The 276,838-nt window shown below is 42.7% G+C and overlaps 1 protein-coding gene, 2 long non-coding RNA genes and 2 pseudogenes across 6 annotated transcripts; 2 read left to right on the top strand and 3 right to left on the bottom strand.

Moving 5' to 3' along the window:
- Positions 1-13,696: 13,696 nt before the first annotated feature.
- Positions 13,697-18,313, bottom strand: LOC135361731 (uncharacterized). The gene is made up of 3 exons (XR_010405528.1): positions 18,231-18,313; positions 16,879-17,053; positions 13,697-13,790 (listed from the first exon to the last, which is right to left on the bottom strand). It is a non-coding gene; the product is annotated as an uncharacterized LOC135361731 (long non-coding RNA).
- A 6,141-nt stretch (positions 18,314-24,454) lies between these two features.
- Positions 24,455-24,943, bottom strand: LOC123850996 (large ribosomal subunit protein eL32-like; annotated as a pseudogene).
- Positions 24,944-35,066: 10,123 nt separating this feature from the next.
- On the top strand, positions 35,067-86,478 carry LOC135361730 (uncharacterized). The gene is made up of 5 exons (XR_010405527.1): positions 35,067-35,697; positions 46,333-46,520; positions 48,524-48,647; positions 66,886-66,994; positions 86,380-86,478. It is a non-coding gene; the product is annotated as an uncharacterized LOC135361730 (long non-coding RNA).
- An 11,247-nt stretch (positions 86,479-97,725) lies between these two features.
- ATL2 (atlastin GTPase 2) lies at positions 97,726-159,984 on the top strand. 4 transcript variants are annotated; one of them, XM_045884439.3, is made up of 13 exons: positions 97,726-97,899; positions 123,713-123,957; positions 142,231-142,365; positions 142,645-142,749; positions 146,455-146,505; positions 146,808-146,864; positions 148,323-148,415; positions 150,702-150,840; positions 151,603-151,730; positions 152,850-152,906; positions 154,491-154,562; positions 155,229-155,660; positions 157,771-159,984. In XM_045884439.3, the coding sequence occupies exons 1-13, from the start codon at positions 97,782-97,784 to the stop codon at positions 157,888-157,890; spliced, it is 1,752 nt and encodes a 583-aa protein (XP_045740395.1). In that variant the 5' UTR covers positions 97,726-97,781; the 3' UTR covers positions 157,891-159,984. The 4 variants fall into 4 exon arrangements, with proteins under 4 accessions (XP_045740395.1, XP_064428200.1, XP_064428201.1 ...); XM_064572130.1 differs by having other exon boundaries at positions 157,282-159,984; XM_045884442.3 differs by lacking the exon at positions 97,726-97,899 and adding an exon at positions 98,455-98,954.
- Positions 159,985-221,258: 61,274 nt separating this feature from the next.
- LOC123850733 (NADH dehydrogenase [ubiquinone] iron-sulfur protein 8, mitochondrial-like) lies at positions 221,259-222,092 on the bottom strand (annotated as a pseudogene).
- Positions 222,093-276,838: the final 54,746 nt, after the last annotated feature.

Below are 276,838 nucleotides of genomic sequence, written 5' to 3'. Positions count from 1 at the left end.
TCCTGATTTTCTAGAGCTATGTAAAAACGAGACTCATACAACTTGTGAGAGATGCATCAAGTTTGCTGAATAGAAGGGCACTATACAACAACCATTTTGCATTTTCATGACCAATCACTGTTAGAAAACACAAGCTTTTGGATAAAGAAGATGTGGTGTGTGTATATATGGAATATGACTCAGCCATCAGAAAGAATGAATATTTACCATTTACATCGACGTGGATGGAACTGGAGCATATTATGCTGAGAGAAATAAGTCCATCAGAGAAAGACAATTATAATGTGGTTTCACGCATATGTGGAATATAAGAAACAGTGCAGAAGATCATAGGAGAAGGGAGGGAAAACTGGGAAGAAATCGGAGAGGGAGATAAACCATGAAAGATTCTTTTTTTTTTTTAAGATTTTATTTTATTCATTTGACAGAGAGAGAGAACACGAGAGGGAACACAGCAGGGGGAGTGGGAGAGGGAGAAGCAGACTTCCCGTGGAGCAGGGAGCCCGATGTGGACTCGATCCCAGGACCCTGGGATCATGACCTGAGCCAAAGGCAGATGCTTAACAACTGAGCCACCCAGGCTCCCCAAACCATGAAAGATTCTTAACTATAGGAAACAAACTGAGGGTTGCTGGAGGGAAGGTGGGTGGGGGGATGGGGTAATTGGGTGATGGGCATTAAGGAGGGCACGTGATGTGATGAGCACCAGGTGTTATACACGACTAATGAATTATTGAACTCTACATCTGAAACTAATGATGTACTATACGTTGGCTAATTGAATTTTTAAAAAGTAAAAAAAAAAAAAAAGAAAGAAAAAGAAAACACAAGCTTTTAAAGCTAACATCTAAAAAAGAAACAAAAGCTATAAGGACCAGAAATAAATCTAATAAAATGTATGCATGATCTTTATGAAGAAAATGATAAAGCTTCATTTATTTAGGTATTCTTCAATAGATGAATAAGGTGTTCATGATACAAAGGTTCACAGTCATTTCAATTTTTCCTAAATTAATTTATAAATTCTATGTGACACCAAACCAAATCTAGGCAGGGGATTTTTTTGTGTGTTGTAACTAGACAAGATGATTCTAACCTGGCTGTGAAAAAGCAAAGGGCCAAAAGAGTTATAAAATTTTGAAAAAAACAAGATGAGTGACTTGCCCTATAAGATTCTAAGACTGACTAAATTAAGGCAGTGTGGCAGAAAGAGACAAATAGAACCAATGAGACAGAACAGGTGTTCCCCAGACAGGTCTCTCTACATGGGAAGACTTGATATGTGACAGGAGTGGCATCCGGATCCATGGAGAAAGAATGAATTGTTCAACTAATGGCACTGGGAATTTGGTAATCCATACAGAAACACAAAACCAAAAAGAACCCATTAAATTCTAGGTGAAAAATTTGAAAAGCAGAACTTTTGGACTTCTAGGAGCAAATATAGAAAACTTTCAAGATCACAGTGTAGGCAATACTTATCTGAAAACACAAAAAGAACAAGCCATAAAGAAAAGTAGTGGTAAATTTGACTGCATTAAAAATGTAAAGGCTCTTTTCATCAAAAGATGCCATAAAGGAAAGGTAACAAATCGACAAGCACAAAGTAGGAGAAGATCTTGGCAGTGTGGCAGCCATCGGAGTGTGTTGCTCAGTTTCCCTCCTACAGAGAAGCACCTGCCAGGTGTGTGACTAGAGGACAGCCTGTAGCTGTTGTGCCCTTGAGATCCACCATAGGGTTCAAGTTGAGGCCATGCTCTCCCTGATCTGATCCCCACTAAAGATTGAGCATGGCTGGAGAACCAGAGCTGAGCCATTCCTGCCCAATGTCGAACTCTTTCAAAAGGCAAACTTCTAGGGCTCAGTAGCTGGGCAGAGACTTTCTCCGAGATGCCCAACAGTGGAGGCTCTTCCTACCCAATCCTCCTTTCTTTTCTCTTCCCCTTTCCAGATAGCAAGATCTGCACTGGCATCTGAAGGCTCTCCCCAACCAATCCCACCCCCATCCCATTACCCTTCAGAAGCATTAGCCCCAATAACTGTCTTGCACTTTTTTTAAAAAAGATTTTATTTATTTTTTTGACACAGGGAGAGAGAGACAGCTAGAGAGGGAACACAAGCAGGGGAGCGGGAGAGGGAGAAGCAGGCTCCTGGCTGAGCAGAGAGCCTGATGCGGGGCTCGATCCCAGGACCCTGGGATCATGACCTGAGCCGAAGGCAGACACTCAACAACTGAGCCACCCAGGCACCCCTGTCTTGCACTTCTAATTCCCTCTTGGGGTCTGCTTCTTGGAGGACTTGAACAGACATAGCCTATAAATGACCAAGGACTGGTATCCAGAATGTGTATGAAAACCAACGTATAGATTGCTAAGATAAAAACAACTCAATAGAAAACCAGGCGAAAGGTATGAACAGGCAGTTCACAGAAGAAATCTAAAAGGCCAATAAATACAAGAAAAGATACTCGATCTTACTCGTAGTCAGGGAAATGTAAATTACAGCAAACCAGATACCATTTTTATACCTGTAAGATTGGTGAAACACCAAAACATTTACAAAGCATTCGGGGAGATATGGAGCCACAGGAATACGTACTGTTGGTGGGAGGGCAAATACATGTGTCCATTTTGGATCGTAGCTTAGTAATTACAGTACTCCCTTAGTAAAGATGAGCAAGTACTCATCCATTATTTCCTCATAAGAGACTCTCCTGGGTATGCACAAGGAGACTTGTAGAAGACTATACTGCAGAATTATTTGAAAGAGGAAAAGAATCCAGGACAACCTAAATGTCTACCAAGAGAAAAATGGATGAACACAACGTGGGATAGACATGCTAAGGAATATCATAGAGCTATGAAAATAAGTAAACCAAAGCAAAAACTTCCATATGGAATGAAAGTGAAAAGCTGCATTTGGGCTGTTAAAAGTTCTAATAATATTTATTTTAAGAAAGTTAAAAAAAACAAACAAACAAACAGAGAAAGAGAGAGAAAAAGAGACACTTGTTTATCCTCTAGTCTATAACCAAGTTGGCAAGTACTTTTGACATAATTTGTCTTGGCCACACTAACTCTTGAAGGAGGCTATGATTTTGTAAGTTTTTCATCTATCAAAAGCAAACGGAAAAGGACCATTGTTAATAATTTTTTCTCATCAACCATTGGAGTTGCTAGAGGTTTGGTGGTACTCTCTTAAATGCCTGCCCCCCTTGAGTGGGCCTGGCATTCGGGGAGTATGAATGGGAAAGGAGAGGTGTGGGGAGGGACCTTTGGTGCGGGCAGAGGTGAGGTAGGTGTGGGAGGGCTGTGGGGGCCCCAAGTGTGCACCCCTGCTGGGGAGCTGCCACACCGGCCCTGCCATGGGCTAGCATAAGCTGATAGTCCAGCTGCCGCTCGTGTGTGTTGTGCTGGAATCCTTACTATGTGCGGGAATCCTGCTCTGGCCAGCGATGAAATTACAGACAGCAGGGTCCAGCCTCGCCTAGGTGACCCAAGAGGGGAAACCTCTTTTCTGGATCCTGGCTTTGGAAAACGTCCCAGGCCTCTTTGCCAGGGCCTTGTTCCTAGTTGCATTCCTGATCTGGGACCGACTGTGGAACACTGAACTGTTTATTGGCGCCTCCGGGTCTGTAGGAGAGTGTCCCTCCACTGACTTGGCCACCGCACCTTCCAATCGAGTCAACAGTAGGTAACACAGGGGTCCCTCTTTATCTGCGGGTTCAGTTACCATAGGTCAACCTCAGTCTGAAAGCAGATGATTCTCTTTCTGCCCTATCGATAGAGGATCAATAGTTGCCGAGCACTGTGTCATAACTCCTGCATTATCCGCCTCACTTCGTCTCATCACGTGGGCACCTTATCATCTCCCATCATTACAGGAAGAGAAGAGCGAGTAAGTATAATAAGATATTTTGAGAGAGAGACCACATTTGCATAACTTTTATTCAGTATACTGTTCTGTTTGTTCTATTTTATTGTTAATTATTGTTGTTCCTCTCTTACTGTGCCTAATTTAGAAATTAAACTTTATCATAGGTATGTATGTAGAGGAAAAAGCATAGCATATATAGGTTTCAGTGTTATCCACGGTTTTAGGCATCCCCTGGGGGCCAGGGATCATTTCCCACTAGTCAAGGGAGCTACTGTAAGCACGAAGAAGGAGCAGGATCTGAGCTAGGGCCGTCCATGAGCTGACCAGATTGGGTCTGGTACCCAAAGACTTTTCAATCAAAGGGAGTGTTATCTTATTTTATTTTTTAAAAAAATCTGATTCAGAAATATTTACTTTCTGAGTCTTTCAACGTACTTGGGGGAAAACATGGAACAAGATTCTGACCTTGTCCCCAAGGCATGCAAAGCTCAGAGAAGACAGACGAGGGGCAGGCAGTTACAAGCAGATGAAGTAAGGGCTGGGGCAGATGAGAGCGGGGCTCCACGTGTCCCCCGGGGCCCCATCTAACCTGAACCTGGAAGTCTGAGATGGCTTCTGGGGAGATGACAGAGCCACTGGGGCGGAAGGGCCACCACCTGGCCAGGTGCTCTGTGTGGGGGTTGGGGTGCAGTGAGGGTGACTGTTAGAATAGTACAGAGAGAAGCTTCCAGACAGAGAAGAGAGCCAGGAAAAGCTTGGTGGCAAAAAACAAGGACAAAAGGAAATCGCGTGGCCAAGAATGGTGTAGAGGGGGAAACCCTGGGGTGAGGGAGGGCAGGTGAGAGCCTGGGAATGAAGGAGTCCTTTCCCACAAGGGGGCCATGGCAAGAAGCACCCTTCCCTCCCCTCTGCTTCTCTTTCTTCTCTCCCTCTTCTCTTCTCCCCTCATTAAATACTTCATGATCTGGCCATGCATTGGCAGCAGATGAGAGATGCTGGTGACAGAGGTGTTGGGAAGAGCCGTGTGATGGGCAGAATAATGGCCCAAGTGGCAGAAAAAAAGTTTACTTGCTAATCCTGAAATCGGTGACTGTGTTACCTTAAAAGGCAAAGGGGACTCTGCAGATGTGGTTAGATTAAGGATTTTGAGACGGGGAGATTAATCTGGATGATCTGGGTGGGCCCAAGGTAATTGCAAGAATCCTTAAAAGATGGAAGAAGGTAGAAGGTCAAAGTCAGAGGGAGATTTAGAAGATGCTGCGCTGCTGGCTTTCACGACGGAGGAAGGGGCCAAGAGCCAAGGAACGCAGCGGCGTCTAGAAGCCGGACCACACCAAGGGGATGGATTCCCCCTAAAGCCTCTGGAAGGAACATAACTCTGCCGGCACCTTGATGTCAGCTGGGTGAGACTTAGTTTAGGCTTGTGACCTCCAGGAACTGTAAGATAATAAATTTGTGTTGTTTTAAGCTCCTAAGTTTGTAGGGATTTGTGACAGTAGGAACCGGAAACTAATATGAGGTGAACAGATTCTAGGTAAATAATTTGCTTAGAGAGAGGAGGTGGAGAGAGGCCTCCTGGGGTTTCTGGGTGTGAGTTAGGGAGGAGGGCTGGTGATCACGTATTGGTTTTGGACACGTTAGGTTTGAGCATCCATGGGGGTTCAAAGTAAAGATGTCCAGTAAGCAGCTGTCTTCCTCTTGGGTCAAATGGGCAGATTTCTGTTCGGCACTCCGGGATTCTCCATCTTATCCGTATTCAGGGGATAAACCAGGGGCTTAAAAAATGTTCCTGGGCTCCAACTCCCACTCTTTCTTCAAGCAGGGCAGCCCCCTCCTACCGGTTGGGAGCATTAGGGTCTGCACGCAGCCGTGTCCGCGTCCCAGCAGCGACCCTGCCATCTGGGCTAGGCCGGCTGTCCGAAGCAGTGTCCCCACTGGCCCAGAAGGCCTCAGTGCTAGCCGGTTGTCCGAGCAATCTCCCTAGCCTCCCTTCCCCCAGCCCTTCTTTGTCCTGACTCATTCTTCAGTCCTGACTCGTTCTTACCCTTGCTCTTTCTCTGCTTCTCCCACTCAGATTTTGGCCCTGCAAGGAGGCAGCCAGCCTTCCTGACTCTGCTCTTGGCATTTGAACCTTAGCTTAATGTTGCTGTTTCAGGATTAGAGGACCCCAGCCCAGCTCCCCAGCTCTTGCACATACTGTTCTCTCTGCCTGGAACGCATTTCTGGAAGAAACCACTGGGTCTGCTTGACTCACCTTTCAAAGCACTTCTGCAGGCTTTTTGTATACCGATGATGGTTTCTTTTTATGTAGCACCTGGATCGTAAAGGACTGTTTACCAGCCTGTGTCCCTCTTGACCACGAGCTACTTGTGAAGAGGAACCCCGGTTTATTTATTTCAGGATCCCCTGTACCTAATAGGGTAGGTGGTTCAATCGATGTTTTTGTTGAACCGAACGAAACCCTTCTAGATTGCCTCTTTATGCCTTCACTCTGATAGCTAGGGGAGCTTGCACCAGCAGGCGGGGTCCCCCCCCAACAGCGAGAGCACTAATTAGCAACAGGTGAACAGGAGTGCTCTAATCCGTGTGCGTCACTTACCTAACAGAACCTTCTCCTCCTCAGCCTTCTGTTCCATTCTCATCTCTGCCTGCCAGAGGCTGCGGGGAGCACAGAGATCTTGCCCGGCCCCCGCCAACAGATACCTGTCTTTGGCCTCCCTTCCCTTGGGCTTGACAATGTGAGCCAGGCTGGAAGGCATTGCCTCTGTCTTGGAATGCCCTGGCAGGTCTGAAACCCAGAGGACAGAATCACGTGGAATGTGTGGCTGGGGGGAGGGACAGGATGGGGCCAAAAGGTGACTGACTGTAGCCGAGTGTCCAGGGCTATAAATTCCATTTTCCCTAGGAGTGGGGCAGGGAATCAGTGTTGAGAAATGCTAGAATAGTTGACCTTGAAAATGAAAAGGAAATGGGAAGCATATGAGCAGTCTTAGCGGTTACTCACCTGTCACGTGCGGCCCTCCAAGCTCTTATTTCCAAAGAGAAGGACGAGCTAGCTGGTGCAGGTCTTAAGGACACTTCTCGGTTGCCTTGCCAGTTCAGGGGGCTCTGTTCGGAAGGAGGGAGCCAAATGCAGCTGGAGCCCGGTCCCCCTGCAACTCTCTCTCTTTTTTAATTTTTTTTTATTAAAAAATTTTTTTTATTTAAATTCAATGTAGTTAACTAAATATAGTGTGTTATTAGTTTCAGGGGTAGACTTTAGTGGTTCATCAGTTGCATGTAACAGCCGGTGCTCATTACATCAAGTGCCCTCCTTAATGCCCATCATCCAGTTACCCCATCCCCCCACCCACCTCCCCTCCAGCAAGCCTCCGTTTGTTTCTTGGAGTTAAGAGTCTCTTCTGGTTGGTCCCTGCATCTCTTTGTTCACTTTGCTGCACTTCCCCCAGCCTAGGAAGGAAGGTTGATCAAATTACATTTTGGCCTTGTTGTACCTCCTCCTTACCCCCAAGGTTAAAAGAGTTAATACTGTGCATCATAACGCCGGAAACACTGAGCTCCATGTCATAGAAGCCCTGTACACTTCTGCAAAGAACTTTTAAATACAAAAGCCAAACATTGATTGATAAATAGCAAAGCGTGAAATATTTAATACTTTCGTGGCTCCATGGCTTTGCCATTCTGCTAAAGCGATGGTGCTCAGACAAGCCTGCATGGGCATCACCATCAGCAGAAGGGCTTGTGAAACACAGGTTGCTGGCTCTTGCCCCAGAGTTTCTGCTGCCTTAGGTCTGGGGTCAGGTAGAGCATTTGCATTTCTAACAAGTTCCCAGGTGATGTTGATGTGGCTAGTACAGGGACCCCTGCTTTGAGAACCGCTAATTTTTTTTTTTTAAGAGAGAAATTAACAGCAACAAACAAGGAATAAACAGACACAAAAGATACTATGAAAACTGGTGTCAGGGAGGTCACCAGTGCAAGATCTCTGGACGCTTCATTGCCCCCTCTTCCAGAATCATCTAAGGTCGAGGAGAAATGGCTTTTCCAAAGGGTGCCCTGGGATTCATAGCCTTTCCCCTTTTTGGCTCCTGTGATGCCTCCTGCCCCCAGAACAGCGTCTACACATCCAACCTCTTGGTGCGCAGCTAAGCGAAGGTGAATGTCGGGGTGCAGTACCTCCAAGACTATGGCATCTGGCGGTTAGAAGGCTCCGCTTGTGTTAACCGAAAATACTACTGAGTTATCTCTAAATCTTTCAGGTTTCCTGCTCTTCTCTACTCCCCCAGCCCTGGCTTTGAGTCTAATGTCTTCTAAAGCAGACTTGGAAGGCCAGTGTTTCTCTGTGAATAATCCCCTTTCTCCAAGAACACAGGTAGTTCTCGGCAGAAACTGAGTTACTGCTTTTGTCCTTAGATTCCCAGATGAGTCAAGGTAATTTTCTGCTTGGCTCCATGTCTACCCTGTGATTTCACTCCGATATCATTCTCTCGTGGGCTCCGACAGCCTCCGCTCCCCTCTGTGAGCCTTCTAGAGCTGGACTCTGCCACCCCTCCCTTAGAGATTATAGCTTCTTGCCCTGCTTCCCCAGAGAATTCTCATCCCTCCCCCCAGCGAACTGCCTCCCGACTGCCTCAGCCTGCTTCAGACCACTTTGCAGTGTTTGGAAGTCTCCCTCTCTCCAGTGGGAATGAGCTCTCACTTTCTAGGCAATAACATCCCTCAAATGCACCTCCCCACCCCCACTTCCCTAGGCTGGGTTGCAAATTTGGTGGAGGGAGAAGGAGGCGGGGTGAAGTAGGGGGTGGGAGGATGGGAGAGGTGGAGATCATTTGCTAATGAAATATTTATCATGGGGAAAATCAGATCTGTGTTCTCCTTCCCTTACATTTAAAAAAAAAAAAAGGCAATTTGATGTCATTTTTATTTGGGGTGGGTTCCTTAACTGGTTCTGTATTTGTGGTCTCTAAAAGGTCTTAACTGGGCTCTGACCACCACCTTGGAACCATCATGTCTGTGACCAGATGTGTGTTTTAGTGAGAGAAACTTATGCACTGCTTAGCAGGTTGTTTTAGGTTTACACTGGGTGGAAGGAAAGAGCGAATCACACTCCTGTGATGCCGTGCGCCTTAGCTTGGCAGTACCACCGGATTCAGAGTAATAGCATCATACCTCTTGTAGACTTCATTGCAGAAAATACCTTACATTTTTTTTTAAAGTGTTTTTGAGGTTGAAAAAGGTAAAACCTGCAAAACCGTTTTGGTCTCCACAGAGAAAACCTCACTGCCTGCCCCCCTCACATATAAAGAGAGGAATCCTCTTCTAGAGGAAAAGGACGGGAGACCCATGGCAGGGCCTGCCGAGGCGTAACTCCACACGAGGGCTGTGGGACATACTCTCTCTTAACCCACAGCCTTTCTGGGACTGCGTGCTAGTGTCCTTGGTAAACCTCAAGGATGGCACTAGGCTATCTCCTACCTCTGATCCCATGGAACGATTGTGAGGACTCAGTTATGAAGCAAAGCGGAAGCTGGGGCAGCAGAGTTCAAGGTTTGGCCTGAGGTCTGATGCCAGGACAAGGTCTTTGTGCCATCCGAGCAAATACCGAGCTTGGCTCACTCTTCCATGCCATTCTCGGCTCACGTCGTGGGGGCACGGTTAAGAAATCCAAACCCTGGGGGCTCCTGGGAGGCTCAGCCAGTTAAGCAGCTGCCTTCGACTCAGGTCATGATCCCAGGGCCTGGGATCGAGCCCCACGTCAGGAGCCTGCTTCTCCTACTCCCTCTGCCTGCCTCTCTGCCTACTTGTTCTCTCTCTCTGTCAAATAAATAAAATCTGAAAAAAAAAAAAAAAAAAAGAAGTCCAAACCCAGAACCAAAGCTGTCATTCTGGCTGGACATGAACGTGCTCATGGGTGGGCGCTGCAGAGGGTGGGAACCCAGCCAGAATCTAACCAAACACAAGAGAGTCTCTCAAAATGTGGTGGTCACCCTGTCCCTCCCTGGTCCTCCTGCTCCGGAGGGGACCTTCTAGGGTTCACCTGGATGATCGTCTCTGGTGGTCTGAATTAGGACCACTGCAGAAACAGATCGATGCATAGCAGAGACCCCCCCCGCCATCCCTTTGCCATGTAGAGTGGTCGGCGGGGGCCAGGCCCCCAGGATTTGGGGCTTGCTTCCTCAAGTTGCTTCCTGGGAAATGGCAGCGTGAGGTCATAGCAGGCTGGGTGCCTGCCACCCCCCCCCCCGGGCCCCCCCCGCCCACCCCCAATAAAGAGCTTTGCTGAGAAGAGTACACTACATTCTAGAGTAAGACTCCTCTTGAAACTTCTACCTCATTCTGAACTCAAGGGGTGTGGGGGGGGGGTGTCTATAAAGAGGAAAATTACAGGCAAAGGCAAGGTTGAGGAATCATTTCTTTAAAGGTATTTACAGCAAACATAACTCTCTGTCCCTTTCCAGTGAGCTCGCCAGGCCCTGAGTTGTTCCTCTCCCCGATTCTGTGCCATGGGTGTGCTAAGGCTCCCCTTGCAGTGGGGTATACACCTGGGAAATCCGAGGGAGGGGTTCTTCCCGGAGACCACACATGAAGGCGTCCAAATGATTGTGGGACAGGTCACTATGATTGGCTTCCTCTTCTAGGGGGGAGACTGAGGCTCTTGGGCAGGAGGGAGTTGCATGAGGTCCCACGGTACGAGTGCAGAATACAAGGCCAGGTACCTGCCGCCACGTGTTCCTTCCCAGGGCCCAGGTAGGGCTTCATTGCCAGGTGCACAGGAAGGCTGTGGGGGCCCACCAAATGTGCTTCTGGCCAGGGGAATGTGTTCCTCTTAATACTACAAGACGTTAATTAAGCACTTACTATATGCCATGCACTGGTCTAAGTACTTGACATGCATTAACTTAAGTAGCCCTATGAAGCAGGTGCTATGATAATCACCCCTGTTTTACAGATGAGGAAACTGAGGCACACAGAGGCTAAGCAGGCCTTGTAGGAAGTGCCAGAACCAGCGCTCTTAATTTCCACCTTCTGCTCTCTCATGCCCTTTACTGTCTGGGTATTAAGGACAACTGTTTACCCAGCACATTGTGCACACCTAAGCAGGCTCATGTACATGATCACATTTAATTTCTTTCTACAACAGCCCTTGGAGGCAGGTAGACTGAATGATGCTGTTCTCCCATCCAAGTGCTAACCAGGCCCGACCCTGCTTAGCTTCCGAGATCAGATGAGATCCGGCGCGTTCAGGTGGTATGGCCACAGACTGAATGATACTGTTCTCACCAGAGGCTGAGGAGACTGAGGCAGAGGTCAAGCAGCTTCCTCAAGGTCACTACTAGTTAGTAATAAATGAACCAGTCAGGGCTCCTGATTTTGAAGAAATGTTTGCTGCATTGACCCACTGGGAGTTAACCCTATGTGTTGGATCAGGAAGGAGCAGTCACGCCCAACACAAAATCAGGGTGTCAGGTGGTTTATGACCCAGGACTTCTCCATTGTGAGCTGCTTACAGAATAGAATGGAATAATCGCCTCTAGGTGCTTTCAGGCTACAAGGACAAGACAGGCGTGGCTCTGCTTAGGTGATGAATGTGAACCGTAAGCCCACAGGGGGAAGTGAGGAGTCTTGGAAAGCCATCTCAACAGGGCCAAGCTGTGCTTTGTCCCAGGCCTCCCGGAGCTGGCCCAGCGGGTCACCTTATAGGAGTAGAAACAATGGCCACACCTTGTCTTGAAACACTCTGTCTTCCTGTGGTTATTCTGGCATGTTCTCTGTAAGAACCTCATAGTCATCCTCCTGAGACAAGAAAATCTGAGGATCGGGTCACCATCAATCAGGAGGGCCCCTTTCGGATAGAGTCCTCACCTGCCACCTCCCTGCCCGCTAGCCTCCTTTGGTCTAGGGTGTGGATTGCTTTTGGCATCTTCTCTGTTCTAGGTGGTTCCTGGTGGGCAGGGTTGCAAGACCGATCTCATTCAACATGCAGGACACTATCCAGAGTAATGTCACCAAAAGAGCCTCCTGGGCTCCTTACCTCAGAGGGGTGGCGAAGGGCTGACCAGGCAGTGCCCATGCGTGGCCTGTTAAACACAAGGGTAAGGCAAGAAGAGACCTTAGAGACTGCCTTTTAGTCTTATCGAAAGCCAAGTTTGGAGAGTCGAGACATTTGCTCAGCGCCACTGGAAGGGTTCGCGGCGGAGCTGGAAGGGGGGCCCGGCGGTGACGATTTTAGGTCCAGCACACTTCCCACTGCTCTCTGGAGATGTCAAGGAGGAGTCTGCCATCTGCTCGGCTGGATGCTTGCTAAGTGCTTCACAGCAGTTAAAAAAAAAATCAGGACTTTCTTGGGTACGAACATTTATTTCCCTCTTTTCTCTCCCCCGACAAATCCCTGCTGTCTTAATTTGATGCAGACTCAATATAGAAGGGGTGAGCAGGCATGAGGAAACCCCACAGGCCAGAGCCAGGAATCTGTCTGCAAGAGGGAGAGATGCGGGAAGCATCAAGCAGGTGGGCAGGTCTCAGACACCATGAGTCTTTGAGGTGGCGGCACTGTCACCCAACGCTGCCCAGGTTTCCTGGCACTGGCTGCCCCCCCCCCCCCCCAGGGATGATTCAGCCAGAGGGCACACTAAAACCTGTTAGCCATAGAACACCAAGTAAACAGCCCCTAGGAATTTCTCTGACTTGAATTTCAACTCATTTACTTGGGAGCATCTGTCCTCTCTGCTTGGGGAAAGGGGGTGGGGTGGGGAAGGCTAAGATTACAATGTCCTTCTGCCTAAAGGAGCCCATGTGGTCTAGAGGTGCTGAGGTCCCCAAACACCGTTCCCAGGATGTTTGCTGGGGCTATTGCAAGGACGGCGGGGCGGGGGGGGGTGAAGGGGAGACTGAGGAGGATGCTTATTCCCTGCACCCCCTCACCCCCTGCCACTGATTACTTAGCTTTTATCAGCATTCTCGGTGGATTCTGCCTACATTTTGTTTCAGGTGAAGATTCTGTTGCTGAAGCTTTTTGAGAAGCACTGATCCAGTGGGGAGATGTGGGAGGGGAGACAGCAAGGTTTTCGGCTCACACCTCCACCAGCTTGGGAGTGAGCTTTATCAAGCCTGCTCATCCCAAGAGCCACACCTCGACCATTTCCACTTCGAGGAAGGCTCACCTGGACTCTATCCTCCCTTCCCTCATGAGAATGGTCGTTGGGGGGTGGGCTACCCTTCCTTGGAAATATTCTCAGGCCTCTACCTGTGCTCTCAGGTCGGCCCCACAGCTCACTGCCCACCAGGGTCTCCCACTCACCCACCATCCCATCCCCAGAGTCTTTCTCAGATGAGCCCAAAGGTGTGATGCTAACTGAAAAGGTAAAAAAGGATGATTAAAGATCAAGGTTCTATTATTGCATAAATTGACAGGGAAGAAGAAAGATTGGGGTTGGGGTGGGGAAGAAGGCAGGAAGGGGGATGAAGACTCCTGAGCCTGGAAACCCGGTCGGGGCTACTTTTAGCAAATAATATTTACTTTCTAGTCAAACAAGCTTCGTAGATCCAGGAGGAAGGGATGCAGAGACTTTGAGGCAGCCCCGCTGGCTCTGGTTAGGTAAAGTACACTAATTAGGATGGGGTGGGAAGCCAGAAAAAATGTAATTACTCATCCGATCCCAAATGCAGCTCATTGAATCCATGGGAAACTTGCCTCGGGAACACACCCAGTTGGAAAGGTCAACACCATCAGATGAAAACTGCAGGCGGACCGGGAGTGTACTCTGACATTCAACTGAGGACTGACAGGTCTCCAGAAAAAGGCCCGGCACCTTTGCTGACTGCTGAATTCCCAGCTCAAGCTTGCTCTCCAAATTCCATGAGGAGCGGAATTCTCCACCTCCCCCAAGCGCCTTCTTGCTGTTCTGTGCAGTTACCTACGAAAGGAATGACGACTTTCAAAGCAACGTTCCCTGTGCAGTAGGTGTTTGACAGGGGTGGATCTCAGGGGGCTGGGGGAGTGGTGATGACAGAGCAGATGAAGAGGGAAAAATAATAAGGTTATATACAGGTTAGCAAATCTGGATTTTTAAAAAGTAGGTTTTGGAGAATACCTCTAGTCCAAAAATAGAGGTTATAGAACACAAAAACAGGCCTAAACTTTCCATTGAGATTCTTAGGAACAGAGGGATTTCAGCTTCAGGGGATGATAGCCTAGTAATTCAACTCCCTTATCCTTGTGACTAAAAATAAGGATGATTAAAGAATAGAATCCTAGCTCCCTGTCATCCCAGACAGCCAGGCTTTGGCCCCGGACTTGTAAATCAAGCAAGCAAGCACACTGGAGAGAAATAGTTGCCTTTGTAAATATTTTAACTATTATCTCCCCATTATTAAGGCAGTAAGGTTGAGGACCACAAGGTCACCAATGGATCCCCATTGGGGCCTTCTCTGGCCAGCTGCTTCCTGGGTAGGTCAGAGTACGTGCTTGAAATGACTCCGAAGTCAGCTGGCCTCTCTCAGACCATGTGTCCTTGCATCTTCTGTTGCTGGGAGCGACTTGCATGTCCTCCAGAATTTCTCAGGCTACATCTCCAAATGCCTTCTATAACATTTGGAATGTCATTTTTATCTCACAACCTGCTCTCTCCAACCAGAGATTCCTCCCAGGGCACTGACTGCATTCCCATCAGGCGCCCACATTGCCACAGCTGTGAGAGCAGACAGAGCCAGGGGGACAGGTGAAGCTGTCCCTGCAGCAACTTCTCAGACTGGCAAAATAGTTCCAGCCAACAAGAGAACCCAAAGAATGTCTCTGTTATGGGGGCCAGTCTGTGGGACATATGTTTCCTTAGGGGCAAGGCTCAGAGGTGTCAAGGCCAGGACTCTGGCCAAATGGGACGGTAAAAGAGAAGGAAAGGTGAGGGACACAGATACATCCTGAATGTCCTGAACCGGGCCAACGTAAGACAGATTTCACACAAGACAGATCTAAATTACCTTTGGGATTCCCCTAATTAAATTCTCTGAGACTTTGAAATTACAGTAAGTATAGGGTGTAAATTGCTCTGCGTTCTGTTTGCCGTCTATTAGATTCATACCGTTTATGATCGTCTTTGGCTCATGGTGGTTGGCTATAACCAGACTGCACCGAATCCCATGGAAGGTAAGGACATTTTTATTTAACTCTCCCAGAACCCCATAGGGATCTACACACACAGACACACACACACACACACACACTTTCTCTCTCTACAGGACTTTACTATTATCCAGGTTGAACCAGTATTTTTGTTGTCCTAGGAAAAAGGAGATGAGGCGTTAATGGTATCTGTATTTACCTGAGTTAGTATAGATATTTCTCAGGGTGAGCCTCTGGCACTGGAAACTGGGAAATCAAACTTAGAAGGAAAGAGAAAGACAAGTGACCCTGCCATCTAGAAATCTCAGAGACAGGCAGCACAGAGTGACCTGGTGTTACTGGTGTCTCCAAGGCCTCCCCATGGCTCCAGTCATCCCAGAGAAACTGGGAGAGCAGGATTCCGCCCCATGCCCACCATCAACCTGAGATACCTACAGGTGCGCTGACCCCATGGGCTGGTCCAAGAGAAAACAGTGAGGGCCATGGGTTGGATAACAAGGATGTTCATGGAGATACAGTGTGGTGAGAAAAGCCTGATTTAGAATCTGGGTTCCTGGGGCGCCTGGGTGGCTCAATCATTAAGCGTCTGCCTTCGGCTCAGGTCATGATTCCGGGGTCCTGGGATCAAGCCCCGCATCGGGCTCCCTGCTCAGCAGGGAGTCTGCTTCTCCCTCTCTCTCTGCTGTCCCCCCTGCTTGTGCTCTCTCTCTCTGTCAAAAATAAATAAAATAAAATAAAAATAGATAGAATCTGGGTTCCACCATCCACCAGCTGTGTGATCTTGCCCACAAGTCTTAAACTCTCTGGGCCTCAATTTCCTCATGTGGTGTGATGATCAGAATTGTCTAAAGTGACCGTGGGTTCTCACTCTAGCTGCCTGGACAGTGAGCCCGCGGGGCACCGGGTGGGAGCTTCTCACTGACTCCCCACAGGAGGCAGCGCATCTCAGCTTAGCCCATGGGCCCACTCCTTTTCCTGACAGGAGGGACTCTGCTATCCCACGGACCCCAAGATCTGGGCAGTTGGCATTCTCAGACAGCTCCTATAAACGGTTGGGAAACCCAGCCCACTTGGAACCACTCTCAGCTTTGTTCCTGGGCTTGGACTAGTTGGGAGGATGGACGGATCCAGGGATGGCTGCCTTCGCTCATTTTGTAGATCCTTGCTTGATTCATTCGCCCTTTCCCTGATACAGCACATTCCCTAGCTCATGCCTTGTGACATCATGAAGTCTGTCTTGGACCCTGGTAACAGGGAGCCATCTTGCGTGACCCTTTGTTTGCAGAAATGGGGTTAATAACACTTACCTTAAAGGATTGTGGTAAAAATTCATTTGACGAGTCTGGTCCAGAGGCAACAGCCTGAATAAAGGCATGAAGTTGTGCCTGGGCTTGCATCTTCAGGACATTTAAAAATTGAGACCATTGCCAAAGATGACGTGAATATTAAGAAATATCACTTAAAACACTTCACTGAATGAAGCTTGCTTTGTTCACCTACATTTCCTATGTGCCCTTTATAGGCCCATAGGCTCCTGACTCCTGTATGATGCAAACCGGCTTCCCTAACTAATTTTTATGTTAAATTGAGTTCACTCTCCGAACCCAAGGAGAGAAGTACCCGCCGCAGGATCTGAGGCGGGTCGTTATGTTTGTGGCCTCGTTGGTGGTGGTAAAACGAGAGAAGGGATGTGGGAGCATTAACAGGTGGGTTCTGACATCTCGGTCTCTGCATCCTGCGGGGAGAGAGCACTTGCTAGCCTCTCGAGATCCCTATCCCAACCCCACCCATCCCAGAAGCCAGCCTTTCCATGGATTAGTCCTCTCTGCTGCAAAGGCGGGAGAAACACGACCACCAAGAGCGCCGTGCAAGACCTGTCCTACCTGGGGGTGGCGGTGGGGGGCGCTGCGCGGGTCTTCAGCTGCCGGATGAAATGACCACAATCCTGGGAGAGCACTGTCTGCAACAAAGCTGGGGTTCCCTCAGAAGCTGCTGGGAGTGCGGCCCTGCAGACTGGCCTGGGCCCCAGGGAAAAGAATGTCCAGAGGGAGACCCTCGCTGAAAATGTCACATCTCTTGTTCAGTTATGGATTGAGCTTGGGTTTTTTGTTTGTTTTGTTTTTTGTCTTTGAATTTTATACAGTTCTTTGTGCCCCAGAATGAATAATTATAGTAAACCTCATTTTATTTATTTATTTATTTATTTATTTATTTATTTTTTAAAGATTTTATTTATTTATTTGAGACAGAGAGAATGAGATACAGAGAGCATGAGAGGGAGGAGGGTCAGAGGGAGAAGCAGACTCCCCGCCGAGCAGGGAGCCCGATGCGGGACTCGATCCCGGGACTCCGGGATCATGACCTGAGCCGAAGGCAGTCGCTTAACCAACTGAGCCACCCAGGCACTCTCTCATTCTCTCTGTCTCAAATAAATAAATAAATAAATAAAATAAAATAAAAATAAAAAAAATAAAAAAGTTCTCTTGAGCTACAATTCACATATTGTATAATTCACTCATTTAAAGTACAATTCAATGGGTTTTTTTTGATATATTATCATATCAATTTTAAAAATTGTGGTAAAATATTTGCAACATAAAATGTGTGATTTTTATATAAATTCAGGGGCACTGATGACATTCACAATGTTGAGCAACCATCACTCCTATTTCCAAAAGGTGTCCATCACCCCAAACAGAAACTCTGTAACTCTGTAACTAACTCCCCACTTGCCCCTCTCCCCAGCCCTTGCTAGCCTCTAATGTGCTTTCTGTCTCTATGAATTTGCTTATTCCAGACATCTCATATAAGTGCAATCCTACAATATTTGTCTTTTTTGTGTCTGGCTTATTTCACTTAGCTTCGTGGTTTAAAGGTTCATCCATGGTGAGGCAGGTGTCAGAACTTCATTCCTGTTTAAGGCTGAATAATATTCCATCATTCATATACACCATGGTTTGTTTATCCAGTCGTCTGGTGGTGGACACCTGGGTTGTTTCATTTTTTGGCTATTGGGAATAATCCTGCCGTGAACATTGGCGTGCAAGTATCTGTTGGAGTCCCTGTTTTCAATTCCTTTGGATATATACCTAGCTGTGAAACACCAACCACTTTTAACTTCCTCCCCCAACCTGGGTGCTCACACCAAGCCAGAAAATGAACTCTGATCCTAAAAATAGACAGACATTTAGATGTTCTAGGGCAAGCTGACTGCAATGTGACCACATAGGAGTACCTGTGTCAATCCTTTGTTTCTTCAAAGCCACAAATGATATCGCTCCCTCTGTGTGCAAATAGCCGAGCCTCTGTGGACGGCAGTGGGTGGGGAGGGCAGATACTCTCACGGGAGCTTCTGCTGCTTGCCTCCTCCCTGAAAGAGCAGAGAAAGAGAAGACACTCCATTGTTCCTGAGGAGAGCGGCCCATTTAGAAGGAGGGAGAGAAGAAGTTGGCATATTGAATTTTTTCGGGGGCCAGATGCTGGGGTACGGGCTGTTGGCTCATCTTATCCTCTGAAGTATCGTTGCTCTCATTTAATAGAACAGGAAATTGGCTCAGAGGAGGTACCTCACAGACTCAAAGACTCAGTGGCAGAAACTAACAATGTAAAACTTCAAAAACCCAAGCAGGTGACGCATCCTGAACGAGGCACCCACAAAATGCTGTGGGAGCTCAGGACAGGGAGAGCCCACTGCTGCTGGGGGGTTCTGCGGAGTTTTCGTAGAGAAGATGGGCCATGAAGCTGGACCATGAAGGATAATTTTATTTGCACAAGAAGATGGGGCAGGGATGGGGAGCAGCAGGAATTGAGATGTGGTTGAGAAGTATGGAAATTGGTTTGGAATCTTTTTCTGTTATACCTGGTTGAACCCCTAAGTCCAGCAGCTGCTGTCTGAGATGCGGGTCTGCAGGGGTCTCCTGGGAGGCAGATTCTGAGAAGGGGGGTAGAGAGCAGGGTGTTTACTGGGGAGTGCTGCTGGGGTCCACACCAAGGGGAGGGAGCAAGAGTGGCTGGAGCGGAAGGTGACTGAGACACCTGCCAATGAAGGTGGCCCTTCCCTTGTCCCAGGTGGGTGAGGGAGCGTGGCCTTTCTCTCCTGCATCGGTCATTGGATACGGGCTGCCCTTGGAAGGAGCGTGACCTTGGATGAGGCAGTAATCTTCAACCAAACTAATCCTCAAAGAGGGTGGACAGCTGAGGCCTATCAACTGACAATCTTAGCAGCATCTGGTGGAATCAGGTTTCCATTCCCAAAGGGGGATCTGGTGGCAGGCACAGGGTCCCCGTGCACTGACTCCCTGAGGGTCCCCTGGCCCTGTTGTGTGCTCAAGGCTGAGAACCATCAGATTCTTGGGGCCCCTCGTCTCTCCTCACTTAGGCGATGGTTGAAGAAATAAACCAGCTTGAGTGTGTTGAGCAGTTCATTTGCACAACATCTTTGATGCTAGACAGGAAGACGAATGTATGCATTGTTATTAATTAGTTTATTTGATTGATTAAAAATAATGTTTATTCATTCAAAATGCAAAATTTTTAATATATATTTAATATATATTTGAAAATAGAATAACGCATTCTGATATTATCACTTCTAAATGGGATTCCCAAAGACAATGTTAAGACCCTTGTCATCTTTCAGAGCAAAACAAACACCCCCTCACTGGGGATTCAGAGACAAGAGTGGTTTTTGTATCAATGAAGACAAGCCAAGGCTACAGCTGTCCATGCTGTAACCCTAGCTCCAGCTGCTCCCTTTCCCCATTGTCTCTGGACTTTCTCACTTCAGTGTGAGCGGTTAACTCTTGAGGAGCTGGGTACTAATCTCAATAAACCAGTGGCTGCCTCCTGCACGTTCAGGGCAATGATCAAAATGGGTCTTGGATAACATTCCTGTGTGTCCCCCCCACCCCCGCCAAATGACAATTAAAATGAACTTAAACAAAAAGAAAAGATATTGGCTCATGTACCTGAAAAGCTCAGAAGGCTTCAGGAATGGCTGAATCCAGGGGTTCAAAAATGTCATCAGATCCCAGCTTCTGTCTGTCTCTTGGCTTTGCCTCTCTCAGTTGGCTCCATTCTCAGATGGGCTTTTCTCTTGCAATGAAAGATATATGTAGCAGCTCTAGATTTTTCAGGTTCATGTTCAGCTGGAAAGAGCAAGTCTCTTTTCCAGGAGCTTAGGCAAAAGTCCCGAGTTGATCAGCTTGAACAGTCCTAAGGCATGTGTCTGTATGAGCCAATTACTGTGGCCAGGAGAATGAGGTATACTGATTGTCATGTCCTGTGCCTCTGGAATCAGGCATAGACCCCACCCCTGGCCCCCACCTTAAACATATGGATTGATGCAATTAGAGTTAGAAACTCTAGCCCAAAGAAGAGTGTGGCAGACACAGTTGGTTGCTGTGGCTGATTATGTGGGGTTGGAACTCAGTGTCTTCCTTCCTTCCCCTGGTGTACCTCCCTGTATCACAGGTGATTAAGAGCGAACAAGGACATTTCCCAGACTCTCTTGCAGCTATAATTTCTGCTGTGATTTGGTTCTGCCTGTTGAATGCTCTTCTATGAGAGAATTCTGAATTCTGAATTCAGAATTGAACCACTGAATTGAGGGGGAGCCAAGTTTCTGCTGGCAAATTTGCTTGGGGAGGTGTTTGGTTTTTCTGTAGCTGACAGAGCAGAGATAATGTCCGGTCTCTGGCCTTGTGGGTGTAAGAGGCGGGATGGGCCACCCGTGAACCTGGTGTGGACCACAGCAGACGTGGTGTGACCAAGGGGGTGGCAACAGTGCTGGTGGCTTCCTGGTCATGGCCACGGCAGTGTGGTTCTGGAGCCTGTGGCTTTCTGAGCACAGACCAGGCAGCAGGGTGACTGTAGGACTCTTTTCTGAATACCCAACCCAGAATCTGTTTCTTCAGCCTTCCCAGTTTTGTTGGCCAGTTAATACCCTGGAACAAATTCTTCTGCTTCATTTAGTGAGAATGAACTCCATTCTCCGCACTGAAATTCTCTTGCCAACCCTATAGATGTCTCCTCTGTGCTACCGCCTTGCAACCCCACCCCCTACTTTTCTCTCGCGGGCGGTGCCCACTCCTACTAGAGACGCTGAGAGCCTTTCCCAGGCTCTTTGCTGCACGTTCTGTGTTGGGGGGGTGTGTGTGGGGAGGGGCGCATTCCCAGACAAGTTTTCTGCCCTCATGATAGAAATGCCCTAGAGACATTTAAGCAAAATCTTCCCTCCTGCTTTTGGATGTGGTTGGGAGAGAATGTGCTGGTGGGGTGCTGAAGCAGCCCTTTTGTAACCCTGTGGCAATAAGCCCGAGGATATAAGCCAACTGATGTGCCAGTAAATTAACAAATCTTGGAATTGGAAACTGCATGAGAACTTTCTATTTCAGCTGGATTGTGTGGTTAGCTGCAGCTGGAAATTGAGATCAAGAGTGAGCAAGAGTGAGCGAGTGAGAGAGACAGAGAGAGAGAGAGAGAGGAGACGGGGAGGCAGTGGAGGGGGACAAATTCTAATTCGGCTAATGTCCCTTGTGGAATTAACAGCGACTTTGGTTGTTGGCAGGAAGCCACAGTCTTCATTTACAGGAGATACAGACATTCATCTTTTGGCTTCTTTGGTGCTGAGTCCATCAAGTTTGGCAGAGGGGCGTGGTAGCGACTCCTTTGTCGGTTGGCATTGTCATTTACAGTTTATAAAATAATATAGCTCTTATCCATGCTCCCCCAAGGCTTTGTATGCCTATTTTTATGTGATCTTCACAAAAAATCTTCAAGGCGGTAGGGCAATTATTCGTCCTGCATTTCTGATGACAAAACTGGGACAGGGACTTAAATTGCTCGGTCAACCTCGCAGAGCTGATTAAGGGAGGCACAGATTTCCTGACCCTTGTTCTAGTTTTGTTTCTACTGCACCATATTGTTGCCTCTAAACTTTGGCAAAATGATTTGTGTGAAAAATAAATAAATAAATAACCCCAAGTGCCCAGCAACGAAACAGCCTGCAGTTTCACTCTGTGCTCCCAGAGGGCAAAGGACCTCACTGGTCTCCCTGGGACCCTATCATCCTTTTGGCCTTCTGTTGCTCAGCAGAGGCCAGGGACCTCTTGCGAAACTGTCTTCTGGCTCATTCGTTAGCGAGGGGGAGAAACCTCGAGCTCACCCAAGTCGGGGGTGTTTGGGGTGAGTTTGATATTGCTCCACACAGAGCAATAAGGAACATTGCACAGATATGCAAGACAAGAGCCACCAGGGTCAGAACTCGCAGAGGAGGGGCCGGAGGGCGGTTCTGGATCCCGTCTGGCTTGGGGGACGCTGCCGTGGGACTGGTGACGGGCATTTCAGGCTCCTCCATGGGCCTCAGCTGCCCTCTGTGTCTGCTTTTCTGTCCCGCCATGGGCTTCCTCCTTGCTTCTCTCCTGGGTCACTCCTTGACTCTGGCCTCCCATAACCTCTTTGGCCTCCTCTACATCGCCAGGAGGAAGGGACATTCCACAGAGCAGGGGTGACAAATGAAGCTCTTGTGGCAAAACCCAACTGAGCGAGGCTGCTTCGTCCACTGCTGGTGCTGCTGGGAGAGAGACCCGCCATCGGTTCTCGCAGGGCCTTGGGTCCTGGGTCACTGGCCAGCCAGAGCCACCCTGTGCCAGGCAGCTGTGGTGCCAGAGGGGACAGCAAGGGCTCAGGGTCACATGGTCAAGACACCCAGGATCCTGGGCCCAGCCCTGTGTCAGAGGGCGGTTCCTCTAAGAAGGGGCTGAGGGAGAGTGGGAGGCATGAAACTTGCCCAGCACAATCACCTTCCCAGGTTCTGATTTCAATGATCTCCCCTCAGCAGTGGAATTCCCTGAGCAGCTATGCCTTTGCCAGACTCAAGAATGAGCTCTGCGGATGGATTTGGTTTCTCAGACCACTGCCCTGTGCCTCAGCTGAGTGCGAAACAAGCTTCCCCACGCAGGGCTGGCCTCGCTCTCCTTTACATGCCCTGGGGTTAGCCGTGTGAGGGCCCGGCCCACAGGAGAGGCCAAATGTTTGGGAATTTTATGGACCACCCCACTGTGGTTCTAACCTCATTTGTCTGAGGGGAGGCAAATCAAAAGGAGGGCTTGCTAACTTTCCTTCTAAATCACTTCAAGCCTTTTCTAGCTCCAGACAGCTCCACGTTCCATGTTTGCTTCCTGGTCTCCAAGCCTCTCCATTCTTGGGCTCTGCTTCGGATGATGGGCTAAGCATAGAGATTGAGGGGACACCCTCTTCCCTTCCAGTGTTGGGCCCACAAAGTCAAAGGAGGCTATAGACAAACTGTGAACCCAAATGAACAAGAAACCTAATCAGGTTTGGCCCCTAGATGGAATTAGACTATTTTTAGGTGAACTATTTTAATGGCAACCCCCCACCTGCTTTGCATTCAGAGTTTTCACGATTCCCTTAAACTTTCATTTGTCAATAATCTGTTTCATTTCCTTCCAAACGGCTGCTCAAGGTGTGATGTGAGCACCTGGCCTCTGAGTCCCTGTGGGACCAGCTGCTCACGCACGGGCCGGCTCTCTCACTGCTGAGGTACGGGAGAGAGCAGTTCAGCTTGCTCATCAACTTTGCTCAACTTCCTATTTTATATCGCTATGCTCAGTACTATGTCCAGAGGTAAAACCAAGGTGGGGATGTTGGTACTCAATAAATGCTTTCTGAAAAAATAAATGACTAAAAAATGGGGAATAGCTTTAGTTTAGACCCTCTGTGGTACCTTGTCTCCCCTTTCTGGACCCCCCTTTCTTCCACCCTCCACCCTTGGAGGCCACAGTGTCCTCACAGCACCCTCCGCTAACTCCAGGCTCCCCACTTTGGCCTGCTTCTCAGGACTCTCTTTTCCAATGGGATTATGGGAGAATGGAATTGTTAACCCAAAGGAAAGCATCCTCCTAATGGTAGACTTCCAGACATTGGCAAATGGGTCAGAGGACAATGTGAGGTGGGAGTGAGGTGGGAGCGGGAGACAGTCAGGAAATCTTTCTGGAATCCCGGCTCTGTAAAGCTGGCCCTGGATATCTGAAATGCAAACTTCAGTTAGTGGAAGCAATGATACTTGTTCTTCTTCAACCCTTTCTCTGGATGAGCTAAGTGAAAGGAACACTATATATGCGGAGAGCTGTCCCTCACAACAGTGAGTAGAAGAACCAAAAGATACCAAGTCATTGGATTCCAAATTAGATTACAGGGCATGACTGCAAAGTTTAAAAACATATGTTCTAGGATGTACATACTCCCATGAAGACTGTCTTTTAATAGTAGTAGGTCACTTGTTTCTGTGATTTTTTTTTTTTTTTCACAAAAAACAGTCTGCATTGAGAACTGCCTTCAAGTCAGCCTGGCAGACACACCAGAAGAGTATTCTCTTAGATTCTCATTTAAAAAAAATGAAAAAGGAGCATAATCATGAGCTTTAGTCATTACTCTTTGCAACAAATGACTTTAAAAATAGCTTTTTTTTGGTAGTTTTATGGTTTTATTAACACAAATATGACGTGCACAACAAGCTGTCTATTCACTTTCTTCACTGTGCAGCCTGGTGTTGGGACTGGGGACTCTGATGGCCAGCTGGGCTGCTCTTTCCACAACGGCTTTCCGGTTCCGGAAGGAGACACTGTGAACAATCTCTGCACAATAAGATTTGTTGCACATCAGCAGCACTTCAAGGTCCTTGATGTTGTGGACTAGGAACTTCCAGAAGCCACTGGGCAACATGTGCTTTGTTTTCTTGTTGCCCCTGTGACCAATGTTGGGCATCAAGATCTGGCCGTCGAATCTTCTGTGCACTCTATTGTCAATGCCTCTGGGTTTCCGCCAGTTGTGCTAAATTTTGACATATGGGTCTGACTGGTGCTGGATGAACTTCTTGCTCCTCTTTTTAACGATCTTGGGCTTCACCAGAGGTCTGAGGGCAGCCATGATGCCCAGTAACAGATGGCAGTGCTGAGGAAGAGAGAGGTAAAATTAGCTTTGTTGGGATATAAGTGACATACAATAAACTGCACATATTTAAGTATACATTTTGATGAGTTTTGAGATATATATATATTCATGAAAGCCTTCACCTCAGTTGAGACATGAATGCCTCCATCACCCCCCAAAGTTCCCTTTTGCCCCTTTCTATTCCATCTCTCTTCCTTACGCCCCCACCTGCCCTGTCCTGGGCTCCCACCGGTCTTTGGTGGCAAATAAGCATCTTTTCTAAAAATTAGATTTTCCCTAAAAGGCCAAGAATTTTCTAGCTCTGGGGCTATGGTCATGAAGGGAGGTCCCCAAAAGAAGTCCAAGACAGTTCTCAGCAGGTGCAGACCTTGGGAATAACGTGTAGCCTCCAAGGAAGGTACTATTTGTTTAGATATGTAAATCCTGGGATGGCTTTTGAAGAGTTAACCACATTATTTTACATTTTATCTTGTATCTGATGATATTCGGTAGTTGGAATCTATTCACCCAAATTAACTGGCCAGTTCTACGATCACACGTTCAAGCCGTCATCTGGGAAAGTAACAGTCCTTGCTTCTTATGCCAAATGGTGTCATTTGAGGAATTCCAAACAGCCTTCAGGACATAGTTTTTCTTTTCTGCCTCTGTCTTCTATGAGGGAATCGCTCCCTTTCCCCCTAAACTTGTTTCTTGTGCCCCGGATACTGCATCCAACCCTGTTTCGTGTCCATGTGGTCCTCGAAAGAGCAGCAAGCCCAGCCCACCCTTTCGGTGTCTTCTGTCAGCCTCTTAGGGGACCTCCTGCCTTTCTCACCCACATTACTCTGAACCTGTCGGCCCCTTCAGCCTCTTCACTGATTCTCCAGCTTCTAGTCTCTCCCTCTTTCATCCTCTATGTATCAATGGATCTTTATAAAAGGCAAATCCAATCAAATCATTCTTCTACTTTTAAATATTTAACTTTGTGACTTTATAATGTGGCTCCTCTCTACCTGTCCAGAGCCTCCTCACTCACCTCCCCGAACACAGCCCGCTTTTTTGGGGCTGCAACCAGGAAAGATTTTAATAGTGCTCCAGAGAGCAGAGGGGCATCCACATGTGCTCCCATTTCTACCCCCATTTCCCAAGACTCACTTTCTAATCATACCAACCTGGGAACCCCGGCATGTACTATCTGCTCTCCTACCCAAGCCTGTTATTTCCTCTGCTTGAAATCCCCCTTCCTCCTATTCTGGAAGACTTTTCATGCTTTCTCTCCTCTGCAGCACTCTTACTACCCTGACCATTATGGATAGTGATTTTTTGATTGGTCACTAATTGTGAGGGCAGGGACCATCTGTGTCTTTCATCGCAGAATGCCTGCATTTGGCACTTATGCTTGTGAATGGAACGAACCAACGCAACTTGTCTTACCCTAAATCAACATCTAATAACCTTTAGGACTGTGCCACTGGTGAGGGGGATTTAACAAGTCCGACGTTAGTACCTGATGTAAAGTATGTAGCCTGATACTTAAAATGCTGTTCACTTACTATTTTTTTCTCTGCCAGCAATTCCCTCCTCCCAGAGAGTGACGTGTCTCACTCCCTTTCCTTCCTTTAGGTCTCTGTATTTTGAATAGCAAGATCCTCCCCGAGGATAAAATAGTAATGACCCACCCCCAGCAATCCCTATTTTCCTATGTCTAGCTTCCCCCCTCTTCATACCTATTATCATCTGACATACCATGTACTTACTTGTGTATTCATCTACTGTCTATTTGTTACCATCGGAATACAAGTTTTGTAAGGGTAAGAATTTTTCCATTTTATTCCCTGCTGCATCCCCAGCATCCCACACAGTGCCTGCCCCTGCCACATAGTAGGTGCTTGTATATATGTATTGAAAGAACGAATATACACAGAGAACAGCAAGTGTCTTTGGAGGACGGTGCTATGCATTTCAGTGTCAATGTGCTAGAATGAATGAAATACCAGCTTGTATGCTGGAACAATGGCAAGCTGGGGTCATCGGATGGGTCATCGGTCAAGAATGAAAACAACATCTTTCAGCCTCAAGCAATATAAAAAATATATTTAAAAAAAAAAAGTTCTCGCCCTGTGTCTGGAATACTAATAATGTATGTGAAGAAACGAGATCAGAGCAAACAAAGAAAAGTGAATTCTAATAAATCAGAGAGAGAAAGAGAGAGAGAGAGAGAGAAAGTGAGAGGCTCAGCCACACCAACCTTTAAATGCTACCAGCAGATCTTTGGTCTTTGCTCTAAATTCTGTAAATCAGGGGCGCTGACCTATGGGAAAAGACAATGACAAAGACAAGCTGAGAGCTGGGGTTTTATTTTAAGAAGCAACCCCAAGGGTTATGGGCGACTGCACTGAGATTCAGCTGTATCTCACGGGAGCTCTGAGCTGGCCATTTGTGGGCCTGGGTCTTGGCTTCCCCCCCCTCCCCACCCGCTGGGCCCAGAGCAAGCCATTCCCTCCTCTGGGCCTGGGTCCCCACCAGCGGGGGAATGGGGGAGCTGGAGAAAACCCATCTCCAAGGTCTCGTCCACCTCTAAAGTTCTGCGATCCTGCCTCTTGACAGGGTTTTCAATTTGTCCTCATTAATGCAGAGATTCAATTAACCAGGATAGTAAATTCCCTGAGCACTCTGCTTAATTGGATTTTTACTAAAATAGCTCCAAATTTTGTTTACTGCATTAAAAAAACAAAAAACAAAATATTTTTTGCATTATTTTATATCTGTGGGGAATGTAAAAGCATTTAACTGTAATAGCTATAAGTTTGGCTAGAAGTTATTCTGTAAAGCAGAGTTTCTAAACATTTTTGACAGTGACCCATGGGTAAAAAAAAACAAAAACCAAAACAAAACAAAAAAAACCCTGCTACATTTTACACACACACACAGTAATAAAAACTTTGCAAAACAATGCTTCATCTTCCCATATGATGCAGTGTGATATTCTCTATTCTATTCAGAAATGTTAGTTGAGGGGCGCCTGGGTGGCTCAGTCGTTAAGGGTCTGCCTTCGGCTCAGGTCATGATCCCAGGGTCCTGGGATTGAGCCCCGAATTGGCGGGCTCCCTGCTCAGCAGGAAGCCTGCTTCTCCCTCTCCCTCTCCCACTCCCCCTGCTTGTGTTCCCTCTCTCGCTGTGTCTCTCTCTGTCAAATAAATAAATAAAATCTTAAAAAAAAAAAGAAATGTTAGTTGACACACTAATTGATTTCATGATCCCCATGAAAAGCTCAGACTCAAAGTTCTAGAGGCCTCTACCTGCCTCTCAAAGAGTTGGGTGTCTGGGTAAAAAAATGTCCAAGATGTCCCAGGGTTGTCCTTTGATAGCTGTCCTACACACTAACGCTGAGGAAGCTATACCACTTGACTGGTTTTACATTTTAATTCACACCATTTGAACTGTCTTTGGCATTTCCTGAGAGGCGATCCAAGGCGGGGGTTTGAAAAACCATTCAGATGGCACAACCGTAGGGGGGAATTTGACATCTCCAGTTGCCCCTCTCCCGCAGCTCGGTTGCGATGCAGCAACGTGCTTGCTACTGGAGAGACCTTGAAAAAGTTCTTGGGGGCAGCTTGCTATTCCAGCGTGTGGCGGACACTCGTGGAAGGGGATCTGGCTTGAGTTGAAAGGTCTGGCTCAGGAAGATGGCCTGTAAGGACAAGGTGGCCCTAGCAGAAGGGGACTCTGTCAGCATACCTTTGGAGGAACGAGGAGGAACTGGAGAGTAAATCAAAGGGGAAGGTCTCTGGAGAACCCACACAGCTCTTTGAGAAAGACCCAGTGTTTGGGCCCTGGCCACACAGAGCTCACCAAGGGCAGATTACAACGGCACAGGCTGAATAAAACCTGTTGGCCCACTTATCTGTGCCCCCCTCCACCCTGAACCCCCTCACTTCTACCCTGGACGAGCCTGGGCATCGCTACCCTGGCCATTAAAGTCGGTGGGGAAGTAGAGGAAGAGGCAGGCACAGAAAGAATGCAGAGTGACCACAGAATCACTCCTACTGCTGGTCTGCAATTTGGGGGTCAGGATCGAGCTGGAGATAGGGGGTGCTTTACACTGGACATGATAGAGATGTTTGGGTTTAGATTTGATTGTGCCTTCTCAGTATCTGAAAATGATGCAATTAGTTAATTGTGAAAGTGGCTGGGAAACGCATAGACTGGCTTGAGCTGTCATTTGGGGCTGGGGGGAGGGGCCCCAGGAGAGGGGTTAAAAGGTCATGGTGGGAAAGAATAAAGTTGTTTTCTCCTTGTGCCCTGAGGAGTCTGGCTCACGTAGTAAATCAGTTACCACAGGTGTTTGTTATCTTTCCCTCCTAGTCAAATAGCCTGTAAGGCTCATGAGAGGGCCTCCCCGTCCCCACGGATCCTGAAGTCCCTTAACCTGTATGGCATGCAGGCCGGGGCTGGATGACATAGCGTCCTCTCAGCTACTCTCACCTGCTTCGTATTCGTGAGACCTGCCTGTCGGGCGTGAAGGTAGCCACCATGCTAACTTGCTCACCGTAAGGGGACGTGTGGGAACAGAACGCTGAGAACCTGTTGGTGAAGCCCAGATTCTAGGCCCAGCTCTGCAGCTGGCCAGGTGGCTTTGGAGAAGTCGCTTAGCCCCTCTGGACCCCCATTTTCTCTTCCCAGAGGTGAGAGGTCACATCAGCTCCAGCTCTGAAATTCGATTTTTGATGTTTTCTGAGTTTCTTTCATTTTGTCTAGCTTAAATTTTGAGTTCCTAGGGGATAAAAATCAAGACCAAGTCCCACAATATTTATACCTGATGTGTACCAGGTATTTTCACAGATGTCAATGGATGAATCCTCAAGCAGGTATCAGTACCCCCAATTAAGATGCAATTTAAGAGATGGAAGGCCATGGAGTATTAGATGTTTGCTCACCGCCATTGATTTAACAAGAGACACAACTGTGGTTTGAATCCAGGCCTTCTGATTCCAAGGCTAGTGCTCTTTCTAGTCTCAACTTTTGTTAACTTACAGATTATTTGACTTATTTAATAGTGCTCTCAGTCTGGGCTTGAAGCTGAGAGGAAATGAGTCTTACTCTTTTTCAACTCCTGCAAAACATGTCCTCTCGGATACACACTCGTCTCTACTTTTGATTAAGGGAGGAAGAGAAGGGAGAGAGGAGAAATGAAGATAATGTAGTAGGCTCTCAAGTGGGAGTAGGAGAGGTACAACTTTCTCTTCCAACCTCCGTCTTCCAGCTTCGACATCATTCGTCCCCAGCTGAGAAGACCAGTCCTGAGCCAAAAAATATCATTCAATGAATATCATTCATGCATCAGTGTTAATCGCTAGCACTCCTTGAGCTTGGTACTCTATACCAGGCCCTATAGCCATGGCACTGCTTGGAGGCTGGGACACAGAGAAGCAGAGAGGAAGAAAGAAAAAACAGTAAAGTGGTACATTTTGCTCCTGTCTCTGAGCATGAGGATTCCCTTTTGTGCACCCCCTGGAGCACTCAGTCTGTGCCCCGTTGTCCTCTTTTGGGTTTTAAGCTGTTCCGAGTGCAGGCAGGGAGCTAGCTATTGGAGGAAAAACTAATGGCAAACTCAACACAAGGTTCGTGCTGCCTTGGATCCCCATCTTTCCCCCCAGTTCACCTGCTACAGTTTACCTTTCAGGGTTCTCAAACACCTGCCTCAGAGTCGTCCCAGCCTGAGTCAGGAGAGGGGGCTTTTGTACTCCCCAGCATTTATTGGCTAAGAGCCACAGAGTTGGGGGTTAAATGGCCAGCCACTTTCAGCTCTTCTGGCTGTGAGCAAAGGGGGTTTACACAGCCCAGGAACAGCCCTGGCAAGAGAGAGAAAACACAGAAGGGAGGGCATGGAAGCCTTCAGAAGACACGTGAGAGAACCTTGGAGGAGCACCAAGATTATCCACCGCAGGGGCATGCCCAGGTTGGGCAGATCCCAGAACAGACTGTGACCAGGTGACCCAAGAACATGTGGGGTGCTCATCTATGGGTGAGGTGGGGGGAGGGGGCGTCCTGATCTGTTCTATCCAGACATCACAACTGTGACTTAATTGTGCTCTGTGTCCACCTTCGGGTTGAACTAAGACAGATGAAATGCCCACAAAGGGCTTTCAATTTCTGTGGTAAAACAGTTTTAAAAGCCCCTCTGGCTTTTAAAGCAATTATTTCTGGACCGAATGTTCCTCAGGAGACTCCTGCTATTTCTTAGAGCCCTTTGCGTAGAGCTTCTCCATCTCCTTTTATCCACAGATCCTCGACTGTCCTGGCTGCCATCGCACATTCTTCCTGGACCCGCCACACACATGTGGGTTATATTTGGATGTGGGAAAAGAGCCTTCCTGGTGCGGTCACATGGCAGCCTGAGTGAGGTACCACAGAGGAGGCCCCTGGTAAAGAGGGCCTTGCATGCCCGGTGTGAGATCAGCGTTGACACACATGTGGTCATGAGCCAAGCAAAACCACCGAGCTGATACCTGAGCAGTGGTGGGAAAGATGTGAATGACACTTACGGCAGTATGGTAACCTCAGATCTCCCATTTGCTTGGCATTTTTTGTTTGGTTCGGTTTGGGTTTGGGTTTGGTGTTTGAACCAACACAAATCCAAAGGACTGATAACCATTCTTCAAACATATCCATGAAAAGCAGCGTTGCAGTCCAAAGGTCAATCTCGATTCCAGCTCTCTGCCCCTTATGAGGGCTAAAGTATGGGGCATTTATTTTCTTTCCAGACCTGGAAACACAGTTCCAGCCAGCTTAGGCAAAAAGGGAAAAACCAAGAATGAGGCTGAATAACCGCATGGAAAGGGCAGGATGCAGCCAAGCCCAACATGGTGGAACCAGGGACTGAGTGCTACCGGCTCCTCGCTCCTATTCTTGCTCCTATTCCTTTTCTCTGTACCTTGACTTAGTCCCCAGCCATTGCAGACCTGCTTCCTCCCGAGCTGGTAAAGAGGGTGGCTGACAGCCCGGGGAATGGCGTCGTAGCTTTTGCATTGGAAAGGTAGTGACCTCCTTTATTGGCTCCAGGAGGAAAAATGCTGGAAAGGGCTTTGACTCTCCCAGCCTGCATGTCCATGCTTGCCCCTGCCTCACCCCGACAAATCAACTGGGGAGATGAAGTTCATGGAAGAACACAGAAGCTCCTAAGGTAGATGTGTGGGTGGGGAAGGGCAAACCATTCATTCATTCATTCATTCATCCATTCAACAGATTTTTGTTGAGCAAAACTTCAAGACTGAGTGAGGGGTCAGTCTGCACTGACTGGGGAGAGGTGACCTAGAGGTCAGGAGATGAAGGTGAAGAAAAAAGGCAAAGGGCACCTTGTGCTCAGCAAAGTCCCAGACGTAAGAAGAAAGGAGGTGCTTGTCCCAGAACCGTAGCTCAGCTGCTCCTTCGAAGTCCTGCCCTGGGAAAACCGCTGGTCCCACGACACTATATTTAATAGTGTAGTTGCTTCATGATCTGATGCCAAGTTCCTTCACTCGTCGTAAAGCAGTGCGGGTTTGGGCACCAGCAGGGAGTGGGGCTGCAGACCACACTCCGAGTCGCTGGGCCCTAGAAAATGCTTGCACGTATTCTATAGGAGACATTTACGAGAATGTTCACAATAGCTGTGTTTATAACCAAAAAGGTAACCCATATGTCCGTAAATAAGAGAATCGAGAAGTGATCGTGGTGTAATCAGACCATGGAATCCTATGTAGTACAGACTATGAATAAACTAGCTACATATCGAATTTCAAAAGTACTGACCGGGAAGCATAAAGAGCAAATAGAGATTATAATTAGTATGGATTCATGAGATGAACTTCAAAACCAGGCACCATTAAGTAATATAATGGTTAGGGATCCCTTATAAATGGATTGAAACCGGGAAGAAAAGCAAGGGACAACTCAGGTGTCAGATCAGTGGCTTGCCCCAGGGGTGGAGAACCAATTGGAAAGGGGTGCGGGAACAGAGGGAGCTTCCAGGTATCGGCCATATTTTATTCCTTAAGCTGGGTGGTAATGTGTGGGTGCTTGGCTTTGTTACTATTCTTTAAACTATGTACATATAGGTCATGCACACTCGAAGTATGATCTATTGCACAGTGAAAATATTAAAAAATATATTTTGTCAAAACCCAAACTCCTCCCACCCCCACACCAATAAAAGGTAGAGGTTAGTGTGGGTGAAGGGTATGAGCCTCAAAGGAACGAGAACTTTTCCAAATGTGGTGCCTTGAAGGTCTAGAAGGGCATCAGTGACAGAGGAAGAAGGTAAGCCACTCCCTGTCCACCTGCCGTGGGTACCAGCAGCTGGACTGAGGTGTGTCCCACCGTCCCAGGGACCTCCTGCTCACATGGCCCCGGGGACCTCACCTTACCCACTTTATAACCCTTTCTTCCTGCACCACAATCCTCAGGATTTAGCCTGTTTTGCTTTCCTTTTTAAAGCTACCACGGAGTACTCTGTTTCTTGTCACTTTCCCACAGCCACCGGCTGAGTAGAATGCAACAATCCTAACTTTTCCCCTTTTTTTATTCCCACGCCCTCACCACCCGCCCCCCCCCCCCCCCCCGGCCCAAACAAGTGCACAGGTCCATTTGGAGTTAAAAGGGTGAACGCCTGTTGGATGGTGTAGAAATCTGTTCTAATACCACTTCCAAAGTTTGTTCACTCACCATCTAATTGCCTTTTTAGGGAAGGTTTGTCATTTGCCCGCTGAAGTTTATTTTAAATTGTATCTGGTTTGCAAACACATTCTTTGTTGACAGCTCTAGTTCGAAATGTTTGGACTCACTTTGCTCTGGGTAAAACACGTTGTCAAGTCTTTTTAAAACTGCTTTTGTTAGATGGTTTTTCCGGCCCCGCACTTCAGCATCCAGTAACCTTAGCGACATAAAAGCTTTGAATTAGAAGGGACCCTGGACGTCCCCCATTCGACTTCCCACCCGATGAAAGAATTTTTCCTGAAACATGCCTGACCACCAGCATCTGAGAGCTTGCTTTTTAAGGGCATTGCTGGAGGGACAGAAGAGTCCCATAGATTACAAACTCCCTATAAAACTTTGAATCAGTTTTCACTTTGTCATCAAGAATCAGCCGTCAGGGGCGCCTGGGTGGCTCAGTCGTTAAGTGTCTGCCTTCGGCTCAGGTCATGATCCCAGAGTCCTGGGATCGAGCCCCACATCGGGCTCCCTCCTGGGGCGGAGGGGGGGGGGGCTGCTTCTCCCTCTCCCACTCCCCCTGCTTCTGTTCCCTCTCTCGCTCTGTCTCTCTCTGTCAAATAAACAGATAAATTCTTTAAAAGGAAAAAAAAAGAATCAGCAGTCAGCATGAGCATTTCCCAAGTTTGCTAATTGAATTAAAATGAAGACAGACTCTTGCAAAACCTGTCCCTGAGGTGCAGCAGGCCCTACACTGGTCACAGACACCTTTAATCTACTTCATATAATCATATCCTGGATTAGGAGGGACAGAGGAACAAGCGAGGAATTGGATCTATCCACACGCTTGGAAATAGGGCAGAGAAGCCAGGGGGATTTGGCTAATCGCCTGAGAGTCCTGCAAGTGCACATTTCCCTCTGTCCCTTTGTCTCTCTTTCTTAAAGGTACAGAAACAAATGTAGAAGTTGCCTTTCCTCAAAAAAGAAACTCACCACCAGCCCCCGCTGAGGGAGCAGGTCTGTGCTCTGTCAACCCCCGCCCTCACCCTCTGTCGTCCCCACCACCCGAGTCTTTGCCTTTTCCCAAAGGAAAATGGCTGCGTTTTCCCATTAAGCTGGGCCCGCCCCAGTTTTTGAGCCCACCTCAGAGACAGTGTGACGTGTGTTACTACTAGTTGCCTTTTCCACCTGTCTCCCCACCTTTCGTTCTGCTCTGCTAGAGCTTGAAACCAAGCCCTGACCCCAGCTGCCGTCACTGTTAGGTGGGTTTGGGCCCCCAGCCACGCTGGGACGTCGGTGGCACGGGCCCTTCGGGGTAAGGGAAGGAAGCCAGCCTGGAAAAGGCCAGAATTAGACGGAACCCCAATCTCACGCAAGCCGGTGAGAGTTTCTGGGCCAAAGAGGGGAGCCGAGGATACTCCTTAAAGATGGGGGGTGGGGCAGGAAGCCCAAGCATGGGTGGGGAGGGGAGAGTTAAGGATGCTGACCCAGTCTGAACACCTCGCAGGCGACATGCAGCGGGCACGGCGAGCGCAGGCAAGGTGGAGAAATGCTGTGCGGGCCCTGGCTGGTGGAGCCTTGGTGGCAGGAGGTCCACGGACCTGGGGCACTGGACCCTTCCCGGCAAGGTGTCGCCGGCAGAGCCGGTGCCGATGGGACTTGCTGGGCTGAGGAGTCAGGGACAGGGTTCAGCCCATGGGACAGGGGCAGGCCGGAGTCGGGGAGGATGACAGTTAGGGAGGCCAGCGTGGCCCCCACAGGCAACCAGAGGCGGGAGCCTCCCTTGCAGGCCGTGCTCCTGCCCCGCGGTGCCCCCCCCGCCGGGCGCCCTGGGCCCCCGACTGGCTTGGCGCCGACGACTACCAGAGCTGCCCCGCGCGTCGCACCGCCCACCGGGGAACCCAGGGAGGCTGCGGCCACTTCCGAACTCGCGTGCCACGGACTTGTAGGAGCAAGTGCAGGGGTGGGGCGCTGCCGGGAGCCGGCTTAGGAAACACCATGTGTATACCACAGAGCTCATACAGGTTGTAAAACCGAAGGACACCTGTATTCATGCTTCAATACAGGTCCGGGCGGGGGCGGGGGGGAGAGGGTTGGCGTGGCGGAGGGGGAGGGGGAGGGAGAGGGGGAGGGAGAGGGGGAGGGGAAGGACGAGAGTTCTGGCATCATCTCCCAGGCCAGGGGGACCGGCAGCAGGCAGGGACCGAAGGAGCCTTTTTCACAGGGTCTCAGGGACACAGAGGCCCTAGCTGTGTGCTCTGGGTTGAAAGTCAACTCCCAGGGACACCGAGTGGAGGAGGGGCGTTGTCCTCATGCCCCTGCGCAGCACGGCATCTCTCTCGCGGGTGAGGAGAGCAGAAAGCATAGCCGCATGTTGGTCCCTGCACCTTTGGTGTCACGGAAGCAGCGCCTCTGGCAAGAATACAGGTGTATTCCCAGAGGGCAGCCCGAGAACATACGAGTCTCCCTCGAAGACTCCGGAACACCAGCGCGTCTTGGGTGGGGCTAGAGGGCCTGCCTCCCGTAGGTGGAGGCGGGAGCCACTGACGCTCCGGATGCACCTGTTCCTTCACCCGGTGGGTACCCGCAGCTCAGTGAGACCTAGAAACACTCTGATGCTACAAAATGCTAGATAAAGCCACGGAGCATTTTAATTTTCGCCTTAACAGCTTTGACAAATTCCTTCCCTCTTTTAGTTTCATAGAGCTTTTCGCAGTCTGTAATCATCTTGTTTTTTTTCCCTTTAGTCCAAGGGTCTGCACATTTTTTTTCTTTTTTTTGGTAAAGAGTCAGATAGTAAATATTTGCAGATTTGTGGCTTGTCCCCGTCTCTGTGACAGCTGCTCAGCTCTGCCGTTGGAGCGTGGAGGTAGCCTCTGGACACTATGTCAGCTCATGAATGGGACTGTGTTCCAATGAAATTTTATTTGTGGACACTGAAATTGGAATTTTATATAATTTTTTTACAAGTTACAAAATATCCTCCTTTTAATTATCTCACTAATTCAAAAATGTAAAAAGCATTTTTACCTTGCAGCGTCCAAAGACAGACTGTGGCCATAACACCATTTAATCCCTATGACTGATGGGAGCCGGCTCATGACTGGGTCCCTAGTGCCTAGCACAGGGTCTGACCTATAGTAGGTGCTCAATAAATATTTCTTGGAGGGGTGAACTTCTCTGCTTTACATACAAAGAAATCACGGCTCAGAGAGGTTAACTGACTCGAGTGCGGGGCTAGCACTCAGACTCGTGTGGTGGTTGGCTGGTTGGTTGCAGAGCTGGATGGTTCCTCTACATCCTGTGCTCCTTCTACTAAGTCACAGCTTTAATCCTTGCCATATATATATATATATATATATATATATATAGCCACATGAAAGTTCACAGAGTTTGGAAAACTTTTCTTGAACAGTAAACTAACCAACATGATAGATCCTATAGCGTTGTTTCTCAACATGGTCGAGTTGTGGAAACTTGACTTCAATTCCTCAGCTGTTTTCTCTTTTTTTAAAGTCTGGGGACCATGCTCTGGCTAGTCTACCCTGGAAGATGGCTGTGAAGAATAATGTTAGAGGCTTTGCACATATTAAAAAGTCCCCAGGAGACCTGAGCCATAGGTATATTCTTCAGATTGGGCATTTTCTTAGAATCACCATGAGGTTTTTGGTGGTGGTGTTTTAAACAATGGCTCTGTGTGAGCAGGGAGCTACAAGCCCTAGAAAAGTCCAGTTCCCTGGTGGAAAAACTGGTTCTTCTTCAAAGTCAGCCTAAATCAGTCTTAATCTCTGTTAACTCCTACACTGTTCCAACTTAAGTCTCTGTCTTGATTACTACACTTTCTTTTTTCTCACTCCCATGGCTGGCTCCCACGCTCCAGCCTCGCCTGGCCTCAAGCCAGCCCTCCTTGGGAGGTGTGGTTAACCACAAACCACCCAGCATTCCACGCAGGTCAGGACACATGCTCCTTCCCTTAGGATGTGCACCCATGTTTTGTTCTCAGCCAGTGGTTTGGGTGGATTTGTATACTGCAGGCTTTACTAGGGCTTTGGCCAGGGGCTGGGCACCCGTGGGTGCTGTCCTGATAAGCAGCAGCAGAAATGGAGATCAGAGTGAAAAGCTCTGGCCCCCACGAGTCCCTGGTTGCCAGGAGCTTGCCCAACCCAAGGGAGTGGTGTCTCAGGATGGGCAGTTGACAGCATTCCCTGAGGACTCTCCTTCAGAGGCCTCGTATCTGACCGGTCTTGATTGCCCTCCTATGAGGAAGCATAATTTTTGTCAACACAAGCTCCCCTCCCCCGTTTTTTGTTTTTGTTTTTAATAAAAGCAATATACACTCAGTGTGGAAAGTTGGAAAATACTAATGAGCACAATGAAAATAAAATGAAAAAATCCACCTATGATCACTCCAGCCAGAGATAACCACTATTAAATACTGTAGAACAGATCCTTCAAGTCATCTGATATTCATAATTTTCTAAAGATATTGCATCATATCACAGTGCTGTTTTGTCACCTGATTTACATTCTCTCACCTGATAATACAACATGAGCACATTTCCATGTCATTAAGTACCTTTGTACAATATGATTTTTTATAGTTATATTACGTTCCATGATAAATCTGGCACAGTATATTTAATAAACACTGTTTGACATTGAATTTTTTTCTGGTTTTTCATGCTGAGATGAACATCCTTAATTATAAACGCTTTTATGCATCTCTTGCTGCTTCCTTAGGATTTATTTCTATAAGTAGAATTAATTAGGTCAAAGGCTGTGCACATTTTTAAAGGCCAGATTGCCTTCTAGAGATGATCCAATTTTTGTTTCTACCAGTAGTGCAAAAAAGTCTGTGTTCCCTCGTGCCTGCCAACATATTTTGGATATCTAATAACTTTTAATTTGATTGGCAGAAAACAGTATTTCATGATTGTTTTATTTTCTTAGACAGACAACTGAATTCGTCATTGTGTTTTTTAGCTATTTGAACACAAGTAGGATTCCTCTTGGAAGGTGGGAATGTGCTCTGGTACCCAGCAGCAGGGATTATTTGAATAAAGTAACATTGAGTGGATGTACAGCATAGAAATGAGAAGCAAAGGGAGAAAGAGGGAGAGGGTGGTGACCTTCTAGAAGAGTCTCTAGTTATTTAAAGAAAACTCTCTCTTGTCATGTGGGTGAGGGTAGTGAGTTTAAGGTAGGGATGGTCTCTCTTTTTTTTTTTTTCATTCTCAAGTTTGTTTCTGAGTAGGTAATATACTCACATAGACAGAAATTCAAAAGATACAAAAGGGTGCACAGTGAGAACACCTTCCACTCGCTCCCTTAGCCAACAAGGTTCCCTCTCCCTAGAGGCAATCATTAACAGTTTTTATGTATCTCACAACAGCCTTGGTCCCTGGACAAGCAGCAAAATAATCACCTGGAACTTGTTAGAAATGCAAATTCTCAGACCCCACCCCAAACTTACCGAAGAAGAAGAAAGTTTGTGTGTGGGGAGGGGGGAGGCCCAGAAATCTGTGTTTTAATAAACCCTCTTGGTGATTCTGGTGCATGCTGAAGTCTGTGAACCGCTGCTGAAGATATCCTCTTTCTTTCTCTCTCTAGATGTATATTTGTATACATCAATTTCCTCCTCTTTTTTAACATGTGTTTTACATTAATATTTTTGGAGATCACAGTCCCCTTTAAAATATTTGTAATTTCATGTATAATGTTTAAAGTTTTGCAAATATTTTTAGGGAGTTCACAGCCCTCTTTGGGTGTTCATGGACTTCATATTAAGGATTTCTATTGAGTAGGGAAAGGTGGCAGATGAAATGGGGGATAAGACCTATCAGGAGATATGGTGCGTTCTTTCAAGGGAGGGCCAAATTTGATGAAGGCTAGTAGCAAGAGAATGGAGTGAGGGGGCGCCTGCGTGGCTCAGTCGTTAAGCGTCTGCCTTCGGCTCAGGTCATAGTCCCAGGGTCCTGGGATCAAGCCCCACATCGGGCTCCCCGCTCTACGGGAAGCCTGCTTCTCCCTCTCCCACTCCCTCTGCTTGTGTTCCCTCTCTCGCTGTATCTGTCAAATAAGAAAAAAAAAATCTTAAAAAAAAAATAGAGTGAGCAAAACAGGTTTAGAGTGAAGGGATTTTTTTTTTTTTTGAGCGGAAATTCACGTAAATTCAACGAACTATTTTATTTTATTTTTTTTGAAGATTTTATTTCTTTCTTTCAGAGAGAGAGAATGAGAGAGAGCACATGAGAGGGGGAGGGTCAGAGGGAGAAGCAGACCCCCTGCTGAGCAGGGAGCCCGATGTGGGACTCGATCCCGGGACTCCAGGATCATGACCTGAGCCGAAGGCAGTCGCTTAACCGACTGAGCCACCCAGGCGCCCTCGACGAACTATTTTAAAGCACACAATTCAGTGTGCTTTATTTATTGCGTCTACAATGTTGTGCAACCGCCGCCTCCCTCTAGGTGTGAGGGAAACTTTGCTCACTTTGAAGTCAAGGTTCCTAGAGAAGAGGACTTGGTAGAGCCAAGGGTAGAGTATGAGGCCAGGCACCAGAGAAGTGGAACCCAGCCTGTGAAAGCAGGGCGGGTACCTTGCGGCAGGGGGTGCTAAGGTGGTCCGGGAATCAGAGGTGATGGAGGACCAAAGGAGAAGCACACGGGAGGCTGGTGAGGTGAGGACTGAGAGGAATTGCTGCCGGAACTCGTGGATGGGTGGGGAGAAGGAGCAGGTTAACTGAGAGTCAACCGTACAGGTGGGCACTAGAGCATTAAGGAACGTGCACACACACTGTGCCAAGTTGGAGCGGCTTTACTCCAGCATTCCCAGTGGGGCAGTTAGTGTCACCCTGTCCTTCCAGAATCAGTTACAAGCTGGAAGAAAGGGAGCAGAAAGGCGCTACTCTTCCACGGCTATTATCCGGGAGCCCCGGAAGCTCCTTGACAGGTTACTCCTTACATCTCGTTGGCCAGAGCTGGGTCACATGCTCACCCTTAGACCAATCAGCATCACTCTGGAGGCCCCGCCCAGTGTCTCTTGGACAAAGCCCACCTCTGTCCGCAAGGGAAGGAGGTGAATGGCTGTTGGATGGGGTAAGCACCAGCGTCTGCTGCAGACCTCTGGGGTCCCTCCTAGCTTTAGTCAATGGGTTGAGGGGAGAAGGAAAGAAGACTAGGAATCTATCAAGTAACAGGGGAGATGGGACCAAAAGGAAACATACACGAGGACATAGATAATAAAGAATAGAAAAGCAGGGGCAACCGATGGACGAAGGCAGTGAAGTGCAGCCGAGTCAGTGTGGTGTGGGAGTTTGAATATTTAATCTGAGTTTACTGAACCGTGTGACCTTGGATGAGTCTCTGAACCTAAGTCCATCTTCTCATGTGAAAAGGGGGCTGTAAGATTTCACTCTTAGAAATTAATGTTGCAGTAAGTAACTAGTAACTAGTAAGTGCTAGTGAGAGGGCATTTGGCCAGGAGAACCAAGTATATCAACGAAGTAGACATTTGTCGTACTTTTTTGATCACTTCACAGGAGATCAGACACGTGCTTTCCCAGGCTCCCTTGCTGCCAAGGAGCCAGCATTGGAGCCAGGTTTCGCCAGTAGGACACCCTCCCTGCACGCTCTGAAGTTGATTATGTAAGGAGCAAGTGCTGTGTGAACCCATTTAAGTGAGAGTGGCAGCAGCCACTACCTTTCTCAGGTAGTGTGGATGAGATGCCCAGGGCAGCGTCCGTGCCCCTACTGGGAATGCTGATGGGGGGGAGGGGCAGGGTGAGCTGGAGTGTCTGAACACAGGAGTGGCAAAAAGGGGGGTCTCTCTGGGACCACTTTTATGGTGTGATTTAGGGTGTTGTTCTAGCTGCTTTCAGCTTGTTTCTCTAGCCCTCCCAGAGAGTCTGCAAACTGCCTAACATTCTTTGATAAATATCTTTTCTACTTAAATTAGCCAGTTTGGATTTCTGTTGTTCAGCTAAGAACCATGACTTCTTGAGCCACCTCTCCCAGTGAAAGTAAGAAAGTGGGGTGCCAACCATTTTCCAGGGAGATCAAGCTTCAGGCCAAGACTGACTCCTTCACAGAATCAAGTCTGAGAGAAAGAGGAGGAGAGCAGGGTCTGGCTTTTTTTTTTTTTTTTTACCAATTTGGACTTAAGAAACAGAAGAAAACAGCACTTATTCTGAGACTTTTAATCAGACAGAGTGACTCTTCCCACTAACACAGTGGCTGTTAAAACACCTTCTGGGAGAGACCAACATTCACTGGTAAGGTTGGCTTGGGGGCTGTGATCAATGCAAAGCACTTGGCCATCCGTAGGCCTTGATTCAAACAAATATGTTTATGGGGTGTATGCCCTGTGCCACCCACTGTTCTAGGTACTGGGAATCCAGTGAACAAGGGAGACAAAAATCCTGCCTTCTGGTAGCTTACAACCTAGTGGGAGAGACAGTATACACATAAATAAAAAATAATGTCAAAAGGTAATAAACTCAGTGGAGAAAAATAAAGCAGGACAGGAGCTAGGGGGTGCTGGGCGGAGGGGCTGGGAAAATTGTATATTTAATTAGCATATCCAAGAAGGCTTCACTAAGAGGGGGGCCTGAAGGGAGCGAGAGACTTGGTAAGGGGATCAGTTATTACTATAGGGGTGTTTCCCATGGCTGTACTCTCCCATCCTCCCCTCCTCCCCTCTGAGAACACTTGTCAGAAACAAGCTTAATTGTGAGGACTATGGGCCGAACATCTGAAGGGAAACTCTGGGCCGTGTGGGTGCCTCATGCTCTGGTGCATGGAAGTTAGGAGCTTCCTAGGGTGCCCTGGGCTGCCAAGCTGAATGCGCTCAGCTGGGCAGGGCTCCCTGGAGGAAATGACTTCTGAAAATGGGACCGGCAACCACCCAGTCCTGCTCACTTGGCAGGCAAAACCTTGTTTATAGGCTTTGGGGCTTTACCGAAGGCAGCTCCCCTTCCTGATGAGAGACGAAGTCCCATCTTTGTATCAGAGTCTTTCCTCCCCAAGTAGTAAATCTACACATGGCATAGAGAAACTGTGCCCCGTCTTACTGCTCTATTAGAACAAATATAAACAAACCAAGCCCTACTACTCTGGATTCTCTATCTGGAATTCTGATTCCCTCAGAGTCCTTACAAGACAGGCTGAGCCTTTTGCCTCCTTTCTGACCAGACCAGACTCCTCTTTTTAATACAACCACCCTGGGCTATAATAACCCTCTCGTTTTCATCCACCCTCCATCCACTCCACCCTCCCACCTTCCCCAAGCATTCATTATTCACCGTGATTCCTAAGAGACTGGAAGGAAGAAGCACAGTAGATTTCCCTGGAATGCCGATAAAAGGAGATAAAGAGAACTGTTGGGTTATTGGGTCTTGCAGCTTTTTATTACTAAGGGACTCTGTGCCTTAGAAACTCTATATTGTAGGTTTTTGTTGTTATCAGGAGTGATGCTTTTTACACACCGCCGTGCATGGGAACACGATCTGACCTACAGTATAATAAATCCAAAGTACCAAGCAGCAATTTGTAACAAGATTTTAATGTATTTTCTCTCATTATCCAAGAGGAACCTTCCCCATGAGTGCTTGCTCTGCTCAGAGTCTGTGGCAGGGGCCAGAAAGAAGTCCAGGGAAAGAATACACCCCTGGCTATGTCTTTTACTACATTCCAGAGACTAATTTAATGTCTTCCCAGCCCAAGTTCTTAATTTCTTTGCCTTACACATGATTATTGCTGGGGGACTATGTGGTTTTTAAGAGCCTTTTTGAAAGGACTAGAAATTGAGATGCAAATCGTGTGATGTATCTTTTTTGCTATGCAAAATTCCTATATGCAATCTAATCCAGTTATGCAAAGCAGCAAGATTTTGGATTTAATACCTTTAAAAGCAATTGGCAGCGGGTATGGGAAATCAGTAAATATTAAACCCATGTCTCTCCCATCTTAGACTCTATATTTCCTGGGAACTGATACCCAGCAGAAGTCATATTCAGCTAGTCAGTTGAAAAAGATATCCATGTATCCATGCACAAATGTTTATTAACTATCTAAAAATGTAGACTCTGCTGGGGCATAATCTGTGTCCTCAAAGAGCTTTGACATTTTGGTGGGAGCAGCAGGTAGACAATCAAGAGAGAGTGAAGGGCTAAATTGAGGAGGAAGAGGTGTGAGAATCTTAACAAGCAAAATTGTTCCTTTCTCGATCATCCTGGTCAATAGATAAAGGGATATTGTGCCCCTCCTACGCCAGACCAACAGCGCATTCGTGGGCCGTTTGTCAAGTAATGGTTCTATGCCACCCATGAACGACACTCTTTACATATGCTCTCTCATTCAATTGTCACATCGGTTATATGAGGTAAGTACTATTAACTTCATTCTACAGATGAGAAAACTGAGACTCGGAGAAATTAAGTAACTTGCCCAGGATCACATTGCTCGTAGAAGCAGAATTGATATTTACAACTGGGTCTGAGACCAAGTTCTGAGGATTAGCACTTGCTGGCCTAATTCTTCATTATTGCAGACACAGTCACAGTCAAGAGCAGTGGATAAAGATCTATAGTTCAAACACTACTGATGAATGGCTATTGTTAGTGTCTGGAACTGCCCAGAATAGGTGTCCGAAGCCAGGGCGTTAGGACCCGAGGACTAGAACCAAATTAAGGCACAGGAGTAAAATGCCTGTTTGTTACACTCCCTCCGAATACAATGACCCTTCAGACTTTGATGTTTGCTGCAGTATTTTTGTGTTTCATGGGCGAAAGCGAAGGTGAGACGTTTTGTAGTCATTCCTCTAAGTCTTCAGACTCTGGCAGCACAAGAAAAATAGTAGGAAGAAGAGACCACACCTTCTGCAAGATGAGCTCATAAAAGATGAGCTCAGCTGCCTGCATCCATTCTCTTAAAGGCACAGCTGCAGGATGGCTGGAGCTGCATTGGTTTGGAAACCCTCAACAGTGGGCCCAGCCCTTCAGTCTGGTTTTGGAACAGTTGTTATTCCTAACCCTTTCTGCGGGGAGAGGACAGGTCATGAAGACTGCAGTTGCAGGCTTCGGACGGATGAATGAACCAAGATGGTGGCACTGCTAGTTACACGAAGAATGCACGGAGGCATTCCTCTTACACACCTGCTTTCCCAGGCTCAAAGATGTGTATGGGCTAAGAAGAAATTGCAACACATTTTGGCTTAGTTGTCACTGGGGCCACACCTACAAGGCTGACTGCAGTGGAGGCAGCAAGTGAAGCCTAGAGAAATCTGATGATGTGTATTAATTTGAGAGCTTCCAGTTAATCCTGTCTCATAGGGTCAATGTCAGACTCCTCGGTCAGTCCTCTACTCTCGTCAGGGAAATGGACCTTCTGGCTTGCTATCTCCTCTCTCTAGTCATCTGACTCTTTGTGCATTCCCAGGGCCTGCTAAAGTGCCTGGCACAAAATGGGAGTTTAGTTAATGTCTGCCAGGTCAATCCAGAAGGAAGCACTAGGGGAAGCCTTCAAGGCCATTTGGAAAATGGTCTTTCTGTTGGATGGACCGAGAGAAGGGAAGATCTGCTGGATGGGACCTTAGATCCATCCTCAATCCTCCCGTGGTGGCAGGCTGCAGGCCAGGCTTTATGTAGACTCAGAATGTTTAAGGCTGGAGTCTGCCAGGACTTCATGTGGAGGTTGGGAAATTCTACAGCTAGCTCTGGAGAGACAGGGTAAGAAAGTCCTTCCAAAATCAGAGTGGAAGAAGTACAGTCTGAAGGGATGGCTGATGTTTTTCGCGGGAAATTAAATGGTGTCTATGGAGGCCCCAACCCAGTCATGCTGGAGGGTGAACTTAAGGTCTGGGACAGAAAGAAGCTGGCCTTAAAGAATAGTATCAGGTCGGGCAGCCTGAAGGAAAACAAATTCTGGAGGCTTCCAAGCATTCTCCTCAAGAACACATCTACCCATCCGAGCAACAGGTGCTATAAGAGACACCCCGGATGTGGGCATCGCATTCTGCACTCAGACTAACTTCTTTTTAACCTACCCTCGGGATGATTTCACCGCATGCGTTCTTGGCAGTGGCTTTCAGGGGGTCAAGCCAGGCCTCCACCCCACAATTCCTCTGGGTCATTTAAAGCCCACGGTCTCCCGGGGAGAGAGGCTTCCCTATCAGCGGCTTTCCCCCAGACCTCATTGCCAAGCAGATGGCAATCCTGAAGCCGGGCCCTCCAGTCTGAACCTGCCTGGGAGTGATGAAGGGCTGGGCCAGCCCCACCTGCCTGCCCTTGCCCAGCCTGTCTGTCTTCTCCTGCAGGATCTGCATCTTCTAGAGAACAGAAAGGAGCTTCCTGCAGAGCCAAAGCCTCAAGGGGACTTTTGCCATGGGGTCACGTGCTCCCAGGTTCCCAGGGGGGAATGTGGCTGGTTTGTCCAGGTATCAGCAGATCCCCCCGTAAATCTCCCACTGACACGTGTGTGTCCAGGAGGGGCTCTTCCCTTCCCTCCCCTTTCCCATGATTCTCCTTGCTCCCTCCTCCTTCCCCTGCTGCCCCAGGATACTTCGCCTTAACCTGAGCATCACAGCTGCCACAGGGGAACAAGCATTCAGAGAGAATGCCCCGAGAAAATTATTCCTCTTGGTTTCGGCAATGCTACCCTCAAGCAGAGTTCTGACGGCTGTGCTGATTCAAGCTCTCTTTCTTAAGGTGCCGGCTCAGACTCAAAATCTGGACTTCCTTGCCTGGATGCGTTACTCAAGGGCAGCTGGAACGACTCTCAAATATCCTAGTTCCCTCATGGCGGGGAGCGGGAGGACCGTGCTGAGGTCTACATGTTTTCCCTTCAAGTTGCTACAGCACCTGAAACGCTTATGAATCTTCCAGTACTTTAAAAGGTAACCTGTGGGAGGATTAAGTGAGCAACCACTGGTGCATGAGTGTATCAGTTCGTCAGACGTTCCTTCATTAACACCCAGCTAAGAGAGATTCCTGAAGGGAGAGGTGCTTCTGGAAGATACTAGTTACTTGAGAAGGCCGGGAGCGGGCCTCGCCCTAGGGAGAGTTGCCCAGATGACAAGGATAAGCCTCACTTTTCCTGGGTAGGGCAGTCTTGTCTCTACCTTCCCCTCCCTGCCATGGCTAATTCCCTCAGAGGGAATGCCCTGGAAGCATTTCTCAAAGTGCAGCTTCCAGCCCTTGCAGTGGCCTTAGGAAGTCTTCCAAGTGGTCTGCAGACCAGTTCAAAATGCATGGGTGTACTTCCTCAGTGCAACCCTCCACCCTCGGTGTCCCCTGATGCTGGAGAGTTAAAGTTGAGGTGTCCTATTCTTAGGGGGGATTCCAGCATCCCATCATTATCATCATCATCATCATCATCATCATCATCATCATCATCATAGCACGTTTCCCTAGTTTCATGAGTTCGGCCTTGACACCCATTCTATTCAACAAACTTTTATCAAATACCTTTTTTCTGTGTGCTGGGTTAGGATAGGAGGCAGAATCAGAAGACAAGGCCCCTGTCTTTCAAATGAGCCTATTTACCCTGGGAGGGGAAACAGTAATTACTGACACTGTGAAACAATTCTCTACTTACTGACAGAGGAATACAAAAGTGCCACGGGGCTCAACCCATGTCTGTAAATACCAAAGACATCTTCCCAGAACAGATGACTTGGGCAGAGTTGTGAAGGATGGTAGCCTACCACACAGACGAGAAGGAAGGCCTCTCAGGAGGCACAATGTGAAGACCCGTTTCTGAGAACACATAGAATAAAGTTGGTGAACTTTACTCTTTCCTTCCTTCCTTCATTCAAAACCCAGATTTTTGAAGGAAGCAGCATCAATTTGAGACCTAAAGGATATATCCTCTTTGGATGTGGAGGAGGGATAGTCATCCCAGGCTGAAGGGCCAGCGAGCTCAAAGGCAGGGGGGAGGGGGCCGTTCGGTTCCCAGTATATGAAGAGGAATAGGGAGGGGTTGGGTTGGAATCAGACCTCCTGGCTCCTTGGCCAATCAACCACCTCATCCTATCAATTCCACCTCTAAAAGCAGTGACTCAGGGCAGAGGTCAGCATCTGGGGCTTATCTGTCCTCTGCTCTCAGTGCTTGTTGCCACTCCCTAGACCCTTGTCATCTCTCTGCCTTCCCTGTCCACTGGTCATTCTGCCTCAGGCATCTTTCCCTTCCCATTCACCATCCACAGCACTGTTTGGGTTCCTTTCCTAAAATGCAAGTTGTACTTTATCGTCCTTCTGCATGACCTAGTTCAGTGGTTCACCCTCGTTTCAGGATAATCCCCAACCCTTAGAATGACTTGTATCATAAGGCCCTTTGGGATCCAGCTCTGCCTGCCTCTCTAGCTCTGTATCCGCTGCTCCCACCTTGCACCCTGCTTTGGTTACACCAAGCTATGAATGTGCCATGTCACTTCATGCCTTCAGGACTTTGCACATGCTCTTCCCTCCCCCTGGAAAACCCTTCTGCCTCTTGTCCTCTCAGCAAACTCCTATTCATCCTCTACGGTGGACTCAAACACTGCCTCCCTCGAGCTTCCCAGACAGAGTTAATCACTGCTATCACTTATTTCTATTTCTATTATCACTCTTATCAACTCCGCTGCTGGAAGAGCACCTTACAGTAGGCTCTTCTGCCAGATGCTGAGCAGCTTTAGGGCAGGAACCGAGTCTGCTGCATATTCCCGGCTCAGGCCCCAAGCACAGGGCTGGGCTCAACCTGGAGCAAATCGCAACAGATGGCTGAGTCAAGTTACACCAGCGTGAAGGGGCCCTCTCTCTTGGGCATACTGCCCGTCACCTGGGGAACTACGTCCAGGCCCCACCCCATCCCACAACCAGGATCTCTGGGGGTAAGGTTGGTCATTTTTTTTCTTTAAAGCTCCCTAGGTAATTCTCCTGTGGAGCCAAGCTTGAGATCTCCTGGCGAGGCCAAGAGGAGGAACCTGAGAATCAGGAGCCCTGAAGCCAAAACCACCACTGAGTCATCCTGCGATCTTGGGCAAGTCAGTGATTTCTCTGGCCTCGTTTTCTCATCTGCAAATTGGGAATTCAGAAGTGGAGGGTTTGTTCCTAAGACCCATTCCACAGGACTGACCCTGTTTGAAACATCACGAGGCATTCCCGGGTTCGGGTGGGTAGTGGGCACCTGGCTTGGGTCTGCTCTTTTCCTGACAGGTAGGGGGGAAGAGCCACCCATCGCTCAGGCTTTCCTGTTCTTCCCACCGCCACATGTCCTTCTGCCCTCCCTTTTGCGCTGTCACCAGCCTCAGGAGGCAGCGGGCGGGCTCCCTGCCCATTTCAGGCTGCTGAGCTGGAGAGGGATCTTGGGAGCCATGGGCTGGGGCTGCTTTCATGTCTCTGGAGATGATCTCTTTCAAGAATGAAGGCGCTATGCCCTTTGCATTTTCTTGTCAAAATCTCATGCTGCATTTTTGAGAGTACATGTAGGAATATATAATTAATGGTGAAAAATAAACATAAATGCTGTTTCCCTGGTACTTAGCTGAGTGCTCTGGAGGAGCGGGACTCTGGGTGGGGAAGTTCACTGCTCTGAAATTCGGGCTTCTCTGCTGGGAGATGTGGAGATTCTCCAACAGTTAGTCCCTGAGAACAGGAGCAGCCTCTTGTGGTCCCTGCGTACAGTTTCTACCATCGGCAATCCAGTGTGTCCTGGTCACAGATGAGACTCTGTCTTATGGTAATGAGCAAAGACAGAGCCCACGATGCCTCCATTTTCTTAGAAGTAAATCATGTCAGCCTGTCCCCGCAGTCGATACGAATTTGATGTCTTGCAAATAAAAGCAGCTCTAACTTGAGCAGACACAATCCATTCTCCAGCCATCTGTTGTGTCCCGGTTTCCATATAGGGATAACGGAAAGACAGGGCTTTCTTGAAAGCGTGGCACTTTGGGTGCAGAGGAAAACACACTGCCTTTCAAGGATATTAAACTGGATCTCTTGGGTTACATACCGTGAAATCAGCCTTGGGTCCGTAGCCCCCCAGATCGCTAAGTTTTCCCATTTTGACTATTTTGAATTCTCCATGATGCTTAGGGAGAGGGAATAAAACCACTTTTCCTTTCCCAGTTGTCTGCCACTTTTAAGGATGATCAATTCCTAACCCTGCTTGTGCATTAAAATCCTTTGGGGAGCTTTGGAAATGTACCGATGCCAGGACTGACCCTGTCCTTCCAAGATTTGGATGTGATTGGTCTAGGGGTGAGCTCCAGGTTCCTAGAACTTTGAAGAGTTCCCCAGGTGACTCTAATATGCAGCCAAGATGAGAACCACTGGATTAAGTATCGTGGAGCTTGGTCTGCCTTTATTCTACGAAAATAATTCACAGAGGTTGAGTATGCTCTTATGAAATTTTTTCCCCCAAATGCAATATTTATTTCACCGTGGAGGGTAGCCACTGTGTGTCGTATGGTTCTTCCTTATACTTTGGAGTTGATCTCTCTTCATCCCTTCAGTCTCCAAAACCTGCTTCTGTCCTATTCATTCATTCATCTGTCCCAGACTTACTGTGCACCCCCTTTGTGTGACAGGGTCTTCGCTTGCATGTTTCTTTACTAGTCTCCTTTTTGGTACAGACCCTGTCTTGTCTTGCCCAGGCAACAGCTGTAGACTGTTGTGTGCCCCCCAAAATACCAGGGAAAGATAAAAATGCAGATTCCTAGGTGTTTCCATTGAATTCGAATGTAGCTCTAGAACACAGCTAAAATGATGCTTATTTGGTTTTTGTTTTAATTTGTTTGTTTGTTTGTTTTATTTATTCATGAGAGTCAGAGAGAGAGATAGAGAGAGGCAGCGGCAGAGGGAGAAGCAGGCTTCCCGCCTAGCAAGGAGCCCAATGCGGGACTCGATCCCAGGACCCTGGGATTGTGACCTGAGCCGAAGGCAGACGCTTAACCATCTGAGCCACCCAGGCGTCCCGATGCTTATTTGTTTTAAATAAGTTCTGAGACAGGCAGGGCATTTACTACGCTCCAACAGAGGCTGCTCTGGTTTGTCTTCCGTAGGGCTGCTAGAGTGATCTTTCTAAAATATAATTCTATCTCACTCCCTAGCTTAAGATACCATGTTTTCCCAAGGGCTACAAAATGGAGCCATATTCCTCAGCTAACAGGAAAGGCCTGTCATGATCGGCTCTGCCCCACTTTTTGGGTTGTGCTCCTGCCTCTTCACTTCTCCAGGAACTCATGTTTCTGTTCTGCTGAATACTCACTGTTCCCTAAACACCCACCTCTGTGCCCGGAAACTTGTCTGTTCTAGTCCTTCACTTTTAAACCAGACCAACCCACCAAGTGGCTGCAGGAGCCTGGGTCTCTTCTCCCTCTCTGCTCTCCCTCTGTTCTATCAGCTTCTGACCCTCTGACTCTGTTGTCAGCTGACCTGGGCTTGGTCGGCGATGGCCTCCTGGCTCTCTACAGGTCTTGGCCCGCACTCCTTTCTGCCTCTCCCCTCTCCTTGTTGAGCTTGACTGTGAGGTTTATGGCCAGCTTGTCTGGCCCAGGCCCCAGAGGGGCCCATTTTGGCTCCTGGTGAGCAGGGATTCAACACATCCGCTTTTCTCTTTCACCGGGAATGCCCTCTCCTCACTTCTTGGCCAGAAGAGCTTCTCAAGACTTCCGCTTCAAAGTCACATCCTCATAGATATCCTTTCTAGTGTTCCCAGAAAGAATGAGCTGCTTCTTTCTCTGGGCTCTCCTGGGACTCCATGCACACTTGGAACTACCCTTATCGTGTTGTTGCCAATCTACGACTCCTTAAGGCCAGGAACTTATCTTAACAGACCTGCTGCTGGGCCAGGTGTTCAGTGAGTGTTGCTTCAATGTCTGTGCAACAAACAAAGGCTTTCTGACTTCTCCTCTGCCTCAGGTTCACACCCTGGGTTCCATGTGCTGGTTACCGAGGGGCTGCTGACCACACATTGCACATCAGTAACAGCAAAGGGTAGAAATGTGCACATCCTGGTCAGGCTGCGGGTCCTCCCTTCCTGGGCTGGGTCATTCAGATCTCTTAGGTGAATTTATGGCCTTATTGCTCATGGTTACCTTATTAATTACTTTATATACTGCACACTTTGACATTCTTGCTCCACGTCACCTGACCTAAGAAATCAGTTGCACCTTCTGAGATTTGGACCCTGAGTGGTATTCCCAGATGATAATTACCACGAGTCCCTCTGCAAACTTGTTAATAATTATAAGCAGGGAGAAGTTTAGCAGTGCTTCATATATGTATTGTTAAAACCCAATACATAATCCTTACAGATGAATAATGCAACCCTTATTCCCACAGTTAATTTCAGCTTTTTTTGTTTTATTACTCATCTCACTAGAGGCTGACCTATGAAAGCGGAGAAATCTGTGTTAGGACAGATTATATCTTATCTGAGGGTTGTTTTTTTTGCTGGCTGTGCTGGGAAAAGCTCACTATAGGAGTTTTTCTGTGCCCTGGTCCCACAGCATGGCTTCTAAGGACTGTGCTGCATTGTAGTCAGGCTCCAGTGAATTCTGTACCACCGGACAGTCATGAGGGGTGTAAAATGTATGCCCCAGTCTCTATTTGAGATGCAATACAAACATGAGAAAAACACAGATGATGATTAGCATTTTCTGGTACCAGAAAATGACTTGATATTTAGGGGACAAGGACTAACTGTGGCTTAGAAATTGGGATATTCTCCATTTTCTGAAAGTAACCATAACAATTCCATATAGAAAGAATTTTAATGGTACCTTTTACTTTTATAGGCATTGTCTCATTTATTCTCTACAGCTAGGTTTTATAAACTCTGTTTGTAGGCAAGGAAAACAAATTTGAGCGTTTTGGCCAAAATCACAAGAAACGGGGACTTTGTAAGTAGGTTTCCAACTTTAAAATCTGGTATACACAATGCTGGATTCTCTTTCTGGTGGAGCAGCTGAAGTGACAATGGAATTGTTATGGCCAAGGTCATAGGTTATATGCCCAACTGGTTCACTTAGTTACATGGAGGAAGGGACTGTGTGTTTCATCATCCCTTCCAGTACACATAGTTTCAAAAATAAGTCGACATTTCAGGCAGTCGAACTTTATTGAATGTCTCATTCATGCCAAGCTCTGTGCTTGGTTCCAGAAATGCACTCTTGCCCTCAAGAAACTCAGAATTTAATAGCAAAGACAAATAAGTAAATACAGTGTGATAAGGACTTGAATAGAGCCAGGTGAAGCATATCTAATACAGAATGGGGGTGGGGTTGGCAAGAGTCTCCAGGAATCTCCTGATCATACAAATCTTGGAAACTAGTTAGCTAGGCTAGTTGGAGGTAGCCAGGGGAAAGGTATGGCGGGCAGAGGGGACAGCTTGTGCAGACATGCATTGTAGTGAAAGAGCATGGCATATCCGAGCAATTGCAAATGTTCTAGCATAGTGAGAGCTTGGCATAGACAAGTTGAGGTGGGAGAGGTAGGCGGGATCCAAACAGAGAGTGGGCTTGGGGGCCCATGATAAAGAGTTCAACTTTGTCTTGACTGTTTTAATGATCCGTGAAGGATTTTAAATTCATATGGGGGTGTATATTTCATAAAGTCCCCTTGGGAAATCATATGGAAGAGGAAGAGTTGGGGAGCAAGCCTGGTTACAGAGCCCTGGATGCCCCAGGCTTAGGCAGCAGTGGGGAATGGGAAGACATTACAAAGGGACATCACTGAAGACCAAGTCTATCCAGCACCATGAAAAGCCTTCTGTGTTCCATGCTAGGTGCTCTTCATGCATTATCTCCAAGCATCGTCATACCAACACCAGGAGGTTGTTATCAACTATCTTCATTTATAGATGGTAAAACTGAGGCTGCATGTCACATGGCTATCAGTGTTGGAGCAGGCGTTTGAATTCAGCCCTTAATTAACTCCAGAAACTATGAGCTTAACTTCTCCATCATATTGCCTTTTGTTGAGGATCGGCCTCATTCAGAATACAGAACAAGGTCTTTGTCTAAGACACAGGAACTCTGCGGACTGGGAAGCTCATTTGTTTTTCTCCATTATACAGTGATAGAAAAGGGATCCTCTGTATTACAAGGCAATAATTGGTAAGGATTCCACAAGTGGCTTATCTAAGACAGACTGCAGCCTTTATCTTTTGACATAGCTGGGATGCAACAGGAGAATTCTTGTTTTGTTAAATGGGGTTGGGGTTGGTAGGGCTCAGGAACAAGACAGGGTGATAACCCCTACTTAGTCTGATTAATTATGGGAGTTTCCTTCTTTGGGGGCTGCCATGTCTTGCCATGCCATGCCATGCCCTCACCTGCATCAAAGGGTGGCGGGGGAGGCAGCCACATTACAGAGTGGATCAATGAGCTCCTTCTGAAGATTTAGGATGGCAGACTAGAAGGGAGCAGGTGGAAGGCCTCCTTCCAGTGGATGAAGCTGCAAAATGAAAGTCAGCGTAGGCAGCTACACGTAAGGGCACAAACAGGTGCACGTGGTCTCCCTTAGCAAGAGCACATGTTTATACCATGTCTGCAGCTGCTTTTCAAACAGTGGATCTGCCTTAGTGTGGCTTCTTAGTCTATATAGCCTGACTGGCTACTTCTGGTTCTCTGTGTTATAGTTGGATATCTGAACAAGATGGGATTCTAGGAAAGGTCCAGTAAGTGCTCTTTCTGTAGTCACAGCTGACTCATCTTCCATTGTTGTCCAACCCTCCATGTGGGAAACTAGAACCTGCTCAGTGGAGGGGCTCACCTGTGCTCACCTGCTGGGGTGTGGTCACAGGGGAGCTTCGAGGTTAGTGCATGCCCAGTGCTTATAGTCAAAAGCAAGGAAAAAATTAGATCATGTTCTCCAGGGGCCCAAGAACAAGGCACAAAGCCTGAAGTGTCTTTGGCCTTTGGCTAGATACCAAAATTGAGCAAGGGGTCAGAGCCAGATAGAAAACAAAGGCAGGCAATCTAAGTAGGTGGCTAGGAGTGGGACCAGTGTGTCCGACTCCCTTTTATGGGTCTCTGACTTGTGTGTGTAAGTCTATTTAGATTAAAACACTGGTTATAGACAGACAATTCTAACAACCACTCAAGGATTAGGTGACCTGATATACAGTGAACCATGGTCTTAGGGGAGGACCTGGTGTGTCTGCACGGAGGAGGCAGGTTAAGCAGGATCCTTAGCCCCAGGAAACCCTCTCCTTCCCTTTACTTGGCCTTGGAAGCCACCCAGCCATGAAATGGAGCACAACAGAATAGTGTTCCATTCTGTCAATTTGTGTTAAAGTGACGGGGAATTTCATACAACATCTTTATTTACCCAAACATTTGGCTAGTGTGGGTGAAGATAACAAGATAACAAGCATTATCTGGGCTCTCTGCAAAGGCTCACCATGACATAAATAGACACAGTTGCCTAAAAGCATGATTTTTGTTCTAATAGCTGTCTGGCACTCACTAATCAAGCCAGTTGAATAAAATAATGCCTCTCTGTGACACTCACTTTAACAAGCATGATGTCTGCGTGTCTGTGTCTTCTCGCAGTCAAAGAGTTGTTTGTGTTCTGTGTTTTTTTTTCTTGCTGTGAGCAAATAAAGTACAGAAATGGTTGTTGAACCAACAAACCCAGGGGCTCTGTGCTGCTTTCTTGTGGGGAAGGAGGCAGCAGGTTGACTCAAACAGTGATGGGAATCACCTGGGGGTCTAGAGAAATGGGGTTGACCATCAAGGGAAGGTCAAAGTGAGCTAGTGGGAGGTGGGTGAGGATCTCGCTCAGTGAGTCCTCACTTCCTCTGTGGGAAGCAGACCCCTGAAGTTCAAAGCCCAGCTCCTTTTGTTTTACCCTTGACTATCAAGATAGTTTTTTTTATAACTCAAATCAGAGGGAAGGAAGGCAAGGTTTTTGCAATGCCTGGAAATTGAAAGACACCCTTTGTTTTATGGTTGGGAACAGTGGAGAACACAACAGAGACATGGCCAATTCCTCTGACAGCCATAGAGACACAGTGGCTCTTCAATGCTTCAACAGAAACCCACTCTCTTTCCTCCAAAAGCCAGACGTGGCACAGGTAGCAAGGAACATCACTGGATCTCCTCAAAGTCTTTCCCCTACTTGCAACAGTGCCACCCGACTGACTACTGGGCCCATCTCTCCACCCATCAGATGACACCATGAGCTTGATTAGAATTATTTGGGGATCCTCATCCACTACAAGACAAAGTCCACACTTTTAAGCTGGTGTACGCTTAGCTTACATCCTGATTTAGCCCTACCTGCCTCTTAGCTTCAGGTCTCTGCTCCCAACCCTAGGTGGTACCCAGATCACAGAAGGCTCTTGCCGCATACGCCTATGTGCATGCTGTCCCTTATCTGGATTGCTTCTCAGTCCAATTGGCTGAGGTCCTCTCATCCATTATGACCCAACTCAGAGGGCAGGGCTCTTGGGTGGTGAAGTCAGTTAAGCCTCTTTGTTTTGGCTCAGGTTGTGATCTCAGGGTCGTGGAATCGAGCCCCGCGTCTGGCTCTGCACTCAGCATGGAGTCTGCTTGGGATTCTCTCTCCCTTCTCTCTCTGCCCCTCCCCCCACTCTCTTTCTCTCTCTCTCTCAAATAAATAAATAAATCTTAAAAAAAAAAAAAGACAACTCAGAGGGTGCCACTGAGAGGCTTTCCCTGATTCTCCTGATCCTTTGCCCAGGGAGACCACTCTCCTCTAGGTTTCACCTTGCCCGTACACAGTCCTTTATTATCTCACGTGTCACTTGAGTGTCCCCAACTAATCTTCACACTTCACCCTCGGTTGTGTGTACAAATGAGGTCACCTTAATACTGAAAGTCAAATCCGACTGGCTGTTCATCTCCACCAGGATGGTGGCAGGCCCTCAAGTCCCCTTTCTGGGTCCTCTCCCATCTAGTCTTTTTGTCAGTGGATCTTTGGGTGAGGTCTCAGGCATGGGACTTTGTTGCTCTGGGCCACTGCTCATTGGGCAGTGACTCCCCCTGAGTTCTGGGGGATGCTGCATCTACCCTGGCCCCAGGAGATGCTGGTGTCTGGGTACCATGCCAGCTCAAAGGTTGGTCACAGACCTGTCCTTAATCCTACCCCACTGAAGGCTCTGGGAAAATAGAGAACCCTCTGCCTGGCATCTAGACACCTCTATTTTCCCAGAGCATAGCAGGCAGTGTTTTCATAAAACACAACATGAATGGTGCCTCCCAGACTGTCCAATAAGCTAGCCATGAATGTACCTACTTCCCAGGCTTCTTGGGATACAGGCTCTGAAGGGCAAGGCCAGGAAGGCTACAAAGTTCCTGCCTCTCCCCTGTTCGAGGGCCTCCTTCCAAGATCTCACTGAATATTCTAGCTTTTGCCTCTTCCCTACATGCTTGGCAATGGCATGAGCCTACCCCTTACCCTCAGATTGGGGTGCCCTCCGGGGCCTAGTAATTGAGTACATAGACAGTCCCTGTGCAACTTCTGAGACACAATTTATGTGTCTGTCTCCGCTACTAGACTGTGTGCTGCCTGAGGGTAGCACCTGGGTCTTAGACATCTTGATACCCTTGGCCCCCAGCCACTGTTGGTAATGGGTGAGTGAAAAGCATGAGCTCTAGAAGGCATCAGTGGGTGATATCTGAAAACTTGCCAGCTCTCTATGTCTTGGTCTTCTTCCAGCTCCCCATGACTCCCCTGAGACCCTTGCCATGACCCCCTCCAATCCATCCCACCACCTCCTCACCTGAGCCAAAGCATGACTTAGTCCCGTGCTTCTCACCGTTGGTTACACGTCAGAATCACCTGGGGAGACTGAGAACGATACTGATACCCAGACCCCACTCCAGACCAGTCAAATCCAGCATGCAGCTGGGGTCAAGAACCTCCACTACCAGACTACCAGAAAGTTTCTTGGTGATGTTTTAAGAGCTGGTGGTATGTTCCAAAGCATCACGCCGTGTTCAGGGCACTCAGCATCCACAGTCCACGTGGACAGTCCAGAAGAGAGTTAAAAAAAAAAAAAAAAGGCAGAAAGAGAATAAAAAAACTCTGCTCTGGATAAGAGCCCTGTTGTAATACACTGGGCAGCTGTCCTGGGAAGCTCCTGTGAGGTACCAGAGGGACTTCTGCCCTGGGACTTTGGACCTGAAATCCACGTTTGCCCAGTCTTCGTGGACCTTTCAATCACTGAGCTCTAGCGTGTGACTGGTGAACTCAGTCCCCAGTGGCTACTGCACAGCAGCATCCTTGGGCACTTAGCCCTCAGTGAAGCCCAGGCTGGCCACCATCCTTGTCAGACCCAGGTGACCTCTGCTTTAATTGGCATTGGTGTCCCACCAGGAGGCGGAGCTGAGGTTGCCCGCTGATGACTCGTGGCCTTGCACCCACTTTGGGGGCAGCCGGGTCATTGCATAATCATTAGGGCAACGTGGCCATCCCTGGGGCTGGGCCCACTGGCTTCTGAACACGTGAAGCCACTTAATTGTGACTTTTCAGCTGCCACTGTGGCTGTGAGCCCCCTGGAGCTGTTTCTGCTTGGAAATGTACTCATTCACCCTGTTATCATGGTTGTCTTTCCCTCGACTTCCTTCTCTCAGGAGTCAGAGACTTCATTAGAAAAGCTTAACCTTTTTTTTGGTCAAAACTTGTGGTCATTTTAATGGGAACTGCTGAATTGGTTCTTTCCAATTTCCAAAAAAACAGATACCTCTTATTTCTCAGGATCATAGAATGTCAGAGGTGGAGTTAGAGCTCACCTGTCACAGAGGTTCTCAAGCGGGGCCACACGTTTGAACCGCCTGGAGGTTTTAAAAGGCACTCGGGGCTGAGCCTGACTAGTCAGACAGTACCTCCCAGGGGGGGCTCAGGCACCTGTGTTTTTAAAGCCCCCTTGTGATGCTCATATGCAGTCAGGGTTGAGAACCATTCGCTAATTAAAATTCCTTTATTTTTCATTTGAGAACATTAGGACTGAGGTGTTTGGAGGCAGTTCTGAGCTGTTAGCCCTGTGTGGATGTCCAGTGTGTCCAGTGAGCCAGAGTTATAAACAGCCCTCGGGAAAGTTCTGCTCTTTTCTGCCAAGCAGATCTCTCTGGACCATTCGCCAGCTCTCCCATTTCTTTCTCCTCACCAACTTTATATTTCTAAGTCAGAAGTCTTAGAAGTTCCAGAATCTCTTTTCTTTCTAAACCCCAGACTCCTCAGGTACAGGTTCCATAGGTGAGCTAGAGCAGAGGGTGCCTGGCCCAGGACTGCCCAGCAAGTGGCTGTGTCCCGGGTCCCATTTGCTGTCCCCACGCGGCAGCTGCTGAACGGGAGCCCACACCAGCGGGCTGCCCCAGGTGGACCGTTCCTATTTATTTAGTCCTTTTGCAAAGCTGGAGGTTGGGACATTGAAAACTGTATCAGTTGTAACGAGGAAGGCTCGAATTGTGGGGGGTTTGTCAGCCCCGTTTATTCTGTAGGTGCTAAATCATCTTGGTGACACCACAGGGGGTGGAGTGGTGGATGGGGAGGAGGTAACTAGGCTGTGGCTGGGGTGAGGCAAGCAAAGGGCCCCCAGGGACAACACTGAGGGCAGTGTTCATTCTCAAGTAGTGCAAGGGCCTCCTTCAATTGTGCGCCGTAGGCACCTGTCTTGCCTCACCCTAGACTTGGCTCTGAGGCAGGAACAGTGAGGGCAGGGGAAGAGGAAAATTCTATCCTAGCTGAAGAGCTAAATCTGGAATGTATTGCACGTTAAATATAGTTGGAATGCTAATATGTTGGTCCTAGCCTGCCTTAGGTGCAGAGTCCAGCTCAAAGATCAGTGCCTTCCCAAGTAGAGAAGGCCAGGGGGTATAGCTCAGGGGTAGAGCATTTGACTGCAAGTAGAGAAGGCCAGAGCTGGGAGGGCCCTGAGGCTGCCAGGCGCCGGCTCACCAGCCCCATGCAGCCTCCAGGCCACAGGGGCCCCTGGAGAGGCAAAGAAAAGAGACACCTCAGAAGCAGCAAGTCTGAATATTTGTTACTTTCGTTCCTTTGACTTGAGAAATAACTTTCAGAAATAAGCCCGGATCTGGAGGCTTTGCACTCCTGCCAGAGTGCAGTGCACGCAGTGTAACTTCAGGGCGCGGGGAAGTCTCTCCTCTCAGGCACAGAAACGCTCGACCTCTCGGTCCTCTCTGGTCCCAGAGTCCGTGGTTGGAGCCGTCTACCCTGTGTCCAACGTGAGCTGCAAACTCCTCGGGCAGTTAGCACACGGAGCCCTGTCGGCCATTTCTGAGAGCTGGAATGCCTGTCCTACCCCTGTCCGCTGTGGAACAAAGACACATCCCTCCAGGCACATCGGGGACCCCACCGGTTCTGAGATACATGCCGAGACCTCTCTCAGCTAGAGAGGATGCTCTTTTTACTGTCTGCATTTGATTAACTAATTATCCTGTGACATTTCCTGGGTCTTGTTGAATGTATTAGTGCTCAGCGTGGGATCCTGGAACAGACAAAAGGACATTCGTGGAGAAACTGGTGAAATCTGGGGCGCCTGGGTGGCTCAGTTGGTTAAGCGACTGCCTTCGGTTCAGGTCATGATCCTGGAGTCCCTGGATCGAGTCCCGCATCGGGCTCCCTGCTCAGCGGGGGGTCTGCTTCTCCCTCTGACCCTCCCCCCTCTCATGTACTCTCTCATTCTTGCTCTCTCAAATAAATAAAATCTTTAAAAAAAAAAAAAAAAGAAAGAAATACAGAACCTCGGGGTGCCTGGGTGGCTCAGTCGGTTAAGCGTCTGCCTTCAGCTCAGGTCATGATCCTGGAGTCCTGGGATCGAGTCCCGCATCAGGCTCCCTGCTCGGCAGGGAGTCTGCTTCTCCCTCTGCCCTCTTCCCTCTCGTGCTCTCTCTCTCTCATTCTCTCTCTCAAATAAATAAAATCTTTTTAAAAAAAAGAAAAGAAACTGGTGAAATCTGAATAAAGTCCGTAGTTATCACGATAAGGTAGCAATGTCGATATCTTAGTTTGGGCAGAGGCACCCTGGCTAGGTAAGATGTTAACATTCGGGGAAGCTGGGCAAGGATTGTACAGGAATTCTTTGTGCTAGCTCTGCCAATGTTCTGTAGATCTAAAATTACTCTGAAATCCAAGAATTGTTTTAAAAACTGCGTTCGATGTTTTATGCTGTAGTACAGTGGAAAGGCTGAGGCTTTAGAATGAGAATCTCGACCCAACCACTCAGGAGCTGAGAGCTTTTGGCCAAGTAAATTACTTTGCATCTGTTTGGCCATGAAAGGGAGCTATTACCTATGTGGTCAGGATTGGACCTGTCCACTGAAACTGGTCCTCCTCCTCTTGCACAGTTATAGAATCTGGCTGCCCACCTTCGCAGTTTATTATGGTCGGGTAGCTGTTCTGCCTGCAGCCAAATACCTGATCAGATTCTGGAAGCCAGTGATGGAGCTGGCTAATGCTGGTCATGCAACCTGAACTAGGGGATCACACATCAGTGGGGCTGCAGGGCCGTTTGGGTAAGAGGGGCAGTGACTATGGCATTCCATAGTCAAATCACCCGGGAGCTATAAAGAGGAAACCCAGATGCCTAGGCCACACCCCAGACCAGTAAAATCAGAAGCTCTGAGGGTAGGACCTGGGCATTCATATTTTTTCAAGCTCTCCAGGCGACCCCAACGCACACCAGAATTGAGAACTAGTGAACTAAGATGGTCTCTAAAATTCTTTCCACTCTTGAGCTTCTGGATGGTGCACAAACCATGTTTTTGGACTTTAAAATGTGTTTCCCATGTCGATCAATAATGGGTGTGTTTGGGATGCAGAACACTCTGAATGAAGTCTGGAATCTCACACCGAAGGGCTGACCTAAGAAGATTTGGAAAGTTGTTAAATTTCCTCATTCAGACCCCCTTCTAACCCTGCTCTCCCCTCTTCTCAGTGTCTAGAACCAGTATGACTTTTCCAATGGATAGAATTCTCTGAACGCTTGCTTTTCTGGGTCAGGAAAGTAAGCGGGCTTTGGGGAGGCTATAGAGAGAAAGGAGAATTTGTGGAGTCAAGAAAGAACTTTTGCCGGGACAAATGTTTAGAAAAAGTACTCATATGAGTCGTATGTGTCCATACTAGTTAGAAAATATAGAAAAGTGCAAAGAATAACATTTAAATCATATCAATTTCAGAGATACAGACCATTAACATTTTGGTATATTTAATTCCCCTTTTTTATTTACATAAAAGTGGGGTAATGGTGATTATAAAATTTTGTATCCTACCTTGCCACTTAATGTTTTGTGCTAAATATTATTGAAATCCTGATTTGAGTGGCTACATAATATTTTATCAAGTGGTTGTTTCTTCTTTTATTTAACTGTTTTTTATAAGTGCCATTAAATATTTTTCCTTTTTAAATTTCCTTTTATAAATTTATTTTTTTAAATGGATATCTTTGGCTCAAATGCTTGTAAGATCTCCTGTGGGATGTGTGTGGGGGGGGGGCGGGGGCTGAGATTTCTTCAGAGAACTGAGGGCTGGTTTCCTTGCACAGCAAAAATCTGCTCATGCATATTGTTTGGGAAAGTCTTATTTGTTTTCTTAGAGAGGTCTGGAGGCCCTAACAAATACTTATGGCTTCCTTCTATTCATCTCCTATGTTTTGGTCCGAAGATTTCATAACTCCATCCCCACCCTAGCTGTTCCCTGGGGCATAAGGGAAAAAGAAAAAATATTTTTTAAAGGGCAGGGATTGTAGCCTGTTGGCATGTTCCCCAACAAAGCATTGTGTACACTTAAGGCTCTTTATAAATAAATGACACAAATACAGATCTTGTGGGGGACGGCTCTTGCCTGCTGTTTTTCTGGGGCCCAATGGAACTATTTTATTCAAGTGTTTATGAATCAAGGCTGGTTTGTGCTTGGAGTTAGGACCTCAAGTAGAGATATGGTTGAGTGTTTGAATTAGACCAGGTTGAGACAAGTAGGTATTGATTTTCACACATGACCTGGTTTTGGAATTTGAGGAAGAAGTGATGAAAGATGAAAGGGAGAAGGAGAACAAAGGAAAGGAGGAGTTGAGGTTGCAAGGGCCCTAAAAACAAAAACAAAAACAAAAACAAAAAAACCAGGGCTTGGTTTCCTGTGCATCTCATTCCCCGGGGATCCTGTTAAAGTGCAGGCTCTGACTCAGTCGATCTGGGGTGGGGCCTGGGCCTCTGCATTTCTTCTTTATGAAGGGATGTTCACCACAATATATGGCGTCTAGCAAGTCTGGAGGAAGACGGTTGTTTTCCCTAGAACGCAGTTACTGTGTCACTGTGGTAAATAGGAATAGTCAGACTTGCAGTCAGTGAAGGTCTTCAAAACCCTCTTTGGATGAGACTAATCCCCGAAGGCTGCTTAACCTCCCTATAAATGAGAACTTTACGAGGCTTATTGCCCAAATGTTTGATTATCCTGCCTGAAAACAGTGATTTGGGTGTGAGTCACTGACCACACATCGTAATGCGTGACACCATCCCTCCAAACCCACTCGGGACCAGCAAACCGTGATTAAGCTGACAGAGCTGAAACAGTCCTTTCCAGCCCTAACTATGCATTTAACTCACGAAAACCCAAAGCTGTTTTGGCGGTAACCTCATTAGACTGTTTCATGGTGTGTCCATTAAAAAAACAACACAAACCACAATATTATTCAAAGGTTGGCTTATATACCATTCTATCAAATGGGACTTCCTATTAACTGGTATTTGCACAAAGTTATGGTGTAAGGGTAAATGATGTTTATAATGATGCGCCCAAAGCACTTACTGAAATGCCTTCTAAATCATCAAAGAAAGATGTGAGTTTTGCTTAACACTTTCTGGTGTTAAATACATTTGAAGTTTATTCCTGGGGAATTGGTCAGGTACACCTAATGATCCCTTATATTGGCAGATCAATTCACAGGTTATCCAGTATTTTATTTTTTAAAAAGATTTTATTTATTTGAGAGAGAGAGAGCACAAGCAGGAGGAGCAGCAGAGGGGGTGGGGGAGAATCAGACTCCTTGCTGAGCAGGGAGCCCAACGTGGGGCTCAATACCAGCACCCTGGGATCATGACCTGAGCCGAAGGCAGATGCTTAACCAACTAAGCCACCCAGGTGCCCTTATCCAATACCTTAAACAAGAAAACTTTATAATCCATATTCTGAAGCTGAAGGAATTAAGGTGAAGTGACTTGCCCAGAGTCAATAGAAAGTGGTAAGTGGAAAAGCCAGGACCCAGGATCCAGGTGTCCTGTTTTCTTTTATGATGGTTCTTTATTTGATTAATCAGAACACCCACTTCTCTTACAACCACTAATGAATAAAGTTAACTGAATGTTATCCTGGCTCTAAAGTGTGACTGTAAACTAAGGAGACCTTTACCTTCACGTGCACTTTGACAGAATTTGCAAATCCAAAATTCACATAGAAGTTGTTCTTTAAAGTAATTTATTTGGAGATGATATGCACATATGACTTCATTTTTCTTCTCACACTGTTTGTGAGTTGAATGAGAAAAAGAAAATGGCTTGTTATTTCAGAGTCATACTCAATTTCAATTCAATTTGATTCAACAATCATTGGTGAGGTAACTAGCATGTGTCATGCACCATGCTGGGCACTGGAGGAATAGAGGGTGATAAGACACGGTCACCTCCATCTGCCTGTAGGGATTTACGGACTCACAAAATCAGTGAGTCTAATAAAGCGGTGCAGAGGCTACTGTCATGGCCCAAGAAGGGAATGGTCAGTGGGTGGAGGCAGGTTGCTGGGGGTGGGGGGGCTGATTCTTAAGGATGAAGAGGCAATTCCCAGGCATAGAAAGGGCAGGAATTATTCCAGGGCGAGGAAAGCTGACACATGGTCAAATAGTTGCTAGATCAACCAAGTTGCTAGGAATCTGGATGCCCGAAGTTGAATGTCTGGAGGTCATGTCAAGAGATAGGGCCAAGCCAGGTCCTGTATGTCACCCTAATGGACAATGGTGATTGGAGTTCACCGTTTGACAAGGGGAAGCCAAAGAAGGATTTTAAGTAGAAGAGTAACCATGAGCACAATAGTTGGCAATTCTAGCTTTTGACCCTCATGAGGGTCCTTCCTCTTCTTCTCTCATTTGTTACCTTTGCCCTCTGCTGAAATACACTTTCTGCTGTCCAGGTTAATAACCAGCCAGTTCCAGCAAAGCCCCTGGGAGCCTCCTTAGTCAGAGACCCCATATGCTCACACTGCGATTTTGGGTCCCAAATTGTATTTGCCTGCTTTGTTTACCAGACTTGACCTAAATGACCAACCACATTACCTGATAGTCAAGATCAAAGAAGTAGAGACTTCCCACTAAGCAAAACAAAGTGCGAATTCCTGTTCCACATGCTTAGGTATTCCAAGTTTGAGGCTATGACCATCCTTGGTGCTGCAAGATTGGTGAATTTTAGAGGTGAGTAGATTGAGTAGTGACTTCAGGAGAAAGTCATCTATCTGCTTTCTGACCAGCTGCTAAGCAGCAGGTGAACTAGCATCAAAACCACAAATGTCTCCAGTCTTTCTCTACCCCTGGGGACCTACCATTCTCCCACAGGCTCCTGGAGGAAGAGGAGCGTCCAGACCCACCAGACGCCTAAATGGCTCCCTCCTTGGCCATCCCAAGGCTACAGAGGCTTTATCAAAAGCTGCTCCAGCCCCTCTCCCAAGTAGACAATTTCCTGTCTCTGCTCCAACCTCTGTCTTCCCATTTCGTCTCCCACCAACCCAAGCCCCTAAAGCCACTTCTCACCAACTTGGTTTACAATCAGCCTGGTTTGGCACCAGGGGTCTCAAGATGAAAGCTCTAGGAACACTAGCCTCTGCTCCAGGGACAACACTTTGGGGGACACTCCACCCTCACTCAGCTGCCCGTAGTCCATTCCTGCCTGGCCCAGCAGAAGAACAATCATCTCATGTCATATTTGCAAACTGTTAGATGAGTAACAAAAGCAACCTCATTCTGATTGGCCTGATAGCTTAATGCCTTTTTTCCCCTTGTTTGAGGATTGCCTGGAACATCGGCAAAGTTTATACAATATAAAATCATCAGTGGTGTGTCCAGGACCTACAAGATGTATTTATTTCACAGGCAATCAGGGTTATACAAACTTCATCACTTCAATTACCTAAATTGTTTAAGTAAAAAAAAATTTTTTTTAAAAGAGCAGCACACGAATTTATAATTTAAAGAATATGCAAATATAACTCTTATCTCCCTGTGCTTCCTTCACTAATATTTTAATTATCTTTGATTCTTCCTTTGAAGGATGAAAACTTTAGAAGTACATGCTCCTTATTTCTTTTGAGCCTTTTATCTTGCCAAAATTTTTAGAGAAAGATATTAAAAACTGTCATTATTATGTACTGTGGGCTCCCAGTGGGGAGGAGGGAGACTGTTGCAGCTGATGTTGATCTAGGGGTAAAGGGGGAAATAGCTGGGATGGAGGGAATGACAGAAGACTCCTCCTCCCCCAGGAGTAGAACCCATGGTTCAAACCACTAAGCTTGGGGAGTGGTGCTGAGTGTGATCCAGACTGAGCTGGTCCATGGGGGATTCTATTTGAGTTGAGCAGGTAGAATTGAGGGTAGGATTTCTGAGAATTTGGGTGCTCTATGTATATCCAACATGTTTATCCAACATGTCCATCTGTCCTGGGGAAGAGACTGGAAGGAACAGGGCCCCAGCCAATTGGATCAGAGCTTAGGGATGGGCCCTAGTCCCAAAGGGAGCTGGAGAGGGAATTGGAATCAGAAATCATAGCAGAGAACAGTCTGACAGATGGACCGTATGTGGTTGCCTGTGATAGGAAGACTAGGCTGCAGCTCCCTCTTCTGTGGACACCCAAAGGCAGATTCATTCTTGCCAGGATCACTGGACACTGGGCATGGAGCTCTTTCCGGCTCCCCCTCAATAGCAGGGAAGGCTGTGCATGCATTGCAAGCCCGGTCTTGCATCGGCTCAGAGACCAGGCTGGATGAGCCTACAGATCTTGGAACTCCTTTCTTCCTATTCCAGAAAGCTTTCTTTTCTCTCTGCCTTCTTACCTATCCACAGATATTATTGTCTTAATGTACAGTTGTCACTTTCCAGGTTACAAAGCAATTTCATACATACTGCCTCAAACAGAATCTGATACCAGCCCGAAAGATGAGTAAAGGAGGAATTACTACAGATGAGGAAATGGAAGACGAGTAAGTTGGCCAAGGTCACAGAGTAAATCCTGTTATTTTGCTCCCCACTCAATATAGTACTGCCCACATTCTGAGACAAGTTCCAAGGATGTCTACAGTAAGCTGCTGGACCAGAAAAGCCAGGATTCTGATGAGTTCCACGTTGGGCACTGGGAGCCTTAGCTGGGTGAGTTCCCTGGGCTCTTGCTTCTTGGGTCTATAGTCCCCTAACTGGGCTTTTCCACCCTGTGATATCTGTTTCTGGAATGTACCTGCCTAAGCTCATCAGGCCCACCTGCTCCTTTCTCTGTTGAATGATGCTCCTGGATTTGGACCTAGATCCTCACAATTTGTCTGCAAAGCCTATACCTGTCTCTCTTGTGTAAGGAAGTGGTAGACTAGTTATCTCTAGATCCTTTAGGGCTAAGGGCCTGGAGGAGCAAGCACTTGGGTAATAAATATTTCCTGCTTCACATTTTATTCCCTCTCATGAGGAATTTCTCGTGTATCTGTTTTGGTGATTTAAAGATTATGTCTCTTTTATGGATGGTGGTCTTGCTGTTATGATGATCTCCAAGAGTCTTTGCTGTTTGTGGGGTGTGGAAGTAAATGTCCATGCCACACACACGAGTGCTAACGGGTGACAATTAATTCATTTAAAGTCACAAACAAGTCATAGATGAGACAGAAAGAGGCTCTAAATCTCTTTCCTCCTAAACTCTGTCTTTCTCTAAAATGACAGGTAACACTGGAGAGCCTGGATTCCTCTTCTGTTCAGTGGGGACAAAGGGCTAGTTATAAATCTCCTGCAGTAAAAAAATGCCGAGAAAATGATCAAAAGAGACATGGTGCTACCAATCATTTTTTTCACATCGTTTGGTCTCCTTCCTAACATCTAAAGCAAATGCTCAGAGAAAACACTAAAGGTGGGGCGGTCACAGTTTAGAGTTTTACCAAATGCTCAGCATCACCGCCTTTACCCTCCCACTGCCAAGTTCCAAAGGTACTTAGAACTCTGGCTCTCTGGACTTGGCTAGAGGTCCAGGATGGGCCTCAGACAGGGATGCTAGTCATGAAATAAGTAAACACATCCATGCAGTAGCCTGAGCACTGGCTGCAGTGGGTCTCAAGGGCTTGTGGCTTTTTGGCTGTGTTTGAAAGTGGACCAGACAGGCTTTGACATGGGAAAAGATGATACTGTCCTTATCACTTTATGTCTTAGGTTGGGTACCCTAGAAGCTGGGCCCCAGGTGAGGATTCAGATAGGTATAACTTGGTAGGGCAAGGCTCTAGGAGAAAGGGAATGAGGGAAGCAGAATGAGACGGAGGAAGGAGTTAAGCCAGGATGTCAGCCCCGCTACAGTCTAGCTTCGATCTGATCCCAAAGGAGTATGGATTATATCACAGAGCTGGTCTCACCTTGAGACAGGGCTGTAGCCGTTTGACCACATCAAGCAGACATTGGTCGACTGCCCTGAATAGAGGTGATGGTGTAATCTCCAGGACAAAGGGCTCACAAGCTGTGAGCCCTTCACAGCTATCCAGGAGGGGCACCAACGAAGTCCACCTAGTACATGGGTCTGAATGGTAATCATCACGGGCCATTTGGCAGAGCTGAGGCCAAAGAAATACCGATCATATTTTGGCTTCCTGGTATTAGATTAAGCAGGTTATATTGGGAGACTGATCTAGGTTTGGTGAGTCCTGAAGCTTATTACAATTTAGGGAGTCTTCTTCAAGAAAAAGGACACAAAATGACTTCGAAATTAGATTCACAGCCTGTGCAGGTGGTAGTAATGAAGGATAGTTGGAAGAAAGACAGGCAGGGACAAGGGGTCCCTGCCCTAAGAAGAAACCACCCCTGAAAGGATTTTACACCCACCCGGGAAGGACCCTCCACCCTTTCCCATGTGATAGGTAGATGACAAAAACCTAATTGGATGACAGGCGCATGGAGGGTTAAATCAGATTAAAAGAGCCTGCCAACAAGCTCATAAACATTCCCCCCACCCCCCCAGACTTAGAAACTCTGTGGCAACCCTCTCAGATCCCCTTCCTCTTCAGGAGCTTTGTACTATCATTCAATAAACTTTGCTTTGCTGCGCACCACTATTCATCTGGTCTACCTCTTCATTCTTCAAAGCGGTGTGACCAAGAACCACGGGCACCAAAAGAAAAGAAATCCTGCAACAGTAGGTCCTGAAACTAAAGCTTTGTTAGTCCCATCCATCTCTGGGTGTTTTGGCTCCTTTGTGCAGAAGAGAAGGCGGAGAATCACAGTTGAAGTGAAATTGCCCAAGGACATCAATCAAGGAAGTGGCCGGAGCTGGAGCCCTCTCCTTTGGGTTCATGGTCCAGAGCCTGCTCTGTGATAACACCAGTCAAGCCCACAGCAGAGGGCTGCGGGCAGGGTCAGGAGATAACAAATGAGAACATGCTTTGTAAGCTTTCCCTGAAGGGTCATGTGGCTATAAGGCATTATGATTCAATGGGCAATTGATCTGGGAGATGGGATGTTGTCAACTTGAATAATTTGTTCAAAGGATATATATTCTCTCCTGGGTTTTCCACAGTGGCTTGCTAGGTTTGTACAATAGCAAGTATCTCTGGTTTGATTCAAAGTTGCAAGCTCCCCAAATTGGCATGAGTAATAAATGGATAAATCTCCCAGGCTTGTGGCTACTTGCCTAAGCATGAAAACAGAACACAGAAGCTTTATCGTAAAAAACAAGAGAATTCCTCCTTATCACTGTACCAGGATGAACAGTTGATAAACACTCAACGGTTCTTAAGAGAGCAGGTTGAGGAGATAAGAGAAGTAAGGAGTGGTCTCTGGAATTTATGGTGCAGAGCAATAATAGAGTAGGTTCCTAAAAACGTTTTCTCTGTCCAAAAACTGTTGCCAATGGTCACAGCTAACTCTAGATCCTGGATGTACCAGTTTATGCCCAGTGAGTTTTTCTTCACCCAAGTTTCATCAGCAATGGGTCAGAAGGGCCCACCAATGAAAATAACTGGGGGTCAATAAACTGGGATTATGTTGAGCCCAACGTAGCTCATTTGCATTATAAGGTCTATGGAGAATAAAGGCATGAGAGCTTGAGAGTTGCCCCTCTTCTATTTATATCACTGGCCTGCCCACCTTGCATGAGTAGAAATGACTAGTAGCGTGCTCTTTCTCCATCATTTCCTAGCCTTTCTCGGTTTTCGTACAGCAAGGTCATTTCTTTTAAGTGTGTGTCAACTCCTAGGGCACTGGTGCTAGGGGTGGGCCATGTGGGTATTCCCTCTCACCACTTTGTTTATAGAGCTACTCTCTGCTTGGCCTTGGAGAAGGTTCTTTAGGGCCATGAAGGGTGGGTAGGGGTGGAAGAATGGGTGTGGGTGGGGGCTGATGGGTAGGATGAAGCACAGAAGGTGAGGAAACTGGGTTGTCAAAATCCTGGGATTTTAGGATCTTGTGGCTTTGAGATGCAACTTTCATTGCTTCAGTACACTGAAGATAAACTCCTTGAAATAGAAGTGAGCCATTGGCTGAGGCTGGTATGCGAGCCAGAGAGGGAACCACATCTTTGGAACTTCCCTAACTTTTTTGCATCCCAGAATTCTAGGTCAAGGGCTGCAAACAACAGTTACTTGGGTATTAACATTTAGCGATGTATTTGACGATTTACTTAGAGAAGCAATAACCCAATAAAGCCAATTGTAAGGAACTCCTAAATTAGAATGTGTGTTGTTTAGACCTTTGTCTGTGGCATGTGACACTGCTTGCTACAGCCAAAAAGGAACAAAGAAGAAAACCAAATTGATTTCCACTTTCCCTCAGAACAGAAAATGCACAAACATGGGATACGAGTTAGAAGGTCTGGACTTTCTGTGCTAACTTTCTAACATTGGCCAAGATCAGTAAAATGGAAACCACTCTCATCAGTAAAATGGAAGGGACAATGGGAGTTACCGTATCTGAAAAGAGAGAGGGTATGAGGATTGTGATTAGAAATATTTTGAAGTGTAAGAGAAAAAATAGTTTCTGTTGGAAATAATAGGACTTAAGGTGACACCATGGGCATGACCCTTCCATTGTCCCCACATTTCCATTTCTAACACCAATCCCACTGAAACAGGTCATGTGGCCACAATGCCCATCCCACGAGCCCTTCTCCTCTCAGCACTCTTTGGATAGTAGTGAAAGAAGTTGCAGCCAGTGTTTATTGAGCATGTGCAAGGAGCTTTATCAATATGTGTTAAGTGCTTTATCTCATTTATTTCTCACTATAAGCCTTTGTGGTATCATCATTTTTTAGATGTGGGAACTCAGGGGTTAAGTCACTTGCCCAAGATTACACAGCTGACAGAAATATAGTTCTTTCACCCTCTCTAAGTGTTCTTCTCATTCACTCTAACTCAGATCATCCTTTTGCTGTTGCTGTTAATTTGGTCTTCTGGTCTTTTTCTGAGGTTTCCACCTTAGCTGCCTGTTAATTTCATTGGCATATCTACAAACTCAAATGGATCTAGTGAGGTAAATCCTATTAGGTTGCATACTCTATGAGAAGAAGGAATTGTGCCTGTCGTGTTCATGGCTGTATCCTCTGACACACGGTAGGTACTCTATCCATATTTGTCATATGAATTATTTGTTATTAAAAAAGAATGGTATGTCCATAGAGATTTGCTTTTGGGCTGAGGTCAGGCTTCTTGAAGCTCTGGGTCTGGGATGATGGTTCCTGGAAGGTATTCTCTGGGACTTGAGGGTCTGGGCAGGCAGATCCCCCCAGGGCAGCCCCAATAGAACTACAGATGAAGGATTCATCCAGAATATATGTCTGGGTTCTGAAGACTGTTTGCAAGAATGCACGCAAATATCATGAGGTGGTATAATTGTTCAAGAGATGGATGTATGTCTGGTCTTAAGGCCAGAATGAAATTTCTCCTGAGAATCCTCATAAAGAGAGTCTTGCATGATGGTTATACCATGTTTTCAATGACATCCATGTAAGAGACACCATGGAGATATCCTATGGCTCTTTCCTATGGCTAAGCTCAGTAGAGGCGGATGGTAGTTTCCAGAAGTGCAATGAGAAGTCGTCAGGCCCAACCCTTGGATGCCACAGAAGAGGCAGCCCTCCCCCTGTTTTACTCATCTGGTCTCCCTAGCTGATTCCATGTCGGGGGTTGGCCCTCTGGGAGCAGTTGGACACCCTGGGGAGACTTCACTCTTGGATTTTTCTCAAGGCAGCACTAGAAATTTAAACACACGCTTTCATACACCCTGTGCCTTCTCTTTGACCCATTACTAATCCTGAAATGTGCTGGATCTAAAAGACCATTTCACTTGAAGGGAGCCAAAATAAGGAACAATCATACTTGCTTTCCAAATAAGACAATGGGAAAAATGCAAAACAACCCAGCAACCCAGCCACCCAGTTTGCTGCTGGTGCTCTTTGTTTTGATGCAAATTTAAGACAAACCCTACCCAGTAAAGAAAAAGGGGCAGGACAGGACCTGGTCCCCCAGAAAGGCAAGTTTGCATTCTCTCCCACGTGCTTGGCTAATGCCGAAGGGTTTTGGAAAAGCCACTTACTCAAAATTAACACAAAATTTTCCAGCCCTTGGGGAGTCTTACGATTTCCTTTGGAGCGGCAAAATAAATTTCAGACCTTATCATTTTGTCATTTAAAGTCCCTAAATCTAGAGCCAGTGTGATTAGGGACACTGGCGAGTTGCAGGGAAGAGCTCTCTCCCAAGACCTCGCCAGTGTTCCAGCGAGCTTGCCAGTTCTGCCTGTCTGTCCGGCTAGAGATTGTGTAATGCCAACACTCCTGGGAGACTGGGGAAGCTGAAAGGGACTGCCTGGTACTTTAACCTACCCCCGGCAGGTCCCCCACACAAAGAACTTCTTCATTGTCCCTCCGTAGAACCAGCTTGGACCACATCCTGCTGGATTTAAAGCTATCAACCACCCACGTACTGGCTCAGAGGTAGCTCTTTTCTCCTTTGTGCAAGTCAGGACTTCTGAGCTGACTAGCGTTGTACAACCCAATGACCGTAGCACCCGAAGGTGTGGCCTCCGAGTACACAGCGTGGCAAACGTAGGTTCCACTGAAGGCAGACCGCTGGCTGGGGCAGGTGACGGACACCAGGATGGGATTACTGCTCCCTGAAGGAGGCGGTGGGGGAGTTGTTGGGCAGCTCCGATTCCCCTTGGGGCAGCAGGATTACCGCTAAATTATAATCTCAGGGAGGTCCAGAAGTCCCTGGCTCAAAGAATTTATCTTTTAAATATGTCCACTGATAGGACCCTGTTTCTTGGTGAAAGCTGCTAGGCTTCAAGAGTGCCCTATGAAAATGTAATGACCTTATGGTGGGTTCTGCCTTAAACATGACCAGTTTTCTAGTAGAGACCATCAAGAGCAGGGAGGAAAAGGCTGGGGCAGGGATGGGGGGCGGGGGGAGGGCAGAGCCCCGGGTGGGCAAGGCTTAGACTGGAAGAGAGGTAGAAGAGGTTGAAAGAGAAACATTTTGTTTCCAGACTGCACTGCCTCCCATTGCCACCCGTAAGACAAAACAAGGCGTCGGGGTCCCTCTGTGCCATCAGTGGGTTGAGGACAGAGCCGGGTTGGGAAGGAAAAGGGGAGAAAGAAGAAAGGAGGAGAAGGGGAGAAAGGAAGGGTGCTTGGGTGGCTCAGGTGGTTAAGCATCTGCCTTTGGGTCATGATTCCAGGGTCCTGGGGTCGAGTCCCAAGGCTGGTTCCCCACTCAGTGGGGAGTCTGCTTCTCCCTCTGCCCCTCCCCCTGCTCTTGTGTGTGTATGTGTGTGTGTGTGTAAAAAAAAAAGGAAAGGGAGAAAGGAGACGCCTTGGGCGGGGGCGCGGCTAGCCTCCGCCAGTGTGGGGGGGTCATGCCCAGTTGTCCCCTCCAGCCATCGGCTGCTGACCGAAGGTCCATGGATGTGTCTGAAGGTGCAGGCAGTGGGGGAGAGTGGAAGGGGCACTGGCCTGGATGGCAGGAGTTCTGGTCCCTGTCCTGCAGGACCTGGCTGGGTCACCTCTGGGGTTTCTTAAACACAACAGGAGGGGTTGGTAGAATGGAACAGTTCTTGAGTGGTGAGTTGGTGATGATGGGACAGCCCTGCGATTCCACCACCAGTGGGGAGCAACACCCTGCCCAGAAGACGTCCTGATGAACCCAAGGGAGCAGCTGACTGTAGAGGCCTTGGTCGCCCCAGTTCCCACCCAGGGGCCTCACTGTTGGCAAAAAGTTTATAGGAGGAGTGCTTGGAGATGCTGCTACTCTTAATTCTTTTCTTTAACCTTGAGATAAGAGCGCCTTTGAGTCTCATGCAAGTCTCAAGTTATGTAACTCACTTTTAATAAAACTCTCCCTGACTGCTTTATATTCAGCCTTTTAGCTGCCCTGGTTTGAGGCTTTCATTGAATAGGTGGCCTTGTATTTATGCTAAGTGTTTTGTCTTTGTCTTTCAGATCTTGACAGGATACGAACATTGGTTTGTTTAGTAAACACTGAGGCCACTCTACCACCACCCAGCTACTTGGCGCATGGCCTGGGGAGGCCCTGGGAAAGCTTCCCTCTGAGCACAGGGCTTCAGGGGAACGAGCCCCAACCAAGGCAGATCTGCCTCCTTCCAGAACCCATAGCCCCTCAGAGAACCGGACAGTTTTGTTCTTGTCTGTAGATCCAATCCCAGGGACAAGCTGCGGTCATCGGCTACTCCTTAGAGTGGTAGTCCCAGGTGCTCTGTCCACAGTGTCGGCTGTAGTCCTTTTAATGAGCTATTTGCTAAGTTTTGTTTAGCGTTAAGTGCCGTGCTCCACCTTGCCCTGGAGAGGGCGCTCTCCGCGGGAGCAGGGTGCCCACAGGTGCGCTTTGTATCGGGTAGGTGCGCACCCATGCAACCAGTAACCACATGCTGACCACCCAGTGTTTCCTGGGCCCTGGGCATGCTGGGGTAGATGTGTACATAAATTAAAAAAAAAAAAAAAAAAAGGCTTAGAGCTATGTTGGCAAAACTAGAAGTTTCCTCAAACCCTCATGTTCTCTCCTGCTAAGCATTTGGGAGGTTGCCATCCCCTGATTCACTACTTAATGTGCTAGATCCCTGGGATGGGGCAAGGGAATGCAGGAGATGAATAAGACCTGTTCTCAAGGAATCCACTAGGCCAGTTTGTCGGGGGGCGGGGGGTGAGAACAGATGTGGAAATGAGTAACTGATTACAGTGAGGTTGGGGTCTTCAGAGAGTGATGCATTCAGGGTCATGGAAGCAGTAGTTGGAGGAGGACGAGAGGGCTCCAATTTTATAGAGTATGAGTGCAGCAAGGGTTTGACAGGAGAAGAGGGGGAAAAGCATTCAGGCACGAGGAACAGCATGTGTAAAAATATGGAGCCAAGAGAGGATTTGCTGGTTTCCAGAACAGGAACGAGTTGCTGCAACTTTATTACAGGTGCGGGGAAGGTGGGGGAGGCAGAAGAGGGAGAAGGCTTGGAGAAGCCATGGGGGATGAGGTTGGGAAGGTTAGCTGTGAACAGATTGTAGAAAGCCTGGCCCCAAGGCCTAGTAAGGCAAAGAGAAGTAAGTAGGGCAGCCCATAGAAATGTTGGTCTCAGGCTTCCTGCGCTGGTTGAGAAGGACCCGGAGTAGTCAAAAGGAGGCATATTTACAAACCTCTGGGTCCTGACTTGTTGCTGAAGCTCTGATTCTAGAAATTTGCAATAGCATTTGGACACATTCAGGGGTTGGGGCCTGTCTGGGAGACCTTTTAAAGAAAAAGAATACCAAATTGGATTACAAGAATGCTGGAGTGCCTCCCAGGGTCTTGGAAGAGTCTTGTACGAGTGGGGCACTGTGACATTCACCCTCCACCAGCCTCAAAGCGAATCCATCTCTGGAGCCTGAGTGGTGTTTATCTGAAATACTCCAAGTCAGAAGTAAGGCCCGGTTTTATGATTTCACAGCTAGTTCCCTGGGAGAAAAGTCTTTTGCTGCCAGGTCTTTCTGTACTATACATGAGTCTTGGTCCTGTGCCCTCTTTTCTACCTGCACCCTTTCCCTAAGTGACCAGCTTCTAGCACAATCCATGATGTCTTCTGGGCTCCGGCTCCCACCTGCCTTTCAGGCCACCTCTCCTCTCTTTCCCTGCTCTAGCCACAGGGGCTCTCTGTCTCTTCTCACATATGTGAGGCTCCCTCCCATCTCAGCACCCTTGCCTTGGCCCATCTGGGTCCCCTCTGCCCCCAGAGCCTCCTCTTCACTTTCGGGACACAGCTTCAATGGCCCCCCCTCAGGGAGGCTGTCCCTGGTCGTCCAACCTAATGAAACCTCCTAGTCACTCTCTATCGCACTGCTTTGCTTTCTTTTTAACTAACCAAACTCACTCATTTATTTATTATTAGTTTCAAGTATGCAACGTAGTGATTCCACAATGCATTACTATATGTATACTATACACTACTCAGTGCTCACCAAGGTAAGCGTAGTCGCCATCTGTCACCATACCACATTAGGACAATATTATTGACCATCAAAGTCATCTTATTTTTCATTTGGCCTTTTACTATCTGTAAAAATGTCTCCTCACCACATAAGCTGCTTGAGCGCTGGGACCTCGTTTGTCTTGCTTGCTGTGCTTTATCCTCAGCCCCTGGACATTCGACTTTAAAACAACAGAGTTTACTGACAGCACTCTTACACAATTATCATCCTTTGCATTTGGGTAGCACTTTCTAGTTTCCAAAAAACTTTCACATACGTAGTCTCACTTTTACCTCAAAGCAACCTGATGACGTAAGTAGGAGAGGGATTGTTATCTCATCTTAAACACGAGGTAATTGAAATTTAGAGGGGTGGAATGACTTGTTAGAATTTTCCAGCTAATAAGTGACAGCCCCAGTCCCCTCCCACCCAGACCAACTCTCTTTTCATTTTGGCTCATATTTTGCTAAGACTTGTTTCTTCTCCTGTTCCTCAGAGCAAGGGAATCCACCCACATAAGGATTGAGAAAGCACCTGTCCCCGTCCCTCTGAGAGCTTGGCTTCCACATAAAGATTTATGGCAGACAGTCTAAGCTTCACCTGTGGGCTGAGCAGAGAATGAGAATGATAATGATTTCCTTTGGACAATAACAACCCATCCCCTATGGGCAGCAGAATTTTGTTACCTATCATGAAAATTGAAAGGGACTTGAATTTTCGTTTTGATTTAATGTCGAAAGCATCAACTGCTGGGCAATTATACATATTTTACCCTTAAAGGCAAACCCATTAGCTGGTGATTGAAGAATGAAAGCCAAACTTGCTATTTTTAAAAAGAGAGGTATGACAAGTAATGTTTTTCTAAAATTGTCTAGAGAATCAGTAACAGAACAGGGAGTTCAGAAACTTGAAATTCCTGGTCCCAGTCAAAGACTGCTGGAAGTAAATTTCTAAAACTCTTCTGGGCTTCAATTCTCCATTAGTAGAGATCTTTAGAAAATGTTTATGCATTTAAAATACTCGCTGTGACCCTTGTATGGATTTTTTTATTGACAGATTATATAGAAATGTGTGCAAATCACAAAGAGCTCAGTGAATTTGCACAAAGTGAACACTCATGTGATCACCTCCCAGATCAAGAAATAAATCATGATCAGCCCCCCAGAGTCCTCCTCTTGCCTATCATTCCAATAACTACCCTTCCTGAACAAAGGAAACCACTATCTTGAGTTCTACCACAATAGATTAGTTTTATCTGCTTTTGAACTTTATACAAATAGAATCCTATTGCATGTAGTTGTCCTTTTTTTTTTTTTTTGGTCTGGCTTTTTCTGCTCCACATTGTGTTGGAAAGACTCATCCATATTGTTGGGTATAGTTATGGTTTGTTTATTCCCATGGCTCTTTAGTAGCTTATTGCCTGAATATGCTACATATCTATTCTGCTACTGATGGCCATTCGGGTTGTTTCCAGTTTGGGGAATATTATGAATAGTGCAGCTATGACCATTTTTATATATGTCTTTTGGTGAAAATATATGTGGATTTCAGCTGGGTGTAAATCCAGGAGTAAAATTTCTGGATCATAGGATATACTTATATTTACAGATACTGCCAAAGAATTTTCCAAAGTGGTTTTAGCAATTTCTTCTTCCATCATTGATGTATGACAGGCCCAGTTGCTCTACATTCTTTTCAACACTTGACATTATCTATCTACTCGTTTTAGCTGTGCTGGAATGCGACCAATGATGGATTTTAATTTATTAAATTATACCAAATTAAATTAGTTATAATTTAATAAATGTATTTGTGGAATGGTACCTAAGAAACCCGAGATTGGGTAAAGATTAGATCAATTTTGATGCTCAGTTATATTCTTATGTTGCTCTCTAATTCCTTCGTATATGTAGCTTCAGCCTACCCAACAAGATGGCAGGCTTCTTGAAGTCAAGGGCTTTGTCATAAACTTCTTTCACATTTGTTGTAGCCCTTAGCACAGTGCTGAGTAGTTCTGATTGAATTTGGTTGAACTGAATAATGGAGGCAAACCCACCAAGGTCTATGCAGTATCTCTCTGTTCCCAGTTCCTTGCCTAATCACTGTTTTCAGGCACTTCCTAGGGTGATGAAAGGATCAGAGAGGAGTTCTAGAAAATCTCCAATTCCTTGATTTTCTACCGGAGCCTGCATTCCAGGTGCTTTAAAACTCTTTAGGTAGAATGAGCCCTTCTGTTTTCAACAGGATTTTCCTGAGGCATGTACCTCAGGCCACCAGAAAGTAGAACAGACAGAAGACTGTCTTATCCTGCGTTATCAGGAGGAAGCATTGTTTGTGTCCTTCCGTGCTTGAAGGGGTGCTTTGGACTCAAAATGTCTGGTCTGATTACGCTAGCCTAATTTCCGTGTAGCTGCAACCAGTTTGATAGAAATTTCTCCAAAGGCCACAGTAATCTCTATGATACTTAGTTCCCTGTTTTGCTGATTTTTTTTTTATCTGCCCTGATTTTTAAGAACTATTTCTGTCATCTCATCAGCTAAAGAATCTGTACTCAATTGTCCACTTCAACATGCAGCTGTATCATGCTATGCACATTTTTGTTCATACTGAATGTTGGCTATTTCTGGACTGAGATCCTGAGACGTTAAGTTAGTACATTTTTACTGTTCTGATTTAGTTTGGAATTAGGCACTTACTGAAAATAATTGGTAGAACTTTCCCTCCATTCCCATCCCTGGCCCTCCAGTTTTGGACTCTGACATTTAGCAAGTAAGATAGGTTTTAACAGATGTGGTCATTAAATGGGAATTAAAGAAGGAAGAAAATGGACCTTGAGAAACATGTATAGAATGCTGACAAAACAGAGCCAGTTTTCAGAGTCCATTTGGGCCACCTGCTATCAGACCTATCAAGGTAAGTGCATGTGTGTGTGTGTATGTGTGTGTGCATGAGTACCTGTGTGTCTGTGTGTCTGTGTGTAGGGGGTGGAAGAAATGAGAAATCCCTGAAAAGAATACTGTGGTAAGATCCCAAAAGCATATCAGTTAGTAATTGTATACAGTCACTAATGGGAACAGGCTTGTTCTGCAAGCTGAAATCACGATCAGTAGGTAATCAGATCTAGTGCGCTGGGGCCTCCCCCGACACGGTGATTGTTGTAGACTAGACCAGAACACAATAGTATGTTTGATTCTTTCCTCTTTCTCTCCTATCAGGACTGGCCAGCTTCCCAAGATTTGTGGGGAGAGGGAGGAGGGCTGTGAGTTTCAGAATGTTTCTCCGTGGGGGATGGGCCTCATGGCTCAGCCCTTCTCAGAGATCATATGTCTCCTATCATGTGTGTAACACATGTATGTCTCTTCCTTCATATATGCATTTTCTTTTCTTTTCTTTTTTTTTTTTTTAAAGATTTTATTTATTTATTTGAGACAGAGAGAATGAGAGACAGAGAGCATGAGGGGGGGGAGGGTCAGAGGGAGAAGCAGACTCCCTGCCGAGCAGGGAGCCCGATGCGGGACTCGATCCCGGGACTCCAGGATCATGACCTGAGCCGAAGGCAGTCGCTCAACCGACTGAGCCACCCAGGCGCCCCGCATTTGCTTTTCAATCTCAGATTGAACTGGCTATGACTTATCAAATTCAGGTACATTAGGCAAGTCCATGTGGAGTTTTGATTAGGTAGCCAGGGGCCATAAACTTGGGATGGATCAAACAGGCAGATGAATATGAAATGGAGTCTGTAGCAAGCTGGAGAATCTACTTCCCTTCCAAAGGGGGATCACTAGTCAGCTTCAGACAATAGTCACTATGTGACCCCATGGTCAGATCTGATTTTTTGAAAAAAATCCAGAAATCCAGATTTTTAAAGATGTGATTTCTTGATTTTTAAATGTTTGTAATTAATTTAGAAATTTTAAAAACCACTTTATAGGCTAACTATGTGAGGACAAAATAAAACAAATCTGTAGGTCCTCATTTGGCTCCCAACCCTGGGCCTCCAGGTTAAATTGACTTTCTGCAGAGAAAAATCCAACTTATTAAAGTTACTTTAACTTATGGGAGACTATGTTATAAGGATATGTGTGACAATAAGATAAACAGGATTTTCAACTATGCAGTAAAGCCTCAAAGAAACCCAGGACCTCTATTAAACAATCCAGGTCAAGGGATGAACAGGAACAACATCTAACTGGTACTTACTGAGTATTGGAAGGTCCTTTATCACCATCAGTGGTACAACTTATGCTTCTCAATTGGTTTCAACATAAGCTGCCTATGACTCACATTAATTTTTTTGGTACTTGTAGAATTCTTGACTGGGTCTCAGGGCTTCCAGGCTTGCTCCTAGCCTGTCTGTGAAGGGTCTTCATTACTTCAGTTATGCCCAAATTTAGGGGTAGAGGGTGGAAGAGTCATTATCCTTGTGTCAAGTGGATTGTTGGAACAGGAGCAGCAGCTGGTGGGTCAGGGTATGTTTGGAAATCATGTTCCTCTCTAAGACAAACAATATGGCGGCCTCTCCATCAGCCATTCCTCCCTTCTTCCTTACTAACAATATCTCAATTTGTTCAGATATCAGGCAACTTATGTGCTTCAGGGAAATTTGATTTCAACCCAAAGCAGGGTGGATCTTGATTACATTAAACCAATCACAGCAAGGCCATTTTCCTCGTCAAAGTTTAGGAATTGTCATGAGTAGCAATTTTGAGCAGTGAGATTGCAAGAAATTTTAAAGAAAGCTTAAAATTAAATTAAAATTTAAAAAACTAAATTAAAACGTAAAATTCCCTCTGAATAAAAGAGATTCAAGGCAAGAAATAGACCCTCTTTTGTTCACACTGTGGCATCTCTACGGAGCACTTACAACTTTGGCAGCCAGTTTGCAACTGTAGAGGATAAATGTGAGGACAAGGGTCAAGATTTTGGTTGGAGGAAGGAAGAGGAGAGGAAGGAGAAGTAGAAAATTGGAAAACACATTGCAACCAGATGTCTTAATGATGTCATTGAACAGTAAGCTTATCAACCCTGAAACCATTTTACCTTTGAACTTACTGTTACATGAGATACTACATTCTCCTTTTTGTTGCTGATGTTCCTGGTTGGGTTTTCTGCTATTTTCAGCTTAAAGCATCCTAATGTATTATATTATAATGTTATACTTCCACTTGAAGTAATGAAATAGCCTAGCTTTCCCTTCAAGATTAAATTGTGTCCTCAAAAAAAGTGTTTACTAGAAGCTGCCTATGAGTTTATTGCCCTTTGGGACGTCCGGGTGGCTCAGTCGGTTAAACGTCTGCCTTCGGCTCAGGTCATGATCCCAGGGTCCTGGGATCGAGTCCCACATCGGGCTCTTTGCTCAGCAGGGAGCCTGCTTTTCCCTCTGCCTGCCGTTCCCCCTGCTTGTTCCCTCTCTCTGTCTCTCTGTCTCTGACAAATAAACACATTACTTAAAATCTTTAAAAAAATAAAAAAATAAAAAATAAATGTTGCCCTTTATGCTCCAGTCTATGTTGGAGGAACCTGCTAAAGACTTGCAGATGTGATCAGAGATCTCACTGGCAGGAGAGAAGAGCTATCTTGAAAACCTGTGGTGGATTGGTAGCTTGTGCCCAATACCGTATCCTAATACTATATATACCCCAGGTATGCTACCTGGGGAACCAGGCACAGTCTTAGATTTAAAATACTCATATTCATTGAACTGCAAATGATCTAATTTTCAAAGGATCTATTGAGCCTAGAAAGTTGCCTTTGGGTTGTGATCACTGTCTACAAGCCTAGTGTAGACCCCCTGAGGCACAGTCTACTAGATCCCTGCCTCTCTCACTACGGAGCCCACACTCCTCTCAGGGTGTTTCCCCAGCAGCACTCCCAAGTCTCTCCTCTACTGAAATACTTGATGCTACTGTCTATTTCCCTCCCACCTTTGTTGTCTGTATGCTTCCCACCCAAGAGGGAATAGCTGGCCAGATTGCTTTAGCAGATGCTGGGGAAAATAGAATAGAAACCAAGGTCATCTTATTCTTCATTTTCTTGCTGTGGGATTTGGGAGCACCATCTTTTGGTGAGCAGATGCAGATTCCCCGGAATCATATGTGACACTAATACATTCATTTATTCTCTTTTTTGGGGTTCCTGAATTTTTGTTGCTGAATTTCTCTTTCCTCCTTTCTGACCCACAAAGGGCACTTCTTTGATTGTCAGCCTTTTCTTACCTTCCTAAATTGAACTTCCTCTTAGCTTCTTCTGCCCTTTCTCGACTGCTCACAACTAGCTCCTTTACCCCCAAATATCTCTTTTCCTTTTTTTTTTTTTTTTCCCACCAGAGACCTGTTATTTTCCTTCCAACCTTCCTGGAGCGTCTGTGTGTACACCTGGAATTTCAGCAGTTTCCTAGAGCTCTCCTGTCTTAATTTTGGGAAGTTGCCATGTCTTAATCTGTGCATAATGTTTAGCCTCACCCCCAGAATGACCACTAGCACCTCGGTTCTCACATAAGCATGATGAAAGATGTTAAAATTGCTCTGAAAATAGTTTTCCTTGTTAAGGTATTAGACTGAAAGATTTTGTGTTCTTCTATACAACTACAACATTTATGGTGAGACATAACCTGCTTATCTTGTCAAGAACAAGTCCCCTACCTACTGTCACGACGAACTTCCCTTAGTGTTTCTTCATTGCATTTGACAAATCCTGTCACTCACCGTCATTCAGGATGAACTAAAAGAAAACATGAATGTGGGGCACCTGGGTGGCTCAGTCATTAAGCGTCTGCCTTTGGCTCAGGTCATGATCCCAGAGTCCTGGGATCGAGCCCTGCATTGGGCTCCCTGCTCTGCAGGAAGCCTGTTTCTCCCTCTCCCACTTCCCCTGCTTGTGTTCCCTCTCTCGCTGTGTCTCTCTCTGTCAAATAAATAAATAAAGTCTTTAAAAAAAAAAAAAGAAAACATGAATGTATGTGAGGACAGAGTTCCAATATGGAGTGTAGGGTGTTGCTGGTCTTGACCTTCAGATTTAAATATACCCATGATATAAAAATGCTGTTTTCCAGATAGATATGCACATTTTTGGTTCTACATACTTAAAATAAGAACAGGAGGAAAATATTTAACCCATGCTGAAATTCCTAAGTATTTTTTAACATCTGTTATAGGGCAATTTTATCTTCCTGAGTGAGGGCCAAAATACAGCTAGTGAAGACAATATTTTTCCTTCAAGTCCCTTTCAGCTTTGCACCCATTTTTATCACCAATGTGCATTGTTTTGTGCTGGGTTGGTCAAATATCCAGTGCCCTTGCAGGGAGGACAAGTAAGATTAGTGAGGAGTTGGGCCTGAGAAGTGAGTGGCAGAGCAGAGGCACAACATCTAGAAGGTGCTGCAGACACTGGTTAGAGAGGAGAGACCAGAAATGGAGGAGCTGGCTTCATGAGACTTTAAGCAATTCCCAAAAAGAGGCGAGAGGAAGAAACTGCAACATCTTTGAGAATCTTCAGGTACGAGCAGAATTGCTTGGAACAAAGCATGGCAGGGCTGGTCGGAGGTTGATCTCACTGCCTCTGTATGGGATCTTCTCAGCTGCGGTGCCTACTGGACCAGAGGCTCCAGGAGCATCAGCAGTCTGCATGCTTGGCACGAGTCCTAGCTCTCTCCATGGGCACTGCCAGCACCAGCAAGGAGATGGCTTTGTCCTTAAGAACTCGGAGGAAAGTAGATGCTGTTGGGAGGGGTGCTGGAGGAGATGGCGCAGCTGGGCAGAGAAGTACAATTGAGCATGAATACTTGCTCAAGAGGAAGCCAACCAACCAGCCTAGAAGTGATATGGTATGTTGCACCCCCTTCCGTTTTATGGAAATGAAGGTGCATGATGGATAAATACATTTTCAAGCGATCCTGTCACAGAGTCAGAATTGCAATCTGGACCCTGCAGTGCTCCACTTTCTGGATTATCTGTAGCAAGTGTGATTACTTCTAAGGATGAATTTCCATGGATCAAAATATGTTGTGCTGGAAGTGAGCATACCTTTAAGATGCTCCAGAGGCTTCTGGCATGGAGCAGAGAACATGGGCATGAGCATGGGTATGAGATTAGAGCATACTTGGTCTCTGCCAGGGTGGCCTAGTGTAGTAGCCACAGAATAGTAATGGCTGACGCGCGGCGCTTCTCCAGCAACAGGTGACTCTCCCCTGAAGCAGTGTGAGCTCTGCATTTGAGAAGCGAACCACACTACATAGACTGGAGCAGCAATCCCTTTATCTTCTGAGATCTGCCACTGATGTCACGCAGTGAGAAGGAAGGGACTCATGGTGGGGGATGGTCAGGCCAACCCCAAGGAGGTATTGGTATTATACACTTAGAGTCCTCAAGCTGCTACGGGTAAGCAGAACTCAGCAGTTCCAAGTGTGCACTCCCGAGTTCTACCTGTGAGTTCAAAGCCCAGCTCTACTATCTTATAAACTGGGTAGCTTTGGGCAAATTAAAAATTTAATTTCTCTTGGCTTTAGGCTTCTTAGTGTAAAATGGACATAGTAGTAGTACCTCTGTTTTAGAGATATTGTGAAGCTTAACTGAAAAAAAGTGATATAAATGTATTATTATGGTAACAATTACCGGACATATATAAGAATCTGATGGATATTGTTAATAAGTCTTGGTAGAGGATTGCAGGGATCTTCCCCTGTGATTTGAAAATCTGACTCTGGTATCTTAGGTTCCATTGTTTTCTACTCCCTCCTAGAACAATAGTTAAAGGAACAGGGTTGCAGACAGAGTGGAAAGCTTACTCAGGTGGCCATCTGGCAAGGGCAGGGGGCCTGGCATACGTGCCTGTGTCCCAGTGCTCTTGTGTGGGGTGTTGCTGGGCTCTGCTGTGAGGCCACTTGGCTAGTCTGGTCCCGGGGGCATCTTGCACTTGACTCTGCCATTGGAGTTGACCTGCCTGGACTTTGTTCTTGGTGCGTCCAGGACCCAGTGCTCTTTTTTGCTGATTCAGGTCACCTTGGTGTGGCATACCTGTCTGAGTTGCACCTACAACCTTCATCTGATTCCTGGTTTAAGTTGAACACTGTACTCACAGCATGCCCTCTGGCTCCCAACTCAGCTGCCTTCCCAGTCCTTCATGGGATATATGGTGACAACCAGGTCTCAGCCAAGGGGGAGGCTCAGAGGGATAACCAAGGCCCATTGCCACCTAACCCCCATGCACCACTATTTTTAATCTACAGTGAGCCTTTCTTAAAGGAGCAAGCCCACTCTGTGCAGCTGTTCCCTCCCCAAGTTCCAACAGGGGAGGGGCCAAAACCTCCGCAGCTTCCTGTAATCCCTTCAGTCTCTTAAACTTCAATTTCCTGAATTCAAGCCCTAAAGGAGCAAACCAGAACATAGGTACCCTTTGTCTCTCTGGTCCTTGTTCTTAGACTCAAAGGTGATATGTAAAAAAAAAAAAAAAAAGCTCCAACAGTAGGAGAGTAGAAGGGAAATAATGTTTGGGAAGTGTGGAAAAAATGGTCTAGGGGAAATCCTTCCAATCACTAGATGGGTACAATTGTAAAAAGAAGATTTTGACCCCATCAGTAACGATTAGAAATGGAATTTCTCTTGGGGCACCTGGGTAGCTTAGTCGTTGGGCGTCTGACTCTTGGTTTCCGCTCAGGTCATGACCTCAGGGTTGTGAGCTGGAGCCCCGCATTGGGCTCTGCACTGGGCATGGAGCCTGCTTGAGATTCTTTTTCCCTCTGCCACTCCCCCACCAAAAAGAAAAAAAAGAAAAGAAATGGAATTTCTCTCCTGTCAAGAATCTCCTGCAAAATGCAGCATACGCAATTATAAATGCTGCATGCATTTCAAATCAGAGTATTTGAGATTGGTCACTGAAAAGATAACTTGATATGCCCTGAAATCTGACACTCCTGCACAAAATACCTGACAGGGATCTCCCCAAATTTGACAATAATCCTCAAAATTCACATGAGATCAATAAGAAAATATTAAAAGCTGACGGAGACTTTTAAAAACTCAATAAATAAGAACTTCATTAACTATGCTAGAAGAAAAACTAATTTGTCTTTCCATTTTCTTTTCAGAAAATGATATCCCCAGATTGGTATACTGTGAAGAGCCAATCGAAGACTGAACAGCCACAACTTCAGAAAAATAGTTTTAGAAAGATATGTCATAAAGTGAATTAATAAAAATATTATTTTTCTGTATGTTTGTGGTATGTGTTAGCTTTATAAAATTTGTGATTTCTCTTCTAAATAAGTATTTACTTTTACATCTAATTTTGGTTCAGAATTTTTTTTTCTGAAAGAGGTTCCCCAAATTTGTGGATGGTTTAGGCCCCACAAATCCTGGATCTGCTCCTGATGGGTGCTGCATGACCAACAGTCTAATTTACAATGATCACAATGGATATTTGGGCACGCCTGTGGGAACATGCCCTGCAAGTGCATGCCATTTAACATTCATATCACTGTTAAATAGAACAAAATGGCAACAACAAAAAATTAAGATCCACTGTTCTACAGCAGAGGCAAACAAGTGACTTTACTGGAGTGATTACCACCATCCTGAATTCAGTGTTTATTGTTGCTACGTACTTGTTTGTTGTTTTGGCACATAGATATTTTTATGCGTTGGTATCATACCATGCATAGGCATCCTGGTTATCCATTGCTGTATAACAAATTGCCCCCAAACATAATGCCTTACAACAACAATCATTTCATTATGTATTATGATAGCTCACCTTCTGGGAGGGTGATCAGGGCAAGGTTGAAAGATAAATATTTGCTGGGCCAATCAGGTGGTGGTGGCATTACCTGCTGACGTTTCAGCTCGAGCGAAGAATGGTTATGGGAAATAGAAAGAGGGAGTTCACTTTCTGAGCACTTGTACTTGAAGACAGACCCTGAGAATAGGAGGGAGGGAGAAGTGGCGTGGGGCTTGGGGAGGTGTTTGAGGTGAGGTGCAGATCTGTCAAAATATAACGATGAAACTACTCTAGAAGGATTAAATAGGTTACAACAAAGACAATCAATTCTAAGGGCATTGTCAAGGTGGAATGCTCTGCCTGCCAACTAGCCAGTCAGATTTGGGAGCTTGGAATTAAGCTTGGGTGTGCGATAAGAAAGATTTGGCTGCTTTCCAGTTACAAATAAAATATGTTGATTGTAATAGGTCGCTGTAGATATTGTCCTCATCTTAAAAGAAGCTAAAATATGCAATTCCTTCTGAGACGCCTGGATTTCCCACTGACTTCAAAGGCATTCCTGAAGTCTGGGGAGTGATGGGGAGGATATTAGGTGTACCCAGACAGGCTCCTTAGAGAGGATATCATTGTCTGCCCTGTTCTCAGAGGAATAGAAAGCACACGGCCGTGTTTCCTTCAAGCCACAAGCCCATTTTGTGTATCATGATGGCTACATCGACTTCCTTGTTACTATTTTTGAAAAAATGTGATAGAATATGATAATCATCCCTAAAGAGTTCCTGACAGTGTTCTTTTCTTTTGTACGTTGATCTTCACTTAAAAACTGGGCTCTGTCTACTTTTCCAAGTATTCTCAAGCAAGTCCAGTTCACGGATTTGGATTTTTGTTGCTCCTACTGCTGACCTACTTTAGTGACAGCAAGACACGTATGAATTCTGTAAAAGTCATTCAAGTAGATGCTCTCGTTGCATTTAGGAGAGTGCTTGTCAGAATGCTCATGGGCACCCTCGTCCTGGACTTTGAGGGGTGTCTTATCTCCACTCCAGCTACCTGAAACAGTCTCCTGGACATCCAGAAGCTGCTTCTAGCTACTTAGTGGTCTATAGAAATGGCTTATGATGATAGAGTTTTCAGTGCCTAGCCTTAAGACCAGTGTGTAATCTGGAGATACATGGTTAAGAACACAGGATCTGAAGGCAAACAGAGCTGCATTTAAACCTTCAGCTCTTCAACTTACTCGTCATGTGGCTTTTTTTGTTGTTGTTAAGATTTTATTTATTTATTTGACAGAGAGAGAGACACAGCGGAAGAGGAAACACAAACAGGGGGAGTGGGAGAGGGAGAAACAGGCTTCCCGCAGAGCAGGGAGGGGAGCCGGATGCAGGGCTCGATCCCAGGACGCTGGGATCATGACCTGAGCAGAAGGCAGACGCTTAACGACTGAGTCACCCAGGTGCCCCTCGTCATGTGGCTTTGAACAAATTATGTGACCTTTTAAAACCCGGGTTTCTTCTGTCAAAGGCTGATGATGCCAATAATACTTGTCTCATTGAGGTATTTTGTAGATTAAATGAAATTATGAATAGGTATTATTATTAATTATATTTTTGCTTTTCCAGTCTATTCCTGGACTCAAAAGAGCTGCTTCAGTGGAGCAATAATCATGATGGCTATCACTTATTACCATGTGCCAGCCACTGGGCTAAATACGTGATCTACATTATCTGTAATCATCATGACAAACATGCTAGGAAGAGACCCTTATGTTACAGCAGAGGAAACTGAGGGTCAGAGAGGCGAATTAACTTCCTCAAGGTTACAAGCTGCAGAGCTGGGGTCTGAACTCCAAAGTTGGTGTTCTTTTTCACTAAGCCACACTGATGCTAATGTATCCCAGTTCAAGTCATTCTCTCTCAGGTTCAGTGTGGATTGGAAGGGTTGTTATTTCCCTCTTGCTCTAGAGAAAAATGGACACCTACGATTAAGCAGCAAGCCGAGGGGGAAACTCATCTGTCCACAGTGTTCCATATAGAGCAACCACTTTTCTAGATGCCAACAATTCTCAGTACGAGACAAACATGGTTGTGCTGGAGAAGCATGCACTCATGTCCAGGCCCCTGCAAGTACCAGCCTCAAGGAACCTTGATGTTTTTGGTTTGGTCTCCCTTAGATAATATAACGAAACCACTCTGGCTCATCAGTTTTGGATATAAGTAAAGTCTTCCTGCCACTCAGTAACCCAGAATCCCTATTCTTGTTCACATCTACTCTAGTTTCTCTCTTTTTCTGCAAAAAAAAATCTCCTCTCTGCCCTCCCCCTCAGGATGTTTAATCTCAAAGAAAGCCCCCTGGGTGGCAAAGCAGTTTGCCAGCCACAGTCACCGTGCAACTTCTGGGATTAATCAGTGGCGCTAACTACCACCGAGCCTGCGGAGTCCACCAAGGGATGCCAGCAATTGGGTCAAGCTCACTGGTTCCCAGTGCTCCCGACGCTGCCAGACCCCAAGCCAGTTCTCCAGCCTTGTTCTTCTTTTTGTCAACTGGGCCCTGAAGCACCTCTGCCCGTACGCAGAACTCTACCTGGTCTCAGGGAAATGGCGCATTCATCTTCTGTCAACGACTCTTGCACAAGAAAGCGCACATCTTCGCATGAAGGAGCAGCAGTTTGTAAGCATGGGGTAGCTTAAACTATACTTCTAGAAAACACAACACTGAAAACGCAACAAGCTCTCCAGTTTGCCCTAACACAGACAACTTTCTTATTCTCAGAGAATAAACCATCTCATTTTAGCCTCAGCCATATCCAACACCTTTTCCAGTGTAGTTGCTACTTTATATTTGTTAACCAGGTCCCCTACCCTAACCCTGCCCCATCCATCCGGTGTCCCCCAAACCAAGGGAAGAGTTTCCCATAGTGGATATCCAAATCTCTACTTCTTACTGGAAGGACATTCTTTCTATCTTACACCATTTCCATGAAGGTTAAAAAGATCGTAGGGTCCGTCCTCAGTCAGTTCTCACACTCTTGGTAACTTGTACTTTCCTTCCATGGAAAACTCAGCAAGAATCCCTGAGATAGGAGAGTGGAAGGTTTTCTCTAGGGTTACTGCCTTTTCTCTCCGAGAAGGCTTTTTTCTTTCTTTCTTTCTTTTTTTTTTTTTAAGTAAGGATTTGGCCCATCTTGTTTCAGGTATAGGAATCACAGACTGGAGGGAGTATGGAGGAAGGGGGCAACATACACAGAACACCAAAAAGAGAAATGTCTATTGAAAGAAAGGGAAGGAAAAGACATGGGAGACCAGACTGACAGATAGAATTGGATTCCTTAGAACTGAAGTGAGGGAAAACCATAAGGGCTCTATTACATTATATTTTGAATCTTCTGAAAGAATACCTACACTAACCAGTAGAGAGTGAAGTGACTTCTCACGTAAACTTACAGGTCAGTAAGGACTTCAGTAGCTTTTTGGTTGACTATATCAACTTCAGTTTAGCAAATGGTCTATGCTGTCCTGTGTATAAACTGTTTATTTCCATGTGTCTTGGCAATTTTTTAGTGAGTAAATGACAATGTATAAATCTTTGTGGAATAATCCTTTTAGAGCTTTTTTCTTTTTTCTTTTCTTTTCATCTTCTTTTTTAAATATTACATTCTTCAGGCCAATAATAAAATAGACAATGTCCTGACAAAGCGGATTTTCAAACTGCATGTCACTCAGACATAAGGAGGATTCAACCGACAAGTTGGTAAAGATCCTGCCATTAATATGAAATGGGGGAAAGGTTTATCATTCTTCGGATTGTGGTGGCGGTTTAGGTCCCAGAACTGGAATTAGAACCTTTGGACAACCTCAGTTACTCAAAGAATATCGCCAAGAACAGGGAAATGGTTATTCCCTTAGTTTTGCGTGACAACTGGAACAAACTCTTGATTCAGGTTAAATATTTGGATTGAGTCTGTGGCTTTTCTGTAAATCAGCTTTATTCTTCCTTTCTGACTTTTCAGGGAAGTCAAGCAACTTCTAGAGGTTCTGTGAGAAGAAAGGAAAAGGGAGCAAGTAATTAAGAGGGGTAGAGGAAATGGGGAAGAAAGTTCTTCAATTCCCCTAAAAGGATAGTGATGACATATTCACAACTAAACATCTGAATGCACGATTTCATACAGAATAGGTGATTATGTATGAAAGCAGAATCAGCTGGGAAATCCAGACTGTGTGGTTGGAGAATATGCTGAGAGTTTCCCTTCTGTTCTAGAATAAACTGTGAAGCATATAACAAGGTATTTTAGCAGTATTCTATATAAAAGGAACAAACTCTATATCAGAAATGGACTTTGAGAAACTTCGGGTCATTAGTTATTCTGTTTAAAATTTTTCTTTTATTGCTGACTTGTGCCAATATTTTCTAAAATTTCTTCCAGGAAGGAAGTCCTAGACATTAGAATGTCCAACTTAGATCCTTCCTCCTGAAATTAAGGTCTCTTCTATCCTCCATCACAGAAATTTGTTAGAAGCCCAAAGAGCCACTCGCAAAGTAATTTTTAAAAATATTATGGGCAATTTTGTAAGACTACCAAAAATTTGTAAAATAGAGAATAGATATAATCCCCATATCATTCTACCAGTTTTTAACATACCTCCTTCCAGTTTTTTCTATGTCCACACATATCTTTATATAGTTGTAATCTAATTTTTTTCCGGCTTGACATAAAAATTTCCTCCTACTGCTGAGTTGTCAGTGGTGATTATTTTTAATAATTGCACAGTGATACATGAAGTGTTAAGTTTTTTTAAATTTTTAAAAAAGATTTTATTTATTTATTTGTCAGAAAGAGAGAGAGAGAGCACAAACAGGAAGAGCGGCAGGCAGAGGGAAAAGTAGTCTCCCTGCTGAGCAAGGAGCCCCATGAAGGGCTTGATCCCAGGATCTTGGGATCATGACCTGAGCTGAAGGCAGATGCTTAACCGACTGAGCCACCCAAGCGTCCCATGAAGTATAAGTTCTGATCAATGTTCGATCCAATCAAAGAGAGATGATGTTTTGTCTTTAAAAGAAACAATTTAAATTCTTATTTTACATTTTTAAAAATTATAAAACCCAAACAAATCCATTTTGGCAATAATTTCAAAATTACAGAAAGGTTTCAAGAATAAGAATAAACATTGACCACCTATATGTTCTATATCCAGGCTCACTATTATTAATATTTTGCCCCATCTGCTTTATCATTGCTTTCTTCTTTTCTGCCTTCTTCTTCTCTCTCTAATATTTTCTAAACCATTTGAGGGGAAGTTTTATACACACTGGCCCTTTACTCTAAGATACTCCTGTATGTATTTTGTATAAATACAAATATGCTTTTACAAATTTAATACTGATGTGATACTTCTATCTACCATCCATATTCCAATTTTGCCAATTGACTCAGTAGTGTCCTTTATAGCATTTCCCCCTCCAATACAGGATCCAGTCTAGGATCAGATCAATATCTGATCTAGTTAGTTGTCATGTCTCTTTAGCCTCCTTTAATCTAGAACAGTTTTACAGTCATTCTTTGTCTTTTGTGACACGGATGCTTTTGAAGAATATATCCCCTCTTCTGTTTTTTTCTTTTTTTTTTTATACAATGTTTTTTTGTTTTAGGTTAGTCTTAGGTTCCCTCATGGTTAGGTTCATTCCAGACTGGCATACTGCATAAGTGATACTGTGTTTCTCTCTGGGCATCAGCTCTAAAGGCACATGATGTCCATCTGCTTCCTCATAGGTGATATTAATTTTTTTTTTTTTTAAAGTAAGCTCTATACCCGATATGGGGCTTGAACGACTCCAGGATCAAGAGCCACATGCTCTACCAACTGAGCCAGTCAAGCACCCCTGGAGATGCTAATTTTAATCACCTACTCGAAGTGTTGTCTAATTTTGGTTTCTATTTTTCTCTTGCAATTAATAAGCAAATGTGAAGAGAAACTCTAAGACATGCAAATATTTGACTCGTCATCAAATCTTTGCCCCTAGATTTAGCATTCATTGATGATTCTTGTCTGACCCACTCTCTGCTATCATGGTTGCATTGCAAATTGATGACTCTTCAACTCTAGCACTGTCTCCACATTTACCAGTCGACCCGCAGCATTCTACTGTTAACAAGAGTCCTCCGTTCATCTATCTATCATCATCTACCTATTTACCTATCTAATCTATCATCGGTTATAGACTCATAGATTCTTATTTTCTATAATTCATTGTTGTCCTTAATTGTTTTAGTGCTCAAATTGTTTCAAATTTGGCCAGTGGGAACCCCTTATGTGTCTTTTTGACATGTCCCATTTTTTTTTTTTTTTGAGTACTTCCCTTCTTCTGACACAAAAATGATGCTCATGGCTCATCTTGTACTCTCCCCCTGCTCCAGCTTTGAAACCAGTGGTTTCTCCATGGACTTCTGCTTCCTTTTAGTAGGGAATGGTATTAGAGGCCAAGATTGGGCACTAGGTATGATCGTTGCTACCTGGGTGTCTTTGCTTATAGGCCTTTTTCGTGGATAGGAAAAGGAAACATATGCATGCATATACATGTATATATTGTACATATGTATATGCATGCATATTTACACTTGCAAACACACATATATGTATGCATGTTTTAGAAATCTTCAGTCCATATCAATAACTTCAATTATTGCATCCCATAGGATCCACCTTGTTTTTCCCCTATCATTATTTATATGTCCATTCTTCCCCATTAAGAACCCTACCTCTCAACAATATCAACACATTTACTCATCTATAACTCATCTAAAATATATTTATATATTTGTATATATATAATATCTAATATATGCATATATTATGTAAATATATTTATATAGATTGATCATATATAATATATATCAGTAGTATATATATATCATATAAATATATATACATTTACTGATCTATAATACATCTAAAATAGATTCAAAATTGCTTTGCCCATACCTCTACGAAAACAAGCCTACTGGAAAATGTTCAGGATTTGCTTGCTGTTTTCACCCTATCCCAACCAAGACTGAGAAATATTTATAGTCCAATTCTATGTTTGTAAATTACTTGGATTAGTTGGCTCTTTTTCTCCCTCTTCAGTGGGGCTCTGTTATTCATTTTGATACTGTTATAATCATTTATTTGGTTTGCTTTCAGTTTTAGGAACCCCTTCCTGTCCTTGTTGATTTAATTTTATGTTTTGATCATGTAGACCATGTTTTCAAAAGTCAACATTATGTAAAACAGGATACTCAGAAAAGTGTCACTCCATTCTGTATTCCTTCTTATTCCCTCCACCACCCCCTCTTAGAGGGAACTAACTGTTGTTCTCTGTTTAACCTTTCTGAGTTTCTTTTTGGACAAGTAAGTGGATATACACATGTTTTCTTATTTCTCCCTCTTACACAAAAGGTAGCATACTACATATACTATTCTGCAGTTTGATTTTTCCACTTAAGAATATCTCTTGGGAATTACTCCATACCAGTTCATAGAGATCTTTCTCTTCTCTCTTTACAGATACAAATTGCCCCATCATGAGTATTTATCATAGTTTATTTAACTGATCACCTATGCTTGGATATCTTGTTTCTAATATTTTGCAACCGCAAATAATGCTGCAGTGATTTACCTTGTGCAAATGTATTTTTTTGTATTACTGGAGTTGTACCTTCAGAGTTAATGCCAGAAGTGTGATAGGCAGGTCAAAGTGTAAACGCAGATGAAGTTTGTTGGACGATGCCAAATTCCTTTCCGTAGGGGTTGTACCATTTTGCATTCTCAGTGAGAAAGCAACGTGTGAGTGCCTGTTTTCCCCCATGTCCTTGCCATCATAAGCCAGTGTCATCATAAGCTTTTGAATTTTTGCCAAACTGATGCATGAAAAATGGTGCCTCAATGTTATTTTAATTTGCATTTATTTTATTATGAGTGAAACTGAGTATTTTCTCACATGTTTAAGGTCCATTTTTATAACATATTTTTTTTACGAATTGTCTGTGGACATCTTTTGCCCATTTATTAATAGGATTTAAACATGTTTAAAGTTGTTTATTTGGAAGAAATAGTTTTTAATACAATTTACACTAACTGAAGGCAGAATCCCAAAGTATCTGCTGTAAGGATAAGCTATGGCTTCTGCCCTCCAGGAATTCACAGTGTATAAACTGAACACCGTCACAGTGGATCCAAATATAAACTCTGGAACCAGACTGCCTGCCTTTGAATGCCAGTCCTGCCACTTAGGCACGTTTTAAACCTCTTGGCGCTTTAGTTGTTCTAACTGTAAGATGAGAATATTAACAGCATTTACCTCTTAGGATTGTTTTAAGGATTAAATGACTTAACATATGTAAAGTACATTTCATAAATGTTAGCTATTTAGCAATCAAGAAAAGGCTCTGAAATATACTGATTTGATCCCATAAGAATTTTGTTATATGTAGTTAGTTATTAAAAATGAGACCTGGACGTTTAGAAACATTAGGTGAATCAGCAGTAGAACCAGAATTTTCTCAAAGTAATCTCCACACTCCACATGGGGCTTGAACTCAAGACCCCAAGGTCAAGAGACACATGCTCTACCACTGAGCCAGCCAGTTACCCCCAAGTAAGATAGATCTTTGAGCCTGTGAAGCTCACTTTCTTGTGCTGGAGGGGTCTGTGTGGGCTGTAGAAAGAAAAAACAAACAGCTAAGTAAACCAGTTTTGTCGGTCATGTTCATTATTTGTTGTTCAGCACACAGGACAGTGTCAAAATTCATTTGTTAAATGAAAAAAAAAATGAGGAATGAGTGACAGAGTAGTGAAAAATGAAGCTCAATACATAGGTAGGACCCAAATCATGAAAGGCCTTGTCAACTATTCTGAAGAGTATGGACTTTATCCTGAGCAGAGAAATCACATCAACCGATCTGCATTGAAGAAAACTTAAGCCAGTGGCTGGGTGGAGGACCCACGGGAGAAGGGCCCACAGCAATGTTACCTCAGGGTAGTGGGACATGATGGTGCTGAATCAAGAGGGAGACTGAGGGGATGGAGAGGAGGTGACCTGGACAGAGATTTAGAAGTCAGAACCAACTTCACACAGACTTGTTTGGTGCAGAGGGGAGGAGAGAGGAGAGAGAAGTCTGAAGTGACACTGAGGTTTCACTGGGATTAGAAACTGAAGAGGGGTAGCCGACTGGGGGAAATGAAGAAAGGACTTTCCAACATGCACAGATTTGGGGCGACTGTGGGACAATGCTCAATCTCTTGACTATACTTCCATTTGGCTTCTCTACACTCCTTAAAGTCAGGAGTTGTGTGGACCTGCTCAGGGCACTGTAGCAGCAGCCTAGTGTCTAATAGTGAAAAGGAAAGCAGTTAGGTCAATAGACTAGGAGGGGTGTAGCCTTAGGTCCCTGGGGGTCCGTGATGGGGTGCACTGAGTACTAAGTTAACTGCTAACTCTAAGGTTATTCTTTGACTGCAAAAATACTCATTTTTGCATCTTCTTTCATGCCCAAGATGATACCTTGCATAAAGCAGATTGTGGACAACATTAAATAGATGCCGCATAGGGAGATTATGAAAGAAAATCCATTATCAAGCCAGGCTCATGGCTGGGAGCTTAGAGGCACTGAACCAGGATGCAGGGAGTAGGAAGTCCAGGAGGAGCTCCAAATCCCTTTCCATAAAGACAGAAAACAGATGAATAAATCGACAGCCCAATGAAAACCCAGATAAAATGGCACTGTGCAAATTTCCAGGACACCAGTGCTTTTCTAGAGATTATGCAGGATGAAAAGCCGTGATTTTTAGACTTGTGAGAAGACCTGGACAAGACAGCAATCTGGACACCTGGACACCTATCTCTACCAAGAAAAGGAGTTTTTAATGCTTTGGTGATATGGTAAAAAATCCAAAAGAAAAGAGATCGTGTTTCACAGAAGTTTCCACAGGCTGGTATTTATTTTAAAAAGTGACCTGAACTTTCTACAGGCTATCACTGGATTCTCACAAGAAGGTTCATCATAGTTGGTAAAGGACCTGCTACAATTCATTTTCTGATGACAGTGCTTTCTGGCTTGTCCCTGCAGGTACTAGGAGCAGGAAACGGTATGCACAGACAGGAAGATAGGTGGAGGGTCTCATAAGCAGATGGGAACTATTGCAAATAAACCATAAGATGGTCTCCGGAGGGGAAGCAACATTAGGGACTTGGACGAGGAAAGATCAAAAGGTAAAGCTTGCGAGGGGGGCAGACAGGCAGGAGGAAAATAGCTGTGGGGGAGAAGTGGGGGATAAAAAAGAGAAAGGCGTGTGAAAGCAACCTCAAGTGCAGGGCACGAGTTAACGATTATGAAGAAGAGCAGTAAAAAGAATTGGGTTACTGAACTGGGAAGGAGGGACTTGGTTCTCTGGAGATCCCTTCTGCGTTTACACGGACCGGCTCAGCGCTAAGGGGGTGTGGTACTGAGCTCAGAGCGGTGCGGTGCGAGGCGATCGCGGCGGGGGCGCCGCCCAATCCCTTCTAGAAGTGGAAGGCCAGGAAAACGTAGCGACTGGCGGGCAGGCAGGCAGGGAGGTTGGCAGAGCGGAGGCGGAGCGAGGGCGCCGATGGGCGGGGCGGGGGAGAGAGCGTGGGGAGGACAAGGAGGCGCTGGCTACCGGCGGCGCTAGGACCCACGGGCGCCCCGCCGGCTCCCGGGAGGTTGATAAAGCGGCGGCGGCGTTTGACGTCAGTGGGGAGTTAATTTTAAATCGGTACAAGATGGCGGAGGGGGACGAGGCAGCGCGGAGGCTGCAGCCGCACGAGGGGCTGCGGCGCCGGCGGCGGACTAGCGACCCAAGCACCGGGGTTAACCACGTCTCGTCCACGACCTTCCTAGGTACGCGCCGGGGGAGCGGAGGCCGCAGGGCCCGGGTGCGGAGAGGGCGCGGGCCGCTCGGACCCGCGGACACCGGCCGCAGGCGGCGGGGTCGTCGGCCGCGGCTGGTTCAGCTCTCCTCCTGCCGCCGCGTCTGACGGCCGCCGGGCCTAGCCCCCGCAGCGTGCCGAGCTTCCGCGGCGCGCGGCCTGAAAGGGCGGCCCTGGGGCCGCGGCTCCCGCTGCTGTCGGGTGAACGGGCGGCGAGCGCGTCTGCGCCCGGCCCGGCCCCCTGCCCGCCCGCCGCGTGGCTGCCTCCGTGTGGCTGCCGCCGCGTCCGCCCCGACCTGAGGGGGCGGCCTCGAGCTGGGGTCGCAGACCTGGGGCGCGGGGAGGTCGGTGACGCCGCGGCTAGGTGCAGGAGAGCTCCGGACGCGGCAGGGCGATCTGTCTCTTGGCGGGCACTCTGCGCTCTGTTCCTCTGTCAGAAAGGGAGGTAGGGGTGGCCAGAGCTTTATGGGCCCCCACGGAGGAGGAGGACGCGGAGCGCGCGGGGGGAGCAGACACCTCGCTGCCAGGTCGCAAAGCTCTCCAGACACCCTTCCAGGAGGGAACCGCAGTCCGCAGGCCAGGGCTGTGCCCCGGGGCTCGCGTTCTAGGGCTCCTCGGCCCCCGAGCCCATTGGCGCGGGTTGCGCGTGGCTGGGATGCAAGTCCGGATTTAGTTGTTAAACTAGGGTTGTGAGCAGTTTCCTAGTCACTCAGACGGCATAGTAAGGCCCGGTCAGACTGGAGTGTCTGCGGTGTGAAGTCACCTGATCCTTCGCTCCCCGGTTTTGCTGAATGTGAGCTGCTACTGTACGTGGACAAGGAGCGCCCCTGCTCCCTCCAAGACGCGTTTGCTTTGGCAGCGGAGTGTTGTGTGTCCCTCTCATAACACCCCTATTTTTAGGAGTTCAGCATTTGATCTTTCGCTCTGGCGTGAATTGAACGCATGAAATCCTGATTGAGAATTTTGATAGTACTTAAAGGCATAAAGTTTTTCAAAGGCTTATAAATAGTAAAAGCTTGCGGTTAGGTAAGTACGGCCATGGCATACATTAAGAGTTTATAAACTACACTAAATGTGAACTTGTGTTCTTCAGATTCCTCTCTTTCCACAGTCTGATAAAGGTTTTGTAAGATGAAATGTAAAACATTTTGATAAGGTGTTATCCGTGAAGACTAACTTCAGTAGAAAAGTTTACGTGAAATATATTGCATCATTTATAGTAACCTTTGGATGTGCTGAACATATGTCAGAGGTGATGACAAACTAGAGTTCAGATACGGGAGAAAGAACAGGAAATAAAGCTTATTTTATTATTGCTTGCCAACAAAAGCACTTGACAGAACTGTTTACATAGAAAAATACCCCCCCCTTCCCCCCCCCAGAGGTTTTGCCTTAGATTTCTTCTGGTTGGAATTCTCAAGTAATTAGTTTTGGAATGCTGATGGATTGATTTAGATCTTTTGGACCCTACGGGTGTGTATGTTGTGTGTTCGCTCTTGCATTTATTTATTTATATATATTTTAAGGTAACTGTTTTAGATGTATTTTCAAAGTGATTTATGTACTTGCCTTACTAGAAGCATAACTTTATGACTTAGTCATGGTTATGAACATCGTTTTTATTTTGTGGTACACTGAGATGTGATTCTTAAGAGTTGATACATAGGGCTCGCCATTTATTGAACATTCTGCTACTCACAGGTTTTTGTGTGTTCCCCCCCCCCACTCTTGGAGGTATCTCTTCCCTTGATAACCATACCTATCAAATGACTGCCTGAAACCTTTTCATTTGCTCTGTAGTCACTCAATACGACATTAAAATCCAAATAAAACTTCTTAAGATTTGTGTTTAAAGTCAGAGCCAACAGGCTGTGAGAGAGTAGGGACTCGGCTATTTTTGACAGTGTATAAGGAACTCTCTGTCTCCCTCTGCTTTCTGGATAAGTAAACTTGAATTGAGTTGGGGTGAGTCAGGTGCCACTCTAGTAGTTTAGTCTAAGGAAGGTGCTTTGTGTCTCTTAAGAGAAATCCTTATGCTCTTTAGGAATGTAGGATCTTTGTAAAGCTCTTACCTACTCTTGTATTTTAATGGCTTTGTAGGATGATTAAATCTCTTGGAAATTATTTGGGGAAGAAAGAGCTGTCTTACATACAGCAAAGAGGTATTTATTACAGGGAAAATAAACCGTGAGTTAAAATGAGATTCTGGCTTTAAGTTGGGCGCACCTATTTTGGGATTCGATTTTAGTTTGCCAGTGTGTTTTAACTTTAGGGTAAAGTTTTTAAATATTCACAGATGAAAGTAACTTTCTTGAAATTGTTAGACCTTTTCCAAAATTGTGCTTTTTCCATCTGTCTGATATTAAGCAGTTGTTAAAGAGTACCTGGAAGACTGTCACCTCGTTCCATGCTGTAGTTCAAGGCATATTTTTACAATTTCGAGACTCTTTAGCAAGATGCGTTTTTTTTTTTTTGTGGTTTCCATCACTTCTTTTATTGATACTCATTAGAGAATAAAATTGTATTGGTTTTTTTGATGCATGACAACACACTCTGTTGGTAGTGGTTGCACAAGGTTGATCATGAGCTATACTAAATACTGCAACCTCCGAATTCCTGATTTTTACACTGGTATTTCCTTTGTGGTGATGGGTGGCTCCTCTCTGAATACATAAAGTGGTCCGTTCAGTTCGTGGTTGCATTTTAAAAATCTGTTTATGCTCAATTGGAAGACCTATTTGACGCACAATTGTAAGCAGAGCCTCTTGGCAGGCTCTCAAGGTTAAGAGACAAATGTAAGGAATGGGATTGGAAGTTAAAACTTTTTTGTAATGGTGATTTACTGCTTTACAGAGGGAGGTTTTTTTTCTGGGGTGGCTGCAGGGAAGTAGCCTTTTTTTTTTTTTTTTAAGTGTAATGGTATTCTGATTGACCATTTTAGTGTTTTAAAATCCAGGTGTGTTATTAAGGACGATAGATGTGAATGTTGAGTCACTGAACTTAATCCCCCAATGAATTCATTACTCATGTAAGTTTCTTCCTCTCCTTTACTGTTCCTGACCTGGGAAACAGAGACAGAAGAGAAATTAAATTTCCTTACTACCTACAGCTCGTTGACAAGTCCTTGAAACAGGCGGAGTGACATTCCTCTAGGGACTCAACTGCCTCAATGTTAATACTTTGCTAAGGGCAAAAGGCAGTCTTAGCCTGACCCTCAGGATCCTGTAAGTCTACTTTAACATGTAAAAATTCTTTTAGAAATTTCCTTTATCTCTAAACCCCCAAGATACTTGTTGGCAATCATCCCCCAAGCATATGGACCACCGATATACATCTGAAGGTCTCATGACTCCGGTTATTAGACAGTAATAAATGATCTTTTCCTAACAATAGCTCGCCCCCTCAAGGTCCTGGAAACCTTGCTTCCAAAATTCCTTAGAGACTTATGCTATCTCTAACCCTTCCCAACTTGAAAGTATGTAATGGGCTGCTCCTCGTGACCCCAGTGCAGCTCTTTCTGCCCATGGGTCCTGACCCTGTGCTTTAATAAACCATGGGTCCTGTCCCTGTGATTTAATAAAATCACCTTTTTGCACCAAAGATGTCTCAAGAATTCTTTCTTGGCCATATGGCTTCGAACCCTAACATTCTTTCCTTCACTCACCACCACTCAAGAATGGTTGAGTGCTTTCTCTATAGCTTTAAAAATGAATAGCCAAAAAACCCCCCATTATCCTGAAAATAATGATGGCAATAGCATAATCCTTGATATTTTATAAAGCGCTTTAAACATCTTGCCTTTTTTTTTTTTTTGCCCCCCTTAAAAATCTTCCTTTGAGGGAGTCCCATTGGAGGGAGTGATTTTAACTTGTCTACAGTCAAAGAAACTACTCAGAGGCAGTCTTAGTGCTGTGGACTTGGAGGAGAGTAGGAGCCTTTCTTCATTGAAAATTATCAAATACACAATTAGAAATGTCTCGGTAAAACTGTTGAAGGAATGATGTCTGAAGTCATACTAATGAGAAATTGGTGCGGTTAATAAGTAAAGATAGAGCAAGTCACTAAGTGGAGTGGGAAATTTTCAAGTAAGAAGGGAGAAGGTAGATGTAGAAAGAAGTAGAATTCATGAAGTAGAACAATTTTGCTTGTTAAGGACATTAAGAAGTATGAAATAAGTGTAAAGCCAAGATAACTATTTTACAAATGATTTTTCAAGTTATTGGTAATCATATCTCTGTGTGTTTAGGTGTACACATATTTGCTAAACTTAGGTAGATTTTTATAAAATGTGTACTTAAGTAACCACCCTCTCTATCTACTGTGGGACAGATAGCTGTAGGTAGTTGGTTTTATGGGCAGATGGTAATCTATTAGAAGCAACTGTTAAGTCATGAAAGACTAACATATATGTACTTTGTTTTCCCAAGGAGGTAGTATGCACTTTTGACTGATTTGGGGTTTAGTTTTCCGGCCAGTACAAATAGAATTTAGGGGATTCCTTGGTAATGTACCAGCTTAATGAAAATTATTCATACAAATTATATTTCTATGACTAGAGTCAAAATAACCGGTAACTAATAACTTGTGAGCTATGTAATTTATGAAGGATGCATATCAAGGGTCTATAGTACATTTCCTCCTTTTATTGCGTAATGCTCTGATTGTGGGGGCAATGTTTTTTTAATTATATAGAAGTAAGTTAATGCAGTGGGAAAGAATAAGGAAAGGAATCAAAAGCTGACTTAACTCTCTGAGCCTTGAAACCCTTCACACACAGCAGTGATAGTAATCGCATAATAGGACTGTTGTGGGAAACAACAGTGGCAGTGATAGGTACAAATGTTTTATAAATTGTAAAGCTGCCTGTGTAAGAGACTGTAATGCTTATGTAAGAATGTGCCTATTTGGCTACTTATGCTGTTATATATACATGTGTATATTTGCAATCAGTTTCTTCTAATTTTTTTTTCCTGCAGTGTGGACAAAGGTTTAGTTTGGGCAGAGGTGGTAGGTAAATTTTTAACTTTACCTGTAAAATGCTGATAATGTGTTCATGATTAGGGATATTGCAAGTACTAAATGTGAAAAAAGTGCTTAACCCAGTGGCAGACATTCTGTTGATGGTAGTATTGCTATAATGTGTAGTTATTTTGAACAAAAAGTTTTAAGTTTCAAAATACACGACTTGAAAAACCTTTGTTCAGTTTTTATAAGATAAAAATATACATTCATACTTTTCACCAGCTTCATTTTAATAAACTTGCGCTTTAGAGAATCAATCATAGCAAAATAATCTTCTGAAATTGTTTATTTTCAGTATGAAAATATGAAGTAATTTCTTAAGGTCATGGCAGTTTTCAAGTAGAGTGCATTTACTTTTCAGATAGTAAATGTGCAGAATCTAACTAGGGTCTGTTTTGTGCAAAAATGCCTAAAGAATGATTGACTTGAAAGTACACAAATTGTGTATCCCATTAAAAGCTTTTCCCCCCACAAATTGTGAATCCCATTAAAAGCTTTTTTCCCCCTACATGTAATCATTTAGAGTCATGAATAGTGATTAGGATATATTTTAACTTTTGAATTCTATAAACTTATTATGATCTTCAGAATGGAATTAGAATGGAGGCTTGGATTATAATACTAGCTCTGTAATAACATTTTTTCCTTCCTGGTAGGTAATATCTGCCTTAGCAAACTTAAAGGTTTTTGTTTTTTTCTTTTTTTTGATTATTAAATAGATAATCTTTGAAGGCACTTTAGAAATCTTAAAGCCTTCTATAACGAAACTTTTTTTTTTTTTTTTTTTAAAGATTTTATTTATTTGACAGACAGGGACCCACAGCTAGAGAGGGAACACAAGCAGGGGGAGTGGGAGAGGGAGAAGCAGGCTACCTGCTGAGCAGAGAGCCCGATGCGGGGCTAGATCCCAGGACCCTGGGATCATGACCTGAGCCGAAGGCAGACGCTTAACGACTGAGCCACCCAGGCGCCCCACGAAACTCTTTTAAAAGGGGGATGGAATTGGCATGCTAAATGAGCTCATTTCATATTTGAATGAATGGGTTTATGAGATATTAAAACTTGGATTAAGTTTACTTTTATCAGAAAGGGGGGGTGAGTTGTTTTTGAAGTAAATTGTAGAGAAACTGACACGAATACCCTTGTTAGATTTTTTTGAACGTAAGTTATTAATCACATCTTCAGAAATTGCTCTTTTCATCAGCACTTTAATTTTTTTTTTTAAAGATTTATTTATTTGACACAGAAAGAGAGAGACACAGCAAGAGAGGGAACACAAGCAGGGGGAGCGGGAGAGGGAGAAGCAGGCTCCTGGCTGAGCAGGGAGCCCGATGTGGGGCTCCCAGGACCCTGGGATCATGACCTGAGCCCAAGGCAGATACTTAACGACTGAGCCACCCAGGCGCCCCAGCACTTTAATTTTAAAATAGATACTACAATATGATCTTGTGGAGTTTTTGTTTAGAGTTGAGAGGCTTTTTATTGCAGGAGAATGGCAGTGGCCTTGGGTATTGTTTCGCAAATTCTGAAGTGTAGGGTAGAAGTTCTCGGAAAGGTTGAACAATGTTGTTGATGCCAAAAGTCTTACAATTAGATATTAAGATAGAAATTTACTGCCTTTAAATTACAGCTAAACTTGTGATTGATTAGAGCTTGTGATCATGGCTCTTAATCTAATATAAGTCATGGGTAATTTATACCTTGTAAAAGTTTTAATTTTTCTTTTTTAAATTTCAAAAGCAGTAAATCTTTGTAGATACTTTGGAAAATACAAATAAAAAAGAAGAAAGTAAAAATCATATCAACTAGTGGTAAGCACTGTTAGCATTCTGGTATACGTCTTTTAGTATATACCCTTTTTTAATGCATAATTTAATTTTTTCTAAATTGGGATCTTACTGTAATTTTGTAACTTACTTTTTCTTTTTTTTTTTTTAAAGATTTTTTATTTATTTATCTGAGAGAGAGAATGGGAGACAGAGAGCATGAGAGGGGGAGGATCAGAGGGAGAAGCAGACTCCCTGCCGAGCAGGGAGCCCGATGCAGGACTAGATCCCGGGACTCCAGGATCATGACCTGAGCCGAAGGCAGTTGCTTAACCAACTGAGCCACCCAGGCGCCCCTGTAACTTACTTTTTCATTCATATTGTATTTCCCTGTGTGATTAAATAATGTCTACAACATGATTTTTAAAGTGGCATTGTAGTACTAAACTAATCCTCCTTCTAGATATGGGGTTATTTCTTGTGAATAATGCTGGCTAAACATGTTTGTAGATAAATCTTGACCTTTAGGATAAGGTCTTAAAAGTATATTTCTGGGTTGAACCACCTATACTTTTCAATATTGAAGACACATCAGCAAATCCATTCAGAAAGTTCTGATTTATTCTGTGTTCGTTTGGGTTAGGTTTGTACTTGTTTGCAAATACTTTTGTTCACAAGTGGGTGGTGTTATTTAAAAACGAATGCCAACACATAGGTAAAGGATCTTACTGTTGTATTTCTTTCATTACAGTTGATGTTTAAATTTTAATATGGTAACTGAATGTGAATTCTTTTTATTAATTGCATTTTCATATTCTTGGACCATTTCTCTGTTTTTCTTACTGCTTTGTAAAAGTCCTTTTGTTCATAAGAAATTCTTTTTCATATTTGCTTTTTAATTTTGTGGGATTTTGGGGGGAATATTGTGTTTTCGGGAAAAAAAACCATTTAAAATGGTTGCGTATGAGTGTTTTTCTTAAATTGGTAACTTTTCAACTTATTGGTGCTGGTCTCTTTTGAATTTTTAGGTATGGTGCCATAGGGTTTTGTTTTGTTTTTAACTGTTTTGAATTCTTCCTGAAAAATTTTTTATTCCTCACTCTTTAATGGCAGAGTATGGGTATCTGCTTTGGTGCCCCATAGTGTGGTAGAAGCTTCTAGCTTAGGCGCTTGGTTCGGATTGTCAACACCACCAAGTTTCCGCTTCCTTAACTAAGAAAAAAACTTACTTTGGAAGTTTAAGATTAAAAGATAATATCTTAAAAGCACTTGGCTTGTATTGAGTGTACAAAGTTATCACCCCTTCAGGGTAAAGAAGTTAGTTTTCTTTGGGAGTAAAGAGGTGGAGGAGGGCAGGCTGATACAAGACCATTTTTAGACAAAGAACTAGCTTTTTCCCCTTGATGTTATCAGTTGACATATTGAGCACCTACCTTAGGAAAGGGCTTCTCAGTTGCTTGTAATGAGTACCTGTGTAGAAAAGTGTAGAACAAATCCCTGTTCTAAACTTTCATGTAGTTGGGAGATCAAATAGACCTTATGCATATTTGTCAGTAAAGTGTATCATTTAAGTTTATAATTTCCAAGTAGGAATTACTTGTGTGCTAGTGTTACTGAGGAAGACTTCATGGAGGAGGGTGGGCTTTGTCAGGCCTTGAAGAATGGGTAGGTCTTAGGAGGCAGAGTGTAGGATATACCACTTGTTTCAAGATAAAAAGGCAGTGTTTGGTAAGGTTTTTTCAAAATAGTTTAAGCACTTGTCTCTCCTTTCTAAGAATTTGTTTAAAAAGTATTTAAAAGCAATTAGATAGAGGTAACTGAAGGATCAAATGGTGGTAGAGCATGTGTAATAAAAAGAGAATATGGGCTGTTTTTGTAGCCAAGTCAAGCAAAGAATTGATTTAAATAACTGGATGATTCCTGGAAAAACTTTCTGAATACCTGTAAATGTGACTTCTTAAAAACTATGGAGATGTGTTCCCTCACTCCTGTTTTTGAGCATCTGCATTTATCTACTGCAAGGAATCCTGATGTGTACTCTTAAAAGTTGCCAAACTAGAGAAAGGATAAAAAGAGAGTATAGTGAGAACCTCTGACTTTTTTATCCCTTTTGTTTTTCAAATTAGTCACATATATCTACTTGGAAGGATGTTTGTCTGTTTTGCACTGTTCCCTTCTTCTTCTTCTTTTTTTTTTTTTTTAAAGATTTTTATTTATTTATTCATGAGAGACAGAGAGAGAGAGAGGCAGAGGGAGAAGCAGGCTCCCAAGGAGCAGAGAGCCCGATGCGGGACTCGATCCCAGGACCCCGGGATCATGACCTGAGCCGAAGGCAGACGCTTAACCATCTGAGCCACCCAGGCGCCCCTGTTCCCTTCTTCTTACAGCTATTCTCTTAGTAGGAATTTTGCCTGTATTGAGCCAAGTTTGGGATTTGAGTGTATACCTCTCTTTGTTTTTTTTTTTTTTTTTTAAGTGTTGCTGTAGAGGCATCTGGGTGGCTCAGTTGGTTAGGCATCTGACTTCAGCTCATGTCATGATATCAGGGTCCTGGGATTGAGCCCCGTGTTGTCAGGCTCCATGCTCAGTGGGGAGTCTGCTTGTCCCTCTCTCCCTGCGGGGGGTGGGGGTGTGCACACGCTCTCAAATTAATAATTTTCTTTCTTTTTTTTTTTTTTTAAGAAATAAAGTGCTGCTATAATGAGCCATCTGAGGTAGAGAGTTGTGGCAAAATGGAATGTAGCAACTTATTTCCAGAGTCTTGGCAGATACCTGAGATTTGTCATAAAAACCTTATTCTAAATTTAAGCTTGGGTCTGTGTGTGTATTAATGACTCCTTTGCTCACTGGTTATCCCAAATTTCAGTAGCTTTTTCTATGGATTTAATATCTTTAACTCACTACTGAGTTAATTTTGGGGCCAAAAGGGAATGATTCAGTGGTTTGCCTGATTCAAGGAAACCTACTCTGGTTTTGATGGATTCCTGATCTCTGTGTTAGAAAGTCTTAGAGTAACTGCCAAAGTTACTTTTGGAAATGGAAATTTAGTGCATTGTTGTTTTATAAAGGCTTATAAGAAAAGTATATGTTCCTTATAGAAATATGGAATGATTTAGTGTTTTCTGTTGCCTAGTTCAGAGAAGGATGTTGAAGAATTGGCTAGCTCTCACATGCAGTGCTTCCCATTTTTACTGTCACCTTCTGACTTTGGGCTTCTCACCTTATGCTTAGGCTCTTCTAGTTACTTAATATCTGATTTCCCTGTTTTTAGATTCTCATTATACTTTTTACTCATCACTTTTGGTTTATCTCTGTAGCACAGCTTTGATCCTGTCACTCCTCTGCCTCAAAATTTTCCTTGGCTCTCAGGATAATGCCCAGTATTCTTAGCCTAAACTTTTAAGGTTAGCCTTAATCTGATTTTCAGGGCTCAGAGATGCAGCCTTCTCCAGGATGTCTTCATTGATAACACTAGCTAAATAATCTAACATAGCGCTTTCTTTACTGTTCTCTTATACTTGTTTGTGTTGAAGCCTTGAGAGTAAGAACCATTATCATCAGCAAATTGTATTTCTCTAGTATCTAGTATAATGCCTTGCTCTCTAATTACTACTAGCTTGAAGTAGGTGGGGTGGGGGCCCTTCCTCAGTTATTCATGACACATTGTATAGGTGTACTGTATGAAACAATGAATTACACATTTATTTACATGTAAATTATATATCCATATCTTATCAAAGATGGGCAAATATAATTTTATTGTATCTCATTTTAAATGCCTGCAATTTAAAATTTGCCCTTCTAGAAAGCTTATGAAGAGAAAAAAGATTGTTTCCCACCTGTTGGGGGATGGTATAAACGCTTTGCTGACTGCATAAATAAATTTTGACAAAGAAATTTTTTGAAAGAGGGAAGAATAGCTGTATGCCAAGATTTGTTATAAAGATGAGAAATAAACCCCTCTTTATTTTTTTAAACAAATTGTGGTTTTGGTACTTTTTTCCAGCTTTCTAGAAATCTTGAGCACGTAACAATTCAGCTCTGAGTTTATTCAGCAAACATGCTCATTTGGCATAGTTGGAAGATGATGGATTTGACTAGGACCTGAGTGTGCATACAGATTTGATTACTTAGGAAATATATGTCCTTGCAAATTGCTTAATCTGAACCTCATTGTCCTCCTTTATATATAAACAGGGAAACTCATAGTTTACCCAACAAAATGATTTTGAGGATTAAAGAGATATATTATGTGGTTATTAACCCAGAATAGACCCTGTTTTTCCCTCTTCTATAGTAGAAGGTACACCTAAAATTATTTCATGCATTAAATTATTTCGAAGAGTGAGAAAGTTATGAATAATGTTTTCACCCCTTCTCCCAGATATCCACTTCTTTCAGTTCTCTGCTCAAATGTTTCCTTATTAGGGAAGCTTTGCCTGATCATTCTTTTATGAAATAACAAGCCCCTGTTTTCATTTCCTTTAACCTGCTTTATTTTTCTTCGTAGTACTTAATACTAGCCTATGTCATATATTTGTTTTCTATTTCCTCATCTTTAGGATGTAATAAACTCCTAAGGGTAGGATTTTTTTTTTTTTAATTTGTTCATTAGTGAATCTTGCAATTCTTAGAACCATGTTGTAGGTGTTCAGTGAATGTTTGCTGAAGGAATAAAGACTTATGCACTCCCACTTCTAGTCCTTTAACCTCCTTGCACAGTAATGACCTTGGTGGTTGTCAGTGGGGTGCTTGTTACAAATGTAGATTCCTGGACTCCACTTCTGATCTGCTGAATCAACTCTGGAGTTGAGGTCCAAGAGTCTGTATCCCAAACAAGCCACCCAGCTGGTTCTTAAGCTTTAGTGTACATGGGACTCACTGTTTTATGGTGTGGTTTTGGCTGATTAAATATTGTCAGTATAGGGCGCCTGGGTGGCTCAGTTGTTAAGTGTCTGCCTTCGGCTCAGGTCATGATCCCAGGGTCCTGGGATCGAGTTCCACATTGGGCTCCCTGCTCGGCAGGAAGCCTGCTTCTCCCTCTCCCACTCCCCCTGCTTGTGTTCCTGTTCTCACTATCTCTCTCTCTGTCAAATAAATAAATAAAATCTTTAAAAAAAATTTTTTTTAAAAATATTGTCAGTATAACTCAGATCCATAATTAAATTACATACGGATTGACTGTGCTATAGCAAACATTTTTTTTTCCCCTGGTGATCTGTCAAGGAAGACTTAGGTATCTGTAGTTTTGATTATTTTGGTTACTCTATTTTTTTTTCCAGAACTCCAGTTTAATCCAGGACTTTAAGGATCTAAAAATCTCAAATATTAGATGTTTATCAGTTCACCTCTCCCAACTAAACAAAATTAAATTCGTTAAGCCCATACATAACTGTACGTGTCATTTTTTACTTATAAGAATAGATGAACTGATATCAGGGATTTAAGTGATAAACATCTTTTCAAAATATGAACTGATTTGTGTCTCCTTTCCCATGGCTATACCACTGGGGAACAGTGATTTTTGTAAGAATTACCCTGTAACATTGAAAGTTTGCTATAGAGGAAACAGCATGGACTTAATATAAAAACCCAGATAGAAATCTTGATGCATATATACTCCATTTTCTTTCTTAAAAAATTTTATTTATTTATTTATTTTTAAAAGATTTTATTTATTTATTTAATTGACAGAGAGAGAGAGAGAGAGAGACAGCATGAGAGGGAACACAAGCAGGGGGAGTGGGAGAGGGAGAAGCAGGCTTCCCACTGAGCAGGGAGCCCGATGTGGGGCTCGATCCCAGGACCCCGGGATCACGACCCGAGCCAAAGGCAGTCGCTTAACCAACTGAGCCACCCAGGTGCCCCTCTTTTTTTTAAAAAAATTTTGTCTGTATTTCTTCACTCTGAAATGGGAATAATTGCTAAGTTTCAGGGTCGTTGAGAGGGTTCCTGTCAGAGTGTCTATCCTAAAGTCAGAGTCATTCAATAAATAGAAGTTACTTTTTCTGTGGAAGTAAATTCTGAAGTAATTTAAAAGTCTTCATTAAAAATGATTGTAACATACTTCAAACTTATAAAAATGATAGAAAAATATTATAGATGTCCAAGTGCCCATTGCCTAGATCTAATGCATAGTATTTGCCCTAATTGTTTTGAATCATTTTTAAAGAGAAACAAAATGTCACTGTACAAGTTGAAGGGTTCTCCCAAAATCTTTTTCTTCTTTTCTTCCCTCCCTACACATACCACACACACACACACACACACACTTATCTTGAAGTTGGCATTCATGTTTCCTGGTTTTTTGATAGTCTTATAAAATATGTATCCTTTTTTTTAAGTAGGCTCCACACCCAGTGTAGAGCCACAACGTGGGGCTTGAACTCACAGCCCTGAGATCAAGACCTGAGCTGAGATCAAGAGTTGGATGCTTAACCAACTGAGCCATCCAGGCGCCCCCTTATATGTATTTTTAAAATAAATGACATACAGTATTGTGCTGTATTTAAAATTTTTTTTTTTTTAAGATTTTATTTATTTATTTGAGAGAGAATGAGAGCGAGCACATGAGAGGGGGGAGGGTCAGAGGGAGAAGCAGACTCCCTGCCGAGCAGGGAGCCCGATGCGGGACTCGATCCAGGGACTCCAGGATCATGACCTGAGCCGAAGGCAGTCGCTTAACCAACTGAGCCACCCAGGCGCCCTGTATTTAAAAAATTTTTAGTAAGTTGCCCAGAGCATGTACTTGTGATTTGATTTGTTTTTTTCATTCGACATTGGTTTTGAAGTTTATCCATGTATACACACTTATATCTTACTCCTTAATTTTGGCTTTCTATTTCTTTTTATTTATTTATTTTTTAAGATTTTTTATTTATTTAACAGAGAGAGACACAGCAAGAGAGGGAACACAGACGGGGAGTGGGAGAGGGAGAAGCAGGCTTCCCGTGGAGCAGGGAGCCTGATGAGGGGCTCGATCCCAGGACCCTGGGATCATGACTTGAGCCAAAGGCAGACGTTTAATGACTGAGCCACTCAGGCGCCCCTTGGCTTTCTATTTCATGGTTTATTTATCCATGAATATTTAGATTGTTCCGTGTTTTTTTTTTTTTTTTTGGCAGTTTCAAATAGTACTTCAGTGGACAAGGAACGTTTTTTTTCCCCCTGTGCGTAAGTGTAAGAATTCTTGTGCATATAAATAACTTCCCTAAAAATTTTTTCAGTATTGCGTACTCTGATTCTTCAAAAACTGGGACTGCAGAACAAAAGTATATCTTCCCCACCCCCCCTCAAAAAAAGTACTTAAGAGCAGATGCAAGACCCCTGGGGTAACTTGGGTGAGATTTTCCACAAGACTTAACTTTAGAAGAAAATCGAGAAAAACCTTTGTTGCTGATTCACTCAGTAGAATTTTTCTGAATTTCCGTGTTGTTGCTTAGAGTCCCCTGAGCCATTATTCTAGCATCTCTTAACTAGCTAACAAAATTGACTTCATAAACTGTATCCTCATTTAAGCTAATTTAAATTAACTTTAGTTGAAAATTTTTTCCCTCAGAGTACACTTATATTTAAGTGTATGCTTTAAGAACTGCTTAATATTTGGTGATAAGCTTTGGGAAAAATACCTTGTGTTTATACAGTTGTAATCTATTTTACATTTGTTTAATCTATTAAGTTAAATTCATAACATTTTTATGCCTCAGTGTTCTTTAAATGGGAACAGCAAAAATTCTGTGACATCAGTGCTGGTTACTATGGAAACAGTAGTTTTCAAGTGGAAAATAATATGTGAATGTTCTAAGAAAACAACTTTTGTGTATCTCTTGATTTGACAGTAATGAAGGAAGGAGATGAATTAATTAGATACTCTTTAAAAGCATTTTTTAGCAAAATGATTAGCAAAGGGGGCAAAGCTAATGTACGAAAGTACCTGATATCTGACATTGTTAATAGGTCTTCTGGAATCTTTGAAGTTTTTATTTTTGCAGTTTGCATTGTAGTTTCCGTTTTATGTGAGAGAATTTTAACCTTATGAGTTCTTAATAACACTGTTTTATAGGAGCAAATAGTTAAAAATTTTCTTGAAGTCCCTGATTCTGCTTCTCTTTTTCAAAAAAACCATATTATGGAAGTCCAAGTTTGTGTCTGTCAATATTCTTCTGGGCTGCATCTGTCTGGGGGGAGGGGGGAGGGAAGCCCAGCACTGTTAGAAAGCTCACTCAGGTGGCCGATGATGACTGCAGACCAATAGACCAATGATTTTCAACTCCATCTATATATCATGTTAACATATTAAAACATTTTCTACACTTATATTTTTAAAGTAGGGATGTCTATGTTCACTGCCTTTTTTCACTTTTTCCAGAATCCTCAGTGGCTAGGCTGGAGTGGTTAGTTATATCAGAGTATTAGCAGTCTCTTAGGAAGAATACAGGATTATAGTTTAGCTTGAAAACTTTTTTCCTTCTGTAAAAACTTTACATCAGAAGAAACTACAAAATAAAATTAGTTTACGTACTAAACACCTGTAAAATATGGTGATCCTTGGTTCTCCATTAGGTTCTGAGACTAACAGTGTTGGAATCATTTTGGAGTTAGAAATGTGCAGTTTCAGGCTTCCCTCCAGATTTATTGAATCAGAATATGCATTTTTACAAGATCCCCAGATGATTCATATGTATTTTAAAAGTTTGAGAAGCACTGCTGTAGAGGAAAAACAGGAAATTAATAAGAACACCTAGCCCAGTTCTCCCTGCAAACAGAAGTCTAGTCCTTTGTTTTCCTTTTCTGTACAATTAGTGAATTTATCTGCCTAATCTCTAAAGCCCCAGTGAGTGATATATTAGATATAATTTTAAGTATTGAGACTAATTTTTAAGCGTATATCCTAGAACTTGAATGTCCTCATGTGTCTTGACATATGTATTATAGGAAGCATATGCATAATCTGTTGATGCTTAAACAGATAGGGAATTTATAGGAATAATAATTAAAAAAAGCCCTTGCTTCTCAATATAAAAAGCTATTTTGAGTTGAAAATAAGTATTAGTAACTTCCTAATACTTTTTATTTTCTAAGCAAATATTTTGGCATGATGAGTTAGTGGATTCACAAGAATTCATTCACAAAGGAGTACTTTGTCACCATTGGAGACACTCAAAATTGTATTTTCCAGTTCCTGAATTCAGGTCAAGGGAAAACATTTTAAATTGAATTTGAGCAGTGTCAGAATTGATGGACAGCTCTAGTTTTTCATCACATTGGAGTATAACCTTCATGGGCAGTACTCCTTGAAGTAGACGATACTAATTAGAATAATTTTGTTCTGCAAAATGACTAATAAATTGGTTGTATTGCTTTATTCTCTCATTTATTAAATGGAAGTGCTAAGGGGTGGGGGGGATGGCACCTGGGTGGCTCAGTCAGTTAAGCATCTGCCTTGGGCTCAGGTCATGTTCTCAGGGTTGCCTCTCCCTCTCCCCTGCCCCTCCCCCAACTCGGGCTCTCTCATGAATGAATAAAATCTTTAAAAAAAAAAGTGCTAAGGGGAATAGGTTGTGTTGATTTTTTTCAGAATCTGCCTTACTGAAATAACTTACATAAAATTCACTGATTTTTGAGTACAATTTGATAAGTTTTGATGAATTTGATGAGTTTTATAGCCACCACCACCACCACCACCACCACCACCACCACAACCATAATACAGAATATTTCCATCATCTCAAAAAGCTTCTTATATCCCTTTATAATTGTCTTGGCTTGGACTGCTATAACAAATTACCATAGACTGGATGGCTTAAACAGACGTGTATTTTTCAGTTATGGAGACTGGGAAGGTGACAGCAGATTTGGTTTCAGTCCTCTTTCTAGTTTGCAGATGGCTGTCTTGCTGTGTCCTCACGGGGCGGAGAAAGAGATCATCTCTCTGAAGTCCCTTACTAATTCATGAGGGCTCTATCCCCATGACCTTATATTATCACCCCGCAGGCCCTACCTCCAAATACCATCACATCGGGGATTAGGGCTTCAATATACGAATTTGGGGACACATACACATTTGAGTTTGTAGCAGTAGTCAATTCTCTTCCCCTACCTTCAGCTCCTGGGAGCCAATGATCTGCTTTCTGTTACTGTAGTTTTACTTCTTCTAAAATTTCATATACGTGGACTCGGACACTATAGCATTTTGTGTGTGGCTCCTCTCACTTAGTATATAGCTTTTTAGATTTATCTTTGTTAGTGTGTATTTCAGTAATTCATTTCATGTCCAAGTAATAGTTCATTGTATGGATTTAACACAATTTATGCATTTTCCAGTAAATGGACATTTGGATTTTTTCCAATTTATGTCCATTATGAATAAAACTGCTATGAATATTCATTTTCAAGTCTTTTGTTGTCATATATTTTTTAAGATTTATTTATTTGACAGAGCGCGAGAACAGGAACACAAGCAGGGGGAAGTGGGAGAGGGAGAAGAAGGCTTCACGCTGAGCAGGGAGCCCGATGCGGGACTGGATCCCAGGACCCTGGGATCATGACCTGAACCGAAGGCAGACGCCCAACGACTGAGCCACCCAGGTGCCCTTGTTGTCATATGTTTTAATTTATCTTTTAAGTACCTGGGTGTGTGATTGCAGGTTGTATGGTAAATATATGTTTAAGTGGGGCTCCTGTCAGGCTCAGTCGGTAGATCATGTGACTCTAGATCTTAGGGTAGTTAGTTCAAGCCCCACGTTGGGCGGAGATTATTTAAAATATGTTTAACTTTCTATAAGGTAAATTATAATTTATCTATACCAAAAAGTTTTTCAAAGTGGTTGTATCATTTTGTACTCTTAACAAATATATGTGCAAGCCAGTTGCTCCCCACCACCTATTTTGTCAGTCTTGTAAATTTTAGCTATTAGAGTGTGTAGTGGTATCTGATTGTGGTATTAATTTTTATTTCTCTAACATCTAATGGTGTTGAGTATATTTCCATGTGCTTAATGACCATTCATATATCTTCTTTGAAGTGTTTATTAAAATCTTTTGCCCATTTTAAGATGGAATTGTTCTAGGGGGCACCTGGATGGCTCAGCCCGTTAAGTATCTGACTTTGGCTCAGGTCATGATCCTAGGGTCCTGGGATCCAGGCCCTGTGTCAGGGTGCTTTCTCAGAGTTTGCTTGTCCCTCTCCCCCCCCACCCCCCGCTCTCTCAAACAGTCTTTTAAAAAAATGGAATTGTTCTTACCGAACAGTTGTAAGAATTTTTTATGTATTCCGAATACTGGATTTTGATTAAGGATTTTTATGTCTGTTCGCGAGGGCTGTTGGTAGTTTTTTCTTACAATGTTTTCGTCTAGTTTTGGTATTAGGATAATACTGGCTTCATAAAATGAGTTGGGAAATGTTCCTTTTCTTTTTTTCTGTAAGAGTATTTGTAGAATTGGTATAATTTCTTCTTTAAATGTTTTTTTGTTTGTTTGTTTTTTTGTTTTTTCTTTTTTTCCCTTCCTTAAGTGTTTGGTAGAATTCACCAGTGTAGCCATCTAGTCCTAAAATTGTCTTCTGTTTTAATGGATTTGATTTTAAACCTCATTTTTTTTCAGTTTTGCCTAGTAAAGAGTACCTACTTTTTAGTTAGCCAACGGATAATGAGTTTCTTAGGGTTTTTGCTTTCAGATTTTCGGAGGCAAGGATTGATGTGTTCAGATGAACTGTTTTTATGGGGAGGTAGGTTGAGGGGAATGGTAGGATAGACATAGAATTTTACAATTGCTTGACATTGTGTATTTTGAAAACTTTTTTTTTTTTAATCCTCCATGCCACTCCTTTGTCTCTCCCAATCACTAAAGGACTGTGAAAGTAGAAGGTTGAGAAAGCTGTGTTATAGAATCTTTGAGACTTTTCTTTTACTTCTAATAGCACTAACCAGTATCTCTGTCTTTTGTATTTGGAGCTGTTTCATCTCCTAATAAAACCTTTATTAGCCTCACTACTGTTTTTTTTTTTAAAGATTTTATTTATTTATTTGACAGAGAGAGACACAGCAAGAGAGGGAACACAAGCAGGGGGAGTGGGAGAGGGAGAAGCAGGCTTTCCACTGAGCAGAGAGCCCGACGTGGGGCTCAATCCCAGGACTCTGGGATCATGACCTGAGCTGAAGGCAGATGCTTAATGACTGAGCCACCCAGGTGCCCCACTACTATTTTTTTTTTTTTTAAAGATTTATTTACTTGAGAGAGAAAAGAGTGCTCACAAATGGGGGGAGGGGCAGAGGGAGAGAGGGAGAGAGAGAATCTCAAGCAGACTCCTCGCTGAACTTGGAGCTCTATACAGGCCTCAATCTCATGGCCCTGAGATCATGACCTGAGCCAAAGTCAAGAGTTGGACGCTTAACCAACTGAGCCACCCAGGCACCCCTAGCCTTACTACTTTTTAAAAGAAACTTTCAGGGCGCCTGGGTGGCTCAGTTGGTTAAGCAGTTGCCTTCGGCTCAGGTCATGATCCTGGAATCCCAGGATCTCGGGGATTCATCATCGGGCTCCTTGCTCAGCAGGGAGTCTGCTTCTCCCTCTGACCCTCCCCCCTCTCATGCTCTCTCTCTCTCTCTCTCTCTCATTCTCTCTCAAATAAATAAATAAAATCTTAAAAAAAAAAGAAACTTTCTATTATGGAAATTTTCAAATATGTAGGGAAGTGAAGGACATAACGGAACCTGTGTATATACATCTCCCAGATGCAATGATTATCAACATAATGGCCATTTTATTTTATCTATTCTTCCATAGCCAGCCTCCCCATCAGATTATTATGCCTTTGTGGTGTCTGAGATGTTCATAAGATCTTTCCACTACAGCTGGGCCAGAATGCCAAAGTATCCCGATACTGTTAACATTTCTGGTGTCTGTTCCTCTTTCAATTCTTTAGTAGCAGCTTTCTGGTAAGCTTTGCATAGTGTTGTATTCCTCTGCACCTGTGAAGCTTCTGGGCTGCACCTCTGCACAGCTTCTTTTTCTCTCTGTCCTGTGTAGCAGGTTCCAACTGCTTTAGCAGCCCTAAACTCAGATCTTGTGCTTTGGTTCCCCATGCTGTGTTTAGGAAATTGTTTCTAGGCGGTGGGGAGATTAAGTGAGAGGTGGCGGGTGGTGATCATGGGGCTCGCCTTTTGAGTTTCCTTCTATCAAGGATTATTCTTCTATGACTGTTGTCCATCCTTGGAAAGCGATGCCTCATATATTTTGCCTAGTTTTACAGTTTGTGGCAAAGGGCCAGCAGTTATTCTAATGACTGGAAGAGGAAGTCTCAAGTGTTATTTTGTTTTTGTTTTTTTCTGTAAGTGTACCTATGTTTTTAAAAACAAAGCAAAACAGAATCGGGGATGAGTTGTAATAGTTTGTGATCTGCCTTTTTCCCACTTATTTTATACTGATGTCTTAAATATCCCTAATATCTTAAATGTGTGGATGTGTTTTTAAGCCATGTAATATGTCCATGTGGTTAAAAGAACTATTGAGTCCCTTTCCAGCAGAGTTCCACACTCAATATTAGTTTTCACTACCATAAAAAACACTGCCTAACAAACTTGTTCATCTTTGTTAGCATCTTTATTTTCTTATAAAATTCCTATAAATAGGTTTGCTATGGTATAACCTCTTAAAGGCTTTTAAAAATATGTGCTAGAATAAACTTCTGAATACTTAGATACTGTTTTCATTTGGTTATACAGTATAAATGTTGAGGGCCAAGTACCAGACACAAAAATACTGCTTTTGTCAAACTGCTAATTTTTGTAAATACACTGAGTAGACTGAATCCAGGCTACTTTCCATACAGATTGTTTTACATTTTTAGTTGGAATGTGAATAATAACTTAAAATATACTTTCATTGCTTTTGAAAAGTGAATTACTCTTTACTTGGTTCTCTTCTACAAGTTTGGGGTTGAAATAATCTAACATTAGTAACATTTTATTGTAATGCAGATTTGTAGCATCTTTTTATTGCCTCAGCTTATAATTATGCTGGAAGCTGGCAGACAGATCTAGGTCAGTCCTGAAGTGTAAATTTTGCCATAGGAATATATGCTGAATGTATGAATTTGGCAGATTTAAGATAAAGTATGTTTAAAGAGCAATAAAAAAGACAAGTGTCTTTTTTTGTAGATTTCCTTTTTTAGAGGAATTTTAGGTTCATCACAAAATTGAGTGGAAAATACAGAGTACACATGTACCCCAGTCCCCACACATCAACAGCCTCCCTGCTCCAGACCAAAGTGGTACAGTTGTTACAATCTTCATTGACACCTCATTATTACTCAAAGCCCACGGATTACATTAGGCTTCACTTACGGGGTTGCATATTCTGTGCGTTTTGACAAATGTGTAATACCATATGTCTACCTTAAGAGAGAATAGTTTAACTGCCCTAAAAATCCTCGTGCTCCACCTGGTCATGTGTCCTTCCCCCTCAACCAGTGGCAACTACTGTTCTTTTTTTTACTAAGACAAATGTCTTTTTGTAGGCCTTGTGACAAATAGGTTAAGTATACTTAGCGTTAAGGCATGGGGAAATATTTGAGGAACGGTTGATCTTATCTAGGTAGGTATCTTTCAGCTTTGACCTTGAAAGATCCATTTGGGAGTTGGAGTGGGGGAAGAACTGACTTGGAACAGTGAATCAGGAAAATTTATTGGAGGTCTGAAGTCACCTTCAGTCATTTTTTGACACTGAGAAATGGAAATAGAATTAAAATCACTATTCTCTGCAAGCATTTAACTTCAGTTTAAAATCTCAGAGTAATGCTAAATTTAAAAAGATTTCCAATCTAGGTAATCACTGTATGTTAATGTTTACAAGTAGTCTAATGAAATGTACATTATAATTATTCAGTTGCTTATATCAGTATTTGATGAATGAAGTACTTTATCTGTAGTTACTACAGATTTGGTAGAGCAATCATGATGGGGGAGTAAACTTAGTGAACCATGTCATTGTGCTCCATTATACCTTTGAAACATGTTTGCTGCACTTTAGAAGTCTGTAGACTAGAAATGGTGACTATGTAGACATCTGCTGCCTATATATCTGAGGTACCTATCTTTATCCATGCTAATCAAAGAAAACTGGCTAAGTGATAACTGTAGTCAACTAATCTAGGTGAAATTTCAAGCTAATAAAAATTTCCTGCCGGGGCGCCTGGGTGGCTCAGTCGGTTGAGCGATTGCCTTCGGCTCAGGTCATGATCCCAGGGTCCTGGGATCGAGCCCCGCATCGGGCTCCCTGCTCCGCGGGAAGCCTGCTTCTCCCTCTCCCACTCCCCTGCTTGTGTTCCCTCTCTCGCTGTGTCTCTCTCTGTCAAATAAATAAAATCTTTAAAAAAAAAAAAAATTTCCTGCCAAGTGGTTTGTTTTATTTATTAATTATTATTTTTAAGATTTTATTTATTCATTTGACAGAGACACAGCGAGAGAGGGAACGCAAGCAGGGGGAGAGGGAGAAGCAGGCTTCCCGTGGAGCAGAGAGTCCGATGTGGGCTCGATCCCAGGACTCTGGGATCATGACCTGAGCTGAAGGCAGATGCTTAACGACCAAGCCACCCAAGCGCCCCTATTATTATTATTTTTTTAAAGATTTTATTGATTTGAGAGAGAGAGAGAGGGAGGGAGCACAAGCAGGGGGAGTGGCAGGCAGAGGGAGAAGCAGACTGCCAGCTGAGCAGGAAGCCCGCCTGGGATCATGACCTGAGCCAAAGGCAGACACTTAACCAACTGAACCACCCCGGCGCCCCCTGTCTGTTTTATTTTTCAGAAACTAATGCTTTCTTTACAGTAGGAACAAGACTATTTGTTGATTTTAACAAAATCAGCAATCCAGATTTGGTCATTGTGATATTTTAGCATACTTTATTCATTTTGGATTCTTTTTAATTAGTGTATTACTTGGTAGAACCTCATACTTTAAAAAAAATATATATATATATATATATATACTACTCTTGAGTTGCTGGAAGTATTTTCCCAAACTAATTATGTGATTGTCAGATTTGCTCATAAAATACATAGCGGCAGGTATAAAACTCCTGAGTAAAATGTGTAAATTTTATCCAATCAAGAAATATTTATTAAGCACCTGCTAGGTGCCAAGCACTGTTCTGGGTGCTGGGAGACAAGAGTGGTCAAAAGGGTGATTGGGGTCCTTATTTTATTTTATTTTAAAGATTTTATTTGTCAGAGAGAGACAGGGAGCACACAAGTAGGGGGAGTGGCAGGCAGAGGGAGAAGCAAGGCTCCCTGCAGAGCGGGGAGCCTGATGTGGGACTCAATTCCAGGACCCTGAGATCATGACCTGGGTGGAAGGCAGCGGGATCCTTATTTTTGTGGTACATATATTCTATGGAGGGAGAGATACAAGGTAGACATGTAAACAATAAAGCATTATTTTAGATACTGAAAAGGACTGTGGGGAAAAAAACCTGTTTTGTTCAAGTGATGTGGGGGGTCTGTAATTTAGACTGAGTGGTCAAGGAAGGCCACACTTAAGAGAGAATATTTCAGCTGAGATCTAGATGATGGAGAATTAAGCCACCTGAATTTCTAGGGACAGAGCATTCCAGACAGGGGAAAACAGGACAAAGATTCTAAGGTGGGAAACAGGTTTGGCCTGCTCAAGGAAACCGCTAGAGGACTAGACTGTAGGAGCCAGAACACACAGGACTGTGGAGGTCATGGTAAAGAACTTAGAGTTTGTTTTGTTTTTTCTCTCTGTTTGCTAATTGAGGGTTTTATTTTATTTTATTTTTTTTAAAGATTTTATTTATTTATTTGACAGAGAGAGAGAGAGTGAGAGCAGGAACACAAGCAGGGGGAGTGGGAGAGGGAGAAGCAGGCTTCCTGCCGAGCAGGGAGCCCGATGTGGAACTCGATCCCAGGACCCTGGGATCATGACCTGAGCCGGAGGCAGATGCTTAACGACTGAGCCACCCAGGCGCCCCTAATTGAGGGTTTTAAACAGAGGATTGATAGTCTAGAGGGGGAGACATATAATAAATAAGTACTTACATAAATATTCAAATGATGGGTGGATTCAGATTGGGGGAGTGTAGGAGGACTAAACTTGGTTAGGAGCCTCAGCAAAGATATTCCTGAGGAAATGATGTTTAAACTGAGACCTAAGGAATAAGCATGAATTGATTAGGGCAATGACGTGGAAAAGAATATTCCAGACAAAGGAATATCATGAATGAAATACGAGTCTAGAAAGAGCTTTAATAACATAAGGATCTGAAAAAAGGCTAGCTTGTCTGTTTGTAGTTTACCGAGGCGAGAGTAGTACCAAATGAGGCAGGAGAGATTTGGCAATGAGTACAGGATTTTATAAGACATGTGTAGGATTTTAGTTGTTAATCCTCCATAACAGTGATTTTTAAGGAGAGTATAATTTAATCACACTGATATTTACCTATATTATTTAGTTGCTACTTTGTGGAATTTAGATTGGATTAGAGGAGGGGGCAAAAAGGGAGACCAGTTAGGTACCACTCTATATTTGTGTACCATTGAAACTGGAAGTGGTAATATCCTCTTTAATTAAATATTGATTGCTTTTACTTTCAAAGATTCTCCTTTGAAATTGCTTGCTCTTTATATTTTCATTGTTTGCAGCACATTTTGAAATAGTGTTGCTGTTTTTGCTGTGTACAGTTAAAGGTGCCTTGTGATGTGGAAGTAAAGGCTCCTAGCTTTTGCAAATCAAATAAGCTAGATATTTCTTTATGTAAGGAGAAAAAAAGTCCATTAATGTAGATAGATAATCTTTAAGAATAGTGGTTAGTTGGATAAGGTATTCTTGTAGTGTTGGCTAACAATGGGCCACTCCTCAGTAGACTGTCTCCTGGGAGAGAAGGGACACGATGGATATGGTATGTCTCCATAGATTGGGAAGGGGCATTTAGTAGACAGGTTCAAGGGGAGAGTCTTTTAAAAATGTTGATGTGGGAAAGGATAATAAATAAGGTCCCCAGGAGTAAGTTGTTACTACATGGAATCAGGCAGTTGATAGGGAATAAAGCCAGACAAGGGATATAGACTCTGAAACTAGCTTTTAGGTGTTTTTGTTTGTTTTGTTTTTAAAAGAACAGAAGCCTACACTTTAGAAATTTGTCTCTGCTGTTTCATGTTTTATAGTTATTCATTACTATTGAGTAAAGTTCTTGGGCAAAGGTTACCTTCATTTAGTGTGTTGGGTAAACAAAGGAAGAGTTTATATAGCTGTTTTGGGGGAGTTATGTGATTTTTGAAGTGGTGGCTGTGGTCTTTGAAAAAGAGCCCGGAGGCCAGTGTAACTATAGGATATAACTCTGCACCTTACTGACTCTTCTTGTGTTTTCCACTAAAATATTAATCCTGTTCTTTGCTTTAATAAGGGAAGTGTACTATTAGGTTACTTTTACTAAATTAGGGGCTCGTTAGCTTTACCGTAAGTGCCAGTTTTAGAAACTTCTTAGGACCTTAGCTTAGCCATTTAAGTTTCACAGTGAACAATGTTTACAATTCCTGTTTTAACGTTTGTAACTTAGAGTAATTTCCAGGTGATGCCCACAGGGAAAAATTGGATTCTGAGTTATTGGGCAAAATTGACCCCCCCAACCCCCTTTTGCACAGATCCAGTTTCTGTGTGCATATAGTAGCAGAAGTTGTTTATAGAATAAGGCAGTGCTCAAGAAACAGCTACTGTTCACATGTAGCTGTTAAGACTTAATAGTAGAGGCTGTACTCGTATTGCGGCTTATCTGTATATATAGTGGGAAGTCTTAGCAATATTCTTGGTCCAATTACAGTGGGAGTGAGAAATCCAATATGTGCTTGAACATCACTTTTTGTAACTATTTTCAGATGATCTGGAATAAGGGGGAAGTCACTTGAAGTTTTGTTTTATTTGTGATCCTTTAGGAGAAGTTTGTAATGCAGGAATTCAAGTAACCTCTTTCTCTTGGTTTAATTCTAGGTGAGAATTATGAAGATGATGACCTAGTAAACTCTGATGAGGTTATGAAGAAACCATGTCCAGTACAGATTGTTCTTGCTCATGAAGATGACCATAACTTTGAGCTCGATGAAGAAGCTTTGGAGCAGATATTGCTACAGGAGCACATACGAGATCTTAACATAGTAGTGGTATCCGTGGCAGGAGCTTTTCGTAAAGGGAAATCATTTCTGCTGGACTTCATGCTTAGATATATGTATAACAAGGTGAATAGTGTCTTTTAAATTGAACCCAGTTAAAAACAACCAACCAACCAACCTTGTTTAAAAATAATAGACAAAAAATAGTGAGAGCTGTGTCTTTAATTTTACAAAAATCCAGTTCTTGCTAAGACTTCTCAGTTAAGACATTAATCTAAGTTTGTTTGAGTTCTTGATTCTTCCTCCTCTCCATAATTGCTTTTTGCATAGTACATAATGATGCATATGACTGAGCATCTATGTTTGAGGCATTGTAGCTCTAACTCGCGATGTCTTAAGTATACTCTAAAGTCTCTGATGTACTGTTCATTTCTCCCGTTATTTCTTCACACCTCCCCCTTCTTGATCAAGCCTCTCCAACAATGCATGAAGTAGGCTGATAGAGACTTTTGTAAAAGTGCACCTATGGTCTTCAAATAAGTCAGCTTCAGTCTCTATTGCATTTTGAAATAAAGTCCAGTTCCTTAGAGTGGCTTCCAAGGCCTTCAGTTGATGTCTGAGCTTCATATCTTGCTTCTCTGTGTCAGGTGTACTATAGTTTTTGCAGTTCCTCAAGTGTTTCATGTTATTTCTCATATGTTGCTGTATCCTTGGCTAATCTTTGCATAGCAGGCCTTCCCTGATTTTTTTTTTTTTTTTTTTTAAGTAGGCTCTATGCCCAATATTAGGGCTTGAACTCACAACCCTGAGATCAAGAGTCACATGCTCTATGACTGAGCCAGCCAGGTGCCCTGAGGCCTTCTCTGATTTTTAAGACTATGTTATATCCAACTCTCATGGCACAAATAATTTGTTTCATTGATACTGCTTTAGTTATTGTTCCTGGCCAGTTTAATCTCTGCCAGGAGTGGGTCTTATCTTAATTACCATATCTCTCTCACTGAACACATTAATTGGCCCATAATAAGCACTTACTTTCTGTTTTGACCAATGAATCTCCCTTTCTCCACAGATTTTCACTTTTTAATGGTGCCAAACAATTGTTATTTCCCTCTTCCTCCCTGATTTTGGCTTTCTCCCCTGAAAAAAAGCAAAAAATAATTTCACTTGAATCAGAATGTTTTTCTAACAGTTGAAAGTTGCGTTGAGGGAGTGAGAATTTGATAGGGACGAAGAAGGAGGAATTGGAAATTTGGAGTGGAGCACTTAGGAGGAAGAACTTTCTTTACAGGGGGCGTTTGACATTCAGAAACTACATGAAGATGCTAGAAATAACACTTTGACAGAATTATGTAATTGCCTAACCACATGTCAGGGTGCTCACCTTTACGAGTTCTGTATCAGTCTGTAACTGGGTGTGCATCTGCCTTAAGGTAAGTAACAAGGTAAACATTCCTAGTTGATTTTCCGTGAAGCTTTTCAGTAAATTCTTTTCATAGGGATCTCCTCAGGCATGGTCAGGTATGCCTCAGTATCAAGAATGTAGTTCATATTAAACAACACTATTTTGCATGTTTAGCAAATTGAGAAAGATACAGTATTTCATCCATTTAGACTTGATTATTTGTCACTTTTACATCTGAAATAGAGAAATGAATAAATAGTGACATGTTCTTTTTAAAAAAGAATGTACATTTAAATATGATAATTGAGGTTCTAACCCTAAGGTAAAGTTAGCTTATGTATATTGTATATATGTGTGTCTGAGCTGTTCAGTGCATGTGGGTCACAGACAGAATGTTCAAAGGGAAAGGAAGTGTAGATCACTTGCCTAGCAATAACAGATAAATTTCACCTCAGGTGCCATTTCTGAATCCATCTCTGATCAGTTAGTAGTGGTTGTTCAGAGGGGGAGTAGCAGCCCACGCATGTGTCATGTATTTGCAGTCTCTGAACTAATACAATTTCCTTTTTCCTGGGGGAGACACTGAAGCCACCGGAAGGTTATGAGGGCCTGAGTGAGGTTATATACCTAGTTAATGGCCTCTAAGCTGAAATATCATTACTAATACAGAATTTCTGGTATAAGTAATCTTACTCTGTTAATTAAAAAATGACATTAAACGTCTGATTTTTGGGATAGCATGCCTCTACTTACACTGATTTAGTGGTGGGTCATGCTTTTCCTAGGACAATGAAAGTAAACAAGAAGAAGTCACAATGGGGTAGTTTTGAATTTATTTCATTAACCATATCTGTCTGCAAATGTGGAATGCTAGCTGAAGAAGGTAGGAGATGAGTAGTGGCTTATACTGACTTTGTATGTCCTCTTTATTGACCTGAGTCAATTTATGTAAGGGTGCAGTTCACTAAAGGAGCTAAATATAAATATTTTACTTCATGATTTAGAAATAGATGACTGTTTTCATTTTGAGTAGTTAGTAAAGTAATAATACAAGGTTAAATGTGAGCTTGTTTCTGTTGGACAAAAATGAAAACTTCAGTATTTAAAACTAAGAATATTCTGAGGTATTTACCAAACATTTCCGAATTATAGGGGAAATTCTGATTTTTAGGTCTCATATTCTTGTGAAGTAAATAGCTTCTTACACAGGTGTTGTTTTGTTTTTTTTGAGCGGCCACTTGTATTTTGAAAATAGGTTTTCAAAATATAGGAGGAAAGAAGTTAGTTTTCTTTTGTAAACTTAAGAGGTGAACTAAACATTTTTCTAGAATAAAATTCCCTCGTGTGTTGGAATTGATCATTTACTATAGTTTATATGAGAAGGGTCACTAAAATTGCTAATTCTTGAATTCATTATGTAGGAAACATTTTGAACTTACAAGCATATCACTTATGACATTCACTGAATGCCATATATGAGGAATACCACAGAAATTCAAGTATTGTTGGTGAACTTAATAATTTGTAAGTAGAATATTTATTACTTGTAAAAGTCATTCTCAAAAAGCTATAAATGAAATAATCATAAAAATTTATGTGAGAACTGTTAGGTCTGTTATGTCAGTATTTAAAAAAAAAATCATTATTTCATTTGTAAAAGTAGGGAGTTATACAAGGAGATAAAAATCTGTAATGAGAGACAGAGTAGGTAAAATGGTGGGAGAGAGGATGACTTTTCCCTGCAGAATATATGTGTATACTCTTAAGTATTTTATACTTTTCCCTTTCTAATGCTGATTTGGTTGTTGAGGGTATAGTTCAGATAAATATATTTTTTCTTTTTTTGACTTTTTTTTCCCTGAGGTATAATTTATATACAGGAAAGTACCCAAATCTTAAGTGTATAGCTTGCTGAAATTTTACATGTATACACACACACACACACACACCCATATTACCACTACCCAGATGAAGATATAGAACCTCACCCCCCACCATGTTATATCCCTTCCAGTTAATATATACCCCCCAGTTAATATCCACCCCCAGTTAATATCTACCCCAAAGGTAACTGCTATACTCAACTCTTGTACCACAGACTGGTTTTCCAATTTCTGAACTTTACATGAATGAAAACATGCCATGAGAGTTTGTGTTTGGTTTATTTTTTTAAAGTTATCTATGAAATGTGCCCATGTTTTTGCATGTAGTGATCATTATTTTTGTTACTTTGGTATCTGCTACATGATTATACCATATTTTATTTATTCATTAACTGTCAGGAGATATTTGCTTTGATCTTACAAGTTTTAGTAAGCTGATTTTTGTGAATCCCATGCTTCCAAAGTAGATTACTCCTATGATAATAGGAATTATTACAAAAATGCTGTTCAAAAATTATCATGTAAAAGTAATTTCAGTTTCAGGAATCGGTTTAGGAAGGTCAAAACTTAATTTAGAATTAAATTATGTAAAACTTAATACTTGGGACATATTGAACACTAAGCAATGGTGAGAGCTGTTACTTAACTCTTCTAGATAGAATCTTAATTCTGTATGGAGTTGGTTGCAGTTTTATATCATTCCCTATTTTTTAAAAAACTTCATTATGAAGAATTTTTAACACATGTAAAAGTGGATAACAGTATAATGCATCCTCATGTATTTACAGTTATCAACTCAATCTCATTTCATCTATACCCCAACTTATTCCATACCTTATGTGTTGTTTTGAAGTATATCCAGATACATGATTTCATTTGTCAATATTTCAGTATATATCTCTTTAAAGATAAAGGGTCTTTGGACATTACAGTAATATCATACATAAATAATTCCTTAAGTAATATAAGGGATCAACTTTCCAGTTGACTCAGATATTTACATTTTTAAATTTTTAACTGTTTTTTTTTTTTTTTTTTAAGATTTTTATTTATTTATTTGACAGAGAGAGACACAGCGAGAGAGGGAACACAAGCAGGGGGAGTGGGAGAGGGAGAAGCAGGCTCCCTGCAGAGCAGGGAGCCCGATGCGGGACTCGATCCCAGGACCCTGGGATCATGACCTGAGCTGAAGGCAGTCGCTTAACCAACTGAGCCACCCAGGCGCCCAATTTTTAACTGTTTGAGTCAAGATCGAACCAAATGAGTTCCACATTGTGATTGGTGGCCTTTAAAGTGTTTAAACTCTTTTTAGGCTTCCCTCCATCTCTTTTTCTTGGCCATTTATTTGTTGAAGAAACTGGTTGTTGGTCTTAACAGAGTTTCCTCAGTCCGGATCTGCTGATTTTTATTCCATTTGTATAGTTTTACATGTTCCTTTGTCCTATGAATGTTAGTTAAAGCTAAGGACTTGATCAGACTCACGTTTGACTTTTTGGCAAAAGCATCTCATAGATGATGTATTCTTCCATGAGGAAGTATAGATTATCTTTTAAGATAACAGTTTTTGAATCTTTACTGAATTCTAGGTATGCTGATTACTGAGTACTATCTCACTCAGTATTCACATTAACCCTATGCAGTCTTATTAGTATTTCAGCTTGATAGTTGAGGAAATGAGGCTCAAAGGACATGGCAAGGGTGAGATCCAGACCAGGGAATTTGATTCCAAAGTCTTTATTCTTAAAACCACTATATAAAATGATGTTTGGTCCTTTTCCATACGTACAGTGAACTATTCTTTTGTAAACGGTCTCTTTTCCATGTTTACTTCAGTAGTTGAGGTAGACAGGAGTGCATGCCTGCTAACTTTTTTGCTGCCCACTGGTATCTATGCTTAATGAGTAAAGAGTTTTGACTCCATTTATAACATAATTGCTAAAGGCATTTTAAGGGAAACTATATGTAGTTTTTATTTTTATTTTTATTTTTTTTAAAGATTTTATTTATTTGAGAGAGAGAATGAGAGACAGAGAGCACGAGAGGGAAGAGGGTCAGAGGGAGAAGCAGACCCCCCGCTGAGCAGGGAGCCCGATGCGGGACTCGATCCTGGGACTCCAGGATCATGACCTGAGCCAAAGGTAGTCGCTTAACCAACTGAGCCACCCAGGCGCCCTATTTTTTACTTTTTAAAGAGTTGCTCCCCGAATGGCTTCCAGAGATCAGGAGTAAGAATTATCTCTGAGGATCATCTGTGCCGCTACCTACAATTTGCCAAAAGCATAAATATCTCTGCATTGGCCATGAGGGATGTTGAACTTGATTTCACCTTTTTTTCCTAAGGCTGACAATATCTGAGATGTGAGACTTGGGGGAAATGTGTGAATGCATGAAGAAAAATTTGTTTTTTTCATGTTCTTTTCTAAGAAATGTATTTAGAGGAAGAATGGTATTTTTTTAAAAGTTTCTTCCTAGGGTCATTTTATTACTTCCTTTTTTGTGGTACAACTTACGTACAATGAAGTGCATAAACCTTAGTCTAGCCGGTGAATTTTTATGTGCCTATACTTCTGTAACCATTGCCATTCAGATCAAGAAAGAGAACACCTCCATATTGTAGAAGGCTCTCTCATTTCCCCTGCCAGGTATTACTATCTTTTTTTTTTTTTTTTTGACAGAGAAAGAGAGAGAGAGACCACGAACGGGGGAGGGGCCAAGGGAGAGGGAGAAGCAGGCCTCCCGCCGAGCGGGGAGCCCCATGCGGGCTCGATCCCAGGACCCTGGGATCATGACCTGAGCCGAAGGCAGACGCTCAACCGACTGAGCCACCCAGGTGCCCCTGGGTATTACTGTCTTTAACATTGAGAGTCCATCATCATCTTGACTTAAATCACAGTAGATTAGTTTTGTCTACTCTTGAACTTTACGTAAATGTAATCATAAAGTATGCATTCTTGTGTCTAGTTTCGTTCGCTCAACATTGAGTCTAAGATTTCTTCATGTTATTAATGCATCAGTAATTGTTTGTTATTGCTGAGTGGTATTTCATTGGATGAAGATATCACAATTTTCTTATTCCTTCTTTTGATAGACATGGGTTATTTGTAATTTTTGTCTATTATGAATAAAGCTACCATGAACATTCTTTTACAAGTCTTGGCAACATAAGTACTTATTTCTGTTGGGTATATTCCCAGGAGCAGAATTGCTAGGTCCGTAATGCCCATTCAACTGTAGTAGGGACTGCCAAAATTTTTTCCAAAGTGGCTTTACCAATTTGTACTTCCATGAGCAATGTAAGAGACTTAAATTCTTTACACATCTGATGAACAGTATTGTCAGTCTTTTTAATTTTAGCTGTTCTGATAGGTAGGCATTTTGTAAGTTCTAAGCCATCATCTTACTCTATACAGGTTCGTGCTTATAAAACTGTTGCCACATTTAATGTAGATATTTAGCTTATTCATTTAATTATTACTTTAACTGAATTAGCTTTTGTGTATTTCACTTACTACAAGTGAAGCACTGTGTGTAACTTATGTAATAAGCTGCTGAAATTTTAAATTTTATATTGTTACTATTTTTGCATATGCAAGAAGCCAGCAAAAGTTGATCAGAATTCCAAAAAGGAAAACAAAAATTGGTGGGCTTATTTTTATCCCTGAATATAAGCTAAGGGGTTGGGTATAGAGGTTATGTGAACTCTGAACTACCTTTTTTCCATTAGCACATTGACTTTTTTTCCTCCTAGATTTTGATTGCTGTGTTGAAACTAATCTTCTGTTCTCTGATATGCAGTTTTAAAATTAGTGTGAGTAATTTTAGTTAGAAAAACTTCACCAAATGTTGCCAAAGCTAGAGGAATCAGAAGCAGATGAGATGGAGGAGTCTACAATATATTGTTCCAAGTCCTTACAGCAGTGTTTTGGGAGAGACTTTCTCGGTTGTATTCCTGAATCTATTCCCTGAAAAATGTGCTGTCATTTGTAGTCTTTGAAAACACTTCTCTAGCTTTAAGCCCCGAATGTATGTACTGCCTGTTATGTATTATCATCAAAATTATGGTACCTACATCATCATATATTTGGACTTGAGAGAACATAAATTATTTGTTCCAACAGATCTTTTTCCATTCTGAAGTCTGTGTTCCTTTTACGTTAAAATTTACTATTTCTAAAGTACTTGATTTCATTTAGGTTATTTATTGAAGGATATCTTAAGTAATAGACTGTTAATGTAAATACTGATGACTCAAACACAGCTTTAAGACATTTAGGGGGTTAAACAGTCTTGTATAATTTAAGTTCCTTTTATATTAATAGTAACTGTTTTTGAAGAATACTTTTTAAAAGTAATTAACTCCCTGCCTCTTTCCCTCATACTGCCAGACAATTTTGCTGTTTTAACTTACAAGCTTTAGTTGAGCAATGTTTTGTTCTCACTGTTTGAAACATTTTCTTACACATATTTTTAAATAACTAATAGGTTGCATTTCCTATAGATACTTGGTGATGTTCACCATAATCCTTTCATCAAAAAGCAAGTTGAGGGGCGCCTGGGTGGCTCAGTTGGTCAAACGTCTGACTCTTGATGTCAGCTGGGGTCATTGTCTCAGAGGCCTGGGATTGAGCCCAGTGTTGTGCTCCCTGCTCAGTGGGGCATCTGCTTGAGTCTCTCTTTCTCTGCCCCTCCTTGCTCGTGTACACACACACACTCTCTCTCTCTCAAATAAATCAATCTTTTTTTTTTCTTTTTTAAAGCAAGTTTAGGGGTGCCTGGCTGGCTATTCAGTAGAGCATGAGACTCTTGATCTTGAGGTTGTAAGTTCGAGCCCCGTGTTGGGTGTAGAGATTACTTAAAAATAAAAAAAATCTTGGGGCGCCTGGGTGGCTCAGTTGGTTAAGCGACTGCCTTCGGCTCAGGTCATGATCCTGGAGTCCCGGGATCGAGTCCCGCATCGGGCTCCCTGCTTGGCAGGGGGTCTGCTTCTCCCTCTGCCCTCTGCCCTCTTCCCTCTCGTGCTGTCTCTCATTCTCTCTCTCAAATAAATAAATAAAATCTTAAAAAATAAATAAATAAATAAATAAATAAATAAAATAAAAAAAATCTTAATGTTCAAGCCATAGGATTTATGACATATTGCACTAGTACATGGATATATAGCAGAACCTCCAGTGGACACGCCTTTTCCTCCTAGACTTCTGTAGTATTATGGGATGGATTTTGTATGACTGAGTCTTTGTTAAGCTTGTATACTAAGTGTATTTGATTTTTGGTTTTTCTTTTAACAGCTTTTTTTTTCCCCCCAAAGATTTTATTTATTTATTTGACAGAGAGACAGCGAGAGAGGGAACACAAGCAGGGGGAGTGGGAGAGGGAGAAGCAGGGTTCCCGCCGAGCAGGGAGCCCGATGCAGGGCTCAATCCCAGGACCCTGGGATCACGACCTGAGCCAAAGGCGGACGCTTAACGACTGAACCACCCAGGCGCCCCTCTTTTAACAGCTTTATTGAGATATAATTTACATACCATATAATAAATCCACTTAAACTGCACAGTTTCATGGGTTTTAGTATATTCACAGAGTTGTACAACTGTCACCACAATTTCAGAACATTTTTATCACCTCAAAATGAGAAAAATGAAATCCTGTACCCTTTATCACTCCTCCTTCCCCAGCCCCAAACTTCTGGCCCTAAGGAACTATCCATTTGTTTTCTGTCTCTATACATTTGCCTATTCTGGACATACACATAAATGAAATCATATAATATATGGTCTTTTGGTGACTGGCTTCTTTCACTTAGCATAATTTTTTTTTTTTTTTTTTTTTTTAAGATTTATTTAAGAGAGAGCACGAGTGGGGGTTGAGGGGCAGGAGGAGAGGGAGAAGCAGACTCTCCACTGAGCAGGGAGCCTGACACTGGTCTTGATCCCAGGATCCTGAGATCATGACCTGAGCTGAAGGCAGACGCTTAACCAACTGTGCCACCCAGGTGCCCCAGCATAATATTGAAAGGTTCATTTATGTTGTAGCATTATCAGTGCTTCATTCCTTTTTAAGACTGAATAATATTCGATTGTATAGATATACCACATTTTATTTACCCATTTTACCAGTTAATGGACATTTGGGTTTCCACCTTTTGGCTTATGAATAATGCTATAATTATATGAATATATATTAATACATAATATTTCACTAATTATAATACAAGGGTATATAATAATAATAATAATAATGAAATAGGTAAGGGTCTAGCTTCAGTTCTTTTGTATGTGCCTATCCAGTTGTCCTAGCACTATTTGTTGGAAAGGCTATGCTTTGTCCATTGAATGGTCTTGGCACTTTTTTTGTTGAAAATTAGTTGATCATAGACATGAATTTATTTTTGGACTCTCAATTTTATTTCATTGGTCTATATGTCTATTAATGCCAGGACCAGACTGTCCTGATTACTGTTGCTCTTTGGTAAGTTTTCAAATCAAGAAGTGAGAGTCCTCTTATTTTGTTCTTTTTTAAGATTGTCTGTTCTAAAAAAATAAAAATAATAAAGAAAGATGATTATTCTAGGTCCCATGCAATTCTGTATGAATTTTAGACTTAGCCTGTCAGTTTCTATGGGAGGTTAGCTGGAATTCTGTTGGTAATTGGGTTGACTATGAGAGATCAACTTGAGGAGTATTGCCGTCTTAATATAAAGTGTTCCAATTCATGAACATGGGATGTTTTTCCATTTATTTAGATCTTTAATTTCTTTCAAAAATGTTTTATGGTTTGCAGAGTATGTTTTACTTTTGTTAATTTATTCCTTTTTTAATGCTATTATGGTACGTATTGGAATTGTTTTCTTAATTTCATTTTCAGATTGTTCATTGCAAGCTTACAGAAGTACAGTTGATTTTTGTATATTGATCTTGTATCCTGCAACCTTGCTCAATTCCTTCATTAGTTCCAGTAGTTTTTTAGTATACTCTTTAAAGTTTTCTATATACCAGATCATGTCATCTGTAAGTAGAGATACTTTACTTCCTTTCCAGTCTGAAGTACCTCTTACCTCTCTTTCTTGGTAACTGTCCTGGCTAGAATCTCTAGTACAATGTTGAGTACAAGTGGTAAGAGTGGATATCCTTATTGTTTTCTTAATCTTTAAGGAGGAACCATCGAAGTTCTCACCATTATGTATGATTTTAGCTGTAGGATTTTTTGCACTTTTTTTTTTTAAATCAAGTTCAGGAAGTTCCTTTCTAAGTCTGTTGGGAGGTTTTGTTTTGTTTTTTAATCATGAATGGATGTTGGATTTTGTCAGGTGCATTTTCTGTGTATCTGTTGATATGATCATGTGGTTTTTCTTAGCTTGTTGATATGATTATGTTATTAATATTTTTAAAATATTGAGTCCTTGCATCCCTGGAATAAATCCCATTTAGCTGTGGTGTATAATGTTTTAATATACGTTGTTGGGCTTAATTTGCTAACATTTTGTTGAATGTTTTTGCATCTATGTTCATGAGATATATGGGTCCATAGCTTTCCTTTCTTTTAATGTCTCCAGAACTTTTTCACCTTCCCAAACCAAAACTGTACCCGTAAAACTCCCGTTTGCCCCCTCCCCCTCAGTGCCTGGTAACCACCATTCTCCTCTGTCTCCGTGAGTTTAAGTACTCTAAGTACTTTGTATAAGTAGAATCATAAGGTATTGTTATTTTGTGACTGGCTTATTTCACTTAGCATAATGTCTTCAAAGTCAAGGACATCTTTATAACCAGATTTTTTATTTTAATTCTTGTTGAGTGTGTACCTAAGTTGATAAGAGTTGTCCTTTGTCTCTTTGTCCAGCTTGTGACTTGGGTCAGTCATAATGTTATCTATTTGTCTAGCCCCAAAAGAGAGGAGTTGGACATGGGGTTGGTTAGGTAAGATGTTAGACAATTTTAAACTGTTTTAAGACTCTAATGTTTCTTCATTTGTTCTAGGACTTTCAGGGTATTCTTACATATTCAAATGAAAACACTAAATGATGCTTGGTGGTCAGAATGTGTATATTGTTCTATCTACAATTTGGGTGTTGATTGTTTATAACCTACCTCCTAGTAGATTTGTAAGGTTAAGATTTTTATCCATGGTGCGTTTGTGGGGAATGTCTCTCAACTAAGAAGGATCTCCTCTTTTATTGTGTTACTTAAATCTTTAATTTTATCCCTTTTGTCATTTTTCTTCACAGCTCTGGTAAGTTATTATGGCCTTTATTCTTCCAGCCTGCCCAGTTGGAGTGTGTAGGCCTGCAAACAGGAAGTTGTGTGTATTCTGACACATACAGACCTGGCTGGATCACCAACTCTTTGTTTAAAGTTTACCTGCTGTTGTTTCACTTTGTTGCTAGGGCATGTTATCTTTCCTACGGTGAAATAAGAATTTGTTTCTTACTATTTAGAGTAGGTAGGGTTTCTTTATTGTTGATAATTATATTACATTGGTAAGTCTTTTTGGCAAGGGCTTATGTTTATTCACTATAGTATTTGACTATATTTAAACTTCGGGTGTTTTCAGATTACCTTTTACCATTAAGATTCATTCTAAAAGATCTTCTCTTTTTATTTTACTGGAGGACTAAGATTATTTTTGGAATCTTGAGTTTTAAGGCTTTTTTTTTTGTCTCCACAGTAGTGAATGGTACTAGTTTACTGTTTTTCAAGTTATCTTAAGATTTGTTTTTAGTAACTTATGACAAATAGTACCTATTTTCAGTGAGGCTGCTTCTAGAATTCACTAGAATGCTCCTTGGAGGGCAGGAATATATGTTCTTGTGCACTGCTGTAGCCCTAGGACCTAGAGCAGTAGCTGGCACGTGGTAAGGGTTCAGTGAATACTTGCTGAGTGAATGTGTAAATGTATTTTATGGAACTTACCAGTATTCTTTATGATACAGTGATAGACGTCTTTTTTTTTTTTTTTTAAAGATTTTATTTATTTATTTGACAGAGAGAGAGACAGCTAGAGAGGAAACACAAGCAGGGGGAGTGGGAGAGGGAGAAGCAGGCTTCCCGCCAAGCAGGGAGCCCAATGTGGGGCTCGATCCCAGGACCCTGGGATCATGACCCGAGCCAAAGGCAGACGCTCAACGACTGAGCCACCCAGGCACCCCCAGTGATAGACTTCTTAACTTCAAGTTTTACGTGTCATCCTTTTTTTCTTTAAAAAAGATTTATTTATTTTAGAAAGAGAGAGAATGCACACGAGTGGGGGGAGGGGCAGAGGGAGAGAATCTTATGCAGGGTCCCTGCAGGAGCCTGACTTGGGGCTGGATCTCATGACCCATGAGATCATGACCTGTGCCAAACCAAGAGTCAGACCCCCAACTGACTGAGCTCCTCTTTCATCCTTTTATTGACTAATCAGTTTACTGGTTTTTAAACATTCTGTTAACAGGGTAAACCAAGAAAAGATGATATATAGTCAATAGATTTTTTAAAAAATTATTATTATTTTTTTTGAGGCATCAGTTCTTTTTAAAATTTTTGAGAGGGTAAATTTAACAAACGTGTTAGCCTGTGATTTCGGTCATACATTTTTAAAATTTATTTTTACTGTTTTGTCTGTGTAATTGTTTTTAGGAATAATAAAAGGGACATATTTCTTCCGTATCTCTTAAGCATGCTCAAAAGGAAATGATACATTAAAGCTTAGTAATTAAAAATTTTTTTTTAACTTTTTTTTTTTACTTTTTTTTTTTATTCTTATGTTAATCCCCATACATTGCAACATTAGTTTTAGATGAAGTGTTCCATGATTCATTGTTTGTGCACAACACCCAGTGCTCCATGCAGAATGTGCCCTCCTCAATACCCACCACCAGGCTAACCCATCCTCCCACCCCCCTCCCCTCTAGAACCCTGTTTGTTTTTCAGAGTCCATCGTCTCTCATGGTTCGTCTACCCCTCCGATTTCCCCCGCTTCATTCTTCCCCTCCCGCTACCTTCTTCTTCTTCTTCTTTTTTTTTGTTTCTTAACATATATTGCATTATTTGTTTCAGAGGTACAGATCTGAGATTCAACAGTCTTGCACAATTCACAGCGCTTACCAGAGCACATACCCTCCCCAGTGTCTATCACCCAGTCCCCCCATCCCTCCCACCCCACCCCCCACTCCAACAACACTCAGTTTGTTTCCTGCGATTAAGAATTCCTCATATCAGTGAGATCATATGATACATGTCTTTCTCTGTTTGACTTATTTCACTCAACATAATACCCTCCAGTTCCATCCATGTCGTTGCAAATGGCAAGATCTCATTCCTTTTGATGGCTGCATAATATTCCATTGTATATATATACCACATCTTCTTTATCCATTCATCTGTCGATGGACATCTTGGCTCTTTCCACAGTTTGGCTATTGTGGACATTGCTGCTATAAACATCGGGGTGCACGTACCCCTTCGGATCCCTACTTTTGTATCTTTGGGGTAAATACCCAGTAGTGCAATTGCTGGATCATATGGTAGCTCTATTTTCAACTTTTTGAGGAACCTCCATACAGTTTTCCAGAGTGGCTGCACCAGTTTGCATTCCCACCAACAGTGTAGGAGGGTTCCCCTTTCTCCGCATCCCCGCCAACATCTGTCGTTTCCTGACTTGTTAATTTTAGCCATTCTGACTGGTGTGAGGTGGTATCTCATTGAGGTTTTGATTTGGATTTCCCTGATGCGGAGCGATATTGAGCACTTTTTCATGTGTCTGTTGGCCATTTGGATGTCTTCTTTGGAAAAATGTCTGTTCATGTCTTCTGCCCATTTCTTGATTGGATTCTTTGTTCTTTGGGTGTTGAGTTTGATGAGTTCTTTATAGATTTTGGATACTAGCCCTTTATCTGATATGTCATTTGCAAATATCTTCTCCCATTCTGTCGGTTGTCTTTTGGTTTTGTTAACTGTTTCCTTTGCTTTGCAAAAGCTTTTTATCTTGATGAAGTCCCAATAGTTCATTTTTGCCCTTGCTTCCCTTGCCTTTGGCGATGTTTCTAGGAAGAAGTTGCTGCGGCTGAGGTCAAAGAGGTTGTTGCCTGTGTTCTCCTTTAGGATTTTGATGGACTCCTGTCTCACATTGAGGTCTTTCAACCATTTGGAGTCTATTTTTGTGTGTGGTGTAAGGAAGTGGTCGAGTTTCATTCTTCTGCATGTGTCTATCCAATTTTCCCAACACCATTTGTTGAAGAGACTGTCTTTGTTCCATTGGACATTCTTTCCTGCTTTGTCGAAGATTAGTTGACCATAGAGTTGAGGGTCCATTTCTGGGCTCTCTATTCTGTTCCATTGATCTATGTGTCTGTTTTTGTGCCAGTACCATGCTGTCTTGATGATGACAGCTTTGTAATAGAGCTTGAAGTCCGGAATTGTGATGCCACCGGCTTTGCTTTTCTTTTTCAATATTCCTCTGGCTATGCGGGGTCTTTTCTGGTTCCATACAAATTTTAGGATTATTTGTTCCATTTCTTTGAAAAAAGTGGATGGTATTTTGATGGGGATTGCATTGAATGTGTAGATTGCTCTAGGTAGCATTGACATCTTCACAATATTTGTTCTTCCAATCCATGAGCATGGAACGTTTTTCCATTTCTTTGTGTCTTCCTCAATTTCTTTCATGAGTATTTTATAGTTTTCTGAGTACAGATCCTTTGTCTCTTTGGTTAGATTTATTCCTAGGTATCTTATGGTTTTGGGTGCAATTGTAAATGGGATTGACTCCTTAATTTCTCTTTCTTCTGTCTTGGTGGTGGTGTATAGGAATGCCACTGACTTCTGTGCATTGATTTTATATCCTGCCACTTTACTGAATTCCTGTATGAGTTCTAGCAGTTTTGGGGTGGAGTCTTTTGGGTTTTCCACATAGTAATTAAAATTTTTTATGTGTTCATTTATTGAACAAATATTTTGAGTGCCTACTACAGGCCAGGCATTATTCTATGTCCTGGAATACTGTTCTATGTTTTGAGGAAAAAATAAAAAACAGACAAAACTTCCTTCCTTATGGAACTTATATTTTCTTAGAGGAGATAGAGAAATAAGACAAATAAGTAAAATATAGAAGAAAAATCGATTTCTCTAACAGGGTAGATTCTTTTAAGTTATTTGTATAGGTTGGACCTTTTAAAAGTAATCAATTTATTAAGTACCGCTTTGGCATTGTTAGGGGAATGAGAAGCCACATGTGAGAGCCTAAAATGGGGTAAGACACTTTGGTAGGAGCAGTTTGGTAAACAGGTGGAATTTATAGTGTGTGCTTTCAAGACTTACACAAGAAATGCAGTGCAAATGCAGGTGTAAGGATAACCACCTGTAGTGTCAACAGTATTTTTTAGGAGTTCGGAAAACTTGGAGTTTCTTGAGTGCTGGCCCAGTCCAGGCAGAGAACAGGTGGAAGGAACAAAGGTATAGATATGCTAAACAACATACATACTTGGAATAGTGACCCTTTTGGTATGGTAGAAACAGGAAGAGTGTGTGTGTGTGGTGTGCTGGGGGTACTATACGGTATACCAGGAGCAGAGGTAGGAAAAGTAAATTGAAGGTGGGTTGTATGCAACAGATTCTAGATGGTTCTGTAGGTAAATGGAGAACTGCAGGTGACTTTTTTTTAAGGTTTTATTTATTTATTTGAGAGAGAGAGGGGCAGACGGAGAGAATCTTCAAGAAGACTACCTGCTGAGCGCGGAGCCTGACTCAGGGCTCGATCTCACCACCCATGAGATCATGACCTGGGTTGAAACCAAGAGTCTGGTGCTTAACTGACTGAGCTATCTAGGCGCCCCCACAGATGACTTTTAGGACAGTAGCATGATTCCATTTCTTGTTGAGAAAATTAAGTGACTATGGGAGGATGGGTTGGAGAGTATAGCACAGAGGTGCAGGAAGACCTTTTTGGAGCATCCAAAATATAGTCCGGGGCAAGACCACCATTGTGCTTGTTTAGGGGGTACCATTATTCCTCTAATCACTGTGAAGGGTCCCTCCTGAAGCACAATCCTTAGTATATAGTGTGAATGGAGTCGTGCCATGAGGCAGCTTTGTCACCAGTAGAGAGATGAGGGGGCCTTAAGTTGGAAGGTTCTGAAAGGTGAAGAAGAGTGCAAGAGAATTTTGTAATTGATAAGATTGGTAACCTACGGGGGATGGGAGTTTTGTGGAATAATAATCATTATAGATGGTTTGAAGTTTAAGGCTGATCTTCACATTAGGTATCCACTTTTTTTCCACCTTCAATCTGCTTTTCACAAATTGCTTCATTCCCTCATTGAGCCTACCTTAAACATCTTTACTCATAATGTGAGCTTTGTTATCTGTTTTGGACTATGTGTCTAAGCTTATTAGAAGTATTTCTGAAACAAAGGAATTTTTCCTGTGGGGTACTTTGAGTAAAGGGTATGTAGGCTAAAGTATAGGGGTCTTGATATCTGTCAAACTTACACATTATGTCCTAGAATTAACTTTCCAGATAAATTATCTTATGGTATATTAACTTTTATATTATTTTACAATATTTAATTATAACTATTTGGCCCTGTGGTTTTATTTATTTATTTATTTATTTTATTAACATAATGTATTGTTTCAGGGTACATGTCTGTGATTCGTCAGTCTTACACAATTCACAGCGCTCACCATAGTACTTACCCTCCCCAGTGTCCCATCACCCAGCCACCCCATCCCTCCCACCCCCCTCCACTCCAGCAAACCTCAGTTTGTTTCCTGAGATGAAGAGTCTCTTACGGTTTGTCTCCCCCTCCGGTTTCGTCTTGTTTCATTTTCCCCTCCCTTCCCCTGTGATTTTCTGTCTTGTTTCTCAAATTCCTCATATCAGTGAGATCCAATGATAATTGTCTTTCTCTGATTGACTTATTCGCTTAGCATATAATACCCTCTAGTTCCATCCATGTCATTGCAAATGGCACGGTTTCATTTTTTTGATGGCTGCATAATGTTCTATTATATATATATATACACCACATCTTTATCCATTCATCTGTTGATGGACATCTAGGCTCTTTCCATAGTTTGGCTATTGTGGACATTGCTGCTATAAACATTGGGGTGCACGTGCCCCTTCGGTTCACTATGTTTGTATCTTTGGGGTAAATACCCAGTAGTGTAATTGCTGGGTCGTAGGATAGCTCTGTTTTCAACTTTTTGAGGAACCTCCATACTGTTTTCCAGAGTGGCTGCACCAGCTTACATTCCCACCGGCCCTGTGGTTTTAGTTAGAACATTTTATTATGGAAATTTTAACTTACCCAAAGATGGGATAGTATGATGAACCCCAATATATGTATCAACATTTTGTTGGTCTTGTTTCATCTGTATACCTCCCTGCCCTTTTATTTTTTGCTGGAATATTTTAAAGCATATGCCAGGTTTATTTTTTCACCGTAAATACTTGACTATTTAACAGTTAAGAACTCTGTTATTGTTAGTATTACCCACAATACTGTTATCACACCAAGCAATCATTTTTACTGTGATTTAGTACTGCCTAGTAAAATACCATGTCTGGGTTCAGATTTCCCTTTTGGTTTTGAAAAAAAGCCTTTTTTTTTTTTTTTTTTTAACTAATTGGATTATTTGAATCAGGTTCCAAGCAAGTGTTGTGGTTATTTTTAAACTTGATATTTTTTAAAGAGAAAATTAAGGCAGTGTGAAAACATTTTAGTATAAGCTATTCTAAGAGAGCATTGCTTTTCTGACAGCCATTCTTTCTGGAACTTCGTTTTGCTTATCTGTACGAGGAGATGTCATAATAGCTGGTATCTACTTTTTAGGATTTTTAAACATAGGAAATCTTCAAAATGGGAGTGGGTATGACCTCACCTATCTAGAAGCCTGAAGAGTAAAAAATGTGAGATTTGAGAAGGTTCGGTTTGTAGGAGACTGCAGCTCTAAGGCAAAGCACCTCAGATGGGACTTGGGATTGCTTTTGTAACTATTTGTGTAATGTTACCATGTATTTTATCTTGCTGGACTTACCTGCCTCACCTGTAAAATAAAGAATGGGTGATTTCTTACACTTCTCCTTAGTTCTTAATTTTTTGTTTTATTTTACATTTATGCTTGACTTTGACAGGATTCCCAAAGTTGGATTGGTGGAAACAATGAACCATTGACTGGCTTTACATGGCGAGGTGGTTGTGAAAGAGAAACAACAGGCATACAAGTCTGGAATGAAGTATTTGTAATCGACAGACCTAATGGAACGAAAGTAAAATTCTGTTTATACTTTCTTACTGTTTTTTTTTTCTTCCATATTCTTTTTTGAGCTATTTCCTGGTATTAAAGAGCAAAATAGCACAGAACTATTAATGTCTGATAACTTCAACATAACATATATGGGTTATTATGTCAAAATGTGTGAGATATTTAGCTTAGAGTACTTTTCTTGACTTAGTTACTGATTTTGACATTTATCATTTTAAATTTTGTTTTAATAGTCACTATTGGTGAATATTTTACTTAATATTTTAAACTTTTAAATTCCTAGGTGGCTGTGCTGCTAATGGATACCCAGGGTGCCTTTGATAGTCAGTCAACTATCAAAGACTGTGCAACGGTGTTCGCTCTGAGCACCATGACTAGCTCTGTCCAGGTGAGACATGAAATGCTGTGGTCTGATCAGTTCAGATAATCCTAATACCTTTGCTCTTTCTTAAAATGCTTTTTGAAAACAAAACAGGTCACATAGGGTAAAGGGAGGGGAAGGAAGCAAACAATGGTAAAAGACTCAACTATAGAAAACAAACTGAGGGTTGCTGGAGGGGAGGGGGTGGGGGATGGGCTAAATAGGTGATGGAGATTAAGGAGGGCACTTGTTGAGCACTGGGTGTTACATATAAATGATGAATCACTAAATTCTTTTGAAATCAATATTATACTGTATGTTAACTTACTAGAATTTAAATAAAAATTTGAAAAAGAAAAAGAAGGGGTGCCTGGGTGGCTCAGTCATTAAGCGTCTGCCTTCAGCTCAGGTCATGATCCCAGGGTCCTGGGATCCAGCCCCGCGTCGGGCTCCCTGCTCAGCGGGAAGCCTGGTTCTCCTCCTCCCACTCCCCCTTCTTCTGTTCCCTCTCTCGCTGTGTCTCTCTCTGTCAAATCTTTAAAAAAAAAAAAAGATGCACATTGAAAACAAAAGTCTTTTGATTAAAGAAAAAAGATTAAAATTAGAGTTATTTACATTTCTTATTGGTCATTTATATTTCCATGCTTTTCTGGTTCACAATGTGAAATTTCATACTTCAGTAATAAACCAATAGCCAATCCCTTTGGTTTTTCATTATAGCACCTATACTTTTTTTTTTTTTTTTTTTTAAGATTTGTTCATTTATTTGAAAGCAAGAGAGAAAGCACATGAAAGCGGGGAGGGGCAGGGGGAGAGACAGAATCTCAAGCAGACTGCGCTGAGCACAGAGCCCGACATGGGGCTTGATCTCATAACCCCAGGATCCATGACCCGAGCTGACGTGAAGAGTTGGAGGCTTAACTCACTGAGCACCCCTGTGCTTTTTTTCTTTTTTTTTTAAAGGAAAAGATATTGCATGTCATCTTTAATTGAATTCAGTCATACGGTTCCCAGATATATTAAGGTGTAGAGTAGGTCTTTTATGTTTTGGTTAAACCAATAAAGAAAAATTAAACTTAGTTTTTAAAGTAATTAAACTTAGTTTTCTACTTGATATGTATGACATCTAGTACTTTATTATTTGAACTAATGGTGGTAGAGGTGGAAGAATTAATTCATATTTAACTTAAGAAATGTATGTGCTATTTCTGTAATACACTAAGGACTTAAAGGAACTGTTTAGTAAAATCCCTTCTGTTTTTCACTTAACTTTGTACTCTAATTGTGTTTGGTATTATATCAAGTTCTAATCACTTCAAGCTAGTCCATTTCTTTTCTGTATAATTTAGGCTGATAGACTGAATTAAACCACCACATGTCATTTTGTATCTCTTTACTTTCTTTTTCCTGAGATCATCTGTGGTTGATGCTTCTCTGGCTGAAGAATTTATTGAGTGTGTTGGTTAGTGCTAGCTGGGGATGATGTACCCAGAAGTATATATGTGAATAGTAGAAGTATGTGCTCCTTCTGAGATGATGTTTCTTATTGATAGTAGATCATAGGTGATAACTGTCACAGTGTCTTGGAATTTTTGTATTGCTTTCTGGTAATATCTGGAACATATGTCCAGTCTTGATACAAGGTCCATTTCCTTCCTTCCTCAATTTGAAGTATCTAGCTGTCAGAATGGAAAGGAATTGGGATATTATTATGAGATAAAAAAGGAGTACTTTTCAGCTTGGCTTTTGTTTTTTGTAGGGCTGGGGAGCTCTGGACTACCAGTTGAGTGATGCTTTGGGGACCCTTCCAGTATCTTTTCTCCATTTCATTCTACCTTTTCCCTCTGATCTTGCAAGGTGGCACTGCTGCCGTTCCCTTGAGGCATGAGGCAAGCAGAAGCCAGTCATCGTGTGCTTCGGATAAGCTGCCTTCGTGGCTTGCCGTAAATTATAATGAGCGAATTCTCTGTCCTGAAATTGGTACCTTGCTGTTCTCTTGTTTATTTATTCAACTTTATGATAGTATGGGAGACCTGGTTTTGGACAACCACTTAAAGCCACTGTGCCACTTTCTTAATCTGTAAAATGAGGATTTTACCCATCTTACGTGTGACGGTTGTGTGGAGGCAGAAATAAGATCTAAATGAGATAATGCATAAGAAAATACTTTGTAAACTATCAATAATGAAGGTGAAAATTATTTTCATCATTGCTTTTTTCCTCATCTTTGAGGCTAGATTTCTCTTCCTTACATACATTATCTGGTTGATAGATCAATGACAAGTCCTCTTGTCATTTATTCTTACAACAAATAATTGTTGAACATCTATTAAGTAAAAGGCAGTATGCTAAGTACTAATGATCTAAGATAAACAAATCTTCTCTTGCCATTTGCAACCTGGCCCTGACAGTGAAAGTAGCTCGACCTGTTTTCTAAAAGCTAAGGCTCCTATGGGTAAGAATAGGTTGGTCATGCTTTCAGATTTTAAGTTTAGCTCTAGTATAATCACCTCAGTCATTAATTACTTTTTAAGTACCATGTTTAGAAATAGTCAGCTGAGAATGTCATTTTAGGTTTGCTGTCCTATTTTGGCTGTTTATATTCTTGACCTCCAAGTGATTCAGCTAGATTATCACTTATTTGCCGTTAGAACAAATTGTTCTATCTTTGGAATAACCCTGTTTTCTTAGACATTAGTTATTTCTCAGCAGAGGTGACATCTGCGCACACCCACTTAGCCATGCGGCCGCCTAGGTCACTTTTTAACCTGACTCGGAAGGATTGGGCCTCTTTTGCAATTCCAGTCTTTTCTCCGGTTTCCCTTCCTTGACAACACGTAGACCATCAGCTCTGGGCTCTGTGCCCTGGAAAGCCTCCTAAAACATTCTAGAAAGGGCAAGAGTGCCACCTACTGTTATTTTTTTCAGCTATCATAGGCTGGTAAAATTTTCATTTTAAGTTATTAAGACAGATGGTTTATTTAAAGTAGAAAAAAGCCATGTAGACTTGATGGTACTCGAGGCAGCCACCAAATAACTATAAACTATACCTTTCTATCCATCCACCCAAACACACACACACAGACTACTCAAGGCAACCACCAAATAACTATAAACTGTACCTTTCTATCCATCCAAAACACACACACACACACACACCACACAGACTACTCAAGGCAACCACCAAATAACTATAAACTATACCTTTTTACACACACACACACACACACCCGATTATACCAGGGAGTCAAGGCAGCCACCAAGTAACTAAACTATGCCTATCTGTCCATATACAAACACACACACACTCTATACCAGGGAGGAATATTAATCTTTGCAGAACTATGCCCCTCACGTTCATTGACTTAGAAAAATAATTGTGGAAACAATCTTCACTCTGTTAAAAATAAATGATCATGTCATAACATTAAAAAAACTTTGAAAAGGAGAAAAACATCTTTTTACGTAATATACTTTTTAAAAATGTCTGCTACTTTCTAGACCGCTTATGTATGTATTCATGATTTTTACATAATTTACCACCACTTTTCCCCCCTTAATGTTTTATCCTGTTAGGAAGAAAGAGAAAATCCTTTTCATGTGCCACTTCTTAAGCTAATGACTAAGTGATTCATTTGTGCTGACATATAAAATAATCTTCATTTCTACAAGTAAAGTTACGTACAGGTGGGTATTAAAAAAATGAATAAAAACATAATTTTGTTTTAACAGGTATATAATCTGTCTCAGAATATTCAAGAAGATGATCTTCAACACTTGCAAGTATGTATTTCTCAAAGAATGTGTGTCAAAGAATGGAAAATATAATTCTTACTTAATTGTGGCTTTCCATCTAGAAGCCTATTACAGTGTAAGAAAATTCAGTATTATATGGTTTTAAACTGATACATAACTTCTTAACTAGAAGAAATTTTAGGGTATACCCAGTCTGTTAGAAAATTAAATGCTTGACTTTCAAATGATTTTAAAGGCTCTGATGTCTGTCTCATTTGACATAGAATGGCTTTACAGTGTCTTCTTTGAATCTCTTTGGGGGCGTTAATTTAAATAACTTGCTTTAATAGTTATTTACAGAGTACGGCAGACTTGCAATGGAAGAAATCTACCAGAAACCATTTCAGGTAAATAAGTATTTTATCATTTTTAAAAACTTAACGTATAAAAAGCCATCAAGCCACCTTATCTTTTAAGTCTGAAGATATTACAACAAATTCATTTTTAGCAACAGATTCAGTGGAGTTGAAACTTATGTCATTACCACCTTAATAGTAGGCTAACAGTAGGAAAGAGAACAAATGATATAGTTAGATTGCTAACACTTAGATTGAGAGGTTAATATTTCTCTTAATTAGATGTTATTTCCTCAACTTGAGACAGTCATGTAAATTTCTTTTGTACGTAGGAAACTATTACAAAATATTAGTGGGGTTTTTTTTTGTTTTGTTTCTTGGTGGTATATTACAAGTTGAGGTTAGTCCTGTTATTCTTTCTTGGTTTCATACAGAAAAGTTTCACAATTTATTACATCTCTCCCCTCCTCCCACCCCCTCAATCCCCATATGTTTTTATTCCTTTTAAATGCCAGGTACAGAATATTAAGTCAGAAATAAACCTGGGTGGAGTTGTGTGAGAAGCATATGCTCTGCTTGCTTCTGTGGAGTCCTGTTATGACAGAGATTTAAATTTAAAAGAAAAAAGCAAAGCTAATTTCAGATAGTTTCTTTTTTAAAGTAAGTGTAATTTATAAGTTGGCATTATAAGTTGACTATTTAGTCAGATGTGTTACAGTAGGTGAGAATGACTCCACCCTGTTTGCTCATCAATATGTGAAGTCCTTTCTGTGTGACAGCTTTGCTGGTGATTCTTAGTATGGGTGGGTTTACGTCGATTGTCTCAGTCTTATGTGGTTCAGGTGGTCACTTTTATGAGATATGGGGCAGGTTATGGCTTTATTTTGTATATATGGTTGAAATACACTCTAGTTGGCCTACATCAGTTTTTCTGAACTGGGTTAATTTTGTCACTTGGGACATTTGCCAATGTCTGGAGACATTTTTGGTTGTCACAGTTTTGGAGGGAGGTTAATGCTGCTGGTGTAGTGCATGGAGGCCAGAAATGCTGTTCACCATCCAGCCACGCACAACTAAGAATTGTCTGGTTCAAAATATCAGTAAGGCTGAGATTGAGAAACCTAAGCATATATAAATTAAAAATTGAGTGAAGAGAATCAGTCTAGAATTAGATTAGTTGGTCTTTTAGTTATACAACCTTGACTTAAAATTATGATCTATATGCCCTGATACGCCTTTTGTTCATTTTTTTAAGACCCTGTATTATTGCCTGTGGTGACTCTTTCTTCATATACCATGAAGTTCTCAAACGGAAGCAATTGTTTGGTGTAGGGGCTGGGAGTATTGTAGACTTAAGTAGGACCTTGCTAGAACTATGAGCAGTATTAACCATTTGTTACTATAACTTTTGATAAGGATTGTTTAAGGGAGTGCATGATTGTTAAATAGTGATTTTTTTTTTTTAATAAAACTTTGTAAGAAATGATTTCTACTTTTTTCTGTCTGTAGACATTAATGTTTTTAATTCGGGATTGGAGTTATCCTTATGAACATTCATATGGTTTGGAAGGTGGAAAACAATTCCTTGAAAAGAGATTGCAGGTAAGCCCCCATTTCCTAGTGAGGAGAGCATAAGCACCAAGCCAGATGAAGGAGCGGGCTGTCTGGACTGCTGCTTACATTTCCAGTCTCTTAAGTGTCGCCACCGTAAATTGCACATCCCAAGTTAGCCTAGGTGGCTCCATACAGAATTGATGAAAAGTAAATTGGTTGTATTCTTGCCAAAGAGGCCAGTGCCCTTGAATAGAAATTAAGGAACAAGTATTTCTCTTTAGAACCAACTATAAATCAATATTCAAAGGATAAAAGTTTGAAGGAGACTAACTTTTTTGATTTACTTGCATGTGTATCTCTTTCTGGCCAACTGACCTTTCGAACATTTGGGACAGACTGGATAATATAATGTGCATACATTGAACACATGATGTGAGACCCTCTCTCCAAAGAATACTGTCTCCTAGAGTGACAGCCTATAGAGATAGAAGAGGGATCTTAAACATCATCTAACTCAGCTTTCTTTTTAAAATATATAATGTAACTGAACCCAGAAAAGTGACTTGCCTTTGGTCTCTTAACTGTTGATAGCTGGGACTAGGACCCAAATATCCAGATTCCTGGCCCATGCAACATGCTACACTAAAGCATTCCTAGAAAATAACCTCACAAACATGATCCTTTGTTCCTAAACGTACCCTCCCATGGAAATACTTGGGGAAACCCTCAGGTCAGATACACCCATCTACTCTCATATATAAAAGTTATGTGAAAATCCCTTAATTCATAAGTAGTAGGGTCCTCTCTTTTGATTAATAAAATTTTGCCTATAGGATGATGCATGTAGTTTTTCAACCACATTCAAAAACTTGGGTATAATTTTCTTATCACTAAAAGAAGATTAAAACCAATTCCTCATTCTTGGATATTTGAAAGGCATTTCCAGACCCTATTGTCAGAGATAATTGCAGTCATCTTTCTGGTTTTTTCAGAAAAAACGAACACAAAGCATATCAGGCATACTAACTAAACTCAGAATTATATACTTCAAAGACAAGATTTTTATCTTACTAAAGTGATACAGGAAAGTGCTCAAGTCATTAAGTGTGCAGCTTGATGAATTTATACAAATGAACATAGCCATGTAATAGCACCCAGAAGTACCCAACCTCCATCCGCTACCCCCTAAACCCTCCACTACTCTCCTGACCTCTAACAGGCCTTGTGTGTACTTTTTATGAAAGGGATCACATACAACATGTATCCTTTTTGTGTCTAGCTTCTTGCTCAGTATTTCTGAGATACTGTTGCATGTAGTTTAATTCATTTATTCTCATTGCTATGCAGTATTCCATTGTATGAATAGACAACAGTTTCTTCATTCTATTCTTGATGGAGATTTAGGTAGTTTCCAGGTTTTGTTGATTATAAATGGTGCATGTTTTTTTAAAAATGGTGTTTGAGAAGCGTCCTTGAGAGCGTATGTAAGTTATACTGGGATAAGCGTATGTGAGTTATACTGGGATAAGTAGTTATTAAAAAAATCTGAGTTTAAGATTTTCTTCCAGAAAATAGCAGTCTCTCTCCCCAAAACACTGATAACTAGCATAAATCATAAATAATTATTTGGGGTAAGTACTGAAATTCCAGTAAGTTTCAAAAGTCCTTTGGACTGCACTGGATCTTTTCCAGTTTAGCTGTTATTTTGCTCAGGGGCTGACCTTTTTATTTGTAGGCAAATTAGTACTTTGTTTTTCTCTTTGCCGTTATAAGTACTTGAAAGGCAATTTCTTAATTTATTTACTGGTTTTTAAACCACAACCACTCCTTGTTAGTCTGGTGTGGGATATTACGAGTAATTATTTGTATTTTTCTTTTTTTTCTTTTTTTCTTTTTTTCTTTTTTAAAAGATTTTATTTATTTATTTGACAGAGACATAGCGAGAGAGGGAACACAAGCAGGGGGAGTGGGAGAGGGAGAAGCAGGCTTCCCGCCAAGCAGGGAGCCCGATGCGGGGCTTGATCCCAGGGCCTGGAATCATGACCTGAGCCGAAGGCAGACGCTTAACGACTGAGCCACCCAGGTGCCCCTAATTATTTGTATTTTTCATTCGTTGGCAGCTAACACGGGAAAAAACATCTTTTCTAAGTTTTAAGACAAAGTGGGATCTTACCAAAGTGGTCAGAAATGGGTCTTTAGTAAAATTTTTTGTTGTCAAAAACCCATCTGGAGTAGCATCTGAGTTAAGTGTGCACACTTGTGAGTATGGGTGTATGTTTTCTTTAAAACTTTTTTTTCCTCTTTGCACCTTCACCTGTCTCCTTCTACCCTCAGGTAAAACAAAATCAACATGAAGAGCTACAGAATGTAAGGAAGCACATTCACAATTGTTTCTCAAATCTTGGTTGCTTCCTTTTGCCACATCCTGGTCTTAAAGTTGCAACTAATCCTAGTTTTGATGGGAGATTGAAAGGTGGGAATTCCCATTCTTGCTAAAATCAGAACTTACTTTTTAGAGGCTGAGAGTTTAAAAAAAAAAATACGTGGTTCCTTAAATTTTCTGTCTTATACTGGGACACATTTTGATGCATTGGTTAATGAGGTGATTTTAATGCTCTGTGTGGTCTGTCTAGCTTTCCATTGGTTTGTCCTTGACTGTCTAGTGTATGGATTAGCATATTTTATTATGTGGTCTATTGCTCAGCACCAGTGTCCTATAAATTCCGAAGGCTGAGAACATTTCAGTATTTCATCTGTTTGCAGTCTTTAAAATGTTTTACCAATATATTGTATTCATGTAATCAGATTCAAGTTTCTGTTTTAGGGATGATAAACTTTTTTGAGTATATTTTAGGATTGGATTGGAGCATGATGGCAAAAGGCTGGAGGAATAATGAAAGTTTTAGAGTATAGCTCGAAAAACAAAATCTAGTATTAAAATTTAGTACAATTTCATGAATTGTTTGCCTTTTGAAAAGGATATGGAATTTATTTTGGTAGTCCACAACTTATTATTTGAGCTTAAAGAATTATTGGGGGATGAGGGAAATGGAGTAGCAGAGTAAGGGGAGATATGATGTGTTTGGATGAGTTTTTTTAAATGAATCTACTTAAGTAATAGACACTGTATATTGGTGTTTCATGAAACAGAATTTTATGAACGCGTACCGGTGGGGACTCCCTTAATCTTTCTTTTTTTCACTAAGGTGTTGCCTTTTATCTCATTATCTGTTAGATATTGATGAAGACTTTAAACGAGAACTTCGAAACCTGGTTCCATTGCTGCTTGCACCTGAGAATTTGGTAGAAAAAGAGATAAGTGGATCTAAAGTCACTTGTAGAGATCTTGTAGAATACTTTAAGGTAGGAAAACTCCCACATTAAATGACTTTGTCTCAGAAATATAGCTGACTTAAAACTCATATGTATGTTCATATGTATGTTTATAAAGCAGAAAAATGAAATTTATAATTTTTGTTTTGAATTGGCTAGATCAATTTTTAAGGATATATAAAATAATAGCAGACAACTTGTATCTCTTAGACAGTGATTTTGCTTGTTTATGGAATTACCTACTTTTTCTCCAGCTCTGATACAGAGAGAAGACCATTCAACATATAATTGTCATACCACTCTCACTTGTGAATGATGATAGATATTGGGAGTGCAGTTCTGCATCTTGAGTTCTCATAAAAGCCTTCTCTCTGAGTTCTTGAGGACTTGATAAGAGCAGCTGAAAGTACAAAACTGGTTTCTGAGTTCAAGTAAATTATTCATAGATTTTTTTTTATCCTTTCTGCTCTTTTCTAGTCATCATTGCTTGCTTGCCAGAGCAAGACCATTGTCAGAGTTCTTCTTACTCATAGTAGTTACAGAGAGATGGAAGGGAAATTACAGTTAACTTAAGAGTGTAATTTTGGTTATTTATTGGACAGTTAGTTGATGGTCATTTTCATACTATTTTTGTTTAGTTACGCATTTAGAGGCAGTAAAAAGTTGAGATGAACAGTTCCTATATGAACTAATTAATCCTTCTTACTCTTAAAGCATAAATTAGGTAATTTTTTTCCTTGAACTGAAATATAATTTAACTTGGTCAAAGTGAAATACTGAGTAAAAATGTTTTCTAACATTTAAAACAATGGCAGGAGGGGAGAATTAGGGATTTCTTTTCATTGTATATATAACTTTTAAATATGAGATAATTTGTATGTAAGTTAGAATTATATTTAGAAACATTAAGGTATAATTTAGCAAGGTATTTTTTTTTTTGCAACATGTGTTTTTAATAGAGTTGAGAACAGAGTTAACTTTGGAAATGAGAGTGTATGATTTTTAAGCCTTCATTTTCCTTTTATTTATTTTTTTCCATTTTTTTCGAGACTTTTCCTTTTAAAAGTATGAATTATTTTTATATTTAATGTTTTTCTTCTGTAGAGCCAAGTTGTTTAACCTGCCAGTATAATGTCTTTTTATTTTTAGGCTTACATTAAAATTTACCAAGGAGAGGAACTTCCACATCCAAAGTCCATGCTTCAGGTAGTGTGTGTGTTATACATATATTTATTTATGAAGGAGAAAAGTCTTCGTTTAGAGATAAATGCTGGAAATGGGATCATGCTTCTTTGCATGCAAATAAATTTCAAATATTTAAGGCAATACACGTCTTGGGCCCTGAAGTTTTTATATGATTGCAGACCTTGCACACACATAGGCCATCAGAAATGAGAGTTTTCAGTACCTTCTCTTTAGTTGCTGGAAAAGTGTAGAAAAATTGCTTTTGCAGGAGATGGCTTAAAATGGGCCTGTCTAAACCAAATTTCTTCTGTTCTCTGAGTCTTTGACAGTGAATGTTTGAAATAAGGCATATTTTTCCTCAAGGATTTAGAGCTGCTTCTAGTGCATCTAGGTTTTTTTCCCTTTTTTTTTCAAAAGGTGTCTTTTGGGGGTTCCTGGGTGGCTCAGTCGGTTAAGCATCTGCCTTTGGCTCAGGTCGTGATCCTGGGGTCCTGGGATCGAGCCCCACATGGGCTCCCTGCTTAGTGGGGAGCCTGCTTCTCCCTCTACTGCTCCCCCTGCTTGTTCGCTCTCTTTCTCTCTTTCTCTCTCTCTGCCAAATAAATAAATAAATGAAATCTTGGGGGGGGGGGGAAGTGTTCTTTTGGGACAGTGTTATTTTAACCTAGTTCATTTTTTTTTTTTTAAGATTGTATTTATTGATAGTGGGAGATCATGACCTGAGCCAAAGGCAGACATTTAACTGAGCCACCCAGGTGCCCCAACCTAGTTCATTTTTTTTAAAAAAGATAAAACAGTTTAATTAAGGAATCAAGAATAATTAACGTTACATTCATGTCAATCTGTTCTTAGTAAATTTTATGTTATTGCGTTCATACTGTTAATTTTTCACTCAAATTTATGTTTAATTTTTTTCAGATACATATCTAGTTCATATTTTTAAAGATTTGCTATTTTGGGCAGTTTCTCAGTTTTATAGTAGATTAAACAGTATTTTCTTCTAAAACTCCTGCAATAAGCAGTTTTGTGGATTTAAAGTCTCTTGTGTAATACTGATATGAGAGATCAAGCATATCTCTGATTCTTGGTTCTGTACATCTGGAGGCTTGACAAATTTAGGGTTGTGTCTATTTCTCTGTTATTTACTGAGCATGTGTGGTGTTTTGTACAAACTCTTTTTTTTTAAGATTCTAGAGAGAGAGTGAGAGAGTACAAGCGGGAGGGGCAGGGAGAGGGAGGGAGAATATCAGACACTGCGCTGAGCACAGAGCCCAACACGGGGCTCGATCTCATGACCCTGACTGAGATCATGATCTGAGCTGAAACCAAGAGTCAGACACCTAACCGACTGAGCCACCCAGACACCCCTACATACCCATTTTAATAAACCTAAGCAAAACAAAATTAGACAGGCAGTCCTATTAGAAGCAATTATTTTATCTTTTACACTGGTGTTCCCTTCCATTGGAAAGGAAAACTGGAAGTTGATAATGTTTTCTCTGGTTCATTTTCAGGCTTGTTCATTATATATAATTTATTGTGTTAATTAGAATTTATAGAGCCACTGAGTATCTTTTGCATAAAATTGGCACTTTTTTTTTTTAGGCAACAGCTGAAGCTAATAATCTTGCTGCAGTAGCAGGAGCAAGAGAGATCTATTGCAAAAGTATGGAGCAGGTTTGTAACCAACATTTAAATTTGACGCTAGAGTGAGAGAGAGGATTTTTACATTTAAAATAATTGAACTAATTTGCGCTCCTTATGCATTGTCAGGTTACATCATTCCCTGATTCCCTTTTATCATCTCTGCTGGGAATAAACTAAGAAAATAATTCACATGGTTAGAGTGCAGGGTGCAGGATACAGGTGGCAGGTTATTATACAAATCATACTAAAATAGTTTTGACACGTGATTCAGAGTGCTCTTATTAGTAGCTTCTGATGTAATACTAGTTTAAGGCCAATAGCAGCTTATGTGCTAACCTTGCTAACTTGAACATTAAAGTACCTTTTTTCTGTGTTCTCTTTTACCCACTTTCTGCCAGCAGTCTTTCTGTATTCTCATGGTGTGTTGGTGGGTCAAGTGAAGTCAGGTACAGATTGCAGTGTAATTGTTTTTGTCTTTACTGGTATTAGTCATACTTGGAAGATTTATTTTGCCTGAGTCAGTTAAACATATAAGAAATAAGTTATGATTATGTGTGAGGTATTATGAATAAGTTTAAAACTCAACTATGTAGGTGGCTTGGCTTTTTGAGATTAAAAACTGTGAGCAGGGAGCTTCTTTCAAGTGTGAATTATTTCTAGCCTGTAATGTGTCCTTCTGTAATCCTGTCTGGACAGGTATGTGGTGGGGACAAGCCTTACATTGCACCTTCAGATCTGGAGCGAAAACACCTGGATCTCAAGGAAGTGGCGATTAAACAGTTTCGTTCAGTAAAAAAAATGGGTGGAGATGAATTCTGCCATCGTTATCAGGACCAGCTTGAAGCTGAAATTGAAGAAACCTATGCAAATTTTATAAAGCACAATGATGGCAAAAATATCTTCTATGCTGCTCGTACTCCTGCCACACTGTTTGCAGTCATGTTTGCTATGTATATAATCTCAGGACTGACTGGCTTCATTGGCCTAAACTCTATAGCCGTCTTGTGTAACCTTATCATGGGGTTAGCACTGACATCTCTTTGTACTTGGGCATATGTAAAATACTCTGGGGAGTTCAGAGAAATTGGAACAGTGATTGATCAGATTGCTGAAACTCTATGGGAACAGGTTGGTATCTATCTTTTGGTTTTCAGTGACTAATTTCATCCCCGTGACACTTCCCCACCCTTCTCCTGCAGTATTTGCAAACACCTACTTTTCCTTTATATGAGGAATGTCAAAGGATGTTTTCTGTTTTGTTTGGTTGTATAATCTGAATATCAATTATGAACCGGAGAATTTTTTTCTTAAAGTCATAATTATAGTGTGCTTTGATTGGCTGAAATCTGTAATATCCTTTCGATAGATTCTTAGTCACAGGCCTGATGATGCCAGACCATGGGCAGGGCCAGAGTCTCTAAGGATTTTTTTCTTAGAGGAAAGAAAATACAGTCAGTGTAAGGAAGAGAAATTTGGAAGTGCAGTGCTTTAGGAAAGCAAAAGAAGTTTTGTAGTAATACTGGCAAAAAGCAATGCATGCTTAATATTTGAGGAAAAATATTGGATGGCATTCAGGTCTTTGTTGCCTTCCATGAAGATAGTGGTGATTTACTGATGCACGACAAGGAACAACCCTATAGGGTTTTCTTTCACCAAACAAATTTTGTTCAACTTCTGTGGAAACACTAATGAACAAAGTGCTACAAAGAGAACCAGCTTCACGTAATCATAATCATTTACCTCAACTAGAATTCAAATCATAATCTTTACCTCAAACCAGAATTCAGAGTCGGGCCTGACAAGAATCTACTAAGGAAAACCATGTTGTATATTGGCCAACTGTGCTGGAATTGCCTGTGTTCAGAAAATTCCATTTAAGGATGTTGTCATTAAAATGATCATCGTGAAATACTTGAGCATCATGTCGAGGATCAGAATGAAAGCTGCAGATATTATTATTGATGGACAGTATAATAGGCATTTTCAGATATCTTTTCTGGGCTGATGAAGTATTGGGCTTATTTGAAGATCTAGGATATGCAGGTTCATGTTGGTTTTGGCTTTAAATTTAAAGACTGAAGAAGTAAATCATTTTTTGAGGAAGGTTTATTGGGTATTGACTTTTCTTGTTAATAATGTCATTATTATTTTATAAAGTGACCCACTATATTAATTTGGATTTTGTATTTATTCTCCAGAGAAATGCTCGATTTATTCGGATCTGATTTGGAAGCTTGTGTTTGGATATTTGTTAAATTTAACCCTTTATCTCAAAAAAAATCTCTCTTCATATTCCTTTGATACCTTCTAATAGAGGATGGACAAAAAGCTATCAGCAATCTCACTTTTTTAAAAGAAATTATCTACTTAAAAATTTTGGACCATTACTAATTTTCTGCAGCATGAATTTTAATCATTGTACAGTGTCTTACTTTGAAAACCAGTCATTCTCCTATATAGCATTGATTCTAGGACTTTAGAAGTACCATTATTACAAAACAATTAAATGGAAGAATCTAAAGTGTGTAAAAGTATTTTCATTGTAGTTAAGGTAAGTTGATCACTAGTCAGAGAAGATCTGTGCTGTGTCAACAAACCTTGCCTAAATTTTCTTGCATTTCTCTTTTCTTTTGCTTCAGAGGAGTCCCAGGAAGGTGAGAAACCCACAGTCTCAGATTCTTGTAGTCTTAAACTCTTTAAGTTCAAGGCACTCTGAGTCATTGTCCTAACGAATCACTCCATGTTTTAGGTGTTTTCCAAACTGTTTGAAGTTACTAGACGTCGAATGGTCCATCGTGCTCTTTCATCAGCACAGCGACAGAGACTGTCATCCAACAATAACAAGAAGAAAAATTAGACAGTATTTTTAACTTTTATCTCTATCTGAAGTGTTCCCACTTGTACATGTAGGACAATAAGCAGGACCGTCTGGGCCGGTCTGCATAAATGCTGTATACTTACCAGATTTGATGCTGCATATAGGGTATGGAATTGCACATCCGTCTCCTAGGAATTGTGAATGGTTTGAATAGGACGAAAGTAGTTTATGTTGCATTATCAAGCGTCTAACTGCGTTATTTGTAGCATCATAACTTTCTTTGGGAGAAGCATCTTTTTATTTCCCACATTCCTGGTTATTTTCGTCATTGCTTTGAATTGAATTTTTATATCTATTTTTATATGTAACTCTTTTTTTACCTCATGTTTTTATTTGTTTTGCACATTTCTCATACCACAGGTATTGAAGCCTCTGGGTGATAATTTGATGGAGGAAAACATAAGGCAGTCTGTAACAAACTCTATCAAAGCAGGCCTGACTGACCAGGTGTCTCATCATGCCAGATTAAAGACAGACTGACAGTTCGTCTCCTCATGGACTCCACTCTCCCTTTTTTTCATGCTTGCTGTTCAATGAGAACTCAAATAAAAATAAACCAAAGTTTACAATCAACTGTAGAAGTAGTTTAGTATAACTGGCTTCACAGATGGCTGCCACAGAGTGTGAAAATTGTTTGTTGGTTTTAAACATTCTGTTCTTGGCTCCTAAGACATGGAGATTGGCTGAGGAGCATTAGTTTATCATGCACATTTGTGCCATGTTTCTTTTATTTTTTTTTCCTTTTAATCTAATGTTGGTGAAATTTGTCTTGTGTACAAGGATATTTCAGGGAAATATTTTAAGAAGTCTATTTAGAGTCTCTTTAACACCAGTGTCCCATTGAAATTTTAATTTTTCGTGAAGTTATGAATCACTGTATCAAGAACCAGATCAGAAGACAATGAAGCCTTTATCGAGCCACTACATGAAAAGTACATGTTGCTTTACTGCCTTCAATACCAGTATTACATACGTGCATGTATCAGAAATTTCACGGAAATTACATGACAACTCTCGTAGCTAAGAAAGTGATTCTGAGGTGTACATTTGTCTTGCCTTTTTAAATTTATAAACCTGCCCTAAAAGGAGATGCATATCTGGGAAACTGAACTGTCTTTATGCAGTTTAGCCTTCATGTACATAAAATATGCCATTAATTTTATTGGGGGAGAAATTCCATCCAAAAATGTTGCCTACAGCTATGAGTTAAGAGTGTCTGTACAGTGTGTAGCTTTTATTTTCTAAAATCACAGATAGGGCATGTATATGAATTATAAATATATAAATACGATTTTGTATTAAAAGTTTTGTAGTTTATGGCAAAATCTGGTTCTGTGGTAGGCTAAGTACAGTCCCTGTGAAGGAATGTTTGTGGCTCATGTCAGTGTGTGAATGCATAGACAATTTGAAGTTTTTGATATATTTGTGATATTTATCTTCCTTGAGCACTGCAATCTCACCTCCCCTCCCCCACCAAGGGAAGTCAATGGGAATGTTTATCGTGACTTTGTCCTCTGTTGCATTTTAAAGTTATTTCCTGTAATTTATTTTCAGTACATAATTAAAAATTTGTTGTATATATAAAATGAAACTTGTGATTCTTTTTTAAGGAATCCCTCAAGTATGTATTCCATTACATAAACCATGTTTGTTTATACTGAAAAGAGTATGAGCAGGAAAACACCCACGTGAGAGCTCTAAGGTATTGTACCCAAAGCTAAGCTTGTAAAAATTATTTTTCTTTGTCTGTCTCTGTTAGGGAAAACTTGTGATTAGCCTAGGTGTAGCTGGGGATTTGTTAATTTCTTTTCTCCCTCTTTCTCTCACTTTTTTTTTTTGTGTGTGTGGTATATGTAAGGCTAACATTTTTGCAATATTTTTGTAGCCTTCTTTATAGACACCTATTATTAAAGCACCTAGTTTGGTTTTTAAGTGAAGAAAATTCAGATGTTGAGTTGCATGCCTGAAAGCTCTAAATTTACTTCGGTTGGTATAATCTCCTCCCCTCCTCCTTTCAAATCCTGTTTTTATATGGATTGTATTGTTTCCATCTGTATTAAATTGCTAGCTACCAACTCATCTGTTCTTAAAACATAAAGAATCCACTTGAAAAGTCTTTTTATTTCTTCTACCACCCTGTTTTATGAATGCTGTGGACTGTTTTTATGAATGAAAAAATAAAAAGTTTGTTGTATAATAGCAATTCTTCTGCATTTAAAGACACAGAGCTTACCTTTTAAAACAAAACAAAACAAAAGAGTTGTGAAATCTAGACCATGGATTTGGTAGTATTTCTTGTTGGAGAATGTGTTTTCCACAAAGAAGGTAAGATTCTATGAAGAATTCCAAGAAAAAAACAATTTGGTTTCAGCTGGAAGACTCTGAAAGTAACTGTTAAATAAGAAGCAATATTCAAAACTGTTGACTGATCAAACTTTGGTGTTAGTGCATTTGCTGTGGTACAATTTTATAGTAACCCATATAATATGGAAAGTTTTTAAAAAAGAAGTACTTAGTGATTTATCTTCCTAATTAAGACACAAATAATTTACTTTTGTGGAAGGGACAATCATTCACGACCCTGCTGAGTCTGTCATATATTATATATATATAATTTTTTTTGAGAGAGAGCGAGTGAGTGTAGGGGTGGGGTGGGGGTAGAGGTGGAAGGGGAGAGAGAATCCCAAGCAGGCTTCATGCCCAGTGAGACCAATGTGGAGCTTGATCTCACGACCCCAAGATCATGACCTCAACCGAAATCAAGAGTGGGACCCTTGGGCACGTGGGTGGCTCAGTCAGTCAAGCATCTGCCTTTGGCTCAGGTCATGATCTCGGGGTCCTGGGATTGAGCCCTGCATCGTCCGCTTCTCCCTCTCCTCCCTGCTCGTGCTTGCTCGCTCTCTTGCTAATATTTTTTTAAAGATTTTTTAAATCTTTAAAAAAAAAGGAAAAAAAAGAAGTGCGATGCTTAACTGAGCCATCCAGGCGCCCCTGTTGTAATATATTATTTCTCATGAAGATAGCTAGTCCTCCTCACTTCCTTGAACTTACTCTATTTGTAGTATTGAAGAGCAGTATTTCACTTGCGAGGGTTATATTTTCAGAGAACTCTGACCTGGACTGGGCTTTAGTTATTTTCAGACTTAGACAGACTAGGGGCTTCCTCCTTGCTGAAGGTGTGAGTGCTGTTGGTGTTAGTTACATTGTTTCATTATTTGGGATTAAAAAAGTTTGGTCTTAACTTGGTTAAGAACCTATTAAAAAATACACCACCAAGTTTCGGTCAACAGTGCGGCTAGCCCTGTGCTGCTAGTGGGGCAGTATATAAATCCTCAAGTGGCCTTTTTCACAGAGTCTCGGTAAGCACTTAGCCTTTGAACTAGCTACGGAATTGGCTGTTTGATCAGCTGCTCTGTGCTGGTGGAGGTTGCTTGGGTCTTTTCTCCACACAGCATTTATTCGTGGCTGAATTCCCAAACTTTGATCAGCATCAGCCTGTGCACCTGTTTTCCCTTTGCTGTCCTATTCATGGGATGATGATAAAAAACCAGCCTGGAGAGCAGTGGGCTGTGCTCCTGGCAGCTGTCTTCTCATGGCCAGTGTTTACTAATCTCACAGGGTTTGCTAACCAGAGGACTTTTCTTGGATTCGGTTAGGAGCCTCTGTCATGGAACTTAACTTTAGGGAATCTTCCAGGAGGCCTCCTGGGCAAACAGCTGAATTCGGGCTTTTCCAAGGAGAACAGAATTGTTACTTTCTCTACCCAAGTCGTAGATCCTAGGGATTTCTCCTTCAGATTTGGGGTTTGCTGGAGTTTAGGTTGAGGAATTGATCTACCCTTGACATCCTTCAGTGCAATAAAACTCCTGCATGTTCTTTTAGATTTGTGACTTTCTGGGCTCTTCGGAGCCAAACCTAGCAGTTGACCAGGTCTGAAGTGCCTCAAGTATGTACAAAAAGGTTGAGAAGAGGGGGTCACAGCCTTGTATAGCCCAGGAAGGCACTTCCACCTGTATCGGAACAACAGTCCTGTGAGGTTGGTAGGAAAAGCACGTTATCAAAGAGAGCATCCGGGGTACCTCAGGCTCGCAAACGACGACGCTACTGCACATCTCCGGGGGTTTCGATCAGTATGAAGTTTCAGACACAGACAAGTAATGTTCTACTCACGATGAAAGCTCTGTCTTGGCATTCTGTAAAGCACCAAAAGGCGGAGGAAACACGATTTTATTAATACTAAAACAAGGTGAAAATCACCCATATTACTCATACTAAAACAAGAAGTGAAATTTTCCTGTTCTTTTGATTGTGCACCTCACAGGTAACCATTATTTGGTGTGCTGTTGAAATTGCTCCTGTGCTTATTGACACGTCTGTGTATGCATAAAACACTCCTCATTTTTATTTTACCCCAAAACAATTATCCTGAATGTGATTCCGCCCATCCCCCCCCATGTAACAGACATTTTCCTAGGCCACTAAGTAATTCTTTTTTTTTTAAAGATTTTATTTATTTATTTGAGAGAGAGAGAATGAGAGAGAGAGAGCATGAGGGGGGGAGGGTCAGAGGGAGAAGCAGACTCCTCGCTGAGCAGGGAGCCTGATGCGGGACTCGATCCCAGGCCTCCAGGATCATGACTGAGCCGAAGGCAGTCGCTTAACCAACTGAGCCACCCAGGTGCCCGCACTAAGTAATTCTTTATGCTCATGTGATGGCTTTGATTCTTCTGAGAGTAAATGGGGTTTTGAGGAGAGAACAATTAGACCTTGGATTGCTGCTTAATAGTTTTCTTCTTTTTTGAGTTTTTCCCTACCACAGGATTGGTGAGAGAGTCAGATAATAAAATGTGAAGGGTGTTTCGGAAGCAGGAATAGAAAATTTGCACTCTTTCTTGTTTTAGTGCTCCATGCTCTGCCTTTATTTGGCCAGTACTCTGATAAATGGCTTCCTGAAGCTTGTCCATCACTAACTTGTTTGGGGGATGGGGTGGGGATCATTTGAGCATTAGTTTAGACCCCCCAGTCACAAAATGTAAAGACTACTTAAAAACTTGGAAGCATACTTAAATTTTAATTTCAGGAAAAGGAGATGGACCTTGGAGTTAAAACTGAGCTTTGGTCCCATCGCCACCCCTTCATGCTTTATGGACTTGGGTAAACACTATGTGACAGCTTAGCCTCTGCTGCTTCATCTGTAAAATGGAGAGAATAGCTCTATACCTCTCTCTCAGGGAAAAAAGGCATTATTTTACATGTTTGCAAATAGAACACTTAACTGGCTTAGCAGACAGCTGGATTCTCATTATCAGCTTCCACATTCGTATGTTGCAATATGTTGTTTTGGTTGAAGTATATGAAGAAAATCTGGCCTCACACAGTTATGTAATTGGAAAAGGAGGATCTTCCCAGAATCCCAAAAGTCTACTGGGGACTCCTAGAGGTCCTCGGATTACGTTTTGAGAACCACTGTCCTCGAGTAAGAAATCCCGTTGGCAGGCATGTTACAACAGTGCCCCTGTTGGGATTTGAAAGGACAGGGTGTACGGTCTTCTGTTTCATTTCCAAGTTTGAGATGATTTTTCTTAATACTTCAAAGCCCATGTTATGTTCCTGTCACCAGAAACAGGTTGGGCCAGACCAAATTCTCCTTGGAAATAGTAGGAATTCAGACTGATTGTAAACCCATTTCTTTAAATAATCCACCACCACCACCACCCCCGCCCCAAACAAAAGTCTATTTTCTATCAATGTAAACTGTGTGCAAGAAATTTTCAAAATATAAAAAAAGTCACCCTTAGTACTTGGCACTTGTCAGAGATGAACACTGGTACCTTTCTTAAAGGTCTTCCAGTCTGTTATCTGTGTTGGTGTGTAAAAGTCAGGGTCTCTCGATTTGATACCCTGCTATATACATAATGGTTTTTTTTTTTTTTTTAAAGATTTTTATTTTTATTTATTTGAGACAGAGAATGAGAGACAGAGAGCATGAGAGGGAGGAGGGTCAGAGGGAGAAGCAGACTCCCTGCCGAGCAGGGAGCCCGATGCGGGACTCGATCCCGGGACTCCAGGATCATGACCTGAGCCGAAGGCAGTCGCTTAACCAACTGAGCCACCCAGGCGCCCCCATAATGGTTTTTTTGAAACTGCATTTTCTATTTAATATATCCTGAATCTTTTTTCATGACAGTAAATCATATTCTAAGTTTTGTAAATGGCTGCATTTTATTTTGTTAATCTTTACGTTGACACTTTGACATTTCATAGCATTGCATCTTTGACGTTTTCATTTTTGCTGTGTTAATAATACAGCAGTGGATGACCATGCGCCTCTCTGTTAATAACCAGGAGATTGGAACAAACTCCTGGAGGTAAAATCACTGCCCTCTAGGAGTCTTGTACCAAATTCTGTCTTCTCTAGCAGTACTTGAGAATACCGTCCCGCCACCAGTGCTTCTGGGACCAACCCCATCATGCCTCACCACTCGTCTCCCCCATTCAGCGTCAGAAAATGAAGTCATTTATCTCCACAGTGCTTCACATATCACTTGAGCCAGTGGTTCTCAACTCTATGTGTCAGGATCATAGCACCCCTGGAGATTGTGATCCAGGTGTTCTGGGCCCCCGCCTTAGTATCCTAAACATTCCCCAGATGGTTCTGTTGTGCAGGTAGGACTGAGAACCACTACCTACTCTTGCCCCAACCTTAACCTTTCCCTGCCTCCCCCTCCCTTTCTTTGTACTCTGTAATAATCCACTATATGTTATTAGCAAATTTGCCCAAAAATCTGTGTGTTTTCATTTCTCTCCTGAACTGAAACCTGGTTTCCTTTTCCACTTTTCCACTTTCCCAGCTGAATGTCTCCTGTGCAGCCCACTCAAGGCTGGTTTTCCCCACACCCTATATTCTTCAGGTACTAAAGGAGGGTTAGATGTCCTTGTGCTCCATTGCTGATTTCATTTTTTTTTTTTCTTTTAGCAAACAAAACAGCTTTTTCAGAGTAGTCAGAATTTTCCACTCGTCACCGCAGTGTACTGTGGGCAATCTACTGACTTCCCCACCACTGCCCCCTCCTGCATTTATAACTATAGCACGACGCTTACAGTCTTTTTGCTCCTTTTATGGTCATTCTTGGCAACCTTCCCTCCAGTAAGTGCCCCATCCCACACCATGATTTTTTTCAGCTCTGAAGGTCTCTCCTTCCACTCCATCTCCATCCGTTCATAAGTCAGCCTCCTGCTGTAGAACTCATTGCTCCCAAAGGCTAGATTTTTGACAGCAATCACTCCTCATCCTTTCAGCTCCCTTACTCCCGTATTCCCTTTCAAGACATTCTCTAATCCTTTCAAATCTATCTCCTCCTTTGGCCCCACTGCTTCTTTGTGCATGTCACCCCGTCTCACTTCCCTTCTTACTCTCCTTAGATGCAGCGGTCCAGCACTACACTTATTACTTTATACATACACATCCTTGGCCCCATTGTGGCACTTGTACCTCTTCTCGAGCAGCTGAATGTTACTGCAGAATATGAGGGAAGCCCGCTGGCTAAAGTTCCTTAAATTGCATGACTGCAGATCTGAAATGGGTACTCAGCCCTGCCAAATAACCTGACCACACTTCTCTGGTAAATTGAGGGGCTATTTTTTACCTGCTTGCTCTTCATATTATTAAAATCCTTTCCCTGCTCTAATTCTGCACTGATGACTTCACCTTATATCTCATAGAGAAAAATGCATGCAAGAGGACAGTTATTTTTATCTTGCCACAATTGATCTGTGAGTGTGACTCTAAATTTGCCCACATCATTCTGTGTTTCTGTTACACGATGGCTGGTGTCCCTGTTCCTGTCGAACGTCTACAGTTCAATATGTGCTCTCGAATCCATTTTCACGAGGACTTTGATCCTGCAAATAGCCTTTTTCTTTGCATTTCTCCGCATCATCAAATTCTCTGCTACTGCATCATTTCTTTTGGCTTTCAGACGTTCCTTAATTTTACTCAACTTCAAAAAGCACACACAAAAAACCCCTTCCCTTAGCCTGTCCTGTCCTAGCTACAGTTCTATTTTTTCACTTTTCGCAGCAAATTTTTCTGAAAGATTTATATACATACACTACCTCTGTTTTCTTAACTGACTCCAAGTTGGCTTGCCTCCACCAGTTTAAGGAAACAGTTCGGATTCAGGTTGCAAGACATCTTCAAAGTTAACAATCAGTCTTAAAGCACGGTCTCTCAGCAGCATTTGATATAGTTGACTAGACCTTCATTCAAATGAGTTTGTGATTATTTCTCTCACCTCACTGGTCTCTTCTACTCATTGTCCTTTGTTGGATCCCATAATCACCATCTTTACACTGGTGTAAATCTGTATCTCCCACCCAGACTCTGTATTGAACTACACCTAATCTCCATTTGTATGTCTGTTTCAATTTATGCCCAGACCAGAAATACTGATTCTCTCCCAGCCCCAACCGAGTCTGTTCCAAAGCATTTTGCCTCAGTGAATAGTCTTAAGAGCTCTCTTCTATTCTGTTCTTTCTCTCATATCCACATTCAACCCACCCTGGGTTCCTTGGTTCTGTTTCAGAACATATCCCGAATCTGATTTCTTCTCTCCAGTTCCCCTGCTACAACTCCGGTCATACATGGTCATCTCTCATCAGCCCAAACTGGTCTGCTCACCCTCTTAGATCCTGATCTCCCCAGTGTGGCCAGAACCACTCTTCCTCTAAAGAGCGAATCAGATCATACTTTGCTGTTTCATTCTCCAGTGATTTCCCCTTGCTGCCAAAATAAAACTCTGGCTCCTTAACTTGGCTGAGAAGCTGGCCCTTGCATATCTCTCTGAGCGCATCTTTCCTATCTCTCTGCCCTTAAACACACGAAGACTGTCTGAGGGCTTCGATGCTTGTTTATTCCACTAGGAATATTCTTTCGTCTGATCTCCCTTCTCATCATTCAGATCTCAACTCAAACGTTAGTTAACCTCCTCAGAGATGTCTCCTAACCACTGTTATTCCGGTAGCTCTATTGCTTTACTCTATTTTTGCATTTTCTTCTCAGTACCTGATAATGTATTTGTTTGCCTATTATGTGTCTTCCTATATTAGTATGTTAGCTTCTAAAGGATAGGGGTTCTCTTTGTTCAGCTGTCAACTGTCAACTTTAGAAGTGTGCCTGGTAGAGTCAGAACACAATATTATTAACTAAGGTTGTCAGAACTGGTAAACACTCCTTTTAAATATATAATGAGGCTGTTCAACAGAGCTCTTGGATGAAACAATTGCAGGTCTCTCTGCCACAGCAAATGGTCATGTCAACACCCTCATATCACAAACTTGGAGGGGTCTTGAGAAGTAAATGGATAAACAGTATTGAAAAGAACAGTCTTGGGGCACCTGGGTGGCTCAGTCGTTAAGCATCTGCCTTCGGCTCAGGGTCCTGGGATTGAGCTGTTTAATGGGCTCCCTGCTCAGCGGGAAGCCTGCTTCTCCCTCTCCCACTCCCCCTGCTTGTGTTCCCTCTCTCGCTGTGTCTCTCTCTGTCAAAAAAAGAACAATCTTATATCAACTATACTTAACAAAGTATTTGGCAGACACCTTCGATGCTTAAAAAGATACTATACATACATTAAGCAAAACTCTCCTAAATCTTTCAAGAACAGTGTAGGTAGAATAGTGGAGAAGCAGCTCCAGGGAGGAGACAGAAATTAAGGAGGTAATTCAGGTAAGCTTCACACTGGTTTGCCTTCAGTAATATTTCCCAGAGAAGTTGACTCCTTGGGTGTTGGCAAACAGCTGTTGTTGAGGAAATGGCAGGATGTTATTTCTGGGCTGTTTGTGGTGTCAATGTGTATACCTATGGACTTAACATTTTTCCTGACTGAGGAGGTGTGGTGCCAGGGAGAGGAGATCAAATGAGTTAATGTAAAAGTCCATAAAGAGATGTTTAAAGATATTATTATGAAGATTTTTAAACAAAGGAAGTAGAACAGTATACTGAACTGCCATGTACCCATCACCCAGGTGAGTTACCAGCACATAGCCAGCCATACCATCTGCGCACTCCCACTCCCCCATCCCCAGACTCAGTTATTTTGAGGGACATCTCAGATATTATATTACTTGAATCATAAATACCTCAGTATCTCTAAAACATTAGGACTTTACTTTTTAGCAACCACAGTACTCTTATTTTTTCTAAAAGAATAACACACTACTCAATATCGAATATCCAGTCAGCATTCAAATTTTCCCGGTTATCTTATAACTATCTTTATATAGCCAAAGCCCCCGACCATGCGCTACAGGGTGAACGAACTTTTCATGGGCATTGCCCTTGCTGTGTGTTACAGGCTCTGTATACCTCACGGATTCCTCAAAAATGAAGGATCCATTTACCTTACCTCTTAATCCTTTAAGAATTGTGCATCTCTGCTGAGTCTCTGCATCTCTGCATCATTGATCAAGGTGTTTTTAATATGAACAAGTGAAAGAACCCTCCTTACACCCTCCCTTTCTCCCATTCCCCCCCTCCCCTAACAAAATTACATTGGAGAATTAATAGTTTTGTATTCTTGATAAGGAAACATGCTGTTGGTTTAGTGACTTTCCTGCTCTGAATCTCACTTCTTGCACAGGCAGAATTTTGCAAGGTGAATACAGACAGTGAACTTGGAAGGGCAAGAAAGAGGTAATAGTATTAGTAGAGCAGTTGTAGAAGCAGTATTCATTCACTTGATAACCCATTTACTCATTTTGTAATTCGATTTATTCACTCCACAAATTTTCATTGGGTACCAAATGTCAGGCCCAGGTAAAGGCATGAGGGAACATCAATGAACAAAAGAGACCAACACGTCAGCCTTTGTAGGGAAGTCAGACAATAACAAGTGTGGTAAAGTGAGTTATCAGGTTTGTTAGAATGTGGTAACTGCTGTGGGAAACATGAATCTCCAGTCTACTTCACACGAGGCAACTATCTCTTTTACAGAATATGCTACTCATTCCTCAAAAGGGGAAGCCCTAAACTTTTAATTTATTGCATCCAACTCTAAATTCAGGATTTTGGTTTGATGTTCATTCTTCTAATTTAAACACAATCCCATATACCCCATCACCTGTGGATAAAATGTAAAATGAATCAACAGAGACTATATAGAAGGGTTGGGGAGAGAGAGAAGAAAGAATTAGTATACACGCGTATGCACACAGCTCATCAATTGATATTTGTCCAATCTATGTTTCTTTTGCCCTCAGCCACTATTTAGTCTGGCTTTTCCTCGTAGAGCAGCGCAAACCTTTATTCCTGAGGGATCTGCACCCTTGGTGGCCTTCTACCCCTCTAGAGTTGCTCTAGGCCTCTGTTAACTTTCACCCCTAAACAAGGCAGGACAAGGAGGATTTCCTAGTTTCCAAACATTCATTCCTGTCTCATGTAGCACCAATCCTATTTTCCCTTAGTAGCCAGGATCAATGACCTCAGCTAAAATGGTAAACACTCACCCCACCGTCCACCTAGCCCCTATTTTATTTGCTTGTTTAGTGGTGTGGTATAAGGAACTTGAATTGGTTAAGTGCCTGTCTCAACTGGTAGAAATAATTCCTTGGTGGAAACATTTCTTTCTTGGACATTTTCTATATTACCTCCATTGGCACTTACTTATATTCCCTGTAGAACTGTTCTGCATATACTTACTTGTTGACTTCTCTGTGAAACCTAAGCTTCTCCAGGGTAGGTACATAAGTATATAAAATGTCAAAATCTTTTTTTTTTTTTCAAATGTCAAAATCTTACCCCTAACATGACTTCTTTCATATTCAATAAATCTTCCTCCAACTAAAGATGATGCCTATCTGTCCCATCCTTGCCTTTACTACTCCTGGAGAGATATACGGGTATATCATTGGAGGGCTAGTAGAAACAGGGGTCTCTGGAGAAAAGGATGAAAGATAATATAACTTAATGACCTCTCAACTTGTTCTGCCATCTTGGAGAAAATCACACACACATATATGTTTTAACCTCATGGCTTTTATTTTTTAAAGATTTATTTATTTGACAGAGAGAGACATAGCAAGAGAGGGAACACAGCAGGGGGAGTGGGAGAGGGAGAAGCAGGCTTCCTGTTGAGCAGGGAGCCCGAAGCAGGGCTCGATCCCCAGGACTCTGGGATCATGACCTGAGTTGAAGGCAGATGCTTAACGACTGAACCACCCAGGCGCCCCTAAACCTCATGGCTTTTAGCTCCTAAGCTCTCAAAGATTTATTTCTTGGCAGTAACGCTTAGAAAATCTACCTTTATCCTTAAAGTCTGGATATTCCAATTTTATTATTTTGTTTAGTCCGGTGGAATTTTTAGAGAACACCAAGCATGCCGATTGTTACCAATTTATTTCAAACACTTATGAAGAAAGAATCACAAAACATTTACACTATATTTTTCCTCAGGCCAGTATGCTCTTGGTATGATGCCTATGCAGAGCATGTAAGCCCATCTTCCTCACCTGTATGTTTACTCATTCAGCACATATCTATTGAGTGCTTGCTCTCAACCCTGCTATGTGCTGGGAGCACAGTGGTGAAACCCAGACACAGGCCCTTTTGCCACAGCCTTCATAGTTTACAAGGAGTGCCAGGACCTGCCTAATTGGGCCCCATCTCCTGCAGCTAAATTAGGAAGTCCTGTCATTTACCTAGAGTACAGCAGGGGGCAGAAGAAATCCGTCTTTCAGAATCCTTTGTGGCGGCCTAGCATTTCAGGGGTAGCAGAGTAGAATTGTTACTTAGTTCTGCTTTGGAAACTGGAATCTGGTGTTGCATTTTGCTCATGGCTTATCTGACTTGGGGTACCGCTGGTAACAAACTTGGGAAGAAGCCAAACATTTTACCTTTCAGAGCAAATATTTTTCTGGAAGAGCTGAGAGAGAAGCTTGCTAAGTGAAGGAATTCTACTCTGAATGCTTTAAAAAAATAAAGACTATTCAATGGATTTAATATTAATTTAATTTTTTCTACGAATTTTCATTTAGATGTTTGCTTAAATTGAATCATAGTTGCATTTGTATTGTTACTGAGAGTGGGTAAAGAAACCATGATTCCCATCAGCTAATCTTGTTCTTATTTCAGCAACATTAAGTCTACATCCTCAGATTTTGAGAATGAATAAGAGGAAATTTTAGGAATGTAGAGAAAGCAAATGTGTTGTGTGTGTGTATGAGTGTGTGTGCATGTTTTACATACTGTTATGGCCACACGAATGGTATCAGGGGCAGAAACAAAGAAAGGATTAGGGATGTGGAGTGTTAAATTCTGGGCAAAGACCTCAAGAAAATATTCTAATTTTGGACTTTTTAATGCTATATTTGCTAGGTGCTTTAAAGCAATCAGTATTCATTTGAGGTATGAAGATAGGTATTAGAATTTCCTTTGAAAAGGAAAATCTGAGTCAGAGCAGAATCACCTGAGCAAACAGCTCTTTTTTCAACCAGTACCTTATTGGATCTTTTATTAACCTATGGTTTCCCTGGCCCTCCAGTTACTCTCTATGGGACAAACAGAAGAAAATTGCACCAACTCTCTCTGGGTATGGCTCCCTAGAGAGCTAGTGGTTTATGAGTAGATGTGGAAGGGGAGGGAAATGAATCAATTTCTAGTGAATTTGAGAGCCAGTCACATCTCATATTCTGTGGAATTATTTATCTTCACCACTAGATAGTAAGTTCTGTGGGACAGGGTCATGTTTATCTTGCTCACCATTGACTTTCCTGTGCCCATGACATTTTTCATATGCCAATGCTTTAGGAGCATAAATAACAGTCCTCTCACTGACCTCATTAAAGAAAGACTAAAGAGATTAAGAAACGTGGATAATCCCAGCCACGAGTTCTTCTGAAATTTGTGTGTGTGTGTGTGTGTGAGATTTCCAATCATCTGTCTCTGGCCCACCTATGAATATGATGGGAAATGCAGAGGTAATAAGTAGGAGTACCTAAGTAAACTCTGAAATGCCTTCAGACTTGGCCATCTAATATTCTAGATTCTTTGAATTAGAAGGGCCCTACCCTGCCCTACCCCTCCAATTTAGGATTCCACAGTGTCCCTAAAGGGAAGTCACTCATATTTTTGGAACATTCACCATATTTTGATGTAGCTATTCCATTACTAGACACTTCTTGCTCCTTTTTCTTTTTTTGGAGGGTGGAGCAGGTGTTTATAGAAATATAGAAAAAGGCAAGAAATAATGTAATGATATTCATATGCCCACTGCCTAAGAATTAACAAGCACCAATGTGTTGTCCGTTTTGCCCCAGCTATCCATCATTGGGAAATAACTTTCCATGGGTCTCTCACCTTTTTGAACATCTGTGAATGAACTACTCACTGCTCCTTGTTCTGGACTATCTTCTCAAAGATGTTTGTATTGTAAACAGCTATGAAAGATAGAATGATTCCCCTCAGAGTAAAGGGCAGGTTTCTTATAACCCTGGAAGACAGAGAGTGTGCCTCGCTCTGGAAAAAAGAGCAGGTATGCTTCATGCCCATTATAAAATAATCAGTTTCCCTAAACTCAGGGTTCTGCCTTTGTAATCCAACCACTTCATATGCAGGTATCATCTGGTCCTCTTCACATTGCCCCGTGAGAATCGAGGCTTAAGAGATTGACACAAACACTCTGATCTCTCACTGCTGCTATAAACTGTCTTTAGTCTCTGATCCAGGAGTTTTGTGTGAGCATCTGTGAGACTGTGGTGGGTTATTTTTAAACTATCCTAGGCCATGAAAAAAGGCAGAAAAATTCCCAAGTAATATTAATATTAAAACTTGAAATAGTAAAGCCATTTTAAAATCAGGAACAAACAGCACTGAGAGCTTTTGTCATTACTTAGTATTATTTTGAAACTTTTAACTAATGCAATAGAGCAATAAAATATGTAAAATGTTGGAGAAAAATGATCCCTTTTTTGCAGAAATATAAGTGTATATTCAGAATTTAGTGACGTTAATAACCTACTAGAATGAAGAGGAGAATTTGGTAAGGTGGCTGAATATGATAAACATGTAAAAAGGTCAATAGCTTTTCTCTAAATGAGCATATCCAGTTACAAATAAAAATAAAAATACCATTCTTGATAGAAATAAAAACTACAAAATACTTACGAATGAATCTGATGAGACGGGTGAAAGACATACATTTAAAAAAACCTATAAAATCATGTCAAAGGACATAAGGCAAGATTGAAAAATGGAGATACATACCAATGTACGATTTAATTTGCAATGTCAATCTTTATTAATAATGTATATTAACATACAAGTGTAATTCAAAATTAAAGGAATAAAAATCATTATTTTGAGTAGGTGGAGGGATGTAGACAAAAAGATATTAATGTTCCTATGGAAGAATAAATACCTGAGAGGAATTTAAGAAGGATGGCTTGCTTTACCAGGTAGTACAACTTAAAACAAAGCTATGGAATTGAGACAGCTGGGAAATGGTGCTGGAATGATCACTGTTCCACTGATCAGTGGAACAAAGAGAGTCAGGAGTAGAACCTGTGAATATGGAAACATCATGAATGCTAAAGATGACAGTTTTAATTCAGTGGGAAAAAGAAGCTTAAAAAAAAATCAACTGTACCAGGTATACATGGGTGTCCGTTAAGAGAAAATAAAGCTGTACCTCTAACTCACACCTTACTCAAAAATAAGTTCCAGATGGATTCACAATACAAACCTTAAAATGACATTAGAAAAAGAGAGAATATTAGTAAAAGTTTGGGGTTTCAATACTTTCCTACATTCTTGACCCCAGATGGTCATAAAAACTAGATCAGAAGCGAGGACTCAATAACCAGCCAAAGTATTTCTCTTCACAGTGCTTAGATTATTAAGGCCCTGGGGAGGCCAGTCCCAGAGAGGCAGTCTGTGTGCCATGGAAAGATCAGGAAGCTGAGACAGATAGACGGGTCAGAATCTCAGTTTGGCTCCATATTATAAGTGGAACTTTGGGCAAGCTATTTAGTTTCTTTAAATTTCAGTTTTCTCTTCACTGAAATGGGTATAATAACTTTCGGAGGTCCTGCAGGGAGGATTAAATGTGCCGCCTGACTTGTAAAAGGGCCTAGCTCAGTGCCTGACACATGTTCAGTATTCAGTAAATGCTCATTTCCTTCTCTCATTTTCAACTTCTGAATATTTGAAAAAGCATAATATTTTGGATGTTTATGAAGACTGTCATTATAGTACTCTCTGTGAATAAGAATAAAACCAATATAGAGACCCTTATTTCAATTCTTTTGGTTCTAACTTCGTCTGGAAACCTGAGAATTTTCAATACAGGCAAACCAAATTGATGGTTCTGCCTCTTACAGAAGAAAATCAATAAACATTAGCTCTTCTGAGGGAGACAAATTACAGGAAACAAAAGTTCCACAGTGTTTCATAATCTTATGACAAACACCATCTGAGTTACTTATAGTTCCTGGATGAGGAATCTTTTCTTACCAGGATCCACTGGCCAGGCCCAGAGTTGGCTATTTCTCCTGGTTTTGTCGCTTTGCTCATCTGATGTGTTTACACTTTTGCTTATTGTGAGCTTAGCAATCCCCTGATTTGGTGGATTCCCTGCCCTTCAGAGCCAGCCAGTCTCCACAGAGGGTCCTGGGAGACTTACTGGTCCCGCTGCTAACCGTTGTCTTTTAGCTCCAGCAATAACATGCCAGGCTGACGCTTAATTCTTTGGAATATTTGTTTTTGTCTGGCTTATGGCTCAGGCCTTCTCTGCTCATCAGAGAGAAGTATCTCTGAGGCTTCTCAGGGAGGTATCACTCCCATTATTGACTTTGGGATTCAGGGTCTGTGCTGGGCCACAGGAACTATGTGAGGTAAGTGCCTCGGGTAAGTGCTCGTATCTTAGCTCTCAGGGGTGTCCTTTTCCTTCTCCCTGTAGGTAATTTTGTACCTGTTAATAAGAGACTGTGTCTTGTTTGCTTAGTGTCTAAGTGAAAGATTATTTGGGTATAAGGAACAGATATTCCAACTTTCACCCCCCCGCCCCCCAGCTTAAGCGAAGAGGGACTTATTATACAATGTCAAGGGAAAATCTCTCAGACATCCGAGCACAAGACACAAAGTGCAGCCAGACTGGAAATGCAACTGGAATGTTGGGAACAGAGATCGCCCTCTGTAGTTGCAAGGCTCAGATGATCTCTCTCACTTCTATTTCTCCATCTCCTCTGATGGCTTCTTGGACCAATATGGCTGCCCCAGTCATGGCTCTACACAATTCTGTTCAATCACGTACTTTCATTTCATGATCTTTAAAATCTCTGTGACAGTTCAAAGACTGGAAGAGTCTGATTGGCAGCTTGTCAGCCAGTAGATTGACAGATTGGTCGGCCAATAGATTAGTCCAATCAGCTTTGAACAGAAGGCAGGGTCAGGTAATAACCATTGGCTGTGGGCCAGAAGAGGTTCTCTGAGAAGGGGGTTTGGTAGATCGGGTCAGCTACTCAGGAACTAGCCCCATACCATCCGCTAACCCTTCACATTGAGATAAGGCCCAATAGTTTACAAAGTACTTTTACATACACTATGTTAATTTGCTTGCTTGCTTGCTTAATTTATTCACTCAACATTTATTGAAATGACCTGTACCCAGAACAGGAGTAGGGACCACAGTGCTAGGTCCCATGTTCCAATACGAGTATGTTGTCCTCAAGGCAGTTCTAATAGGAGTGGGGGTGCAGGGTGAACAAACAAACAGGGAAGGTGATGGGAGTGCACTGATAGAGAAAGTGGGCCTGCTGTGAACAGTAGAGAAGGATAAAATTGGCACTTGGGAGTAAAGGGAGCAAGTCAGGAAGCTAATTCTGTGGCTTGATCACCTTTCCACATCACAGAAATCAGGAGGTTGGCAAGGCAGGTAAATGTCATTCGATAGCTGAGATAACTAGGGCTCAGAGGGGTCAGGTGATTTACCTGACACAACACAGCACTGCAATCCAGACCCAATCCAGATCCTCTGACTCCCGGTCCAGTGCTCACTCCTTTCACCTGAGTTCTCCCCCTCCAGGTTTGCTCTGGCCATGCACTGGGTAGAACTCATCACATTAGTGGGGTGTTTGAGACTTGGAGATTGGCTTGGTCACTACCTCAATGCCTGGTGTGGTCACATTCTACAGATCCTACAGCCTTCAAGGCTGGGGTGATGGGGTGAGGATCAGGAGGAGGAGTTGAAGAACCTGCTGTCACTTTGCTTGGGGTGGGGAGGTGGGGACTCAGAATTCTAGCTCTTATGGCAAGGGTTGGGCAATAGAGGAGAAATCAGGCAGATTTTGACTCTGCCTCTAGCAAGTCATATGTTAGCAAGGATACAGAAGACATGGAAGACCCTCTCTCTGCTCACAGGTCCTGGGGTGGGATTGGCAGTACTGGAAACTCCTGTCCAGGATAGGCCTGGATGTGCAGACCCTACTGGATGGCTGTGTCTAGGTAGGTGCTAGGGCCATCCCTGCGTAATGATATGAATTTGGTCTGTGGAAGGGTCTTGGGACTAAGTCAGGGCAGCGGGGAGGTTTCAACAACCTTTCCCCTAACTCATCTACTTTTCTCATAATTGGCTTCCCTCTTGACCCACACCCCTCCTTTCTGCTGCCAAATAAGTGGTGAAGTGTATGTCATGTGGACAATAGTCACCAAAAATCACATGTAGTTTTCAGAGTATGCATCCATGCCCTTTTCCATTATCAGGAAAATGCAGTTTCCTTGAAGATTCCCCTTTCCACATTTCTTGCTTTTGCTTTTTCTTGAAGCATGGAGCCATCTGGGTCCACTTCTGTTGTGACAGAAATATAGAAAGCACCTCTTTATTGTAAGAAGATCAACACTGTGGATATGATAACTAATGGCAGCTGATACTGGGCCTTAGAGCTGAGGAGACCATAGGACTGGTGGGGCCCAAAGAGGACACATGCCATGAGGGGGTCATGGCTTCTCAGTGCCCACTGAGTGCCGTGGGAGCCCGCAGTCATCAGCTCTTTCTAGTTTTTAAGAGAAGCTAGAAATCTGAATTGAAAAAATTCAGCACCAAATTGGCACACAATCTCTTAAAAGTGCAGATAGAACAAACAAACTATGATTTGATTTGACAGCAGGTCAGTTTGTAATTTCAGAGTTACCTGTTTCCTGGATATTTCACGTCTGAGTATTCTTCCTCAAAACCCATAACCTTAGTCTACTCATGAGACAACATCAGACAACCCAAATGGAGGGAATTCTATGAAATACCTGACCAGTATTCCTCAAAATTGTCAAGGTCATGATAAACAAGGAAAAGAAGACTGAAAAACTGTCACAGATCAGGGCAGGCTAGGGACACATGATGACTAAATGCCATGTGAGATCCTGGAATATTAGTGGAAAAATTGGTGAAAATCTGAATAATGTCTGGAGTTTAGTTGATGGTATGTTAATTTCTTAATTTTGACGAATGCAGCATAATGAAAGATGTTAACATTATTGGAAAGTGGGTGAAAGGTATGTGGCAATTCTCTGTACTATATTTGTAACTTTTCTGTAAATCTAAGATTATTCCAAAATCAAAAGTTTATTCAAAAGAAAAAGTCCCTTCCAAGCTCAAGATAACCTTTGGTTGTTATGGTTCTGCAAATGAAGCTGGATTTCCAATGTCAGAACAAATGCTGTCCCATTGGTATTCCTTCTTTCAACCTGTGAAGCATGCTTAGCATAGCGTTGAGCTTTATTGTCATTTTCTTTAGAACACAAGGTACCGAGACTCCTAAAACGGGTCTGCGGGTGAGCCCAGAAGAATACGGGTGGTCATGCAACTTTGTTGCACAAAATGGCATCTCTCTTCCTATTAGTAAGAGAAGGTCTACTTTGTGGCCACACACTGCTGTCCTCCCACTCTAACTGCCCTGCAGCAGCTGGAGTCAGTTTGAAATTCATAGACAGAGGCTTAGGTGCACACTGAGGGCTGACATTTTGCCTAAGGATATGGAGGTTTGACCTGTTAGCCAGGCTGGGCAGCTGGCTCCATTTTCTAAATGGTTTCTGGCTTGGTGTAGTAGGATTCAAGAAGACCCCCTCCTTTCTAAGAAAACATTCCCAGAGTCAGGAAAATTGGAAAGGCAGAGAGGGCTGAAGTGAGCTGTCAGAGTGAGGAAGGAGCCAGCATGGGAGTGAGAAACCTTTACCGATGTTTTCATCTTTCCGGGGGAGTTAAGTTTCTCTAAATTTGTGGTCCCTCTGACTCCACAGGAATTGTATCTTTCTGCAGCGTTCCCAGGCAATTATTCCTCCTCACAGAGCTGAGCCTCTGCTTTCAGGACCCAGTCAAGTGGCCACAAATCAAAGATAGCTTGGACTCATTCCACTAATAGCATGGAAAGCCATTAGCTAAAGTTGTTTGAAAAGGGAAGTGGCTCAGATATCTCTGGTCTCACAAGAAAAGCTTCTGTAATGTCAGATTATGGTTACCAAATGGCTTAGTGGACTGAGGCATCACATTTCTCATAATGAGAGGTTATTTATTGCACTGCTGAACCAACACACTCTCCCCTGCTCACTTGCACAAGATAAGATGAAGAGCCCTTTCAAGTTGAATTAAGTTTAAAAGGAAAGGCAACACACATGCTCTCGGCTAATGCCTGGGTTTAGCTCTGGTTGTGTAGGCACCGAGTGTAGATGGCTCCCTCTGTGGGTGGTCCGAGAGCCTCTGCAAGGCTTTCCTTGCCCCAGTCTCTAATTTTTGGGGCCCACTGCTAATGCTTGAGGTTGAACTCTCGGACCATTTCTTTTGGTTAAGGCACTGTTTCCAAGAAAGCCTTTGTCCAAATGTTAAGAACCAATGCTGTTCACCATCCTTAACCTAACAGGTGCCCCTCTTTCTGGGGTAAGCTTCTCCTCCTGGGTCCCCCTTCCTGTGGTTCCCAGCCGCTGTCAATCCCAGCACTCCCCGCTCTTGACGACGGAGTAAGCATGCGTCCATCCCTCGGGCTACAGTGATTGGTTCAGGGATGGGCGCATGACAGAACTTGGGCCAATCAGAGGCCTTTCTTTGGATCGTTGCGAGAAGAGGTAAAGGTGACAGCCTCGTAACTCAGGAGGTTGGGAGTCTAGGGTTCCAGAGGCTGTGTTTTCAGTCACACTGAGGAAACCCACGTCCACTGGAGAGAATAAAAGCCATGTGGAGGTAAGGAGAGAGGAGAGAGAGGGAGGGGTCCTCACGGCAGTGAGGCCCCGTTCTCGCACTGAGATCCCAGGTACGTGTGCGGATGCCCCAGGAGCCTTCCAGTAAAGGCCCTTTTAACTAAGCTTGTTTGAACTGGGCTTCTACCACTCGCAGGGAGGAATGCTCTGACTAACGCACCCCGTCCATGTGCCTGTGATCTGTGGCTTTCCATAAACCCCATTCCTGCCAGGCTGCCGGCTGGCCTGCTCCCTGACGCTGGGCTCCGAGGTGCCAGGTGCCTCTGCTGGTCAGGAGTGGAAGGGAGCAGAGGGAGGAGATTAAATGCAAACACCTTGGCCTGGTGGAAGGGAAACCCGAGGGCACACGTGTGGGCTGTTCTTGCAGGCTTTCTGGTAAGGGTCTTTGGAAGAAAGGGCTCTGCAGCTCAGGTAGTCGTGGTGGGTGGCGTTACAGGCCTGGGGACTCCGGCCAAGTGCGGAGGACAGGGAAACAGGAACCCCCCCCCCCCCCGCAGGCTCCCCCCCCCTCCGTCAGGGCTCTCCCAGTGGCCTCCAGCCCTGCCCGGACCCTGCAGGCCCTGGCTGAGATAAGCCAGGAGGAAGCCAGTGCAGTTGGCCCTTCTGCTCTGCGATGCGCCCTCCGGATCAGGAGGGTCCGGGCGGTGCAGGGGGGTCTCGGATCCCTGGGCCCCGGTCCCCGCGGCAGGCGGTCGCTGCCCGCACAGGTGCTCCGAGGCCAGCGGGCGGCGGCTGTGAGCACGGCGGGGGGGGGGGGGGGGGGGGGAGGGGGTCGAGGCCCGAGGACCCCCCAGATGCACGCGGGGGCGGAGAATAATAAACTCCTTCGGGGCTCGGCAGGCGCTCGCAGTCCGACTTTGAATGATAAATAATCCCGGGATTTGTTCAAAGCTCCCAACAGCCCCTGGTGCTCTGCAGCTGGGCAGAGCGGCCCACGTGGCTTTTTAGATCTCACACGGCTGTGACAACCTCACTGTGGCCTTTCCAGGGATGGAGGAAGGGCGCTGGGAACACACTGGAAGACAGGCACCGAGCTGAAATCCAAGTTGCCAGCACATGTGTTTCCTGGGCCTTTGTGCAGGTGGGTTGACAGCACCGGGCTGGCGGTGGGGAGCTCTCCCCGACACGGCCAGGCCCCCCCCGCCCCGAGCCCCTCAGGGGCCTACATGCAGGTCGCGCACGAGGCGTTTGGGCGGATGTGGAGGCAGAGACAAATAAGTCATTTTTCCCGAGTTCCAGTCAGTGGGCGAAGCAATCACGAGAGGAAGATGATGTGCTAGAATACAGACCTTGCTCAGATGCTCTAGAGCATTCCTCAGAGCAAAGGGGAAGGTGTGGGAGGCCAGCCATGTGGAACTGGTTCTTGCCGAGCAGTCAGAGAACCGGGGGAGAGGATTGAGTTCCCAGGAGGCTCAGGAAGCAATGGGAATCTGAAGTTCAGCACAGGAGTGGATGGAAAGACGGAGTCTGACCAAAGCAAAGGGTCTGTTGGGAGGGCCAGTATGTGAAGGGGTGCGACCTGCGGTGGGCCAGAGGGTCAGGGAGTGGAGCCCAAATCTGCCCCACAGCCCCGAAGCAGAGGCTGTGGCCTTTCCTTGTAAAACCCGTGGCTGGTGGCCGGGGAAAGAACGTTCCCTGAGAAAGCATGATGGGCCGGAAATCTGGCAGAGGGAATGCTGGGCCTCTGGTAGGAGGCCCTTCTCCCCTGCTATGTAGCCAGGATCCCAGTCTGCTTCCACAGCTAGCCATGGCCTGTGCCGAAGTGTTTTGGTTAGAAAGAAATACTTTTCAGGCAACACGAAGAGGTCCCAGGAAACATAACATTCGAAGAAAATATCCTTCTAGGGTTTTAATGTAGGTGGAGGGAAGGCAGGGTGGAGTTCAGAAATCATGTTTACACCCAAAGCAATGAACTGGTACATGGTGTTCTTTCACACATTGCTCTACTGTGTTTTGGGAATGCCTTGGCTCTAGGGCTGTAAGGGAGGGTAAAATTATCTCAGTGTAATTTGAGAAAAAGTGCCTATTATTCCTTGAAGAAGTGAAAATAAAGTGCGTGTGAGTGTATGTGGTGGGGGTGCTGGCTAGACTATCGGAAGACGGGACATCTGAAAAAAGACTCTTGTTACATGAATTAGTCAGTTGCCTTGGGAAGAAATTGTTGTCTTTCAAAGTCAACATTTCCAAGCCTCACAGTGAGAATGTCACCAGGGCAGTAGGAAAATACATCACATCTTTCCCACTTCGGTTCTCCTAGTGCTCTCTTTTTCTCCCCTCCATGTTGTCTTCACAGGAAGGGAGAAATTGGTCTAAGGCAGGAAGGTTCAGGACACTGTATCAGGACTGCCCATGCTCCCCTAAACTCCACCTCTAATAGTTTATTTCCCAAGCTTTAAAGGTTTTGTGAACTTACTAGAAGGCAGATGTTCCTGAGGATAGTGAACAGGTCCATTGAAAGTGCCCAGGGGCCCCGAGCTGGCGGGATGCAGTCGGCGGCATAAGGTTTTGTCTGGCTGTTGAATGTATGAGAGTGATGCCTGGGGGGGAATCCAGGATGGTGGGAATGCGGCCAGAATATGCAGCAGCCACACAGAATGTGAGAGTTTGGCTCTACGGTCCTCCAACCCTGGAGACAAGGCTGGCTCTGGGAATGCCAGGATCATCATGGGAGGGGTTAGGTGCCAGAGAACCTAGACAGGGACAGAGCAGAGAGGGGTGGGTCCCTGGGGATTTAGCATGTTTCAGCGAAGCCCCAGTTCACTCCTCAAGGTCTGAGGATGGACAAAGTTCCTCTCATTCTACCCTTCCCTTTCAATTTCCAAAGCAAGGAAATTACTTCGGCCTCATCTTCCTTGTCTGATGAGGAGATTGAGCTAGATCATCTCCAAGGCTTTTTTTTAGCACTAATCTCCTGGGTAGGGCTGGCTACATAAGTTTTTGGGCCCATTGCAAAATGAAAATATAAGGCCCTTGTTCAAAAATCAGGGGAGGGCGCCTGGGTGGCTCAGTCATTAAGCGTCTGCCTTCAGCTCAGGTCGTGATCCCAGGGTCCTGGGATCGAGTCCCTCATGGGGCTCTCTGCTGGGCGGGAAGCCTGCTTCTCCCTCTCCCACTCCCCCTACTTGTGTTCCCTCTCTCACTGTGTCTCTCTCTGTCAAATGAATTGAAAAAAAAAAAAAAAATCAGGGGAAAAGTACTCTTCAAGGTCCTAAAATAGAGTGTTTCCTTTTTCCTGTGTTCTTTCGACCAGTCATGATGTTTTTCATTTACTATTTAATGTTATTCTAAGTAGAGAAAAATTAAAATTTAATATTATTAGTGTGAATTTTACCATTCATCTTTATATTGTGCAATGTCCGTTATAAATTATTAACTATGAGAGCATCTAAATTAGAGGCACAATCACTGAAATTACACAATTCACATTTTGTAGCTTGCACGTGCACATATATTATTTTGTTTTAGCCAGAACAGCAGAAGTGCTGCACACAACTAACTCAGCTGTTTGCACTTTACTTCTTGATATGTACACATTCTACCTATGCTCTCTATCTTTGGCTTTCTGATGAGTAAGGAGGGCCTGAGAAGAAGAGGAACACCAGGGGGCTCATTTTTCCCTCTCTCTCTATGTTGTCATTTTCAGCCTAAGTGCTTGACTTAGGCAGGGAGGTAACATGAGTAAGGAAACAGAAAGCTGATACAGGAAAATACCACCTATTTCTATAAAAAGTAATAGAAAAGGATGTAATATACAAAGATGTTACAAGAAAAAAAAGGAAAGGAAAAGTAAAAACAAGTATCAAAGTACACACTCCAGAACAAATGTTGCAGTCTCGCTGATAAAAATGATGACAATAAAACAACACTACACTTACTAGAATGGCCAAAATCCAAAACACTGACAACACCAAATATTGGAGAGGATGTGGAGCAACAAGAACTCTCATTTATTGCTGATGGGAATGCAAAATGGTACAGCCACTTTGGGAGGTAGTTTGGTGGTTTCTTAGAAAGCTAATCATACTCTTACCATATGATCCATCAATCCCACTCCTTGGTATTCACCCAGATGAGTTGAAAACTTATGTCTACACAAACACCTGGACACAGATGTTTATAGCAGCTTTATTCATAATTGCCAGAACTTGGAAGGAACCAAGATGGCCGTCAGTAGGTGAATGGATAGATAAACTGGTGTATCCTGACAGTGGAATAGTACTCAGTGCTAAAAAGAAATGGACTGTAAGCCATGAAAAGGCTTGGAGGAGGCTGAAATGCATATTATTTATATTCATTAATCTGAAAAGGCTACATACTGTATGATTCCAACTATATTACATTCTGGAAAAGGCAAAATGATGGACAGTAAAAAGATCAGTGGTTGCCAGGGGCTAGTGGTGTGGGAAGGATGAATAGGTGGAACACAGAGGATTTTTAGGACAATGAAACTACTCTACATACCATAATGGTGGTTATATGTCGTCATTCCTTTGTCAAAACCTATAGAATGTACACTGCCAAGAGTGAACTCTAAACTATAGAGTTTGGGTGATAATGATGTGTCAGTGTAGGTTCATCAGTTGTAACAAATGTACCACTTCTGGTGTGGGATGTTGATAGTGAGGGAGGCCATGCATGCTGGGGGCAGGAAGTATGTGGGAACTGTCTGTACTCTCCACTTGATTTTGCTATGGACTTAAAAACTTCCTTAAAAAATAAAGTTTGTTTAAAAATTATGACAAAATACTTTGGAATTAACTTCAAAAGTAATCAAATCAAGAGCCCAAAGCAGAACTACAAAAGATCAGGGAGATAGATTGCAATAACAAAAGTTGCTGAAATGTAAATAGGTATAATATAAATTATGAGGTAAGATTTAAGGGAAGATAGAATATCTATATAGACCAATTATATTAAAAGAAATGGAGAAAGCTGCCAAACATCTATCTTCTTCAAGAAGCACAAAGTCCAGAATTTTTTTAAAAAGCAAAAAACAAAAACAAAAAAACCCATAAAACAAAAAACCCTTAAGAATGAAATTAAGCTATACTGGAAGGAACATGAAGGAACACAGACACGGCTGAATATAGAGTAGAGGCTATAAATGAAAAATCTGAGCAAAGTGAAAAGAAAGTAAAGTGCTTTAAAGATTAAGAGGCAGTACCAGCCTGTGTAACCTGGAATAGACTCCTCCTCTTTACCTTCTGTAAAATGAGTTTTATCTTTCTATGACTTGACTGATGGATCTTAAAAAATAGAGCAAGTGGACAATAATCAACAAGGATATGGAAGATCTAAACAACCTAATTAGTAAAGTTGATCTAAATGATATACATAATGAGATCATACTAAAAATATTGTTCTGGGGCGCCTGGGTGGCTCAGTTGGTTAAGCGACTGCCTTCGGCTCAGGTCATGATCCTGGAGTCCTGGGATCGAGTCCCGCATCGGGCTCCCTGCTCAGCAGGGAGTCTGCTTCTCCCTCTGACCTTCCTCTCTCTCATGCTCTCTCTCATTCTCTCTCTCAAATAAATAAATAAAATCTTAAAAAAAAAAATATTGTTCTGCAATCTGTTTTTTTCACTTAATATGCCTTAGAGATCTTTCCATATTATTATAGTTCTATCACAAAAATGAATGGCCTTAAAAAATTACAGTGTAAAGTATTCTTTTGAAAGGTTACAGGTGATACAAGGAGTTTGGGAAACTAAACAATCTAAGGCTTTATATTCCTTTTGATAAGTCACTTCCTACTCGGGGTTTTTGTTGTTTTTAAAGCATGTTGAGTTTCTTTTGGGGGGTTCTATTTCATTCACTAGTTGAGGCAGTTGCTCTCCCCTCAGCCAAGTGTAATGCCTTGTCTGATTCCCAAGGTGAGGTGGGATTGAGTGACGATCAGCACACAGGCAGGAGAGCAGCTCTGACCCCTGGGACTAGCCTGAGCAGGGCAGAATGAATGCCAAGGGTAGCAGTCAAATTGAGAATGTGGCTACAGAGCAAAACGTGGAAGACGAAGAGGTACGTCACAGCTATTCCCTTACTTGAGATTCCGGGCCTGTGTCCCCTCCTTCCTGAGGACATGCAGAGACGTATGCTTAGCTCAGAAGACATTTGAATCTTTGATATACATGGTTTCAGTTAAATGAGACTATTTGTAGAGTTACAGTTTACTGGAGAGTTAATTCTTTTTGGGGGATCTTGGGTTGCAAGATTCTTCTGCTTTCCTTTGACTTCCTGTCTGCAAATACTCCCTGTACATAGGCCACCCATATCTGTCCCTAGAACAGGAGGGCAGAGCAAACAACCCCTGCCCTCACCTTAAAGGATACAAGTTAACTCTTCTAGACTTGGCATCTCATGTCCTCTGCCCTCTGCCCCCTCCTCTCTTACCAGAATTCGACCTCTCACCGTCCAGCCCCCACTGCCTCCACATTCCCTATCGCCTGCCCAGCTCTCCCTTAGGCTGTAAAAAAAGAGCTTTTGGGGCCAGGGCCTGCATTACTTATGCTCACGATCAATGCTGCTAAAATCCACTTGGGTAGTTGCCTCCTCCAGCCAGCGCTGTGGGGCTCTGTGCGGAGGTTTACCCAAAGTGAGAATGCTACACTGTGCAGCCTCTTTCCGTGGCAGTTCAGTGAGGCAGAGAAACCTTTGCCTGGGAGGGTGGGACGCTCAGGCTCAGCGCCTGGTGGATCTGAGCAATTTGTCTAAACACATCCCCTGCGCCAGCTTTCTAATGCCCACGCCCCCACGGAGACCCTGGTGGTGCAGTGGGATCGCCCCAGAAGGGAGGTAAGGAAGCTTGGCGCTCTGACCATGGTTCTCCGTGGGAGTGCTACTGCCCCCTAGGGGAACATTTTGAGAATTTTAGTATTTTTACTTACAAGATGATTGGGGGTGCTATTTGCTTTTAGTGGTTGGGATCAGGGATGCTGGTCACCCTGCCATGCACAGCATGTTCTTGCACATCACAAACCTACTACACCTCCCACACGACTCTCTAATCTCACTGTACATTCGTGTGAAAAACCCACTTGCAATTGCTTGAACCTAGATGTGAACTCCATTTTACATAGAAGTACAAATCCTTTTTTACATGGTAATAAAATACATTGAGTTTTCCAGGAATGCAAGTGCGCTGTAAGTCAGTGGACTGTTTTATCTTCAAGTAATAGTACCCTGACTTTTTTGGTGATTTGATGTAGGTGTAATTTGAGAACTACACATTTTTGCTTTTCATTTAAAGTTTTCCTCCCTCACCACAGATCCATGAGGAATAAGTCTGTGTAGTAGAAATATTTAATATATAACATATGCTGAATAATATCCTGAACATATATTTATAAGGCAAGATTTATGAAAGACCAATGATGGGTTAATAGGCCACATGCCTCAAAATGTTGGCTGCGGATACCTGGATTTCTCAAACATGAGAACTATAGATTGACCCCAGATTCTCCAGACAATGCTTATGTTTTGTGTTTCTGTTATGATGACAATCTAAAAAAGGATAAGTAAGCATATTCTGGATTATTTAGGTACCCACCTTCTGATAATTACTGCCACCAATTTAGTACATGTGCTTTTGGTTTTGTTTATGATCCTCTTGGGAACAATAGCACAAATTTAATTGTTGGCCAATGATAAAACAGTTGAGAACTTAAGCTTCAGCTATCAGAAAAATTTATTTGTCTAAGATACCCATTTCTTTAAAAAACACATAGATGAGATCTTACTCTAGGTCTCAGTCTAATTGCTTACCGTGTTCTGCATGGAAGATGTAAAATGGTGGATGTTAGGTGGGTACCAGTGGTGTAGCTCTTGCCCTCCTTAGAGTAACCCTATTCCAGAATAACTGGGAATAGCACTTCGGTGAAGCCTAAGAGCACATAGTTCCTTGGCGGAATTGTCTCAGACACACACGTTCCTCACTTCTCCATGTATTTCCTTTTCCCTTTCTATAGTCTTGCAAGCAAAACTCTCAATAAAGCCAGTACAGCCCTCTGCTATGTGATCCAGGCAAACATGTTCTGACCTCAAGCTCTAATATAATTTGAAACACAATTGATAGAAAGGCTCACCATGAATACATTAATGCTCTTTAAGGAAGATAAACCATGCCACCAGGTCACTCTGTGGATACAGATATTTGAAATTAAAAAAAAAAAAAAAGGCTTCCTATTGCCTGTGAACTATTTTCCAAATATTTACCTTGGAATCAGGACCCTGCAAAGGTGGGTTCTGTATTAATTAGGGTGTGGACAGTAGAAATTTGTGGTTCTGGAGGTTACGCAAGAAGCCAAAGTACCCTGACATAAATTAGAAGTTTCTTCCTTTGTCATGTGTCTAGAGCTGAGTGTCCAGGTGAGCAGCTGTGCCATCCTTCACTAATGGATTCCATATCTGAGTTCAAGGCTGTACGTGTTGCCATTTGCATCCAGGAGTAAGAGGAACAAGGGAAGTTTCGGGTAGGGGGCTTGGTCTTTAGGATGTTAGCACTGTGCTTTAGTAATAAGTTATGTCAGTTCATGCACCATTGGCTCAGACCTAGTCTCTTGTAGTCTCTAGCTGGGGTAGCCACGTTCCAGGATAAAATTGGGGTTTTCTTAACAAAAGGAAGAAGAGCAAATGGATACTAGGAGACAATTATCAGTCCCACTTTAATTTAATTTTATTTTTTTAAAGATCGTATTTATTTATTTGAGAGAGAGAGAACATGAGTGGGGCTGAGGGGCAGAAGGAGAGGGAGAAGCAGACTTCCCACTGAGCAGGGAGCTCAACACGGGGCTTGATCCCAGGCGCATGAGATCATGACCTGAGCTGAAGGCAGATGCTTAACTGACTGAGCCACCCAGGTGCCCCTCAGTCCCTATTTTTAACTATGTCTTCCTTTACTTTGCCTGCATTCCAGCTGCACAAAATATATTATCCAGATATGTGCTTTGTCTCCTGGCTCTGGGCCTCTTTGCCCATGTCTCCCTCTGTCTAGGACACTTTTTCCTCCTTCACTTATAAACAGAGACAGAGGAAGAAAAAGAGAACTGAGAGTCTGGGAAGACTTCATGGAGAAAATAGCATGTTATCTGTGCCTATAAGTATGAGTATTTTCACAAGTAGAGGAGGAAGAATGTGCCCCAGACAAAGGGAGATGTGAGCACAAAGACCCAGAGCCAGGAAACAAAGCACATATTACACATTACACAAACAAAACACATAATCAATGATATTACCTATGGTATACCTTCTCTTCCTTTATTTGTAAATTTTATTTATTTATTTATTTTTGGTGACTCTGTCTTATTTGGAAATATGTTTCACTTTTCGTGATAGTTTGGAAGCTTCTTGAAACAAGCAAGGCTCAAGACTTGACATTTTGTGTTTGAACCCCAGCTCTGCCACTTAGAAGGCTTGTGACCTTGGCAAAGCTACTAAAACTTGCTACACATGGTTTTTTCCTTCAGTAAAAATGGGTGAATAATATTACCTGCCTGAAGATTAGAGCTATTTTATATGAAGGCTTTAGCAAAGTGCCTGGCAGGTAGTATGTGTTCAGTAAATATGAACCAGTATTATTATTGTTTTTGTTGTTGTCATTTTTCTAGTGTTACCAGAACCTCTTATATTCTGTCTTGCATATAAGCACTAACTAAATAATTGTTGTCTTGAAATAAGATATTTGTGGTACATTTATTATTATTCTTAGGGTAAAAGTATCATACCTAGCATTTATACAACTCTTGGCAAAGTCATCTGTGCCTCACCACAGTCTTATAAGGTGGGTATTACTGTTCCCATTTTCAGATGGGATGAAGCATAGGGAGATCAGATGACTTGCTCAAGGTCATGTAGGGGGTCTTAGTAAGGTCTGACTGGAGCATAGCTCTTTGGAATCCATATGTAATACTCTTTCCACTTTCCACCCTGATGTCTGGTACTTTTGAAAAATAAAATACTGCAAGAACTATTTTATTTTTGTGAATTATAAGGGAATTTTTCTGTGGAATTATGAATGAAACAGATTAAAGCAGTTTAGGGGAGTCAGCTGTTTTGCATTCTTCAGGAGCCAAGCATGGGTAGGGGAGGGCAAGGTGCTGGTGGGCTGCTTGGGGAGCCTCCCCCAGCCTTAGAAACCCTGCCTCTTCCTGCCTGCCACTTGTATTCCTAGATCTACCAAATGGTGACTTCCTCTTGCACATAACAGGTGTTCTGTACACGCCTGGATGGCATTTCCTGTGAAATCAGATCTTAAAGATCTTAAAGGTGGATCATCAGGATCAGTAATATGAAAAAACAGAAGTTTAAGCCCAAATGTGTTGGAATTAAAAACTCAATTTAACAAAAAGCACAAATACATGCATTATCTGTAAATTACGTCTTATAGACCAAAGTAGAACTGGCTTCAAAGCCAGAGAGCCCATGCATCCTGAAGGTCCAGGAGGGGCAATGCAAATTAGAAAGGCTCGCTGGTCTGCAGAGGGAGGGCATTAGCCAACCCAAGAACTGTGGCTGAAGCTCCTGCTCTTTAGAGTAAGAGCCCAGGAAGCTCAGCTGAGAATCAAGCATTTCCTGCCATCTGCCCACAGCCCCTTCTATGCATGGTAACTAAGGCAGCCTGGGTCAAAGATGGTGACCAGCTGAGGTGGTCACATCTGCTCTTGGTATTACTGTAGTATGAAGAACCATGCTCTGGCTTCCATTACAGTGAGCAGTGCCCTCTCTAAGGACCCTTGGGAAAATCTGTACAAACCAGAAATTTACAAGTAAGCACCCGGTCTTAACCCAATCTGCAGGAAGATGGTGCTTCTTCACGAGAGAGAAGTGGTTTGTGTTCAGTAAATGAAGGGTGGCCATCCTGGCTAATGTCATCATTGGAACTCCTAGCAGCCAGCAGGTGTCTTGGTGCAGAAGCAGCCTGTTACCTTTCCTCATTAGATTGTTGCCCTGAGTCACCCCAAACAGAGCATACCTAGGAATATAGTTATTGAGAAATGAATAGAATTTGGTGAAGAAAACAAGAAGCTTTATTGAGGGGGGATTTGAATAAAGGAGGAGATATGTTTCTGGATGGGAAAACTCAAAATTCTAGGTCTGTCAACCCAGTACACTCCAGAAGGTGTTGAGGTGAAGTCAGCTATCCTGGCTACTGTTAACTGCAGCCAGGAAACCCAGGCACCCTGAGACACCTTGGACCCTAACATCACTCAGGGGAGGCCACTCCTACAGCTTTGCTTTAAGAGCATTTGCTGAGCATTCTTCTAGACAGGAGCTGGAGAAGGAGGCTGACTGCAAATTTCCCACACACAAGGACTCTGGCTCAGCCTTCTGGTGATAGGGAAGGTCTAGAAAGAACAAGGGAGGAAAAATAATGATACCTGGAATTTTCACCACACAGAATCAGGGACTAGGGAACGCTGAGGTTCAGAGATGCCATCAGTCAAGTTAACATGGAAACCCCTTGCCTTGCTAGGAACTTAGTAACCTGGCATGGGATCAGCCAGTCTATTATGCAGATATAATGGAAGAAAAAGTGCTTCACTGCTCATTCCACAGCCAAACCACAGATCCTGGCAACTCCTTGTCTCTGAGGCAACAAAGACACATTCATAGGGTTTGGCTCCTTTCTCCTGAATTCTACACCTTAAGCTAAAGAAGTCAGTCACGCGAAGCTGGGCTGCTGAGAAGTGCATCCATGCTACTGCAGAGAACATATCACTGATCATTTCCTCTGTTTCGCATCCGGGAATCTTGGTTTGAAGGCACTGACCTAGGAGAGAAAAGTACTTGGTATCGCTTTTGGAGACACCTTGAGGACAATCCATCAAGAATTCTGTGATATATAGTTAACAAATATATTGAGGGCCCATAAATTGTCAGACCTTGTGCCAGTCTCAGAGAAGCAAAGATAAAGAAGACTTGAGTGGGTGCCTGGGTGGCTCAGTCGTTAAGCGTCTGCCTGTGGCTCAGGTCATGATCCCAGGGTCCTGGGATCGAGTCCCACCTCGGGCTCCCGGCCCAGCGGGAAGCCTGCTTCTCCCTCTCCCCCTGCTTGTGTTTCTGCTCTTGCTATCTCTCTGTCAAATAAATAAATAAAATCTTTAAAAAAAACAAAAAGAAGACTTGAGTTTTCTTTTCTTTTTATTATCCAACAGATGGAAGGGTATGGCCCAGGGGCTTGGTCCAAGGCAGGAAGTGTCAGAAGACCTGGATTTGGCTCCTGCCTTTGTCAGGTGATCATGGAGCAGTGGCTTGTGTTCTCTGAGCCTCAGTTTCCTCATCTGTAAAAGTAGCAACGGGCCTGAATGACCTCGCTGCCCTGTCAACCTCTAACATTGGATCCTGGCGAGTCTGTGAGCACAGGCAGAATCATGAGTTACTGGAAGGATCTTGTTTCTGTGTTCTTAGAAAAGCCTGGCCACCAGATTTTCCTTTTATTATTATTATGTAATAGCTGATATGTGCAAAAGAATGTGAATATCACACAGGTAAGTGATAAACATAATAACAATAGGAGTACCTGTGAGCTTTACTTTGAGGAGAACACGGCTAATACCATTGCTTCCGCTGGAGGGCTCCTTTCTCATATCATGACCTGCATACCTGTAGAAGTAACCAACATTCCGAATTTGATTTCTGTGAATGCTTGGTTAAAAAAAATAAGTTAGCACATATGTATATAGTATCAAATAGTATCTTATTTAATTTTGCTTGGTTAATTAAAATGGTATTATACTATACCCAGTCTTTTTTTTTCACTTGCTTTTTCTGCATTTTATTGTGTATGAATAAATCATTGTTTATTCATTCTTCTTGGCAGAAGTCAACTGGTACAACCACTTGGGAAAAAATAAGTAGAACATTCACATACTTCTGCCAACCATGTATAAAAATTCCAGTTGATTCACACTCTCACCAAGACTTTGACGGTGTTAGACTTCTTAATTTTTGCCCATCCATTGAGTGAAAAGTAATGGTGTCTTAGTGTCTCTTTGATTACTAATGAGGCTGTTCTTTCATGTGTTTGTGGGCTGGTCATGTTTCCTGCTCTGAACCTGTTTCTATCTTCTGCTCATTTTTCTACTGGGCTTTATTCATTTACTTATTGGACTTTGAAGATAAAAATAATAAATCGACTTTATGTACATTTTATTGGTTATACATGTTGCAAATTATCTTCTCCTGGTTTGTGGGGTTTCCAATCACTTTCATCATGGGATCTGTTGTTAAGCAGATGTTCTTAATTTGAATGTAGTAGAATTTATTATTTTTTTTCTTTTGTGGTTTGTACTTTTTTAAAAAAGATTATTTATTTTAGAGAAAGAGAGAGAAAGTGAGCATGAATGGGAGGGGCAGGGGGAGAGGGAGAGAGAATCTCAAGTAGACTCGATCTCATGCCCATGAGATCATGATCTGAGCCAAAACCAAGAGTTGGACACTTAACCAACTGCACCACCCAGTGCCCCTGTAGTTTGTACTTTTTAAAGTGATCTTCACCACTCTCAGATTCTAGAAATGTTCTCCTACATTGTCTTCAAAAATTTTAAGAGTTTTGCCTTTTATATCTTAGTCTTAAATCCACTAGGATTTGACATTTCTGCATGGTGTGAAGCAGGATTTGATTACAGGGTTTCTTTCTTTTTTTTTTTTTTTAAAGATTTTATTTATTTATTCATGAGAGAGAGAGAGAGAGGCAGAGGGAGAAGCAGGCTCCCAAGGAGCAGGGAGCCCAATTCGGTACTCGATCCCAGGACCCTGGGATCATGACCTGAGCTGAAGGCAGACACTTAACCATCTGAGCCACCCAAGGCGCCCTGATTACAGGGTTTCTTTTCCATATAGAAAACCAACTGGCCTTGCACCATTTATTGATGAATTCCTTGTTTCCTTAGTGATTTGCAGTGCCTTCCCCCTTGTATCTCAAGGACTCACCCCTCTCTCCTCTTTCCGTCTGTTTAATCTCTCCTCCTCTCCACTCCTCTCTCCTCTCTCCTCTCTCCTCTCAATGGCCTTGCACCATTTATCAATGAATTCCTTTTTCCTTAGTGACTTGCAGTGTCTTCTCCCTTGTATCTCAAGGACCCACCCCCTCTCTCTTCTCTCTGCTCTTTAATCTATTCCATTGGGCAATTTGTCATTAACTGTACCATTACAACACTGCCTTTATTACTACAGCTTTGTAATGAGTCTTGATCATCCCCTTCAGTAGTGCCTTGTTTATTCTTAGGTCTTTGCTCCTCCATATAAATTTGAGAATTATTGGTCAAATTCTTCAACAATTCTATTTGGCTTTTATTAGAATTGCATCCAATCTTTAGATCAGTTTGGAAAGAAGTGACATATGTATGATATTTCCAAAAGATTTTATTATGGCTCTTGAGTAGCTGGTGGTCTAGTGGGGAAGACAGATGTAGACACATCATTATAATACCATGTGGTAAATATTACATAAACATGAATTACCAGGGAGGAGTTAGGGAAAATGTTACAAGAAGGTAACATGTGTAAAGATTCTCAGTGAACAAAGACTCTGTATTCTGGCCTCAGATGTACAAAGTCTGTCTATTCCATTTTGTCGGACTCCCTCAGGAGATAACCACCAAGGCTACCCTATTGAAATCCAGGGTTTGGGCTAGAATTGCTGGGATGGTTGCACAGCTGGATCAGTTTGCCCTGGGCCTACATCCAAACCAGTGTGCCACATTCATTCTTTCTCTGTATCCAAACGTGGACATCAGTGCATAGAATCCCTTCTTGTATTCTTTACCTCCTACCCTAAGTGTTTTGGTTACTTTAGTAGGTCTGACTTGTCTTTCTCAGACAGACCTGCTTAGGACCTACTCACAGTCTTTAAGAAGCCAATTTGTACCAGCTTTACAAGTTCAACTTGCAATAGCTTTGCCTCCAGGATTTTATTCAATTCTGGACCAAGTTTTCCTGGCGATACTTCAACAATCGGTTAGTACAAATCATGGAGTACCTGTTATGGAGCTAGACGCTTTTAGGAGATACAGAGTCAAGGGATTTGGAATCAGGTAGAGTGAAGTTCAAGTTTCTACTCTACCTTATTAGCTGGGTGACATTGGGCCAACCACTTAACCTTTATGTTTACATGGTTCTTCATGTATAACATGGAATGATAATTCTGGTTAATAGATAATATATATAAAAGGTCTTGCACATTTAATCTTTTAATCAAAGGAGAAACAAAAAAATGTTAGTTTCCAAAAGTTAGAACATCTCAGATAACTAGATACAAGAAAACAATTAGAACAAGAAGATAACTTGCTTCTGAGATAATTTTTTTCCTCAGCAAAGTATATACAGTGGTGGGAGCTCAGCCACTCATGGAGGACATGCTGAGAGAACAACACATGCTAATATAGTCCACAGAGTCACATGATACTCCATTTTGGTCCAGAGAGGATGGAAGATATCATGTAAAAATAGATAAGTTACAACAAGGTAACACATTAGAAAGGATGAAAAGACAAAGGAAAATCAAGGGTGGGGACATATAGCGTTCACTGAAGGCAGGAAGGAGGAAGGGCAGGAAATACACACCAGGGAGCCCATTCCACACACTTGCTTTAAGGGGGTCACAGATGTGATGCTAAGCTTTCCAATGGCCGCCACCAATAGTCAGGATGACAAATACAGAAGACTATAGGGAATGACAAATAACAGGAGAATGATGAGCCTGGAGAAGGGCTGGAGAGGGGAAGCTCCTTGAACATGATGAGGTTTGAGCCAGGTTCTGAAGGATGTTAGAGCCACGGGTTCCAGACAGAGGTAGCCACCTAAGCAAATACATAGGAGGAGAGTAAAGAGTTTGTCCTGGGGCACAGGATTCCCTTTGGATAGCCTCAAGGTAGGGCAGGCCGATGACTGAGGCCTTTTGGCTTAAGATCAAGTTTAGTATCTGTTCTTACCAGTTTAATACCAGTCTTTTAGATTTCACACAAAAGGGAGCCCTGACTGTCCCTGAGGAGAAACTACCCTGATGAGAGTAGTATTTGGAAGAAACGATCCTGGCACCACACAGCTGCAATTTTCCCCTTTGCGAATTATAAATCATCACAAGCATTTAGGAAAACGCTGTCACGCATGTCTCTCCTGATGGGGTTCACATCTGGCTCTGTCACTGGCATTACAGAATATTTAGAAAATCTGTGCAGCATTAGTGTCTAATAACCTTTGCTTTAAACACAGTGAAGCAAACCACAAACTTAGCAATGGTACATACCCCTTTGCAGTAATTTAGTCCAGGTTTCCCGGGTGACTCACGAAATCCCTCAGTGTAGCCGCATCTAGTCGTCTGGACAATGGCAGGAGTGCTGAAAACTAGGGAGGTTGAAATTAATCTTAGAAATAAGAGCAAACTTAGTGACTTTCTCTTTCAGTTTGCTTTCCTTGCGTATGTAAAGTTTTGAGAGTTTAAAATGGCTCTAGACTTAAAAGGCATTCTGCTTAAATACAGAATAATCAGCAGGGTTTTTTAAAGAAAATTATAATTTTGTAGCATGTGGACATCAGTGATAAGTTCAAGTATTTAGATTTCAAATTTAGGCTTGAACTTTTGGCCAGAGTTTTCCTTTGTTGTATTTTGAGGGGCTAACGAGCTCCTTCATTTGGCCTCTAAAAAAAAAAAAAAAAAAAAAAGAGGCTAAAACTCCTTGGTCGTTCAATGACAGAAGCCTGAAGAAGATAGGAACATCAAGTACTACAGGGGCTGTGTTTGGAGGCAGGAAAGTATTTGAGGGAACATGCACTTTGTCAGCCCCAGGGGCACCCCTTTTTATAAGACTGTGGGAGACCTCTTCTTGACTCTAGTTGGTTCTAATCCACATGCAAGCCATCTTCCCACACAGCTGTTACCAGGCTACATGGGGAAAGCATGTCCCCACTAACCTCTTGATGGAGAAGAGGAAAAGAAAAAGGCAAGGCTTTATTGCTTTGACAGTCGTGCAGTCACCTCATATAATCCAAATGGCTGTTTTCTTTGGAGGCTTTTCCCAATTGACTCTTGGGAAGCAATTTGAATTTGTTGAAAGTGGGTGGTAAGATAAACCACAGACCCATCTGCCTTGGTTTGTCCCTAACTCTCAGCTGGGGAGAGAATTTCATTCACAAGTGGCAGAACCCTTGGGGGAGAGAGAGTCCTGGTGAGGAGATCAGATTTTGACTTCTTCCATGCCTACATGGACTGTCCAGATTGGGTGGTTCATTGTGATCCTGGGTGATTTCTCTTCTTTGTAGGGAAGTGAAAGTACAACCCAGAAGAAATACAGGACGTGTAGAACTTTGTGCTAAGTTGGTTTTTCTTTTCCTTTTCCTTTTTTAAATTTTAATCTCTATTTTTTAAAGTAAGTTCTATGCAGCACTTGAAGTAATGACCCTGAGATCAGGAGTCGCATGCTCTGCCAACTGAGCCAGCCAGCACCCCAAGTCAGTTTTTCTTAATGAAATTCATTTATTCATTTATTTAACACATTCTTGCGCAGAGCCTTCTATGTGCTAGCTGCTGGTGACATGAGGGGATACTGACAAGATAAATCATAGCCCATGAACCACTGATGTGACATATGACAGTTCTCAAAATGGGTACCAAATGATGATACCAAGTCCATGAAATGCTCTTGCCTCCACAAAACAAATGAATACAGTGAGGGTGGGTGGGTGGGTGGTGGTGGTGGTGGTGGATTTTTTTCTCAAACAAATTTGGGAAACATTGTATACTTTGTTTTGGAGACACATATTGTACCATAGAATAATAAAGGCTCTGATATGTTCTGCTATAAATAACTGTGCTATTCATTATTCAATCCAGTATTTATCAAAAGCATTTAATCCCAGAAACCCACCTACTAATATCTTGGGGACTAGTTTTCTATAAAGTACCCTTTGGAAAACACTGTGGTGGAGACAACTTAGTGGAAATGAACAAGTGTCAAAAACTATCAGGATCACAAATTTGGCTGTGATTAGTGGTGGTCAAGTGTTGCTGCCACTGAGTGAAATCTACCTTGGAAACCACTGGAATCTGTCCTCTGGGCCACCAAAAACACTTCTGTGCAGGGCACTGTTTCTCTTACTCTGCACTTTTGTGAGAAAGGAGCTTGTCCCAGCCACCCTGCACCATTTCATATGCTTTCACAATCCTGGCTCCAAATTCACCTTCACCTGGGAGCACTCTCTGAGGTGGCATCTTTAGAATAAAAGGAAAATGACTTTTCTTATTTTATTACAACAGCAAAGCATGCTTGTCATGAAATACTGTGAAATAATATAACCAGTAAAAGGGAACAAAAGCCCATCCCTAAATAACTACTGTTTTTTTTTTTTTTTTTTTTAAAGATTTTATTTATTTATTTGAGACAGAGAGAGCACATGAGAGGGGGGAGGGTCAGAGGGAGAAGCAGGCTCCCTGCCGAGCAGGGAGCCCAATGCGGGACTCGATCCAGGGACTCCAGGATCATGACCTGAGCCGAAGGCAGTCGCCTAACCAACTGAGCCACCCAGGCGCCCCCTAAATAACTACTGTTAATAATTTAGTGACCATCCACTCAGAGTTCTCTACCCCCTACCCCATACAGAAGTACTTATAAAAAATGGGATCATTTGGCGTTTTTCACTTAGATTGTACTGTGGCGGGGCTGTCTTGTTTTCATTGTCCTTGTAGTGCCTCACACAGAGAGTGACCCTCTGTAAGTGGTCAATAAATATTGGAAGAACAAATGACCAATTCTGAGGTCTCTTCTGGCTTTAAACCTATTTGATCTTTACCATTCTTTTACTCTGTGGATGTTCCATGTGGCCTCAATTTACCCTGTATTGTTTTTTTTAAAAAATTAATAGCTTTATTTTTTAGAAGAGTTTTAGATTTACAGAAAAATTGAGCAAATAGTACAGAGAGGTCTCATGTATATGATCCCTTCCCACCAACCTAGTTTCCCTATTATTAACATCTTGCATTCGTGTGGAACATTTGGTAGTGTCACGTTTTTTCCCCTATATTTCAATCATTCTAATAGGCATGCAGTGGTATCTCACTGTTGTTTTAATTTGCAATTCCCTAGTGACATATAATGTCGTCTGTTCAGATGCTTATTTAAGGTTTGTGTATCCTAATTAATGAGGTGTCTGTTCAGATCTTTTGCCTATTTTTTTTTAACTGGGTTGTTCTTTTCTTATTTCTGAGTTTTGAGAGTTCTTTGTAGATCCAGTGACAATTTCACTGGGTACAGAATTCTAGGCTGATGGTTTTTCCTTCAACACTAAATATTTCACTCCATTGTCTTCTTGCTCACATGGTTTCTGAAGAGAAGTCCAGTGTAATTCTTATCTTTGTTCCTCTACAGGTCAAGTGTTCTTTCCTTTATTCTTTCAAAATTTTCTTTGATTTACTGTAGTTTGATATGTGTGGGTATAGGCTTTTGTGTATTTATCCTGCTTGGTGTTCTCTGGGCTTTCTAGCTCTGTGGTTTGGTGTCTGTCACTAATTTTGAGAATTTCTCAGTCATTATTACTTCAAATATATCTTCTGTTCCTTTCTTTGTTCTCCTTCTAGTATTCCCGTTTCCTAAGCACTCTGTGAAATGTGGATTAAACAGTGTTCTAGCAAGATACTGATAGTTTTACAAGTGAGGAAACACTCCGAGTGATGAAGGAGTCTTTGTAACATCACAGAGCTGGTGCGCCATGGGAGATGTTTGGATGAAGACTCCTTGGGTACCAGAATGAGCTCTTACTCCTAACTGCTTGTCAGAGCTGCCTTTAGTAACCAGCTGTGACTGAGGAAGAGCTTTCTGTAGATGTTGGGGATGACCATTGCTCTAGGCAAGTCTGTGAAGTCAGCATTTAGATAGAACAGATCCAGATGGCCACTGTCATTCTGTTCTTCACCTGACTTGGCCACCTTGCAGATGCCCTTTAGGTCAGTGCAAATCACTCCGATGATTGGCTAAACAACAACTCTCAAGGACACTTCCTGTTAAACACACTTCCTGTGTGTTTCAGGGTTGGGGGTGGGTGGGGGAAAGGAGAGCTGCCTCACAGGGTGAGTACTGCACGGATCCAGGGGGCCCCAGGCACACAGATGACAACATGAATCACACCCTCCAGGGCTGGGCGGAGTGGCAGCCTGGGGAAATTCAGATGACCTGGTATGCTAGGATTTACTGAAAAACCGAGTTATCAGCTAGATTTTGGAGCTCATCTGTTTTTCAGAGAATTTTGTAGAAAAAGCTTTGTTGCAACAGTTTGGCCCAATTTAAGACATAGTAATGGAGTAAGGGGAATACGGGGTGGGGGGATGCTGGGAGAGATAGATCGTTGTCATAATTTAAGTAAAACTATTTCAAGTCTTCAAATAAGTACACCTGGCAGACACAGAAAACGATGGATGCCTGCAGAGTTCTGTGTGTCTGGACATCTTCCACCATTAGATTGCCTGCCATCATCCTGGGCAGTGTATAGGATAGTATTTTGGACAAAGGAAACATTAAATGTAAAGACCCATTATGAGCACATGAAAAGATACCAACATCCCTAGCCATCAAAGAAATGCAAGTCAAAATCACAATGAGGTACCACTTTATCTCATCTTTCTAGGATGGCTATAGTCAGAAAGACAAATGCTAACAGGGGTCGGCAAGGATGTGGAGAGACTGGACTTGTCACATACTGCTGTGAGAATGGGGAATAGTGCAGCTCTTTTGGAAGACAGTCTGGCAGCTCCTCAGAAGGTTAAACATAGAGTTACCATGGGACACTGTAGGTCTACTCCTAGGTCTATAGCCAAGAGAAATGAAAATACATGTCCACAAAAACAAAAACAAAACCTTGTTTGTGTTTTTAATGTTCATAGCAGCATTATTCATAATAGCTCAAACATGGAAACAATTCCAGTGTCCTTCAGTGAAACAAACTGCGTACATCCACATGATGGATTATTCTGCAATAGAAAGACGTGAAGTAGTGATGAACCTTGAAAACGCGCTAAGTGATAAAAGCTAGTCGCAGTGGATCACATATTGTCTGATTCCATTTATATGAAATGTCTGTAATTGGCAAATCTACATAGACAGAAAGTAGATTGATGGTTGCTTAAGGCAGTGTGTGGGATGGGAAGAAATGGGGATTGACAGTACAGGGTTTCTTTCTGGAGTGAGGAAAACATTCTGATAGTGACTATGGTGATGGTTATAGATTATACTGAAGCCATTGAGTTGTACACTTTCAGTGGGCAAGTTATATGATATGTGAATCATGTCTCAAGGTATTTTATACAACAACCATTATGAGCAGTAACCCCCACACCTCAGGCGTGGGGTGCCATGGGCTTATCAGCACTTTGTCCTTACTATTCACTACTGATTACAGCCCCACTGGGCAGGTGGAATAAGGAAGTCACATTTACTAGATGAGAAAGCCAGCCATAGTGAGACCATGGAGCTTTCCCTAGCTCATGAAGCTTTGAAGATCGGTGAAGCATCCAGGTCTTCTGACAACTATTTCCAGACACAGTTGACAGATGTGTGGTTGTTAAGCTGTGTTCTACAGAGCCTCTTCAGAGGACGCCCATGGGTGGGAGCAGTGGGGTTGGGGTGGGCATGGGAAGTAGGGTTGCGGGTCAGGCGAGCTCTGGTCTCCTACTTGGTTTAAATTAAAGCACTTCTGGGTTTAAATGGACATACTGGGTTCATGCATATGTTTTCTCTGGGAAAAGAAAAGGGTTTCTCTGCCAAAATTTATTGGTTCTCAGATTGCAGAGAGTGAACAGAACACTTCCCTCAACCTCAGCACCCGAAGCCCGGAGGGATTTTTAGAAAAATGTCCACATTTCAAACAAAAAGTGATAACTCAGGCTGCCAAGATCTTGTCACTTTGGTGTTGATTCTTTGCTGAGGAATGCGCCCACAAGGTATCTGTTTACAGCACTAATAGCCAATGAGCAAGTGAGAAATAGTGCCCTTGGCCAAAGTATATTCTGTTGCTAGAAAACAATACAGCTGAAGTGTTTATGAAATTATCAGAACACAGTCACTTATTAATAATATTGTACAAAATGTCCTTGTCCCCAGAAATGCTCCTATCCTCATCCAAGACTGTCTTTAGAAGCAAACGTTGTTTCCCAACAAAATCGAGGTTTGTTCTCAATTTGTCTTAACGAGGAATGACATAAGTTTACCAGACAAAGGAGTTCCATTTTTTGTTCCCTGTGTTTAATCTGTGCAGACAGAAGGCTGTAAATATCGTAAGTGGTTGTTGCTGGCTGGCTTGGAGAGGCCCAGTTCGTTAAAGACCATGGTTCGCTGGTTTCTTGTATGGCCTCCAAGGGCCAGGAGGGTGCTTGCCCGTCATCCCTGTGAGGCCTGGTGAACAAAAGCTCGGGACCAGGAGCCTGTGTTGAAGGATGATGTGACCTTTGACCCCCACTAGCGGGGCCTGGAGGGAAAGAGGCAAAGTCAGGCTCCAGTAACGTTTAATGACAGATCTTGTTAGGGTTAAAAAAACAGCTCTGGCGTCCAGCTGGGACTTCATCAGGGGAGGTGCTCAGAGGGCCTTCAGCCACTGACAGCCCCTGGGCCCCTTGGATTGTTGCAGCAGGTGCCAGCTAAGTGGTCTTTTTGATCCTGCTCTTGCCAAGGACCCCCACCTCGTCTGTCTGACTCCATAGGAAGATTCATTCTTTTTCTTTCCCGATTGCCTCCAGAGTGTCAGCCCTCCGGATGCTACGGTGCCATTCGGACAATGGCGAGGCACTGCTCCTGGTTTTTCTTTTATAAAAATAATCACTGAGCAAGTGACACAGGATGAGGGTCCTTGTAAAAGAGACCCGAGAGAGTGCTGTGCCTTCCACCACTTGAAGTTACAGGGGGAGGGCAGCTGTCTGGATAACCCAGCAAGTGGGCCCTCGCCAGAACCCAAGCACACTGGCACCTCGGTCTCTAGAACTGGGAGAAATACATTTCTGTGGTCTATCAGCCAGCCTGTGTCTGGTGTTTTTGTTTTAGCAGCCTGAGCTAAGATAACACCGTAGGAGCTTTTATTTATTTTTTAAAGATTTTATTTATTTATTTGACAGAGAGAGAGAGATAGCGAGAGCAGGAACACAAGCAGGGGGAGTGGGAGAAGGAGAAGCAGGCTTCCCGCTGAGCAGGGAGCCTGAGGAGGGGCTTGACCCCAGGACCCTGGGATCATGACCTGAGCCGAAGGCAGACGCTTAACGACTGAGCCACCCAGGCACCCCCATAGGAGCTTTTAGAGAGGTATGATGAGTGTTTAACTTCTTTTTTTTTTATGCTTGCACTTTTTAATTTTTTTAATTAACATATAATGTGTTATTTGTTTCAGGGGTACAGGTCTCTGTTTCAACAGTCTTATACAGCACCCAGCGCTCTCCGCAACACATACCCTCCCCAGTGTCCATCACCCAGCCACCCCCTCCCCCCTCCCCTCCAGCAACCCTCAGTTTGTTTCCTAAAATTAAGAGTCTCTTATGGTTTGTCTCCCTCTCTAGTTTCGTCTTGTTTTATTTTTTCCTCTCTTCCCCGATGATCCTCTGCCTTGTTTCTTAAATTCCGTGTATCAGTGAGATCATATGATAATTGTGTTTCTCTGATTGAGTTATTTCACTTAGCATAATACCCTCTAGCCCCATCCACGTCGTTGCAAATGGCAAGATTTCATTTTTGATGGCTGCATAATATTCCATTGTATATATTTGCCACATCTTCTTTATCCATTCATCTGTCAAAGGACATCTGGGTTATTTCTATAGTTTGGCTATTGTGGACATTGCTGCTATAAACATTGGGGTGCAGATGCCCCTTTGGATCCCTCCATTTGTATCTTTGGCATAAATAGTCACTAGTGCAATTGCTGGGTCATAGGGTAGCTCTATTTTCAACTTTTTGAGGAAGCTCCATACTGTTTTCCAGAGTGGCTGCACCAGCTTGCATTTCCAGAGTGTTTAACTTCTAAGTCAGATAGAGTCAGATGAAGATCGTGGCTGTAGCTCTCCACTGAAATATTCAGGCAACCTTCAGACTGAGAGAATCATGTCATAACTGGAAGGCCTTCATTAGCTTTGCTTCTGAATAATTCTACCAGGCATCATATATGTCTTTGGCACATCTGAATAGACACCAATGATCCGTTTTATTCATGCAAAAAAGAGAAAAAAAAAGGACATGGTGTGCCCTTGGCATCTCTACATTTAGCACCACTGTGCTCACTCATCTTTACAGGAGCTGGGCAGCCCAGGACCTGGCATCTGCTGTCCCCTGAGGGAGCACCAGGGCTCCTGATTTGTTCTTGGGCACAGTGACTCGGGACACAAGGTCCCGCTGTGGAAATGAACATCAAGGGAGGGGTAAAACTCCAGCACAAGTTGAAAATGTGGTGGGGAGGACCGAGGATATATCCAGGGGACATGTGACTCTCCAGGAAGGGTGATGTGGGAGAAAGCCTGTACGAGCAGGTCCGTTTTCTGGTATTTGGGGATTCCTGAAGATTTGAACCTACTTTCTCAACTCTCAAGGGTCACCTATAGAAAAGACTGTGACACATGAAAAAGCACATTTTATTTTGAGACAATTAAAGATTCACATGCAGTTGTAAGAAATAATACTGAGAGATCCTGTGCACCCCTTACTTAGTTTCCCCCAAAGGTAACATCTTGAACACTATAAGGTAGTCCTACAACCAGGATATTGACATCAATACAGCCAAGATCCAGAACATTCCATCACCATAAGGATCTCTCCTGTTGCCCTTTTAGGGCCATGCCCTCTTCTCTCTTGTTCTCATCCCCTCTTTAATCCCTGGCAACCACTTATTTGTTCTCCAGTTCTGTAATTCTGTCATTTTGGAATGGCATATAAATGGAATCATACAGTATGTGACCTTTTGGGACTGGCTCTTCCCACTCAACATGGTTCTCTGGACGTTTATCCAGCATATTGTGTGTACCCATAGTTTGTTTCTTTTTATATCTGAGTAATATTCCTAGGTATGGGTTTACCACAGCTTTTTTTTTTTTTTTTTTAAACCAGTTATCCATTGAAGGACATGTGAGTTTTCCCCAGTTTTTGGCTATTATGAGTGTAGCTGCTATAAACATTTATGTACGGGCTTTTGTATAAATGTCCTTCATTTCTCTGGGCTAAATGCCCAAGGGTACAATGGCTAAATTTTGTGATAGTTCAGTTTTAAAAGAAAATGAAGTGTTTACTTTTATGAGAACGAAATGCTTAGTGTCTTCAGAAACTGTCAAATTGTTTCCAGAGTGGCCATGCCATTTCACATTCCCACCAGTAATGGGTGAGTAACTCAGTTTCTCCACATCTTGTCAACATTTGACATCATTGCTATTTTTTTATTTTAGCCATTCCGATAGGTGTTTAGTGACATCTTACATGCAGTTTACTCTCAACTTGCCTCTATAATGTTGGAAGTAAGTTTCTTGTTTATAGAATATAGTTGGGTCATGTTTTAAAATCTACTCTGCTAATCTCTGCCTTTTAATTGGTGTAGTTAGACCATATACATTTCATGAAATTATTGATTTATTAGGGCTTAAGTCTGCCATTTTATTTTTTGCTTTCTGTTTGTTCTGTTTCTCATCTCTCTGTTTTTCATTTTTCTGTCCTCCTATGGGTTACTTGAACATTTTAAATCTGTAGTGATTTAGTTAAAGTGTATCTCTTGTATAACTTTTAGTGGTTGCTCTGGGTATTACATATGGCTGCTTTCAAGTCTTTGTCAGTTAATTTTAGTCGATTTCTCATCCTAGTGGCAACTTTGATTGTCTTTTTTCATTGAGTTAGAGATGTTCCTGGTACTTGGTAGGATGAGTGATTTTTTTTATTAAAACGTGGTCATTTTCTAATTATGAGACCCTGGATTTCCTTTAAATGATTTGTTTCAATTGGCTTTCTTTGGTCATCACTCTGGCAGAGGCAGGTGGGGGAGAGCACTGCCTTGTTACTTCCAGTGGAGGTAAAAGTCCAGAATTCCCACTTAGCCTACACTGACACTTGGCAGGATGGCTCCTCATAGCTGATGGACAGGGGAGGGAGATCCAGCTCTCCGGTCATCTTTAGTGACACTATAGAAAGGGTGGCCTCATTACCCCTAGGTGATTAATTAAAGTCCTGACTGTCCACCTGACTCTGACACCTCCCTGTAGGGAAGAGGGAGGGGTCTTGTTACCACCAGGTGGGAGTGGAAAGCCAGACTCCCCACAAGGGGGAGAGGGAATGTTTGCTATGGGCCAGCAAGAGCGAAAGTACCACTTTCCTAAAGTACTGGTCTTCTCTAACACCCCCTAGCAGGAGTTCTGGGAGCCTGGATACACCTGGCAAGAGTGGAAGACTCGACTCTCACTTAGGTTTTGCATGTGTGGGTGAGGGTGGGCCCACAGTTTTTTCTGTGGTGTTTGGCTGGAGTAGAACAATAATTATCTAAATGGTCTAAAGGTTTTCTATAGGCCACCCTTTTCCTAGTCCTTTAGCTTAAGAGTCTAATGTTGTGTTTGTTTTGTTTGTCTGTTGGTGTTTCTGGGCTGCCAGCTTCTTTGGACCCAAGTCTGGGATATATGAAGAAGCCAAGAAAACCCATGGAACACAACACCATGTTGTTTCATGGATCTTCACATCCCTAGCTGGTTGCCTTCTTCTCCTCACCTTTCAGAGTTTTCTTATGTTTGCTTTAAATATAATGTGTAGGGTTTTTAGTTGTACTTAGTGGGAAGAATGGAAAAGTACATCTATTCTATCTTCCTGGAAGCAGAAGTCTTGACACATTTTTGAGAAAAGAAAAAAAATCCATTCGGAATCTCATCTTAATATAAATTTTCATTTTTACATATTCCTTTCCATTTCTTGCCAACATTCATATAATTTTTTACAGGTTAGTAATCAGTGTATGTACATTTTTATGTCCTTTTTTCAACTTATTATATTTTTAAAATGTGGAAAACATTTTCCTGTGTGTTTGTAGACTTCATAATTACCGTTTGAAAAGTCACTAATACTTATTCTATTAACATCCTATTTTACAAAACTTTGTCCCATTGGTTGTTTGTTACTCTCACTTTTTTTTTCTATTAGAAATAACACTGCAAAATTATCTTATCATAAATAGCTTTTTTTTGGCCTCTCTTGAACTTCTTCCTTAAAATAAATTCTTAGGAAGGAGTTTGTTAGGTCAAAGGATATTTTATTTTATTTTATTTATTTATTTATTTTTTTTTTTGTTAAAGATTTTATTTATTTATTTGACAGAGAGAGAGATAGCAAGAGCAGGAACACAAGCAGGGGGAGTGGGAGAGGGAGAAGCAGGCTTCCTGCCGAGCAGAGAGCCCGATGTGGGACTCGATGCCAGGACCCTGGGATCATGACCTGAGCCGAAGGCAGACGCTTAACGACTGAGCCACCCAGGCGCCCAGGTCAAAGGATATTTTAAAACAAGTTTTATGATTTGTGGCTCTGGTACTCTCTGGAGAAAATATAGGAATTCATGCTCAGTGTTCAGAGTAGCAATTTCTTCATAACATCATCTCTTCTGGTTTCTACTTGAGTTCTCTATGGTCCGGTCTTATTCTTACTTGAAACCCTGAAGAACTTAACCTGTCCCAAATCACAGGGATAACCTACCTACCCTAACTCTTGCAACAGCAAGATTTCTAAAAACACAAATGATACCTTTCAGGAAAGGCAAATATCTATTATCCAGTCTGTGTTTTTTTGCTTCTTTGGATCCATCTGCCAGCATATAGGATGACGATGCTCATTCCAAGTTTCATGTATTTTTTTCTGTTACTATCAGCATTGAAACAAAAGCCTCCTGAATGACGTAGCAATTTCAATGAATCTAAGAAATTTTGAGGAATTCAATGCCATAAAAAAGACTTTAAAAAAAGAAGATTTTATTTATTTATTTGACAAAGAGAGAGAGAGAGAGCGCACAAGGAGGGGGAGTGGCAGGCAGAGGGAGAAGCAGGCTCCCAGCTGAGCAGGGACTCAATCATGGGATCATGACCTGAGCCAAAGGCAGACATTTAACAGCCTGAGCCACCCGGCGCCCAAAAAATACATTTTTGATTGCTCACAGAGAACATAGAAGCACTGGAGAAATTCAGTGAATCTCATTCAAAGATGCATTTTTGAAAGAAGTGATGTAAGTGGCTGAGATGCCCCTTGGAATAACAGGAGCAATACTTAGTTACATCAATACATCAATATGTTAATACTTAGTTATAGCAAAACTTAGTTTCACTGCATGCGCTACCACTAGAAAAGAAACTTCAGAGAGAACAGTTAAGTTGGTTCTTACGTACAATTGTCTAGGACTTCTCCTTCTCCTCTCTCCTTCCTGGGATGGGTTTTTAATGGGGAGGCTTCTTAATCTGAGAAACAGGAACTACATCCCCGCATTATTTCAGAAGATAGGTATGGCTACATTCAAACTTCTCAACCAACTGAGAAAACCATTTTCTTCCTGGGCCACATGCCTAGAGGCCCCTGTCTAATGGGGACCTTGGCCAACCTGTAGCCTCACTCTCATGTCTGGAGTATAAGTGGGTACTTGGGAACTGGAGAGGTTGACCAGAGACTTGGTGTCATGTTAGAAAGCTGGAAGATCCACCTGTAGTCTTAGGGACACTGGGTGTTCATCACTGGTGCACTCTTTGTATTTACTTTCTTACCATACCTCTGCCCCCTTCTCCCATTGCTCTCCGAAAATGGCTCCATTTCAAGTCTTAACTACTAAGACTTGAAACCTTTCCCACACTTCTTGGAACTCTATATAAGTGGACGTTAGCACTGCTCAGATTAACTAACCCGATGTGGTGGTGTCCATTTGTAGCTCTATTTGGAAGATGAGGAAATGGAAGATTTGAACCGAGAAATTCTGGCTCCAAAGCCCATCCTCTTAACTACTGTGCCGTATTTGTTCTTGCTCTGAGCTGCACCTCCCTTCTTTGAAACACTGTTCTGCTTTGGCTTATGTGCATGCATTTCTTGCCCCTTTCCTACCTCTTTGTTTTTCTCTATTTTTCTTCTTCCAACACCTATTGGTAAACGTTCCCCAAAATTCTTTCTTTAGCTTCTTCCCTTTGTCATTATCTATGACTGTTGTAATGAATGACACACATATGTTTATCTCCAGTAACGTCCTGTTGACTACTAACATAGACCCACATCTCCTGTTTGTGGAACATCTGTATTTCTACGGAAATCATCATTTCTGATTCTAACTACATCACCTAACCCTCAAACTTGCTTTTTCAGGGATACATTTTTTATTAATGTATAACAGAAATGCAGAAAAGTGCACCAAATAATAAGCATAGAGTTCAAGGAATTTTACAAAAGGAACACACCCTTCGAACCAGCAGCAAGACCAAGGAACAGAACATTATCAGTGCTCCAGGTACATCCCTCCTGCTTTTTTCTAAGTTCTTGCCCCCTTCACCCTAAGAATAACCACAATCCTGATTTTTAACACAATAGATTAGTTTTTCCTGTTTTTGAACTTCATATAAATGGGATCATATTTATGTGTTTTGTGACTATCTTTTTCCATGCAACATCATATTTATAATATCATTCCAAGATCTTGCAGGTAGAGGTAGTTTATTCATTCTCGTTGCTGTATAATATTCTGTTACATGAATATGCCACAATTCTTAAAATCCATTCTATTGTTGATGGACATTTAGGTGGTTTCCAGTTTCAGGCTGTTATTAATAATGCTACTTTGAACATTCTTTTAAAGTTTTGGGTTTGGTTTTTTTTTTTTTTTTTGGTGTACATATGCATTTCCCTTGTTCATGCCTAGGAGTAGAATTGCTAGCCTCATTATGTGCACATGTTCAGTTTTAGTAGATATTGCCAAACAGTTTCCTAAAGTGTCTATGCCAACTCACATTTCCACCAGCAATGCATGAAAATTCCATTTGGTCTATTTTTTTTTTGCCAATATGTGGTATTTTCTTTTTTTTTTTTTCATTTTACTTATTTTGGTGAGTGTGCAATGTCATCTCATTAGGGTTTTATTATTTATTTATTTATTTTTAAAGATTTTATTTATTTAAAGATTTTATTTATTTCTTTGTCAGAGTGAGAGAGAAAGAGAGAGAGAGCACAAGCAGGGGGGGCGGCAGGGAGAGGGAGAAGCAGGCTTCCTGCTGAGCAAAGGAGCCCCATGCGGGACTTGATCCCAGGACCCTGGGATTATGACCTGAGTGGAAAGCAGATGCTTAATGGACTAAGCCACCCAGGCATCCCAAGATTTTATTTATTTATTTGAGAGAGAGAGAGCTGAGAGAGAGAGAGCATGAGGAAGGTGGGAGGACAGAGGGAGAAGGGGAAGCAGGCTCCCCGCTGAGCAGGGAGCCCGATGCGGGACTCGATTCCAGGAACCTGGGATCATGACCTGAGCAGAAGGCAGACGGTTAACAGACTGAGCCACGCAGGCCCCCCCTCATTAGGATTTTAATTTGCATTTCCTCAATGACTAATGAAGTTGAGCCACTTTTCATTTTTGTCCATTTGCAAATCTCCTGTGAAGTGCTGTTTGAGGCTGTTTGCCCATTTTTCTATTGGGTTGTGTTTTTCTCTTGATGATTTATACTAATTCTTTATATACTCTGCAAATGAATCCTTTGTTACGTGTTTCCGGCCGCTCTGTGGTTTGCTTTTCATTCTCTTAGGGGGTGTTGTGTTTTGTTTTGTGAACAAAAATGTTACTTTGAATGCAATTCAAGATTTATTTATTTTTCACTTCATTGTTAGCACTTCTTGTATCCTGCTCAAATATTCTTTTATTCTGGCCTTCTAATAATGGTCTTCCTATTCCTTTCAGTCAAGCAGGCTTGCCACTTTGGGATCCCCTTGACTTCTTTCTCTCCTCTGGTCCACGCTAATTAGTCACTATATCAATTTACTGTTACCTTAGAATTAATTCTTACATACTTTACATTCTTTCTGCCACCACCTCTGTTCAGGCTTCACTTAGCTCATCACAAAAGCTTTTTAGTAGCTCCTCCCACCTCTCAGCTCTCCTTTGGCCATATCCCTGCCACAGTAATCGTGCCAAAACACCCAAGAGTACCACCCTCCACCCCCGATGTATTCGGACTGCAGCCCAAACGTCTTGCCTACTTTTCACGCCTCCCAAGATCTGACCCTCATTGCTCACATTTATTTCACACGACTTGTGCTCCATTAATACTGTCCTCTTTGCTGTTGTTCCCAGTGCTCCTGCTTTCTCTCTTCATGCTGTCATGTCCAGAGTTTCTTTATCCCGCAGCAGATTTTCCTGGTGAGGTGCCACCATCCTTCCAGGCCCAGCTTGAGCACTAGTTTCTCTATGGGAAGCCATGATCCTCACTCACGGCACTGTATTTGCTTCTTTCTAATGCTACCTTGTGTTACAGTTACCGCTGTGTATGTCTGATTCCAATAATAGATTGTTAGATTGTGGAGGATAGGGCCTCAGTCTTACTATCTTTGTATCTCTCCATAGGGCCTTAGACCTAATTGGATCTTGACATCTATCTATTTATTATTAACAAGAAATTAGTAAGAAAGTAAAATAATTACAATTTGTTGAGTGCTGTGGTCAGTGCTCAACATGCATTATCTCAAATATCATGGAGTTGTGAGGATTCAGTGGGATATTGCAAATAAAGACCTTGAAAGATAGTAAGCACTCAGTAAGCGGGAGCTATTATTATTATTATTAATCATTATCATTATTATTATTCCCATTTAGCAGGTGAGAAAACAAAAGGAGGTAGAGTAAGACACTGCTCAATGTTGCATAGCCAGATGGAGTTGGAACTTGAGCCCAGGCGTCTGCCTTTTTTTTAATTAATTAATTTTTTTTTTGCCTGGCTTCTTTCATTTAGCACAATGATTTTGAGATTCAGTCATGTTGTTGTGTATATCAATAGATCATCCCTTTAATTGATGAATAGTATTCCCTTGTATGATATACTACAATTTATTAATCCATTTACCTATTGATGGACAATTGTATTGTTTCTAATTCTTTGCTGTTACAAATAAAGCTGCTAAGAAAATTCATGTATAGTCTTTGTGTGGGCGTACATTTTTGTTTCATTGGTTAAATACCTAGGAGTGAAATGATTGGGTTGCATGGTAGGTGTATATTTAAAGAAACTGCCAAATTGTTTTGGCAGCGGGTGTGTTATTTTATATACCTATCATCAGTATGTAAGAGTTCCAGTTTCTCCACATAATTGCAAAGACTTAGTGTGCTCACTCTTTTTTTTTTTTTTAAAGATTTTATTTATTTATTTGTGAGAGAGAGAAAGAGAGAGAGCACATGAGAGGGGGGAGGGTCAGAGGGAGAAGCAGACTCCCCGCCGAGCAGGGCGCCCGATGCGGGACTCGATCCAGGGACTCCGGGATCATGACCTGAGCCGAAGGCAGTCGCTCAACCAACTGAGCCACCCAGGCACCCCAACTCTTTTTAATCTTAGCCAATGTATGTGTAGTGGAACCTCATTGTGGTTTTAATTTGCATTGTTATACATTTGCCACGATGAGGACTAATGATGTTAGACATCTCTTGATGTATTTATTGACCATTTATATCTCTTCTTTGGTGAAGAGTCTGTTTATATCATTTTGAATTATAAGAGTTCTCTATATATTTTGAATGGAAGTTCTTTATCAGATAGATGTTTTGTGAATGTTTTCTACCAGTGTTTTATTTATTCTTTGTTTTCTTATTGGTATCTGATCAAAGAGCAAAAGTTTTAGGTTTTGATAAAGTTTAGTTATCTATATTCTTTATTTTGTGGATAATGATTTGGTGTCATATTTAAGAAATCTTTGCCTGTCCTAAGGTCGAAATATTTCCTGTGTTTTCTGGAAGTTTTGTAGTTTTAGGCTTCACATTAAGCTACAGGATATTTTTGAGTTGATTTTTGTGTATTGTAGTCTTAAGAATTGATGTTTATTTTTTAAAATATGGATACTTAGTTCATTGAATATTTATTAGAAAAATTTTCCCCATTAAATTGCCTTGGCATTTTTGTCAAAAATCACTTTGTCTATTTTTTGACTCTATTCTTTTCCATTGATCTCTATATCTATCTCTAGCTAGTACCCAATAGTCTGATTCACTATAGCTTCATTTTAAGTATTAAAATCAAGGAGAATAGGTTCTTCAACTTTGTTCCTTATTAAAATTGCTTTGGCTATTCTAGATTATTTGAAGTTCCATATGAATCTTAGAATTAGCTTGTCAGGGCACCTGGGTGGCTCAGTCGGTTGAGCCTTCGGCTTGGGTCATGATCCCAGGTGTCCTGGGATCGAGTCCCGCATTGGGCTCCCTGCTCAGCGGGGAGTCTGCTTCTCCCTCTGCTGCTCCCCGTGCTTGTGTTTAAAAAAAAAAAAAAAAAAAGAATTAGCTTGTCAGTTTCTACAAAAATGCCTGTAGGAATTTTGATGGGGACTACATTGAATCTTGGGGAGAATTTGGGCAACGTTGCCATTTTAATAATACGGAGTTTTCTAATCTCTGAACATGCTCTATCTCTCCATTTATTTAGGTCAGAAAAGTTGGGGTAGGAGACTAAAAGAAAAGAGGTTTTGGGCGCCTGGGTGGCTCAGTCGTTAAGCATCTGCCTTCAGCTCAGGTCATGATCCCAGGGTCCTGGGATCGAGCCCCGCATCGGGCTCCCTGCTCGGCGGGGGAGTCTGCTTCTCCCTCTCCCACTTCCCCTGCTTGTGTTCCTGCTCTCGCTATCTCTCTCTCTGTCAGATAAATAAATAAAATCTTTAAAAAAAAATAAAAAGAAAAGAAAAGAGGTTTAAGAAAGTTGTGGTTCTTACTCAGAAAATAGAAATTTGATATAAATTAAAGCATGGAGTATCTAATTTTATGATAATACTGAACTAGGTGAACAAGTCTATAATATTCTATAAAGAAACAAGAAAAGCTGATTCATTAAACTGGTTCATCAAGTACTTAAATAAGAATTTCTTTTATGAGATAAAATACTGATATATTTTATAAATCGGTTTAGTCCTAATATCTATAGAACATGTATAAACCTTGATCACATCCATACTCACAGGGACTTCTCAGCAGGTATATCAAATCCATTCCCCTGAAGAGCATGTGTCTCCCTAAAATGGATTAGCCAATTTTTATTTTCTCCACCTTGTTCCTCTTGAATTCTCTGTGCTTGGCACATTGGTGAATGATTGTAAAACACTCCATGGATATGCACTTAAAAAGGGAGACTATGAAATTTTCTAGATGCTTTAGGAAAAATTCTGCTCTTTAGGTCAAAAGAGTTGTTTCAAAAAACCTTTGTTTCTTAAAAATCTACTAAGATTAATTTCTCTTGAATGATCTCTTAATTCGTCTCTTCATTTTGGCCTTATAGGCACAAAATATAGGTATACATTAGTACAAAAGTTTTTTTTTTTAGTTGAATGGAGTATATTTTCTTCATAAATTTTACCATGGACTTTTTGGTTTTGTTTCCTTTGTAGAATTCTGGCTGACTGGATCAACAATCATATTCCTTATATATATATATATTTTTAAAGATTTTATTTATTCATTTGAGACAGAGAGATACAGAGAGAGAGCGAGAGCATGAACAGGGGAGAGGCAGAGGGCGAGGGAGAAGCAGGCTCCCCACCGAGCCAGGAGCCAGATGTGGGGCTCGATCCCAGAACCCTGGGATCATGGCCTGAGCCGAAGGCAGATGCTTAACCATCTGAGCCACCCAGGCACCCCTCCTTATATATTTTTTTAACCAGTTTGATATAATTTTAATATTTTATTTTATTTATTTTTTATTTTTTTAAAAGATTTTATTTATTTATTTGTCAGAAAGAGACACACAGCCAGAGAGGGACACAAGCAGGGGGAGTGGGAGAGGGAGAAATAGGCTCCCCGCTGAGCAGAGGGCCTGGTGTGGGGCTTGATCCCAGGACCCTGGGATCATGACCTCAGCCGAAAGCAGACACCTAACGACTGAGCCACCCAGGCACCCTATTTTTAATATTTTAAAAAATGGTGTAGTATTTAGTCTCTGAAAGACTCTTGCCTCCTGGTATTCATACCCATGGGTAGTCCACTCCCATATCAAATAGGCTGAGCTGTGTAGCCACTAGGATATTGTGGATATGACGGTGCGTGATTTCTGAGGCTAGGTCATTAAAGAAGTTGTGGCTTCTGTCTTTCTCCCTCTTGGATTATCACTCTGGAGGAAGCTAGTGGCCATGTGGTAAGGATGCTCAAGTAGCTCTAGAGAGAGGATGTGGCAGGAACTGAAGGACCTCCTGAATACAACCAACACTAATTTGCCAGACATGTGAGTGATCTACCTTGGAAGCAAATCCTCCAGCCCCAGACAAGCCTTCACATGATATCATAGCTCTGGTTAACATCTTACTGCAACCCTATGAGGTTGCTCATAGAAACTATGTGAGATAATAAAAGTTCGTTGTTGTTTAAGTCACTATATTTTGTGATAATTTATTATAAAGCAATTTGTAACTAGTTAAAAATGCTTGAACAAAATTTTCCTAAATCTCATTATAAAACCCTTGTATAACATTGTATAACCTTATTTAATTCAGCGATAAGCTCTTTTTCTGAGATCTATTTTTGCAAGACCATGAGTGATTCTTGCAATTCTAAGTGAGATGGTAAATGGCCAGGCATTAGTTATGGCTTTTCTAGAGAAGGAGTTCAGACAAACAGTATGAGGTACACCCTCATCCTTATCTGTAGTGTGAGAAAGGGGCAGGGTATCCATAATGGTGATCTCTTTTCAGAGTCTCAGGCTCAAAATATGAGGGTCAAGAGAACTCCAGGGTTTCTTCTTTGAACGTCTCTGTCTCAGAAAACATCCAGCAAAGCAGACAAAAATTCGGTTTCATTTCCCTATTGTTCCATGGATGTATTTTGATGTGGCAAAATCCGTTCTTTGTGCCACATATCAGCATTGAATGACTGAGGTGTAGACTCTTGTGAAACTTTCATTTAATTACACATGAAGCTCCATAGAATTTCACCCACAGAACAGTAGAGTTGTTTTGTCAAGTGTTCAAGACCTAAATTTGCCGTTGGCTCATCCCCAGCGCAGTCATGCGATTAGTCACGCAAGTAGTCACAAACCCCCTTTGCCATAAAAGAATCATAGCTCACAGCCCCACCAGTGCTCTTTTCCCAAAACATGTCTCTGAAAACTAAACTCAAACATGCATGTCAGTTTAGACTTATTTTTCATGTTTGTTTTGCCCAAAGCATGGACCATGTCAGGGAAGATGGAGACACCTTCACGGCCGGTTAGTCACATCTCACCAAAGCTTCTCAATGGGCTGTCAGACAAGAAAGGAGCCTCATGTAGCCACCTTAATCAGCATCCCCCATCTGTGAGGTCATCGGGATGTTTCAAACAATTTCCAGCTCTCATTAGTTGAGCGTGTTCCACAGGCAAGTCCTTATCTTTTGTAACTTTTGCTGCCACATCCTGAGAAAGCCTCTCTGCAGAATGACACTTTCCCCATGGGTCAACCCGCGGTAATGAGCCACCAATTGACATGCCCTTTGCACTCACTGGCAGTATATGTTGATATTAACCTTTCGTGTTGTGAGATGTCGCTTTTACCCTTGGCTTCTGCCATGGAAGTCTCATTATTTCTAATAGGCTGTGGCAATTAGGGTCTTGGGGCTGTTGATCGCAGCCACTGGGAGCAGGGAAGGGGCACTCAGGGAGAACAGCCGCTTTTTCTTTACATGAACAATGTGATGCTTAGCTCAGCCCAGAGCTGCAAACGGCGAGGCAGTGGTGGACCCCCAGCCACCCATGGGAACCTCCTCACTGAGTCCTTTCACGTGGGCTTTCCTCACACTCACCACTGGCTCTTTTCAGGCCCCTTTTGTGCAGAATGTTGTGCTCGGCACACACTTCAGAGCATTGGGTTTGGCCTAATAAGGAATTCATTCAGTGGAATATTTGGGAAAGAAATGGGTGCATTTGAAGAGACCTTTTCTTTTTCTTTCTTTCAAAGACAGTTGGCTGGAAAAAGAAAAGGATGACACAGACTACCAGCCATCTTGGGTGGCCCATGGGCCCTCTGAGGAGGCAGCATTGCGCCTGATGGCCCCGGGAAGGCCCCTCAGGCTTGTGATTGGGAAATGTTGACTCCTGGATGGAATTATGTGGCTGTCGAAATCTTGTCGGCCTCTCAGGCTTTAAGTAAGTAAAGAAGCCATTCCTTTAAGGCTAGAACAATACTTTGGTTTAATCCTAAGGGCCTGGGGTGTGGGGGTAAAGGAATGAGGTCGGGGAGAAGTCTACCCTAGAGTAAGTACATAGGAAACCACAAATAACCAAAGACACATAGGGTCAGCATTCATATTCTCTCAGTTTCTTGACCTGAAGTGCTTTCTCTATTAGAAGGACAACAAAAGAAAATTAAGCATACTTGTTGCTTCAGCTGGGATGTGATTGAAGGCCAAGGGACAACTGAGAGGAAAGGCTGTAGCTTTTTTGTAAGCGGTGGAGTTTGAATGTTTTACATCAGGATAAAATGTTTCCAAACAAATGCAAGGAAAATCCCCTATATTAATCTGACTGCTTGTGAAAATAACACTTGGGAAAGCCCCTCCAGTGAATGTCTCCCATATTAAGGACATGCAGTGTCCGAGACCCTTGTATGCTGCTGTTGAGACCATCACTCTTGGTGATATAGCAGGATGGTTTGTTTCTGAGAGCCCCCTGATGATTTATTCTTTGCTCTGCAAAACGACACATTTAAAACGTAAGTCCACGTCAGTTGGGTTGGTCCATAGTATAAATATATGGCAGTTGTGAAGTGGAGAGTTCACAACGTATAACCAATAATCACTGAAAGTTAATTCTTCCTTGAATAGGTAAGAAGTCTTTAGAAGCAAGCCATGAGAAGTTCCCCTCCTCCCTCCCATCCTTCCTCCTGTCCTTCCTTCCACAAACATTTAACCAACTGGCATGTGAGTAGGGGTTGGGCTGGGAGCTACTGACAGCCCACCAGTGAATGAAGCACAGCCTTGTTCTCAGAGGATGTCAGAGGGAAAGATGGACAGAGGATGCCAGTGTCAGACAATGCAAAAAGAATGATTCAAAGAAGGGACAGTTGGAGCCCAGGAGAGAGGTAAGACAATTAATTATTGCCAGGCTCTGAGGTGCCACACTTTATTCTCACATTCCTTACCAGAGCCAGAACATAAGCTCCAATGGGATGAGTACCTAGAACAGTGCCTGGCATTGAGATACACTGAATATTTGCTAATGAAAAAACATAGACATCTTGGTAATGAAACCTCTTGGTAATGACCTCTTATTTGCATTCATAAAGTACTTTTTCCAGGTTGCTCTCTCTGTTTTCTACTCCACCCTCACAGCTCCATGATTGGGAAAAGGGAGTGTGGTCCATGTCAAGGGGGAGGCTACTACTGGGGAGATTTTAGGGGAGTTTAAAGGCATTTACATATTTATGCCATTGACTCTGGCTTTTCTTTCTTGGATCCTTTTCTTCACATTTGGAATCTTGCTCCTAGGCCTGTGGACGGGTACAAAGAGCTTGGGGCTGCATTACATGTGGGAGCATCCTGTCTGGGAAGGCCAAGCAGGAACAGGGTAGGGCACAAGGAAGGATGACTCAGGCCAGCTGCTGTCAGCCCCAGGGAGGAGAGCTCTTGTTCCTCTTGTTCTTTGGGTTCATTCTTCCTGAATTTTTCAAGTTGCTAGACCTTAGGCTACCAGGTGAAAGTGTGAGACTTAGGGAGGAGGCCAAGTTGGCTCCTCCACTGCTTTTGGTTTGGGCTGCTCAAGGCTTCTGGGCAGCAGAAGTCCTTTCTGTGTATATGTGTAGCCCAGATCAGCAGATCAGTCCAGAGCAGCTAAGGCTCAGGCCCAAGATCCAGTTGGCAATAAAGAGTTTACATGACTCTGGAGTCTCCTGTTTTCATAATTTTCTCATGAGCTTGTGGAAAGAATTGGTGGCTTGAAAAAGTGGGGATGTGGGGTTCTCAGCTGACTATCTTTTTATATTTTGAAAGTGCAACCAAAATCTTCGTAAACATAGCACATCTACACAGAAATTATTGACTCTGCCAGGATAGCATTACAAAAAGGGATGCTCCTTACTTGATTTGTTCACTTTAAACACCAGAATCTTGCTAACAATAGGTTCCCCCGGTCCGGATTATCTTCTTTCTATCTATCTATCTATCTATCTATCTATCTATCTATCTATCTATCTATCATCCATCCATCCATCTACCTATGCTAGGTTTTTAGGGCTGCCATAACAAAGTACCAAAGACTGAGTGATTTAAACAACAGAAATTTATTTCCTCACAGTTATGGAAGCTACAAGTCTGAGATCAAGGTGTCAACAGGGTTGAGGTTTTTTTTTTTTTTTTTGAGGACTCTGTCCTTGACTTAGAAATGGCCATCTTCTCTCTATGTATGTCTGTCCTAATTTCCTTTTCTTATAAGGACACTAGTCCTAACAGATTAGGGGCCACCCATAGGGCATCATTGTATCTTCATTACCTCTTTAAAGACCCTATCTCCAAATACAGCCACATTCTGAGCTACTGGGAGTTAAGACATCAATAAATGGATTTTGAGGAGACATAGTTCAGCCCACAACATATTTGTCCATCTGCCCACCCATCCATCATTTTTCTATCTGTCCATCCATCCATCCATCCATCCATCTCTCACAATAGCTAAAGGGGACTTTAGAAAATAATAAAAATGATTGCAAATGACCAAACCGTTGAACAATTGATAGTTGAAAACACTAAGGCTCAGAGAGGGCAAGCAGCTTTCCTGGGGCAGCACGTCTAGTGTTCTGGTGGAAGCTGCACTCAGTGCTAATTTTTGAGTTTTAAAATCCAGCATTTGTTTCCTACAATGTCACGAGTCCTGGAATAGCTATTAAACTTCTTCCGTCTCACATCCCCAATTAGGATCCTGTAAGTGACCCTTATTAAGAAAAGTCTTCTAAATGTAATAATAGAGGCCAAATGGGAGAGGGTGAATTATGAAACTGGATCTGGAAAGAATTCCATGGCGTGACTGGGCTGTCCATGCTGTTGTCAGCTTCTAATTCAACAAGAGCTCTTACAGAGGACTTTCTTCATGTATGAGACAGGGAATTTCAAGTTTTTTTTCCCCCCAAGTACTGTGTCCATAAATGGCCAGATGATATGGGACCCTTTTCTTTTGTATGTTTATAGTTAGCTTGGGCCAATATATGACATGGAGGTACTTCTTTCAGAAAACACAATTAAGTATGCGTGGTAAACTAGTAAGTTTGTTGCAACTGTGTTGCAAGTTTACTTTGGAAGTAAACTTGGTGGTGAATGGGCACTTCCTGGCCATGAGGGGACCACGTGGGGTGGCGAGATCAGCCCCCTGACCTTAGAGGGAAGAACTCCAAGGAAGAGAGCCCACACCTGACACAAGGTCATCATTTTCTCCATAGCTCTTTGCATATTGGATGAGAAACCACAGTTAGCGTCTGTTCCTAAGAGACCGCAACGTATTTTTCAGTGTAATTTCAAACTACTTCTCAGAATTGAGAGAATTTCACAGTTTTACAACCTGATCAGTGGTTTAGGCTGTCAATAATTTGCGGAATGGAAAATTTCATGAAGAAGGATTTAGATAGAAGGTTCATTTGTATTTCAGCTAGATGGTTGCTTAGCAAAAACCAGTGCAGTGGCAGCTTATGATGAACAGATTCAGTTTGACAGTGGGTAAAATAATATCACCTGGGTTTCAAGTTTTCAAGTTTCAAAGGGAAAAATAAGCCTTGTATTGAAATGGCTGATTATGGAATCCAAAGGACCTGTGATCACGCAAAAGTGAGAGGTGGGAGGGTGTTTGTGGGTAAAGAAAACTTCTAAGCACTTTCTTCTCTGTACCTCTCCCTCCTGGAGAATCTGCCATCCGGCTTTGGTTTTTTAGACCTACCTTCTGTAGGGCCCTCGGAGATAGGGAAGAGAAGCCAGGCTTTGCAGTTGGAAGACCACGGCTTTTTGAATGAGAAAATTGTTCACAGCTGTGTGTTTTCTAGGTTGAACAGCTCAGCCTCTTCCAGTTTTGCATGTAATTATCTTGGCAGTAGGAGCTGGAGAATTTGTCTGCACTGCAGTGTGACTCTTCAATGAGTGATTGCCTTACGTGTAAATCCCAAGCATGTTTTTATTCTGTCCTCTAGTATTCTACTGAGCAGAGTGTAGAAGCGACGAATTCCTTCAGCTGTCCCGTTATTAGGTCACTGGCGATGGGGTGACCACTACATCCCAGTGGGCCTGGGACTGTCTTGGTTTGAAAACAGAAAATCCTACATCCTAGGAACCCTCGAGGTCCTGAGCACCCTCCAATGGTGCACTGAGGCTGCTTGGAGGCAAAGAAAGACAGTGGAGGAGTAAAGCAGCAAGCAAAGTGGAGACCAAGTGTTACTCCTAATAGAAATGAAGCTTTGGGGGCGCCTGGGTGGCGCAGTCGGTTAAGCCTCCGACTCTTGGTTTCAGCTTAGGTCGTGATCTCTGGGTCGTGGGATGGAGCCCTGCGTTTGGCTCCATGCTCAGCATGGTGTCTGCTTGAGATTCTCTCTCCCTCTCCCTCTGCCCCTTCTGCTCATGCTCTCTCTCTCTAAAATGAGTAAATAAATCTTTAAAAAAAGAAAAGAAAAGAAATGCGTCTCTGGGAGGGAACCAGGTGGCCAGGCGGCACCACTGAGGAGGCCGTGAGCCCGGCTGTTCTCTCTCGAGGGCCTAGGCAAAGCTGTGAGACCCTGTCCTGAGGAGGGGGTGTCTCCAGGGGCTTCTGCCTCATTGCTTGGCTGGGAAACTACCTACCTTTAGACTTCCTAGGAAAAGTTGCTCTATTTTTCTTATGAGACTCTGGCTGACAAAAACCTATAGCAACACAGTCTGCTATATGAGGAAAATCAGCATGAATTCCTGCCCTATGAAAACCTCTTTTCTGGCTCTGTGACAAAATAGGCCCCAAGCAACAGTGGCTAAAGGCCTGGCGCTTCTCTACAACACACACACAAGAAGCTTGGACTGTTGTGTCTAATATTGTTCCTTTCTCAAAGCAATCAGAATTTCTTGCAAGTCAGTTGAGTCCATTTGTGGGACAGGAAAAAAAAGACATTTGAACATCAAATAATGAATATAATGATGGTAAATTGGTACAGGGTGAGTCTGTGAAAGGCCATGCGTTCATCATAATACTCTAAAGCAATAAGTACATAAAGATGTTCTAATACAACAGAAAGGTGAATGTAATCAAACAGTTTATTAGGATATGTAGGTATTCTTTTAGAAAATATTAAGTACATGTCTGTTTTAAAGTATTGGTTTGTGTTTGTTTCAGGAAAGAAGAAACATAGGGACCTCTGAGTCAGCCAAGCTGTCCCTGAAGTAGAATCTCTTCCAAGAACAGAAGGAACTCATGGGCATCTGTGGTCATGTTTACTGATCAGGTAGGAAGGGGGTTAGTGAGTACAAGGAAGGCTCAATGGCGAGCTTTCCACTGATTAATTATCCAATATTCTTAAGAGGGGAGGTAGTCTTTCATTTCTTAAGAGATGAAGCCTCAGGATGGCCCCAGTAATGAGAAGAAACGGCTGCTTAAAGAAGGCACTGTTTTTTTGTTGGAAGGAGGCCTGAGCTTTCTTATTGGGCGGCTGGGGCTGCAGGCCACTGGGTGGGGGGCGGCACTGGTAGAGGTAGTGGGCCTGGATGTTGGCCGCGATCTCAGCCTCCCCCTTGGCCCCGTCACTGAGCCGCTTCTCCTCGTACAGCAACTCGTCGTATGTCTCCGTGGAGAACTCGAGGTTGGGGCCCTTGACAATGTGGTCCACAGGTTAGCTCCTACTGGGTATTGAGTAACTTTGCGTGACAGGAGCAGGGAAGCTGGGGAGACAGATGGGGCCTCCCGGTAGAAGCTGCACTAGATGGCCCTGTCGATGTCATAGCAGGTGGCCCTGTGGGTGACATGGGCCCCATGGCTCAGCCTCGCTGGTGATGGCCTGGTAGGGGCAGGTGGCCTGGCAGAGCTGGCCTGCAGTGCATCTCCGCATGGATGGATGGATGGATGGTGGTGCGGTGCATGCTCCCTGTGGAAGCATGGACCCAGTGGGCCCTTCTCAGGGGTAGTTGATGGTGGCGGGTTCCCAGAGCTGGCTGCTCAGGACCCTGCCCAGGCCTCGGATGAGCTTAGTCCATAGCAGGGTCCGAGCTGCCCTGTTGGTCACCGATGTCATGTCCATCGGGGGCTCCTGCATGTTCAGGAACTTGTAGGTAGGATGTCCTGCACATGCAGCCTGGGCCAGGGCACAGAGCAGCATGACTGTGGTCAGGCTGTGCATCTTGCCCTGGCCCTCCTTCCCTTGCCCAGTGGCCTCAGCCATTCATTTTCTTAATACAGCTAACAGAGCAGGCCAACACATCAAAATCATAGAGCCAGACATGAATCCATCAGTCATGCAAATTTAATGACTGCCTTATTTCTGGGAAACAAGTCACACAACAATGAAAATCTATCTGAACTCAGGGACATAACTGCCATGCTGTGATATGAGGAGTGTACTAGTTATCTATTGCTGCGTAACAAATTGCCCCAAAACTTTGTGGAAAGCAGAGAAAGAGAGAAGCAAGAGGAAGAAAAACACATGTCTGGTCTGGTGGCAGGGGCTGAAGCCTAAGAATACTGATGCCTAAGATCAAAATAAGAAACAGGGGAGGTTGGCCACTCGGGATATTTAAGGGTGGGAGGGGATGATGGGGGGTGCTTCTTAAAGCTCTCCAAGTGACTGCATTATGCTCCCAAGGTTGAGAAGTGCTGTTCCAGAGTGTGACTTGCCAATCTGAATTTACTTTAGTCACACCACGAGGCTGTGGTGGTGGGAAGGTGGCTATTAACATTTGTTGAGCACCAGCTATGAATCAGGTTCCATGCTAGGAATTTTGTATAGATTCCCTTACTCCTAGAGAGGCAGTAAGTCAGTATTTTCACTATTTTATAGAGGAAGATACAGAAACTAGAAAGATTTATTATATCTGACTGTCTTAAACAAAGCTTGTTTCTTACACCATATCAAACGGTATGAACTAAGGCCCCAAAGAGAAAAGACTATGGAAGATAATGCAGATAAAAGAGCTAGTTTGGTAGATTTCTTTTTCTTTTTCTAAAGATTTTATTTATTTATTTGAGAGAGAGAGAGAGAGAATAGGGTGGAGGGGCAGAAGGAGAGGGAGAAGCAGCCCCCCCACTGAGCAGGGAGCCTGATGCAGGGCTCGATCCCAGGACCCTGGGATCATGACCTGAGCCATGCTTAACCGACAGAGTCACCCAGGCACCCCTAGTTTGGTAAATTAGGGGTTTACCAAAATTAGGGGTTTACCCTCTAGTTTGGTAAATTTCAACCTGAGCTCTAAATAGATTGAAAAAGATGAAGCACTACTAGTGATATTACTAAATTGCATACAGTCAGCTGTGAAATTTGGTCACAAAGAGAAACAGCATGTGCTGGGCTACAGAGAGCAGGGTGTGGGGAAGGGGTTCAACCAGGGGCAGCAGTGACTGGAGAGGGACTATGGAGGAGGAATGATCTGGTTCCCAAAGCTGGGGGTTTAAATGTGGAGCTCTCTCCCTGCCCGTGCCCCAGGGTGGCAGGGCAGAGGAACCGAGCCGCACGAAGTGAATGGCAAGATGGGAGCTGTGGGAACGTGTTTCCTTGGCTCTGGTTAGCTCCTACTGGGTATTGAGTAACTTTGCGTGACAGGAGCAGGGAAGCTGGGGAGACAGATGGGGCCAGGGAGGAAGGGTCAGGATATGCAGATTTCAGAGCCTGGGGAGGCCAGGAATGATTCTGGGAGCATCACAGCTGCTGCTCTGGAGAGCAAACAGTTCATTTCAAGCTGGGGAGAACTAGTGTCTGGTGGCTTAGGGTTGCTGTTGTCAGCAGTTACTAGAAAATGTTTTGAAGCAAATATGCTTATGCAAACACACCCATGCATAACTCATTCATTCCTAAATACAGACTGAACTTTTTTCCTGCAAAGGCAAAATGCTACAAAAGTGTTTCTGCATTTTATTTACTTGGAGAGTAACACATTAGGATTCCCTTCCTGCAAGAGCTACGTGTTCCCCTCGGAACACAGAGCAGGTGATCATGCTAGACCCGCGCTAAGCTTTTCCTTTTCTGAACATTTGGTATCATCAGGCTCTATTTACAGGCAACCATGTGGCTGTGTCTCAAGACGATGTCCCTCGCGGCCATTTCTTAACTCTGGTAATTCACAAGGCGGCTGGCGTTACCCTGGGAAGTGATTTGAGCAGGACTTCAAAAACCCCTGGTGGCTGAAGAATGGTTGAGGTTAGGAGCCAGACCAAATGGAAGGATGGCCATGGTGCCAGCTACCAAATGGACATAAATGAAAGAAAACCAGCCACCCGATCAACCTCTCATGTCCTGCACGGTGCCTCAGAGGCCACGGAATAGTGGCTCTGGCTTCCCCAGACAGAAACCCATGGCCAAGCAAGAACTGCCTGCATCCTGAGGCTGCAAGGTGCTCTTCCCAATCACAGGACAAGGGAATGTGAGGTCACTGTCAGAAGTCTGAGCCTGCGGTGAGAGTCGGCTCCCACCTTTCTGATACTGAGCTTGAGAGCTAAGCATGCTCTGACTCCTGGGGAGCCCCCTCAGGTACATCTTGTCACCTCCCATTGCTAAAGCCATTCCTAAGCACCACAGGCTGCTTTGAGTGGTTGAAGAACCTAGCCCTGTAGTCAAGCTGGGGGACAGTCTAGGAGTCAAAGGTGAGGAAACGGGGGAGGGTATACATTAAAGAGACAAAAAGGGATTTTTTTGTTTTTGTTTTTGGTGCTGGTGTCTGAAGCTGTCCTGGGACCCAGATCTAAACTCTGTGAAGTCATTACCTACAGGGGATGGAGAACTCTGCCAATCTGAAAGCTTAACAGTCAGTACTGAATACAGCTCTGAATCAGCCACCTAGTGCTTCTCTTCTGTGTACATTATTATAGGTTATATTTGGGAGAGAGAACCCACAGGGTTGTCATATGGGCCAGGCAGCAGATAGGTTGGTACAGGAAACTGCCATTTTGTAGGTTAAAGTTATAAAAAGCCATTGAAAATGGCTCCCATTTGGACCATTTTTGGGGCCTGTAAAATGGCTCTTCCAGGAGGTTCTAATATTTTCTAGAATTTTGTGCCTGGGTCTATGCTAGGCACTGCAGAGTTACCAGAAATGTCAGAACCACCATTGTCTGTGGGAGTCATCCAACTATGACCCGTGGGCCAAATATGGCCCAGTGCCTGTTTCTGTAAAGTTTCACTGGGACACAGTCATGCCCCTTTGTGTACTTACTGTCTGGGACTGCTTCCGTGTGACCAGAGTTGTGTAGTTGAACGACTGTACCATCCACAAAGCTTAAATCATCACTGTCTACCCCTTTACAGAAAAAGTTTGCTCACCCCTGCATCACACAGCATGAGAGACAATGATCATTCATAAAAACTACCATTTTTCATCGATAATCTAACACCTCTTCTTTTTCTGCTTTCCCTTTCATCATTATTCTTTTTCCTCCTCTAAGTGTCTGAATTTCTCATCTCCCCTTTCCTCAGTCTCCTTCACTGTTCTTGCTTGTTCCTGGTCTGTTATTCCATGTCCCCATTCCTTCATGCTTTCCTCTGTTCATTTTCCCTCCCTCTCATCCCCTGCTTCTGCTCTACCCTCGTCCATCTTCACCCGAAGCCTTTTACTTCTTCTTCTTCCACTTCTTTCCCTTCTTCTTTTCATCAGTGCCTCCTCCTTGGAACATGTTGGCTCCGTTGACTTAGGAGGGGTAGGCTGGTTCCCCATCTCGCCATTCAGAGCAGCCTTCTCTTGCTCCAACACAGCCTTGTGTTGGTTTCCCTCTTCAGATCTGCCCAGTCCATGGAGCTGGTCTGACATTTAACTGGTGAGGAAAGGTAGCATGTCCAAATCAGTGAACATTTTGGTTGGTTAGTTGTCTGCCCTGATTGGTCAGTGTTGAATATTTTGAAAATCATTCCTGTTATAAGATCATCTGCTTTAGCTAGCCAGACAGCTCAAAGTTTAGAAATGCTGTGCAGATACCTTTTCTTAGGAACTCCGTTAGTCCCTGTTTGTGGGCTCAGCCTCTTGAGTTTTAATGAGGCTCTTACTGTTTTTAATAGCATTGTGAAGCAGTGTCTAAAATCCAGAAATTAAGTCCATTCAAAATTAGGTTGGGTCTGTGTGCTGGTTGATGTCTTTCTTCCCACAAAATAATGTGTTTTGAATCTGAGACACTTGTGGTCAAATGCTTCTCAGAAGCATGTACCGTTGGTTGCTAAAGACTTTATTATGCAATAGTGTAGGGGGAAAAAATCAAAACTGGGTAATTTGGAATCATTTTTAACTAATTTTCAGAGATATACTAAACCTTGTCACACCATTCATCATCAATGCCAGAGTGACAAGTGGCCTCATATAACAGGGTCACCAACCACCAAGCCAGCCCACGGCTGAATTGAGGGGAAAGTGCCCAGAACACAGCAGCCTCAGACTTCACCTGGCTTTAGGGAATGCTGCCTAAAATATATTTCAGGGACAAAAACTTGTTGCATTTGTCTAGAATTTGAATCTATTCACTCTAGTTACTTTTTGTATCCTTTCAAAAGTTTTTGTTAAACACTTGCTCTCTTTTCTCAACACTATGGTAAGGATAGTGATTCTGATTTCTGTATAATACATTTTTGAAACTTTTGGGCAAACCACTTAATTATTGTATCTAACAGAAAAGTCATAAACTTGATATGGAAAGAAAGAGAAAGGGATTCAGCCAAACAGTATATAATAGATATTTGGGGTTGATCCTGCAGCTTCTATTATTTTTTTCCCATTAGTCCTCATTTCAGTTTGGGAATCCATTTGTCTCGACACAATCTGATTTGGGAGGTGGAGCATGTGACCCAGATCAGCATGTTTGACTCCTTGGTCATTGTGATTGGTTCTGGGTGGACATGTGACTAAGCAGATCCAACTAGTGTGAATTTCAAGACCCCTGCTTGGAATTCTGCTCAGAATCAAGGCTTGTCAATTCTTCTAAGTGTCCCTTCTTTTCTTCCCTTCCTTTGTGTTCTTACCAACATTAGACACGTCGAGGACTTGATCCGCTCCCTCCATCTCCCTCCATTGTCTACTCCCTTGAATCCATCTTCCTTACTCTTGCTGGACTCATATCCTCAAAGAGACTTTTAAAACTTTACTGGATTCCATATTAATGGAAAAATAAAGTGGACATCACTCAGCATGGCATTCTGTGTGGTCCATTCATGCAACCATTCTAGCTCTTTAACCTGGATTGCCTACAGGTTCAACTTAAACACAAGAATAGAATGTCTTTTTTTAAAAAATATTTTATTTATTTATTTGACAGAGAGAGAGAGAGAGTGAACACAAGCAGGGGCAGTGGCAGAGGGACAAGCAGGCTCCCTGCTGACCCTGGGATCATAACCTGAGCTGAAGGTAGATACTTAACTGACTGAGCCACCCAGGTGCCCTAGAATGACTGTTTTTTTTGAGGGTGAAAACTTTATGTATGAACTGTGTTCATAGTCCCTTCCAGGGATGTCCTCAGGAGGCACTGAAATCTGAGAGTAAGCTTGGAGCTAGACCCACGTTGTGGGCATTTATGCTGGTGAGTACCAGCACTAATAGCCTCAGAGCTAACAACCCCAGGACCTGTGAGCACCACATCCTTTATAAACTCTTCGGAACAGTGTGTCCTAGCAAAATGTGTATCCCTTCCAGATATTAAATAAACTTATTAAAGTGATATGTATATTGCATGTGGTCAACTCTGAAATCGTGGCCATTTTAAACATTTGTGACTTTAACATTAAGCAAAACAGATATTGGTTAATGTCTAATGATTCTACCTCTTTGAACATACGTTAGTATATCGAGTATATACTTTCTTGGGACACTCTGTAGTCGGAAGCCATGGAAAAAGTGTCTGTTGACTTATTGTAATCTGGGAATTAGTGCTGCATTGAGAGGAGTCTCTATTTGCTTTTTTAATAACAGAAACCTTGGCCCATGCAGGTCTGTGTGCTCTGAGAGAATGTGCTGAGCCCCAGCCTTGTTTTTCTCTTGCTTTCTATGACAGGGTGCTCCTCCCCACAAGCCTTTGCCAAACCTTTATGCGTGTTGAATAAAAACATTCTGAATATGAGCTCATTGCATGTGAAAAAGGGCTTAAACAACAGCTCGCCATGTACAAGTAGATTGGACTTTTTCAGTCAGTGTTTCAATTCAAATTTCCTGAAGTTTGGACACCTGCATGCGGTTCATTCAGTATCTTAGCATCCCCCCTCTGGGCTGAAGTGCAGCACTTGGCTTCCTGCTGTAGATTAAAACAATGAATAAAGATTCATTTGAAGGAGCCATGTGGATAGTGTATCTGTGGCTTTAGGTATTGTCTATCTCAATGGCTGACTTGGGATGTACTTACATATACAATGACCCATTTTGCTGATTCCAGGTTCAAAATAAGAATTAACATTCATGAAAACCATTTCATCTGGCCAATGTTGATTTCAGCTAGAAATCAAGTCAGTTTAACTTCTAAAAGAAGAACTAGTTTTTATCTCTTCTTTATTTTCATGGAGGAAGGGAGATCTAGGAGTGAATTTGGCTTCTTTAGGATGCAGGGTCAGGGAAAACCAGGTGAGAATGTATGAAGAAGACAAGAATGGATTGGGGAGGGAGAATGGGAGATGGATGGTGAATGGATAGTCTTCACTGCCTTGCAAAGTCTTACAGGGACGTCCGCTGACCTGGTACTCCCTATTCTCTCTGAGGATTGCTTAGCCCAGAACCCAATGACCACACCAGTCAGAAAGTCATCACATAGTCATGTATTTGTGCTTAAATAACTGAATTTGATTTTTTAGACCTGCCTTAACCTGAATCCTTGACTTATTGATGGTGAGATTGTGGAGAAGTATCGCAGGATGTGACCCATCCTCCCAAGAATAGTGAAGAGGATGGATAAAAGTCAGAGGAGGTGATTCATTGACCAAGGATTTATAAACCATATTAAGTTCAATAGTAGATAATACATAGAGGAACTTTGAGTCATACATGTTTATCAGTTTCAATAGATATTGATTGGCCTTGCCCTCTCTAAAATGTTAAGCTTTTATGGGACTTTTCTTAAAAATGTCTCTTGGTCAAAGGTGAAGAAGTTACTGAGTTGCATTTGGGCTAGAGTGGTCAGCCTGTCAGAAGGCAAACATAAACTCATTGGAAAGTAGTTTTATAGATGAAGAGGCTCTGAAAATATGAGACTTCTGATATATACTATGCCTTTCTTTTCTCTTTGCTTCCTTTGGCAGGTGTCAAGTTTTCAAAGGACAAAGAAAAAAAAAACTTATCTTCTTTTGATGACTCTAAAGAAATGCTTATTACCAAGGATAGAGGCGGGAAGTGTATCTCTCCTGTGTAACTTGGGGTTCTCTCAAAAAACCCCAGGTGCAGGGCTCTTTGGGAGCTCAACATGGCTGGTGCCTTTCTAGATGCATGCTGGTGGGTTGGGTTTCTCCCCAGGTCATGAGGCATGGCCTAGAGGGACTTTACATTTCCTGATGGTTATACCCAGCTCTGTATGGAATTGGAGTAGAATTGGAATCCATGTTGTAAGAGAAGAGGCTTTCCACATTGAGCTGGGTTTTCCAACATCTTGGATCTCTTCTCTTCCAAATCACATTTGCAATCGTCACTGAGCTCAGAGACACTTGTCTTTTTATCTTTTCATCCAGCCCTAGGTGTCTTGCTGGGCAGAATTTTGCCTTTTGTGGGGAAGGGGTAGGGAGGGTCCTTTCCAAATTAAACAAGGAGAAAGAAACCGTCAATATGAGATGAACATATTTTTTCCTGCCTTGTTACATAGTTTTGTAAATCACAGTAAAACCACACTTTGAATGACTGGAGGGCAGACCAGGTGAGTGAATGATCTGAAATATTGAGAATTATGAAAAGGAGGCAGGTTATTACTAACATGTGTATGTAGGGATATGAACTAGGGGCTAAGAAAGTGTCCTGGGCACACCCAGGTTAAGGGTTTGCCGGTTGCTTTAACAAATTGAGAAATGCCATTTGTACTTAGCATGTTTCTTGTTGGTAAGCAAATATTTCCTGCTGAAATTTTTGAAAACAGCTTATGCTCCTGAGTAGCTTAGACTTCCTCCTGTTTACCTTGTTGCTGACAGTAAAGAATATGTTATAAAACCTTTTGCTGGTGTAAACCTTAGATCACTTTGTATCCTGCTAAGGATGAGCACATCATCAACGACCAGATAATCAGACTTTAGCGTGGGGTTTGTATTGAAAAGTTGCTAGGACTCCTCTGAGGAATGTTTAAGAGAAGGAGCAAAGTGGAGTCGAGCCATTCAACAAATGTTTGTTGAGTCTCTCTCTTTCCTGCCCACTCAGTTCTTGATGTGGTAAACTAGGGTCATCTGAGTAGAGTAGCTAAAAACAAAAATAAACAAACAGCACCAACACATTCTTCTAACCACACTGTACCATACATACTTCTTCACTCCTCACATCTCTCAGCCAAAAGGCCAGCAGAGGGTAAAATACAGATTTGAATTTCACTTTCCCTTATTCTCCCCCAACTCGGGATTAGGGACTAGACAGTAGGAGGTGGAAAGAAGAGAAACAAAATCTGAATAACCACAAAAGCAAATGGCTTTGGGGTGAATTCTAAAGCAGACCACAGGAAAAGGAAATCACTAAATATTTGGGCTTTGTGTGTGTGTGTGTGTGTGTTTGTGTTTGTGTATGTGAACTTTTATTTGAGTCCCACTTCTCTTTAAAATACCATCTAGTCTCTCTTTGCATGTACTTCTTGGCTCCTAATTTCCTCCACATCTTGAACGGGCCTCGTGTTCATCTCTGAACATTATTTTCTTTTGAAGTTCATGCTTCTTCCTCAACTTAGCTAAAATAGTGAACATTTATGAATTTTATATTCTCTACTCTGGCTTCAAGTTTTCTACCAGCGTTTGAGAAGTCAGTCATAACTTACAATTTCTGAATCCCATTTTTTTTCTTCTCCAGTTTCTTTTTCTCATAGTTCAATATTTGATCTATTGCTCTGACCCATTCTTTTTCTCTGTGTGCACGGAGGCTTTAGTTTTGACTCTCCTTTTCTGAAAAGTCCTCTGACCCAAAGGCTATGCTACATTTATATGAAACCAGTGAAGTACGGGAACAGAGGGCAAAGCACCATTCAACATGGGGACAGTTTTTGGGTGAGGACAAGAGATCCTGACTTCTCCACAGCACGTCAACATCCAGCCTGAATCCAGAATCTGTCTGGCATAAACAGTTTTCAGCATAAAGGGCTTGAGGATAGGGAAAGTCAGGGAGGTAAGATCTTCCCCCCAGCCTCCCTCTACCTCGTCATTGCTCCCCTCCCTCACTTCTCAGGGGCTCTGCAGGTTCTGACGGGCACAGCTGTCATTTCTGTTTTGAGAATGCAACAGAGGCAGCAGGTCCCCTTGGTAATAACCTTGGTATCCGAGTCAAGGCTGTTGCCCCGATGGGTTCCTGCTTTCCTAGGAATTACCTCTGGAGCTGGGAGGCTGCACTGGCACCAGCAGGTCACATGGTGGGTATGCCCCAATCTCTAATGGCTTTTCTTAGAACCACTTGCAACAAGTGTGTAGCAAAGCATGTGGCCCAAATTATCATAGGAACAAATACATGAAATAATTGGCAAAGCATGGGATTAAAATTATTATATAAAACAACATTTGAAAAATAACTGGCAAAGCATACATTGAAAATGCATTCCACCATAATTTGTAGAAGGAAGACACTAAGAAGGTGCCGTACCTTGCCACTGGAAAATGGATTGTTTAAGGGGGAAAATATCCTAGATTTCAATTCTGTCAAGTTCATTTAAGAAACCCTCTAGGTGGATTTGTAGCTGCTGGTATCGGCTGGTGAGCAGGGCAGCTAGTGATCACATCCACTATGTAAGCTCAGCTCCAACCCGTTCTCCTAGTAGCGGGCCACCTCCTGAACCCAGTCTCCATCACCTCCCCAACCCCTCCTATGGAACAATTCCAGAGCTTCCACTGGTCGTGGGTGAGGAGTGCAGGTGTGGGGATCAGGACTGTGGGAGCACTTGGGGCAGAAAAAGACTCCTTGACGGGCAGAATTTGAAAACTCAGGAGTCCACTTTGATTTCTGCTCATGTTGCTGCTATTGACTGACATTTATTTGCTATTTCGCATGTGCCGAGAACATCGTATGCTTTATCTGTAGTCCTTCCAATCAACCTTGAACGGAAGATTTTTTTTCTCTCTGTTTTTGGTTAGACAAGTTAGAACACATTTAACATGGCACAGCTAGCCAAAGGCAAAGACCCCATGAAGACATCTGACCATAAACCTGACCCTCTTTCCCTGCACCCATGTCTCTGCAAGGATCATGGACTGACCTGCGGTATATCGAACCCCCCCGGCTGTCGTGAGATGGCTTGTGACAAATTGTAGCCTGATTTTATGTACAATTCCATTTGATTTTTCAGAGATAAACTCATTTCCCTTTGCAGGCACAAAAGGCCATCTGTGCAGCCCAAAACAACATTGTAAGCTCCCATCCAATTTCCTGTCTGCATATCTTTTTAGAGTAATTATGGCTCATCTCTCTAGGTTTTCCATTGATATCTATGTTTTGTTGATTTTCCTCCAGATGCATTGGGGGCACATGTCCAAATTAAATATCATTTATTTCCTGCCTCTTATTTTTAAGTTTCCTTTGCCCTTTACTCTCTTATGGGGTTTGTGTTATATTCCCAGTAGTATCTTACAGATCTGGGCTGCAGTCTGTTAACTACACACCCACGTCACGAGACAATGAGCTCAAGTCATTCAGTTCTCCCTGTTATTTAATCTTGAGCTCCTCAAGATTAGACCTTGACCATAGGTAATGCTTGGCATCAACCCCTAAAGACCACATCTGACTTTCAGCTTAAACATCCAATTCGCCCTCCTCATCCTCACCAGCCCCCCAGGCCATTAGGCAGGGCGTAATTGTCTCTAGCTCATAAATAAAAGTCAAGGCCAGCAAGATTGCAAGCCTTGCCCAGGCTTATGCAAGGATAGAACTGGAACAGGACTAAAAGCTTTTGTGTCATGGCTATAAAGATTAAAACCATTCATGCTCCACATGCATTTTATACAAAAATAATTGACAAGTATTTATTAAATTGCTCTTTATTTGTTGGCATAAATAACAACTTTCAGGTTTTTATTTTAAATGACCTTTGCTCACCTTGGAGCGGCTCTGGGCGAAATGCTGGCATCAGTGAAGCATGTTTTCAGCCTCAGGTATTCCACTTTGAGCTTCTTATCTCGTGTTCGGTTCCCACCACCCCATTCCTCTGGTGAGCTCAGAGTCTCCCTAGGCTGCTCTTGTCCTCTCCCTGCCAACTCCACCTTCCGGGCCTCAGCTTTGAAGCTCTGGCCTCTTGGTGCTTCTCAAATCACAGCCTGATGATGAGGTCCTTTGCCCTTTGAGTCAAAGGTCCAGCTTTTGATGGGTTCTCAGTCTGGGACATCTAAGCTAAAAGTTCCTTTAACAGAGAGCTTTTCATTCCTAAATTTTTAAGAGATGCAGGCATGTGCTTGAGAGATGATACTTTGATTTAGAGCCACACAAAGAGGTAAGTGACTGATATCATATCTACCCCTGTGCTGGCTTTAAGGAGCGTGAGAATGGAGGGCGAGGGCATGAGAATCCTGGTGCAGAAGGGGAGTCCCGAGAGAGTGGAAGAGGCACATGGGAGGCAGCCTGGGAATGTGCATTTCGGAACCAGTGGCAATGAGTGGGTTTCAAAATGCTGCTGACTTCACAAGTGCGCTGACCCCTCCGTGGGTCATGCTTCTCACACTGATTGCTCCTCTCAAGAATTCTTGGTTTTGGAAAAAAAAAAAAAATCCACTTAACTATTCATTGCTGGAGAGGGTATAGAGAAATAGATGGTGGATATTAGTGCATCCCTTTAAAAAAAATTGTACTTTTGGCCAGGAGTCATAAAAATGTTCATGCCCTTTGAATCCATAATCCTTTTTCTGGGAATCTAGCCTCAGAAAAGAATCCCACATGTAACCTGCAAGCCTGCTCCACAGTGGATGGTGGTGGGGGGGGCGCATACAAATACCCATTTTCTAGTTGGTTGCGTGAATTTCCAATGTTCTATTAGTAGGAAGTTGAGTCTTGACTTTTTGAGGCTTCCCATCACCCCCTTTATTGGTCAAGAATACTAGGTGCTTTATTCAATCCAAAGAGGGTCAGAAAAGAAGGGAATTGGGCTAGTCCACAGCAGATCCTCCAGGCTCAGTTACTGTTGCTTCTGTTATTAGCACCTGCTCTACTGCTGAAAACAGTCCAGGGCATCCATGTCCAGGGTCATACTGAGGTCCCTGTGAGAGCCAGCCCTCATACTTGCCACAGGAGCTCTTTGAAACATAATCCCGTGCCTCAAGGCTGAGCTTATTAATATCGCCACGTTTTGGCTTCCAAGGTTCCAGCTCAGATGCTTGTGTTGTCATGTTCATTCATCTTTCCCAGAACAACAGCATCCTTCCCAGAACAGAGTGGCCGGGTCCAGAGGTGCTTCGACCTCAGCTGCATGATGAGTCCAAGCATCCACTGTGTTACATCTGGACCACTAGCCTGAGTCTCCCTTTCCTCATGGCCTTTGCCTCAATGGTCTCATTACCTTTCCTGGCCACAGGACCTTGGGAGGTCACACCAGTTTCCCCCTCTTGGTTTCTCTGATTTTGAATTGTGGGGAATAGGTTTTAGATATTAGTTTCTTCTCTGCTAAGGCAACTACTCAGTGATCTTCTATTGAAAAAAGTATCAGCTTCTTTCTCTCTCTCTCTTTTTTTTTTTTTAGAGAGAGAGAGTACAGATTGGGGGAAGGTGGAAGGGGCAGAGGGAGAGGGAGAGAGAGAATCCCAACACGGGGCTCGATCTCACGACCCTGAGATCATGACCTGAGTCGAAATCAGGAGTTGGATGCTTGACCCAGGTGCCCCTCAGCTTCTCTATTTTAAAACCAAAAATAAAACACTTAGATGTGCATGCAGATATTCACTGCACAACTGTTTATAAAAGTCAAATATGAGAAGAATTGAAGATATAGCATCAGAAAATTAGAATGTGTCCACTCAGTGAGACAACATGCAGCTATTAAAATTCCAATTATAAGATTATGAGAAAACATGGGTGTTTCCCTCCTATTTTCAAACTTCCTTTTAATTTGTCAAATTAAAAGTAATAAAAGACTCTTAGAATTAACTGTGGATATGAAGCTGTTGCCAACAGGATTTGCTGATGATTCACTTGGGAAAGTGAGGGACAGAGGACTTAAAGATGACTTTCAAATGTTTGCCTTAGACAAGAGGGTTCATATTCGTGTTGTTTACTGAGATGGGGAGGTAGAGCTGGGGACAGGGAATGACTTCGTCTGTCTATACTGAATTTGAGATGGCTCTTGGACATCCCTGGGGATGCAGAGCAGACAGTAGGATGTAGGGACCTGAGTCGGGTGAGAGGTCACTGGTATCAAGGCAAGATATTTTACATTTGAACAACATCAGTATGCAGATGGTATTTAAAAACATGAGTTTAGATGAGCTCCCTTAGGGAGAGGGGAGAGAAGGACAGGATAAGAAGATCTAGACAGAGTCTCCAGTCATTCCAATATTTGGAGACCAGACAGAGAAAGGGAAACCAGCAAAAAGTTAGAGACGATGCAGCTGGTTAGGTAGGAAGAAAAGAGAAGCGGCATCATGGAAAGTGGGAGAGAAGATTTTAAGGAGGGAGTGGTCAACTGCATCAAAGGCTACTGAGAAGTCAGTAAGATGAAGACACAGAGGTGACTTTTGGATTGGCAAAGGAGGTTGCTCATGACCTTGAGATCTGCAGAATCAGCGGCATGGAGAGGAAGAAGGCTTGCTGGGGTTGGCTGAGCCAAAAATCGGAGCTGAGGAAGGGAAGCTGGGACTGTAGATAATTCTTTCAGGAAGTTGCACTGTGAAAGAGCTGAGGAATGTGATGTGCCTGGAGGGAGATATCACTGCTGGTGGAACTGATCCAGGAGAGAGGGAGAAACTGATCATGTAGGGAAGAGAGATGTTAATTGCAGGAAGGATGAGAGGATGGTATCCAGAGCACTAACAGAGAAATTGGCCTTTAATGGAGTGGGTGTGCACACAGAGTCCTTGGCACAGTACCTGGTACAGATAATAAATGCTCAATGAGTACTTGCCATGGTTATTACAAGTGTCTGGGTAGAATACCAAGGGGAACAATTACTGGCTGGCCCAACTCATTGCTTAGAAGTCAGGCCATGAACGATTGCCTCCACAACTGATACAGCCCGGCCAAAGAAGAATATGATGAAAAGGCCAAGTGGACCATTCTTCTCTCCTACAGCCCTGCTTGGACAGGGTGGACCCTGCGTGAGGGGCATTGATATGTGCTTGAAAAATGAAAAGATCCTAGTGACTGATGAATAACTGATATGACTGTCTTTTAACTGAGTCTGTCATTTTCTTTTTCACTGGATTGTGTTTGCCTATTAATAATGTCTTCAGAGTTCTTGAGAGCAGCAGCTGGGGCCATGGGGACTGTGAAGAAAACCAAAACCACAATCTCAAAACCTCTCCTATTGCACAATCAAAATGTGAACCACTGTAACTGCTGAGACACATACCCAGAAGTGGTCATTTCACTGGCCCCTGAAGAGAAAACCTTCTAACCTATCTGTGTAGCAACCAAAGAGACCCTAAGTAATAGCTGTTATTCCAGAAATTACTGTATTTAAGCCAGGAACTCAGAGTTTTATCTACACGGAATGTTATTGTTGATCATTTGACCTCACTGTTGAGACAGAGTGCGTTGATGTTCCTTGCGAAACAGCTGAGGAAGAGAAAGTCCATGCCTTCATAGCATTGTTAAAAAAAAAAGGAAAGAAAAGAATTTCTACAGAAATTCTACAGAAAATCTTCAGTCACTTTCCCACTGAGTAAAAATTTAGAATTAAAGCAAAAATGTATCAGTCAGGATTCAGTCAGGATTCTTTTTTTTTTTTTTTTAAGATTTTATTTATTTATCTGAGAGAGAGACAGAAGGCATGAGAGGGAGGAGGGTCAGAGGGAGAAGCAGACTCCCCGCTGAGCAGGGAGCCCGATGCGGGACTTGATCCCGGGACTCCAGGATCATGACCTGAGCCGAAGGCAGTCGCCCAACCAACTGAGCCACCCAGGTGCCCCTCAGTCAGGATTCTTAGTTGCAAACATCAGAAACTAGCTCTAACAGATTTAAACAGAAAAATAATTTATCAAAAGCATAGTGGAAATGACCCTGAAGTCCATTTAAATGGAATGGATAAATTGTGATATACTCATACAATGAAATATACAACAATGAAAAAAGAACAAACCATCAATATGTACAATATGAATGTAACATATAGACATCATATTGAGTAAAAGAAGCCAAACAGTATGTATTTCCATTTACATTAAGTTCAGAGCCAGGCAAAACAAATCCATGGTGTTAGCATCAGCATAGTGGTTAATCTGTGGTAGAAGAAGGGCTAACAGGGGCCATGCTGAGGGACTCAGGGTGCTGGTTAGACAGGTGTGCTCAGTTTGGAAAATTCATTGAGCCATGCACGCTTGATACATATTCTTTTCTCTATGTATGTCTTCATGAAAGTCACACAGAAAGAAATCAATGGAAGGGCTATTAGTAGGTCAAAATATCACCAGTAAGTGCTGGAGACACAGGTTTGGGGCTGTAGGTCCAAGCATGCCACCCAAATCTGGCACAAAACTTGAATGAGTACATCTTGCTGCAGCTGCTGAGCAGTAGATGCTGTCCTTTGCTTTGCAGACCCTTTGCCCGGGACACACACCAATCCCTACCTGACATTTGGTTATATGTGCATTTATTTATTTCCTGTCTCCTCAACTAAAATGTGAGCTCACTACTGGCACATGGTAGGTACTCAGAAAATATTTATTGAATGAATGCAATTGCCTTGTTCATAACTGAGCAGGGTTCCCCTTCTCTTGGATACCTTTTTTTCTTTAGATGCGCTATCAGAGTCCAATCAAGTCTTGCTGTTCCAGGAACACATTTGTTCTTTCAGGCAATCTCCCGTATTTCTTCTCTGATTCATCAGCATTGACTTTCAAGTTTTGGTCTCATCCAGCAATCTGATTTCCTGTCGTTCCAAGTTCATGATGGGAGAGTTGTCCTACTGTGACCCCTGTGTACTCACAATGAAACCATGCAACATCCTTCTGAACATGCAATATGACATGAAATTACCATCAGATGCAGTTAAAGCAAGTCGTGAGGAAGAGGGTGAACCAAAATGAGAACACATCCATCAGTGGATAGTGATGAGGCAATGCCCTGACCCCTGACCCATGACTGAATGAGATTGCACAGACTCCTTCCATGCTTGTTTCACTTTCAGCCCATTGACACTCCATCATTCATTTGTAGAGCAGGCTGGGGGAATCCAACAGTGGGATCTTGCCCTTCCAATGCATTTTCTGTTGTTTAGGATGTTTTAAGAAAGAACCACCTGACTCTTCAGATGGAGAATCTCAGGGGGTGTTTGCATATCCTACCAGTTTTAAGCCTCACCTTGCCTCTACCCCTAAACAAGGCTCATGTCCTCCCTGACCCATGTTAGCCCCTCAAAGCTTGCCCTGGGCAGCAGTGTGTGGTGGCACCTAGGGAGACTGACCAGGACTTTAGGTCTGAAGAAGGATGGATGGATGACCTTGTCTTATCTTGGTCGAGGGCAAAGTAGAGAGTGGGTTGCCCCTCATCATTTTACTTAGAATTCTCACACTTCTACTAAAGCTACCACGATTCTACCAAACAACAGAAGGTCAGAGAATTAATCTGTGTGACTACGTGTAAAATTTTGTCCTACATTTCTGCATTTCATTCCTGAATCAGGGTAAATGGTTTGGGAAGTGTGGCAGTTGCTTAACTGACTGAGCCACCCAGGTGTCCCTCTCTCTCTCTCTCTCTCTCTCTTTTTTTAAGATTTTATTTATTTATTTGATAGAACAAGCAGGGGGAGCGACAGGTAGAGAGGGAGAAGCAGGCTCCCCACTGAGCAGGGAGCCCGACGCAGGACTCCATCTCAGGACCCTGGGATCATGACCTGAGCAGAAGGCAGATGCTTAACTGACTGAGCCACCCAGGCACCCTCGCCACCTTTCTAATTCAGATCCTCATCATTTCCTACCCCTTCTGGCCTCCTTAAGAAGCAGTCAAACACATGGATTCAGATGCAGGTAAGCATACCGCCTCTACTACTTATTAGCTGCATGACTTCGGGCAAGTTGCTTAAATTTCCTCATGTATAAATTGGGATAATACCTCTTCTATGAGAATTCAATCAGATTATGTATATAAAGTGGCACCAGCAAAGTACTCAGTAACAGTGGTGATTATTACCCATTTGTCCTCTGATGACTCCAATGCATTTTACTCGCCACTGCTAGATTTACCTTCAACAAGGCACCTCCCATCATGCTTAACAAACGCCCAGTGCCCCACCCAGGAGCTACCTAACACCTAACATTCCCATCCTGGCATTCCAGATTTTCCCTAAAGTGCTTGTCTAACCTTCTGACCTCTTACTCTCTTCTATTTACCCTGTATTCCAGTCAGATGGACCCTGGCACTCTTCCCTACACCCTCTCCACATTACAGCCTGTGTGCTTTGGCATATGCCATGACTACTGTTGATTCACCTTCCCTTGTCCTTCGAGGTAAGTCAGTTTCTTTCTGATAACAGGATGTCTTTTTCTCACCTTCTAAAGTCTCAGTCCATAACCACACCTTTCTACAGGAGGGCTCACTGTCTTCCTGGTTTAAGCTGCTGTGTGTTCATCTTACCTCTGCAGCTGGAGGAACCTCTGTTCCCCTGAGCTCACGTCTTCACATGTCAGGACGAACACTGGGATATTCAAGTGTTCATTTTCCTCTTCACTTAACAAGATGGAAAATAAGCAATTTGAGCAAATCTTCCACTAAATCAGTGGGCTAGATCAAGATATAGGTCTTGCTCAAATAAAAGCCAAAGCTGGAAAAATATTTGTGACTCTGAGAAATGGGAAAAATTGGATTGTTCTGGCTCAAGGCATGTTCTGCTCACCCAGCCTGTTTTCCTGGTGGCCCCCCTGCTTCTGGTCATAAGGGACACAAGACCGTACACTGACTGGCCTTGTCTCATATAGGACAGGGTAGTCAATTCCAAGGGACTGAATGTTTTCAAATGAAACTTGTACTTTTAGCAGCCATTGGTTGTAAATGTAGCTCTCTTTAAACTATTTGAGGACCCTAAAAAAGTTTTTAAAAATTTTTCCAGTGGCTGCTTCCTTCAGAATCCATGCTAGTTTCTTAAAACTCCACTTACGAGTAGCAATACTTTCCTTCAGACGCTGGCCACAGACTGGAGGGCGTGAGAGGAAAACTGAATCCTGCCAGAAAGAGATGCTCTAAAAATATTAGGTTCAATTCTGCTTTGAAAAGTTTTAACTTAACTTCCCTTTCCCTCAGAACCCTACCTCACTTCATATTATTTTTTGACTTGATTCATGTGTTTTTGAAAAATCTTTTAAAAAATTTAAATAAACCAATAAGATATTGCTAGTTTTAAGAGGAATATACTTTAGGAAATATTTTATGAGTGAGGCTAGGCCATTCAGGCTGAAAAGAATCATAAAGGCTTAAAATGTTTGTGTGCATGATCCAGTTTTTATAATTTTAGGATTTTGCATTAAAATATATCACATACTGCACTGTTGACCAGTGGTTTCATAAATGGTACTCAAATATGTCAGGTTTGTTTGATGGACTTATCTGTCTATAAAATACCTCTTTTATTATTGTTTTAAAATATATTTATCTGATTTATTTTTGCCTTTGCTTATGAGTATATTTGTATTTGCTTTCCTCTTTCTCTTTTTGTAAAAGAATTGTCTTGGGAAAAATTTCAAACATATATGAAAGTAGAGAAAATAGTATAATGAACCTCAAATATCAATTACTCAAATGCTAGAATTGTGTCTTCCCGCTTTGGCTTCATCTCTACCTTTTTCCTTCCTTCGCCCTTTCTTTTGGCTGAAGCGTATTAAAGCAAATCTCACAATTGTGTCATTTCACCTATGTATTTAAGTGTGTATTACTAAAAATATGGGTATTTTCTTATATAACCACCATACCATTACCACACCTATTAAAACTAACAATAGTGTATTGGTATCATTATAGTACATCATCCAAATGGAAATTTCCCTCGTTGTCTTTCTAGTGTTGCCTTGCAGTTGGCTTGCTCAAATCAGGGTGTGTGGCAAGGGCCACACGTGTTATTGAGTGTTTGCGGCTAGAGAAGAGCTTTAGGGTTTGGTGAAGGAGAGCATGTGAAACAGGTGAAGAGCAAGAGAGCACTGTGAGCTGGAAGAGAGGCTCTGGAGAAGTGCCATTGAATAATGTGTTTTCAAGACCTGAACTGTTTAGGTGTTAGACAGTACTTCCTTACACGTAACTTCCGGTATAGACGGAAATTTGAGGCACTCCAGGGTTTGTTCTGTTTGTACACATGACTTCCGGAAGAACTATTCCACCTCCTCCATCCCTTCTTATTCCAGCAAATTACACATAGTACCCCTCCTGGGCAGAAAAGAAATTCAGAGACTTCCAGAGTAGCCATTGTCATAGCTTTTGCTGGAAATGCATTACAAAGTTAGCTGTCCCTATTTTCAGAGACGTATTACATGTAATCTCAGTTCCTTTACCTATACTCCATTTTTGGTAAAATAGACATTGTGTTCAGTAGTTCTGAACTTGCTCTGTGTTGATGTAAATGATTTCTGGATCTACTAACCATATCAGAATATACGTCAGCAACTCTGGTGTTAATAACTTTTTCTGTAAAAACCAATCTAAAGCAATCTTGAGGTATTGTGCAACCTACCTGTTCATTAATAGTTTACCATCTGTGGATCCTAGTGAAAAATGGGTCTAATTCAAAGGGTTCACTTCAAATATATTTTCTTTGGCTCTGGAGATAAAAATGAATTGGCAATAAACAGTGGTGGGGCAGCTTCTGTCAAAGCACAGTGGGAGTCAGGGAAGAACCCCCCAACTCCTTGTACAGCTCTTCCCAGCAGACTTCAAACACATTTTTTCATCCAAAAGGGAGCCCTCCAGGCTCCTAATTACCAACCCAATGGGATCCCAAGTGGCTGGGAATTTCATAAAGCAAAATTCCCCAGGGAGTTTCAACAGAGTTGCTCAGGAAGCCAAAACGCCATTAGCTCTTTGGCCCAACACAAAAGCCCAGCTGCAGAGTAGCTTCCCACACCCTATGCTCCCAGTCATTCTCTTCAGCTGCTTATTGTTCACCTCAGTGTCAACTCCTGCCCATTGCAGGGTAACTCCTGGAAATCTTGCCAGAGTGATGTAGATGGAGGTGGGGGTGGGGAGAAAACATCACCACACCTATCACCATCGTCATGCCATACATTGCTCTAGTACTCTATGGTTGCAAGTTCTGGTCATAAATATGGTACTCTTGATCCTCATAGTGACCCTGTAAGGTAGGGAATGTAAGATATCTTTCATCCTGTTTTATACGTAAGCAGATTAAGTCTCCTGAGGCTAAAGGCCTTGTCCAATGTTCTGCACTTGGCAGAGCAAGAACCGATGTGCCAGTCTTTGCCCTCTACTCCAGTGCCTTGTCCTCTTCTCCACATGGCCTCAGTAGAGGCTTAATGGTGCAGACAATCTTTGGCTGACTTTACTAACTGATGGACCCAGCTTGCTTGTGTGGATGAGAGGTATTGCTGTCTTTGGGATCTGGGTGGACCTGGATTGGCCCAGGACAGAAATCTCTTCCTCAAATGGTCCTATTACATTATGCCATAAAATTGTTGTCATTTTCTGTGAGCACAATGACACGAAAAATGTTGCAAACCACTATCTTAAAGGAAAATTTAAATGTTCCCTCTTTCTACCGAACTTAGTATCTGAAAGCCAATTGATATGCCCTTGTCCTGAAAAGTCAGGTCCATCATTCATAAATAGAAAATAAAATTTAATTTACTATTTTTCAGTTAGTTTTAAAAGTCAACAACATTTTCCCCAATAAGCCTCTTGTAACTTGCGTTGTGGGTTGAAGTGCTATTTGAGTACTCTTTTTTTTTGAACATCAAGTTTAATTTTCCATTAGTTATGTTGATGTGAGGGTTAGTGTGCCCTTGAGCCAAAGCTTGACAGTAGACTTGCAGTTTTTTAAAATTAATTAATTAATTAATTATTTTATGTAGTGTTCCATGATTCATTGTTTGTGTATAACACCCAGTGCTCCATGCACTACATGCCCTCCTTAATACCTATCACTGGGCTAACCCATCCCCCCACACCCTCCCCTCTAAAACCCTCAGTTTGTTTCTCAGAGTCTATAGTCTCTCATGGTTCCTCTCCCCCTCCGATTCCCCCCTTCATTTGTGCTCACCATAGCAATACCCTCCCCAGTGTCTATCACCCAGCCACCCCATCCCTCCCACCCCCCCCACCACTCCAGCGACCCTCAGCTTGTTTCCTGAGATTAAGAATTCCTCCTATCAGTGAGATCATATGATACTTGTCTTTCTCTGATTGACTTATTTTGCTTAGCATAATACCCTCTAGTTCCATCCACATCATTGCAAATGGAAAGATTTCGTTTCTTTTTGATGGCTGCATAATATACCATTGTATATATGTACCACATCTTCTTTATCCATTCCTCTGTTGGTGGACATCTTGGCTCTTTCCATAGTTTGGCTATTGTGGACATTGCTGCTATAAACATTGGGGTGCACGTACCCCTTCGGATCACTACATTTGTATCTTTGGGATAAATACCCAGTAGTGCAATTGCTGGGTTGTAGGGTAGCTCTATTTTCAACTTTTTGAGGAACCTTCATACTGTTTTCCAGAGTGGCTGCACCAGCTTGCATTCCCACCAAGAGTGTAGGAGGGTTCCCCTTTCTCCGCATCCTCGCCAACATCTGTCATTTCCTGACTTGTTAATTTTAGTCATTCTGACTGGTGTGAGGTGGTATCTCACTGAGGTTTTGATTTGGATTTCCCTGATGCTGAGTGATGTTGAGCACTTTTTCATGTGTCTGTTGGCCATTTGGATGTCTTCTTTGGAAAAATGTCTGTTCATGTCTTCTGCCCATTTCTTGATTGGATCATTTGTTCTGTGGGTGTTGAGTTTGATAAGTTCTTTATAGATTTTGGATACTAGCCCTTTATCTGATTTGTCATTTGCAAATATCTTCTCCTATTCTGTTCGTTGTCTTTTGGTTTTGTTGACTGTTTCCTTTGCTGTGCAAAAGCTTTTTTATCTTGATGAAGTCCCAATAGTTCATTTTTGCCCTTGCTTCCCTTGCCTTTGGTGATGTTTCTAGGAAGAAGTTGCTGCGGCTGAGGTCAAAGAGGTTGCTGCCTGTGTTCTCCTCTAGGATTTTGATGGATTCCTGTCTCACATTTAAGTCTTTCATCCATTTTGAGTCTATTTTTGTGTGTGGTGTAAGGAAATGGTCCAGTTTCATTCTTCTGCATGTGGCTGTCCAATTTTCCCAAACCATTTGTTGAAGAGACTGTCTTTTTTCCACTGGACGTTCTTTCCTACTTTGTCGAAGATTAGTTGATCAGAGAGTTGAAGGTCCATTTCTGGGCTTTGAGTATTCTTTTTAAAAGCTTTATGATCGGTTGCCATGGAAGAACTTCTTGTTCCTTTTCCCTATCTCCTCCAACAGAGTAATTAATCTCCATCTCTCCCATCCTCTGGTATATTGAGGCCAGGTTCCCTGACCTATAGTCTACTTCATGGTATTTAGTTCTGAAACAGAATGAGGCAGTCCCACTGCATGGAGTAATTTCTTTGTTTAAACTTCAAATTGGATTGGCTCATGTCATTACTCTCACTTGGGCTATTAAGAAAAACTTTTGTCTCTCCATGGGCTTTGTTTCTACTAAGTTTTCAATTCTACTCTTGATTCAGGTCCAAAAGCCAATTAATGGAAACATGGCCTCAGACAAAATTAAGATGTTCTTTTTTAATACATATTGATTCCTTCTACCTTCTCCTATTCTAGCCTCTTCCCTTAACACCCCATTCTAGCATACCCTGGGAACCTCTACCCAGGGCCTTACACATTTTCTATCTTCCTTCAGTTAACTCTCATATTGAGAAGGTCAATCCACACTAAAGTATATGAATATTACTTCATACCAGTACTTGGTTTACTATTTACAAAGCCATTTCTCATGTGCACACAAGATTGGGAGTGTAAGGGTGTATATTAGCAGAGAGGTATTTTTGTGTCCGTCTGTCCCAGAACAGCATCTGGGTTATCCTTTTGCATGAGGAACCATTCAGTGATCCATGGGAAGAACATTGTATTGATTATGAACCTTTTCATTTAAGTAACAGAAAACCACCCCAACTAGCTTAAACAAAAAGGTAATTTATTTTCTCATGAAAAACTGAAAAGTCTGGGTATACTTGAATCATGGCTGGGTCCAAAGCCTTAGACAATGTCATAGGGACCCAGTCTCTCTCCACCTCTTAGCTCTGCTTTCTCTTCTTTTCACATAGACTCTCCATTCCTTGTGGACCAGTAACTGCCAGCAACTTCAGCTTATATCCTCATGGCTACAAGTCCAGAAGTAAAGAGTTGGACTCTTATCCATTTGCTGGAAGACTAGTCTAGAATTAATTCTGATTAGTTTTATTTGTTTCCTGTCTACATCTTTGAGCTAATCCTTTGATCAGTGAGAGGTCATGTTCTGAATGGCCAGGTCTGGGTCACATGTCCACCCCAAGTTCCCAGATTGGTTGTATATAGACTAAAAGTCAGGTAAGGATGGTTCCCTAAAGCACAATCAGGGTGCTGGGAAAGTCCAAAACACTGTGTACTGCACAATTGTGCAATGCAACTGGTAATGAAAACATTTAGATGGTTAGTCTAAGAAGAGTGTGGACAGACAAGGAACTCACCTTGAAGTGGGAGATAATAAAGGTCTTTGGCAGACCTACCTCTTATTAATGGTCTTGGTGCCAAAAAAGTGCTTCAGACCCAGCTTCTGGAGAACTTGTTCTAAGTTTGTGGTTGGGAAAATAAGTGCAGAAGCAGGGGGAAGAGAAAAGAGGGTACCTGTAAGAAGCCTGGATTCTTAGCTTCTAAATGTTTATAATACCAGGGCACTATAAAAAGACTAGAACATAAGGACACCATGGTTGGGACCTAGTTAAAGAACCATGAGACTGGTTGACAAAGGTCTCTCCCATCCCAGTGAGAACTAAACTAAGGCTGTAAGAGTGAGGAGGTCAAAAAATGTGATGACAGAAACTATGATAAAAGCACAGAGAAATGACAAGACCATGCTCCAGTCTCTCAGCAAGGTCAGCCAGTTTCACCAGTCAGAGCAGTAGTCCGAGCCAGTGCATAAAGCACAGCAGTTAATGGTGTGGATTTCAGATCCAAACACACCTTGACTCAGATCCTCACACTTCATGATTATGTAAACTTGGGTACATTTCATTCTCCGTCAGATGGGGATAATGATATCCTGCATCCCTTCTTAGGTTGAATGAGGATTTAAGGTCTCAAATGTAAAGAGCTTCGCACAATACTCAATAAATAGTGACTGCTGGGAAATAGTTGTTAATACCTTTGAAGCCACCATTTTAAGTTGTAAGAGGTCATTTTGGATAGAAAATGCCTGGAATTCTGGGGAAAACTACTTAAGTGGTCCCTGTTGGTGTTTGTAGTTTTAAGGCAAGTGTTGACCTGTTGGAGGACAGTTTTGATTTGGGGTTTAGATGCTGCTGTTACATGTTGTCAGACTGTGCTCTTCCCTCCCTACCCTCATATTTGTTTGCTGACATAAGTTTACACAGGAGAAGGGATTCTCCTGAAGGAAGAAAGATTTGCAATTCAGATTTGGTAAACTATCTGATGACCAGAGTTGGCCCTAAGTGAGGCCATATGGCAGGGAAGGACTACTGATTAGGAGGGAAGAAGAGTATAGACCGATGATTCCCAACTCGACACCGGGATCCACCAGCCCAGTGCAAATTTTTTGCATCTTAAAGAAAAGTGTGTGTGTGTATATTGAAAGAACCTAACACCAGGAACCAGAGCACTCCAGGGTTAGATCTATTCTGAGCACCTGGGACTTAGCCTAATGTAGAAAGAAGAACAATCTTCCCTTACAGCTCAAGGAAGCAGCAGCAAGATGGGACTGGAGTTGGCAGAAATGAGGGGTACAGGCAGCCCCTGTTTTGACATGACTATAAAACATGTCAAAGAGGAGGCAGCTCTATCTCGATGTTCATGTTACTCTTCTGCATTTAGCAATGCGGTCAGATTTAACATTTCTTTAAAAGGGGGGCACATTTGACCTTCCAATGCACCCAAAGGCAAATTTGAGGGTCATTACCTAATGACATTTAATAGACATAGGACGAAAGTCTTTTAAGAGTCCCTAACTGCAGCAGTGACATATTAGTAATTCTTCTCAGTTATGGAAGCAGGCTCAAGGACCGGTGACCGTAATTAACATTCCAGGTGCTTCTGCTGGCACTGTCACTGGTAAGTAAATTTCAACCATTGAGACATCTGCTAATTAGAAGAGGATGGTTTCCAACTTTCCATTGCTTCTTTGACCTGTGTGTGCCACATAAATGAAATGTTGGAAAGGAATAAAAGCTGAACTCCTTATCCTAGAACAATATTTAGAAACCTCTGGGAAGAACAGAGATTAAAAAAAAAAAAAAAAAAAGACAAGCTTGGTGCTGGTCCAAGAATCTTCCTCTTGGAAATACATAACAATAAGCCAGAGGTTCTCCACTGCCCTTTACTCCCAGAGAGCAGGACAAGCAATGACCAGGAATCTTGTCAAAAAGAACAAGGCTGAATCTTGGCCTTTATCCCCTCACCAGTCTCATCCTAACCACCACCCCATAAGCTCTCTCAGACTTTGCAAGCCAGGAGGTTGGAGGAGAGATGAAAGCCAAGGGCAGAAGATGATGGGAGAAGACAGGCAGATATTCTGAATCAGTGGTTCTCAAACTTGGCTGCCTGTTGGAGGCACCTGCAGAGTCTTAAACATACTGATGCCTGAGTCCTATCCCCCAAAATTCTGATTTCAGTGGTGTTTGGTATTGTCTAAGCATCAGGATTTTATAAAGCTTCTTGGGAGATGCAACCAAGGTTGAGAACCATTGTCTTAAGTTGTTTGCATCTAATTCAGAAGAAAGAAGGGGGAAATGAATTTGTGGTCACATCTTATTTGTCAAGACTCCTTAATAGTCATGTTTCTTAATCCTGGCTGAATATCAGAACAATCCAGGGAGCTTTTAAAACATCCCATGCTAGGGCCCCACTGTAATGGAATTAACTCAGGGTCCCTGAGAGTGGCATATGAGCAGTCGTGTTTTTAAACATTGATTCACTTTTGAGGCAAGGTTGAGAGCTACTGTTAAGGCATGCTTCTCAAACTTTTAGTGTACATAGGAATCACCTGGTGAAACTTCTAAAAAGATATATTCTTGCATCATATCCACTGAGTATAGGCCTGAGAATCTTATTTTTAACAGACCCCACAGGTCATTTTGATGAAGATGGTCCTTAAGACAACTCTTGTCCACCATTCTGATTGCTTTCTTGTCCTGACCAAGATGTGCTTTGCTCAACATAAATGCAACTCTGCCATCTGGTCACTGATGGTTCCTGATTGAAAGGTCAGGGAGGAGAGGCAGTACCATATTCCTAGGGGCATTTGGAAATATCTAGGCTTCTCTTCTAATGATCATGATGGGAGATGCAACAGACATTTAGTGAATGAAGGCTGGGGTTGCCAAAAGAATTGTCCTGCTCAAAATATCAATACTGCTCCCAGTGAGAGACCCTGGCAGGTGGAAATGTTTGGACTGTGTATGATATGAAGTATCAAGGTATAGACATTAGCACCAGGCAGACATCAAATTCAGTAGCATGAGATTTGAGGAAAGGTCTGGAAGTTCAGAAAACCAAGATATATAATAAAGCTTCTTTCCTAGCTCTCTATATTTTCTTTTGCCCTTGCCTCTCCAAGGGAGTAAATATAACTCCCCCACCCTCTCCACCCCCTTACCGTGGTCCAAGTCTCTATTGGGGACTCGTAGATGGACCCACCAGTCCTATATTTATTTTTGGTGAAATCACAACACAGGCCATCCTTCCACTGGCTCCCAGACTCCATCACTCCTAGTGAGGTGACCTCGGGTGAATCACTATCAAACAGGACCTAGAGTCTCCATCTATAAAATCAGCAGGTTGAGCTGGATGGTTTCAACAGCCCCTTTTATTTCTGACATTCTATGATTCTATTGCAGGCTAGGAAATCTTAGTAGAGAACTGTCCCAAAATACGGCTCCTATTTGTTCAGTTGATATCTGAAAATACCTTTCCTGGAGCCAAGCTTTCAGAACACAATGGGAGATCAGGCTTAAACCAAATCATCCTGAAAAGAGTACATTAATGCGAATTCCTTCTCACAACCTAATAACTAGCACATGGACATTGCTTAAGAGCGGAGTTTGATTCAGTGACATATATTCATGTTTTTTTCATTAAGCAGTATTATTTATGTACTCTTGGTTCTAGATCAAGGTTTCTGTTGACATTTTGGGGCCTGAGAACTTTTTGTTGCGGGAGACTGTCCTATAGGATGTTTAGCAGCATCCCTGGCCTCTACTCACTAGGTGTTAGTAGTACTACCCACCCAGTTACGACAACCAAAAATGTCTCCAGACATTGCCAAATATCCCATGGGGAGAAAAATCCCTCCCAGTTGAGAAGCACTGGCCTACATGTTGGGGTTCCAATGAATAAGATCCATTCACGACTCTCAAGTATCTCACAGTCCAGAGGTGAGGAGAGACTCCTCGAAGTTAGTAATGATACCTCATGGGAGTGCTGTGATGGAGGCATGCCCGGTATTTAGGGCGGAGAAAGAGCCCTCAGCCTGGGGACCCGCCTCCTGAGCTGAGTCCGCATTGACACCGAGGAGCTGGCCAAGCGAGGCAGATCCCGAGCTGAGTCCGCCTTGACACGGAGGAGCTGGCCAAGCGAGGCAGATCCCGAGCTGAGTCTGCATTGACACGGAGGAGCTGGCCAAGCGAGGCAGATCCCGAGCTGAGTCCGCATTGACATGGAGGAGTTGGCCAAGTGAGGCAGAGAGGTGGTACTGGAGCACAGGAGATGGCAGAAACAAATCAGAGAAACGGCTTCCTGTCAGTAAGAGACATCTTCCTCAGCCGCAGGGCAGTGGGCAGGTAACAGGTGGCACTGAAGAGGCAGGCAGGGCTTTGTAGGCCTTCTCCGATGTTCTTTTTTAGGAAATAGGGGGCAGAAGGAGGTCTGAGTCAGGGGGAGCAACATGGTCAGATTTGCATTGCACATAGGTCCACGGCACCACTGTGAAACAACTGGATTGTAGCAGACAGATTTGGAGGCTGTTGGAGTAGGCAATCCAAGCAAGAGAAGAAGGGGGCCAGAGCCGAGGGGTAGGGGTGGGGGAGTTGATGAGGGGCTGGAGAGGAGGAAGGAGCAGAGCGCTGAGGAGCCACCATCCCGGGAACAGCAATTAACCTATTTTTGTAACTAACCTAATTAACCAGCCAAGCTTTGGACCAGTTTTTAATATATCTAGAAACACCAGCCTTCCTCAGTTTATAGGTCTACAGCAAATGAGTGGTGTTTTGCAGATAGCAAGCTGTTCTCTGTAAGAGAGCATGCCTTTAAATTTCCACGTGCTCCTCAGCACATGCAAACTGTAGCAGGCCACCCCGGGGAATTTCTGGAACCAGGAGGGCTTCAACCATGACCGGCGGCCATACTTTCAGCCCAGTGGAAGCTGAGAGATAGATGGATGTTTAAAGAGGATCACGGGAGGAAAGCAAGGGGCACATGACACATGCTGGAAGGACAGGCAGTTTGACATGAAGGTGTGAAAGCTAATGGGGCAGTAGAGTGTTTTCCCAGAGCCCCTGAAATCATTCCATGATAGTAACTAGATTATGCCATGAGTTACTTTCAAGTTCAAGGCAGCACAACCTTTTCCTCAGCTTGAGTAATATTCCTAAGAGGGAAGCAGGAATGATGAAAGAAATTGTGGGAATCCAGGTAGAAGCAAACCAAGCATCGGAAACTGGCAGATGAGAAGGTATTTTGACATGCAGGGCTGACCTGGGGCAAACCCAAGAATTAGACAAGCTTTCTCTCTTACCTCTGTTCTCACGCCATCCCCTGGCTTCCCTGGGCTCCTCATACAGGCCGTTAGGTTGGGCCATGCCACATGACACTCTGCTTCTAGACCTTTCCTTCAATCCTCCACCCCATGCAAACTAAGCCCCTCTGTGACTTATGCTAATGAGCTCTGTTCTCTGATCATAAGGAGAGTATCGTAGTTCACGAGATAGTAAGTAACAGCAGAGGTCCTCTGCATTCTTTGGCTGAAAGGCTTTCTTCTGCTTGGCTAACGCATACCATCTCTGTAAGGGTACAGGTTTCCTGTTGCAACATTTGGGTAGTGAGGAGAAGGTGGATGGGGTTTGAACTGGTTACACTTACTTTATCCAATGATGGGCAAGAAGGAAGTTCACTATCTCATCAAATGTATCTTCAGATAGTTTGTTCTGGCACATGGAGTCCACTTTATCTGTGCCTTGATTTAAAACAATGGGAGAAGTAGTCAATGAATGCTTTTGACTCCACCACATCCTCTGAGCCCACAAGAGAATACTCTGGGTTCAAAACCATGAACCAACAAGAAAACCTATTGACCTTTCACCTCATCCCTGCGGCCAACTAAGTTTTAGTATAAATAGCTCAGAGGTGATGACCTGTTCCAGGTCAGGTTTAGGGAGTGGTGACCTTCTGCCCAAAGAACGGAGCACGCGCGCGCGCGCACACACACACACACACACACACACACACACACACACAAGCAGGGCACTGTACCTTCTCCCCTCGTCTGCTCCATTTTTTGCATTAATCTGAACATTTGGGCATCAGCCCCCTCATGAGTTGCACGACCACCTGACTTGGCCAAAGTCACAGCTAGAGTTTCTCTTTTACTCACAATGTTCTTCAGAGACAGACCACATAGCAAAACACAGGATGTTTCTTTTTTTCCAACGAGGGCCACTTCTAAGAAAGGGCTAGTCTTCAGAGCAAGTGTTTCACTTGCTTCACTGCCAATAAAATGGGGTTGGAGGGAGCAGCATTTGGCAGCCTCTTCTTGGTCCTATTAGCTTTATTAGAAAAGGCCCTCTTCATTTTCAGCCTTACTGAAATATTTATTTGTTTGGCTTCCCCTTCAGCATGATTTTTCTGGTCTGCCCACCATCTTCTGAGAAGAGTTACCAAAAGCAAGCAAAGTTGGAGTGGCCCCCAACTCCAATCCCCGGTCTCAGCCTCTGCTTCCCACACTAGACTGCTCCAGGGTCTGGTCTGCCCTTCAAACAATGAGCCTCCAATATCACCATAGGCATGTTTGTCCTGGGGCCTTCTTACCCCTTGCTGGAGTTCATACAATATAAAGCATGGCTGGATTTATTGCTTGCATTTGGCTTGGTCAGTGCAATCATTCTCTGCCAAGGGAAATATCAGCAGGGGATAGAGACTAGTAAGAAAACCAAAGAAGCCTAACTTTACTCCTTACTAAACCTGAAAGCAAAACTGCCATCTGTGTCCACATATCCACCTCCAGGAGGCTCGGAAGCCAGTTCTCTTGACTTTAAGTTGGAAATTCCATATGCTTGGCAGAGATTCCTGTAGCTTCCTTTGAAAGAAGCGCTTTGAAACCTTGCAGAATTTGAAGTTACCCTTTGAATAACCTATGCACTGCCTCCAACTCTCAGTGTTCTAGGAGGAATTCATTGTAATTAATTCCCCATTCCCTTTTTTCTTCCTGCAAAACTTCTCTGTGTGGCTGGCTCAGCTCCACTCACTAATATCCCCTTCAGCTCAGGCTCTTCTGCCCCAAGCTTTCTTTCCTGGGGCCAGCTGCTATCACTGAAGCTTTTCTGTCAGCTTTTCTCCCGCTCCTGAACTTTGCCTCACTTGACTTCATTTTCTTAATACGCTTTTATCTGAGACGGAATGCAAGAACTGGGAGGCTAAAAACTGTTCTCCCAAAGCTGTACCCACTCCTGAACAAGGAACTGGAAAACTGGCGGATTAGCTGAGTTTCTTAGGCCTAAAAACAACTTTTATCCCCAAATAATGAAAAACCGAGCACAATATAGGACTCCCAGGGGACTGAGTTAAACAATCATCCCATTTGCTCTTCTCTCCCTGTTTATAATGACAAAGAAGGGCTCTTCCGGTGGGTTCACCACCTGAACTCCTTCACATGGCACTTTTGTTCAGAATATGGGTGGGGTAGGGGGCTAAGGAGGCCAAAGGGAAGGCCTGAGGCATCCCTACAATAAAACACAAGAGGTTCCATGAAGAAGACAATGTGCACTTTTCTTCCTGATAAGGATCCTATAACATCTTGTCACCTAAACCAAAAGATGCCACCAATCCTCTGTCCATCAAACTTCTGCCATTTCTGGAGTGCCAGATACTTGCTTCCTCAGGAAAGGGCAGAAGCATATTATCTACTACATAAAGGTGCCATACTTTTTCCCTTTGGCAGATATTTTAACTCTGCTTAGATCTCTGAGTGGCCACATTCCTGTGAACTCTTTCTTCTGCTATGGTGTCTGTGGCTTCCTTCTGGTAGGAATGTTAAAAACTCTGCTGCTCTCTTGGGGGCATCACCACCCAGAAGCTGAGGGGTAGCATTTTTCTTCCCTCTACTCACTGCTCCCTTCCTCTGAGAGTCAGCCTTCTTCCCTTGTGGGCAGATGGATCGATTAATCTTTGTAGCTCTGCTACCAACCTAATAGAGTGTGTTGCCCTTAGCAAGTCCTCAGTAAATGGCTCTAAATGGAATTCAGTAAATGACCACCTTTGGTCCCTGAACAGCCAACACAAAAAGATGCAGACATAGCATGATTTATTCTTATTTGTCATCACCTCCATTTTAGTTCCCTCATAGTTCCTTGCTAATGTTCTCAAGTGCCTAGGACTCCCAGATAGTTTCCTGTTGGGTCTTCCTCTCCTCTCTCACTCCGTAATAAATCACCAGAGAACTTCTTCCTACAGAACTGATATGTTAATTGCTGATGATGGTTTGATTCTATCAAAGCAGTGCATTTTGTCTGATGCCTGAATATGAAGACAGAACTCGTGGGGATAGTTTAGGCATCACCAGGGGGAAGGAAGTGAGGAAGTTACTTCTGATCAATGGTCATCATCACCAATGATATCAGTATTCTTTCTTGGAAGTTTATCTCCTTGGAGTACATACAACTGGTTGACTCACTGGTCTCTGATAACTGAAGATAAGTATTCCAGTGACTCTGTCTAGATAAACTTGCCCAAACACTTGCTCCCAACAACAACAACAAAAACAGTCACACCAGTATGCTGAAGAAATTGATCGGATGTTAGCAGATTTTTAAAATAGTTTTTATTTATTTATTTAAAGGGGGAGGGGCAGAGGGGGAGAGAGAGAATCTCAAGCAGACTCCGTGCTGAGTGTGGAGCCCCATTTGGGGCTCGATCTCATAACCCCAAGATCATGATCTGAGCCAAAATCAAGAGTCAGATGCTTAATCTGCTGATCCACCCAGGCACCCCCAGATGTTAGCAGCTTTGAAGCAAACTGCATAATCCATGATGAGCAAGTCAGAATCAAACCAAGATCCAGCAGTCCAGAACTTGGTACAGGCAGCAGGGTGGGGATCACTCCCTCTTCCTGGAAATGTGTTTTCACTTGGCTTTGGGGACCACGCTTCTCAGTCTTCTTTTTTTCCTCTCCTTTTCCCCTCATGTCTCTGTGAGAAATGCCATCATCTTAACAATATGTTTGTATTTCCTAGGGCTGCTGTAACAAATTACCACAGCTTAAATCAACAAGAATTCTGGAAACCAGAAGTCTAAAATCAAGGTGCCGGGCGCCTGGGTGGCTCAGTTGGTTAAGCGACTGCCTTTGGCTCAGGTCATGATCCTGGAGTCCCGGGATCGAGTCCCGCATCGGGCTCCCTGCTCGGCAGGGAGTCTGCTTCTCCCTCTGACCCTCCTCCCTCTCATGCTCTCTGTATCTCATTCTCTCTGTCTCAAATAAATAAATAAAATCTTTAAAAAATAAAAAAAAATAAAAAAAAATAAAATCAAGGTGCCAACAGGGTTGGTTCCTTTTGGAGGCTCTGAGGCAGAATACACTTCATACCTCTCTCCTAGCTTCTGGTGGCTGCTGGCAATCCTTGGTGACCCTTGGCTTGGGGCTGCATAACTCCAATCTGGACTTTTTGTGGGTTTAGCAGATGGGCCTTGCACCTTTTTGTAGTTGGAATGCACTCTCTTTTAAAGGGTAGCATGAGTCTAGGCTGCAGGCACCATGACATCCTGCTCTGGGTCCCATGTACCTCCAGCAAGGTCCTTGGGTAGTCCTCAATAAATGGAAACTGATTGATAAGATAAAGGCTGGTTGGCTCTGTCTAGGTGATGCAGTTCAGCCATGTCCGGTTCACACTTGACCAGGCAGCACCCCCTTGGAAGCCAAAGCCAAAGCCTTTTGAGGCAGCGGATACCATTAGCATTCAGAGGTGTGCCAGTGCCAGCTTGTACTGCCTCTTGAGAGTCCACTGTGCACATCTCTTCTAAACTCTGCATTCAGTGACATCACATTAATAGCTTGAAAGCAGCCGTGGTAGGAGTATTTTCGATATGGAAGTTGACAAACTGCAAATTAGGGCTTTATCCCCCTCTCAAAAGCCTGTTGTGAAGCATTTACCAGCACATCACTGTTAGGTTGCTAAGTCCAATGGTCACTTCTCAGTGCTCATTCTTTGTAACTTCTGGCACATGATGGCACCATTGATCACTCTCTCTTTTGGGGAGCACTGTCTTCGCTCAACTTCTAGGAGACTATACTTCTCAAACTTCTCTGCTCATTCCTTGTCTTTTCTCTGATAGCTTAACATGGAGTGACTAGGATTTCGATCTTGGACCCCTTCTCTTCTCTTCCCAACCTGCACTCATTCTTTGGTGGTCTCATTTGTTTCATGGCTCTAAATCCCATTTATCTACCGAGGACTTTAAAAGGTATGTTACCAGTGTGGACTTCTCTGCTTCTAGTGCTGCACACCCACAGTTGCCTATGCTGTATCTCCTCTTGGAAATCTAATAGATGTCTCAACTTAAAATGGGTAGAATCAAAACCCTGATATTCCCTCTGATACCTGCTCCATCCACAGTTTTTTTCCCATCTCAGCTCATGGCAATGGGTCATCCTTGTAGCTGCTCAGGCCAAAAACTGTGGAGTCATGTTTGACTTCACTGCTTCTTTTCCGACCTCACTTCTAATGTAGCAGCAAATCTTGTTGGCTCTGCCTTTGGAATATATCTGGATTCTGACCACTTCTCATAACTGACCATAACACTTCTCCAAGTCTAGATTTTTCCAACATTCTTCTGATTGTCCTCCTATTTCAACCAAGGCTGCTTACATTCTCTCACTCAGAGTGAAAGCTCCTGTCACTACAATGGGCTACAAGGCCCAGCTGAGCTGAACTTCCTTACCTCTCTGACGTCATGTCCTACCAGCTCCACTCCAGGCACATGAGTCCCATCCTGGTTTCTACATGTCAGGTGTATTACTGCCCTAGGCCTGTGTACTGTCTATTCCTTCTGCTTTCCCCCCCAGAAGTTGCTTAGCCTGCTTCCTCACACCTTTTTCATGAATGTTTTCAAATGTCATCTGATTCTTAGGTCTACCTTCATCATTCTATTTTGCAAAAAAATAGAAAAACAACAGTGACAACAAAGAACAAGTCCATGCTGTACACTCCCCATCTCCCATCCCCTGCTTTATTTTTCCCATAGTGGTTCTCACCTTCTAACATACTGTATCATTTACTTATTTGTTTCTTAATGTCTTCTTCTCTCCTCTAGAATGTAAACTTACGAAGCACAGGGATTTTTGTCTTTTTTGTTCACTGTCATAACAGTTCTCGTACATAGTACAGTTGATTCTCATTATTCGTGGTAGTTATGGTCCATAAAGTCTCTGCAAACACTGAATTAGCAGATACTAAACAATTGCTCTTAGGAGAAATACAAAGTTAGGTTCCTGAGAGCTTCTGGGCTCAATATTTTTGTTAAATGATCAATACATAACCTTATTTTATGTGTGTAAAAGACACATATTAAAATACATCTTATTTAGCATATATCTGATTCATTAGTATTGAACTCACAGCCAACAGCATTATAACTCATGCCTGAATAAAGCTATCTGACATATGTATTTTCTCTATAAGGGACATCACAGCCTTATTGTGTTTAGGGCCATTAAATGGTGCTTTAGCACTACACCAGAAAAATGTGGAAAACATGGCAGTGAATCAATGATGAAAGGATACTTGTTTATAGTATGGGAGAGTGCAAAAACTGAAGGAGGCAAAGCATTATCTGGTGTGACCCCAGCTGTTAATGAGCACATAGGACAACTCAAATTTTTTGTTGCTCTGTACATGTCTGTGGATGACTGTGAAAGCATTGTGAATATTGATTTTGGGGTCACAAATAAATTTTAGAGAGTAGGCAAATTTGCAAATGTAGAATCCATGAACAATGAGGATCAGCTATATATGTTCAACATGTACTTGTTGAGAATATAAACTTGACCCTTTGATACCAGCAGACATGTGGCCTCTGGAAATCTTGGGTAGATTCATATAGCCTCTACCTGTTGTAAGGGCCAGATCTCAGGGCATCTACCTTAGAGCTGTGAGTCTTTTCCCTTATTTCCTCTAGCCTCATTTGAAAAGCCCACCAGGGGATTTACTCCTTTGGGGTACAAAATATTCATGTTATGTTGAATATGTGTTATAAATAATTAGGCCTAGGAGCACAGGAAGGTAGAGTGAGCTGAGGAAGGGAGAAGAGCAGATAGCACTTCCTCATTTGGACTTTAACATGTGATGGGTAACAGATGGTATTTTCCAAAGATGGCCAACATCTCCCATCTCACATGCTCTTCCACATTATGACCTTGCCCTTTTTTCCTCAAGGGAGAGAGTCTACTTTTCTTTCTCTTGAATTTGAGTGAGCTTGTGATCATTTAAAGTAGAGTAGGGTGAAAGTGACACTATACTATTTGACCTAGGAAGCTGGATCATAAAAAGTGATGCACCCTCCTCCTCTTTGTTTGCTGGAATATTAGCTCTTAGAGCCCTGAGTCTGACTGCTCTGAGGCCACCATGCTGTGAGCAAGTCAAATCACGTGGAGAGGCCATGGGAAGGTACTTAGTCACCATTCCTGGTCTTTGAGTCCTTTTAGCTTAGGAACCAGACATGTGGGGGAGGGAGTAACCTGATGGTTAAAATTCCCAGATATCAGCCCTCAGCCTTTGAATCTTTCCAGTTGAAGTTCCAGCATTGCGTAGCAGAGATAAGGCATCACTATTGTGTCCTGATTATATATACCTGACCCAAAGGATGTCTGAATGTAATAATATGGTTGTTGTCTTAAGGCACTATGTTTAGGGGTGGTTTGTTTCATAGTAAGTGACGAGAACAAATGTTATTAAATTCACTGGTATTGCTAAGTTAGACCTTAAGAGAAAGGAAAACAGGAAGTGCATATTTTGATTGAGGAGATAGTTTGGCATACTTCCTTCTTCAAAAGTCAATCAACTACTGGAACCATTCAAGCTGATGCAAGGTTGCTCTTTTTTCTGACTTCCAACATTCATCAACATTTGTTTAATAAATTTTCATTGAGTAACTACTGCAGGACACTTTTAAGGAACAGGCCTTATAGTAATGAACAACAGTCTAGTGGAAAAAGAAGATGATAAGCAAGTGAGATAAGAAAAAAAAAACAGATCTTATCATGTTTAAGGCCATAGAATCTGGCAGAAGGGAATGTGGGCATGAGACAAGGCAAAAGATGAGCAAAAGCAAGATCATGGAGTCTTTAGGCCATGGGAAGAAGACTGGGCTCTCCTGAATTCAGTGGAAATCCACTGAAAGAGAGTGACATGATCATCCATCTTTTGATAAAATAACTGGATGAATTAGATGGAGCAAGAATGGATAAGGAGACTGGTTATTAGTTTAGGCAAAAGATGATGGTGACTTGGACTAGGAAAGTGCCAGAGAGGATGGAACAAAATGGATAGTTTTGAGACCTATTTTGGAAGTAGAATCAATGGAACTTGGTTTGAATGTGAGCCCATTTCTGGGTCAAGAAATGGGTGAGTGGGCATGCCATTTATTGAGTTGAGGAAGATAGGGAGAGGACAAAGATATTTTAGAAGGAAGCGAGCAAAAGATTTGTGCATTTCATGTTTATAATGCCAATGAGACATCCAAGTGCAGATAAGCAGTGGGCACTGGGACAAATGATTCTGGAGCTCAGACCTGAAGCCTGAGATTTGAGATGCTATTTAAATCCATCAGAATGATCTAGGTAGGAAGGGTAGAAAGAGAAAAGAAGAGAAGCCAAACTCAAGAACTCTAACATTTAGGAGAAGGAGTCTGCCAAGGGCACTATAAAGGACAGTCTTGCCAAGGCTTATCTACCCAGCAGAGTGTACAGAGGCAGGGTAGAGGGAAATAGCCCCCATCCTTGGATCAGAATTATAACTTTACTCTGTCACTAGTTCAGACCTGCCAATTTGTATTAGGATGTCATTCATGCCTCTGGTCTGACAGCCACTGCCCACCTGGGTCTTCTGATATCAACCCACCTATTTGTTTAGAATTTTTTGCCTGTCTGTTACCTCCAGTTTTGCTTGAGTTAAGAAGGCATTTTTTTCCAGCCAGGTCAGACATTTGTCCCCAAAGCAGTAGTTTTTTAACCACACCTTTTTGTCTGTACTGTCTTGAGAACTGTTAAACCTCTTGACTAGTTCAAATCCTGGGCTTCTCATGGGTGGGCCAAAGAAAAGGAAAGCAAAAAACTGAGGGTAACCATTTGCTCATCTTAAGCCTTTCTTGGAAGTGGGAGTAGGTATATTATCTATAACAAAGTGGACAATGTTCTCTCATATTTAATAATGACCCAGGAAACTATGAAAATATGGGTACTCTTAGTTATTCAATCTGCTTATCCAACTTTTAACAATTCAGAATTCAGGTAGTTTGTTTCCACTTGCTCTGCATACTACAGTTAGAAAACCACAGATTAGGAGCAAGAATGGGAGATGAAACTCAAATTCACTCAACTATTTATTGTTCAATTTGTCTACTTTATACCTTAAAAGTCAATTTTTGTTGTTGCTGTTGTTCTTGAACAAGAAGACCCAATTCAGGGACTTTTGGATGATTGGACCTTTCATTCATCAACTCCATTACTAACAAGGATGACAAATTGTCTGTGTTCCACTTTATTTCCTGAATTTCAGTCTGCATGATTATAGTACTATGTGGTTAGCCTTTAAGAAAAACAGCCTGACTGCAGCTTGTGACAGCACCCTTCATCGATCAGCCTTCTCCCATAAACAATCTCATTGCACTGAGAGACAGCTATGGAAGGACAAAGACTTTCTGGGAAACTCCCAGGCTAGTGAGTCTAGCTGAGAAAAACTCCAGGCCAAAGCCACCTGGCACTGGTTATAGGTCAATGTTGGGGATTTGTGTCAGGGACAGGGGCCTACACAGATCAAAGAGGACTTGCTGGTCATGCAGAACCTCCAAAAGGCCAAGACTGGCCATGGCTTACCCAGGGCAGCCCAGATCCTTTCTGGCATCTCAGAGGAATCACTATTTGCTGGCTCAGCTAGTATCTCTATAAAAATCCACTGGGTTAACTCTGGATCTGACAGGCTCAAGGGGTAGTCTTTGGGAGCAGGAAGTAATCAGAACCCTGGCCAGGCCCATATCTCTGTAGTTGAGTCCACTTTAGGGGAGGTAGGTGGGGAAATTGTACTTTTTTGGTCATTTGCCTTGATGTGACACCTTATTATTAGGCCAAAGGCCTTCTGATCTATGTCTATGTCTATATCTGTATCTATATCTATCTCTATATCTATATATCTATATCTATATCTATATCATCTCTCTATCTCTCTATCTCTATCTCTTATCTCTATGTCTATCTCACATTTGCCAGCTCACTGTTTTAGTTGTTCTCTTTTTAAATTCTCTTTTCTATAACTTTTAATGATGGTTGGGTACAAAGCAAGATGGTCCACTCTATAGTACCAAAGGTGGGCAAGAGAAGTGGTTGGAACCAAGCATGAGAATGAAAATCACTATGGCAGCTGGGGTTGGCTCTGAAGGAAAGGGCTATTCTGTTCGTGCAGCGGACAGGAGGCCATGGGGTTCCCATTAGCTGACATTAGGAAAGGGTTTCAGAGGTAGCATGGGCTGCTGCTGGGCTGGGATGGGGACAAGGGAGGAGGACAGACTCCTTTAAGGCAAGGCAGAGGGTCTCCAGTCATCAGACTGAATATCAGGGCAGGGCTACCATTCTCAAAGGGCTGGGGCCTAGTTAGGGTTAACAAGGCAGAACGAAAGAATAGGCACTAAAGCAGAGGCTAGTATGAGTTTGGGGAATGGAAGAGAATAATATGATCAATAATTCATTTAACATGGATTTAACACAAAATCAAGATATTTCTTTATAATTCGGAGTAGATTATCTCAGATACAGGGAACAGATGAAGTAGGAATGTTTCTTTGGGTGCCTCCCATGTCTACTTTCAGAGACCCCATTTAGCTCTCCATTCACCTTTCATCTCACCCCCCTTCTTCCTCCTCTCTCAGCTCCCTCCCTTCTTCTGCCTTCCCCCTTCTCTCCCTCCCTATCCTCCTTCCCCTTCCTTCCTTCCTTCCTTCTTTCCTTCCTTCCTTCCTTCCTTCCTTCCTTCCTTCGATATTTATTGAGCACCCACTCTGTGCCATGGGTATAGCAGGATGTCTCTTTTCCATGGATCTTATATTCTAGTCAGGTGAGCTGTATCACAAACAAACATGACCATAAAACACATCAAGTGGTAAAAAAGTGCTATAAAGGAAAATAAGTAGAATAAGGGTATGAGCAGGATGGCCAGGAAAGACATGTCTGCCAGAATGACATTTGAACAGAGCCCTGGATGAAGTGAGGGAACAAGCCATACAAATATGTGGGAGCAAGACCAGGATGGGCAGAATCTGTGAGTGAGGAGCATGCTTAGCTGTTTGAGAATCAGCAAGGAGGCCTGAGTGGCTGCAGCCCAGTCTAGCATGGAGGCGAGTGGGAAGAGATGAAGTCAGAGGTAACTAAAGGGCAGATCATGTGGTAATAGCTATCTGTGTCTAACTCAGCTTCAGGAATTTGTCACCCCACACTAAATTTTCTTAGTGGCTTTTTACATACTGGGGAAGATCAAAACCAAAATGAATGAATATGAAGTGTTCTTTCAAGTCTGGAGGAGAAATGCTTGAGTAGGAGGCCCCTCTCTTCAAACCCCACTATGGGTATCTGTCTTGCAGTTTTGTTCATCTCTCCTCTCTAAAAGTTGTTTCCAGGCTGAGGATATGGGGGTGGCAGGGGAAGGGGGACTTCCTGGAGCAGGAACAGAAAACATCAGACTATGTTCTCTGGCAATGGACCTCCTCCCACCCAGTGGTATCTCTGGGGAGAGCTGCAAGGCAGGGGGGAGGCTAGAGGTGGGTGACATGCCCACTGTGGCCTGGGCCCAGCTGTTCCTGCCCTCCTCATGTTGGGCCATGTCTTCTGGTGGCCTGAAACTTCTGAGATAGTTATTCTTCCTAAAACAAGGGCAAGCCTTGGGATTTTTCAAGCCTTAAAAAGAATGTGTTCACAGAGTTTTGGTAAACTCATGGCTCCCACTTGCTCTCTGGAACCCTTTTACCTTACATCTGTGGGGTTGAATCACCAAAAGCTTTTCAGCTAAATGTGAATGTTGAAATGAGTTACTGACGATTTTGTTTTTCTGCCGAGAACTCAGGAAGCAAGGGGCCAAGTGGCATTTTTTAAAAATATGCATTTAACATGTGGAAAGAAATTTTCTACTTATAAACAGACAAGTTGTTTCACAGTATTTAGTCAAAAAAGGGATAGAGTTCATGCTTTCTTTTCTTTCTTTTAAAGATCAAATACTTGACTGAAAGTTCTATTTTGGTGAGGGATGAAGGTCTTTATGAAAGAAAGGATCAATTTCTCCCAGTACTTTGCTCCTTTACTAATAAGTCACATAAGTGCTTCTGTCTTTCTCCTGATGTGTTTCTGAGATGACAAAAGTAATGTAAGAATTAGGGAAAGAAAACATCACATGAAGAGCAAGCATAGATAAAAATGCCTCAAATTTATCTAGTTTAATAGTCAACAAAACCAACTTACCTAAGAATATTCTATCTTGTGTTCCAGACCAGCACATCCATGGCCTTACTTGCCCCATACCTTTCTGCCCCTGATACCCGCCCTATCTATTCTATCAAATTTCTGGATCATCCCTTGTATCTTCTCTCACCTTTAGTTTTTTTTATCCCCGGACCATGTATTAGATTTCCACCTTCAGAAGTATCACTGTTTCTGCAGAAATTTTTGATATTAACTCATTCTGTCTATCATTGTTTCATACTTGGCCTTAATAGTCATCTTCACTTCCCCAGGATTATCCTCTTCAATATCATCCCAAACCATATCCTGCCCTTAGAAACATTGACCCTCTTACACCAAGACAACTATAGCCCAGAGTAGTCAGAGGCTTGACAATGTGGCAGGGAATCCCTTGGGAAGGTATCTTCTCTTGTTAAAAGGAAAGCATTAAAAGGTGGGTAAAGACCTGGGATTTGTGATCCTCTTGATGACACAGTCATTTGGATGGCTCCTTGTGGCTTACAGGTAAGAAAGACAAAGTGAGCCACCAGTCACAACAGGAGACATGTTTTGTTCACAACGGTTTCTAAATTTATCATTTTTGGACCAAAATATCAATTTTAATATTCCAGTTTCATCTTTAAGGAAGAAACAAAGCATTCTTCTGAGAAGGTTAATTACAAATGACCAACTAATTTGTTTCCATGTTACTTATTTTTCCTGATGCTTGACCAGTCCCTTCAACATCCTCCTTTGCTTAGATCATTTCTTAAAAAGGTAGAGACAAATATAAGAATGATTACAAAAAAGAACAATGGAAGAGCATTTTATTCATTTATTCACTTGTCCCATAAATATTTATTGAACTATACTATGCTTATGCTTAACATATAAGAGTGAATAAAGGCAGACATAACTTTTAACTTCATGGAGTTTAAATTCAGCAGAGGTGCCACACATGAATGAAGTAATCATAAATACTAGTGTAAAATTACAACTATTACAAGCACTACAAATGAGAGGCACATTGTGTCAAAGTAAACATAGAAGAGTGGGACAGATTTAGTGAAGGGGGTCAGGCAAGGCTTTCTCCAGAAAAGGACTCCTGAGTTCTGATCTGGAGGAGGAGAAGGCCTTAACCAGGTGATGAAGAGAGAAAAGAGCATTTCATACAGATGGAAGAGCTTAGATAAAGACCAGAGGCAGGATGAAAGCTAAAGGGCAGAGACAGGACTGGGATGACAGAGAGGCATAGGGCAAAGAAAGCATGTTAAGATGAGTCAAACAGGGGCCAGTCCATCTTTATAATTTTATTTTTATCCTAAAAACAATGGAAAACAATTGAAGCCTTCTTTTAAACTTTTAAACTCTGTGTGTGTGTGAGTGTGTGTGTGTGTGTGTGTGTGTGTGTGTGTAGGCAGCCTAGAGAGATCATGAATTGGTTCTGGACATATGAGTTTAATGTACCATTGAAACAAGTAGCAATTAGTCTGGAGCTCAGAGGAGAGGTCTCAACTGAATTTATATGCCTTTGAATCATCAATATATAGGTGGTAATTACAGTAGAAGGTGTAGATGAGATTGCCTAGGGAGAAAGTGTAATGTGATAAAAGTGTAATGTGTAAGATTGAGACATGAGGATTTCTAACATTTAAGGGTCAGGTAGAGGACAGTGAGGGTTAAAGAAGATGAACAGAATACCAGAGAAGTAGGAGAAAAACCCAGAGATTATTGTGTCACAGAGGCTAAGAGAAGAAAGTTTCAAGTACCTACAATGATCAGAATACAATAGGAAATTACTAGACATGTAAACTAGTAAGCAAATGTGGCCTATATCTAAGAAAAAAATAACAGAAAATAGAACAGACTCAGAGATGTTGGGATTAATAAAGAGTTTAAAATAGCCATTATGAATATGTTTCTAGGTTTAAAGGAAAAGATAGACATAATAAGTAGACAGATGGGAAACTGCTATAGAGAAATAGAAATGATTAAAAAAAGAACTCAATGGAAGTTCTAGAATTGAAAAATAAAGTATCTGAAATGAAAAATTTCATTGGATGGACTTAACAACAGAATGGATGCTGCAAAAGGAAGGATCAGTAAATTTGAAGACAGAGCAACAGAAAGTATCTAAACTGAAGAGGGGAGAAAAAGCCTGCCGAAAATGAAAATGGCACAGCCTCTGTTAGTTGTGAAACATTATTAAGTGCTCAGACATAAATGTAGTTGGAGCCTCAGAAAAAGAGAAGAGAGATTGAGATTTAAAAAATCTTAAAGAGGGGCGCCTGGGTGGCTCAGCCGTTAAGCATCTGCCTTCGGCTCAGGTCATGATCCCAGGGTCCTGGGATCGAGCCCCGCATCGGGCTCCCTGCTCTGCGGGAAGTCTGCTTCTCTCTCTCCCACTCCCCCTGCTTGTGTTCCCTCTCTCACTGTGTCTCTCTCTGTCAAATAAATAAATAAAATCTTTAAAAAAAAAATCTTAAAGAAATAATAGTCATTTTTCCCCCCAAATTTAATGAAAAGTATCAACACAGTGATTCAAGAAGTTCAGTGAATGAACACCATACTGGAAAATAAAAACAAAGAAAACCACATCTAGGAAATCATAATCAAATAGTTGCGTGGCAAAGATTTTAAAAATCTTAAAAGCAGTCAGAGAATAAAAGACACATGAAACATAGAGGGATAAATATGAATAACCCCAGACTTCTCATCAGAAACAATGGAAGCTGAGGATTCATATTATATAATTTGAAGTCCTAAAAGAAAAACTCTCAACTTTAAATTTTATACTTGGGAAAAAATCTTCTAAAAATGAAAGCAAAATAATGACTTTTCAGACAAACCAAACCTAAGAGATGTCATTACCCATAGATATACACTAAAAGAAATATTTAAACAAAAATGTTCTTAAATCTAAGAAAAATTATGCCAAATGGAAGCCCATATTTACACAAAGAAATAAAAAGCACTAGAAAAGGAAATATGTCTGTAAAAACAGAAGTTTTTAATTTCTTGCTTCTTAACTTAGAACTTACTAATTCTCGGGTATGAAAAACAACGGTGTCGGCCTCACTTTGAATCTCCCCACACAACTTCAAAAACAAAAACAAACCCATGAAATAAATAAGGAGAGAAAATAAAAAATAACACCATGCCTTTGGCACTACCAAGGAATCAGAGAATATTATAAGCTTCAAATTACGAGCAAATACAAAAATGAACCAAATTCCAACAGACTTGCCTTTTGCCCACTGCTTCAAGCCCGTGGGTGTGAAGAGTGAAGTGGGAATTAAAGGACTATCTGAAAAGAGCAGAGAGGCATCAAGGATTTACCTGAAGTACAGACAATCTCAGCCCTAGAAAGAGAAAATCCAACTAAGTTAAAAAACATGATTTGGAACTTGGTAGTTCACAACACCAGCTATGGGGAAAGAAAATTAAATGAGTGAGACCAGAAGTGTCAGCCTTGGAGAAGCATTGCTTCTTGAGGAGAATAAGAGATAAGAGGTGGTACCTTTGAGGACATATCAGTAAAAGGAAAGAAGGAAAATAAGAGGATAAAATTAATGACCCTGAAGAAAGAAAGACACATTAACCCCTTTCCTTCTTCCTAACCTCACCACCAACACCTCACATTAAGGAACCTGCACAGAAAAGGGCAGAACTGATAGAAGATGCTGCCTTCACTCTAGAAATCCTCTCCACAGAAAGAACATAAATAGGAAAAAAGAGATCATATCCAAACAAAATTGTTGTTTTAAAAAAAATGTAAATCAAAGTAATTCAGCTGGGAAAAAATACCCCTCCCCCAGCCCCCATTAAAGAGGAAAATTAAACCAAATACTCTAATAAAAATTAACTACCTTTAAAGAAAAATTATTTTAAAAGCACATTTTGAATAAAAAAATATAAAACCTAACCACATAAATGTACCAAAAAAGCAAAGCAGAAGAAATGAAATCACAGTTGTTGAAGTTAGGAAAGATATAACAGAAAAAGAAAAACAAGTCTTACCAGAAATGAAAAGTAAACTACCAAGCTCAAGGAAGAGCACATTTAAAGAGAAATTTAATAAAAGGCATTAATAAAAAAGCAGGAAAACAACCAAGAGAGTAAAAGTGAGATAAAGAAAGAAGTAAAAAGGGTCAGAGGAAAGCAAATGAAATGGAAGTTAGGCAAAGTGAGTCCAATTAGAGTTTCTGAAGAAGAATATCAAAACAATGGAACTGAACTAATATTTAAAATTATAGTCCAGGAAAACTCTCCAGAAATAAATCACATACTAAATCCACTCAGTGAAAGGGTCCACTTGGTAAAATTGACCTGAAGTGATCATCCCAGAAATACATTCTAGCAAAACTGCTTGGGTTTTAGGAGAAAAAAAAAAAAATCCATAGAGCATCCTGACAGAGACATGAAATTGCTGAGAAGGAGAGGATTAGACTGGCATCAGATTTCTCAAAAACAACATGTCAAGCAAGACAAAAATGGAGCAGCATTTTCAAGAAACTTGATAACCAGCCAAGCTGTTCTTCAAGTGTCAAGGAGGTAGAAAAACGGATCCAATATGCAAGAACTCTGGAATACTGTGCACATGTGCCCTTCCTGAAGAATCTACAAGAGAATGAACTTCATTTAGCCAAGAGATTACAGGGGATGTTTCAGCAAAAGGACCGAAGGTCCTTTTCACGTATTTAATTGTAGAGCAAGGACTAATACAAGGTTAGAGACATAGGTATAAGAATGGTATATAAACATATTCTGATGGAATAGAAAGGATGTATTTTTTTATTTTTATTTTTATTTCTTAAAAGATTTTATTTATTTATTGGGGGAGGGACAGAGGTGGGGGAGAGGGAGAGAGAAAAAGAATCTCAAGCTGTGCTGAGTGCTGAGCTCAATTTAAATTTTTAAAAATTGCTTTTATTTTTTAATAAAATGAAAACTTTATTTTTGAAAAATAAAATTTTAAAATAAAAGCAATTAAGAACACTACAAAGGTAATCATTAGAAAAAAAATAAAAATTTTTCTTAATACCAAAAGAAATTTTCCAAAAAGTGAAGTACACCAAGTAAAATAATGAACTCAGTAAATATGACACAATGTTCATAGCAATGACAACATAATATGACAAAGTTGGGTCCAAAAATACCAGTCACATCAGTAAGTATGAAAAACCTTCATTTACCTAGTAAAAGCAAAACAGATACTCACTTCCAGCCTTACTTATTAGAATATGGGATGGTTATATGAAATATATGAAACAAAGTTCAAACACTGGGCAGCAGGCACAATTTGCAGTGATTAGAGAACAAATCAAGAGAACCGCCTCTTCCTGTCTGGAAGCAGTTTGCAGTTTGCTGCAAAGGGAGGGACAGCCCAAACAGAGCTCTGTCATCTTGCTGAGATGAGGAGTCAGAGATTGAAGTTTGGTAAACCCAAGGAGTATTACCACATTTTTTTAAAGGGCATTTTACAATGATAAACGAGTTGATGAATCAAGAAGATATAACAACTCTGTAGGTATATGCTCCTGATAACAGAGCTTCAAAATACATAAAGCAGATCTGTGAGAACTTAAAGAAGAAACAGACACCAGGCCAGATGCAAGGGTAGTGACCGAATAGCCAGGAAAAAGGGAGATCCAGAAGGAAGGAGAAAGAATCATGAGTGTGCAGGCACCAGGGCTTGGGCAACGATCTGCCTTTTGTCTCTGATGACTCTCCCCGCTGTGTAGATGGTGAATCGGCCACTGCCTAAAGCCAAGGGACGGTAAATTTGGAGACCTAAAATGCACATCTTCACCTTCCATAAGAGTGAGTTGAGGGAGTCTAAAGGCTTGTCACCCAGATGAGCATGCCCTGTGACATAGGGGTCCTCGTGTCCAAGGACCACATGATTCTTTTTGCTAAAGGCACCACAGATAGGTCTTGGAAAAGACCAGGCTTTCCCCACAACCCTCAAAGTCCCATACAGGAGAGGAATTAAAGATAGCAATTATAGACAACAGAAGTGTTGTGGGCTGAATGTCTGTTTTCCCCTGAAATTCATATGTGGAAACCCTGTCCCCCACCATGTGATGGTATTAGAAAGTGGGGCCCTTGGGAGGTTAGGATTAGATGAGGTCATGAGGGTTGTGCCCTCATGAATGGGATGAGTGCCCTTATGATTCACAAGAGAGTTTGCTTCTTCTCCCTGCTCTCTGTCATGTGAGGACAGGAGAAATCAGCAGTCTGCAACCCGGAAGAGCGCCCTGACCAGAACCTGACTGTGCTAGTTTCCTGATCTCAGACTTCCAGCCTCCAGAACTGTGAGAAATAAATGTCTGTTGTTCATAAGCCACCCACTTGATGGAATTTGTTATAGAAGCCCAAGCTAAGGCAAGGAGTTTTGCTGTAAAGAGGGGTAGAGATGGGGGCAAAACCTGAACAAAGTCTCTCATAATGTGTGTTTAGTGTGCAAAAAAAGGGCAGATAAGCTAGCGTCTGTGGCCACAGTATTTGTAAAAAGGAAGGAAGGGAGGGAGGGAGGAAGGAAGAAAAAAAGGAAGGAAGGAAGGGAGGAAGGAAGGAAAAAAGGAAGGAGGGAAGGGAGGGAGGGAGGGAAGGAAAGGAAAGAGGAGGGGGAGGGGAGGGAATGGAAAGGAAGGGGAGGGAAGGAAGAGTGTCCAGAGTCCTCATGAAGAATAATTTAGGATGACTCCTTACTGTGAATCACAAAAGCTAAGGAGAGAGAAAGTCAGTGAGTTACTATGTCACAGACATGCTGGGGCCCATCTCCAGGGAGCCACCAGGGGACAAATAGATTTTCACTGAACCCTTTCTTTCCCCACCTTCCTCCCACCCTAAATCCACATTCCTGAAAAAATAATTTACATGCCCCAAAGTTCCAATATGATTGGTCTCAAAAGAAAAAGGGTGCTTTTATTTTTTACTTTCTTGAAAACAAGGAAAACCTATTTGGCCATGTCCATGTTACAAAGAGCATTTTAAAAACAAATTGGAGATGAAATGCTGCCACAAACAAAAGAGCTGATTTTTTAGTTTTTAGTTTCATAGAAAACAAGAAAATTAAACACAAGTGGTAGGCTCCCACACCCCAAGTATTTAATTTAGAAATTTAAAACACTCCTGAGAAACAACTTATCTTTTGCTCACAGAGCAGCTGAATAGCCCCAGTGGCCCTCAGTTCTAGATGAGTGCCTAAACTGAATGAAAACTGAACCGACAACAGCTGCTTTGCACTGAGCACCTCCTACAGCAGTGCCTGCTGGGCACTTTCTAGTAAGACTTCATGGCAACTCAGAAGCAGACATTATTTTTATCAATGAGCATACTGACTCTCTGTGGGGTTCATTAGCATTAGGTCACTTCTACAAGTACCAGAACTGGCTTTAAGTATAAGTGTGTTTGACCTCAAGGCAGAGTATCTTCGCTACTTTGTGGTAATCCATGTTTTTTTCCATCATCTCTTTCCTTCAAAAGCCTATAGCCCAGAAGAATGGCTATTTATTTTAAGATTATTTATTTATTTATTTGATAGAGAGAGAGCAAGCAGAAGCAGGGGGAGCAGCAGAGGGAGAGGAGGAAGCAGGCTCCCCATCAAGCAGGGAGCCCGGCGTGGGGCTTAATCCCAGGACCCTGGAATCATGACCTGAGCTGAAGGCAGATGCTTAACCAACTGAGCCACCCAGCGCCCCAGAAGAGTGGCTATTTTTGAGCTATTCACCTCTATAGGTATTCACAACGTTGAGTGCAATTGTGAATTTGCCTGTAACTAACTCCACGGAAGAGGTTAGTCCATCAACTCTGAAGAAAACAAGATTCCTGGAAGAAGCCCTCTTGCCTCCCACTTCCTCAGACCCATTAGATAAGGGACCTCATTGGAGAATTGGAAAGGCCAGCAGAAGAGCTCTCTGGAATCCCTATCAGGAACAATAGCAAAAATCTGCAGCATGATGAGAGAGAGAGCAAAGCCTATCCTGGGCCTCTGACAGCCCCATTGCTGTGCCATTGCACTGTGATTAATCAGATCCAATTAAATTAGGACTGGGGCAACATAGAAGGGGCTCTTCTGCCACATCTTGGGGAGTGGAAAGAGGAAAGGCCATCGGACCTCCAATAGGAAGACTGCAAAGCCTGAACTCTGGAATCTACCTCTCTTTTGCCTCCCAATGTTTCTTGGGTGTCAGATCTGTGACAGCTCTAAGGGCATATTCTGAACCACCACCACCACCACCACCACCATCCGGTAATCTCTGATTTCTTCTAGCTTCTTGATGATATGACACAAGAGAATATGAACATCTGCTTGTATAAATGCTATACTTCTAAAAAAGTTCACCTATAAACTTCTTTTGCCTTGAAAACCAAGAGAATGGAACAGGAGAATGCATGAAAAGACAGGTCTTCAGAAGAGGCTTGACACTTGCACCATTTGAAGGACCTCAGGGAAGTCTCATGTTCTGTGGGTCCCAGAACAAGGCACTGGAACTCAGTGCTCTAGTGAACTGCATTGCCTTTAGCCCCACTGCCTGAAACCTTGAAACCCTTGGCCTCTGAGCATCTGTTAAATTTTGTAGGCAGATTGGCATTCCTGGCCCCTCTTTGTTGACATCACCCTGCTTCTGTGGGGACCCCAGGACCTCAGCTGGAGAGGACTCACAACACAGACTCACATTTCTCAAACACACGGCTCTGCATCCTGAATTCTGAGGCATCTGTTCAGTTTTGTCTTGTTCTCCCCAACACCAGGCCACTGAGCTCTCCCTGGCCTCTGCCCAGCCCCATTGGAAGCCCCAACATGTGTACCATAAACCAGGCGGGCCCCCAGAGTTTGGCAAAGTGTACCGCCCACACTAACTTTTGCGTCAATGGTGCTCGCCCACACCCCCCACGCCCAACATCTGCAATGTCTTGGAGCCTATTAACAAACTATTGCATCTTATACATATTCATGATGCTGGTGAATTCCAGGGCTTGAAGAAGCTCGTTTTTTTGTATTTTCCAATTTGTGCTTCCACGGGGCGGTTTACCACTACCCCACTGGGGACGTTCATATCTACAGTCATCAGGAAGGCAGCCAGCCAGACGACGGATAGGTCAGTACGTTCCTGTCCTGTCCTGCACAAGCAGTCCTTTAAAAGTTAATAATGAGCCTTAAAAAAATGAACTTACAGGGTAATTTCCAACCGCTTTCATCCCTCCACTAATACTATAGAGGTTCACTCTTTTTATTGCCTCTCTGGGCATTGTTCATATAGTACCTGCCCAGGGTTCTGTTCCTTTGGCTGTTTGGAAAAGAACACACATTGAGAGAAGCCTCTGTCTAAGCTCCTTAACCCCAGCTTTAGTTTTAGGGGCTTCCCTGTGGCAATAATTTAAAAGATTCAGTGAAAACTTGCTGAAAATGTTTTGAAACATGGAAGCTTCCAGGACATTCTCTGAAAGGATCCATGTCAAACTGGCCCACATACTTGCTGTTTTGTGGCTTTTCTGAACTGAGTGGGAATGTGAACCCCAGGAGAGAGGTCCCAAACAAGGGGTGCTCCCCCAGCCCATGTAGGAACAAGAGAGGCAGCATGGGTCCTTGGTGGGGCCAAGTGGACAGATGATAGTCTTCCTGCATACAAGTGCTCAGGAGAGCACAGGTCACTGTGGGGCAGAGCCAGGGTCAGGCAGTTTGAAGAAGAGACACAAAAGGGCACAGTTGTCTGCTTACAGTAGGGTCAAGATCATACTATGAAAACTGGTGTCTGATACAGCCTGAGCTGGCAGGAAAAGGCTCATATTGTTTCTCTTTAAGAAAGGACGATGATACACATCTGGTAACACAAGTAAGAGACATGATATTTGAAAGGTGTTGACTGAGTGCCACTTAGCACTCTTCCCTCTGTACCAGACCCAAGCTAAACATCCACAGTGCATGCCCACCCCGGAGCCAGGGGCCGCAGCCTGGCAGGGACTCTGTGGCTCCTGTGTTTCTAGTCAGAGGACTTAGGAGACCAAGGCTGCAGTCTGGAGGGTGAGGCTCTGAGGGGCACAAGGTACCCATCCTCTGACTCCCACTCCAATAGCCCTCTCTGCCCAAAGCCAACACATGGCTGGTGCCCAAGACCTTCCTGGGGACCCACAGTGACACAAGTCATTTAGGAGGGACATGATATTAGCTGTGTGAAGTTTGCCTTCCCTTATTTTCTGCACCAATTTTCAAGCATAGAACTCTGTTTCATAAAGGGTTTGTCTCTTGTAGGGGCTAGCAAACTGCAGCCTGTAGGTCATAGGCCAAGTCTGACCATGCCCATTCATATAAATATTTTGTCTAATAACTGCTTGCAAATGGCAGAGTCAAGTCACAGAGACTGAAAGCCCTCCAAAGGCAAAAATATTTAGGATTTGGCCCTTTACAGAGACTGCTGGCCCCTGCTTCAGAGTAAGGGCAGTTTTTTCCGAGGGCCAGAAATTATCTTTGCTTTCAGCCAATGCCTCTGGCAGCAGTGGGAAAGGGAGGCCATCGCTCCCTGTGGATTCTGATGAGCAAAACCAGGGCAGTCGATGGAGTTGTCATAAGCCTTTAGTGTTCTGGGCATCGGCGTCTTCATCTTACACATTCTGTGGAGTTAGAATGGAAGGTTCTCACAGTAGGAAATCTTGACTATTTGGAGGCCACTCTAAAATAAAAATAAAAGGAATAAGTGATTCATGTTTGTGTTTCATGTACAAGGAATCCAGTTACCAATACTGGTAAGCCTATTTCCAGTCACTTTGACGTGGATGCAGCTGTGATTATATTCGGGCCTATGTGATTCAGAACTTCCATGGAACGGGCCTGCACCTTCAATCAGAGGTGGCCCAAACGATACAACTGCAAACTATTTCCACCTACAGTGGCTCAGAAGACACCAGATAACCTTAAACCTTCCTCAGCTCCTGCATATTTGCCACGCCTGAACCTTGAGTTTCTAAATTCAAATTATTGCAGGTTAACTGTCATTATCCTATCATATTTTCCCAAAAGAACCATGTGTTAGAAGAGGATGATTGATTTTTCCAAACTCATCAGTGCCAATTCCTGTGTTAGCCACAGAATCTGGGTCAGCGCTTAAAACTGGTGTGAGACGAGGTTTTCAAACCCAACCCAAATCGCCTTGTAGTGATTATATAACAGCCTCCATGTGGAGAATCACTACAAACATTTGCTCTTCTCTCATGCTGATGAAGCATTTTATACTCTGGGGGAATATTCTGGAGGAAGGTGGTTGGTTAAAAAACAGGCAAAGTGGAGGAGAAAGACATTTTAGCAAAATTTCCATATGTATTTTGTCTCAATATTAGCCCTCAATTTTTTTCCAAAGCACATTTTAACAATGAATATTCTTTGGTGTGATATATATATATATATATATATATATAATATAAATGATATAAATGAATGTGTATATATATATACACATTATATATATATATAATATATATTATACATATATAAATGATATAACAACATCATTTTGGAGTTAGTGGGATCTCAAAAGATCTTCTATCACCAAGCAGATTGTCCCCTCTTTTATAGATAAAGAAATACAGCATCATGAAAGCCGTGTAACTGATTAAAGTTCCACCATATCCTCTCCTTCCATTTATACCAAATCCTTAGTCTGGTTGCAAAAAAATGGAAAAGATTTCTCAGAAGAAAACTTATTAAGACTATATTGACTCTATGAAGAGAATTCTGGAAGCACCTCTTAAATTCATCTTTTTCTGCTCATTGCCACCACCACACTCCACCAGCCATGTAACAAGAGTAATGCGCAGAAGAAAGAAGAAACAGAAATGGACTGAAGTAGCCTTTCTACACTCTTCCAACACCCACCCCCATTGGTGGCCTGCATGGTGGTGAGACAGTTGTCAGAGGTGCCGAGGGCCAGAGCTACTGGAATTACTCATCTTTCTCCATCTATAGCCCAGGGTTGTTGTTGTTTTTTTCCCCCCTCTCTCCCTAACTCCCAGGAGGATGCAATGGTAGATCAGAGCTTCTCCTGGTCAAGGGGACCACAGTGCATCCTGAAAAGATCCTGGATCTGGTATAAATCCTATCACGGGTAGAAACAAAATCTAGTCAGAGACAACATCAAGGGCAGACTTGAAGGGGAACAGAAGTCACAGAGCAATATGGATGTGGGAACTAGACTAGTTAAGCAGTCATTTCCTCCCTGCCACACTCCCTTCTTCTAGAAGCTTACCTAGCCTGCTGTTTCTAAGGGGCAACCACATGACTGATGCCCCTGGCCAACAATAATTGAACCAGGCATGGACATCTGACCTGCCTTGAGCCAATCAGATGTCTTGATCTTGGAGTTGGGATACCAAGAGCCTTGAAGCTGTTAGTTTTCTAGAGGTGCTGAACCCATAAGACCTGTGGCTCTAGGTGTGAGGGGGGCGGGTAGCCATCTTAAGTCATGTGTAAATGAAGGAAGCTGCAGTAAAGAGAAGAATGGGGCAAATGCTCAGGGACAAAGAAAAATGAGAGATAAGAAGAAGAGTACCTGCCTGGGGACACTAGCTCTTCAGTGCCACAGGAATAATTCTCAAAATCAGGTTTCATAATATTCCCTTATAAATGGACAAGCAATTCCCATTTACTTAAGTTAGTCTGAGTGAGTTTCTGGTTGTAGCAACTGAATGTTCCCCTACCCTAAGATGAAATGGGGTGGGGGCTGAGGGCAGGGAGTGAGTAAAGGAGCCAGGAGGAAAGATAACTCTGGGCACTTTTTTTGGGAGACTAAATCTTAGAGTCCAAGCACATGCACAATATCCACACATGAAAATGTGATGAGATAGCCCTGTTTCCAATGTGTCAGTTTGCTGAAATTTCTGTTTACAGAAATATGATATATCTGCTTAAATATATAATCTTAGTACAGAGAAGGTCTTCCTAAGTTAAGACACAAACCTGGAAGCCATAAAGAAAAGACTGACTTGATTAGACTTTGCACCCTTAAATTTTCAATGATCTTTGACAAAAGGCATTGTGAACAAAATTAAAACGAAGGATCTACAGGACAGGTAGGGGCCCCCCTGCACAGCTCCAGACAGACACTCCCTCAAGGCTGCGAGACAGGGTCGAGCTTCGTGGCTGCCATGACTGCTGGGAGTGTTGCAACTGTTGGCAGCACGACTGTGACCTCTCACTGTCCCATAATGAGGAAATGAAAGGAAGAAAGAGGAAATGGGATGGAATGAAAAATGGATGAGAACAACAGAGAGGGAGCAAGAAACATTGAGAAAGATGGAAGAAATTAGTTGTTTCTCTCTCCTCTGCTTCTGTGACCTCTCCTTTGTGACACCCTAGTCACGCATTAACTCACTAAGCTGTTACGTCAATCCCAGGCTTACTGTGGAAAGGGGGTTGTGAGAACTAACATTAACATAATGGCAGCTTAGGAAT

Source organism: Mirounga angustirostris, unplaced genomic scaffold (assembly GCF_029215605.1).
Source record: "Mirounga angustirostris isolate CCGP_5_RB_7025 unplaced genomic scaffold, mMirAng1.0.hap1 SCAF_10, whole genome shotgun sequence".
NCBI lineage: Eukaryota > Metazoa > Chordata > Mammalia > Carnivora > Phocidae > Mirounga > Mirounga angustirostris.
The sequence above is the reverse complement of the archived record's forward strand: the minus strand, read 5'-3'. Positions and strand labels throughout refer to the sequence as shown.

Bases quoted from the DNA above. Each gene is read 5' to 3' on its own strand.
- ATL2 (XM_045884439.3), top strand. From the start codon at position 97,782: ATGGCGGAGGGGGACGAGGCAGCGCGGAGGCTGCAGCCGCACGAGGGG. The intron at 97,900-123,712 runs GTACGCGCCGGG...GTTTAATTCTAG, and splicing joins CTCGTCCACGACCTTCCTAG to GTGAGAATTATGAAGATGAT. The intron at 142,366-142,644 runs GTAAAATTCTGT...TTAAATTCCTAG, and splicing joins ACAGACCTAATGGAACGAAA to GTGGCTGTGCTGCTAATGGA.